The following is a 230,813-nucleotide window of genomic DNA, read 5'->3' as shown; positions in this document are numbered from 1 at the left end:
TAAGGAGACAGTCCTCACCACCTGAAAAGCATGCCAATTTTGCAGCCACTTTTCTCAAACATTTGCTTTGCTACTTTGCTCAATTTTGGCTTCAACTTAATTCTAAGACCCTCTTTTAATGTATTGGCAACAAGGGCTTTCCAAGAATTTGCAGCATCAATCCTCTTTTTGTAAAGTTAAACAGGAATTATCACAAATTTTCGATCTTTAAATGCTCTACTTTAGCTGTAACAAAGGTCCTCTTTGGCTTCGGAACAATTTTTAAAACTAACAATTTGATCATCTTATCACTTTAGCCAACAATTTTATAATAAAGATTTCACATGTTGCCGTTTATCAATCCACTATAAGTTTTCTTAGAGGGAATTGACATTTTTTTACATTTCAAGTTTCAAGAAGCAAATTGCTATATTTTCGACACTAAAAAATAATTGCAAAAAAAACAGGGATATAGATTTTCTCGGTAGGAAAAAAGAAACTAGCAATATATTTCCTGTCAGTGGTTTTTAATACTGCTCATTGTTAAGTAAATACTCTCTTCAAAGAACACTCAACACGTACGCCTATTCATAAATAAAACAAATTGCATTTCAATGCTCGGAAATGCCTATTGAAACGTACAAAAGACTACCCTCTTAATGCGACAGAGATGTATGTTTGCTTATTTGCAAAAGTGCACGTGTGTGTCTCACCGCGCGACCGCACGCATAAATAATTTTAATTTCTCGCGGCCGCGGCGGCAGCTTTGAGTGAAGCAGCCCCTTTATCATCGGCAAGTTTAGTGCTGTCCTTTTTCTGATGGATCCATAATGTGTTTGTCAATACACAAACTAACTCGCCGTGTGAGTGAGTGAGTGAGTATATGCAGAGCGGAGGAGTGAGGCTCTCGTCGTCGCGGCGGATCGTTCTAGTCGCGCGCGCTTGCCAGCTGGGGGTCGATATCTATGAATAAGTGATAACGCATTGCTACTTTGCGGCCTCGCGCCATCAAGAACTCGTCGCCACCGCGCGCACGTCTACTTAGTTAGATTAGCACGGGGCCCTCGGCTCACCTGACCAAGAAAGTAATGCGCGCGTGTGTGTGAGAGTGTGTTGCAACAGCAGCCGACGGCCGGAATAATCATCCCCCGACCGGCTCAGGATGCTCGCTTGCGCCCCCCAATCAGCCAGATAATGTGCCCGTGTGCTGCCAGACTGATGCATTTTAGCATAAATTTCGCATCGGGGCCAAAATCGCATTAACCCCACGACAGCAACTCGGAACTAATCTCCTCGATCAGAGCCTGTTATAACGCTATCAAAATTGATTTGATTCTAGACGTGTGATGAAGCGGTTAAATGGCTATGAATACTTTGGAGGAGAGATTTATATTTAAATTAAACAATTAGATTTTATTAGAAATTTAACAAAAAGCTCTTATTTTGCATGCTTTAGCTATTGAGATGATTCTGGATTTAAAATTTTTGAAATTTTTACCGAAAATGATTGCATTTGTTTTAAATTAAAATTGGGAAGGCGCATAAATTTTCTCGGGTTACCGTTTAAATTAATCAGGAAATCAGCAACAAAGTCTTGACAGGAAAATAAAAATAACCTTCATCCTCATTGGTTTTAGTATTTTAATTAAACTCGAACAGTATTCCAAGATCCCCCTATATCTCATGAATTTTAAAATACAAAATCTTCAATTTAACTCTTACTTTTGGTCCTGATTTAATTAATGCACAATTAAGTGATGGAATTCCCCAAACAATAGATTGATTCGTTAGTGTTAAAAATTCACACACTTTTTAGAGGCTCAATTTAATGTAAAAATACACATTAAGGAAATTTTGTGAGCAAACAGCATTAAAAATAGCTCTTTCTTCGCGGATTTAACTAAGAATGCGCGTCTATAAGTGAAATTTGAAAAAGATACAAGACCAAAGCCATTTTGTTTCTCATTTCTCTCTTTCTTTTTCACTTCAACTTACTTTGCATCTCTCCCTGCCTAATTTTCTAAGTAAAAATAGCCAATCAAACAGAAAATTCATTAAACCCGGTTTTCTGGCCCGATGCAAATCGTCTTGAAAGAGGCAGCGACGCGCGGAATCAAGACAAATTAGCTCAAGAGACGCGTTCAAAACAGAGCGTCTGGCTAGTGGGCGCCGTCGCGCGACAAAGTATCAAAGAGGCTGAAATAATAATAATAATCGGGCCGCCAAGAATCCGCGCGCGCGGACACTATGGTGCACGGCGTTCGTGCGTGTGCGGGGGTGGCGAGGGGTGGCTCATGGCTGCTGGGCGTTGATGAATCGAGGCAGGTGCGGCACACGAGCTGCCAGCTCTCGCGCTTAAAAAAATTAAGCAGCATTGCGCGGTGTCACCATGTGCTTTCGAGTTTATATTTCAGCTCGCGGTACTCGCGCTAATGGCCCTTGGAATGCACGCCGCTCGCTCCCTTATGGGAGAACGCGCGATTGATTAAAACCCTTTTTTGCAGCCGTGTTTTGAAAGAAAAAGCCAGCTTGCTTGTCTGCTTGGATATATCGTGTTTATTTTCATTGTTGGGGGTTAAACACACTCAAAATGCAGCCGAAACAATTTACAGGGACACGATGGTTGTGTTGTGTGACCTTTCAGTTTAACGGCGAAATCATTTAAATCGTGTTCTATCCAAAAAGTAAAAGGGCATCACCTCTGGGGATTTTTATTTGACGAATTTGCGAATTATGGAGCTCCGAACGATATTTTGATGGGATTTAACATGGAAAAATATTTCAAAATCGAATTTTGAGCCAGTTTTCATCCAATCATCTCAAGTAGACTCTAATTCTAGAGACGAATCGATTGATGTGCCAGTTAGATTATTCGGAAAATTCCCATAATTTTTGCGTTTGGCTGGGAAACTTGCCAATAATACGTATCATTAATTATTGTATAATATTACTCCCTGTCCGAGGACCGGGAAGGGCGCGCACTGTGCTAGCCCGAATGCTGAAACTCGGGTCCCAATAACACCGCGAATGGATAACCAGGCCGCACAGGGATCTAGACCACTGAAGGGCCACGTGCCTCCGCACCAAGGACTTTTTATTAAAACGCTATGTTATAGACATTCGTCCCGAGATGCCAAAACACGGATGAAAATCTTCCGAGCTGACTACCAAGTCATGTGTAGCTCCATTCTGGTAGCTAGGGAATAATTATAAAAAACAGTTCAATTTATTTTCCTTTTTTGGTCATTTCAATTTTTAAAAAAATAAAAAACTTTTATTAAAAAATGGTGATGTTTAACAAAATTAAAAAAAAATGAAATTTCATTAGCTTTCTGACTATATACGGTTTTTTTGCTTTACTTGTAACCCATTCAAAACTAACAATAAAGCCCAAGAAAACATTTTCTTACTAAAATATTTTGAAAGAAATAGAGTTCCGCAGAACAAAAAACCTATAAAACGACAGGATTGATCGATTTAAAAATTTTAACCTTCAGGGTCACGTCAGGGGAGGTGGACCCTGGCTTTAAATGAGCCAATCTAGGTCCCCTCGACGAGCCAAATTATTTTGAACGTGAAAAAATGGAATTCATGAAAGACCGAGAAACAATTTCAGGCATAGTTGAGCAGCTTCCTTCCGGAATTTAAACGTCAAACCAAAATTGCAGCGAAACTGCTGCGATTGCACGTACGAAACTTCGTTAATATGTGTAAAATTTCTTGGCCTACATTTTAGTCCACACCTTAAAAATATCAAAGGTGGCTCTTACCCTGAAAAATATAAATTTTGAAAGTAGGTCGCGAAAGGTGACCTTGATCTTTGAGCTAAATTTTTTTATCAAATTTGAACGTATTTCAGAATCAAAATTTAGGATAGGCAGTCAAGGTTTCACGTTGATATCATAACTTGGGTAAGTGTTACAGTTGATTTTTGCATGCAGCATGCTTGTCTTTGGGGATTTTTGACATCCGCACTTAACTAATATCCATCAAATCGCTCCCCCATCTGTGTCAAGCAATGTGGAATTGCTCTAGTTTTTCTCAAGAATGCCTAAAATGACCCACTCTGATCGATTTTTCCTTTTCATAAAATATTGTCTATGCAAATCAAATTTAGTAAAAACTAATTTCAGTCGATTTTGAATTTCTGGTTATTTTCATCAAATCTGTTATAACGGTCGAATTTGAAATTTTTCCCTGGGTTCTACATGATTCGCATCAAGTAATAGCCTTTATACCTTTATTATAATGCTCATTTATTCTGATCCCAGAGTAATTAATTACATTATGGTTCACAGTCAAAAATAATATACACATTAAATTAAATGTTTTCACCAAAAACTTAGACAAGCATCACAAGTTATCTCGCAAAGACAAGAGAGGGCGAAGCAAATTTCGGCTTTAAACATACACTGTCATTAAATGCAGAGGCAAGAAAAACTGCTAGTACCACTGATCAGGGCAAATTTTGGAATCTTCGATGTCAGAGCCAGGCACGATTTCGGCAGCATTTACCAGCATTTGGTCAAACTCTCCTTCATTGGAATTCGACCCTTCAGGCCCATTTAGCGCGAATTCCCTAATGAAATTTCTGACAATGTCCGGCTTCACCTTTTGCATGCCAATTTTTGCGCCCCAAGCCACCAGAGTGATCGATTGATTCGGCGCCAATTTGGTGTACGGGGTGATGATGTGTTTCCAAAGGCAGCCAGTCAAAAGTTTACGCGCCATGTCAACCTCTCTCTTGTCTGCGCAAGGGTGGTACAGCATCACAACCGCTCCATGCTGGAAATAATTAAAATAAATCAGCAATTAATTTAATAGAAAAGCAAGTTTTAGTAAAAAAATAGGCTTCAAATTTTTTCGCCTATAGCACGGATTATCAAGCACATTTCAAATGTTATAATACTGTTTCAAGTTGCATAGTGTGCTTTGCCTTGAAGCCTTGAAAAAATCGTAAAATACTAAAACCCTTTGTAAGCAGTTTATTAAAAGCTAAATCTCAATTTATAATTTAAAATTAATTCCTTAATGCAATCGATTTCATTTTTTAATTCATGACAACTAACCTCTATATTGTGCAGCCATCGCTGCTTAGGCAAATACGTGTACTCGCCATACTTTGGCCACACAGGTCGGTGGTTTCCACTAAAACAAGAAATAATTATTAGTAAACACATCCTTCAAAAAATGAAACTAACTCACTAAGTCGGGACATCTTGGTTGTACTCGATAGTATCGTTCATGCAAACGTGCGCTGGCTGAAAGTCAAGGGTGGGTTTTAGGCTACAATTTTTAAAAGAATATTAATTTGCTTTACCACATAATGTGGAGGGACGTATTCTTGCTGAAGTACGGCTTGAACATTGTCTTCAGGCGCGAAGATGAATCTCGGATATTTGCACGTGTAATCTACTGACGAGCCGTCCCAGTCCAATGTCAGGTTAGTCTAAAAATCGAAAAAATTGGGTGTTCAACAAGGAGACCACTTTAATTTTATTTTTCATACCTTGCCGTCGTCGCACGCTTTGTTGTGGCTGCCCATCGAGACTCGTCGGAGGTAAGTAAGGTCCGTCTCGTGGTAATTGGAGGAAAACTGGGCGTTCGACTTAGGCTCCTCAATTGGAGTCTTGAAAGTTACGCGTTCTGGCATGTAGCGACCTGTCCACGCCTCCTCTGTGGTGGCTGGACGAGCTCTGCAAAAACGCAACAATGATAGTCAATATTAAAACATAATTATCTACAAATAAGCTCGTCACAGAATTTAGATTCAAATTTTTTTGTGCTTTTGAATTTATCTGTACAGAATGCTTAAGAAAGAACTGTACTAAATATTACATCCTTTAGTTTTAGTAAAATTGCTTCACCTCTTAAAAATACAAGCAAGTTTATAAAACAAAAATGCATTTCCCTTTTTTCACAAATGTTTCTGGAAGGAATTTTTGCAGCCATAAAATTGTTAAATATGATGTTAGATATTTTCAAATGACCTCGACTTGTGCAAAAATTTTAATTCAAAAATGTAGAATTTGGTCACCAACTATCAAAAGTTGGGGATTTCATTAAAATAGAATATTTCTTGCGCAAGAAATGATAAAATAGATTAACAATGAGAACCATATAGTATCAATAAAGAGTAAGTCGCAAGAAAATCAAAATAAATAAATTTCCAAATAAAAAATACAAACGTGGTTCTTTCAGGCATCCATCTGCCAGTCCATGGCTCTTCAGTGGGTGGAGGGTTATCATCTCTAACGAAATTAAAATTTAAATAAAAAATAAAAAATCAAATAATAGAAGCAAAAACCAATGACACCTTTTATGGATCCTTCTGAGCCCATCAAAAGCAGGTTCAAATCCGAGCCAGCCAGTGTTAACTTTGCGTTCTTGCCGTCGAAACAGATTCTTCGCCTCCGAGCATGACAGCAGCGCTGTCATCAGCACTAGGCCAAGAAATAGGCAATTCATTTTACCTTCCTGTAAAAAATTAAGAGCAAATAATAATAAATTTAGATAATAGAAAAAAGATTGTAGAAAGAGAACAGATCAAATAATTTAAAAAATTCACCTGACAATGAGATCAATCATTTAACACTACTTTAAATATTTCTTTAGTGTGTGTCTCTCAATTCTCTTTAGTTTCTTGCTGACGTTTTTGCGTACCCCTACTTAAAGGGACTCGGCCAAACCCCAGCTGTTTGGGCCAACCCTTTGATTGCTGCTCTGGCTCTGTTTTTGTTTACACGAGAGAGAGAGAGAGACGTGTTCATGCCAGTTCACTTTACACCAGAGACATCTGCACGCAAAATGCTATAACTACATATAGACACACGAAACTCGCAGAAAATTTAATTATATGTTACATTCATTCTAATTATTTCTGTAAAGCCAAATATTTTTAAATATTAAATTTATTGGAACAGATTAAATAATAATTTACACATTTAACTCTCAAGAATAAGTGCAAATAAAGTTAAATTATTACAATTTAGATTCCAATTTATTTTAATAAAAACATTGAAGAGGAATAATTAGAGTAATCACCAGAGTTCATACATTAAAATTTTACGAAGGTATAATGATTTCAGTTTAAATTAAAATTACAAAAATCAAAACTTGAGGCTCCCTTTAAGTTTAAATAAAATAAATCGTGCTCTCTGCTCTTCACATTTAAGTGCACAACGTTCATTCAATTAATGATGGTGCTTGGCCCTTTTTAATTTATTTCCCTCAACCAACAATCCCATACAAGTTAAATGATGAATGAATAGAGATTTGAAAAGAAATAACATTTTTAAGGCGCCAAGATATGCAACCTGCTTGACATCAGGGTCCTGCGGGTTGCAGAACAAGCACGCAATTTTAAACAAAATGAGATTTTAGACCAAAATTCACGCGATCCATCGTACTTAAATAAAAATAATGTTTTATAATTTCATCCCAGTTCCATACAAACCTTGTTACCCACCTTTCCAGAACTCTGCTCCAAAGGACGAACACCTTTTCTCCAGGACTGCGTGCTTGTTGGTGCTTCAAACAAGACTTAAACATTTGCAATGCAGCAAACGCTCTTTTAAATTGTGCACCTATAATCTATTCAGGAACTGATTAACAAACATTTTTGTTTTGCATCGTTGGAAAATATAATATTTTTCTGTTGATAATCCGAATGATTTTTTCTAAAAGGTTGGAATTTTGGTGCGGGCATGCAGATTGGCACGTTTCTGAATGCTCTCGAAGCTTTATTATGGTTTTGAAATGCGACGAGAGCAGCGTCAATTTTATGGCATGTGACGCGATATCGCGAAAATATGTCACCTACTGAACGGGCCCTGAGCTAATCAGCATAATCACGCAAACTGCAAAAACACCTACACAATGCTAAAAATTTTGTTATTGCGATTATTTGCTGCGTTTTTTGCTCGACTTGAGGACAAAACAAACAGCAATCACAAATTAAAAATAAAATTAATTAAAAATAGCTAATCTAATATGAGTAATGAATCAGGGTTAGCTAAATCCCACTTTTTCCGGGAAATGCAACTGCATTGCAAAAATTATTATTATTATTTATAATATTTCTATAAATACAATAATATTACGCATTTTTATAGAAGCGCCGCTAATGATGGTTTGATGCTAAAGACCAAAATAAATGAATTTATTTCTGTTATCCACAGTTTATTTTTAATAGGTCCACTGATGTGAACTTTAATGTGATTAAACGAGCTATGTAATGTACCTATGCTATTTTAGGAAGTATAAAATAAATTTCGCTATAAATACTGCAATCAAATTAAATCGAAGGGAAACCACGAAGAACCGAATGTTCATTGTTGAGTGGAAACAACTTGCTACTATTGAATTGAGACAATTGGTATAAATTTTTTCATAAATAACAAATACATATAAAACAACGGGGTAAAATAATTATTTAAATCGCCTTGTAATTCAATTACTATCTTCATGTCATTTAATTTAATCAATTAAATTAAAAAAATTTAAAAAAACATTGCAATACAGAAACGTGAGATGTATGGATTTTAATAAAATAGATTTATTGGGAAAATTTTTTAAACTCCAACCAATTCAGAATATAACCTTCATTATAGCCACCCATACTCAATTAAGCGCAGAAAATAAGAGACAATTTGAAACTTATTTATTTCATACAACTTCTGCCATGCACATGCGAGATTTTTCACTTTTAAAAATTAATCATGTAAGTTAACCATTCCAATCTTGATTTTTCAGTAATATCAAAGTTAAAGCAGGAAGCACAGTCTCGGAGGCAAAAATCAAACCCTATTTTATTATTTTAACAAAAGTAATTTTCTGCTTTACCGCAAGATTAGGGCTGCGGCGTGCGATAAAAGCCACCGTCCGCGAGATAAAATAGAAAAACGAAATGAGCCGTGGAGTGGAGTGAGTCACAATAATTCAGCACACAATTCAGGAAGGCTGTATAGCAGCGCGAGAGTACGGCACCGCAACAGGTGGGGAGGCAGCGAGAAAAAGAGGTGGAAAAAGCCCTGCGCTGAAAAGTCACCTCAGTCGGTGCGTTTGTCGAGTGATAACAGAGCGCGAGTGAGCACGTCGCCGGCGGCCTGATTTTCCTTCGCGACGCGCGCGTGTCTTTGCTTTACTTCTATTCGCGCCGTGTGTGCAAAAGCAAACCTAACCTAACGTGCTTCGATTAATTATGTTTTGTGTCACGCGGCCTCCTTGTTGATACACTTGCAGGAACTACTCAAGACGAGAGAAAACAATCGGCACAAGCATGGTACGCGACAGACTCAAGGCTTTACAAGCGGTATGTATTTTTTATTATTTAAAATTTGTTAATAGAAAATAATTTGAATTTGAGAATTTCGACTCTTTAGTGTGATGCATGGCGATGAGTCAAAACTTAACGATTTGTTGGTTGTTTATCTATCTTATCTCGCATGATCTCCGGACTTATATGCTTGCCTTTTGGCAGGCGGTATTTACAGAGAAAAAAAAATATTAATTTGCTGAGGGAGAACCCAATTAAGATAGTTAGTTGAGTTAGTTGTAATTTTCAAGATGTTATATGATGAAACTAAAATTCTAGCATAGTATCCGTTTAGGTGTTTATCAAATAGAGATTTTACTATTTTGTATTTAAATTTTAAGATGTTAAAAACGTGGTTTTTATAATACATTTTAACACCATTAATTAATTAATCATGGATTTATCGATTTTTTTTATGATTCACAATATGATTACCAATACCACCATGTACTTATCATTCTCAAAAGGATATTTAAAGACCAGGATGAACTTCATTTTGCATATTATTGACATATTGAATGATTCATTTGTGGAATATATACGGAAGGGATTTTCCTTACCAATATGTATAAATCTAAATTCAGAAAACAGATACATTTTTACGCTTCTGTTATTCCAGTATTTCTCGTAGCGATCTGTTAGGTTTCATATAATATTTTATTATTTAATAAACTCAAATTATTTGATTCGTGCAATTGATCTTCCGTCTGCTGTTATGGGTTTCTGAATGTTTTTGTGCATATGACTGACTTTGATACTATTTCGATTTATCAAGACCTGGAGTTGCAAATCATAGCCAATTCAGTTGGTTTAAGATGTTGCTTTAATATTAAAAACTTGATAAATCAACCCATTGTTTGTTGTTTGTGATTGTAATTTATGATATTATTGTAATACGAACAAACCAGTGGAAGTTATGGCCAATGTTAGTAAAGATTTTATTCTTGATGGCGTAAACAAGAGCGACGACACCAGAGAACGTCTTGTTTCTAACAAGTTTAATTAAAATGCCCGAAAACCTACCCTTAGGGGAAGGCTAAGTTCCAATACGGGTTCTTATTATTTAAAATGCGTCATGATTTATCGTTTGAACATAAAATATGTTCAAAATCTTGTCAAAACTAGGTTGATTTCAAGGAAATTACTCTAGTTTTCTTATATCCAAAAAATGGAAAACTCCTTTGCCATTTTATTTATTTTATTTTCCATTAGATGCGAGACACTTATTCTTATTTTATTTCCTAAGTTAATAAATTTTCCATTGATTTACATATTTGATGTGAAATTTTTAAATTTCATTGTAGTTCCTAGACATTTACGTACGATCTTCAAGTTGTTGAGCACGTCATGGATGAAGGCACCAATTTTACATTTAATTCATCCAAACCAGAACCAAAGTTACAACCGTTTTAAAGTGAGTCTTTACCTCAGGGCAGCTATGAACAACATTTTGCATTTTTATAGCTCAGACAAAAATGGTCCGTGATTAATTGCTTGCAGAAGTTAGCAAAAATTCATCTCTAAAATGTCCAATAATCCAATCAGGACCAATTATTAAATGATAAAATTCCAGATTTTTCCTAATATTCTGAAAAATTTAACACCTTGTCCGTGTTTTTCGATTTATTTCAATTTCTCTCGTCGCGATGAATTCAACGGTGTGCGGATTGTGGGCTAAATTTCCCTTCTAACGTAATAAATAGAATGATTATCAATAAAAAGACAGTGAAACATGCACACTTCGTAGCCAAATAAAATAAATTAATAAATATGGAGTTTCTACCTGATATTTAGGGGTTTAATTGTGTTAACAACAAATTTTATTTCGTCTTTTAAAACCTGGAGGCATCCTATATTGGAAATCCGGTTCAATTTGTACCATTTTTTGTAAAAAATTGAACGGCATGTGTGCAAAAATCCGTTAAACTCGAGCTGGACCCTTTCTGTATGCGAGCAAGAGAGTCCAAACGAGCTGTATCAGCCTGACCAATTATTTCCAGCAAACCCTGTCTCGGCGTGTGTGAACAATCCATCTTTTCCACGCTGTTTTTTTCGGAGCTGCATGCACGGAGGGAGACGTTCTCATCTCACGCACGAGTTGCAGCTTCTTTTCCAACACACCGCGTCCATTTTCGCGTTGGCCAATCTGCGTGCTCACCTTGCTCCGACTGTTTCTGTCACAAGCCAATGCATTTCTCATTGCATAAAATGTGTACGCACGCTTGTTATTGCCGCGAGCGAGTTTCACCTGGAAATATTCACGGCTGGCAAGCGGCAAGCGCCGTTGCGTCACACTCGCGCCTCAACACAGAAGCAGAGGCTCTAATTTTCTCTTCCATTAGTGCGACAAAAGGCGCCAAAATTACGGCCACTTACGACTGTGTTTAAAAGTGGCCCACATTTCTGTCAAATGATTCTCAATGTCATATTTTTACGCGATTGTTTGGACGGAAATCACGGCTTGAAAATATTTGTGCTCTGATAGTAATGCTGGATAAAATTTTGATTGCATTCTCCTTCCTGTGATATGCTAAATGTTTTTTAATTTTAATTTTATATGAATTGATCTAGATAGGGTTATTAGAAGCTGTTTCAATAAAATCTAGAGGCAATTCAAGCAGGGGTTTGACCAAAAACACTCCAGTTTTTTTATTTTCATTTTCGGAATAGTTAAAAAAAGGAATCTCACTTCTTCCACAGTTGGAAATTTTTTTGTAAACAACTATATCAATTATAGTTTGGTATTTTTTGCATAATCTATAAAGACGCTTAAAAACGCTTCAAATAGTTATATCGCCGATTTTAGAGAATTTCAACTGGTACGCGATCACTTTTAAAACTCATGGTTTTCCCCAATTTGCACCAGCCACAAAGACAGAGGCATTTTTTGGTTGACGTACAATTCAGAGTCAGTTTAATTTTCCAATATCTCCTTTTTAATATTTCAATATTTCTTGGCTTTTAATTTATAGTAATTTTTCCTGCGAGTTTTCCACAAATTCTTTATTTACAGCTTTTACTTTTAAGTTTTTAACTTTGATTATGTGTTTTTATCTTTTTTTCTGGAAAATTGTGTTGAAAAATACATAAATTAAAACAATAATACTATATTTTGCCGTTTTTTTTCACTGCACGAGCAACACCGCAAATTCTGGATAAAAAATTATTTATTTTATCCTGAAAAGGCAGGAAATTTAGAGACAAACATGTTTCTTTTGAAGAGTTTAAGGTTCTTAAAATAGAAATGTAAATATTTTGATCTTGACAAACTAAAAAAATTGTTGCACAGTAAATAATTCAGCAACTAAACAATTCCTACCAGCAACAGGAAAATAATTATTAAAACTAAATTTCCTTAAAGTGAGCATATTCAGGCTCCCGTTTAAATTTATGAGAAAGAGTTTGCTTGTTAATCAGGTGACGAGCATTGTCTCCCTATTGAAAATCAGGATTTTTTCGCCAGAAGGGAAATTTATTTCATAATTAACACACTGTTGGATAGATCATGACTGAAAATAATTACGAACCATTTAATTTTTCGATAACTTTGGGAAAATCTGAAATTGAACTCTTAAACTCAGTCGCAAATTGTAGAGATTCAATCTAAAAATTGTATCCCCTTTTTTTGTAGTAAACAACTCATAATTACAGTTGTTGTCTTTTATCTTCCGACAAAGTGGATACTAATAAGTCGTATGTATTAGAGTGCACTTTTTATTGGTTTTGCTAGATGTAAAAGAAACACGCTCGAAAATTGGATGCTTTTATCGAAGGTCCCAACTCGTCTCGCAAAGCAATAACCCGGACAATGGCATAAAAAATTCAAGGCGGCGTTTTGCTGGAAGCACTTTATTCACTTCCTCCACATCTTTGGCAAAAGTCCATTGGACGTGACCAGCCGTTTTTCACCCAGACGAAAAAAAATCGAATTTTCACTCATCACTATCGAAGCACTTGTGGAAATTGGACACAAACTAATTATTATACGGATTGCACAAAAAGCGTCTGATCTATTTTTACACCTGAACACGCGTTGGGTTATTTCCACGTTAGGCGGCCTTGCCTCTCGCGGTGGCCATGCGGGAAGGATAAATTCACCTGCACACAAACACGCTCACTCACTTCCATTTATTTTCCTGGTGCGTGCACCTTGACGCCTAACTATTAATGAAACGCTATTGAACTTGATTCCGATCCTGCAGAGAGAAATTCGGCCTGATTGGACGGAATTCATTATTTTCGGCCTTGCACTTGCGATGATTTCACCTGACAATGTAATTTATAGAATTGTTTTGCAATCGTGTGCTTTCCAAAAGCTTTTATTCGCTTTTTCCTGAGTGTATTTAGTCCATTCGCATAGCCCGATGCTAGAAAATAAATTTTTTCCCGCTCCTTTTCTAAATATTATTACTTTCAACAACATCAAAATATTAACATTTATTAGAAGTGTTGGGTTTAGTAACTACTTAATGAAGCAGTCTCTACAATTTGCAATAATTAAATGAGGGCCTTGCTAAAGTTCAAATAAAAGTTTTGCTGAGTTTCTTTAAAATTGACAGCGTTTGGTTTATCTGCGAATCCTTAGTGATTAAGATTAATCATTAGCAAAAAGGATTTCCCGGGATTTTGCGGTATCAATCCTCTTTAAGGCTAAAATTTGCGGACGAGCATAATTATTTTACGCCACACACCTCCACATCTAAAACAATTATTATTGAATCTTTTGTAAGCTTCTACGCAGGTAAATTTTTATAATTATTAAGAAAATACTTGGAATTGTCTTAATAAAACTGAAATTTCAAAATATGAACGTGATTCACGCTTAATTGTTTCTTTTTATCATCACTTAAGTAGTGATTAGATTCGGCCTTCGTGCCATCTATATATTAGTGCGTCAATCCAATGAGAATATGATGAGTAACGCTCTCTCACTGAGCGTTGCAAATCGGGTAATAGTAGAACAAAGAGCGTCTTTATTGTTCACATGTCGTGCGCTGACAAAAGATTTAGGTTAATATTCCAAGCATGTCGCGTCGCGACAGATAAACGGATTCAGGGAAAGTATCACGCGCGTTTCGTGTGTATTTTGCATTATTTGATCTGACTAACACAGCGTCTAATTAAATAGACTGGCAGGTTTTGTGCTTTGTCGCTCACTACACACTGCACTGCAGCCCTAATCTTATCTTATCTCGCGCCGATCCAGTCTCTCTCACAGAGGCAGTCGCTTTATTAACACGTATAAAGCACGGAGTCGTCGTATAGTGCCACTTTCCAATTGAAGTGAGCGGCCTTTGGCTGTGCAAATCGCGCCACACAATGCAGTTTTGCGGAGAGAACATTCATTGCACAAATAATAAATTTTGCAACTGGTTGGTTGAGGTCGAATGCCCCAAGAAAATCACAAATCAAGTCGGTCTACGCCTTGTGTAGTACGATTAAAGTACTTTTCTGAGGATTGATATTGCAAAACCCCAGAAAATCCTTGTTGTAAATGCATGAACTCATCCCTTAGGATTCAGTTGAAGGAGTTGAAGCCAAAATTGCAAAGTATTTTTTTTTTAGAAATGTGTTTACGAAGTTAGCATGCTTTTCAAATAGTGAGAACTGTCTCCTTACTTGAAATCCTAGTTTATTTCACAACAAAGAGTTTCTATAAAAGGTTGCATAATACGCTGTTTGACAGATCTCGATGAGAGGAATCGAAATCTGCCAAGAAAATGTGGTCAAGCGCTGTAAATTTTAGAGAAAATTTGAAAATGTTGAAATATTACTGTAGAAATAAGGTCCTTTTCTGTTTATTTGATTATTGCAAATTGCAGAACAAATTATATATCGATCAACTACTTATTGCATCGGTAGTACCCCGTAATTGTATCCAACAATTAAAATCATTTCCAATTGTTGCCCAGCATCGATCCAAGGGGTTGGGGGTGGCGATGTTGCCTATTTTACGCAGAATTTCACCACGAGTCCAACCAACATTGGTCTTTGATCGTACGACCCATACGAGCCGAGCTATGACTTTTTGAAGTTGAAAAAACGTGGTTTGCGACATTACAAAATTACGGTTTTCGGGGCCCGGCGGGAGCACTGTGAATCCAACTGAAGTGTTATTCTTGCTCAAAATCGTAACACTAGAGCCTGTTCTTTTCTATATCAGTATCAAGAATCAAGACTTTCAGGAGAGAAAAGAGCACGATTTTGCTCTAGTGGTAGTAAAGACACACAAATAATAATTCAAGCGGCGATATAATCGGCTGGAAAGAGAGAAAGTAACTCAAAACCCGTAACTAAATATAGCGCCGCGCATTTGCTGTGAGAGGTGTGTGTAATACCAGACACGGGCGATTAAGTGCATTTCCTTGCACGCCGAGCAGCTAATTGCACACATTCTCGTCATAATAATATACTGTCGCCCTTTTTGACCGACAGACCCGCGATGAACTGGAGGCTGCGGGGGAGCTGCCAGAGGTCATCGACCGCTACGTCTACGAGCAGCACATCGACATCGATGAGGACGAGGAGAACGAAGACAGTCTGCAAAATTTCTTCCTCAAGGTGAGACCTTGGCCGCAATTAGTAGAACACAAAAGCGATAAAATAAATCGCGCTCGGCCAGTCGCAATCTCTCGGTGTTCCTCAAAACCTTGGAGGCGCCCTCGACTGTAAGACGCGCGCGCGCTTGTAATTTTGACTAGCTGTCACATACCTGCGTTAAACTAACGCTAAATTTTGACGCGTTTGTGTAGTTTTGAAACTGAGCCAATGTGTTATTTATTTTTTAACAGAGAAAAAATAAAATCTTTCATTTGAGCTTCAAAAGTGATGATAGAATGAATATATTTTTTTTAATTTATTTTGTTTAATAGTCTATAATGTTTTGCTGACTTAAAATAGATATCCAGCAATGTTCAGAGTGGAAATTTTCAGAGCTTATTATTTTATAAAAATATTTTATTTAATAAATTTTTTGTTTTAAATTATTAAATTATTTCATTACTTCGTTTAATTGATTAATTCATTCTAACATATTTATAAATCCCAAATAATTCATTTTTTAATATTTGGCTCTACTTCCCTTGAGAGTAAGAATGAAAAGCATAATTAAATTCAAATTCGACTTGATGAAGAAAGTTAGTTGTAGTTATGGATAATCACCGACTAAATAAATTGATTGTAATTTTAACTTCAATTTGTCGAAAAATGCGATTTTTTTTTTAATTTCAACAATTGATTTCATGATCACTATACTTATAGGGCTGAGAAATTTAAACCAATTGGATATTTTTTAGCTTTTATAACCGTCACAGCACTATCAAATATAAGCACGAATTATTTGGTTCTCAACCACTCTTGAACCATACTTTAAATAAGCGGAAATTCCCATCTTTTTTAAACATTCCCTGAAAATCCAGACGGTCAAAACTGCAAACCTTTGTTTATTCTGAAGTCCATCTTAAATTGGCAAAGACCTCATTTAAAAAAACTCCGAAATTATAAAATTAGGCAAATTAAACATTTTTAATTTGAATTTGACAAAAAAATGGCATATAAATTTTTTTATTTAATCTCTCAATCAATGCAATTTGTCCAAAACTTTACGGCAACTAAGCAGCTGTTAAAGATGTATGAAATTTATGGCTGAATTTTAAAACAAGTACAGTAATAGCTCCATTGTTTCTTGCATTCGTTAATCTTCAAACTGAAATTCAAGGTACAAATGATACGGTCATGGATCGAGACAACGGGAAACCACACGAGGGAGATGCGCCGGCTTCAGAGCAGCATCATCTCGTCACCGAGGCCTGACGAATGTATGTATATAAATAAACACACGCCAAAATACAATCAGCAGAGGGTTGTGACACAATTTTTGTTAATTTCCGCAGTGGCGAAGACCGAGTTGGAGGACAGAATGGCGGCGATCAAGATGACTTCGAACCAAATCAGACTGGCGTTGAAAGGTCGGTTTTGAAATTATTAGGTGCGTTTGGGCTGAGCTAACCGAGTGTGTTGGTTGCGTGTAGAGTTGGCGGAGTGCGTCGCAAGGGCAGAGGAGAAAGCGAACGGCCGACCCTCGGCCACGCTTCGCATCAGGAAGACGCAGTACCAGTCGCTGTCTAGGATTTTTTCTGACACGCTCATCGCCTACAACACAACCCAGCTCAAGTACAGGGAGGACTGCAAGGAAAGAATTCGGAGGCAGTTGAAAATCGGTAAAATAAAAAATATTAAAATAGAAAATAGGCTGTCTTTTACACATGTCGCAAATCATTAAAAAATCATTAAACTTGTAGTTTTAAGATCAGAAATTTAAAAATAATTGAGCATTTGGAAAAGTAAATAATGTTAAATATAAACCACCAGAAACTTGAACATTTTTTATTGATTAAAAATATTTATTTTCTAAAATTTTGAATCGCTTCAAACCTTTTATTTGTTGGAAATAAATAAAAAAATGAATCAAGGCACTATATTAGTTTGAAATTTAGATCAATTTATAAATTAGTTTATGAGAGGAAAGGTCATCAGCGTTTTTAATAACCAAAAAATGATTTTCGCTTAGTTCAAAATATTCCAAAATATATTTTGCAACTTTAAAATAATTTCATTCTAGTTAAAATTCTATTTCATTTAACTTCTTGACAAGATTTTGCAACCACTTTTAAAAAATACATTTGTCCTTCAACAGCCAACAGAGAAACAACAGACGATGAATTGGAGAAAATGCTTGAAAACGGAAATGTGGCAGTCTTCACAGGCGACGTAAGTGGACGAATTTCCATTGCTTGTGAAATTGTAGTCTGACGAGTGAAATATATTATTCACAGATCGTGGTGCAAACTCAGGAAGCGCGGCAAGCGCTGGCGGATGTCGAGGCTCGCCACAAGGAGATTATCAAACTCGAGAAAAACATCACCGAGCTGCGCGATCTATTTATCGAAATGGCGATGCTCGTGGCAACCCAGGTCATTATTTAAGTTATCTTTTGTGATAAATAATTGTGTGACCCAGTAAACCACAAGAAGGACTTTCCTACTCACTTCAATGCCACCTTCTGATTATTTTTCAGGGTGATATGATAGACCGAATCGAGACACACGTGATGAACGCGGGGGAGGCGGTCTCCGAGGCAGCCAGGCAGACCAAAAAGGCGGTCGTGTACAGGAGCAAAGCCAGAAAAGTAATTTTTGGAGACAGTTTTTGATTAAATTATACTAGAAATAAATGGTGGAATTTCTTGTTCAGTGGCTTGTGTTCATGCAGTAGTTGGTGAATGGGCCCTCCTTGAAAAATAATTTGGTATTTGAATTGATTCTTCGGCTTTTGGATACTAATTTCTCCACTATTTTTTATTTTATATCGAGATCCTATACACTATTTTTAAGGTGTACAGAGAGAGAGGGCCTAAACTAAATTAGATGGAACCCCTTTTTGGCAGGGGGTCTTCAGATGGAATTTTGTCAAAGAGTTGCCATTGTAAATCTTGAAGGCAGACATGAAAATAGCAGGTCAAAATTACAAGAAATGAACAAGTTCGCAATTTTTTTGGAAATATCGTTTTATTCAGGAAACTTTTGATATTTTCATGATAGTGTTGAAAATGTTCTACCAATTTTGACAAACAACTTTCCCGCCCTTTCAAAACGAAATTTTGAAATATCTCTATAAAAAATCCGCATATTGAAGGAAGTTAAACTGGAACAAAAGTTGACGTTTTTTGTCGATCTCTCCGTTTCCAGTCACCGCATAGGAACTCAATTCTAGAATCCATTTTTACATAAATTAATCAATTCATCCTACAATGGATCAGTGCACACTGCTCTGGATGGTATCTCTAGATAAAAGTATCAAAATTGTTCCAATTTAACTTAAATTTTTGTCTGTCTGTGCGAGATTTCCATTTTTTAATCATTTTTAATCTCTTCAAAGGGTAGTTTTATATAATGAATAACAACTATTTATTTTAATGTTACTTTCGATCAAAATATTTGTCAACATGAGAAGAAATTCAATCAACAAAGTTAATTAACACGTTTTATGGCTTTTCAGAAAAAGATCATCATCATCATCGTGCTGATTGTGATCGCCATCATCGTCGCCCTGATTTTAGTCTTCACCCTGATGCCCGAAAAGGTCCCTGTCGCCCCACCGGTAACGGGCACATCGACTCCCAAAACCGTAATGCGGAGATGATATGAAAGTGAAACTGTTTCGCGTGTGCAACTTTATACTTTATTTAACATAATATGATGGTTCCTACTCTAGTCCTGTAAGATTGCTTCTCCAATGAACTGAATTTATTTTTTAAATAATTATTTCTGTGAATGGTGTCTTTATTTCTGTATTGTATGAAGAAAATGTACAGTAAAAGAGTAAGTGTGCTTAATCAAACAGTTTTAATTTTCCTTCTTGCCACTCTCACTTAACTTGACTTTAAAATGTTTTAGATTCAAATTTTGGTTTATTACGGATCAGCAGGGCATTTTATTATATTTATTGGATCTTAACTTGCTTTATTGCGTAGCTAGAACGATTTTTCAATGTAACCTAACTGTGCAACAGCTTTTCAGGAAAATCAAAAAATAATCCATTTTTAAATTAAGAAGAATTTGTAATATTTTGTTCCACGAACTCTACGCAATGACAAGGAAATTTGAAGTTTAAATCAATGATAGCGTTTGTTCCTGGTATTGTGATTAATAATTAAGTAGCTCAATCTGCTTTGAAAAATTCTGAAAAATCAGCTCAGCCTTTATCTATAATAATCTTTAAAAATTGGGGGAGAGAGCTAAAATTGTATTGGGTTATTGCCGTTTAAATTTGTGAGAAAATCAGAGTTTGCATATATGCTAGATGCTAATCAAGCGAACACTGTGCTTCCGATCCCTATTGAAAATCAGTATTTTATTTACTCATTGTCAGTAGAGAAATGACAACTCATAAATCAAAAAAGATTTCATACTTAAGCGAAAAAACAAAAAGTTTCGATAAATTTGACAAAATCCGATTTTTTACTGTAGTTTGATTAGTTGGTTTTATTTTTTCACAACATAAAAATTAATAATTATTCATCGTTGCTATATAGCTTGCACAAAAAATGTCTTACATACTTTTTGGCTTAAAAAGGTCAAATTTAAGAAAACATAGTTTGCGTAATACGGATTTAAAGATGGTAAATAAAATTGTCTTGTTCATATTTTGTTGCTGTCAAATGGCAAAAATAGGAAAACAACATACTTGACGTGGTCAACAGGTTTACAATGTTGTTGTACACTCTTTGGTCTAATACTGGCCTTAGAGGCAACAAACAAATACATATCACAGAATTATTTTGTTTTCTTCGAGCGTTTGTTGCTGCACATATTTTGTGGTTTTGAATACGTTCGCGCCGGAAGGGCGCGTTCTGCTCGATAATAAAAACAGGGAAGCGGTTTATTTAATCATTTTAATTTTCTTTGGAGTGGGACGAACTAAACATATTTTATTAAGTGAGAAGTATCATAACAGAATTGACCAGGTAAAAGTGAAGGCTATTAGAACATAAGCCATTTTAGTGTAATCCAGGGAGCTGTGCGAGTGCAGTAAAACGCAGCAGAGAACAATCATTTTCTTAAACTAATGGTGTGATTTTGCACATCCGGTAAAATACTTTTAATCTTTCTAGAACATACAAAAGTGTTGCAAGACATTCCCTTTGGTTAAAAGGTTTGATTTGTTATTTATGTAGCCGACTTCCACTTTCAAAATATCTCTTACCTCTCCCTTTATTATCAAAGGTGTGATTGGTGTGTCAATTGATGCAATCATTGCTGAGGAGGAAATTTAATCCTCCTTCGCCTATATGGAATTTAATATCAAAATAAGTAATAACAATTAAATTTCTGTAAACTATTTGAAAATATTTTGAGCCAATCTTCAGTGCATTAGAGTTGTATATACTTCGTGCCTTCCCTATAGGTGTGGTGTGCTTCAAGTGTGTTATCAACGGCGGTTTAATGACTCAGTGACGTCACGCTGCCTGATAAATAGGCTCGCTCACTCACGGCCAGATAAAAATACAAACGTCCTGTGGGCGCTCCGTCTGCTCAGAACCAGCAGTTTACTTCTGCACATCGGAAATGAGGGACAGACTGAAGGAACTGCAGGAAAAAATGGCTCCTGAGGTAAACAATCGACTTCCATCTCTTTTGGGACGAACATGTTAATGTTTTTGAATGAAAAGGGCCAGGACAATAGGAGCAAGGAGGATGACGTTATGATCCAAATCGATCAGTCACCACAGGCAATGAAAGACTTCTTTGAGGAGGTAAAATTGAAAGTAAAAAAATTTTCAGACAAATTGGAGTCGTTAATTTTAGGTCAACTCAATCAGAGAGAATTTAAGCCTATTTGAAAAAGACGTCCAGCACCTCTCGTTAATTCACCAAACAATGAATTCCCTATCGCCACCGTCTGAGAGTAAGAAATAGTACCTACTTTTCTTTGGAATTTTTAATCCATTTTATTTATTTTAAAGATGTCAAAAATATAATTTAATCATAGATGAAATCAGAAATTTTTCATTATTTCATATTTGAATATTTACAAAAATGTCTGATTCCATCAAGAGATTTATTTTTCTGTTTTACACATCTTGTAAATTTTAATGCTATATTTTTTATAGTCTACATTCTTTATTCCATAAATTTCTTTGCAAGTAAAACTATAATTATGTACCTTAATTATTTTGTGTCTTAAATCGTGTTTGCTTATTTTAAATAATGTGTTGAATATTATGTTAAAGTGATATTTCGTTTTACTAAATAATCATTATTAACCGTTTTTAATATTATGTTTTTTTTCATTTTCGCTACATTACTAATTCATTATATTATTTAAAAAACTAAATTGATGTAAACTATATTTTTATTATATTAATTATGGCCATTCACTTAGGAAGTCAATTACATAACCATAGAAATAACTACACGCATATTAGATCTGTGTCTTTTTGTGTTGATTAAGAATAATTATACCCATTTAAAATCTGTTTAGTTCAAGCTTTTTTTACGTCACTATAGACCGTTGCTCTCAGCCCAAAATTGACTCTTTTGAACAAATTTAATTTTTTTAACTTTAGTGTCAAAGAGGGAGGCGTCGATTACTGTACAAAATGCTCGCACCAAGGCGATGGCAATTTCCAGGCAAATCAAAGGTTTCTAATTTTAATTTAATTTCAAAAGCCGCTATGAAACATTATTTTTCCCATTTTTGTAGGGTTGCCGTCGAAAATGCCGGAGCCGCGGACGGCGTCAAGCTCGCGGATTTTGGCCATCCACGAGAGCACCCTGAGCATGCAGCTGAAACGGACCCTGGAATCTCTATACAACGAGCAGAACAGACAACGTGAAAAGGCGAAACAGATTCTGCACAAGCAACTGACGACCGTGCGATCGTCCATGGAATCGCGCGGAGAGTCGATGACTGACGCTCAGCTGGAGCAACTGCTCGACAATGGAGCATCCATTTTCACGGGAAATGTAGGAAGAAATTTATTTTAAGCTTTGGTTATTCCATTTTATAAATTTCATTAAAAATTTAATTTTTTATTAATACGACAGTGTTGAAAGTATTTAAATGGTGTGTGCTAAATTTTGTTTTCAGTACAGTGCGCAGACATTAATGGCAAAACGAGATTTAGACGATATTCAAATGAGGCACGACGAATTACTCGCCTTGGAGAAGAGTATAGAGGAAGTCAGAGATTTGTTTGCAGACATTGCGTTACTCGTCCACAATCAGGCAAGGCATTATTCGTATCTATTTCAATTTCATTGTCAAATGTCGAGACAAAATTTTTTAAAAAAAATAACCTACTTATCTGAACTGTTTGTCCTTCTCACTAGCGACCTAATACAATAGCAAACTCGATTTTTGGTAATAATGTGTTTCAAAACTCTCCTTAAAAGGGTGATTGATGAAATTGGGAATTGAGACGCTATTTTTTTTATTTTTCCAATGATTTTGTTTCAGACGAATTGATAAATTTTATAATTAAATTGATCTTTTTAAAATCTAATCTTCGTCTTTTAAATAAATAAAAAAATACAAAAACCCTAAAAAACATCAGGTTGTTTGGAAAATTCTTGAATCTACCAAAAATCTAATTATATTTACTCGTTTTAAACGTGTTTTAGCTTCGGATTCAGAAGTGTTGTAGACGCCAGTTTTGGGCTTACCAATTTTAATGAGGTCCAAAACTTAGAATTTTGTGATTGAAGCTCATTTAACTGTAAATCAGTCGCACAGATAATTGACCGATCGTCCCTTATTTCCAACTCTAATGTGATTGATTTATATTTCAGGGAGAGATGGTCGATAATATTGAAATGAACGTCGCAAGTGCGCTGGGCGTAGTTGAGCAGGGGAAAACACAACTCTTAGAGGCAAATAAAAAGAAGTCATCGCTTAGAAAGGTTTTCGATTCGTGTTAATGATTTATTACGTAAATTGAACGTTGTTTTCGATTTTTCAGAAAAAGTACATCTGCGTGATAGGGATTGTCTTGGTGATTACCGCACTTATTTTGATCTTGGTGTTCCTCGTGCCTTAATAAACAAATTTTTCAAATGCTCTTGTTTTGCTCGTCGGCGGGCTTCTCGGAAGGCAAATACCTTTCCTCTGCTTCCTTCAGCTCGTGCTCCCGCTGCAAACGGAAGACTTCTTTCACAGGAATCACCTGGCGTTTTATGAATTAGATTTTAAATCTCACACTATAAATGAGAACAAACCTCGATTTCAACATTTGCGAGCGATTGTTCCTTGAAAATCTTGGCGCTCGTTTCCTGCATCGCCTTTGCAGACGCTCGCATGTTGTGGTTGGCCCAAATGACTGTGGAGACTCCGATTTTCCTGAATTTTCCCGTCGGAACGGTGTAGTATTTGGTCGGAACAATTATCACCGGCGCCTAGAAAACAAACTTGAGTGAAAATTGACCCATGGTAGAACGTCGAGGGGTTTATATACTTTGTTGTTCCAATGCCGCATGAACGCTTCAATGTCGGATGAATCGCTCTTCTTGCTATGCACCAAAATTGCGTCGGCGCCCGCAGTCACGGAATACTCGGCCCTCTTCAGGGCTTCCTCCAAGCCCCAACCTGCGATGAACGCCTCCATGCGGGCCACCACGCAAAAATCTGGATCGGTTTGGTGTTCCTTGCAAGCCTGGAACATCAAAACATAGTTTTAAAAAGAAATATAATTTTTTTCTCATTAATTTAATTGACTTCAGTCGCTTTTTTAGTAAGCCCAACTGATTTTTTTTATAGAATTTCGTTGAAATTAAACCATCAAAGTTTAAAAAATAAGCTTTTTTTTAAATTTGACTTGGAGTTTTTCCGCTAGATTATAAATTAAAAAGTATTGCGTATGGCTCTCACTCTCATTTTATGTTTTTTCATGTAATTATTTTTTTAATCACTAGAAAATTAATCGCAAACCAAACTTTATGGATCCTCCCATCTTATAGATGTAGGCTGCGAATTTTTATAGTGGTCGAAGTTTTTCAATTAGACATTTTTAACAATTTATTACAAGTTTTAAAGTATTAAAAAATAAATTATTTAAAAACATAATTACTGTTGAAGATTGAGGAGTTAATTTTGTGCATGTAATCGATTAAAATAACGCATTTTATTTTTTCCCAGAGATAAATAAAGACAATTTTTTAACATATAAATTCCATTTTTAGAGGAAAAAACTCCAAAACCTGATGAGACTTTCTTATCCTTCTCTATATTTTATTTTCAATTATTTTATGTTGTACAAACTATCGGAACAAATTGAAAATTAAATAGAGTGTGAGTTAAGTAAAGTATTTTTGGCAACTGACAAAATATTGATTTTGTCCACCTATAGCTGTTAGAAAATAAAATTTAGTGCGCACTTATATATTTATCTCAAACTGAGAATGAGTAATCCTTGATTTTTCAGACCAATTAATAAAAATAGTAGATCAATCGATTTTCCTCGTCACATAATAGTCTACAATCTGAAAAATAATCTTGATTGAGCGAAAACTGTCTTCTAAAATTGATTTCCCATGTTGATTCCCAATGAGGTTTTCTCCTTCGGAACTCTATAAATCGTGAAATTCACCGAGTTAAAAACAAATTCCCTGGTGAGCTTATTTCATAATTAAAAATATGCTTGAATTGAAAGAATTCATTAAAAGTTTATCCCTCCGAAAGATCAAGCAATATATAATGCCTCAAAAAATAATATAGAAAGTGATAGTTTTTTCTGATGTATAGAAAAAGATTAATGACAATTTCCGAACGTGATTCTAATAAGCTCTGATTCAAGGTTTTCCATTTAATTTTATATTAGACCTGAATTTTGAGGGCAAACTCTTTAATGTCAGCAAGGGGCTGGGTGCGGTCGTCGAGCAGCGAGTTCGTCTTGGGAAAAAGCTTGTCCTCGATGCAGCAGCCAGCGACGCCGCGCTGCTCCAATTTTCGCACAAGGCGGCGCGCGTTGTTGAAGTTGCCGTAGCCGGTGTCGGCGTCCAGCAGAATGGGCAGCGTGGTGGCGTCGGCCATGAACTCGACCACGTCGAGCACCTGCGTCCACGACGCCTCATTGCTGTCCCGCACGCCGAGCTGTGCCGAGATGCTGAGGCCGCTGGCCCACACGCCGCCGAAGCCCGCCTCCTCCACGATGCGTGCGCTCAGCCCATTGTGCGCCTCCATCAGGAAGCACAGATCCTGCGACTGCAGCATCGCCCTGAGCCGCGACGTCCGCCGCTGCCCGCCCCCGCCCCCGCTCGCCAACCCCCGACGACCGGCGTGCTGCCAAACTGTAAAAATGATTTTAAAAAATAATTACGTTAAAAACAAATTACTTGGGTAGTGCCTTCTGCTCTGTCAATAAGAGTATAAAACAAATAAAATTCATTGTCTGGCCAAATATAATAAGAAACATATTTAATATAAATTAAAATCTGCATAATTTCATTAAAGTAATTAATTGCTTTTTTTAAACTAATTATAAATAAAAATAGGATGGCTCACTTTTACAAGATAAATTTTGCAATTTTTAAATTCAGACTTCTTCTATGTTTACATCAAATCAAATTTTCTACAGATAATACGATATTTTAATATTTATTTGCAAGAGTAAAAGTCTGCGCTAGGATTTGTTTTGAAACAAGAAAATAGGAAAATACGTTCGCTGGAAATTTCATGACTTATATAAAATAAGAAAGTGAACGTCAGATTTTTTCAACGACTATGTCGATTCAAAATTCTTTGTAGTTAATCCTGTGGTATGATTTTTCGAAGGTAAAGAAAGAGATGAGAACTGCATTTGCTTAATATTTTCAAACTATACTCATAAATAGCCACCCAATTTTTATTTTAACCATAATTTATATTTGCTTATTTTAATTCATATTAAAGATTGCACTTTGTAAATATTTAATCATGAGAAACAAATTAATAATCTCTCACGTCTCAAGTACTTTAACTCGTGTAGCCAGCGTCTTTGAACTTTGAAATGAATTTTTGGCTCATGTTTAGCGTGTTCTTTAATTGATGACACAATTTTTAGCATTTTCCCTAAAAATAAATCTTATAAATTATAAGCTCTGCTGGTCAAGTATAAAGGACAAACCTTGAACCAAAAATTTAATAACTTACATTGTTTCCGGAGAATACTACTAAGAAACATGTTGCTCCAGGGGCTGAAGTCTGTCGTCTGGCAGTCAACCCTTTATCTTTTTGTGACCCTTGGGTCAGCTGTCGTTTTATCAACGTCACCCACAAGCATTGTGATCAACAGCTCAAATTGATTTCGTCTACAGATTTAATTTTACTCTTAAGAAATCTTTTTCGTGAAATGAATATGAAATATTTCGAGAATGAAACTTTTTATTCTTCAGTTTGTTTTTATTTAATTTTTTAAAAATGCATCCATTAATTTTAAAAAATAGTTTACACATTTTAAAGGCCTAAAATTGTCAAATGGGCACTGGATAAATTAAAAAAAATAGAACAATAAAAAAACGCTATTAATTTTATAAAATTTTATTTTATTTTGAATGGTACAGTGGATTTTAAATTAAATAACAGATATAAATTAAAATTTTGATATAAAAAATATGAAAATGCGCGCAGAGCTTTAGTCATGATTCGATAATTTAAAATTTAAAAGTAAAAATTGCCTGAAATTTTTCCTTGTATTATTTTTGCGTATTGCACACGCATAGCAAAAAAATCCAGGCGATCATGCGGTCTGACAAAGCGCGTCAGAAATTGTAAACGCCATCTGAGCCGACAGTCGAAAACTACACGTAACGTTGATATATATTTTTCATTCACGTCCGTCGCTCACGGTCACTCTTCACTCGCACAGTAGCCGCCGGCTGGAGGAAAAAGCAACATTATTTATTTTATCTCTCGCAGAGCGGTCAGAAAGAAGCAAAAACCAGTTGGCATTGCGACCTTTCTCGTGTGCTCCACACAGAAAAATGAACGCAATCCGCCGAATTCTGCAGCAGCCTGCCAAAAGTGTTTTCGCTCGGCTGCTCAGCGACCAGGCCGCATGCAGGGTCGGAGTCGTAGGGGTGCCCTTTGAGAAGGGACAGGTAAGGCGATTCGCGTTGCAAAATAACTGGTTTTTATAATTATTGTCCGGCACTTTCAGCGCAACACGGGCGTCAGCCGCGGACCTGAAGTTTTGCGAGCAGCGGGAGTGATTCAAGACCTTTCGAGCTTTGGTAAGAGAATGAAATTCAAATTTGTCTATTGACTCTTGGCATTTTAAATAATTAAATTATTTTAATTAGTTTTACTAGGCTTAAATACAGTAAAATTTCATCTAAAAAAATGCGACACAATCTAAAAGAGAAATGACTGTGAGCGTGAGTGGAATTCCTCGGGTGCCTCAAGTTCCTCGAATTTCATTCCTATCATCCACCTTACACAAGATTCCACTAGGTTTTTATTACCTGTGGATTGTATCCTCTCACAAGTATTTTTTATTAAGTCGCAAATTTTTGAAATTTCTAGAATAATAAATTCAAATTTAAAAGCAACAATTTTGTTAACCACGCATATTTTTAAGGATGTGACGTCAAAGATTACGGCGATGTCAAGTACGAAGTTGTGCCAGTGGGCAAGCAATTGAGCAACATGCGCGAATATGATGATTTTGCGGCTTGCATGGAAAAGGTAAAACTCTAAATATTTATTTCGCCACCAGCAGATTGTGCAATTCCCTCCTAATTTGTAATTTTCCGTTTTTAATTTTAATTCTGGACAGGTTTCGAGCAGCGTGAAACAAGTGCTGTCGGACGGGCGGCTATGTCTGTCGCTTGGCGGCGACCACTCGATGGGGGTTGGCACCATCGACGGCCACTACCAGGCCAAGGGTGACCTCGCCGTGCTCTGGATCGACGCACACGCCGACATCAACACGAGCGCGACGTCGCCCACGGGCAACCTGCACGGCATGCCGGTGGCCCTTTTGGTCAAGGAACTGGCCGACTACTGGCCCTACCTGCCCAATATGGACTGGCAAGTGCCCATGTGAGTGAAATTTAAATTGAGGAGTGGTTTAAAATTTCACTAATATAATAAATGTGTAAGAAACTGAATTTTAGAAAGAAGAAAGAACGCCTAATTAAAGCATTAATTTTTCCTTCTGAAGCAGAACATTCTGGCAGTCAGAGTGCCTCAAGGAAATTTTGTTAATCGGCTACTATACGTTGGTAAAAACAAGGCCCCCTGATGGCGAACCTTTTTCGCCATTTCGCAATTTAAATAAATTGATAAGTAAGCTTCAGGGGTCTTTAAAGGCCAGCGTTAATTATGACGTCATCAATCCTCAGGATGGCAAAGAAAATCATTGTTAAAAAGGCTGCTTGTTTGGATTCCCTTCATTTTTATTCCAATTTAAATCCCCACCAACCGGCAAAGAACAAGAATCAGGGCATCAGAAGTGGTGTGTCCTGAACACCTAATGATGACGTCACAATGTACTGGCCGCTCTCTTTGTCCAGCAATTGACAGCTGATTCCAAAAATTCCAACGGCAATTTTATCCAAACAAATCAAATTAAATATTTGAACGTTCTTTAAAATCTTCCAAAATATTTTTATCGTCTTTTAGTTAAATTTTGTATACAAAATCAAATTTAATTTCAGGCTGTCAATCAAAAACATAGCTTACATCGGCTTGCGGTCAGTTGATGAGTACGAGAGGTATATAATAATTTTGTTTGCCCCAAGTTCAATTAATCAAGCTTTGATTTACTATTTCAGGCTGATTCTGGAGAAGTTTGGAGTGACCGCGTTCGCCATGGAGGACGTGGAGCGGCTGGGGGTGCACGAGGTGACACAACGGGCCCTGGAGGCGATTAACCCGAATGGAGAACGCTCCCTACACGTCAGCTTCGACATCGACAGTTTGGACCCACTGGAGGCCCCGAGCACCGGCACCACTGGTGTGTCTCAATTTCAAATAATCACACCCTAAATACATTATTTTATTATTCTTAGAGAGGGGTGGCCTGAGTCTGCGCGAGGGTGTGCACATCATGGAAACCGTGTTTGCGTCAGGAACGCTGGGCGCCATGGATCTAGTCGAGGTCAACCCTCTCATCGGCTCTGAGAAGGATGTCAAAATCACCGTGGACGCTGCAAAGCAGGTCGTCAGAGCAGGATTTGGATACAAGAGGCGCGGAATGCCACCCCTTCTCAATCAGGAAATTCCTGGATACCAGAAGGCCGATCAGAAATAGGATTAAATCCAAAAGAGAGAAATTTCGGAAATTTTCGAAATTTTCAGAAGTTGCTCAACTGAAATTGTATGATAAGCCGCTGCGTTATTGTTAAGTCAAATGTTAAATGAAAATATATTAATGTTCAGAATTTAATTTTGTGGAAAATAAATACGATAAATATACACTAGTTTAAAAAGATCAAATAAACAGGCATTATTTGCCTCCTTATTACATTAAATGGACGACTCATTTGCCCGTGAAACACCATAAAATTTAATTGGTCTGATTTGCCTCTTTGTGGCTATTTTTACAGTTCAGAGCTGTTTAAAATAATAGTTTAAAACGTTTAAGTACATACATAGATGAATCCGTTGCTCTAATAGTAAAGCTGCCTCGTGGATTTGGCGCTCTTTCAAACCTTCAGCGGGCATGCGCACTAGCCATCTAGCTGCAACGCCCCTTTATTTACATGTGTTCGCATTACATGTGGATACGGACGCAAAGATTGTTCGTGTTATGCTGTTTTATAAATAGATTTGAAATTAATTTGTGGCCGAGATGGGTTCTTTCGAAGCGTTGGGCTTGAAGCCGTGGATCGTGAAACAGTGCCAGATGGTCGGCATCGAAAACGCGACGCCAATCCAGAAGGAGTGCATCCCGCAGGTGTTGGCGGGCAAGGACTGCATCGGCTGCGCGAAGACGGGCAGCGGGAAGACCCTGGCCTTCGCCCTGCCGCTGCTGCAGGTCCTCAGCGAGGACCCTTACGGAATCTTCGCCCTCGTTCTGACGCCAACCAGAGAATTAGCCTACCAGGTAAATTAATTTAAAACCACGTTTCACTGGTGTTAATCAATTTTTTCCTTTAGATTGCGGACCAGTTTCAAATCATGGGCAAACCGATCGGGTTGAGACAGTGCGTCATCGTGGGAGGCATGGACATGATGCGGCAGGGAATGGAACTGTCGAAAAGGCCGCACGTCGTTATTTCCACCCCAGGAAGGTGAGCACCGTTTAAATATTTAATAAAACTCCAGAACTCTTAAATTGACTTTTTAATTGTAGACTGTACGACCACCTTGGAAGTTGTGCAACCTTTACTTTAAAAAAGATAAAATTTCTGGTCATCGACGAGGCGGACAGAATCCTGAGCGGCGACTTCGACGAGCAGCTGAAGCGGATTTTTGAAGCTCTGCCTGAGCAAAGGCAAAACCTTTTGTTCAGCGCCACCATGACCGACACACTGGACAAAGTGCGAAAGGTTGCGAAGAAAGAGGTTTGAAATTGATGCAGGACGAAATTTTCAATTTATTTATCGCATGGACTAATTTGCAGATGTTTTTGCACGAAACAAAAAGCGAGGTTAGCACTGTTGAGACGCTCAAGCAGCACTACGTTTTGTGTCCCACGGCCGTTAAGGATGGCTACCTGGTGCAGGTCATTCGCAAATTCAAAGAGGATCACCCGAGGGGCTCAATTATGGTTTTCACCAAAACGTGCAAGTAAGCATCGAAAATTACGGAAGTAATAATAGAAATAAATGGTTTGTTTAATTTTATTTTTTATTAATTGTAACAATTTTTTACAGAAACTGCCAGCTGCTGAGCATGACCCTTAACGAAGTAGGCTTCACAAATGTTTGTCTGCACGGAATGATTTCCCAAAAGCTGCGCCTCGTTGCCCTGAATAAGTTCAAATCAAACAATGTGAAAATCCTCATAGCCACAGACGTCGCAAGCAGAGGTAAAAACAACACCAGACTCTGATAATCTCAAAGAAATTAAAAAAAAAATTGAAAATCAAAGAGCAGAATTAAATTGTTTGTAATATTAGTTTTTTCTTGGTCAGTTAATAGTAATTTTTTAATTCCTGATTGGTACAGAAATTATAAAAAATAGACAACGGATGAAATTTCCGAAGCCTATATAACCATTTTGTTTTCCGCAGGTTTGGACATTCCAGAGGTTGAGCTGGTGATCAACCACACGGTTCCCAACATCCCAAAGGACTATGTGCACCGGGTAGGCAGGACGGCCAGGGCGGGTCGAGGCGGAAGTGCAGTCACCCTTGTCACACCGAACGACATCAATTTGTTGCACGCCATTGAAGAATTGATCAACACCAAGCTCACCGAATACCCAGTTGACGGTCAGCTCAGAAATGTTATATAAAAAATCGAGGAATTTCTAACTTGAATATTTCTGATTACAGAAAAGGAAGTTTCAAAAATCTTCACAGAAGTGACTGTGACGAGGAGGCAGGCGGAGATTGAGCTGGACGAGACTGACTTCATGGAGAAGAAGGAGCTGAACAAGCGCAAGGACATCGTATTCGCAGGCAAGGACCCGGACAGGGTGCTGCAGAAGAAGGACAAGTACAAAAAGAAGCTGCGCAAGGAGAAGATCAAAGCCGCCATCAAAGCTAGGACGGAAAGGAAAAAGCAGAGGGAGCAAGCAGCAAGCTCGTGACACTAAGAATATGCTTGCAAATTTTCGCGAAATGAATCTAAACTCAAAAACGTGCTAAGATATGATCTAATATATTGAAATAAATTTTGCTAAATTTATATGAAACGTTTTATTTAATACAAATATACATTGAAAGTGCACAATTTTTAAGCAGGGTTTGAAAAAATTTTCCAGGTGGTTATTTTATGAAAAAAAAAATTTGGTGAGAACTGTGAAGTTTTCTTGTTATTAATTTGGATTTAAAATAGTAGTCAATAAGTTATATACGAAAAGCACAAGGAACAAATTAATCTTTCAAGTTGGTTTTGATATTTTTTTGTATTCTGTTATTATATCCGTGATATATGAAAAGTTTAGGTCATTGCTAGTGTAATTTATGGTTAATTTTTAAATTAAGACTTAAAAAATCTTTCAAATTTAGCCACTGTAAATGTGCGAAAATAAATAAAAATCATGTGTAAAAACCCTGAAAAACAATATTTTTATGATTTTTATCTGGAACTTGGAAACACCATTATTGACCAATAGGATGAATTGATTAACATAAACAAACATAAGTTTGAACCAGTTTTTTTTAACTATTTGCTAATTAAGTTTTTTGTCTTATGTAGAGCACATAATGCTAAGATAAAATTGGAAAAGGGTTTCCCTACAAGTTTCAATGAGCGTTCATTTCATTGTGCTAATTTTTGTACACCTTCAAAAATGTAGAATAGGGCGTTAATTTCTGGAAAGTATTTTTTCCATTCAGCTCAGGCTATTCAAGCAACTTATTTTTCAAAGCAATCAAAGATCGAAGAGAAAATGGATCTTAATTTTAGTTTAATGGCACATCGCAATAAGCCAGAACTTTCCATTGTACCCATAAGGTTGTTGATTCAATCAGACACGCATCTTGATCTATTGTTTGACAACTGCATTATTTATTAAGTTTGTATATATAAATAAAGTCATCTACACGCTGAACACGCAGCCGCCACTTTCACGTCGCGAACACTCATTTGTCCCGTTTGATTTCAGTCATGCAAAGGCTCACTTTTTATAATTATCATTCATTGTATGTAGTAGCGCATAAATATCAACATTTTTAAGCAGCGAAAGTATGCATATTCAATGGTCCAGTCCTGTCTGTGAGCAATTAAGTGTGTTTCTTTGTTTTTTTGTGTGTGTGTTTACAATCCTGGATTCAGCCTCGAAAGGCGAACTGGCCGTACGTGGCCATCGGGATGGGCGGCGGTCGCGGCAACGTCGACCTTGGAGCGGGCACTGGCGCCGGCCGTGTCTCAAAGTCCAGGTCGTAGTAGATGCCGCTCTGATTCTGCAATAAAAAATATTATAGGATTAAAATTTAGCTGAAGGAAAAATAATAAAAATGTGTAATAGGTTGAAATATAATTATAGATTTATAGATGAAATTAAAAAAGTCCAGTCTTGAAATAATTTAAATATTTTTGGGCAAATTTAAAAGATAAATTATTTTATTATTTGCACAATTTTAAAAACATGAAGCTGGCTTTACTGAAAAAAATTTGTAAATCTATGTCTAGATATTAATTTTTTTCTATTTAACACCTTAAAATTGAAATGCCTGCTAAAGCTTTGTTCTAAAGATTTTTTTATCCCTGCTAAGCGCAAAAATATATTGCTTTTTAATTCGATTTTATTTTCGGTTACATATCTACGTGCCAATTGAAGGCGAATTTAATTTAATTTTCTTACCGCAATAGAGGTTGCCCGACTTCTGGGCCTCGGCACTTGGAAGTTGCGGCCCAAAAGGCCCTGATTGTCCTCCTCGTCGCTGCTGTCCGGTGGCCCAGTGGCTGGAGGAGGCGGCGGCCGCGCCTGCTGGTACAAGACCGGCAGACTCGGATAAAACACGGCGGATGATGGCCGTGTTGGACACATGTTCGGCTCAGGCTGCATAATATAAAAATTGTATTTAGAAAATTTTGCTTGAACGAAAAAGGAAATTGAAAAATTATCGTGTATTCAAGGAGGAACCGCGATTTTTCTGCCTATCGCGTTATTTTTCGATCAATTGCTGGATTTGTGTTTGTGATAAATATTTTTTGGGATCCTTACGAGTTTTCGTTTCTCTTGGGTTCCTACGAAATTTTTCTTCCACGCCGGCAAAATTGGCACATTTTGTCCAACGGTCTAAAAATCGATATTTTACCACATTATTGTTTAATTCAGATTCCAAAATTTTGAATCAAGTTTCATGCAAAATAGTGTGTGGTATGTAGCGAAGCATCACCGTCTTTAATATCTACACTGTCCTATAATTGTGTGTGCATGGAATAAAGTGCAAATCATGCATTTAAAAAATATGTTTTTAAATTTTCTAAATATCATCCATAATTTGTATGTCTGTATAGTGCACCTGTGTTGTCATACTAAATATTTCTAGCTATTTTCATGCATTTTCAGCGCGTACTAAAAATTTACGCTTTCTGCTACCGACTAATAGATTTAAAAAAAATATGTATTTATTTACCGCGTAGTGGTTCTGCGCCATGACGTCGGCGATGTGGGCCCATCTGAGCCTGTCCTCGACGGACACGTAGGCGGCCGGCGTCGTGGGCGGCATGCCGTTCTTGACAGAGGCGGCCGACGATGCCGCCGCGGCCGCCGCCATGTAGCTGAACACGGGCGAGGTGAGGCCGGTGCGCGTCGACATCATTTCCATCTTCTGCTGCTCGCGGTTCCATTTGCGGCTCCACATGCACAGGCCGTACAGCGTCAAACCGATGATGAGCACTGCAGCTACCGCGGCGCCGATCGCAACGCCCAAGACCTGGTTCATATTTATTATTTTAATTTCTAATAAATGGTTCAGTTTATTACAGAGAGTCGCAGTCCATTTTTGAGTAAATTCATGTTTTTTATTATTTTTTCATTTTTTAGCAATCTAGAAGATTTAAGAAGTTTCTTATCCAATTTAGATGATTTTAAACGGAATTTTAGTGATTTTAGCACAGTTCATACGTCTCAAGAATTTAAAAAGCAATTATTTTAAACGGAAATTTGATTTCTTTATTTTTGTAAGGTGTTTAATTTTTTAGTTGTTTATCTAAATTACGAAATTTACTAAGAAAATTCCGTACCAGACAAATATAACGTTGACTGAAAAATGGGAGAAACAAATTTTGGAGCTGCGCACCAAATAAAATTTTAGAATTCGGATCAATTTTCGCAATTTTCACAAACGAGCCAGAAATTTGCTCTTATGCACCAGATTTTAAGCCGAATTAGGTGTTTGTAGTACAGTATGGTTCAAATAATGGCTTAAAATTGCACCATTGAAAGCTAAAAAAAAAATCGGCAGTCTATATAAGTCTACAATTTTACTATGAGCTTTTTAGTAAAAAATTAAATAAAAATGAGGTAATAGAACTATAATAATTTTCAATTAAATAAGTCCCACCTCTCCGTCCATCTCACATTGGCTGCCAAAGAAATTTCCACTGCAAGCACAGATCCGCTCTCCAGTCGAGCTGAAGCTACATTCTCCGCGGTTGCTGCAGAAGTCGGCCGGACACGCCTCGCACTGTCTGCCGCTCCTCTGGATGTTTCCGGCCCACGGGTCTCGCAGACCGGCCTCGCAAGAGCACCTGTACGTGCCGAAGATGTTGGCACACGTGGCCTTGGCGTGGCAGTCGTTCAGCTCCGCGTTGGCACACTCGTCCACATCGGCCACGCCGGACACGGCGCCAGACGCCTTGTCCACCCACAGGGCACTATCGCCGACGTTGTTGTTGCGCCGCGTGATGGCGCCGATCAGGTGGCGCTGCACGTCGTTCCGCACGCCTGGACGCACGGTCTCGGCCGTCTCGGCCAACTGCAACGTCATGTTGGCCACCAGCGGTGGTCCGGCTGTGAACGCGTTCACCTTGGCACCCATGAAGTCGTCGGAGAATGGAGTCATCCCCATTGCTGAATCGATCTAATATTTGAATTAAAACGTTAAAAAATTTTAAGAAGAAGAAAAAATAAAGAATTAATTAAATGAATCGCGATCATAGTGGTCAAAATTTTAGCTTTAGCAATATACAGATGAAGGAAATAAATAGCCAAAATTGATCTAAAATATAAATGATTTTAATATTAGTGAAATTTGGTTTAAATAAATATTTTATGAGATCAATTACACTTCTGAGATTAATTAAATTTTTCCTTCGCGATGAGAGCTTTTGGCTCTGACTCTTTTGTAAAGCAAAAAGTTTCCACTTACGCTAGTTGAAAGAGCCGAGATAGAGTTAGATCTTTTCAAAAAGTCTCACATTTTGTATTTGAGATAATAACTTTTCAATTTAAAATATAAAACCTGGTTATTGATTTAATAATAATTCTGAGAAGAAATACGTACAGCTCGAACTGCCTCCCAGGAGAGCTCCTGGAATTCATCTGAGTCAGAGTCGGAGAGAGCCTTGTTCCAGGCCATGCGTTTTTCGTATACTCGGTCGATCCTCAGGTTCAGGGCCAACGAGACGATTCCTGCAATTTGAAAAATAAATTAGAAAATCAGTCGACGGGTGGGTACTGGGCGACTCACTTCGGCAGGGCTCGCGGTGCTTCCGTCTGCTGTGTCCAGGTTTGCAGTGGCACGAGCTGACCCCAGCCTCCGTTCGGCAGGCCTCGTTCTGCGCGGCGTCGCACGTGTTGGCGTCGCCGACGATGCACGTGTCGATGCGCACCGGCGGCCGCTTGGGCGCCGTCGGTCGAGCCGGCTTTGGAGGCGGGCCGCCGCTGGGCACGGCCACCGCCTGACCGACCGCCGGCAGCGGGGCAGCAATGGGAGGTGGCTGCGGCGACGGCGGCGCCGCCGACGACGCCGGCTCATCCAGGGTTTGCGTGGGCAGCAGGCTGATGTAGGTCTTGCGGCCGTCGATCGACACCTGGTCGTCAGGTGAGTTGGCGCCGGCGGCCTGTGGACGCGTCAGGATGTGCTGCCCGCCCTGAATTTGGCCGCCGGGACCCTGGATGGCGGACACGGTCACGTCGAAGACCTCTCCAACCGCGGGGGGACGCCGCACGGGTGCCGTGATGATGGGCGGTGGCGGCCCTGCGGCCGCAACGCCACCAGGCTTGAACTCAGGGTCGTCGAGCACGAGACCTGGTCGCGGGGCGTACCACCCTGGCGTTACCGGCAGGGGCGTCGACGCCCCCGGGGTGACTGGGGCCGCCACCACCTCGGCAATGGATGACTCCAGGATTGGCGCTTCCGTAATCGGCGCTGGCGTCTCCGGAGACGACTTTGTAACCTCCGGTGTAGGCCTGGGGGCCTCTGTGGTGGGTTTAGGTGCCTCGGTTGTAGATTTAGGGGCTTCGGAGGAGGGTTCGGGAGCCTCGGACGTGGCCTCCGTGGTGGTTGTCGTGGTGGACGTGGTGGTAGCCGCCTCGGTGGTCGTCGTGGGCGGCTCCTTCTCGATAGGCGCTCTCTCAGGCGTCAATTCGATCGGTCCGTCTGGAAAAACGGGCCTCCTTCCCGGCATGAGAGGCCTCCGCGGGGGTGGCGGGGGCTCCATGCCACTGATGGGCCTCACGAAGGGGAATGGCGGCGGAGCCGGCGTACTGGACGCGTTGCTCTGCAGCAGGACGACGTCGGTGATGCGCGGCGGACCGCGGTTGTTGATACGCGAGCCCTGCGGCCGCATAGGCCGGGGCGGGGGCATACCGGCCACGACGGCCGGCATGGGGTTGGGCCCGCCGCCGAACAGCTTGACGATGCCCCCGAGAATGTCACTGATTTGCGGTTCGCTACGGCGCGCACTGTTGCTCGTCGACATGGGCCCCACTGCGGTCACACCAACCCGTGGAGCCCTCCGCCCTTCCCCCGACTGATGAACCAGTTGCCTCGACGTGGCCGCCGCCTCGATCGACCTGGCCGCCCGTGCGGCCGTCGCCATAAACGGCATCTCCCCCGCATCCGTGTGCGGCATGGGCTCATCTTCAGCTTCCAGCACCACCGCCCTCGTCGCCCTCACCAGCGGGCCGGGCTCCTCTGACTCCTCGGACGGCTTGTCGTGGATGACCCGCGTGGCCGCTACGTGGCTCGCCTGCTGGGTCGTGGACAGGCTCAGACCCGCCATCGGGGCGGTAAACGATGAGCTGGGGGATGGCAGCACGAACGGTGGGTCCAGGGACAGCTTCACCGTCGATGACGCCGACCAGCTTCCTGTGAAAAACATAAAAGGGACGAGCTATAATTAGATTTGGGAATTTTGACAGATTTTTCAACAAAAATTATCAAATGAAGTAAATTAGACACTTCTATTATTTATTTTTGCCGAAAATATTACATTTTAGTGACGCTTACAACACTTTTAAGCAATGCAATAGCATCTCAAGAAACATAAGTTAGGCTTAAGAGTTTCCCAGATGAAATTTGATTATATTTTATGAAAATTAATCACTATCGGGAATTTTCTAAGTAAGAAACTGTTTTAGAAGGCAGCAACTGACACCAAAGCTCAACTATAATATAAAAATAATGACAAATAACAATTTTTCCATCTTTAAAGTCAAATATTTGCGGCTAAATCATGTTTCCGAATACAAGAATCAGCAACGATAAGACGACGAGAAAATTTTGATTTAATGCGCAGTTTTCGTGAATTGAAAGGAGAAATGGCATAAAGTAATTATACACAACTCCTAATTGGGTAGAAACACAGCTTGAGAAATATTCATTTCAAAGAACAGTTTTGATTTGCGACGATTCTAATTGTAAGTAGCTCATCTAGTCAAAAAAGCGTTAAAATCGCGTGATTCGTGTTATTTTTTTATGTCCAAAAGTAAACAAAAAGAGCAGAAAAAATTCGACAATCTTGGATTCCCAGCTATAAATAAGACTCGGGAAAGTTTCGCTTTTGTCCGAAGATGACGAGGCGCGACGAGCGGAAACGCCGGCGAAATAATCGAAATAATTTAATAAAATGGCTCGCCGCTGCCGCTCACTCTTTCAACAATGCTCATTCATCGCGCTCAAGTACTGCAAGTGACCCGCTTTTCGCTGCAAATTGATACATTCGTACAGAGCAGGCAGCAGCCGCGTGCAAGCAAGCAGCGCTCGTCGCTCGATCACGCGTTCCACGCTACAAAGTTATAATCCACACAGCAGGAGCGAGAGCATCAGCAGAGAAATGAGGAGCGATCGCCTCTGCGTCTCTTTGTACTCGCGGCGTAGACCAGCCAGCCAGCCACCACCAGCCGTCAGCGCAGTTAAATTGATCACGCCGTGTTAACTGTGTCACTCCGTCGTTGGAACAAGTGCGTGTCGCAGCGCTAAAATCCCTCCGACTCTCTTTAAAATTATATATATATATTTGCCTTGCTGGGTAGTGTGAGATAATCACGCAGGCACGCAGTTATTTGTCAGCGGCACCCGAGCATTCAAATCTCCGTTATATTCTTTTCCTATATATGAGCTATTGCAGCGCTTGATCCGCGCGCGTGACCCATCTCCGCTACCAAATTCACGTAAATTTCGCAACACTATTGTTTCAGCAAATAGCTGTGGTCTTTTTTAAATTTTAAAAACCTGGAAAATATGATAAGACAGCAAAAGTCGTTGCAACCCTTAATATGAGTATTTGGAGGGATATATTTTGAATTAATACTAAGCGTTTCCAGAATTTTAAAAATTATAAATTAGAGAGTTTTAAATTGCTGTAGAAATGAGGTTTAATGATTCGAGTATTTTACACTGCATTTTGCTCCGACGCCATGGGGTGACTCACTCGAATCCTGCACCCAGCCACTTTCTCCCAGAAGGATATGAAAGTGAGCCGTGCATTATTGCGCCTGAGAGTGAATATGCGGGGGTTCCCCTTTCCGTCAAACGACCAACCACATAGCAGACACCAGCATATGAGTGATAGAATATCCTGTATTGCGTCAAACCGTATTCGAAAAAGGATATTGATCGCCTGCTCTTGACATCACTGAATTCCATGATTCAACAAGTAGTTTTAATTTCACTACTTCCCTTTTAGAAAAGTTTCATTTCTCCGTGCAATTTTTTTATTATCAAATTTTAAATTAGGAAGGTTCAACGACACTTCCCAAAAACAATTCACGGCCGCAATAAAAACAAAAAAGCCAATTCGCCTCAACCATATAATTGTGCTGACATTCCAAAGATCGAGCCGGTGCCGCGGGCCATTCGCTTGCTTTGTCCCATATATAATGTTGTAGTGAATTATCGAATAACAATAAAGCCCGAGGCGAATATTTCGTGCTGCATCTCCACTTGCTAACCCAGTTAGCGACTTGCACAAACGCAGACACAGAATTCTGAGCATTGCAAAAGCCAAATTGCATGCGGAGGAAAAGGAAACATTAAAAAAAGGGCTATTTAGTAATTTTTTTCCGTGACAAATTGCCCGTGAGGAGAGCGCTTTCAGAGAAAAGACTTTACGTGACCTGATTGTGAGACACGGTTTCATCCCTTACAATTCACATTTGACGAGGGTTATAATCTGCAAAGGGTGCTAACTCGGGGCTAGGGTGGTGCACGCGGACAAAAATGTCGGCACAACAGTCCGTCACTGCAGGAGGGGGGATCTGGCTGGCAAGTGCCGTTATAACTGTAAGAGAGCCGTATTTAGAGTCTCGCGCACCGATTGACTTCCACAATTAATCTGCGCATTCGGATTCGAAAAATGGAAAAATATAAAAACAGATTTAGCCCTCATCCCCTTGGTAACAAAGAGAACAGCCCGCGGTCTTTTTAAATTCTGAAATAATTGAGGGCAGGATTCGGAATAAAAAATAAGGGTGCAGCCTAGCGAGGAGAGGATGAAATGCAGCCCGCAGGAGGTGCCTGAAACCGGGTTTTCAGGTAGAAAAAGGGATGAAACACGTTTAGAGCGCACGACAGGCATAAAAGAGAAAAGCGGAGCGCGATTGGAAAGAGCAGCAGGCGAGCTTTTCCCTGCTCGCCGCCGACTTTCAACTCATCCTCTCCAGAGAGTGAATTGAGGGCTCAGAAAAATTAAATCTCCATTGAATTTTCACAAAACCGTTGCGCCAGCTGAAATAAATCCTGCTGATCCGGGTCAAAGGGCAGGGAAAAAATCAAAAGGTGCGGTTTACCTGAACTGGAGGCTGGCTGCTGGTGCGACATGGCCACCCCGAGCACAAGCACACTCACTACACACACTAATTTGGTCCGCATTTTCGGATTTGGCGATAGTTTTTCACCAAAAGAAACTACATATTCCGGTCGGCGCACGGTGTCATGGCTGCTGCTCCCTTTTCTCGTTCTTCTTGCACTGACTGAGCGAGCGAACCGCAACGAGAGATGTGCCAGCCAGCCAGCCAGGTAGGTAGGTAGGCTTCCCCTCTCCTCGGCCGTAATGCCACCTGACTGCCGTGCCGAGACGCAGCCCGGCTGCTCCGCTCGGCCCAATCCACCGTACTCTTCCTCTTGCATTTCTCACCGCCGTCTTCAATTTCTAGACGGACAGGTCTCGAAAATCGATCCATACGCTTTTTTTCGTTGACAATAAGTGCGGTAAAATGGGATGACACACAAGCTCTACAAATAAGTAATGAAATTTCAGACAGGAAATTGCTATTTTAATCACTGCGGTTGATTTTTGAAAGTTTAATCGCTCAGTTCACGGACTGATTGATTCTGTCTCAAATTGGGCAGAAACATTGGTTTTAAAATTCGCCGTTGCTGATTGAACTTTCGGAAGATGAACGAAAGCTGATCAAATGAGAAAAATTATAAATGTTATGATAAATTTTCGAAAGATATGTTAAATAATATTTAGCCCAAAAATAAGATTTTGGTTTTAATGAATAGCGTTTGAAAATTGGTGATTGATGACTGTTTTTTTAGACTTTCTAGCCACACATAAAAATCGTCTATGTGACCTACAATACAGCATTTAAGTCTGCTAAATTACCTGCCTGTATTACCTTTTAAATCGCTTGTATTTGTAGTCAGCAAATTTTTCAACAAGAATTCAATATTTAACAGGTTGTTTTTAAACCTGATGTAATGCGACGTTAATTAAGATAAAACGCTATCATAAAATTAGCAAATTGTGAAATTACAACTATTTAGAGAATTAAAAATTGTATAAGCTATTGAAACGTATATAAACTCTATATTATGTTAAATTCCGAACCGAATTTCTTTCCATTCTAGAATTAACAGTTAATTTTTGTATCAAGTTTGAATTTCAGAAACACTTTTAAGTTTGATTTTTTGACCCCCGTAGAGCAATTAAATAAGTTTTCAACCGGTGCAGAGCCTTGGGAAGCGTTTTGAAAAGAATGCAGTGTTGAAAATTTAAAATTTGCAAAAGAACTCATCAGAATTTGACCCAAAATATTTGTTAAACGAAAAATCTTAAAAAAAATTGCAAATATCCAACTGAGACTTTCGATATTTGAAAATGTAAATTTGCGACAGTATTTTATTTTTAGTTAAAATAAAAAATATGATCAAAAAATTTTGCATCAAACCCGTATAAATATAACTTACTTCATTTAGCTGTAAAAAACCCGTATTTTCCTTTGAACCCCCGTCTAAAGTTCACAACACCTTAATTCTCGTAAGTGAGGCGAAAAAACGCCAAAACCTGCCGCTGCATATATTTTTTTGTTGAAAAACAAAAAGGTTTCAATTTTACTATATAGAGAATTTTAACACTTTTTATATAAACATATGCATGCACATTTTGAAAGAGAATTTCAGACGGATCCAAATGAAAGTGATAATTAGTCTCTATACGTTAAGGGAAATACTCTTCTTCGTCACTGGCTAGAAATTTACATAACTGTTATGCGCACCCATAAACAGTGAATGACGCACGCAACTAAAGGTTCGAAGCTGTTTCGAGAGCATCTCGCACCTGGACATTTAACACGATTCTTTAAACCGCGCATTTCGCACTTGATTTCTTTGCGTTCGTCGCCCTGCTCGGCGCTTGATAATTATTTTAGCGGATTAGCCGCGATGTGTTGGCGTAGAAAGCGCGACAAAAGACAACAATGCAATTGTTATTTGTCGTCTCTCGGCTGCGGATAAGTGATGAGAGACGAGAGCGAGATGCTCTGCACACTTTCACAAGAGGGACCGCGATTCGACGCACACGCGACGAGAAGAGAAGAAAAAAAACAGTTGCAATTGGACCGACGTGGCCGAGTATAACTCATTAGGCACGCGACGCGAAACTGGAAGAGCGCCAAAAATCGAAAGGAAATAACTTTCTGCTTGTGCTGGCACAAATTGCTGACACGTATCCCTTCTCGACGCGCCAAAACATTCAGTTTGATTTGTTTTTAAGTATGTACACGCACGCACCGTGCAAAAGGAGTTGGAGAGTGGAACTAAATTTAAATTTATTTGCTTGTTAGCGGAGGACATCCATTTTCAATGCTGCCTATCGTAGAAAGCAGTAATTCATCGGGGAAAATCAATTTGATCCTGTCACAATATGAGAGTGTAAAATTAATATTCTAAAGTAAAAAATAAACGACGCATCTCATCCATTATTTCTGCAAAAAAGATTTTGGTTGCATATATAGAAGATTTGGTCAAAAGACGCAAAATGTCAATTATTGCTTCTTTTTCCACAGATCTCTGGGGAAAACCACTTTCGTGAAATTGCAGCAGAATCAGCAGTTTTTTTTATGGTTAAAAACAGGGCTCCAAATTTTTTTTATAAGATAGCAAAATCTGGAAAACAATTTAGCATTTTGCTGTAATAAATAAACATACAAATGGTATTTCCTGCACTCTTCTAAGATGCTAAAACAACTTAATAAAATAGTTATGAGTAACTGATTTAGAGTTTTTAATCGAGTGATACTTTTTTACTGATATTTTCTCTGTTGCACCAACCACAAAAAGATAAATAATGCTATTTTGTTATCAAATCAGATATTATGATTTTTACATTTGTATTCATATAATTTGCTTTGCAAATTTTTACCAACCCTTCAATTTGTGTTTGTAAATTTTCGATATTTTTAAGCTTGTAGCTTTTTATATCCAAAAATTTTAATTTTGCTAGCCATATTAAAACGAACTTTAATCTTCAATAGCAGCATTCTTTCAATTTGCACTTGTTGAATGCTCCAAAATATTTCGGTGCCAGTTCCAAACATTTCCTATATTTTCGAAATAAACTTTACCTTTTACTGCCGGTATTTCCAGAAAAAACGGACGAACAAAATTGCAAATCCTGGCTGATAAGATGTTAAATAGGATCTGTTGATGGCATATCAGATATTTTATATTTTCCTTGATAAATTGAAAACCTGGACATTTTCCTCGAAGCTTAAGCAAACGTATTTGTTCATCTTCTAGGTTTGGCTTCAGTCCAAAGCCCTATTTCATGATTCCATACAATCAATGAATATTAGTAATGTCGCAATCCAAATGTTCACATTAATAAATAACTTACGATCATTATTGCTATTGCGAGGAAAGTTTTGGCGGGAATTATTCGTGAGCACCCGATTAGATTAGATTGGAGGGAAATGTTTATGAAATGTAAGGCAGTGAGCCACGAAAAAATAATGTGTCGAGCAAAAGCTAATACAATGAGGGGGTCTGTGTTGTGAGCGGCAGCGCCGAGTAAAAAGTCTCGGCGTGGCGCGTTTTACAGGTTCAGTGAAATTATGAATTTTCGAATAATGCCGACATTTGTTTAGTTTTGCCGAGCGATGAATGCTTTGAATTAACTCATAGCGTTGGAATTCTCGGGTCAACGACAGAAATCATGTACCGTGGGGGGAAGATAATTTGTATGGGGACAAAATGATGAAAATGGGGCGTGGAGGACTTAAGGCATAAATAGGGGTGACCACGAGGTCTCGGAATCTGAGTTTTCCGGGCAACTTTGCGGACAGTCAGTCGTGTCATTTTGTGCGGACATCTTACGCGAGTGAGAGTATGGGGGTTGCCTTTCTCTCTCGGTCGGAGGTCCATCTACTTCCCAGGATGTCACGAGTGAAATAAGGGTCAGTATTTCTTCAATTCCCAAATCCCCACTGCGTAAATTAGCTTATTTGAAATGATTCGAGAAAAGACCGAGCAGATTTAAGTTCAGGGGATATGACGGAAGGGATGCTGCATATTTTTGGGGAAACCACCACGAGGGGCGTTGGGCGGAAGGTAAGCGGCTGCAGGAACAGATTTGGCAGTGGATGGCTTAGTGACAGTGGAGCGGAGCCTATCCCCGACGCCTAACTCACAAAAGTGGAAACACCGGAGATGTATCTTTTTCTTTGTAGAATTGGGCTTTGAACTCGCAGGGTTAAAGGGAATTTATTAATTTAAAAAATACGAAAATTAGAAGATAAAAAATTCCCAAATCAAATATTTTATTGTATCCATTATTCAATAAAATTTGAATTTTAACATCATTTTAAAATAATAAATAATTCAGTTTATTTGAATCAAAGCTGTTACAGTATATACAGTGCCATTGGGGGCCATTTAAACTCTTAAAAGGTCCAGGTAGAAAAGGAGAGACTCAAGGTTCAAAGTTAAACCGCGTGGAATTCTTTAGAGACCCGTGTCGATGCATTATTCACTCTTGTTACTTTTCAAAGCACAGCGGACGTCGAGGGGGACAGCGACAACAAAAGATAATTCACGACAAGCACTCACAAAAAGCTTACAAGCTATATTACCACAAAATAACCTCGTAAATCATCCCTGAACCAAGAGGAGCATCGTATAAAAGGTGTAAATCACTCATTCGAAACCCTTTGGCCGTGATTTACTGTGGCGTTCTGACAATTTTTTTTAAAGTGCACAATCACAGGACATAAACATCCATAAACTCGTAACTGCATGCACCAAAAAGAGAAAACTTCCACTTCTTTTAAACTTTTTTTCGGGCTTAGTCTCGAGCTCTATGGAGTGTTAAAAAAACAATTAATTGTAAAAAGATTCAGACGCGCAGAGCAAAGTGATTTGTTTCAAGGAAATTGAATTGAAATTTGCATTTTGCGGTTTTGTAGAAGTAAGAGGAGAGGAAGTTGCCGGCGCAGATGGAGCGCTATTCCCACGAAAAAAGAAACAAAACGAAAATCGTAAGAGTTGCGGCGAAAGCAAATTTAATGCAGGTTCATTGTGCGATAAGCATGGAAGAGAAGTGTGATTTCCTGTGCGCAGCCAAAAGAGCTAATGCACATACACATTAAAAAAGGTGTCTAGCTGCACTTTTCTCGTTTAGTCAGAAGGAATGAAAATAAATGAGCGCCCAAGCATTTAATTAAAGGCCAACGACTCCAGCCGAATTGCTAATTTTATCATTCTACCAAAAGAAAAAGGTTCCGTCTAAAAGAGGAGTTAAAAATAATTAATTGACGGAATAAAAAAGCCAAAACGCCAGCAGAACTACAGGCAATTATTCGATTTTTTGCACTCTATTTTTAGTTTCATCGCTTAATAAATTTTCATTCTCCGTCAAACTAATCTGGTTGAAGATTTTGTTTCATTTTAAAACTGCATGCTTGACTTTCTTGTTAAAAAATTCTCTCAGGGCCAAAATTAATCGCTATTACATAATCATTTTTTAAACTAAATTGTTTTAAAGAGGAATGATACTGGAAAAGCCTGGAAAATGCTTGTTGCCAATGCATAAACTCATCCCTTAGGATTCAGTATTCAGTTAAAGCCTAAATTGACCTAAGAAGCGCAGTAATTTTTTGAGAAAATTGGCTGGAAAGTTACCATGCTTTTCAAATGGTAATGGCTGTCTCCTTACTTGAAATCCGATTTAATTTCAAAACCAAGAGTATCCCTAATAAGTGGCATACACCGTTGGATAGATCTCGACGAGAGGAATCGGAATATGCCAAGAAAATATGTTCAAGCACTGTAAATTTTGGAGAAAATTGGCAAAATTTGAATTTTTATTGTAGGAAGGTCATTTTTTATTATTGAAAATTGTTGAACAAATTGTTTACCGGTCAATTGTTTAAGGCATCCAACAATTTAAATAATTTTCATTTGTTGCCCAGTATCATTCCACTTTAATTTGTTTTTAGAAAACACGGCAAAGCAATTCCACTGTCTAGGGGCCTTTAATTTGAATTCTTGAGAAAATTAGCATTTCATCTCATTGTTATGGTTGGAACAACTATAATCTCTATGATCTCTACAATGTGCAAAAATTAAAGTCAAATTTCAGAATTTGCAAATTTAACGAAAAATTGTACGGTTTGAATGATTTTTTCGCTTTATTTCAATTCTTCTCGTCGCAATCTGTCCAACATTGTAGGAATTATGAGTTTAATTTCCCTTCAGGCGAAATCAATCCTGATTTTCGATGAGGAAACAGTGCTCACTATTTGAATAGCATGCAAATTTTGGAGCCGATTTGCTTGCAAACAGGGAATTTTTTTCTCTTTCCCAATTATCACAGAAGGAAAAAAATATTTTTTTATAATTTTGCAGTACGAATCCACTTTTAAAATCGAAAGAATTTACTCTGTTTAAAAATATAATTGATGTCATAGGATTATATTGAGAGAATCTAATAAAAGCTTAGGGCTTAGGCACTTACAAAACGTGTGCGGTGTGATTGTGCTTGAAGCACGGGGCTTCATTTCTTGTGCCACTACTTGTTATGCAATCCGCTCGACACGCGAGAAAAGCGCGTTGCATACGCTGCTCGTGTCATGGTCTGACACTCCCGACTATTAATTTGTAAAGTCGTTGCCCGTCCGTCTATAACTGTTAGTGCCGATTGAATTTTTCAAGATGAGTTCAACATACTCTCGGATGGCAAAATGGGATTCTAATTATCATGATAATAAATTCCTAAAAACTGTTACTAAAAGATGAGACAAAAATCCCCAAAATAAATTTCAGATAGTTGAAACAAAATTAAGGCAATTTATGGACGATATATTCAATTATCATATAAATACGTATCACATAAACGCTTTAAGTTGATTTGGAATTTCTGGCATTCTTTTTTCTCATTTTTTGTTCTTACCTTAAACCTCCAAAAAATCGTTTAAGTGCTCTTAAAGCATTAAAAAAGTTTAAATCAAATCTTCAAGCGTGACTGGAATCAGTGATAGCAAAACAGTGCCCAAATTGAGGTTAAAAAATATATCGATAAAATGCACATTGAAGTGTCGTCTCGGTTTGTGACGCATTTTCATGCATCAACTTTTCTTTTAGGACTCAGTGTAAGTAAGTAGTCGCGTAGTGTCATTGATTGCACATCATGCTTTCTTTCTGCAAAAGTGAAGGTGTCTGCTCGACTGCAAAAAGCAGCAGCGTTGCACAGCAAAAATATATTCCCAGTTGCACATTTTTCGCAGAGTGCATGCCGCGTTGCATAGCAGCCTGGTGCGATCTCTCCCCGCCGCCTGCGATTTCCACGTAATTCAGTCAGTCACGTGACCCTTATAGAAGGGCCAGGACTGGAAGAGACGCCATGATTGGTCCTGTGAGTGATAGTTAAGCTTCACAGTCCAACAATGGCGGCTGAATTAGTCTTACTCTCTGCGTCGTTACGGGGGAGATGGGCGGTGCCTTTATTAAAGGTGCGATTCTGCCGGTAGCACCGGTTTTAGTTAACGGTAAATCCAGTAAAACCGGTGATGTTATCCGGTTTTCTAATAAACAAAACCGGTTTAATTGAAGTTCTCCCAGTTTAACTGACAGTTTTTCAGAACAATTTGCGGTGAAACCAGTTTATTTGATTCTGCTTAAGAAAACCGTTTCTTGCTTTGCTTGTAGAGGGGCCAGATGCCAGATTTGTGATTTGTTTTGAACGACAGGCCGGGCCAGTAGCAAAGATCTGCAGGCAGGCAGGCGAGCGAGCGACAAGATCAGCTGCTGCAGCCGCTGGGCCGACGGACGACACGAATCGGCGGCTTTTCTGATTCGGCGGCCATGAGCACCGAAGAGAAGTTCCGCGCGGCCGTCAACGTGATCCGCAGCCTGCCCAAGAACGGTGAGTTTGTTGGGACAAGGGGTTCCGAGGCCCCCCGTCGCGGGCCCGACGCCCCTGGACGCGAGATAGGCCGTGCTTATCGGCAAGGGCTTATCACTCGGCGGGTCCGAAGTGCGAGCCACAGGCAAAGGGCCCCGCTGACCCCGGGCACTTTCTCCGTGCCCCCCGCTCCCGGCGCTGCACTTGCCGAGTCACGGCTCATTATTCAACAATTATTGTTGGAGCCCAATGCAATGCAGCGCGACCAGTCATGCCTGTCTCTGGGTTTCTAGGTCGTTATTCTCAGAAAAATCGGTGCAGCCGAGGAAAAGCCAGTCGCTATAAACTTTTATTGGAAAATTGAGAGGAACGCTTCATGCTTAATCTATTTTTTCCCTTTAAATGATATTACCAAAGGATAAATTTGCAACAAAATTAGAAGTCTGGGCAGTAGAGGAAGTAAGAAGTAGACGCTGCGATGAGCCCGCAAAAATATTGTTTGCCAAATAATGCAGACGATGCGCCCACCAAGGTTATCTATCAAGCAACAATGACAGCGCAGAGGACGAATATTATTTTTCAAGATCAATGTAGCAAAGCTATTTTTATTCTGAACATTGATGTGAAGCAATCTACATTAATTTAAATTTACATCTCTAGGGTTGCAAAAAATTATCCGCAAGTTTTTTTTAATTGCAGTGGGTGTTATAATTTTTTTCGTTTTATTGTTGGTTTTCGACAACTTTTACCAATACTTTGCACTTTTATTTTAAATAATTTATTAGTAGCTTGCGTATGACCTCAACTTGTGGTTAGGGTAAGTAGAAAATTATGGCAAGGTAGGGCTCATATAGCTATTTTTAAAATAAAATTCTACAAAACAGAGGATAATTTTCGATTTTGGTTAGAAAAAGATTATATTGTTTCTTATTTCTTGCTTCTTTTGCTCAAGAAATTGGTAAAAATCAGAATTAAACGGTAATAACCAGAGGTTAAAAACCGGTTGCAGGGGATTTAAAAAAGATCGGCGAGTTTTTGGCAAATGCAATACACGAGTCTTTATTTACCAGTTTATTTTCCCATATTATTTGCACTGATTTTTAATAGTTTTTACCCCCACTAAAATAAGGAAAGCTAAGGGTAGACGGAAAATTCATGCGAAATTGAGAGTAGGAAAGGGCATTTTTAAAATATGTGCAGCATTTTTTCCACGTATCACATAGTTAGGATTTTTTGTTAAAAAAACGGAAAATTAATTTCTAGCATATTTTGCGCTTAATATTGGTAAAAAGTCTTTTGTTAATAAACGGTAAAAAATGTTGAAAAAACTGGTGCTTAACTAAATTAACCCCTGCATAGATCTTCTACCCAATTGCTATAAAAATATTATTGGCATTTGTAATTTTTCAAATCTTAGTATAAGAAAATATACCTAAGTGATTTAAATATTTCAGAGTAAATCAGCTCCGCAATTTTCCCTGTCCACCTACTTAAAAACGTTTTATACATCGATTAAAACAAGAATTTTCCTCACAAAATCCGCACGTGCTTGTCGTTACGAGAATAAAAAGTGGAATCAGGCAAATAAAAAACAACGAAAATTTCTGAGAAAATTCCGGCAAAATCTGGATTTTAGTCCATCATAATACGAAATAATAAATTAATTAGCCTTGTTAGCCCGTGTTTTTTAACCGGCACTGCCAATTTTGTTAATTAAATAAATTGTTTAACTTTCGAATTTAATGTAATTAAGTTTTTAAACCAGCTGTTTAATTGATGTAATTGTTCCAGGCTCGTACCAGCCGTCGTACGAGTTGCAGCTGCGGTTCTACGCGTTCTTCAAGCAGGCGACGGAAGGCCCTTGCACGGAGTCGCAGCCGGCCTTCTGGGAGGTGGTGCGTCGCAAGAAATGGGAAGCATGGAAGAAGCTGGCCAACATGCCCAAGCAGCAGGCCATGGAGAGCTACGTAGAGGAACTCAAGAAGGTCGGGCTCCATTGTTTGCTCTCCTCCTCCTCCTCCTCCTCCTTGGGCCAATTGACACTCTGACGGTTTCACTCTGCTGATTCGACACTTTTGCAACAAACACGCTTTGATATTTTCCATTCGGTCCGCCCGCCGTGTGTCGGCAACCACCGTGATTTGGCTGAATTTTTTCGCACACTCTGCTACACTGACCTCGCCGCATTTCCTAATTGTTTGTAATGACTCTTTCATGACACGCTCGCTAATTGAACTTTTCGCGCCTGCAATTTTTTTAAACTAGTTATTTTTATCGGTCTAATTGCTGATGCATTGTGGATTTAGGAAACACAAAGCTTAAATTGGTAAATGGTACAAATCTATTCAAGTTTGATTCTAGCGATATTTAATCTTGAATCTAGAACCGAAAATGCTTATCGGTCTGATAGCATTGTTTCTTCGGTACACGACTGATCGTTTGATTGACTTGGGAATTTTGCTCTTCTCTGGACACATTTAAACCCAAAAATAGAATTATCATATATTTCAAGAACGATATTAGAATTGGTTGGTTTAACAAATATTTTAATTTTTAAGAGAATTGTTTCAGGTGAATTATGACGCAAATGTTTTTGATAAAATTTTAGACCGATATTTAATTTTACTTAAATTACTTGCTAAGAGGTGGGAATATTTCAAGGTAGAGGCCTGTAAAAGTGGGGAGTATCCCGTTTTTTCACAAAATCAAAATATGAGAATTAAAGATGGACTCTAGAATCAAGATATGATATTTAAATTTGTATCTACCAACCTATATTTTGATCCCAAACCACTTTTCAGTTTACAAAAAGGTCAATGTCGCCTTTCGCAACCTTATTTTAGAAAATTAAGTTTTTTCACTTTTCAGGGTGATTTTCCCGTTCGAATTTTTATAAGTTTAGAGCAAAAATGTAACCAGTGAAATTTTGCACAAAAATATATTGATTTTAATAGTAGCAGTCACGGTTGTTAAGTGGCAATCTTTAACTCCCATAGACGAAAAAAATGACTTGTATATATCATTTTTGAATGGTTTTCGACACTTTGCAAAATTTATGCAAATTTAAAGCTTTTATCATCAAAATTTTCAGTTTCATTTCATTAACTAACTGTTGAAATCCTTTTATTGCGTAATTTTTAATTTATTTTAATTGATTTTTAACGAATTTTGATTAGATCGTGGAGACAATGTCGTACAACGAGAATGTGGCCGAGTTCCTGGGCTCGTTGGGCTCATTCTACGAGGCGGTGCCGCAAGAGGACCTGCAGCTGGCCGTCGGAGACATCATTGAGAGAGTCAGCAGCCGCGCCTCCAGCCCGGTGCACTCGCTGCCATCTAAACAGTCGCTGAGCCAAGCCATGGACAAAGAGGATGAGGACGACGAAGACGAATATGAAGATTTCAAAGACTCTCTGGTCGAGGTGATAATAATTATTCAACTGTTCAAATTTCTCATCGATTTAATATCATAAATTATTTTAAATAAATAAATAAATTATATTTTAATTACAGTTGAGGCAGGAAGACGTGGAGAACTTTGTACAAAACAAACCAGTCACTGCCAAAAGTACGCTATTTCATTTTATAAAATTGGATAATAAATTAACAGTCTGTGGAATTTTGTAGAAAATGGTCATGCCATAAAGCCGGCTGGGGATGCCGCGGAGCTCGCGTCCCGGATTACGGCAATGAGCCAAAAAGGGCTGGATGAGCAAGTGGCCGAGCAGTTGCGGGACACGACGAGGCAGCTTCAGCGAGACCTCAACGCAATCAATACCAGGCTTCTCAGGCTCGAAGAAAAGAGCAGCCAGCAAAATAGGGTAAAAATTTTCACACGCTTCTTTTGTTTCAAAACAATGAGTTGAAATTAATGTAGGTGCGATTTTTTAAGTTCTAATTCAAATTGCCACACTGTTTTTGCTTTTTTAATTTTTTCTTTGCGTTCTAGTTTACGCAAGAATTTTTAGGTACACATTTAATTAATTATAATCAAGCAAAAAATTAATATTTCAGTGACTGAATATAGTTATGTTGCTCTACCATCTTTTGAATTTTGCTTCACTACCCTATAAAAATGCTGAATTCAATTGAAAATTGTTAGTCATTTATCATTAACTATAAATTTTAAACACAAAAAAGCAGCATTCTTAAAATTAAATTCTTGCAAGTTTTCTACCACTCTGCTCTTGCATCAAACAAACGAACTAAATATTAGATGCGAATTTTGACATGTTTCACAACAGGCTGCAGCAGCCAATTTTTCCCCCAAAGGGGTCGAGTCGAACACAGGTGATAGTGGGGGAAAAGGTGACTTCTGCTAGGCATAATGACCATTTGATATTCCTACTTTTTTTAAAACAATTATCCGTATTTCTTAAAATTCCCTGGGTAAATTCTCTTTTATCGTTCACTTTTCATCGTTAAAATCTGAATTTTTTCTCTACCAAAAATATTCTAATATAATATTGCCGGTTTTTAATGATTTTATTTTTTAATCCCTGCAGGAAAAGCCGTCTTTGGCTGGAATTTGGCCGCTGAGTGATGTTTCGCCGCGGACAGCGATGGTGATCGTGCTGTGGCCGCTGGTGGTGCACGCAGCTGTGGCCGTTTGGCGCTCAAAACGCCGTCACTGACTGTTTGCGAGGGAGGAAAATGAAATAAAAGATAAATAATACCTAGCCACACCGTGTTGGGCCATATTCACACTTTCCGTAGTTTATTTTTACATTTATTATACATATATTCTACGCCTCTGTTGATTAATGATATATCACGTGAATATGCATCATTATTATCGATTGTATCCTGATCAGACTAGTCCTGTCTCTCTGTGGTTTCACCATTGTTTACCAGAATGCTAATCGTAAGGCGATTTGTTTCCGACTCTAGAGTGATTAACGCTGCGGTGATAATTTGGCGAGTTGCTTGGTTCATTTTAAGAGCTGTTTTTGTTGTTGTTACTGCCACATTCACCATACACATACTTCAATAAACAAATTTTTATATTTCATAAACTGCGTGTTTTTCTTGTTGACCCTGAATTTATCAGTAGTTGAAATCAGTTTTTGACGATTTTTTAATGTGATTGAACAAAATAATATTGCTTTTGGGCTTCCATTGTCAATGGAGCAATAAAAGTGCATGAATTTTGCTATTTTAAGACTTTTTACCATTCAAAGGCGTCTGTAAACTTAGTTAGCAAAAAAACGCATTTTTTCTGGGAAATCCACTGCGTTTCAAACAAACTTGTTGCGGGTTTTTCTGCAATTTTGCGCATATTTTCGAAACACATGCACTTTTATTGAAGATCAAAAATTCTCATGATGGATAACCAAACAAGGAATTATTAGAAAATCAGTATAAAAGCTACTGGTTTCACCAAAAGATTAAAAATTTTAACACACTAATCGAAATTTTCCAAAATTTCACCTTTTCGGGGCTAAATTTGGAAAAATGCGGAAAACCCCAAAACTGGTGGTTTTTTCCAGCTGGTTTTAAGCGCTAAAAACAGTGGTGCATTTTTTATCATTGCAAAATTGGCGAACCCTGTCTGTAAACGCAGTCTAAATCAGCTAAAAATCAAACTTTGTAAATGGAATTTTTTTAGAGTGGAAATTATTTTCGATCTTGGTTTTAAATTTCTGGTCCTAAAGGTATTTCCCCCTTACACGAAAGGTAGGGTTTATTACAAAATTCAAAATTGTGTTAGTTGGAGAGAATGGAGAGAGAAAAGGAAATAATGTTATGATTATACTCTTGTTGATGGATGCCAATGGAGGCAGAAGCACACGAGGTTGACGCACAGTTAAAATTCAAATTTTGTCAAAATAATCATAATCTCCCAAATTTACAGCGCTTGACCATAATTTCTTGGCAGGTTCGATTTCTCTCGTCGAGTTCTATCCAACGGCGTATGACACTTTGTCGTGAGTTAAAGTAAGATTTCAAGTAGGGCGAGACAGTCAAACTTTGTAGACGCTCTACTAAAATATTTTTCAGCGTTACCTAGGTCAATTTTGGCTTCAGCTGAATTCTAAGGATTTATGCGTATAACAACAAGGATTTTCCGGGTTTAGTAATATTGACTTTATTTCCAATTTATTATTTACTTGTTTTTTTTATTATTTTGTAACCAGAATTTTTCTGTTGCACACATTTTCCTGGTGAGTGAGATATATATCAGTTTGCTTTTAACATGTCCATCCAGAAAAGTGATTTTTGAAGCACGTGTGCCCAGCGGCAGGCCAAAATGCGACGGCGTCCTCCACGGGATATTTTCCTTTTACCAAATTTTTATCAAAAAAAAGAAGCTCAGACCTCAGATTTTCGAGTGTGCAACCCCCGCTGACGACTGACAAGACACACGTGTGTAAACCGTTCAGTTGGAACCGAAAAGCAATTTTGCGTGGAGAAAGAGGCATAAACAAAAAGGTGTCCAGGTGTCCAGCTAGGGCTAACTGCTGCAGCGGCCGCTGATAACGCTTTCCGAATAATCGCGACCAGAAATTGTGGTTATCAGCAGTAAAGTCGGCTCTATCGGCGGCATTCCCACGCATACTCACGCCAAAATGCGGGCCATCCTCAATCAAGCAAGGAATAGCTATCCTGAGTTTGGATATTTTTCCATATAGACTTTTTGTTTTTAAATTTTGAGGTGATCATAGAGACTAGTTAATAGTTTCATTGGAATTCGTTTGACAACACACGGTTTGTTTTCTATTTTTAAGTGCATCAATGATCAAAATGGAAATTTTGGATAATATGAGACTCCGAAACACATAAAAATAACTTAGAAATCAAAAGACACCCACAAACTTTTTTGTTATTGAATTCTATCTTCCTCAAATTTATCGTCATTGAAGCCGAAGTCACATGATTAAGCATTGTTTTATTAGCATGAGCTCACAAATATTTTTTATTTGATTACCTACTTTATTTTGATCAGAAAAATTTCAAGATGAATAGTTTGACGTCAACAAGGAGATCAAATATGTGGGGCTGTGAAATATAATCGATCGACTAATTTTTAATCTATTAATCGGCACGGAACCATAAATTGAGCAGGCGAATCATGAACATCATAAAAAACTGTCAAACTCGGCAAAAAACGATTTTTTCTCAAAATTGCACAGCAGCCGCCTACACCTTCAGAAAAATATAAAATTTTAAAAATCTCCTAAAGTTAAAAATTCAAACATTGCATAAAATTGATTTAAGCTCTATTTTCTTGCTCTAATTTTTATATTTTGATCTTAATTGTATGACTTCGGCAAGAATAACACAACAATAATACCATCAAATACAAATTTAGTCCTGCTCGAAAAACAAGTAAAAATCCAGCCGCCTTTTGCGCTTTTGAAGCTTACGATTGGACGCGCATATTTATCTAGATATGGCGAAAAAAGGAAATGTCCCCTTGCAGCCCTGTCAAGTGATGTTCGGGGGGCGTGCAGGCGATTTCGCGTCCAGGCGTGGAGGCGAGTGCGGTCCCGCTGAGACTCCCGGCTGCGAGGAGGCGCCCAGGGGACTGATAAGACAAGCCGAACGTCACGCCCGCAGTATAAAAGGCGCGCCAGGTGAGGCGCAGGGCATTCCTCGAGCTGCAGCACCGGCGACACCGTGCGACAGCACACCCACCACTCTAGGTATGACATCCAATATTTTCCATTTTCAATTCGAGACGCGTGCTTTTGCATAACATAATCGAGTTTCAGTCGGTTTTACGACCTCTCTGCACCCGTGCTCGTGTATAGGCGCGTGTTTGCTATAAATTTTAAATTATGTAAGCGCCACTTTTCAGCTTTCCAAGCAGATAATTGAGTTGTTTGTGTGCTCGTGCACTCTAATATTTATTAGCTGTTTTTCTATTATTTGGCTTTCCAATCGTCTCTGTTCCGAGAATGTGATGGGAGGAGCGCGATTAAGATAAGAAAGCGTCGACACTAATATGACGATTTTGCTAAATTCGCTTTTATCAATAGAGTCGTTTCCTGTTTGTTTTTGCAGGATCGGAATTAGCCTTTCGTTTCTTGCTTTTGATTTTAATTTTTCAGTTCAAATCAAACTAAGCTTTCTTGGTGAATTTTTTTTCTTAATTTCTCCAGAAATTTCCAAAAAAAATATGTGCTTCTCTGCTTACATTTGGACATCTTATATTTAACTCCTTAAATGTAAAAAAATCATTCAATCTAATTTTCCGTCACTAATTTACTTTATTTCAAATATTTGTTCAGTGCCGTGCACGGTGCACCCCCTTTCCAACTCTCCGAAAACTTCGTTTAAGCAACCCCGTGTGTTGAAATCGCCGTTTTCCTGTTATCGCACTTCCTCGGGCGCTTCCACGTGATTGTGACACGTTGTTAACATTTCCAGGTGTCCGCCGCCGCCGAGCCAGGCTTGATTCGCACCCAGGGCCTAACAACCCGCTCTCTCGCTCGCTGGCTGGCTCGTGTGTTTACCAATTGCTGGTGGTGCGCTAATGGGCGGCGGGCGATAATTACGGCGACGCCGTCGGAGGCCTGCATGCCTGGGTGCAATAAACGCGTGCGATAGCAGCAACAGCAGCAGCAGCAAAAGAAGAGTTCAGTCAGTGCCTTCAAGAGAGCTATCCGTCGACAGTAGAGTTCGGAACACACTGTCATGGAGTTGCTCTCTTTATGGCTCGACTCAAACCAAACACCTTTATCGCAGGCGAGACCAACGAACGACACGACGCATCGCCGTGGCATCTCTAAACTCTTGAGCAAACACCCTCTCGCCGGCGACGCCGCCGCCGCCTCGACACTCGCTTTGTTTTCAGGCACGCGGAAATTTTCTCAAAACGTGTCTCCACTTCTTTCCACACAATTGTTTTTGCTGCTGATTAGCCGCATTTTTTCTTTCTCTCTTGTTATTTTGAAAGCGACACTGTACTACTTGTCATTTTTGTACACCTTGTTTATGGCGAAAAAATTCCAGCTTGAAGGGTGTCTGGACGCGGAACGTGGCTCAATTAGCAACGGCTAAATAGACCAGGTTTGTGAGAGCGCTCGCGACCACATCAGGCACAATTAACACCTCCAGGGGAACAAGCATCCTGCCTTTTCTCCGCTCAAACACTGCTTTTCTACAAATTGTGTTAAATTCCAGGCAATGCGGTGCACACACGTCATCGTTAAGACTCTTTCATTTTTTTTCTAAAAGATATATTATTTCAAAAGAGATTGCGTGTTTGTCAACCATTAGTCATTGGTGCAAGGGAAAACATTTTATTCAAATAGTCGTAATTCAAAGTGGAGATTTGCGTTAAGCGTGTCAACAGACTCCCTATCAAATAATCCAAAGCTTAATGTGCAGAGTAAACCAGAACACAAATGAAACGAGAGACTGAGTGCTCGATTTATAATTTTTTCTTTTTATTTAAATTTAAGTCTAAAAAGGATATCTAGAAATTTGTAAAAGAAGAAAAAAAATTATTTGTTTTAATTATTTTTTTTTTCTTAAAAAGGCATTGTCGATTTTTTTAAGAGCACCACGTTTTTTTGTTTTGCCATGTATTTTTAACTCATTTAAATAGTTTTATTTGATTATTTAGCTACCGACCGGCATTGGACATTAAAGAATTAAAATGATTATTATTCTTCTTTAAACTAAAAATATTAAATTATTCAACATTCTCCCGCCACATTCTGATTCCGATCGGGGGTGCAAATTTGTAATGATTGGAGAAGCTCAAAAAATTGTTCATGTTCAGCTGTGAAATTTTGTAGGTGGTTTAGGCAGTTCAAAATTCAATTTCATATTTTTTTTACTCTCGCAATTAGTCACAATGCACCATGTTTTTTTTATAATTTACTCGAAAGTTTTGTCCTGCTCTGCTTAATTTTTGGACAGCAAAACAAATTACCACCGCGTAAATTTAAAAAAGTGGAATAATACGAGGCAAAAGTTGAAAGTTTTAACATTTAATGGCTACAATCCAAAATTAAAGTGGAATGATACTGGGAAACAATTGAAAATTATTTAAATTTTTGGATGCCATAAACAATTGATCGATAAACAATTTGTTCAACAATTTGCAATAGTAAAAAATGACCTTCCTACAATAAAAATTCAAATTTTGCCAATTTTCTCCAAAATTTACAGTGCTCGAACATATTTTCTTGGCATATTCCGATTCCTCTCGTCGAGATCCGTCCAACGGTGTATGCCACTTATTGGGGAAACTCTTGGTTTTGAAATTAAATCGGATTTCGAGTAAGAAGACAGCCATTACCCTTTGAAAAGCACGGTAACTTTCTAGCCAATTTTCTCAAAAAATTAGTGTTCCTCAGGTCAATTTAGGCTTTAACTTAATCCTAAGGGATGAGTTTATGCATTGGCAACAAGCATTTTCCAGGCTTTTCCAGTATCATTCCTCTTTAACAGGATTAACGATATTAATGTTCTCCCCTTGACGAGTTCTCTATTCAATAGAGTATTACACTTTTCGGTGAAACTCTTTGTTGTGAAGAAACATTATTTAAGATTTCTGGTAGGGAGGCAGTCCTCACAATTTGAAAAGCATGTTTACTTTTATCAAAATTTTAAAGTGCTTCCTTAGTCCATTTTGGTTTTAACTAAACCGTTTTAGGAATTATGTATGCATTAGCAACAAGGATTTTCAGGGTTTGTTGAGTGCTTCATTGAAACCAAAACAATTTTGTTATTGTCCCGTCAGTTCAAGCTGGCTGGTGCGGGCCTATTGCTCATGCTGTCACGACCAGAGAAATAATTTTTCCATTTCCATATAGGCGTGAGTCGCGTCGCGCCGAGAACTTTTCTGCTCTGCACCTCGCGCTGTTAATTTCGCCGTGTGCTCTTATCGCGCGGCTGTTTGCCCGCTGCGACCGACGCGAGTGCGATAAAGCGCTGCGTGCAATTTAAATCGTGTGTTTTTCAAAAGCAAACTCGTCAACGAGTCGGCCGGAGAAAGAGGCGCCACAACGAATGACGAAGGAAAAAAATAATATTCTTTCCCGCGCGCTGACATCTGCGCGAAAAAGTAGAAACACACACGGCGGTACCGCGGCGAGCCGACAGGTGTCTTGCCAACCAACACGTCAATTTTGTTGCTAATTTCTTCGTCATAAAATAATAGTTTTCTCTTTAATTTCAAGATAGTTTCATTTGAAATTAGAGCATTATTTTTCACCTGAGATTTTAAACAAATTAAAATGAAACTAAATTTCAAAACAAAAATATTATAGATACATAAATATTGTTATATAATAAATCAAATTTTCAAAGGAAAATTGCAGGACAAAGGATTATAAAATAAAATGTAATTTTTATTGCTGCGCGGTCCTCATTTTTGTTATCTTTATAGTGGTACGTCGCCTTTCTTTTTGCCCACTTTTTCCCCTTTTATCTATCCTTTTTTATGATTAAATTTCTTTTTTAAAGTAAAAACCGACCATCTTGTATTAACCTCATTCAAGTGTTTCCTTTTTAAGATATTTATTTCTTTGATAGAGTTGTTGCAAAAATTTTCCCTGCTTGGTTCGTCTGCATTCTCATTTTTAAAATGTTACTAACTTTAATGAAAGCATAAGGAAAAACTAGAAGTGTCTCGTGGGTTAGCTAGAGAAACTTTGAAAGGATGCAAGCACATCAGGGTACAAGCCTATTTAAAAGTATAATTAATGCCGGTCGCGTCAGCGCGGTCAATTGTTTGTGTGACGCTCTTTTTGACACATGCAAATCACTCGCGGGACGCTAAAGAGACAGCCGAGACGAAAATAAAGCGGAGTACAGGACGGAAAATCGGGCACCCTAAGAAGGCAGTTCAGTGCGAGAACACATTTGTATTCAAATGCAATACGAAGCCTGCTTAACCGCTTTTGTCTACGCAGCACCAAACTGTCACCCAGCTCTGCGTTTATTACTTGGCCTTCAACGCTTTTTAGCCTTACAAAATTAAATCTCTAAATACTGTTCCAGGGAATATTTTAAACATTCAAAATTTTTCTCATAATTTTTCCTAGCAAAATAATTTAAAAGATTTAGAGAATCAATTTTTTTCCAGATTGTAACAAGATTTTTAATAAATTAAAAAAAAATAAATTGAAGGACACGCTCGTGTTATTTTATGGAATGAAAATTACAGTCTATCGCAGTGTTTTATAAGCACATGTTTAGCGTTTTTATTTAGGAGAGAAGTAATTTCCCCCGAAAGTAACAGAGTTAATTATGTAAGTTGCGATTGGGTCGCTGGTCACGCACAAGAACGCACGCGTGTACCGGCACAAAAAAGACGCTTGGTGATTATTCTTCATATTTCTTGTTCCCCGCCACCCCGGCCGGCCGCACCAGCGAAGATACGAACGCACGCTGCACTCTGGCAGTCAGCAAAGGCTCAAAGTGCAGTCAGTTTGCCGGAGGAAACCATGTCCGCCGACCTTGAGGAGGTGCGAGTGGTCGACGACAGCGGGGCCGAAACCGAACCACGCCACGCAGGTGACTATCCCGCCCCCGACGCTCGATTTGAAATGCAAATTGCTCTGCTCATTGTCAAGTGCGAAGCTTCTATTCTCGATTTTTGGAGAGGAAATAATATCTGTCTCCAGCATGGTAATGGCGTTAGTGCGTAAAAATGGAAAAAAAATCTGCAAAGTCAGACTGCGATGAGTTGCGAAAAGTTGTGTTGCTTTAGAAAGCACTGGATTTGGTCGATTAAATTTCGGCCGGAATCTAGAGAGGAGCTCTCTACACTACTTTGCAGACGTTTGTCTCACAATTTGGGGTTAGAATTCGGGAACTATGGCGAGCTTGGAGACTGGAATTGCAAGTAGGTGGAAATTTTATGGTTTTTCCATTTAAAATGATCTGGTGTGTATTTTTTTATTATTTTTAAAGACCTCATTCAGATTTCAAATTTTGGAATTTTTTAAGATCTGAAAGATTGATGCGCAAACAACACGAAGACACGAAGCTGGCTGCTGCAAGAGCGTGGCCAATTAAAAATAATTTCCCAAGTAACTGAACGAGAAGCGCAATTTGCCTTAATTCGTACACTCATCGCTTTAATTTTGTCTCTTTCAAGGTTGAAAGTTTATTCTAACAGCCAAAAACTACCAGGAAGGTCAAACACGTCGTTTTTTGTAATTTTGCTTCATCCTCAAACTATTTCGAAGTATTTTCACTTTCCAGCCCTAAAAATTACATCTAAAAGATTTTTCGTAAATCATTATTTTTGCAAGCTGAAATATATTGTTTATGGTCGGTTTTTGTTCTCATTAAGTGGATCGTTTCAAGGCTACAACGCTGCAAAAAATGCCCTGCCGATCTTGTTTTTATAAATCGTGCAGGGATATCTGTACTTCTGCCCAAAGTCAAGGTTGTATTTATCCGAAAATAAACCAAATTCACCGGGGGGACAAGGAAGATTGTTCTCTTTTATACCTGCTTGCTCTCCTGGCAGTTTGAACGTAAGATCTGACTGAAAAGCATCGCGAAATGTGCATCACTGCTAAGGAAGGTTGGTTTAAAGCATTTTGCTCTGGTTAAGAAAATATAATCTTAATCGGCTCTCACGTCACATTTTTAAGCCTGAAGTTAATTTCGGTCGGGTATTCATTCAAATTACTATTATTAGGCGATTTATTTTATAAAAGAATATATTATTATTTATTCAGTGGACACCATTGGCGTACGATTTAATTTCAATTTTTGTTTCTTTTAACAGGCACCTTGAGACAAAGTTAAAAGTTGTTTGATACAGTCGAGTAAATGATACATATACTAGTAAGCGAAGATTTAAGTTAAGGAATGATTTTCAATTAAGCCTAAAGATTACTGGCGTTCAATTCAAATAAAAAGGGAAGGAAAAACCTCAAAGTTGTATATTTGTTTCTATTTTTCACCTTGGAAGTAAAATAAAAACAATTAACCTTCAATTTCGTCTTTGTAAATCTTTTTATAAGTTCATAAATTCCTTGGAAAATGACAATTTAATCGAAATATCAACAAAAAGTGATAGTGGTCGTCAGTGTCAAAAAACCGTATATATTCGACTATTTTGTTGTCAACTATTTTCTGAAGAAAGAAAGGCTAAATTTGCAACCGTAGATATTACGGTTCCAAGAGTGATAATTTTGGTTACTCATATTGTGTAATATTTTGCCATAAACTATATTGACTGATGAAGCTGCGGTTTCTAAAATTGGAGTTTCCGAAGCGAAACCGCAAAGAAAATGCAACTGCCATCAAGCGTGTGAAATTTAGAAACAAAGCAACATTTTCTAAATTCAAAAATATTTCTTGTTAATTTATTTACGAACAAAAATAATTATTTCAATGATCCACAATTAAGTTGCATTAGTCGATAGGTGATAGACGATTTTGCCGTTACAGTTTTTGTCATAGAAAGACGACAGCATTGACCTATTCTCCGCTTGCCCGCTGGATCTATTGCATAGGGCACGTCAAGCTGCAAATAATAATAATGTTGAGCAACACATATAATAAGCACTGCACTTTCAATGCAATCAGCTCCCCATTTACTCCTCGCGCGGTGCAGCGTAAAAACACTTCTTGCAGCCAGCCACACCTTTCTCGGCGCTCGGCAGACGCAAATCAAAACTATACTATACTATAGGTGATGATTATTGTTTATAGCCAGGCAGTTTATTATTTATTTCTTAAAAATCGGCTTTGGTCGGGGAAGAGCGTAAAAGTCAGTACGGGAAAGTGGGGTCTACTGTTTTCACCTGGCGCGGTTGCGCAAAGCGGCGGCAGCTTTCGTTTCGATTCAGCTGTGCTCCGTTCTGTCAGCTAAACAGCTAGATTGGTCTCCGGGCCGATGACTGGCTGTTTCGCCGCTCTTATCATGTGCCCCCGCTTATCATTGTGACTCTCGATCGCCACTCTCTGAACCTGCATGTACACTGGTGTTTCAGGAGCGCCCGTGGAGCCCGCCGTCGAAATGTCCACCTACTCCAGCGTGAGTGCCCTCGAAATCACTCCCTTTGGTCGGTCCTAAAGGTTAATTTCCAGGTTGTCCAGAGGGCCCACAATGCCTTCCAGTCGGGCCGAACGCGCGACGTCGAGTTTCGGCGCCGCACCCTTAAGCAGCTGCTCCGCATGTACGAAGAAAACACCAACGAGATGCTTGAGGTTCTCAACAAGGACCTTCGCAAGGTAACCTCAGTTGCGTCACTGCCACCGCTCTTTCTAACAATAATTTGGACCGCAGAGCAAACAGGAGGCCACCGTGCTCGAGGTGGAGTACCTGAAGAATGACATCAGGGCCTGCCTCGCGCATCTGGACGAGTGGGTCAAACCTGAGAAGGTGAGAGTTCTGCAAAAAACGAAGGGGGCGTAACCCAGAAATCACTTTAATTGAAATTTTGTACTGGATATCAGCCCGTTGGATCATATTGTAAAGACATTTTTAGGAATTTCAAGACAATGGGAGATAGAATGTCAGAGATGACAAAAATGTAGCCATAAAAATGCTATAAAAGCTCTCAGAATCAATAGCTGATTTTTGCACCTTCCAAGCGGTTTAAAAGACAAATTTCTGGCGTTTCCTCAGTGCGAGGAGGCAAAATGATGGCAAAATTAGGCCCAAGCTCTTCTGCGGTCACTCAAGCCCCATATTATCTGCTCGGCGGTGTTATTGGGACCACCGATGTTCAAGAAAAAAATAAATATAAACAAAAATCCTCTTCCAGCCGCCTAAAGGCTTGGTGAACATGCTGGACGACGTCTTCCTCTACAGGGAGCCGTTCGGCGTGGCCCTGGTGATGGGCGCGTGGAACTACCCCTTGCAACTCACCCTTCTACCCATGCACGGTGCGGTATCAGCTGGAAACTGTGTCATCCTCAAACCTTCAGAATTGTCGCCCAACTCAGCCAAACTGATCGCAGAACTTATTCCAAAATACCTCGACCAGGTTTGTCGAAAAGAAAATTGAACCGAAATGAAACTGACGGGATTTCGGTTGTCTAGGAGTGCTACCAAGTGGTGCTGGGTGGAATTCCTGAAACGACGCTTTTGCTGAAGGAGCGCTTTGATTATATTTTCTACACCGGCTCAACGACAGTGGGAAAAATCGTGCGCGACGCCGCCAACCAGCATTTGACCCCGGTCACCCTGGAATTGGGAGGAAAGAGGTAATGGAATTTTTTGCTTGATTCTCATGACTTTGGAGTGCGCTCTCAAGGTCACTGTGGACTGTAATATCAATACCACGTTGATAACATCAGAGGTTAAAACTGGACTTTGATTTCCCTCATTATCAGTTGTCTGTACAATGATATTATGTAAACAAGAGCGCTACAATAACAAAATGTTTTAAATATTATCTAAGAGGTTAGTAAATTACGTTCTATAAGTGAAGGAGAGCAGAGAAAAATATCATTATTTTAAAATAAGGCTCCAGAATTTTAATTTGAAATGAAAGGGAATTTATGAAATAAAGTCTAGAGTAGATTGACAACAGTAATTTTTAATATGTCAAATTGAAAATAGGAGTTAAAATTTTCCCAAATTTTTATTGCCTGGATATTGAATGAAAATTCGGAAATTTTTTGAAAATTATAGTGATTTATAACAAAATTTAACCCATTTGTGGGGTAATTCATGGAATGATACCTAGTAGCCCAGTCGATTATATTATTCCTCTCTTTGCACAGTTTATTTATTTTTTTTAAAGTTTACCTCTAAGCAATTTTCTCATTTCAGTTTGTTATAATATATTTCCCTTTTAACATCATGAACTCATTTTTAATTTAATATTTCAGCCCGACGTACCTGGACAGTTCATGCGATATAGAGATCGCCACGAAACGCATCCTGTGGGGCAAGCTGATCAACGTGGGCCAGACGTGCATCGCGCCTGACTACCTGCTTTGCACCAAGCAGGTGCAGGAAAAATTCGTGGCCACGGCCAAGCGGGTCCTATCCTCCTGGTTTGGCGATAACCCCATCGAGTCGCCCGACCTGGGCCGCATCATCAACGAGCGCCACTTCAGCAGACTGCAGGGACTACTCAAGAGCACCACCGGTCGCGTCGTCATCGGAGGCGATGGAAACTCCGAGGAACGCTTCATTCCACCAACCATCATCGCCGATGTCGCGCCCACTGACCCGATTATGCAGGTGAGAATGGGAAATGGGGGGGGGGAGAAAGAGAGGTTTAATTTAAATTTTAAATTATCAAATGAAGAAAAATGAGTAAATTTTAAAAAGTTATTTAGCAAAATTTAAAAATCTCAGTTGGTTGATTTCAATTAATTTTTTATTTAAACGTCGCCCATAATTGCTATTGTTGTTTTGCTATGCAACAAGTTATAAAAAAATCAGTATAAAAAATCCTACCTGATTCTTTGAGCAACAACGATGTAGTTGAATCATCGTCTTAATTATTTTTCAAAGAATACAAAAATATACCTAAATATGTAGTTCTAAAAATTGGCAGTAAACACAAAAAACTTCTTTTGGGCTGGTAAATAGATCGAATCATTTTTAGAAGAAAAATACCAACTAAAATTAGGACAGATTATTGGTCGATTTAAACAGTTTGGACTGTTAAATCGATGCTATTTTGCATTTTAATTTGCAATATCACAGTTCCGTGCCGGTTGAAAGCTTAGAAAAAATATTATCCTTGAACTTAATTAATAAATAAATATTTCATGTTCAGGAGGAAATTTTCGGCCCAATCCTGCCGATCATCAACGTGGAGAACGCTTACGAAGCCATCAAGTTCATCAACAGCAGGGAGAAGCCGCTGGCACTGTACATTTTCACGGAGAGCAAGAAGGACCGCGAGCTTATCCTGAACAACACATCGAGCGGCGGCGTTTGCTGCAATGATGTCGTCATGCACCTGGGCGTCGAAAACCTGCCGTTCGGCGGCGTCGGCCAGAGCGGCATCGGCCAGTATCACGGCAAGGTCAGCTTCGACGAGTTTTCACACACCAAAGGATGCCTGGTCAGGAACTTTGGCTTCATCGGCGAGACGCTCGGAGGGTGAGTCCTTCAGAGAACACCACCTGAGCAGCCAGGCTCACTCTGTCGCGTTTCAGGTTCCGCTACCCGCCCTACTCAGAGAACAACATCAAGATGCTCAACATGCTGATGAAGAAGCGCAACTCGTTCGGCTTGTTCAAGTGCCTGCCAAAGATCGCTCTTTTCGCCCTGGGAGCCGCGTCGGTCCTTGCTGTACAGGCCATCGTCAGGGTAGGTTTTCACAACTCTGATTATTTTGATTGTTGTTTCAAAATAATTAAAAAATGACAGGAAAAATTGTCATTTGTCCACCAATTTATGGTTGCAAAAACCCGCAATTATTTTTTTTAAAAAAATGCATAAATTACATATCATTAAATATTTACCAATTTTCAATTTGAATCTGTTATATTAAATAACTTTTTTGTTGGGCATTTCAGGAATCATGAATCTAAAATGATATTTTCCTAATTTTTAGATTTCTATATAGCATTTAACACCCTTAAAAAGGACCATAACATTTAATTTAGTGTGGATATCAATGTTGAAAAATAGTCAATCACTGCAACTCGCAAATAAATTTTTGTAAATGTGAGCAATAATATCATTTGCGTAAGAAAAGTGTACATATATAATACTGGTAAAAACAGCAAAAACAAGCGGGGAAAAGTCAGTTGTTAACAAATCGTCCTGGTCCCGGCAAAATTGCGCAACGTTCGACAAACCCAAATTTTAACTGTCGAATTGATTGTTGACCTTTTGTTGCAAAAAGGAAATTTGCGTTTGGTTGTTAAAAGCTACGCAATTTTGCCGGGACCACGACGAAATGCAACCCTGCATGCAGACAACAATCAAAATCTCATTTCCCTCATAAATGTTCATGTTGATTTGCGTGTTTTGTAGCGCGGCCTAACGTTGAGGACAGTATTCGCTTTCGTAAAAGGGTTAAAAACATAAAATGAGTTCGCGTTTTGAATTTCGCAAAGACGCAGAGGTGTGTGTTTGTGATCTCGAAATTCGGCACGCATGGATTGATTTTGTGTTCTCTCTGATTGCAGGCCACAAATGGTGACAGCGAGTGAGTGAAGTTTGGAGATGATATTACGGCTTGGAAGCGGCCGCCTTGACGGAAATCGCCGCGAAACGTTTTCTGCCTGCTGTGTTAACCAATTCTACCCTAGCCTCTGCCTCTCTATGTTTGTGATTTTATATACGCTCGTATTATTTTTTGTAATAAATACGCCAATGTTGAAAAATTGAAACTTGAGAACTTTCACTTGTTATCTAACATAAAAATATTTTACCCATAAATGAAGCATGTTATTTCTATCGCGAATAAATCTTGTATTACTTATTGAGCACGATGTAAAAGACATTACCAAATTAAGAGATGCTTGATTATCTCAAATAAAATTCCTCTCTGCCGTCGTTAATGCTGCTCGCTTAAAATTATACACCTAGAACGACAACCTCCTAATTTGATGATAAAATAGTGTGATTATACGTAAAAGGCCTGCAGCGCAAAAAAAATAGGGAAATCATTAAAATGTCGGAGCAGCACCTTTGACGTGCTCTAATTCAAGGTCTACCGGTACGAAAATAGCGCGCACGGCTATTTCACTCTCAAACCATAAGCAGCCGTCGACAAAGATGCATCAGGGTCTTTCTCAGGTAGGGCCACTCGAAACGAAAATGCCCACAAATCATTTTGACCTGCTCTACGAATTGCGTGCTGTATTCGAAAGTGGACGCACTCGAAGCGAAGAATTCCGGCGGCGAAACTTGCAGAGGCTGCTGCAACTTTATGAAGAGAATACAAAAGAGATTTTGGCCGCCCTGAAGGCCGATCTGGGTAAAAGCAGCAAGGAATCAAACCTCTTGGAACTGGGCTACATCAAGTCTGAACTACAGTGCGCCCTTTTCAAACTGCACAAGTGGATGAATCCGCCAAAAGTGAGTTAAATATAAAAAAAGTTAAATCATATTTCATTTATGGGTACATATTTAAAAGCTGCGCAGCATTTAAAAATAATTACGCAATTATATTTTATATAATATTACAGGCATGGCTTGAGGCAGTATTTTTACGACTTAATTGTTTTTTAATCATTTTAATTTGGACTCTGCACAAGTCCAGCCAATTTCGAAGAATTTTCGGCTACTTTATTACTAATTGACCAGTTTAAAGTTTAAAAAAATCTTTGGCTTTAGAACATCCCTCAGAAATTTTACGCTTTATTGTAGTGTGGAGAGTTCAAGTCTTTTAACTTTATTCATTTGGTTGGTTCATCTCTTTCGAGATGAGTGACCCCTAATAGCGAACAACTCGCACAAACTCCGAGTCCCAATAACATCACGAACGATAAAATGGGCGCATGGGCCTCATTGGAGGAAGCCCAGTCCTGATAAGGACCAGCTCCCCTGAACCGAGAGGTCTTCATCTTTATTGAAACGCTAGACATTCGTCCCTTGATTTAATTCACACATGCTTATGAATGCACAATCATTTCTTTGATTCATGATGTTGATGTAACCTTGTCTTTCAATTAGTTTTTCCACGACTTCTTTTACAGCCATACAAAAATATCATGTATTTTTTTGACGGCGTTCGACTTATCAACGAGCCGCTGGGGGTGGTGCTCATTATCGGCCCGTACAACTACCCTCTGAAGCTGCTCTCTCTCCCCCTGCATGGCGCCATTGCAGCCGGAAACTGCGTCGTCCTGAAGCCCTCACACCTCACACCACAGACGTCGGCCCTTATTGCACGCCTCGTGCCGAAGTACCTTGACCCGGTATGAAAAAACCAAAGCCAGATAGTAAATATTTAGTAACAGAAAATTTTTGCAGGAATGTTTCAAAGTGGTTTTGGCCGACGCGGCCGGAACGCAAGAACTGCTCGAGCACAAGTTCGACTACATTTTCGCGACGTGCTCCAACGCGACAGGGCGGCTAGTGGCTGAAGCCGCTGCCCGCCAAATGACGCCCTCCTCTATCCAAATGGGTGGCAAGTGTCCAGTATTCCTCGACGAGCAGATCGGAAACTTTGATGCGGCCGTGAAGAGGATCGCTTACGCCAAGACTGTCAACCTAGGCCAAATGTGCATGGCGCCTGACTACATACTCTGCACTCCGCGAACTAGAGACAAGTTTGTGCCGCTTTTTCAAAAGACCATGCAGCAGTTTTTCACTGATAGTATGAGGCAGTCGGAGCATTCGGGCAGGATTGTCAGCAAGGAACACGTCAAGTACGACCAAATTAATTAAATTTAAGAATTTTGAAATTTATATCCCGAGAAATTAACGCTTAATTGTCCACAAAATATATTTTCCATAAAAAATAACAAAATGTCTTTATTCTGGAGCCTATAACGACTGTGGAGCTACTTGGAAAATAAAATGCTACTTGCAGGCGGCTGGAGAAAATGCTGAGCGGCACTAAAGGCACCGTGGTGTTTGGCGGTGAGGTGGACACTGATCAGCGCTGGGTATCGCCGACCCTAGTGGTAGACGTGCCACACAACGATGCCCTGATGCAGGCGGAGATTTTCGGGCCAATCCTTCCCGTGGTGTGCGTGGCGAGTGCTGAGGAGGCAGTTCGCTTCATCAGGGCGAGGGACAAGCCACTGGTCGTCTACCTCTTTAGCGAGAATGCGGCCACGCACAAACTCTTCAGTCAGAGCACATTCAGCGGTGCTCTCAGCATCAACGAATGCATCATCTACTCGGGCATTGAAGACTTGCCCTTTGGAGGAGTGGGCGCCAGCGGTATGGGCCCCAAGTACCACGGCTATAGCTCCTTCCTCACCTTCACCAACCAGAAGGGCGTGCACGTCAAGAGGCTCAACTGGTTCAGTGAGCTAGTGACCAGGTAATTTTCTTGTAGCCACCGAATTAAATATTTGTAATTTTTGTCTAAAAACAGTGCCAAGTACCCTCGGAAGGATTCCTTGCTAGGAAACAAGTTGAACGACTTTGCCCTAACCCCGAGACGACAAGATGAGGGGCGCCTTTTAATATATTTAGTTGTCACCCTCCTCGCATTCGCGGCTCTCCTGTTTTACTCTGCTGTGATTTTGTACCTTACAAAGGTATGCACGATCATTTGTTTGCAACTTAATTCATTTTCATCTTTTCATATTCGAATCCACAGAATTGTTTCTTAAGAGCAGAAGCCACTGAAGATGACTGGGTGTGCACAGGACTCAATTACCTTATGTCGATGGAGGAAATTATCGTACAGAAATTACGTCAGTAGCTTATGCCACTATGAGAGCGGCTTTGACCAAAATGGAGTCTTGGCTATTAATTGGTGCCTATATTTGTCACTTGCCATTCTGCCTTTATCCTTGTAAATGATTTTTTTAAAATAAATTGCATAATATATCAAAATGATTCAAAATAGTTTTATTATCCCCCTCTCAACCTTGAAACGATGTTATTAAAAGTTACACATGCAACAGAGTAGCAATTTGTTAATTGATATGAAAACATCAAATTTATTAAATAATGTTATAATCATTTCCCGAGACAATAAACTTAATAAGAAAAACGTTTTAATCTTTGATGTTAGAAGAGAAATAAATAGATAATGGTCGATTTTAACCTGACCATCAGTATAGAAGAGATATTTTAAATTAAACAGCACTCCGTCAACTCATTTATCTATATTAGAGCACTGTGCGGTTGCGGTTTTGGTACTAAAAAACCGCAAACCGCCCACCACAACCGCAGATGCGGTTATAATTTTGCGGTTGCGGTGCGGTTGCGGTTTCATTTTTGCGGTTGCGGTGGAACCACCAAAAACCGCAAATCTTGAGAATCAAAATTTACCATTTTTATTATGCGACTGTTTAGCACGGGTAGGGCGTCGCGCGGGACGGGTAGGGCGTCCCGCAGTCACGCGGGACGGGTAGGGCGTCCCGCGGGATGGGTAGGGCGTCCCGTAGTCACGCGGGACGGGTATGGCGTCCCGCAAGCACGCGGGACGGGTAGGGCGTCCCGCAGTCCCGCAGGACGGGTAGGGCGTCCCGCAGTCACGCGGGACGGGTAGGGCGTCCTGCAGTCACGCGGGACGGGTAGGGCGTCCCGCGGGATGGGTAGGGCGTCCCGCAGTCACGCGGGACGGGTCGGGCGTCCCGCGGGACGGGTAGGGCGTCCCGCAGTCACGCGGGACGGGTAGGGCGTCCCGCGGGATGGGTATGGCGTCCCGCAGTCACGCGGGACGGGTAGGGCGTCCCGCGGGACGGGTATGGCGTCCCGCAAGCACGCGGGACGGGTAGGGCGTCCCGCAGTCACGCGGGACGGGTAGGGCGTCCCGCGGGATGGGTATGGCGTCCCGCAGTCACGCGGGACGGGTAGGGCGTCCCGCGGGACGGGTATGGCGTCCCGCAAGCACGCGGGACGGGTAGGGCGTCCCGCAGTCACGCGGGACGGGTAGGGCGTCCCGCGGGATGGGTATGGCGTCCCGCAGTCACGCGGGACGGGTATGGCGTCCCGCAAGCACGCGGGACGGGTAGGGCGTCCCGCAGTCACGCGGGACGGGTAGGGCGTCCCGCAGTCACGCGGGACGGGTAGGGCGTCCCGCGGGACGGGTATGGCGTCCCGCAAGCACGCGGGACGGGTAGGGCGTCCCGCAGTCACGCGGGACGGGTAGGGCGTCCCGCGGGACGGGTATGGCGTCCCGCAAGCACGCGGGACGGGTAGGGCGTCCCGCAGTCACGCGGGACGGGTATGGCGTCCCGCAGTCACGCGGGACGGGTAGGGCGTCCTGCAGTCACGCGGGACGGGTAGGGCGTCCTGCAGTCACGCGGGACGGGTAGGGCGTCCCGCAGTCACGCGGGACGGGTAGGGCGTCCCGCGGGATGGGTGTGGCGTCCCGCAGTCACGCGGGACGGGTCGGGCGTCCCGCGGGACGGGTAGGGCGTCCCGCAGTCACGCGGGACGGGAAGGGCGTCCCGCGGGACGGGTAGGGCGTCCCGCAGTCACGCGGGACGGGTATGGCGTCCCGCAGGCACGCGGGACGGGTAGGGCGTCCCGCAGTCACGCGGGCCGGGTAGGGCGTCCCGCGGGATGGGTATGGCGTCCCGCAGTCACGCGGGACGGGTAGGGCGTCCCGCGGGACGGGTATGGCGTCCCGCAAGCACGCGGGACGGGTAGGGCGTCCCGCAGTCACGCGGGACGGGTAGGGCGTCCCGCGGGATGGGTATGGCGTCCCGCAGTCACGCGGGACGGGTATGGCGTCCCGCAAGCACGCGGGACGGGTATGGCGTCCCGCAGTCACGCGGGACGGGTAGGGCGTCCCGCGGGACGGGTATGGCGTCCCGCAAGCACGCGGGACGGGTAGGGCGTCCCGCAGTCACGCGGGACGGGTAGGGCGTCCCGCGGGATGGGTATGGCGTCCCGCAGTCACGCGGGACGGGTAGGGCGTCCCGCGGGACGGGTATGGCGTCCCGCAAGCACGCGGGACGGGTAGGGCGTCCCGCAGTCACGCGGGACGGGTAGGGCGTCCCGCGGGATGGGTATGGCGTCCCGCAGTCACGCGGGACGGGTATGGCGTCCCGCAAGCACGCGGGACGGGTAGGGCGTCCCGCAGTCACGCGGGACGGGTAGGGCGTCCCGCGGGATGGGTATGGCGTCCCGCAGTCACGCGGGACGGGTAGGGCGTCCCGCAAGCACGCGGGACGGGTAGGGCGTCCCGCAGTCACGCGGGACGGGTAGGGCGTCCCGCGGGACGGGTATGGCGTCCCGCAAGCACGCGGGACGGGTAGGGCGTCCCGCAGTCACGCGGGACGGGTATGGCGTCCCGCAGTCACGCGGGACGGGTAGGGCGTCCTGCAGTCACGCGGGACGGGTAGGGCGTCCTGCAGTCACGCGGGACGGGTAGGGCGTCCCGCAGTCACGCGGGACGGGTAGGGCGTCCCGCGGGATGGGTATGGCGTCCCGCAGTCACGCGGGACGGGTCGGGCGTCCCGCGGGACGGGTAGGGCGTCCCGCAGTCACGCGGGACGGGAAGGGCGTCCCGCGGGACGGGTAGGGCGTCCCGCAGTCACGCGGGACGGGTATGGCGTCCCGCAAGCACGCGGGACGGGTAGGGGGTCCCGCAGTCACGCGGGACGGGTAGGGCGTCCCGCGGGATGGGTATGGCGTCCCGCAGTCACGCGGGACGGGTAGGGCGTCCCGCGGGACGGGTATGGCGTCCCGCAAGCACGCGGGACGGGTAGGGCGTCCCGCAGTCACGCGGGACGGGTAGGGCGTCCCGCGGGATGGGTATGGCGTCCCGCAGTCACGCGGGACGGGTATGGCGTCCCGCAAGCACGCGGGACGGGTATGGCGTCCCGCAGTCACGCGGGACGGGTAGGGCGTCCCGCGGGACGGGTATGGCGTCCCGCAAGCACGCGGGACGGGTAGGGCGTCCCGCAGTCACGCGGGACGGGTAGGGCGTCCCGCGGGATGGGTATGGCGTCCCGCAGTCACGCGGGACGGGTAGGGCGTCCCGCAAGCACGCGGGACGGGTAGGGCGTCCCGCAGTCACGCGGGACGGGTAGGGCGTCCCGCGGGATGGGTATGGCGTCCCGCAGTCACGCGGGACGGGTATGGCGTCCCGCAAGCACGCGGGACGGGTAGGGCGTCCCGCAGTCACGCGGGACGGGTAGGGCGTCCCGCAGTCACGCGGGACGGGTAGGGCGTCCCGCGGGACGGGTATGGCGTCCCGCAAGCACGCGGGACGGGTAGGGCGTCCCGCAGTCACGCGGGACGGGTAGGGCGTCCCGCGGGACGGGTATGGCGTCCCGCAAGCACGCGGGACGGGTAGGGCGTCCCGCAGTCACGCGGGACGGGTATGGCGTCCCGCAGTCACGCGGGACGGGTAGGGCGTCCTGCAGTCACGCGGGACGGGTAGGGCGTCCTGCAGTCACGCGGGACGGGTAGGGCGTCCCGCAGTCACGCGGGACGGGTAGGGCGTCCCGCGGGATGGGTATGGCGTCCCGCAGTCACGCGGGACGGGTCGGGCGTCCCGCGGGACGGGTAGGGCGTCCCGCAGTCACGCGGGACGGGAAGGGCGTCCCGCGGGACGGGTAGGGCGTCCCGCAGTCACGCGGGACGGGTATGGCGTCCCGCAAGCACGCGGGACGGGTAGGGCGTCCCGCAGTCACGCGGGACGGGTAGGGCGTCCCGCGGGACGGGTATGGCGTCCCGCAAGCACGCGGGACGGGTAGGGCGTCCCGCAGTCACGCGGGACGGGTAGGGCGTCCCGCGGGATGGGTATGGCGTCCCGCCAGCACGCGGGACGGGTATGGCGTCCCGCAGTAACGCGGGACGGGTATGGCGTCCCGCAGTTCCCAGAACATCCAAAAGCTCAGCATCGGCTACTGTATCAATTGTGAGGAAGAATCGATTTGCAAGGGTGGCCAGAGACAACTCCTCCACCTCTGGGTTCTTTGCAGAGATTCGAATCACCGCCAAAAACATTATTTTTTAAATTTAAAGATGAATTTATTATTTTGTTACAGTTACCTCTTTGAAATACCGACATTTCAGACTCATCGGACAAAACGTAAGAAAGGCGGTTAGATCAATTTTTGCAGGCCTCATGGCGAGGAAGAGGCTAAGGGCTGGGAGCATCAGGACTTCCATTTCTTCCTCCTCCCTCACAAGTTTGGTGCATTTTTTCGCCATCAGTTTGAGCACAATTTTCGCAATCAAGTCTGTTGCTACACGCAGTCACGCGGGACGGGTAGGGCGTCCCGCAGTCACGCGGGACGGGTAGGGCGTCCCGGAGTCACGCGGGACGGGTAGGGCGTCGCGCGAGACGGGTATATGTATAACGTTGTTGTAATTTCTGGGAATTCGCACGGCACTTTTTATGATATACCATAAATTTAAAAAAATCTCCTTTCTTTGAATAAATTAAGTATTAAATCTAATATCAAGCCAATCAACTACTTCAACGTTATTGATGCATCATAAATGGAATATTTGGGCTTCTTTTAGTGGACAAGTTGATCGGATCAAGTGCCACTTAAATGTGTGCCCGCAATTAAAAACCGGGCTAAATTTTTCAGAATGGCGTAATTTTTATGATATCTTGATAGTTATTTCATAACTTAATATAAATTACATTTTTCCACTTTTTGGGTTCTTTGAACCTCCAAATCTCAGGTTCCAACAATCAGAATTGCAAAAATTTCCTACCGTTAGACTCGCCTTGACCTCCACTAACAGCCCAAGTGTTTATGGGGAGCTTACCCTCATCCCCTTTCAACTCCATTGCTTCAATTTTAATAAAAAAATTAATCTGCTTCCATTTGCATCGACTTGGCTTCAAAACATTTAAAATCATCCTAAATTCCTACTGAATTACCACCCCGCCCATTCAACCAAAACTAAAAAAAATGTTTTTAATAAAATTTAAATTAATAAAATTATCCAGATCTATAAAATGTTATTCATTTCCGAAGGGTTTAAAGTATAGGGGTGGAGGGTAAGAACCCCTAAACCCTTCAGCTGCTCAGGGGAGGTCAAGACGAGTCTAACGGTGAATAGTTTTTGCAATTATGATGGTTAAAACCCGCGATATGGAGTTGCACGCAGAAATAATTAAATTTAAGCCTTGCCAAAAGAAAACTATTTTGTTCTAAAACATTAAATAAATTGCAGTTTTGCGGTAATTTTGCGGTTACCGCAACTACGGTTTTGGTCAAGACCGATGCGGTTGTGGTTTTTGATTTAAAAAAATGCGGTTACCATGGTAATGAAAATTGACACCGCACAGTGCTCTAATCTATATACCCCCACTGATTGTGGTTTTTTGGGGATACTGAACCCCAACCTCTTTTACACCCCTTAGTAATTTTAAAAACATCCCACGCTGTTATTAACTTCAAGCGCTTACAAAACCCACGGCCCGCAAATCTTCTAAATTAGCTAAATAATGGAACCCAAAAATTAAAACCATTATATTATAACCTTTTAAGAATTAAATACTTTTTACCTTGCCAGACCCTTTAAGGAGATTTCGCGTGAATGAACAATCCGGAAAAAGACTTGAAATAATTACTCATACATCAGAGGGTAAGCAACTATTGAACTATGTAATAGTTGTTTTAATCACATCGCAGTACTCACCATCAGGAAGATATTAAATGGATAAGGAAACATTTTTTCTTCTTGTACAAAATCAATAATTTATAGTGCATGTTTATACATATTTAATTTATAGTACAATCTTCTCACCTCCAAACTACACACATTACACATCAGTTACCCCATACAAAAGACGCAATGAAAGAAAAGTAGTATAACGAGGAAAAGAAGTTAGTTGCTTGACTGCTTTTCGACACCCATACACAAGGTCTACCGTGATCTGCCTCTGTGCAAAAAGAGCGCGCGCGGCGGCGGTACGCTCACACCACCAGCAGTTGCCGACGAAGATGCATCAGGGCCTCTCTCAGGTAGAGCCGCCCAAAACAGAAATGTGCGCAGCAAATTATTCGGATCTTCTCTGCGAACTGCGTGCTGCATTCGAAAGCGGACGCACTCTAAGCGAAGAATTTCGGCGACGAAACTTACAGAGGCTGCTGCAACTTTATGAAGAGAATACAAAAGAGATTTTGGCCGCCCTGAAGGCTGATCTGGGTAAAAACAGCAAGGAAGCAAACCTCTTGGAACTGGGATACATTAAGTCCGAACTGCAGTGCACCCTTTTCAAACTGCACAAGTGGATGAACCCGCCAAAAGTGAGTTAATTTACTAACAATTTCTGAACAATTTTTGAATTTGTCAAGACATAAAAATTCTAAAAATATTTCCACAGTTATATAACTTTGATTTACGATCGTGTTTAAAGACTTTTTGTTTGATTTTCACTGTGTATGAGACTTGCAGGAAGAAAAAAAATAGGAGCATTTCATTCATTACATAATTTCACCTGAATCAATCTGCACAAGCAAATTAATCCTTTGACAGGAAGTCAAAAGTAAAAAATTTACTTTGGTGAAAGTGCAAAGTTTATTTATTTCGTAAGAGAGTTAAAAAAAATCCTTGAACGCTGAACGGTTTTAATGAAATTTTATCTCAACCGATCTTACCCCACGAAATAACAGGTTTGGTAGGAGTGAGTGTGCTCGCTTTTTGGCAACTTAAGAAAGTTATAAAGGTGCCATTGGCGATCGGTGCATATAAGTGGGTCGAGGGTTACTTGAGGTGATCAAAAAAGGCAAGAAGGGAAAAATTCCGAAATTTTAATTTTCCTTGCAACATTGCCCTTTCGTCGCAATATTAGTCTCTAATATTAAGCATGCTGCCTGCTCGCTTTGGAGCGCAAGAAGCACACGGACGCATGTGCACAAGCGGCCCGTGTGCTATGCTAGGTGCCACACGAATCTACGGATTAAATCAAATGGGAAATTTGGAGCAATCAGCGATCCCAAAATTTTACAGCAAGTAGTGGCAATTTATACTTGTCGCAATGCAAATAATTGATGCGAGATTGACTCAAAATCAGATGCGAATAAACAAAACAAGGCTGTAATTAAAGAACATTAAAACTGCCAAATAAATCCTTTCTTTTACGAATGAAAAATTTTTAACTTTCGAATATATCATCAAAGGAATTACGAAACTTAATTGCTTTGCGATTTGGTCACATGTAGGTTGCATAATATAAGTCACGGGGAGTAGGAAGTTTGGGGTTTTCCCACGGTATTGGTCATTGCTGCATATATAGAGCCAGCAAAATTTTTGTAACGAGGGCAGCCGCCAGCTGCCGGTGAAAAAGGATCAAAAATACAAAAGTGCAGGAGAATAAAATGTTTTCCGGCCCTTCCAGCCGTTAAGCGCTAACAAACATCACGTTTAAAATATTGTTAATTAAACAAAATTTATCGTCAATAAAAATGGCCAGCCACCGCCTTAAATCTCGCGGCTGAGACCTCTAGTCATTGCCACCGATCGCCTATGAAATGAAATGTGCAACCTTGATTTTCGTGTGTTGGTTCATCAAAGCGGTAAACACAATAATATTTATCAAACCTGTTCTCTCTTGGATTGAGATATATTTTAATCGAGACGCTTTCTCAATCAAAAGACATTTTATTTTTTAACTTGTGTAATAACTCATTAAATGGTCCATTAGCATTCGATTCCTACCACATAAATGACTAACATTTACTCGCATGAAATATTTTAATTGGTGTCGTATTTATCAAATATTGAGAAACACAACCAACCCCTGAGTTTTAAACAGTGGACATGATTTTTTTTAAATTCCAGTCTGTTTTATCACGGCTTTTCTTTTACAGCCATACAAAAATATCATGTACTTTTTTGACGACGTTCGACTTATCAACGAGCCGCTGGGGGTGGTGCTCATCATCGGCCCGTACAACTACCCCCTGAAGCTGATCTCCATTCCCCTGCACGGTGCAATTGCGTCTGGAAACTGCGTAGTCCTGAAGCCCTCGCATCTCACACCACAGACGTCGGCCCTCATTGCAAGTCTCGTTCCCAAGTACCTTGACCCGGTATGAAAAAACCAGATAAAGCCGGAGGGTAAAACTTCATGCACAAAAAAATTTTCAGGAATGCTTCAAAGTGGTTTTAGCCGACGCGGCCGGAACGCAAGAGCTGCTCGAGAACAAGTTTGACTACATTTTCGCGACTTGCTCCAACGAGACAGGGCGGGTCGTTGCCGCGGCCGCTGCCCGCCAAATGACGCCCTCCTCCATCCAAATGGGTGGCAAGTGTCCGGTATTCCTCGACGAGCATATTAAAAACTTTGATACGGCCGTGAAGAGGATCGCTTACGCCAAAACGGTCAATGTTGGCCAAATGTGCATGGCGCCTGACTATATCCTCTGCACTCCGCGAACTCGAGACAAATTCGTGACGCACTTTCAAGAAACCATGCAGCAGTTTTTCACGGATGACATGATGCAATCGGAGGATTTGGGAAAGATAGTCAACAAGGAACACGTTAAGTACGAGAGACAAAAAAATTGAACGAACGAAAGAAAATTTATAATTATCAAAAATGGGATTATTTATTATTTTCCTAAAACTCATGGATGAAAGTTTTTACTAAAATATGAAATCTAAATATCAAATTCTTTTAACCAAGTAACCGTTAGGCCATAGACATCATTCAACAGAAATCACAAAAATCATCTTAAATATCCTAATTTTTTTAGCCTAATTGCTATGTCAAATTTGAAATTGCTTTGCAAATAAAATTCAATTTGCAGGCGGCTGGAGAAAATGCTGAGTGGCACCAAAGGTCGCGTGGTATTTGGGGGCGATGTGGATGCCGATCGGCAATGGGTGTCGCCAACCCTGGTGGTAGACGTGCCGCAGGACGACACCCTGATGCAGGCGGAGATTTTCGGGCCAATCCTTCCCGTGGTGTGCGTGGAGAGTGCCGAGGAGGCAGTACGCTTCATCAGGGCGAGGGACAAGCCACTGGTCGTCTACCTCTTCAGCGAAACCGCGGCCACGCACGAGCTATTCCGTCGGAGCACGTACGGCGGTGCACTCAGCATCAACGAATGCATCGTTTACTCGGGCATTGAAGACTTGCCCTTTGGAGGGGTTGGCGCCAGCGGCATGGGACCAAAGTACCACGGCCACAGCTCCTACCTCACCTTCACTAATCAGAAGGGCATGCAGGCCAAGAAGCTCAACTGGTTCAGCGAGTTAATGGCTAGGTACTATTTTTTCGTGACTTATCGATTTTTTATTAATTATTTCGCCTGGAAATAGACCAAAATACCCTCGATGCGATTCTACGCTCGGCAAAATGTTGATTGATTTTGCCCTGACCCCTAGACGACAAGATAGGACCCGCCTATTTATATACTCAGGCTTCACCCTCATGGCATTTACGGCTTTATTGTTTTGCTTTGCTGTGATTTTTTTCCTGACAGAGGTATGTGCACGATCGATTGCAAATAATTTAATTTGATCTTTAAATTATTCAAATCCACAGAATCGCGTCACAAATTCAGAGGCCACTGATGATTACTGGACGTGCACGGGACTGAATCCCCCGGTGTCAATGGAGGATTATAATTATGTGCAGAATAATTGCAGCAGTAATTCAACAAATTTTGCTACAAAGAACATCATTGACCGGTTTTTATCATTCGGTGCCTCGATTTTTCATTCATAAACTCTGCCTTGATCTTCATTAGATAGAACTGATGAATAATTATGGAATTAATTGCTTTCCATTCTCTCTCGCATCTGGTAACTTTAACGATGACATAAAAAGTTGCATCTTTTGAAAAATTCTTAAATTAATGAGAAATCAACATAATTTTTTTAAACTATTTGCCGAATCCAACCCGATGATAGAAATGCTTTAACGTATTAAATTTAGATGATTGCTAATTTAAACAAGGCGATTAGCATAAAAATTAAAAGGTGACAATCGCTGTTGTTTGCTAGAACACCTAGGAAATTAATAATTCCAAACTAGCGATTCCTCTGGTGTTCCTGACTAACCGAGACGATTACTAGAATTAATTCAAGCAGATTTAAGAAGAAATAATTTTAAAAGCTACATCCATTTCTTAAACCTTAAAACTGTTGCTAAAAAGGCAAAAAGAAATAATAATTGATGCACCTGGCCTTGATTTGACGATAATTTAAAAAATACAGCCAAAAATAGCATTAAATCACAGCATGTTGATGTTGGTGAATATTATATAATTAGTAAGTAAGACGAATAAAGATACCCCGCAACCTAGCACCGCCCATCCAACCTTTAAACACAGGTATTTTATGCGCAATGATCAGTGCAGATGACTGGATTTACAAAATCAACGGCCGCAGACGAGCATAGCTTCAGCCAGATTATTATGTTTAAACAATCGGAGGACTGATTAGTATGCTTGTGACTGAATCACCTTGATAGTGTCTATGTCAATGGTGGCAGAAAAGAGTATTATAGCTCATTCACCAAATTGTCGAAATGATTTTAAGCCTTTGCAATAAAACAAATCAATAATTGTAAAAAACTTAAATTTACTGTGTGTTTTGCACATTTTTTATAAATAAATTATCAGCGTGCACATATTAATACAAAAAAACTATATTTTGTAAAATGTCACACCTTGCTAAATCACATTTAAGTAAAAAGCTCACAACAATTATTACCAATGAAACGAGTACTTTCCGTCTCTGATTGTCCCACGCATTAAATTAAATGGCACGTTCAGATGAGCGCAGCAAGCTTGTTCGGACTCGTTGCAGCACCTCTGAGGGCGGTTTCGGGTGCAATTAAGGCTACGAGGGGCGCGGCGGCCACCTCGAGGGCCAAGTAGAGGCCGTAGGGTAGCGGCCTCGTTGACCAGAGGCCGGGCACCAGCCAGAGGCCGCGGCGGGTGGCGTCGCGCACGTGGTGCGTCGAGAAGGCCAGCAGCCACTGCCACGGCAGCAGGTGCATGCCGGGGTAGAAGCGGGCGCAGACGAGCAGCGCGCCGAAAGCCACCGCGCACAGCCCCGTGCAGTGGAGCGGCGGCCGGTGCGGCAGACGCACCACCTCCTGCAACATCATCTCTCTTCAGAGCCACCCACACGGCAAGGATTTATTGAAGAAAAAGCCACCGAAGAAGAAGAAGAAGCAAACAACACAAGCAGATGCAAAAGCCAGAAAAAGCGAGAAAAAGCGACCCTAGTGAAATAAATTAAAAATAGAAGCGATGCCAGATTCATTGATTTTTTTAGCATAAAAATCTTATAAATCCTTTTAATGTACCAATCCCAGTTATTTTTAATTCAAATAATTGAACAGTGTCCGCCAAATAAACCCGCGTTTCTTTTATTTTGGGAAGGGAGATCCAAAATGCATTGCAAGAAACGTTTTTGCGTTTTTTTTCCACAATTTTGCTCGATTTTTTAATTAGTAGATCGTAAACATCTACGTTGCACGGCAAAAAAATGAATTTCAAAAAACTAACTTATTTCAAATAGTGAAAAGTTTAAAATTATTTTTAATATTTTGGCTCAAAATATATATGACCTTTTCGCCCTTTTTAAAGGTCATATGCCATTAAAAAAAGAAACCAGCACACGATAAAATGCGGTAAGCCCCAAAACTGGTTGATTTTCTGGCTTGATTTATGCGCAAAATACCTTTGGTGCATTTTAGTTAATATCAAAACAGCTGAATCCTGAATAAAAAGGTTAAAATGAAGCTGACGAAATGTCACGGGTTGGAGGAAAAAAGTAGCATGGGGTCAAGCAAACTGGGGGTGAGCAACCCTAAACCCTCCAGCTGGTCAAGGGAGGTCAAGTCGAGTCTATAACGGTGGGTAGATTTTGTAATTAAGGTGGTAGCGTTTATTTGAAAATAAAAAAATGTATATCGTAGATTAAATAATTAAAATAATCCAACTTAGTAGCAAGTATTGAACTAATTAAAAAGATCAGTACATGAAGAATGAGAATAATTTAACAATTAATTTGTTTCATATCAATTCTATTATGTCATTTAGCTTTGGAAAATTGCTCATACTATGTGCGAAGAATTTTATTTTCCGGTTGATAAGTTCAAAATAAATACATGCTATGCATAGGATCACAATATGTATATTAATTTTCTCTCCTTATAAGCTAACCTAATTTAATATATGTATTTCAAAAACTTTTAACCAATAAATTGAAGTCTTTCAAGAATAAGTATGTAATTGGTAATTCCCTGATCAAAATCATTTCATCTGGCATTCTGGCAAATAAAAATAAATTTTACTTAACGCACAGCAAAAAATAGCGAGCTATCAAATCCACTTATTAAAATCTTACTCACATGAATGTTAAGCGTGCCGGCGGCGACGAAGTGGTCCAGATCGACGGCCGAGGCAAGGAAGGTGACCCAGACGGTCTGCAGGAGTCGCGACACCGTAGGCGTGTGCGGCCACTGGATGCCGACGAGGATCCACCACGAGAGTCCGCCGACGAGGCCGTGGGTCACCGAGTCAGCCAGGGCCTTCAGGGCCGCCCATTTGCTCGCCTGCAGCACTGACAGTCCGCACACACGATCGCCCAGGACGCACACGGACACCAGCAGCAAGGAGCCCAGCACCAGGTCGGCGTGCAGCATTTTGCTTGGGCGCAATCGGCGGAAAAGTGCAGGCAGTGCACGCCGTTTCCATTAGTTACACATCAGAAAATTGATAAACAAAACATCAGCTGTAGAGGAGAGCCAATGAAAGACCCACTCTGCTGACGCATGCGCGGTGATCGTTGCATGCGCATGTTTACAAAATTAATGGCTGCCGACGAACACAACGTGAGCACCGCAAGAATAGAGAAAAACTCGAAATCTGGCACGATGGAAGGTTCCTCAGACGAAGAATTTCTCCCCGGATGCAATACTATTGACGATTTTATTAAAGTTAGTAATTTTCTAGTCATTGACATCAGAAAATCTCTGCTGTTGGATTAAATTCTAAAAAGTTAAATGTTCTCGTGTTTTCAGATGGGCTACAAATCCGTTTTAGAAATGACAAAAGTTTCTAACACTTTGCCTAGTGAAGAACATTTTCACTATTACTCCAGCTACCCTGCTTTTGAAGAGGCAATGACTAAACAGGGAAATCAGGCCCTCAAATGGTATAAAATATATGTTTCCTAACGCTTTACTTGTGTGAATAATTATGGGGGACTCATTTCTGATCACTCACACTTCTCGCTCTGATGGGAAAAATCAATGTTATAATGCCATAATCCTACTTGCGAGAAGTGTGAGTTGTGTGTGAGTCTTCCATACATAAGTGATCCTCATTCACACACGTTTTCTGATTGTTTTTGAATCCTAAAATATTTTCCCAGCATTTCAAGTGTCATTCAGAATTCAGGAGTGAAGGGAAATATTATTAGAAGAGACCTGGAAGAGAAATTCGAGCTGCTTTTAGACACAACTGATACAATCCTAGAGCAAGTTGTGAGTTACAGATTTTTCTTTACTTGGTGTAAAAATAAAAATATCAATTTGGTCAGGCTTTGAACCTGGACGAAGTTGCAGGCATCAGGAAAAACCCGGCTGTGGAGACGAGTGAAGCAAAGAAAAACATAATTGTGGCCAGACCATTGAGTGGATCTTGGAACCAATCTTACCTTCCACCGCAACACTCCAGTAGTCCTCAGGTATGGTTCCTGCCAAGTTTAAAATTTAGGTGTTAAAGTAAATTATAAAATACAGGCTGCAAGGAGTCCAGCCGGCTCTCCGATGGTCGCTCGTCCCAACCTGCCAAAGGTCACCACAAAACCTCAGTTGAGCTTTCCAGACAAAATTGACAACTCGTCTGGACCTTTTGAACCCATATTAAAGGAGAAACCGAATGCCCTGAAACCCCTGTCCATCCTACTTTACCAAACTGACTTTGGTGAATGGTAACAAAATATTGTCCTTGTTAAATCAATTGAATTGCTAAATTAATTTAATGGCAGTTTCAACCACCCTTACGAGTATGAATTGGACTTGTTTAACCCTCCTGAGGACCAACTAAAAGAGGTCGAACCAAAATTACCTCGGCCAGTAGAAACTCCGGTGGAATTTGTTGAGAATGTTCAGCAACTGCAAAACATGCTGCAGCACCTTAAGAACTACAAGGAATTGGCAATTGATCTGGAGGTAAACCAATTAGTATATTTAAATGTCAGGTTGAAGCCAATTTTTTTAACTTTTCAGTACCACAACTACAGGTCTTTTCAAGGTTTCACGTGCTTGATGCAAATCTCAAGCAGACACACAGACTTCATCGTGGACACCCTCAAACTGAGAGGCGAGCTACACTGTCTCAATGAGATTTTTACTAATCCAAAAGTCGTCAAGGTACATTAACGTGTTTTTTTAAATTTATGCTTAATTTTTTAAATCAAAAAGCGAATTTACCCACCATAATTTTATTTTTTGTCGTCTCTTAAAAATAAATCGACAGATTTTATTTTATTTTATTAAAATCTTGATATTTGATTGATTATATTCCTCTCAATAAGTCAAAACATGTTGAGAATGCTCCTAATAGTTTCAAAGGAAGTTATTTATGTACTGGTATCCCACTTATTCACGATACAAATTTTTCCCCCCCTAAAATATTTTCAATTTGACTGGAATGTTATACAAATGAAATTGTTATTTTGTTATTTTATGATTAAAAATATCCAAATGATTTGGATGTTCATGAAAAAAAGTAAATTAATTTTGCTAGGAACCAATTAAATAAGCCTGAAAATAAATCATACTCATATAAATTAGTAAAATTAATTTTAGCCAGCTAGTAAAATTGTCTAGCACTTATTAATTTCCGACAAAATTGTCACCAACAATTAATTAAATATTAATACTGATCCAATTTTAACACTTAAAGGTTTTACACGGTGCTGACAATGACGTCGAGTGGCTGCAGAAGGACTTTGGCCTATACCTGGTCAACATGTTTGACACGCATCAGGCTAGTAAGCTACTGAACCTTCCCAGGCTGAATTTAGCTTTCCTGGCTAAGCATTACTGTGATTACGACATGGACAAGAAATACCAATTGGCCGATTGGCGCTTGAGGTAATCCCAAGCTAAAAATACGCATGCAGTATAATTTCTCTTCGCGCTGCAGGCCTCTGCCGAAGGAAATGATCGAGTATGCTAGGATGGACACACACCTTTTGCTTTACATTTACGACAGGCTTAAAAACGATTTGTGGCAGACTGGACTCAACTCAGACCGGCTCATCAGGGCCGCCATCCATCAAAGTACTCAACTCTGTAAAAAGGTGAGCTCTATTTTCAAGTAAGCAATAATTTCGTAGCTGAATGAAATAGTGATCTTGAATTTTTATTCCTGCATATTCAGTATTTCTTTTTTAAATAATGCATCCTCAATCAGTTTTCCACTTTTGTATATTTTTAGATTTACGTGAAGCCACAGCTGACAGAGGAAGCGCACTTGGTGTTGTACCAGAAGTCTCGCAAGATGTTCAACAATCGGCAGATGTGTGCGCTTAAAGAGATTTTTGCGTGGCGCTTCCAGACGGCCGCCACTGAGGACGAAAGTGTGCAGTTCGTGCTGCCCAACCACATGCTTCTGCAGATTGCGGAAACGCTGCCCAGGGAAATACAGGGTATCCTCGCCTGCTGCAATCCCATCCCATCGCTTGTCCGCCAGAACCTCAACACGATTCATAGGCTGATCCTCGAGGCCAGGGAGAAGCCCCTCATCCAGGTAAGCCCAAGATAGGAGTTCTAAAATTTATTGCTTTGTCTTTTTGCTGGTGAGAGATAAATTTCTTTATGATTTTTTAGTTAGAATTTAATTTTAGAAGCTGTCAACTTAAATCGTAAACACATTAAGTAAATTCCCATAGTTTTATAAAAGAATAAAATATTTACGGATAAATTAATTAAACTAAAGTGTAAATTAATTATTTATTTGAATGCAGGGTTTTATGGGATAAAGACACCCTGCAGATCGACACTGAACATAATTTTTAATTTAAATTATTTTCCTAGATATATTTGAAATTATTTTGGTTTGGTTGTAATGAATGCAATAAGAAATTTCTTGTGCTAACGTTGGAATCAGTTGATGAAAAGCTTTAAAGTGGACGAATTTTTTTTTCATTGCTTTGTAATGTTTTATTTCATACTAATTACTTTTGTCCTTGTTTCAGACCGCTGCCACAGAGGAGATAAGCGTGCGTCCAATGCAAACAGAATGGACCAAGGTGAACATCGAGTCGACGCTGCACTGTCCGCACCAGCTGCTGAAGGACGAGCAGCGAGACAACCTGCCGACCCTGCTCGGCGACGACAAACCCAAGCCTGCCCCCAAAAATGGTGACATTCTCAAGAACACTGCCAGGATCGGCGTCTTCAGCGCCTTTGATCGACCTGTGAGAGCAAAAAAAAGTTTCTTCTACCTTATTCTGAATGTTTTATCAATCACAGGCGCCTGTTTCGATTAAGAAGGTTTTGAGCCCTTACCAGCGGTACTTGATGGCGAAACCCTACCTGCAGCACTTGGCTCAACTCGCCGCCGAGAAAGAGGCCGAAAAACCAGCCCCGGCGCCATTGGCTCCGCTCCAAGGACTGAAGCTGGTAAGTCTTTGTGAGAAATATTGAACTCAACGGTTCCAGGGTTTGCTCTAGTTTTTTTTCAGTTGATTTATACCAATTTTTGAAAGATAATACAGTTTATTAATTTTGCAACTAGAATAGTTTAAGGTAAAAATCTACTGCCACGAAAAAAGCTTGCTTAGCCCTCAATTATAATTTTCTGTCGCAGATGACTAAAACACATTTTGAAACATAGAATTGCAAGAATTGCCTGTTCAAGAAATTGTCAAAAATCAGATAAAACTTACAAAATAGTTTTCAAACACTTCCGATTTATTGCAACATTGTCCAGATTTTTAAGCATTGTTTTATTTTTATTTTCTCCAGGTGCAGAAACACTTTGAGCAGTTGGACAGCCGTACAGCCGCCCAAAATAAGCCGATCAAGAGGCCTCGGTCAGAGAGCGAGGAGATTGAAGGCGAACAGGAGCCTAACAAAAAAACACGCACAGAAGCGGGTGCTGAGGAAGCTGGGGAGCCGCAACCCGCTGACAATGGAGAAATTAAATTTAGTGATAGCCCAAGAGAAAAAATCAAAGACTTCAGGCCAGGGAGGAAGAATTTCACTGTCAACGATGTAAGATTTTCCTCACTCCAAACTCAATTTTAGTTTCTTAACAATTTTTTTCCGCGCAGATTCAATCCAAGTTCCAGAGGAATAAAAAGAAAAGTATGTTGAAGAAGAGACAAGGCTTGTCCAACCAACAGGGCAACTGGTCCAACGGCGGACAGCCGCAGCAAGGTCAAAACCAACCCAGCACAAGTAGTCAGTCTTTCGACTACAATCAAGTGGACTTCAACAAGTTCCAGGGCGGCAGCAAAGCCGCCAACAAGAAGAACATGCGCGACAAAGGTAGCCGTGGGAAAGGCAAACAGGTACGAACAAATTATTAATTTAATAGTCCGACAACTTTTAATTTTATTTACAATACAAATAATATGATACTGATTCCCTTGTCCGATTCTGTTTGCAGAAAAAGCGATTCAACTTCCCTCAACGCCAGAACCAGAAGAGCCACACATACAAATCGTGAGTCTTGATTTCAATGTTCGCTTAATGACACAAAGAGGATTGAATAAAATTTCGTATCATACAATCAGTGGATTTCGATGTTTTGAACTCGCACAATTCACACGGACAGTCGATTGTCCCTGACGTCATTAGTTCGGTAGGTTATTTGGGTGGCAGCCAAGGCGGAGAGGTTGCTACTGCGTCTCCTCTTGTCACTCTGTCTGCTCGGGTGGTACAGGACTGAAGAAGGCACGCGTCCCGTGTCCAAACTCTGTGCTGGCTGCGGCATATTCAACAGCCGACTGCATAAAACGCATCTACTACGGAAACGTCTTCGGAAGTTATCCTGAAACAATTATGGGTTTTTTTAGTGCGAAACTGGTTATAAATTTTTGTTGATGCTGAAAGCGACAGTTTGAAGTAATTTACCTAAGAGTAGTTTTATTTGTTTTTCGTATTTATTCTTTAATGCTTTTTCTACACGCGGTCTTGATTTTATGTATGCAAACAAGAAAACTCTTATTTGGTGATGTGAATCAAGTGCAGTGGTCGAAATAATTAGATTATTTGGGAATCCCCTTGCCTCTGGTAAAAAATTGGAATAATTTAATTTGAAGAGCCCTAACAAAATTAATTTTTATGGCAATACGGATTTTCCCTATTTTTAAATTTCTGGTCTTATAAATATGATACCAGTAATTAACCCAAAAAGTCGTTTCATCAATATTTCAACAAATTTCCATTGAAATGTATTGGTACAACTTTTTATTTGAGGGAAACCCCGCATGATTTTTGGGAGTATTTGAGAGTATTGTAGTTCAATTAAAAAAAAATAGTCATCGTTGGAAATTGCTCAAACTCAATAAATTCAGCACCGCAACTAAAATAAATCATCCTGTTCAGAGTTTCCTAGCAAGTAAATATTTAAATAGTAAAAGTTAATGGAGCAGTACATTATAAATGCCGTAGACAAACGGGTTGCAGACGCTGTTGCTCATGGCGAGCCAGTCACAGCAGAACCAAATGATGTTGATGTATCGGTACCTGTGGGCCAGACAAATTTAAAAGAGTGAAAAATTGATGCGTGTGTGTGTTTGTGACGCACTCGTTAATTTTGGGGAAGATGTCTTGGAGGACGTTGTAGGTTTGCAGCGGCAGCCAGCACAGGGCGAAAAGCGCCACCACCACGACCAGCATTTTTATTACCTGCGAACACGGAGCGCGTCGAGATCAGAGAATGACTGACTGACATACACGTGAGAAGCAGTAAAAAGATGAAAGAGCGCCGAGCAAACATTTTGGTGCGCGGCAAAATTGTCTCAAAGCAGAGAGTGTTGACTCTGCGTGGAAAAACATCTTTTGCCGCGGCCCACGCGTCGCGATTACTAATTGGAAGAATGTCCGTCCGATTCGGGTTATATAATATTTCCGAAAGTAATTTTATTCGTAAGGAATTTTCTGAATAATTTGGAAACTGACCGAATCGGAATTTGTTCAAAAACAGGAATGAATATACTTTCGAAAATCTTATTTTGCTCAAATAATGATTTAATAAATATTTTTGCATCCATTTCCTAAAATATTTCGGACAATTTCACTTTACTTTTTTAAACAGATTCGAAAATTCCGAGTCTTTCTTTCCAGACAATTTTCTTTTTCTTCCGAAGTAAAAAAAGTACGCACTGCCGTCCGATCAGGCTCACCCGTTTCTTGTTGCGCAACAGCGTGGCGTCCCTCTGGTTCTGCGCGTTGCCCGGCGGCTGGGCGCCCCAGAGGCGGCGCGCCAGCAGCACGTACATGACGATTATGATGACCAGCGGCAGGAAATACTGCGTGCCCACCACCAGCCGCCGGTACCACTTGAGCACCTCAAAGGGCACGCCGACGAAGTCGCAGAACGGCTTGGTCAGATGCGGGTTTGAGTTCGAAATGGGCACCTCGCGGACCTGCACTCGTTGTTTTGCAGATAGTTATTAACATTATATATTTATTTATCTATAACACCTCCCGAAAAAAATATAAATTTTGTTTTTCCCGCATTTTACCTGAAAAAATTAATATTTTTCGCCCAGTAAGACAAAAGTCTATCAATTTTTCAAAAGATATTTTTATGAAACTAATGTTTTGTAAGCAAATGTCGCGGTAAAAAGATTTTGTACAATGCATTAGGGGTTTTCCCGTTTTTTCTAATCTAAAGACACGAGATTTGTTGTGGTTTGCTCCCAATTTGGGACTGATAAACACGCATTTATTTGTTTGCCCAAAATATCCGTTAAAAGTGTACAGCTTAAATAATTTAAATATTCCTGAAACCTAAAATACTACAAAAAAATATATTAAAGTGAGTGATTATATTCTTTTTTTAAATTTCAAGTAAATAATGCTACTGAATGTGATTTAAAAAAAATGTACCAAAAACTATAAATTGCAACAACCACATTTCCCCCCAATAAAACCAATCATCCCCTGCTGCAATTGGTACAATATCGATTCCCCACAAAATCTTTAAACAAGTAGAGGTACTCCTTTAGTTTCTCACCAGTCATTATGGTTTCTTTTTTACTCTTGATGCAAATATCAGGGATCAGTTTTATTACCTGTAAAGTGATGATCATTGGCATGGCCAGGACGATTCCTGCTGCCCAAATGGTGATGATGGTGAACCTGGCCTGCCAGCGGGACACCTTGAGAGGCTTGGCCACGGCCCTGTACCTGCGCACGGCGATCGTGGTCAGGGTGAAGATGGACACGTTGACGCTCAGGGTCTGCACGAACGGGCAGAAGGAGCACATGAAATCGGGCAGGTCCCAGCGTTGCCTGCAATTGCGCAATCAAGTGTGTGAGCAGGGGGATTCGTTTGAAGGCAGGGTCAGGGCTCACAGCAGCGCCGCCTGGAACTGGAAGGGCACGACGAAGAGGCCGATGATGACGTCGGCGAAGGCCAGGTTGGCCAGCAGCCAGTTGGTGGCACTGCGCTGCATGCGGCGGCTGCCCACCACGGCCCACATGACCAGCGAGTTGCCGGCCACGGACAGCACCGAGATGGCGCCGTAGCACACGGACAGAAGCACCACCACCTCCGTCGACGGCCCGTACAGCTCGTCCGCCTCGGACCACGTGTAGTTCCCGCCGTACTGCGAAAAGACCAGACTCTGACAGAGGCTATTTTGCATTTTCATGCGCATCGCTGCAGCAAAAACTGGGAGCCCCCTATATAAAAACTATATATATGCTATAAGATTTGTTTAAAAAAAAGGCAGGAATTATGTAGTGCAGTAAGATCCAGCCTTCAAGGAAATGTAAGACTAAAAATATAATTTAGTTAGCCCAGCGTTTTTTGCGCATTTTAACACTAAAAAATTAAGGGAAAAAATCTGGCTGTATTTTCTCTCCTTGATATACACAATTAAGTACCAAAATGTTTTCTTCGGAATTTACAGTTCGATTTTTATTCCGAAGTGGATCCGACTTCTGTTGTTGATTCTAAAATCACTCCAAAGACATGAACTGAGGCTGAAATACGCATATTACCCTTCTTACCCTCCCTCCCCACATCCATCATGGGTTTGCTCACCCCCGCCCTTCTGATTTCGTTGCTTGAAAGTGGCTGACATTAGAATAAACAATACCTGTTACTGCAAAATTGTCGTTTTCGGAGCAACGACATCGGAATAGTGGGGGTGAGCACTCTCGTGAAGAAGGGTAAGCTGCATTTCAACCTTAATTTGAGTCTTTAGAGTGATGAAGATCGCCAAGAAAATCAAGGGAGGTAGATTTCTTCAAGTTTTAAGGAGTGGGAAGGGGGTTGGGGGTAAGTTTTAACGTTGAAAGATTCACTACGAAAACCATTTATAATATCAACTCTTGATGTGTATCAAAAAACCAATCCTCTACTTGTAACAGAAGGGGCGTAAAGGAATTTAAAGAGCCTAATATAGCAATCAAAGGAAAATCCAATAAGTTTAGCCTAACAATCACTGAAAAATGTACGCTTCCTTATCTATGCCACCCTGAGCATTGATGACGTGTCACAATTTATTAGCCCCTCTCGTTTTTGTCCATTACTCTCGTTTGCTTACACAGAATCCGATTTCAAAATTCCAACGACTCTGTTTTGCTTAAAAAATATTTTCTTCGTGGATTTCTTTTTTTAAGGTTAAAAAATGAAATAAAAATATCTGAGTTGCGTGAAATAATGAGCCTCTGGAACGAGAGCAGGTCTGCAACCCGCACGACAGACGTGTCAATCCGGCTGCATTTCGAGACGTATTTTAAGCTTTCGCATGCGTTTCTTTGAGTTACCTCCTTCATTTGGGCTGTTTCGGAGCGCCTTAAGTGTTTTGTCCGAGTCTCATGGCGCCGGCAGCATCAGCACTTTCGGTCGTTTTATTGCTGCGCAGCGTTCGGCGGCGATGGCGTCTCGGTGATAAGGCACCTTTGGCGTGATCTGCAAACGAACGCTCGGTGCAATAGTGGGTCAGAACCAATTGTACTACTATCTACACTCAGTCCGACTTAAATGTGATTTGCCCACCGTGACTCTGCGCTGTTTGCACGCGATAATTGATAAATTTTAAGCTTCAGTTTTCGCTATTCAACCAAGCAATTAAATATATTATTTGTAAGACTCGAGAAACAACGTTATTTTCCACTAAAAATCCTTCAATTTTATCTCCAATTTACAGGTTTAAAATTTTCTGTTCTGAATTCGGCTTGAATAAATGATAAACTCACCTCAAACGCATCCTCGCCGTTTGCAGTTAGGGTTGAGAATGGCAGCTCACTTTCATGCTGATTTACGGCTGCCACGCTGGTCCAGTAGGGAGCACTCTCCAGGCGGAAATATATTTATATTTACAGGCAGAGTGAGACTGACGAGAGGAAAGGCGAAAATCTTTGCTCTATTCTGGTGCTCACCAGTGTGAAAAGCCAAATGCGAGCGAGCGACTGAAGAGAGCAAGAGCGGCGCGAGCGGGTGGCCAAAATTTATGGCCCCGCTCTTCTCAGCGTTCCATCCAAATATTATAACAGCACACCTATCTCCGCAGAAGCAGCCTCTTTATTTGGCTTTTGCGGCGCTGCTCGCGTGTCAACCCGCCGAGAGCAGCAGACGTACCTTGGCTCCCAGCCTCGCGAGTGTCGGAAAATGTCTCACCAGAAAAAAAATCAAAGATAAAAACTGGAACATCTTATTTAAAGGTTGAAAAATTTTATAGATGAATTATGTGCCCTATTTGCGTTTTAATTTTTGTTAAAATCTATCTTTTGCAATCTACTCATTTGCAGCAGCTATTTTCGCATCTCGTCAGGAAACAGTTTGAGAAAGCGGCAAGCGCGTCATTTCTCCGAGAGGTGCAAAATATTTGCTTTGGCTCAGACATCAAAATAACGTGTCCAGCGTGACTGCAGTTCCGAGTAAAAAAAGAACAATCTTTTACTGATCTGAAAAGGTCAGCTTTTATTTCATAACAAAAACAAATCATGCAACGAGAAATATAAATAACGGGAATGTTTTTCGCTCAGCCAACGGAGGAAAAAATACTGTCATTGATTTTTGGAGAACTTTGCGACTTTCACAGCTGAATCAATTTCTTCCTTGGTCATGAGGCCGGTCTTGATCAGTGCCTCTAATAGCTGATCTCGGGCGTTGCCCACGAAGTTGTTGTCCAAGAACGCTGGGAAGCCGTTGTAGCCGTCCGTCATTGTGTACAGAGGCACTCGCACCCAGCCCAACACCTGTCGAAAAATTATTTAAATCTTTCAATGCCTTTTTAGAATGAAAAAGTCGATTGTTTAATTAAACTTGCGGTACAAAATTCGTTCCAAAAAGAATACATTACAGAAATAAATATTTTAAAAGTTTTTATCTGCTGTAAAACAGTATTGATGCCGTATTTCAATTATCTCGCTACTTTACTGAACTGCAAAGGGAATCATCCAAATCGATAGCGTTCATAATGCCTGGTCTTTAATTATTTATAATTTTTCCAAGCAATTAATGGCATTTTGCAATGTTGACTATATCATTAAAATTGACTCATTGAATGTGATTCATCTCTACAAAAAGTAATTCAGCTCTACAATTTTTTTACGGTTCAATTTTTATCTTGTACTTGAAAAAAAAATCAATGGCTAGAAAGTCCTACTATTTTTCGCTTGTTTTTTATCCCTATCGTCTAGATCTATCCAACGGTGTGCGAATTTAGAGGTAAATTTACCTTTTCGCAAAATAAATCCTGACTTTCACCAAAAAGGAGACAGTGCTCGCCGCTTGATTAGCAAGTACCCTTCGTAGCCAATTTTCTCAGAAATTTAAACTGCAACCTGGGGAATTTCAGCTCTTCCCCAATTTTTAAAGACTATTTTAGGTAACGACAAAACATTTTTAAGAATTTTTCAGTACATAAAGGTTGTTTTTAGGGGTAAATATTAATTTAGAAAAATTTGACTTGATTTAAAGTGGAATGATACTGGGCAACAATTGAAAATTATTTAAATTGTTGGATGCCTTAAACAATTGACCGATAAACAATTTGTTCAACAATTTGCAATAATAAAAAAATGACCTTCCTACAATAAAAATTCAAATTTTGCCAATTTTCTCCAAAATTTACAGTGCTCGAACATATTTTCTTGGCATATTCCGATTCCTCTCGTCGAGATCTGTTCAACGGTGTATGCCACTTATTGGGGAAACTCTTGGTTTTGAAATTAAATCGGATTTCAAGTAAGGAGACAGCCATTGCCATTTGAAAAGCACGGTAACTTTCCAGCCAATTTTCTCGAAAAATTACAGTGCTTCCTAGGTCAATTTAGACTTTAACTGAATCCTAAGGGACGAGTTTATGCATTGGCAACAAGCATTTCCCAGGCTTTTGCAGTATTATTCCTCTTTAAAAATAATTACTTTAAGTTTGGGTTCATTTTTCAATTGTTGTCTCATATAAATTCTTAAATATTGACGATTGTCCTAAAATTTTAGCACTTAAAGGCCATCAATTTAATTCAAAAAGCCATAAAAAAATCAAACCTCTTCGCCGTAATGAATGGCATTCCTAGCGTTGTTCTCGATTTCAGCGATTTGCGCCTCCGTGACTTCCAGCGCGTAGAAGTGAAGCGCTTTGACTTGGGGCAGGGTGTCGCAGTGGAAGGGCTGCGAAGAGACGTGGTCTTCCTTGCTGAGTGGGTACACCGCCGGGTCAATGCCCATCTCCTCGAGCATCTCGCGGCCGATGCCAGCCTCGACGCTCTCGTCCTCCGCCTCGATGATGCCGCCCGCGAAGCCTAGCTTCCCGTCAAACCGCATCTGCATCTGCACAAGAATTTGTCAATTCAATCGTCGATCGAATTTGGAGTATTTAATTTTAATTACCAGGACGATGGCTTTCGAGGGGAATCCAATGGTCTGGGACTCGGATTTGGCGAAAATCATGCAGTGGCCGGCACTTGACATTTTTTATTTCCTTCTCTAATATAAACGTAGCTGACTGAGACGGTGTGAGCAGCAAACCGGCGAATGGCGCAACAATGTGACGCGCGAACTGAAAAGATAAAATAATGATACTCATGAATTCTTGTAAATTAAATATTTATTGCCTTATTACGAATCGATTGTTTGCTTTATAATTTTGTAACTATCTGGCAGTGACAGATAAAAATTTAAAACATTATATAACTAATTTTATTTATATTTTATATTAAACATTCTCTTACTCTAAATATCAGCTGCTGCAATCAGCACGTGAGTAGTGAGGCACAAAGATTTGTAACCTTATAAACATGCCGTTCCTCCGGAAAATTTATAGTTTTTATAAGAGATTTGAAAAGTCTGTCTACTAACAAAGGCCCATGTCTGTGCACCAAGCACCAGACCGGCAAAACACGATGCAAGAGATATCTGTGATCTAAGCGTAAAACTAAAATGTTCGCCACAGCGTGGTGCTCACGACACTTGGAGAAAGGCTAGGCTAAAAGCTAAAACTTTAAGGCTATTTCATCGATAAAAAAATGAAAACAGCAGTAATCCATGATATTCACTCTATATTATCTACTTAAAAAAATTTCTGTAGCTCAAAAAGGCAATAATTTTTATAATTTCTATAAATTTCTAATTTAGGACTTTTCAACAATCCCTGAAATTTTCCTTCGAATTTCCCAAATTTACCTAATTTTAATGTCAATGACTACGCCTTTAGATTGATGTTATGATTTTTAATTGAAAATTTAGGACGCACGCATTTAATTAATATCACGAGAGTGAGAGAAATTTTCGAAAGTTTTCAATTGTCTAAAATACACGTTTTATTAAGAAATGAAAGTTACAAAAGTATACGAGAAAAGAGATTTAAATGCAATATTAGGGAAGAAGATCAAGAAGTGTAAGTCAAACAGTCAATTTCCCGCAAGTTAATACGTTGAAAATGGCGCTTTTTTCAATCTTCTTGGAATTGTTAAAATAATTTTGACATTTATTAACATCATACGATAAAAGGAGAGAAATATGAAAGACATGCCAAAAGATTTTCTCTCTAATTCATTTCAATCTCTTAAGAAATTGCCCAAAAAATACTAAAAATACATATTCGTAACTGATTTTTTATTAATCGATTTGATTTTGAGAGCTAACTGCTGAGGTGTTGTCGTCGAGTACTGAACTAACTGAACTCCTTTCCGCACTCCTATTTTGCAGCTGACAGTGAGAGTTGTTGCAGAGGGGCGTTTTACAGTAAATTGATCAACTCGAAAGACTGTTCCTAAATTCCCTAATTACAAAAAGGGAAACTTCAAATCGCTGCCCTGATGGCCGACTCGGACGCTCCTGGAAAGGCCGAAGGTGACGCCGAACGGACAGCTGACGCGCTAGATCTCGACTTGGATGAGGTTAAATTGAAAAAAGCTTTGAAAACGTCATCTTCACTAAATAAGAGCTAAATTTATTTTTAAATTCGTGCAGCTTGATGACACTGAATTTGACATTCCACCCGTGACAGTGCCTCCGTCCCTGGAGAGCATCCTGAACGATGACGAAGGCCACGACAGCGACCCTGAGGAAGGGTCACAGCCGCCGTTTCTTCTCGCGCCAGAGGTGCGTCGCTCGTCTTTCCTAACACATTTAAAATTGGTCCATTTTCAGGTCGGCCTGGAAACTAGCTCACAATGCTCGTCAGAGGGGCGAAGCAGGAGTTCGAGGGGTCGGCGGGCGAGTCCCATGGGCCGTTCCAGCGCCTCAGGTAACGTGCTGCGCCACGTCGTGCTCAAGGGCCTCACCACGCAGATCAACGCCGCCGCTGTGAGAAAACTGCTTACCACAATCCGAGTTCTGTCTTAAATTTTCGGTTCTCAGGAGCGATCGGGCGCCGGAACTGCGACGGCGGCGTGCGGGGGCGGCGGGTGTGTGTGCGTTGGCACCTCGCACGGCGCCGTGCTCATGTTCGATGCGACGCAGAAGCTGCGTTTCCTTCTGGAGGCTGCTGAAGGTGCCGGCGCCGTCACCTGCCTGGCCGCTTCTGGGGACGGCGGCCGCCTACTCGTCGGCCACGACAAGGGACTCATTCGCATGTTTGACATGAAAGACGGCCGCCTGCTACGCACCCTCACTGACGCCCACGCACCTGCTACAGCTGTGTTGCACGTCAAGGTAAGTTTTTGCTTTTGACTGGGTGTTTTAATTTATTTTTAAACTATGGATTTGAGCCAGTGAGCATTTATGAAATTGTTTTGTGTTTTCTCGTTTTTAAATTAAACGCGAAACCTGATTTTTCTTGTTGTTTTTGTGATCAATAATAATTTTGATTTCTTGTCCTCTGCAGACTTAATATTTTGCATGTATCTTTTAATGGATTTAAATTTTTACTTCTGTACAGGTTCTTCGCAGTATTTTATTCAAACTAATTGGCTTTAGACGATTTCTGATTGCGTCATTCGCACATAAAAGAAACCTTAAATAAAGCAAACTTAGAAGAGGTTTATTGTGATACAGCATTACGCAAACAACAACCATGCTCATTGTAGGTGGGTAACAATCGCTCTGTTTGAATTGTTTTTTATTTTAACCTCGGTTTGATTGTTAGCGCCAGTGCAACAACCACCAACAATGAATTTGGCATTGATTATAAATGATATAACCTAACAATTCCTTACAAAACAATTAAAATTACCATGCAATTGATTGGCTTTGTTAGCATTTTTAAAATTAAAAATTCTTTGATCACAAATTCGATGAATAGAAATTAATTTAATATTTTAACGAAAATGTGTGTATCAATTTAAAATGATATTGCCAAACCGAAATATTTATTTTCTTTTATTATATTTTTTCTTTTTCTAGGGAGAGGGCTGAATTAAATGTTTTTTTGTTTTAATTCAAGAAGAAGTTTTTATTCAGTGTTAAAGTTCAGTGTGGATAATTGTGGCCGGGTTGTGGAGGTGAAGCTTATTCCTCAGGGTTCGAAGGCGTTCGAGGATTGTCGGGGGTGCTTGTTGTTGGGTTTGTGGAGGTTCGGTGGTGGGTTGGGGCGGGAGTTTCGTTTTGGTTTCAGGATTTTTGGTGAGGGGCTGTGGCTGTGGGGGCTTGGTCGTCCCGAGAGGTTGGTGGCGACCCCTGGGCTTCCAGGTCTTTGGGCGCGTGATTCGTTTTTGTGGGGGTTGGGTTCGTTGCCGGCCTTTTTGGGGCTCAGTCTGTTTCCGCTGGCGGCGGCGGAAGTTTGTTGGGGGCAGAGGGCGTTTGCCGATTTTTCGGGGCTCTCTGTTGTCGTTCCGGGTCTTTGGGCGAGTGATTGTCAGCATTGTCTGTCGCCTGCGGGGTCTTTGGGGATTATTTAGGGGCCGTGGGGGTTGGTTTCTTTCCCTGCGAGGGAGGCGGCGTGGGTGTTTGGGCTGTGTCTCGGTTCGTGGCCGTCGCTGCTGGCCTCGTTGGGTCTGAGCCCGTCGCCGAGTGCTTAGTTGGTTTGTCGGGGGCAGAGGGAGTTCGTCATTTTGGTAGAGTTTTCGGGGGTTGTTCCAAGGGTGGGATTTGTAGCTATTTGCTGGTGGGGAGGTGCGCCAGTTGCGGCGTCGGGTGTTTGTTGGGGGCAGGGGGCGTCTGCCGACTTTTCGGGGCTGTCTGTTGTCGTTCTGGGTGTTTGGGCGAGTGATTGTCAGCATTGTCTGTCGCCTGCGGGGGCGTTGGGGATTGTTTAGGGGCCGTGGGGGCTGGTTTCTTTCCCTGCGAGGGAGGTGGCGTGGGTGTTCGGGCCTTGTCTCGGTTCGGGGGCGTCGCTGCTGGCCTCGTTGGGTCTGAGCCCGTCGCCGAGTTCTTAGTTGGTTTGTCGGGGGCAGAGGGAGTTCGTCATTTTGGTAGAGTTTTCGGGGGTTATTCCAGGGGTGGGAGTTGTAGCTAGTTGCTGGTGGGGAGGTGCGCCAAGTGCGTCGTCGGGGGTTTGTCAGGGTTCGGTCGTGTCTAGTGTCTGAGGTCAAATACTCATCGTTTCCTTGGTCTTCTGGGGTCCATTGGGGGTCTATCCTTGTGTCCTGGTCTTCTGGGGGCCATCGGGCGTCGATCTCGTAGAGGGTGCAGAGCAGCATCATCGTCAGGGCGATCGTGGTTCTCATCGTGGCGTTCTGAGCAGGAGAGTAGTGCACTGTTCCAGGAGTTCGCAGTGTTTGAATTGTTTCCCGATTGTAACCTCTATATATAACCTTGGTTTGATTGTTGGCGACAGTGCAACAATACCAACAATGAATGTGGCATTGTTTACGTAATGATAACCAAACAAAACAAACTTTTCAGCTTTATATGTCGAAAAAAGTATATTAAATTAATTATTCCAGAGGTTTGAAAGATGATATATTTTTTAAAAAATTAATTTCGAATCATAAAATACTTTTCCTTTTGTTTCAGTTTACCGACTCGTCAGCCCTGGCGCTGTGCAGCGACTCAGGTGGCTCGGTGTTTGAACTGGCCTTCAAGCGGGTATTGGGGGTGCGAGGCTGCGAGGCACGATGCCTGTTTTCAGGGGCACGCGGCGAGGTGGTGGCCCTGGAGCCGTTGTTGTTGGCGCCACTCGGCGGGCAGCACCCGCTCGAGGCGCACTCCCTGCTCGCTATGGCCACCCTGAGCAAGGTGATCGTGGTACAGACGCGGCCCCGCACTAAGGTCGTCCTGACGCACGCGTTGCCCGCGCGTGCCGACTCGCTGCCGCTGCTCGCTTGGCAGATGGTGCTCATCCAGGTGGCCGACCACTCGCGCGTCGTCGACCCCGTCCTCGCCTTTGGACGCGATCGCGCACTCTTCTTTTACCAGGTAACCAAAATTTCTCAGGGCTCTAATTAGTTTTGTCGTATTTTTTAACTGTTTTTTCGTGCAGAAAGGAATAAACCAGCAAAAAAACATTAATTCTTATTCTTCAGCCCTGTATCCAAGCGACTTATTTTTAATTCAATGATTTTAGTGAATTCCGGAAATCCCGAGCTTAGAATGAATAAAATCCTTATGGTACTTTCCGCAGAAATCATATTTGTATTATCGGAAAATAATGCAAGTATTCGTTCAATCGTTACGATTGATTTTTAAAGGCAGACTCAATTTCGCGATCCATGTGCCATTTTTTTACTTTACTATGCAGTCCCTAAATACCAGATATTGGTGGGTGATATAGTTTAAATTTTCCGTCAAGTTAATACAATGTTATCTATTATTTTGTCATTTATATATTAGGTTGGAGTGGATGGTGGTGGACGGGCGCGAGCCACGCTGCTCCACCGCTCGCAGCTCTCCTTCCAGATGCTGAGTCTGCACTGGCTGAACGCCCGCACGCTCGCCGTGCTGGACACACGGGAGCACGTCCACGTGATAGACGTGCGCTCGCAGACTGAGGTGGAAACGCTCGACGTGTCCTCAGCTAGACTTGTATTCGCGTCCAGCCACTTCAAAGCCATTGCCACTGGCGGCAACGTCAGCAAAGCGCTTGTACGATGAGGATTTACTTATTTAATTTATTTATATGCAAATTACAGTAAAATAAAAAAATAAGAGACAGTTAAAACAATAATACAGCTTAATTAAGTTGTAGTTATTATTAATGGCTAGGTCAGCTTTTAAAATAAAAATTAAAGAGCATTTTAAACACCTCAAAAATATTATTAAAATATCAGTCTCGGAAAGAATTTAAAAATGAAAATCTTTTCAGGTGGCTGCCGGCGAGCGTGCCTGCTACAACACAGTGGTCAGTCTCGGCCAGCAACTTCTTTTGGTGGGCACCCGCTCCGTGCACGCTTTGCACATGCGTACGTGGAATGAACGAATAGATCATGTGGCCAGACAGGGTCGGCCGCTGGCCGCCCTAGAGCTTGGACTTGCTTTCTACGAGGAGCGGGCAAAGGCTGTTGTGGGCCTCCGTGGACCCAAGGCCCATCGTAAACATCTTATCAAAGAAAAGGTTAGTTTCCCTTCCATTTAAACAAGATTTGCTATCAAATATTTATTCTAGGTCAAAAGTTTCATATTTTAAATACGTTTTTGGACTTTTAATGCTTTTTTGCTCTCTGGAAAGCTTCCTTCTTCCAATTTTCTTTCATGTCACATATATAAGCATTAAAAGTCAACGTTTTTGGCTTGTAATAATTGATTTTATTTTAGTAATTTATTTTCTATTGAATTTTTAGATTTTTGCTGTTTTGGACGCTTTCGTGGACAAAATGGTTGGGAGCGGCGAAGCGTCGGTGGACGAGCTGCGCGAGACATTCGCTGCCGCCGCCAACTACTGCGTCCTGCTGGACCGCAGAGAGACGCTATTTGGGAGGTACTGGGAAGCGGCCAGCAGCCAACCTGAAGCTGAGGCCGCCTTTCTTGAGGCTCTCGAGCCGCACATCCTCAACGAGCAGCTGCCCGCGCCACCCACCGCCGTCATGCAGCGATTTGTGCTGCACTTCGAGAAGGTCGCCAAATTCCAGGTTTGTCACTTTTAAATGTTCAAAGCTGAAATTCCAATTTATAGAATAATTACTAGACTGGTGTAAATAATTTTGAGATGCAAAAAATGGGAAATAATTTCCTAGATTAAATAAATGAGATTTTTTCAAATATGTTATCACCAGTAATGAAGTGATAAAAAAGCACACAAAAATGATAATAACAAAATGGATTTAGCACTTACTTACTATTTTTCTGCATTAATTTTCATAATTATTTCAAATGCGGATTTTTTTATTCCACCTAGAGACTTGCTACATAATATATTTTTTTCAATTTTTTTCCATTATATTATGTATTATTTTCAAACATGCCTGATGAATTCTGCTTGAATTATTTTATTTTTTAACCTGATGGGTGTTGTAACGCAGGCGTTGGAGGCTTGTTTGGTGCACGTGGACGTTTCATGCCTGGACATCCACCAGACGATGACGCTGTGCTGGCAGCACAACCTTTTTGACGCCATCCTGAGCGTACACACGCGCGGCATGCAGGACTACGTGACGCCGCTGGTTGAGCTTCTGACTGTGCTGCAGTCGGCGCTGTCCACCGGCAAGCAGCTCTCAGAGCAGCAGGTCACGCTTGGAAACAAACTGCTCGTCTACGTTAGCTGCTGCCTCGCGGGCCGCGCCTACCCCCTCCGTGGAGACGTGCCCCAGCATCTCCAGCCACAGGTGCGTTTCTATAGTTTAGACTGTATATCAAGATCCAGAGAAAAATAATTGAAATTTTCGTTAAAAAAGGAAAAAGGAAAAATTTCGTTAAAAGGAAAGTTTTGTGTAAAAAATAAAAATTCCAGGGAAACTTTTGCATTGAATGATATTATTTAATAATTTATTTAAGATCTAATTTCTAGTCGTTTGGACATTCTTTCAACATTTTTTAATTTAAAAAATTAAATTGCAGGTCAAGCACGAGCTGCTCAAGTGTTTGACAACCATGCATTCGCGTGCGCCAACCGACTCGGAGCCTCCCCATCCTTACCTCAGGTTAAACATTTCTTCACTTCTTTTGAGTGATCACTTGAACATTTCAAAATGTGTTTAAAGGGCGCTGCTGCAGTTTGACACGCGGGAGTTCCTCAACGTGCTGGCTCTTGCATTTGAAGAGGCCGAGTTCAGCTCGGAGCTGGGCGTCCGACAGCGTCAGCGCATTGTAGACATTTTGCTGCAGACCGTCGTGCCTGGCGAGACTTTCTCGGTGAGTTAACTATTTTCCCCCATAAAAACCACGAAAAATAATTTGTTGTCTTATATTTCAACAGGCGAGTCAGGTGGGCGCCCTCTTTACGTTCTTAGCAAGGCAGCTGGCTCGTCCTGGCGCAGCATTGATGGTCGAGCCGCACCTCTTCCACCAAGTAGTCGACTTTCTTACGACGCCGTTGGACGACGCGGCGCTGACAACACCAACAGGCCAGCACGAGGAACGTCAGCAGGCGCTGATGGAATTGCTGACGGCGCCGCAGGGGCTCGACCTCTGCAGTGACCACGAGCAGCTCCTGCAGAAAGCCTACAAGGCCAAGTTGTGAGTACAATTTTATATTGAAACTTTAGACAGTATAAAACTGATTTTCTGGAACTGATTTTCCACACTCATCAATTTCCCCAATTTCCTAGCTTTATGCTCCTCCCCACTCCTGAAAAATTTTCTACAAAAATTCCAAATATAAATATAGGAATAACTAGCCCAGGTTTTTTGCAAACTAAACAATAAAAGAAAAAGATTAATACTTTTACTACTTTAAAATGTACCAAAACACCCGTAATTCAGAGAAAATTGCCTGTAATTACCTTTTTCCTTGACAAATGATCTGAAATTTGGTGTTCATTCGATTGGGATTGATGAGAGAGGAATACAATGCACACCTATATTTTTAAATTTGATTTAAAACAGATGAGATATTGCATTCTTAGATTAAAAATTTTTAAAATTTAAGTTTCTTTAATTTTATGTTATTTTTAATCTCAACATATGAACAAACGAAAATCAAGCTAACGCGTTTTCCAGCTTCCGCGTGTGCGAGTTGCTGCACCAGCGGCGTCAGGAGTACGAGCCGATCGTGCAGTGCTACCTTCAGGACCCATTCCGCAAGGGCCAGGTGTTCGGCTTTCTGCGCAACCTCCTAGTCAACCCTGGCTACCTGGAGGCGGAAAAGACGCGACGGCTGCTGGTGGAGAACGCAGCGCAGCTGGTCGCTGTGGACAGTCGAAAGACGGCGCAACTAGTCAACAGCCACGCGCCGGACCTGGTGCCGGAGCTGCTCGACCTGCTCGAGCCAGAGCCACTGCTTTCGTTCCTGCAGGCGCTGCTGCACCACCGGCACAGCCACTCGGCCGCCCGTGACGAGCCGCTCGGCCCTGAGGTGCACGAGACGCTGCTGACACTGCTCTGCCGCCTCCGGCCCACCGAGGTCGCCGCTCACGTCCGCGCCGATGCCCACTGCCGCCTCGAGAACGCCCTCCAGGTTAGTCCACGCCAAAATCTTTAAATTTTTTAACCAAACCCTTTTTCATGCTAGTCAGTTAAAAATTCAACAATTTTTATCTCTTGTTAGGTGGTTCGCGAATACGGCCAAGTGGAGGCTGAGGCGCACTTGTTGGAGCGCGCTGGGGACGTTGGTGCTGCCTTTGCTCTTCTCAAGACGCAGTTTGAAACGCAACTGCTCAAGGTGAGTTAAACCTGTGCCCTCTTTTATCCAGTTAGCAGCTGCTTTTGCAAAAATTTAACAAACTGAACGAGGGAAAAATAATTTAAAATTAAAATATTATTCTGAGCATTTTAACTTTCTTAAATATTATTTCACTATTTAGCTTTCCATCAGAACCTCTCATTTTTTCCCAAACATAAATTATTGATTTGGTCCAACTGTGAAATATCTTCTTCCACAGGCTCTGGAAGAAGAGGGCGGAGAGGCGGCATGGAGTCTGGCGCAGGCACGGCTGCTGCTCACTGTTCAACTTGGCCAGCGGAGCGTGACGCTGCTGGACGAGGCGGCACGCGAGGCGCTTTGGTTCCCGCTGCTGCAGATGCTGATGCGTCACCGCGCTGCCAACGCTCACCACCAACACAACCATGACGGTACTAATCTTGTCTCAAATGACTGTTCTTGATTGAATTTATTGGAAAACTAAAGCAAAGAAATTTATTGCTAATTTTGTTTCATACTTTTTAAGCAGTTCAAGAAGAGAATTTTCAATCAAATTAAGCAAAATTATTCAAATGACTTCTTCCAAAGGCAAACAACAAGGAACAATTTTTAATAAATGATAAAGAAATGAAGAATGAAGTAATATTGTTCTTTTTACAAGTTTGATGTTTCCTAGGGGAGTAACCATTTTGTGAATTCAATTTTACTAAGTCAATTCATAGAATATTTTTTCATTTTTAAGTATGAGCAAAAATTATTGAACAATTGCCCGAGTTGTGTAATTTTATATATTTTTTATAAAAAGTTTTCGCTGCCTCCAATTAATTTCTATTAATTTTCTACCTGTTTTAAATCAAAATTTTGCTCTCAGCTCTGCGCGACATGTGCCAACACGTGCTATCAAGCATGCTGGGCCACGTGAGTTTGTCTGCAGTGACTCAGCTGATGCTGCAGGAGCCGTCCTTTGGGCAGGGCAAGTTTGGCGAGGTGCGCGACCTGCTGCTAAGTGAGTGTCGCTCCAATCAATTAATCATGTGTATTTTCAGCACCTGCAGAATTAATTCATTAAAACCAATTTTAGGCATGCTGCGTGGGTGCGAGCACGAGGAGCGCGTGTTGCGTACAACGCAGCGCATTTTAAATGCCGACCTTCACGCGCGGCTAGCCAAAACGCTGCGGCGGGCACGACGACCGCTGGCGCCGCATCCTGCCGGCGGTCCCGTCCCCGCGTCAGCGCCGCCGCTCTGCTCACGCTGCGACGCGCCGCTGTTGCGTCCGCCCGCTGCCCCAGTCGTCGTTTTCGCGTAAGTTTTTAAAAAGAAAATATTTCAAATAAATAGTAAACTCACTTGATTTTGTAATAATCCAATGCTATTTTAGCAGGTATAAAATTAAATTTTCTCTATTAATAATGGAATAGAAGGTAACAAGGAGAAATCAAACTTAATACTTGTGTAACCCGATTTCTATAAAGCAGTAAGAAAGTCATTTATTTGGGAAATGTGAAAGACCGTGAGAAAAGGTCTAACGAAAATTTTTCAAGGAGCATCCCCTAAGAAAGATCTATTACATTTAGGACAGCTCTTACCCATTTTGTATTGTTAACACGGAAAAAAAACTTTAAATTTCAAAGAACAAAATCCGACGCGCACATCTGGTTGTTATCTTAAACAACAAATACATCACTGTAGATTTATGACCGTGTGAGGGTGAGTGACCCTTGTGACAGGACGCTGTGCACGGCGGTAGAGAGTGTGGCATCCGTAAATAACTGCGACTTGCTTGAGCAGCGTCAAAAGATTTACATGATTTACTTTTTGAGTACAGAGATATTTTGTCGCGCTTAAAGGGATTTCAATACGAGATCAAAATCAAAGCACATGATCGACCCATTCAAAACAGTAACCCTATTCCATTCAAATACCGCGAGAAGTGCGTGGACAACTCAATTTCTGTATGAAGGGCCTTAAATTTTTAAGAAAATTATAAGATTTCTTTTTTTAAATGGCGGTGGATTTTTTTAAACTTTTAGGGGTGACAGAGATTTAATTTTTTTTCTCAGCAAGAATCCAAAATTAGCGGTTTTAGGTGAAAAAATTTGCTCATTTGTGAAGTTGTAAATAAAAAACGCTCTTCCTGCCTAGTTCAAGTCGGTTATGGCCTAAGAAATTAAAACTGAAGTGCAATTGATGCCTGCCAGATAATGATAAAAATTGAAAAAATACACCGGTGCACTGCATTAGAAAAAAACTAGTGTTTTTTTGCAACCCTGAATTTGAACCTCTTCAGCGCAAGTTTTCTAACGTTGTTTGCTAGAAATGGTACCCTTTCTCACCTTTTTGTTCAACTAGTCAATTTAAACTTAAAAAAAATTATTCCAGTCGGTATATCTAAGCAAAAATCAGTTTGTATTAAATTTTTCTTGGTGCTGCTTCCAGGTGCGGTCACGCACTGCACTGTTCATGCGCCGGCGGCAGCTCAGAGTGTCCCCTGTGTAACCCTGGAAGCAGTTTGTCCGCGCAGTCGCCTTCCAAGGTCAGTCAGGCAGTTGAGGAGGCGTCCTGGAGGCGGCAGCGGAGGCGGGCGCGTCCTCAGGAGACCAGCCTGGAGCTCAACCTGGCGCCCCCGCCCGGCCACGCCTACCTGCAGGGTCTCTTCTAGAGACTGATTTGGTTATTCTCTCTGTGATTCGCGTTTCTCTAGTGAAATGGATGCTGGGACCCAACGACTCATTCCAGTGATCAGCTTTCCAGTGCATTTTGATTAAAAGTCTAGTTTGTACTGCGTTGAACCAGTGATCTTATTGCATAGTACATATTTGTTCAGAATGCAGTGAGCCGACTAATCCGGTTTTTGTTTTTCTGATAAAACACATTCTGATGCGTGTGACACGCGCCTGATCTGTTTTGCTTTTTATGTGATTTGCTAATTTCACCACGGCGTATATGGCATCTTTGAACGGCCTTGCACAATTTACAGGGAGAGCGCACCTAATAATCTTAATATATTTTTTTCTTTCTACCATCCTACAGAGCGAGAAATGAGATGAAAATATTTTAGTTATGATCGTTTAAATCTAAAATTATGGAAACTTTATGTCTATAAGAGGTATTAGATTATAGTAAAAGAAATTTAAAATCCGGCTTGACGGCATTTTTTCTTTTTTTTTTATATAGAACGATACGGATGCTAGTTTGGCTTTTCATAATTCAGCGGCTATGAGTGCCAGAGCAAAAATCTTGGCAAATTTGGAAAGCTGATGAAATTTGTAACTTTTAGTTAAAAGCTTTAGAAAAATATTTGCTGTGCCAAATTTCTCGGAAAAGTCGTCTAATTCATTACTAGCAAGTTATTTTCCCAGAACACTTTCTATTACGAACGTTTCCAAAAGAATGAAAACTGCACATCACTCAATTCGTCTCGCTGAGCAGATTTCAAAAAAATAAAAATTTCCTTGAAATTAGACCACTTAGTTATCGGTGTGAAAATGATTAAAATCTTGATTTTTAAATTACGGAGGCGTTGATCTTGCGAACCTTCAATAACAGCAACTCAATTCCTTTGGCGAAAATTGCCATATTATTTAGACACAAAATCGAATGGTATCGAAAAACTTCTTAATTTTTTAGATTTAATGGTGTTCTCTCCATGGCCAATTAAAACATTTATTCTTAATATTGTGTCCACTGACCAAGCAAGAAGAGAGCGTGTCTGTTGACGACGATAAAGTCGTGTGTGTGTATATAGCATGATAAATATATACGACTTGAAAATAAAAATAAAGCCTTTCTTTATCGTCCTGAAGCAACTATTATTGTTTTTCTTTAAGAAAAACCTGTTTCCTAACCTCTTCATTCAACAATCTTCTCACAAACGAACATATTTATTATTTTTATTAAATTGGGTAGAAAAATTATTTTTCTTTTTGCCGTTACCGATTCGGTATACTTTTACACTAATGCATTCCTCATTGCTGTATGCTGAAAATGGAAAAAAATAAAACAAATATGATTTGTTTACCAAGCCAAATAACAGTTATTTTTCCTGCAACAATATTGCCCGAAAAAACTTAAAATCAAACGCGTAAACAGTGATTTAGTTTTAAAAGTTATTCTTTGGCGGCAGCAAGCTGAAATGAAGGTTCTACCGATACTCTCCTTATTCGCACTCTTGTGCAATGCTGAATATGATGATGTCGATATCATCAAAAACTGGATCTCCTTTAAAGTAAGCAAGCAGTTTTCTTTAGCTTGCCCTTTTTCTGAAAATAACATATTTGGATAATTGGTAAATTCCAGGACAACTACTCCAAGACCTATGGATCGCCTTTAGAGGAGATAAAACAGTTCCGCAAGTTTATAGATAATACAATTAAAATAGAAAGAAATAATGCACGTTTTGAAAAAGGAGAAGTGAGCTACAAGTTTGAAGTCAACCATTTCTCTGATCTGGCATGTATCGTCTTTTTTGTCTTATCGTTTTCATTTTATTTTCCTTTTCATTAACTACAGACAGAACATGAATTCCAAGGATTCTATAGACGCACCACCGACAACGACAACAGAGTTAAAGGGGCAACTTATATTCGACCCCACGAAGTCGAGTTGCCTTCCTCGAAGGATTGGAGAACCTTCGGAGCCGTCACCCCTATAAAGGATCAGGGAAAATGCGTATCATGCTGGGCTTTTAGCGCGGTTTCTAACCTTTGCTACTATTTCAAACAATATTCTGCATGTTCTATTAAATAAATAAAAAAATATGGTTAGAGGTCTCGGCCGCGAGATTTAAGGCGGCGGCTGGCGGGATCAGCTTAGCCAAATTTTTTTGCCTGGTCATTTTCATCGGCGGCTGGCAGCTGACAATATTTTATACGTGACGTTTGGTAGCGCTTAACAGCCTTAAAGGCCGCAACACATTTTTAATTTATGACTCTTTTTCACCGGCGGATGCCAATGCAACCCAAAATTTGCCAGCTGGCGCGGCTGGCTGAGGCCTCTAAAAATGAATTTAAAAATTCACTGAGAAAAAAATTAGTTAATCTAGTAGTCATTAGTAAAACACGCTTTAATTCGTTTTAAAAGGCTACGATTTGTGTTTAAACAATTAATAGAAACAATTAATTTGCAGACGGGGTCTTTGGAAGGGCAGCAATTCCGGAAGACGGGAAATCTGGTGTTGCTGAGCGAACAGAATTTGATCGACTGCTCTGGCTGGCTGGGCAACTTCGGCTGCGGCGGAGGCGAGACGGACCTGGCCTTCCAGTACGCCATCTCCGATGGAATCGACACCGAGGAATCGTACCCTTACCAGGGGATCAACGGCACGTGCCGCTACAACGCGAGCCAAGTCGGCGCCACCGCCGCCGGATTCATGGACATCGGACGCGGCGACGAGGATGACCTGCAGGCGGCTGTCGCCACTATGGGTCCTGTCTCTGTGGTCATCAACGCCAAGGACAGCTTTAGGTTCTACGCAGAAGGTGACTTTTAAATTTCAATGACGCGATTAAATCTAAAATTAAGCCAAAGGAATCGAAGCTCTAATTTTAGTTTAATATGGTTTTGATTTGACGTTTTGGTATCTAGAAAAATCAATTTAATACATTATCATTATTGCTTATTGTTGCCAAAGTCATACAAATACATAAGACAAATATAAAAATTATAGCAAGAAATGGCATACAATGCTAGCATTGTATATCGTGTTAATTCAACAATTGAAAGCTAAGAAATATCGCGAGGGGAAAATTTTCAATTCGACGGAGTTTTCAAGCTTTGGAGCTCCGAAGGTGAAAAATCCGAGTGGTATTATTTAACACGTAAAATTGTTCAAAATCGAATTTTAAAGCTTTTTTTTGGTTAAATTATCATAATGTTGTGTATTCTCCTTGATGCAACTCCGGAAAAGTCCCTAAATTTTTTATTTAGGCCGAAAATTGGAAAATTTAGCTGTGAATGGTGGACGATTATTTTTTCGGAAAATTGTTGACTATATTTTAGACTGTTTTTTTCCGTGGAAATTACGGACAGTTACTGAGTATATTTTAAAGTTACCTCGTGACATCATTTAAGCCCATAATCACTTTTCCGATAAAAGTTATCATTTTCATGAGTTATTTAATGAAATACATTTTTTTCTGAATTTTAATAACTTTGTCACCTTAAAGAAAACTTTGCAAAAACCCGCACAAACATTTTGAAACGTAAGTCTGACGAGTATTTTTTCCTTTCATTCCACTGTGAATTTTTAATCATGAACGATCGAGGCTATTAAAAGTCATTGCTGGACCTTAACTTTACTATTTAAATGTTTTTTTTCCATTTAGAGAAGAAATGTGAGTTACTAAATAATTATACGTTTTTCAGATGGAAAAAATATAAAATTTCATAATATTAACTCGAATAAGAGGTTATTTCTGTATTGCTTTTTCAACAGCAGGTCCAGGAAATATGGAAAAACTACTTTTTCTGTAGTAACAAAAATTATTTTAATGAAAATTGATCAAAAATCATATTTGTACCAAACCAACAATACACTAAAAATGAAAGTGAAAAAATCCCTTACGTAATTAAGTAAAATTATGTACTTAACCATGGAGTTGTAGACGATTTCAAGGTTGAATAAAATTGCTTAAAATTTAATAAAACCTTATTGCTCATTTGTTGGTTCAACAACGGTTGGAGCCTCTGAAAAGTAATAGTCAACCGTCTAAATTTCAGTCCTACAATTATTTCATTACTGCGGTAGATTATGTAGCTCCACTCTCGCCTAAGATAAAAATAAATTAATTCTCAGATTTTTAATGTACTCTATGTTTCGATCGTTAAAGTTAACACAAGAAACATTTTAATCGACGTGTGAAAAAAGGAAATTTTATCAGATTTTAGAATGTTTGCCTTTTTTCTTTTCTATTCAAAATTTAAAAAGCCCATAGGCAAACCACTTTTAAGGGAACAATTTTTTTTCTCAGAATAAATGTCAAAAATGTCCGATCCATCAATTTGTCTTTTGTTTGAATCAATTTTAAAAATTCCATAAACCAAATTTCATCAAAAGTGATAATGCAAGAATGAAGAATATTATTTTTAAATCGAATTTGGAATTTTTTTATCACTATATAATAATTGTCGAATCGAAACATTTTCCATCACAAAACGCACTACACGAATTCAATGGTTTCCTCAATTAACGAGTTGAATTGCTTTTTTACAATTTTTTTAAATTTTTAATAAAAAATTTGTAACAGGAGTTTATTACGAGCCCGAGTGCAGCTCTAAAGACGAAGACTTGAACCACGCATTGCTGGTGATCGGCTACGGCACCGATGATAAGACCGGCATGGACTACTGGCTGGTCAAAAACTCTTGGGGCACCGACTGGGGGGACGAGGGCTACGCCAAAATGGCACGCAACAAAGACAACAACTGCGGAATCGCCACAATGGCCCGTTTTCCACTGGTGTGGTAAATTATGGGAGCTCCGAAAATGAGATTATGTAACGCAGTGCGAGATTCTTCAATTTTGAGTCACACACTGCTCTCATGACAAAACGCTTGTGGTATTTTTCCGTTTATTTTTACGACGATCCCACCAAAAAACCTGTACGATGTATATTTCGCAATAAAACGCCCGCATTTTAGCACTGCTATAAAAAACAATTTTTTTACACCATGTTGTGAAGCGGCAACGACTATATAGAATCGTGCGAGAGCAACGCAAATCCTGTTGGTCATCTCTGCACGTGACTTTTGGGGCTAAATGACCGCGTGACACTTGACCCTTAGAGATGCTCACTGGAGATGGAGATATGCTCAATGGATGAGAGGAGACCTTGAATGAGCCTCTCGCGTGTGTTTAAAGTGGATTCATTCAAGAAAATAATTGAAATTAATATATATGGTTGACTATAATTAGCAGTTGATCAAATTAGTAACAGTTGAAATATAATAAATATTCGCAATTAATAATGAAATGGAGAGGTAATAAAGTTGGATAAGAAGCAACAAGCATAAACCAAACTCAATACTGGTGCAACCAGATTTCTATAAATAACACAACTTGGTCAGCCAGAACAAAATCATTTATGTTGGAAATGTGAAAGACCGTGAGAAAAGCCAAACGACAATTTCTCGGCCAGCTTCCCTTGATAATTAAAGATCCATTACATTTAGGATAGCGAGGCTTTTTCTCATTTGTATTGTTAACGTAGAAAAGAACCAATTCCGACGCGCACATCTGGTTTTTTTTTGTATGAACAACACAATTAAACCATAATGTGGATTTATGACCTGTGAGGGTGAGTGACCCTTGTGACAGGACGCTGTGCACGGCGGTAGAGTGTAGGTCATTTTTTTAACAAGTGCTTGCAGCAGCGATTGCAAGTCGCTTCCGACAAAAGGTTGAATTTTAATTGTAGAAGGGATTTTTGTTTGTCGAATTTGTGTTTCAGTGTGGGCAGCTAACTGAAATCGCCGCTGCCACAGCGTAGAGTAAATATCAAGATGTTGATAAGTCCTAAAAAAATGAAACAGTTCGGCAACAATTTTTTGCTTGATTTCGATTCCTCTCGACTCATCACATCCAAATTTGTGCAAATTATGATTGAATTTCCCTCCTGGCGAAATAAGTCGTTGATTTTCAATAAAATATAGAACAGTGCTCGCTGCTTGAGTAGCATTTACACCACAGCAGCAATTTTCGCAGACAAAATTTGCGCTTTCACAATATTTAAAAAGTTTTGGAACTGACTGATTTTTTTACAATTTCTCAGTTCACATCCACTTTAATAAGCTCAGATAATCTTGTCTTCGTATGGTTGTAATTGTAAATTTAATAAAGTGTTATTTCGGTTCTTTCTAGTTAAAAACACTGCGTTCTGCACGTTTTTTCCAAAAGTTTTATTTTGAGCATTAAATAAACATAAAAATTTTTATTTTTCATGATTTCGAATTAAAACCATAGTAAACGAATAATCAAATCATATCAGTCTCAAGCTTTATTAAATTCTCTGAAACTTAACTGCTCATTAAATTGCTCCTCTCTCCCACCATCGCCGCCGCCGCCACCCAGCAGTATTTTTTCTCCTCCTCGTGTCCTCATGCGCTGCTGTTGTTGGGTGAGTAGACTTGCGATAAAGCTCAGCACGAAACGAAAACAGGAATAGTAGTGAAGAAGCTTTGATAGGGAGAGGATTCCCTGTTATTTCACTCCAGCCACTTTAAGGTTCGTATGTTATTTCATCAGCAATCGGAGAGAAAAAAATGTTACTGCGTAGTATGTATCATCTTCCTTGTAGGGGATACCCAGTAAGAGCGGAGCATTAAAAAATTAACGCGTAGTTTCTGTACTGAAGCTTTATTATTTTAAACTGAAATAATTTTAATTATAAATTTTCAGGACAGTCATGAAGATCCTCATCCTGCTGAGCCTACTTGCCCTGGGCAGCTGCTTCAACCTCGAAGAAGAATGGAAAAAATTCAAAGTAAGCAAAATGTCATTAACAACCTGCAGGGCATTTTTTAATTTATTTTTCGAACACTCCAGGCACGTCACCAAAAAACATACGAGACTGACTTCGCGGATTCTTTCCGCATGAAAGTGTTCTCGCACAATGCCAAGAGGATCAACAGCCACAACGAACGCTTCAAGAACGGCAGCGTCAGCTACAAGCTCGAGTTGAACCAGTTTGCTGACATGGTGAGTGCGGCGGACGCGATGACCCATGCACCCATTTACTTATTGTGACACAAATAATATTTTGCTGCCATAACAATCGCACATTTGCTAAGCACGACCGACCTTTGCTCGCAGCTGGGCTTCGAATTCCGCAGCTCGCGCAACGGCTTCAACCGCACGAGGAACGCGACCGCGAGGAGCAAGCTGCTCGGCGCAACCTTCATCTCACCGCACGGCGTCCAGCTGCCCGATTCCAAGGACTGGAGGACCCTGGGAGCCGTCACGCCCGTCAAGGATCAGGGACACTGCGGCTCCTGCTGGTCATTCAGCTCGGTATGTTTTATTAATGGTGTTAATTTGTTGCGTCAGCGTTCAACAAACAAAATTGGATCCTGGAAGGCCATTTAGTAACCTCTTTGTGTCACTGTGAAGAAATATTTAATTAATTCTCAGAGCGTGCTCTGCGATGAGTCAGAAAATTTTCTTATTATAAATTGATGGCGTGGGGATGTTTCTAAGTATAATAAAACATTCAAAGAATTAAATGGGTTGAAAACAGGAAATTTCTTTAACATGCAATGTCGTGTCGTATTTTGAACAGCTATGATTAATTTTGTCTTAGCAAGAAACTAGATTGAATTTCTGGAAATTTAAATTTGAAGCTAGAGATATTGGTTTGATATATAAGCACGGTTTATCAACAATTTAAAGTTGAACTTTTGTAAAATTAACAATTTTCCGGATTATTTAATTGCTAATTGGGTTGTGAATTTAGACAATAGATTAGTTTTTAGCTCCCTATCATTACGGGACCGTCGAATGAGCACGAATATTTTGTTTGTTTTGGTTTTATTAAATTTTTTATCGGTAAGTCATTCCCCTATGGAAAGCATATTTCAAGTAACTTAATCCAGAACTGCCAAAAACGTCAAAATTGACTTAATATCCTTTGAGTTATGTTCCACATAACGAAATATTTCTTATAGTTGCATATTTTGTGGAATATTTAGGCCCGAAATTATTTTTGATAAGTTTTTAAAGAAATTATTATTTTTTTGCAGAATGTCGGTTTTGTTGCTTTGGATATATTTTATTATTTTAAATTTGTTTGGGGTTTAAATCTAGAAAATTAAATTAAATTTAACAAAAACATTTTGTGCATGAAGCGCAATCCTTTTTTTATTTTATTTTTTTGTAATTTTTTAAGGTATGGCATTTTTTCTATCACAATAATCAAGCTTTTGTTTATATTTATTCTAAAATGTGTAAAAAACTGTCTGAAACAGCCCACTCTATTTGGCGAAAACAAATTTAAAATTCAAAGCCCTATATAATTATATTAATGAGAATAAATTTATCAGTAAATTAATAAAAATCACAAAAAAATCCACATTCCAGACTGGCGCCCTTGAAGGACAGCACTTCCGCAAGACCGGCAAGCTGGTGTCTCTAAGCGAACAGAACCTGATCGACTGCTCAACCAAGTACGGCAACGAGGGCTGCAACGGCGGCCTCATGGACCAGGCCTTCCAGTACGTCAAGGACAACAGGGGCATCGACACCGAGGATTGGTACCCTTACGACGGCCAAGACGAGAAGTGCCGCTACGACGCCTCGCACTCTGGCGCCACCGACGCCGGCTTCGTCGACGTTGAGAGCGGCAACGAGGACCAACTCAAGGAGGCCCTCGCCACCATCGGACCGGTCTCGGTCGCCATCGACGCCAGCCACGAGTCCTTCCAGTTCTACTCGCAAGGTCAGTGCTCTTACTTTTATCTAAAAATGTCAGTCCGGCGCAATTAAGCGGGAATTTTTGGTTGAAAACACTTTAAAACGGTAACAATGACAGCAGGAATATTATGAAACTTTCTTTTTATTCAGGAATTTGTTTGAATAAGGGCAATGAGACGATAGTAACATCAATTTTTGTGGCTACTGAGGATGTTTAAATAAAAAAATCCCTAGTAAATAATTGACAGGATTTCCATTCTTTGAATTAGCTTGAATAGAATTTTCAAATTGCTCCAATTGCTATATAATATGGCGGCATTTACACAATATTCCTATTTGATCGTTTCTAGCGACTGACGCATAAAATCTCAAGATGAAATGACACTTTTTCTTAAAGATGGCCAAGAATAATTGGAATATAATAAGAACATTAATGGGGAATAAGATTAACTACTTACATATATGCCGACACAATTTTGCAATTATTTTCTCTCATAGCCACTAGCCTTTAATTTTTTCAATGCCTGGCCGCACATAAACTTGGAAATATATTTTCTCCCATTTTCAGGATTTAATTTTCTTGTTTATTAAAAATATTGAGTTGGTTTTTATCTCAGGATTTTTTCATTTGATTTTTAATTTACTTTTTAAAATAGTAAAAAAATATAATTTTTTGTTTTGATTTTTCTAGGAGTGTACTATGAGCCCCAGTGCGACAGTCAGCAGCTGGACCATGGCGTGCTTGCCGTCGGCTACGGCACTGACGAGGAGTCTGGACAGGACTACTGGCTCATCAAGAACTCTTGGGGCACGTCCTGGGGCGACGGCGGCTACGTCAAAATCGCCCGCAACAGGGACAACAACTGCGGCGTCGCCACCCAGGCTAGCTACCCCCTGGTCTAATAGTAAGGATCCCTTCCGTGCCTAATATTAAGGAAAAATGTTTGCTTCCCGCAACGAGATCTGATTTTATAATGCTACAGTGTTGTAAGTTTGCATGGTTGAATGACCGAAATAAAATAATGTGACAAACTGATTTTGATCGTTTTTATTTATTCCTCATGCATCGTCTACACAATATTATTACGCCTGTTTGATTTCATACATGTTAATACGTGTGTGCGTACTTGAAGAGGGCTAAATTATACTAACTTTCGAGTTCTCTTGCTTGATTGCACTTTGCCACATGATTTCATATTATATAATCTCTGTTATGTACGCTAGCAAACATAACGACTGGTTCTGTGCAACAATTTTCAACGTTAATACATTACGATTCAACAAGAAACAAGAAAGACTGAAGTCGTCCGTGGTGAGAAGAGCATAGAAACAATTAAGGCAGCAGTATTATTTCTGTTTATGTACATGCAGGATGAGCCAAAACGTAAAATTTAGAAAGCAATTGCATTCGTATACGTGCCGGGTGATTGTCAAATTTGAATTTTTGTCTGCCGGACGATTTTGTTTGTGTACAGAGCGAAGGAATTTAATTACCAACTACTAGGAGAGATGGGGAGGACGCGAACATGGAGAGGGAACGCGTATCACAATATCCCAAGGGGAGCAATCAAGATTCGATGTCACACAGAAGCGTAGCTAACAAAAATAATTTACGACGCCAGATTAATAAATACATCAATTCTCGTGCGAATCCACAGTTTGATCTGAAAGGAAAAGTCTAATCGTTGAGCAAGTTGCGAATAAATATTCGTCATCGTTTGTAAATATTAATTCTTTTCCGGTCGGTCGGTCGGTTTCTCATAAATACATTATTTAATATATTCCAGCGCGATCAACAGTGGTAAAAGTTGTCTCATAAAATATTTTAGAGTGCATTGGTTATCAAGAAAGCCCCTTTTTGCGCGTGAATGGCACGAAAAAGCGCTTCTTCAATCATGGATGGCCACGGAAAAGCTGGTCTATGTCTCAGTACATTCCTTTCTACTTTTAATAATTTCAACGTGCTCTGCGTAGTAACAATAATAATAATTATTTTTACTTTCTCTATACTTTTGTGTCGCTATACATTTTTATATATTGTTCTTGTCAACTCCGAGGTACAGCTTAACTACGTAGTATACAGTATACTTGCTTGGTGGTTAATCGCTCTTGGGCAGGGTTTGCCAATTTCAATTTTCCTGCGTTTCTTAAAAAGTGAAAGTCCAAGGCAAAACTTTGAGCTTAATTCCAGAGTAATCTTATTAATCATTAATTGATTTTTCTGAGATAAGGCTTTCAGGAGCACAAGAAATATATAATTTTCCGTCAAGAAACGCCTGGTTTTTAGCAAACCCAGCCCCATCTGCACTGTTATGTACTTTTAGTCTCTAACTCAAGGGTGTAGTTTGATTATGATTGCTATACTAAACTAATAAAATAATCTAGAAACTGCAAAAACAGGGGCGGCGACGAAACGATAATTGGTGCTGTATCCTTGTGCACATCTAATTTTGGCATTATATTTATACTACTATGCTTTCTGAAACATCCAGCGTGTTTGTGCTAAATTTGAATCCGACGTGCGTTTTGCAGTTCGCATTTGTACTTGTAGAGTTAATCCTCGGCTATTACAGTAGAAAACAAACCCCATTTTTGAGGTGCGTGGAAGAGACATCGTGCCGAATTCCCATCCTCTCACTCACTCCGCTTAAACCTACGGCTGCTAATCTAAACTTATTTTAATATGGCTTCTAATACAAATCTTAAATTAAAAATCAGGGTTTGCACACTCTGTTTTGGAGGAAAACTGTCTAGAAAGCAATTCTTAACAAAATTTGGTTTGTTGCAAAGCACTTTCGTAGCGGGTTTCTTCTATTAAAAAGAATTTATTTTCACAAGGAAAGGAACCCCCATACCGACCAAAATTTTATCTTATTTTGCATCAGACAAGGAGAAGACATTCATGAAATTAGAGGAATTACCAAAGGCAACCTCGGTATGGGTTGCAGTATGCAGATTTACCATGACAAGACGAATCCGATCGATATGTAACATAATTTTGACTATTTATCCATTTTTAACAAAATTTTTATGTTTGCTCAGTAAAAAGCTGGTGCCTTACAAACATATTGAATAGTGTTATGATTTTTTCAGCATTAAGGAATATTTCACCATATGAAAAAAATTTAAAAAAATTAATTTTAATCAAATTATTATTTCATTAAAGTTGTACAGTCCAAAACATATTTCATGTTGAAAAAATTTGAATGTGAAAAATATAGCAACTTTAATCAGCTTAAAGAAGCAATGTTCTTATCGTAATTAATAAATTTTATGTAACGTTCTATTGGCCCAAAGTGACCTCAACGTAAAAAATCATGTTCTTTCAGAAATTAAAAGAATGACCCACTAATGGATTTTTTCGTCAGAAAGAATCTATAATTATACCAAAATTCGTCGTGATTAAACAAAAATTTGATTATTTTTAATCAATTTTTAAATTTTTCAAAAAAAAATCCATTCTGAAACTTGAGATCAATGCTACATAAAATATTTTGTCTGGTGTTTCATGTTTACATCGTTAAAAGTGTAAACGTTTGATGCAAAACAAAAATGTTAGGGGCGGTCAAACCGCGGGGTTTCTTTGTCAGTTGATGTCATGGTAATCAGAAAATTCTCGTAATCAAGGAAAGCGAAATGCAATGCAAACCCTGAGCAAAAGAAAATGTCAAAGAATTATAATTATACGATAAAGAGGACACTACTGGCTAAAAAACATAATCAAAAAAATTATGAGCTGTAAGTGTGAAGCAAAATACAGCGCAGGAACTTTGTGCCGTTCGCCTTAAGGTGTCATTTACGCCGAATTCGGAGATCAACTTAAATCTAGTGGTACATTCTCGCACCCCTTCGGACCAGGGGTGGCGCCGAACAGAGAATCAGGCCTTGGAAGCGAAACGGGTACAACTTGGGGATGAAATTAAATAATTATTTACAAGATGGCAGGACGACGGAGTAAAGCGGCACGATTTTTGATTTTGCACAACACACCTGTAGGAAAAAAACCGGCAAAGGACACGGTCCCGGCCGCTTCTTCGGACGGGGGCGGGTGGTGGCCTGGTTGCCTTTACTCTTGCTTGTAGTTTTGCGGCATGAAGTCAGAGAAATTGAAGCTGTTGAGGTCAATGGGCGCGTTCTCGTCCATGGCGGAGAGGTCTTGGCCCATGTAATCGTACTCGTACTCGGCGCTCAAGTAGCTGAAAGGGGAAAGCAGGCAGAGCCAAAGATTAGTCACGAGTTGAGAAAGTTCTTTTTTTATGATTTAAGTTCTATCTACGGGGGTCAGAGTGACATCGAATTCTAGACTGAGCGTATGCTGAGAAAGGGAAGAGAACAGCGTGACTAATTTTCCGGCTTTGGCGTGCCCTCTCTCCCCCCAGCATACTTTCGGCCTGGGCAGGCGGGGAACAAAACTCGCAAAACGACCACACCTCAAAGAAGTTCGCGCTTTGCAATTCGCACCAAGTTCCAGCCACCGGGAAAAAAATCAAATTTGGCGGCGGCTTGTGACTCAGGGCGAATTCGACGCGCCGACTGTCCTTCGAGGAGGGCGCTGCTTCGGCTTTTTTTTACAGTGAATCTGTCTTTATTCGAAAATAATTACTTCATCGAAACCATAAATATGGAGAATTATACAAGAAACATAGCATAAAATGTAAAGGTGACGAAATGCTCCGGTATAATGTAATGTGCATCGTACAAACATAAATCTGCTTGGATTTTTTTTTTCAAGTGGAATGATGGTAAATAGAAAACACTCGACATCGTAATCTGTTCGTTAGACATTCCAGCAAGATTTCTCAACAGCAAGAACATTCAACAACAAATGAATGAGCAATAAGAATGTTGTATTCCGCCTAATTTGAAAAACATCGAAATTCACAATTTCATTAGAGCGAATAAAGTTGGTTTGCATGATGTGTAAACGCGAGTGTTCTGAAGCGTGATTCCTTTTCAACCTCAAAAATGCAATAAGCTCTTTTCATTATTCTAAACAGCGAAATTTACTTTAAGATCACAATTTCACAGACGACGATCAGATTAAATGCACCAAAGAAGAGACAATTCAGTGAGTTCTGCGCGGTTGGGAATACAAAAATACTCAAAAGCTGAGAGAGAGGTACGATTTTCGATGAATTATGATTGGAAGCAGAGGTATGGGCAATTAAATTGAAAAAATAGGCGCGAGCAAACGTCTGATATTCTACTTTTGCCAGTCGTGTTTTTTAAAACTGCGAATCCGCTCTCAATCGTCTAGCTATGGTTTTGAAAAGTGAGCAACATTTTTAATACAGCGCTTCATGGATATATTTTTTTTGTAATATATATATAACATTCAGTAAATTGACAACAGATAATATTTATGTACCAAGTTTCAACAATGCAGCGTCGGAAAAGACTATACACTCACTCAAAAAACGAGAATCGGCCGCCCACTCGATAAATAATTAAGGGCGTGCGTCTGTGTCTAACTTTGGTATTCGAAAGCACCGCGTCATGGATGAAACCAATTTAATTAACATGTCTCACCAACAACTCGAACTACATTTGTTCCCCGCGAATCGTTAAATGCATCTGCAGGACGGCAATTAAAACCTTTTCATTTAAGACACAAATACGAAAAGCACATTGAACAGTAGTTGCAATAAAATTGCGACAAGTAAGCTCGCGCAAACCCTGTTTCGTTCTGCTATTTAATGATTGAATGAATGAAAGGCGCGAGCGCTCCTGGCCGGAAAAAGAGTGAAAATAGAGTGTGTGGAAAATACTGAATAATATTTGAACTTGGTGGGTCGCTTCGGCTGCCTCAGTCTTACCGTCTGGAAAATTCAGTCTGATAATAGAACAACGCAACGAGTTGTAGAGGAGGTGGTATGAGTGTGTGTGTGCAGAGTAAAACATCTTTTTTTGGTTATTGTTGCTTCTGTCAAAAAATTGGGCCCGCTTTCCACCGACCAGGAGGCACCGATCGCCGCGATTCTGATTTCTTTTCACGAGCGCAGCTACATTTCAATTTCGTCACAAGTCTGCAGACAAGACGGTTCTGCAGAAAAGGAGAAAGAATTTGGGCGCTTTTCGATGGATCGTAATGGTCTTAAGTTATAAATAGAACTTTACACTAAACAACTATGATATCCGTCTTCCAACTGAACGCAAGCAATGCGACGGAATGATTTTCTTTAAGTATACAATAATTAAAGATTTACATATTTGTGAATCCAAACGACATGATATAATTTCAGTTAAAAGCAAAACCAACGTTTAAAATACTTGTGATGATCAAATTTATAGGTGAGATCAATTGTCAGAATATTAATTGAATTTTGCGTCTGAATCCCCGCGATTTCAATTTTGTGATTCACATTGGATCGGAGCAGTGCAAACATTTTGAATGTTTCGCTTTGCAACGTGCGACGAGCAGCCCTATTTTCGAGAGTCAATTCAACAAACGGTTGCACAATCGTGTCTTCATGCCTGTGAGTTTGTTTTCACAGCTCCATTACAGTCGACATACCGCTGTAGGCAGACCAGGATCGGTGTGAGATGCGTTCGCTCGAGCAATAGACAGAAAAAATGGAAGCTATGCAAGCAACTTACCTGGCCGTAGTCTCAACGCCGCTGACCACGGATGGAGTGTCTCTCACACTGCCCTCCGGCGACTGGGGCTGGAACATGTTCTGCGGCGTCGATGGGTAGCTGGGCATGCTGTTCGGCAACCTATCCCATCTGGAAAAACGAGGCATGCTTAATCACAGTTAAGTTCTTCATACTTTTTGGAGAAAAATTCACTCACCCTGGCACGTGGGTCACAAGCACAGGCATCACGTAACCGTTCTTCTGGGGAGGCTGGTTGTCTGCAATGATTTAAGAAAAAATCATATTTAATTCATTTAAAGGGTTGAGTTTAATTTTTCAGCAACTGGGTTATATAAGTATGATAAATGATTAAAATATAGTAAGATCTAGCTGTGAAAACGATTCAAAAGCAATCTCACGTTGCACTGAGCCGCAATTGTTGTAAAAATAATGTAAAATTAATTTTTCATATTTTTTCTAAATGAAAAAATGGATTTTCATAATTTAAAATTGGAGCTTCATGACCTAGTAACCAAGACAAAAATAAACTGAAACAAATCTTACCTCTGAAGGGGTTGTAGTATTTGCTGAATGCAGTGTCCTTTGGTGTGTCGGGGTACAGCGTCGTAAGATACTGCAGGTCAGAAAGCCGGTCGCCCAGGCTTCGGATGGCAAAGTCCTTGCTGGTGAACGGATGCAACATACTGACGGCTGGACCGTTGCCCTGGTTGCCTGTCAAGGGAAAAATTAAAAGGCTGAGTGAGCCTAGACAAAAGGGTTGAGCTACTTACCATACCAGGCGATGACCACGCCGCCCAGCTCGGAGTCAGAGAAGCGCAGCAAAAAGGTTCCCAGCGGGCAGCTTGAGATCATTTCCTCTGCCTGCTTCTTGCGCACGAAGCCGAGGATTGATCTAGAGAAAAGTTTACTTTTAAGAAATAGCAAAGTAAAAATAAGTAAAATGTAAAGAACTAATTATTGATGAAATTAAACAGCCAATATTTAAAAGTTTCAAAACAAATTTAAAAGTGTAATTGATCTAGCAAGCACTAGTTTGCATTTATTGATAAATTTAAACACCTGTAATCAAATTCCATTGAAGTTAAGAATGGAAATTTAGTCTAATTTTACCATCTTCAACATTTTAAAATAAAAAGAGCTTGATAATCCACCTATAGAACCTGAGATTTTAATTGTATTACACTACAAAATTAGAATTGTACGACCTAATCTAACTATTGGTTAAAACCAAGATCGACAAACAGAATAAAACATACCCATCGGTCCAGGGACTACGCAGATGTTCCCGGGTGACTTTCATCACCGAGTAGAACCACTCCCAGAAGGTGAAGTTCCTCTCCTGCAGCGGCTCCTTACAGAACTGGGCCCACGTGAGCAGCATAGAGCTGTAGTCCTGGATATTTGAGTTGCCCGCTCTAAAGGCCTTCTCGCCCAAGAAGCGGAGGTTGTCATCGGTGAGGGCCCTGCCTGTGGAGGACTTGAACTTCATGTTGAGCGCCTCTGCGACCGCATGCCACGGCACCTTCTCAGGCACAGTAAACGGGGGGCGACCAGGCTCAGCGAACGCGTTGTCCCAGGTGACTGTGGCCCAGGCGTGTGGCTCCTGGTTGCCGTGCACGATCACCACCACGGGCAGAGAGAGCGTCCACACCTGGAATTAGGGAAGTTAGAACACCAGCGCTCAATACCTCTCAATACCAGAGATTTCCCATTAGCCCATGTTAAATTTTGTGACCAATAAAATGGAGATCCCTAAATTTTCAAAATATAGACCACTCTAGGTCAATAATGTCAATAAGTCCCAAACCCTGAGAAAACTATTAAAAAACCAAGAGGTTGGAAACCCTACTTGGAACACGAGCTCGCCGCCTCCAACGTTAAACTGCGACTGGAACAGCAGAGCGAATTTCTCATCCATCACCGATTCGGTGCCTTTCTTCTCAGCGCGTTTGATCTTTTTCAACTGCATGTTGCTGGAAAGATAAAACAATATTTGTTAATCAAAGACTAAGTAGTGCAGAATGCGAATTAAATTTAAGATAAATAAAAAATTGCTTATACTAGAGAGGGTAATTTGAGGAAAATAAAAACTATTTCCAGTCTTAAAAAACCTTTAAAGCAAAATTAGTATAATATAATGCGAGATTGTTGCAGTCTGCGTCAGAAATGACGAAAAAATTGAGCAAACAAATCCACATTAATTTTCAAAAGATAGGAAACTTCTTCATACCGGAAGCTGACAGAGAGCTGACGAGTAGCCTGGTGGTACTCCATGGAGCCGGTGCTGTTAAGGATTTCGCCGCTTGAGTCTCCTTTTACATTCTTGTCATTTTTGAGCAGCGAGTTGGCCTGGCTCTCCGAGATAATGGACACCTTCACCTGCAGGGTTCGCTAATTTTGCAATGCGCAAAAATGCACCACTGGTTTTTTGCGCAAAAAACCGGTTGGAAAAAACCACCAGTCTTGGATTTTTCCGCATTTTTCCGAATTTAACCCGAAAATAGTCAATTTTCGCTTGAAAAGAGTTTGAAATTTCAGAAAATTACGCAGAGAGTTAAAATGTTCTGTCTCTTGGTGGAACCAGTGGCTCTAATACTGATTTTGATGTGTATGAAAAATCCATACTTTTGGCCATACATCATGAGAATTTTTTTATTTTCCATAAGAATGCATGTGTTTCGGAAAAATTCGCAAAATTGCAGAAAAACCCGCAAAAAAACAGTTTTTTGCAGTGGGTTTTTCCGGAAAAATGCGGGTTTTTGCGAACCCTGTTCACCTGCGGCGGGTTCATGTGCACGTTCAACTTGCCGCCAACCAACAGTCTAACCGTTGAGGAGAAACGAGTGTTCGTTTTCATCACTTGTGGCGGCTGCTTTTCGATGATAAACGTGCTGGAAGGCAAATTTTATTCAAATGAGGGAATTTCAGGAATAATTCAAATTTTAAGGAAAAAAAAACTATTTTATAAAAATGAAAATCATAAGCAATTGATTAAATTAATTATTACTAATTAAAACAGAATTCAACAACAGCAAATTATTAATACATCTTGGATGTTTCCGAAATCAATCAAGAATTTTATCGATAAAGCTACACAAAGATAATTCCATTATCGCAGTTGTAAAATTCAGTATTGTTTTTCCTCTCGATGCCAAGATGATCAACTTTATTTTCCGCCTTGGTTTTTGCCTTGGTCACCCTTGGTAAGTTGTTTTGCGTCATTTTTTTATATTCCTCGATCAGAACAAGAGTTACTCTAAGCTGGAAAAATCACTCTTTTGAATAGTGGCTAACTCTGAGCCCATGTTAAATAGGCAATTCTTTGAATTGGCAGCACCAAAAATCTGAGGACCCATACCACAGGTGGGTCCTCATAGTTTAGGTCAAGGTAGTTGAAAAAAAATTAGCGTGAAGAGATAATATGTAATTCAACAACAGTCAATACAATAAAACAGCGAGTTTCTGGATTAGATCATGTACCTGGTGACCAGCGAAGAGAGCATTTGTGTGACCTGGCTCAATAGGGGTGTCAGTAGGTCGGACAAGCCAGATGGCTCGAGGTTCAGTTTTGACATGAGCCGCTGGGCCTCCTTTACTTGTTGGCGGTTGGCCCAGACAAGCTCAGCCAGGGCGTCGCACCAGTCCTGGATGCTGTCAAGGTTGGTTTGCACATGCGATGCGCCGTTGCCGGCCAACTGCTGCTCCCGCTTCCACTGTATCAGCTCTTCATCCAGCACACGCGTCTGCAGCGCGTTTAGCAGGCTAGTCGTCTCCTTGAGCTTGTCAATCAGCTGAATGCGCATTTGCAGCACGCTGGCCACAAACTGGCTCAACATGGCTTCCAGCATCTCCTTCTGCTCCGTCCATTTTGCCACCGCGGCCGCAGTAGTCGGCGTGCGCGGCTGGGTTGCAAGGTGCTGCAGTTGTGCTGAAATATTCATAACTTATGGTTTTTGGTCATCAAGTGGGCACAAAAGTCTTGATTTTTTTCTACTACTACATGAAATAATTATTACTCAAAATTGGGCAAAAACAAAAAACTAAGCTCAAATTACGTGAAAATCAGATTCTCCTAATTGAAAATCATGGTTGATTTCAGGAGGGAACTTCCAAAATTTAATTGCCAAAAAAAACTATAGTAATGAAATAAAATTTTCTCACTAAAGAGTCAAAATTTCAAATGTCATTATTAATTTTTAATTAAGGAGCAAGAGCATCAGTGTGAATAAAAACTGTGCAGATATTATAGTAGACAAATTAGTTGTCAAATTGCATACCGTTTACTTTCGTGCATTCGTGGTACTTTATTGCGAACGATTCCTGCTGCTGCTCGATGTGCCGGCAATCTTCAGCGGTCTTCTGCGTCCGCGAGCGCAGGTACTCGATTTGCGTAGTGATCTCAGCATTGGTGGCCTCAAGGGCGCTGCCCAAATTATGCATCATCTGTGGCTGTTGTTGTGGTTGGATGTGTTGCTGTTGGTGCTCCATCATGCGCGAAGCACTCGCCTGTGGCATCGACGAAGGATTAGAGTCACCAGCTGAGGTGCCCGCAGAATTCCATGTCTGACATTCAGAGGAACGAAAACAAAGCATGCAAACAGTTAGCAAGCACATCAAGTGAGTTTAAAGAGTTACAGATATTTTTTTAAACACGTAAAACGAATATTGTTAATGTTGTTTATAGCCTAGTAGTGATGCAACATGTCAGATACTCACGGATTCGTACTGTTGGACTATTTTCAAATCTGATGATAGGCAGTGCTTAATTATGCGCACCAACGCGAGGTTGTTGTTGGCATACCGGGTCTGGAATTGAGATTTTCAAAGTTAGATATATTGACCATTTTAGTGCGTGTTTTATATCACAATCAATCCAGAAATATTTATTGATAGTTATGTTATCTGATTCAATGTTAAAAATTGTCCTTACTATTACTATGCAGTTTTTAATTTATAATTCGCCAACATATATTCTAAAAGCTGATACAAAATTTACAACTTTTTAAATTAAAACAAATTTACTTGCACGATTCTATTTACTTCTGAAATATTTATGTTAATTCATTACTCGTGACAGGCCCAAATAGAAGACGCAAATAATAGAGCGCCAGCGGTTATTTTTTATTTTTGGGTACTTCCTTTTCACGAGTGTAGTGCAATGAAAACTTATAATTTTAAACTATTATTTTCTTCTTCTAAAACCGGCAGGTTTCAAAACGGGAAATCCGTTGAAAATATGACCATCGTAGAAAAAAATGATATTTTTTATGAACCTTGAACATGTTGATGGCATCGTTGAGTTTCATCTTGACGAGGAAGAGCTCATCCGTGTTGGCCATAGCGCTCGCCTTGTTTTCCAGCTCGATGATCATGGTCTGCACGAGCTCAGCGGCGAAGTGCTCATAGCTGGGGTTCTCTGGATCAAAGCCCGGCCACATTTTTTCTTCCAGCCATCCAGCGAGGAAGTGGCGCACTTCGATGGGGAAGTGGTCACCATAGGCAGCGCGCACCTGCTGCAGCGCCTCTTCGCCCAGATGCTGCGCCTTTGCCCACAGAGACATGGCGGCTGGTTCTTCCGACACCGTGCTCCTCTTGCTGCTGCCGCCGGCTGCAAACACACATTGATCGCACGCACGTTAGTTAGCATCGAATGTTTTGTTTTAAGTCCCTGCCAACCGCGCGCGCCCAGCTACCTCTCGCTCCGTCGCTGCGCTGCGCACGGTGCGTTCGCCAAAAGACTTCGCTAATTTATTTTGTACTTTTTTTACCATGGCTAAAATCTACATTTTGAGTAACGGTTGTAGTGATTATTAAGTATTTTTTTATCAGAAGGAAAGGTGTATTAAAATTTGCTCAAAAACACCAACAGCCTGGCCATCAAACATTTTAATTAAATTTGTGTGTAAAATATTTTGAAAGCAGGCTTTGTGTTCAGATAATGTTGAAAGTCCGCTCTGGTTGTTGATAATAAAATGTCTTCAATTAAAATATCTTACAGGTATGGATACCGAACAGAAAGCCGCCAGAAAATAGCAACACCGTGTTCTTACGATTTTAAGGCACCTCCGCTGTGATTTAGGAATAAATCCTGCTGCTGTGCATTAAAATGACATTTTTTTTAAAAAAAATTCAATTTAAAAATCTTTGTTTGTTGTTGAAAATGCAGCAGAATTGGTGCCTGAAAATCAGAAGTAACCAGGAGCGGATATAAATGCACATGGGTTCACGATATTTTTAATTTTGAAAATAATTCATTAGCTTTACTGTCAGGAAACCAAATTGTCTGTTTGAGAGGTGAATTATTATGCAAATCCAGCAGCAGGTGGTGCCAACATTCATTTTCAATTTTCTGATTCTCTCATTTCAGTTTCTGATTCATGAAGACACTCCAAACGAAACATTTTGGTTTCCTGATAGTAAAGCTAATAAATTAATTTCGTAATTAAAAATGGCGTCAATCATTCGATTCAGCGGACATTTGATATAAAAATTATGGCGTTGTCAGACTTAGATATTTCAATAAGCTGCTCGACGGAAAGGTTGTCAATAAATGATTCCTTGAAGAAAACCGACAAGACGACAGACAGAAAAATCAGGAATGAATTTTACGCCATTTTCCAGTTATGAAGGCGGTGAGCGATTTTTACGACTCCTCTGCCATTTTATTCTTGCGTCTTGAGATGATTCATTGGTATTAAACCAAGTGTATATCTTTTGCAGTTTGCACTGAGGCCTCCAAGGCGGATCGTAAAACATTCGTTTTTTTTCTTTACTTTGGCAGATTATTCGCCGGCGTTGAGCGATGTTATACGAGCCTGTCCTTGATAGATAATGATTGTGTTTGCTATCAAAAGAGTACATAGGAATCTACTTGAAGGTGCGTTAAGTGAGTAAATTGAACGTATCCCGATCACGTTTCTAATAAACAAGCCATGGAGCAGGCTATCGGAATAAAACTGATATTTGAAAGGAACCGACAGCCTATCTTCTTGCGTTCAAAGGTAAAAAGTATAATCAATAAAATACAGCTCGTAGTTCTTTCGACAAAAAATGTTAACGACGTACCTCTCAGGCTTGCATCAAGAGGAAAACAAAGGGCGCGAGAGCAGCTAAGGCCATTAGCTGGTTGAACTGGGCGAAAATGCCCTGCGCAAGGGCAGCCCGCGCCGAGATTGCCACACACAGAAAACAAATCATGCAGATTGCCAACAAATGAGAGAAGCGCAAGTCTCGCACTAAAATTCCATGCATCGCCGGTATGGAGAGGACAAGAGAAGGCACCGAATAATTAAATAATCACTTTGATAATACGTTAAGCTTGGGGGGACCACCATCATTTGAATGGAAACAATATTCCTGCAAGACTCATTGTTTATTTCAGCTATGTAACAAAATTTTTATTTGTTGACCAAGGAATTGTTAGTTTGAGCATTAATCTAAATCAATGAAAGAAATTCGTTTAAATTTAACAGTTTAGTTTTTCGTGAAAACTAGGAAAACTAAAATTTGATTTTTTTCCTCATTTTTTTAGGAAACAAATTATCAAATTTTTTTGGTTTGTCAAGTTAAATATTTCAGAGCCTGCCTTTGACTTTCAGGTATAAATTGGATCAATAAAGTAAGAATATCTATCTGAATTTCATTCACTAGCAATCAACGATAAAAATAGAACCAGCTAGAAGTTAAGCCGATTATGTAGAAAAATTAAACCGGCTAGTACTAGTTTCCGCGTGTGGTTTGAGAAGAAAGGCAACTTTTAGCGAAAAAATCATATTTTTCAGAAGGCTGAAACTTAAGAGGCCAATTAATTTTATCGGACGGTTTAAAGGCAATGTAGGTATATTTTAACTTTCAATTTATTTCGGGTAGTAAAAAATATAAATGCATCATCATCAATATTTTCTAGCTAGAACGACCGAAAAAATGGGAATTTCAGCATGCACTAATTGCCACCTGTGAACAATGAAAAACTACAAATAAAGAGAGGCATTGCTGACTATTATAACACGATTTTGTTTCAAGCGGTGACGAACGCTCAAAAATCACGAGCCGAGTTCCCGAGAAACATAAAACTAGCGGTGCGGAAAAATCTTACTAGTTCCGAGAAACTTCCGCGCCCGAGGGGACAAGGAGACTTCGCAGTATATCCGAAAGAGAAGCCAACATCATTCAAATTGGCGCAATTCATCTCTTCTCATGCAGGACTGATTTCAATTATTAATTGTTTGGCCGCGCAGTGCCGCGCATTTACGCTATTTTCGGTGCATTATCCAACGGGAGGCACGACGCGAGGTAAAACATAATGCACTCAAGCCGGAAATAATTAGAGATATTGTTCCATGAAGTAACACAAACACAAAACGCGGTATTCCTAGGAAATAAATCGCCCACCGACTTTTTTAAGGATGTGCAGCGAGCTTACCGAGAAAATAATCAAGTCAAGCGTAGTTTTTGTGTACTTTTTAAAGTTCAAGAGTACATTTTTGCGTGATTAGCGTGATTTTTAATTGCATGGCTCCACTCGCTGTTGGTTTGTACAGGATGCATTGCTAGCTAATATTTCGAGTTATCTTTTTGTAAGAACTTGTGACTGCCCCGCTTCAGGATTTTCCGCGACTGGTCCCGCGTTTTGCAAACCGATTTAAAATAAAATAACCAGTGAACTGACAGTGTTCGCAATTTTGACCAGCCGGTTTTTGCCGGGGCGGTTAAAACCGGATGAAGCCGAGCAATTTTTGCCAGGCTAAAATTGGCATTTTTTAAATTGGTTTAATTTTTAGGCAAAAACCGAGCTCAATTAATAATTACGGGAATAGAAAATTTTTTCATGAAATATTTTTGAATAAAAAGATTCAAAATCATGATTTTTCAGGTGAAACCATTTTCTTCTTACTTTACATACTTCAGCTCAAGGAAACCTAATTTCAGCCAATTTTAGCCAATTCAGCCGGCTAAAAACCGGTTATAACCGGCTTGGTCGAAATTGTTTTAAAAATGCCGGCTTTTTCCGAACTGAACAATAGTGATTCGAAATGCACAAGTAATTGAACAGGCTTGGAGGCGCTACTTGCTGGTTTTCGCTTATCGCACCTTTCCACCGGATTTTGGGACAAATGTCCGGCGTTTCAATAAAAGACCACGGTGCAGGGAGGCGATAATAAGATGGCCGCATTGGGCCGAGCTCCTCTGCGGTCACTCGGGCCCTATATTATTTGCTCGGCGGTGTTATTAGGGTCCCCGTAAGCTCATATAGTCAACAGGAAGTGCCGAGCAGAGGTTCTTAAAAAAACATAAAGCTTTTTTTTGTTAATCGATACGAAGGAAGGCAGAAGCACACGAGGTTGTCATAATATTTTGGATGAAATCGAGACTTGTCTAAGAGCTAGTTGAGACTGATTATTTTATTAACGATTTAAAGAATATAATTATTCTCCGTGTAAAAAATGTTTAGAAAATATGATGTATAAAAATCAAAATATCCATCCCAAATTTTACAGCACACCCCAAATATGACAAATATGAACTGGTAGCCTCCTCATTGTAAAGATCGGTGTTTTTACGAGACACTCCTTTCATGGTTATCATTTAAAAAAAAAATGTAAAGATAAAGATTGTCAGTGTCAGTATAATATGTGGCGTTTGTGGACAGGTAAAAATATTAAATTTTTAATCCGTTTACAGTGCAAGGTGGGTGCACACAAAAAAACCTCGCACGCTAATTTCGAATGCCGTCTCACGATACCATGCAGAGAAGCATAAAAATTGAACTCCTTTCGTATACCAGGCAGCTCGGCAGCTATAGTCAGTCGTAAAATAAAAAGCAGTCTAGATTTGCATGATATGTTTGCGGTTTAAGCACGAACCACGCTCTTGTGCTCGGCTCGAAATCGCAATAAATCAATAAAAGAAGTTGGCATAATTTTTTGGTTTGGCAGAAGGAGAAAGCCAAGCTTGGCAAACGTTTTCTACGAGACACATGTAATTAGGCATCAATGATTCATTGCTCGAAATGATATGGAAGCAGCGCTCATTATTCAAGTGCTAATTGCACACTTGCGCAGATAATTATCGATCCGTGCTTTAACGAGTGACAAATTTATTTTTTTGTTTCGACAAACGGCAATAAATAATAATGTGTTAGGCACAAGCAAAGCCATATTTGTGTTTGATACCTTAATTTAACCAACAAAACTTGAAAGCCGATTTTTTCGTCTCAAAATGAGAATTTTTTTCTTTGCGTGATGCGAGAATGTTTTAAAGTGGATCGATACACTCACAGAAAAATTCCTCACTGTATCAAAATGCGGCTCTCAAATTGATAATGCAACTTTAAATCTCACAGTGATTATCAGATATCAGAGGCGGCCGGACGCTTCTCGTACTCACTGAGAGATCGAAATACTCGTTCTCACAATCAGTTGATATTGAAGCGAGGGCGCATTTTAGTCTTCACAGGGAGTACGAGAAGCGGCCGAACGCTTTTGATACTCACTGTGATGACCAAACGCTCACTTTCAACGACGCAATCGGCCCTGCCAGCGCGCCTTCTCCCTATCACGAGGTCGGAGCCTGTTCTTCTAGCCATGGTCGACTTTAAAGGGTGCAGGGTGGACAAGAGGGGAAAATGCCCGGTTACTATACCATACCAGTTTATTGTTGATAGCGGCGACAGTACAGCGTGGCTACCCAGAGGGACGCGCGGGGGGGAGCGAAAGAGTTACCCTCTTGCTCACGTGCCGTCAGGAGAGCGAAATATGTGTGGGTGCGAGCGGGTCGTGTGTGAGCGAGAGGGAGGCTCTTGCCTTTATTGATACCTGAGTTTCTCCCTCTTTTGTCTCTTTCACAGTCTCGCTTCCTCCCCTTCTCATGCAACCCTGGCCGACACCAGGTGTGCTCTACCACAATGCCTCAATTTTTCACGGTCAGCTCCCTCATAAATAAAAAGGCGATTTCTCCTGAAAAAAAACTGCACCCCCTGGATTTCGTCAACTTTTGACCCAAATACATTCAAGGGATGACTGGATTTTATCATTTTATGCAGCAGTATACCCCGAAATGCAGCTCAGGTTGCATAAGTTGAATACTATTTGTTGCACCCAATTATTTTCAATCACATTGCTATTCAAAGGGTGAAATGTCAGAATTATTCTTATTAAAAACACATTTCACTTATTTAGAATCGAAATCTGCCAAGGAAGTGTGGTAAAGCACTGTTAGTTTTAGACAAAATTTTTACTGTAGCAAGGTCCTTTTTTACTATTGCAAATATTGGAACAAATTGTTTATCGATCGCAACTGCTTAATACATCTATGAAGACCGCCGTGCAGGTTGCATACTCTGCCCCATACATTCAACAATTCGAAAATATTGTCGTCAACCCGCTGTAATTAATTTAGCAACAATTTACCTCTACAATGTGCAATACTAAAATCAAGAGAAAAGAACTGTTAAATTTCAAATATTTCCCAAATTTGCTCGAAAATTAAACGGTTTGTTAATGATGTTTTGCTTGATTTTTCTCGTCGCCATCTATCCAATGGTGAGCGAAATTATGAGGTTAATTACCCACCTGGCGAAATAATCTCAACTTTTGTGCCGATTTCCTCAAAATTGTTTAAGCGGTATTTCAAGTGAAAGTAAAAAATGATTTTCAAAATTTCTGTAAAGCGATACTTTAAAAGAAAAAATATAAATAGTTTTGCTTACCGTTGGTATCCGGGGGAAAATACTGAAATGGATGAAACTGCATAATTAAGAGAGTCCGACTGCGTAAGGGAGCCCAAATACGTAAGGGAGGGCAGTAGCGATCGCCAGCCGCCGAAGTGCTATGCTCGTCCACCGCTGGCCAAAAGATCAGCCAGGGTGGCATTGTTGTGTGTATTATAGTGTATTTTTCCTCCCTCCACAAGATCGCAGGTAAGGCGAGCAAAAGTGACAATAGCCTCCCCCGTGGCCGAAGCTAGCCCATCAGCCAAGATTTTTGTCGGTCAGCATCAAAGATTCTCTTTGGACGTGCACAGCTGCAGCGCATCACTTTTCATGACAAATTTTCTATTCTTAAATTTAATCTTTGTTGCGGTGGCCAACTTATTTTTTTGGAGTCTTCCAATTTAAACCACCCAGGTGGAGAATATAAAGTTTCGGGGGCAGCAAATAGTATTCTATTTCGGCAAATTAATAATCGACCATTTTAAAATCGAAATATGAGGGCAAAGTGAGAGGAAATCACCACGCTCGCAAATATGCAGGAAGTTGCCATCGCTTCATGATTTAATAAATGAATTCGTTCGACTTGTTTCTCTTTACTTTCTCGGTTGGCTCGCCAACGCTTCATCCCAACCCCTAAATTTTAATTAGCTTTTGAACTGAACCAACGAGGGCAACGGTTTTAATTAAACTTAATTGTTTACTGCAGGTAGAATTTAATGCAGTGATATTATTTCATATTTAGAGAACTTTTCCGAATTTTCCATGTCAGATTTCGATTTCTTTCGTCAGTAATGCCCAATGATTGGTGTACATCGCTTGTCTAGTTACGAAATTTAGGAAATTAAGATAAGGAGACATTCGTCACCATTTGAAATGCATACACAAATATTGAAACTACTTTTCAGTGCTACCAAGGTGATTTTTGGCTCTCATTCAATGCTCAGAGGCAAATTCATGCATTGAAAACAACAGGGTTTTGCTTTACGAACACCCATAAAAAGTCAAAATTAAAATCCAGTTGATAATATCGCAATGTAGGTGAACTCAACAAAATTTAAACAACACAAGTTGATTAGAAATAAAAAAAAATTGGAGCCCATAATAATGACTGTAATGTGGTGGAAAATGCATCAAGAGCGACGTTTCGATTTAAAAATAGTGAATGAGGCAGAAATATTGGAGAAAAATATACTACCCTGACAAAGTGGTCAGGTTTGATCTCCGCCGCCAGGATGCAAGGAAACATAAATAATATCCCTTGAAAAATACTTCTCTCCTTTAACAAAGCAACCCTGTTAGACACCAAGTAGGGTCGTTCGTTTGGAGCTTAACCGTGAAATTGAAAGGCTCATAAAAATTCTTATGTCATAATAGTTTTCTTCAGCAGCCAAGAGAAGCGTCATCCTAAGACAACAAATAACGATGGGCCGGAATGCAATTTATGAAATATCACCCCCATTACGCTTTTGTCAGTAGTCGGTGTCGTACCTACACAGGAAAAATTAATGTTCGAAACTAAACCACACGAGGCAAAAGACACTTTGTATAGAATATCTGCGTCGCGTTTCTTTCAGCCATTTTTCTGTTCCATCGTTACTGATATGGACGCGGCCCGAATTAGCGAGAAAGGCCGCTCACCTTGCTGGTAGGCGCACGAAGGCCTGCTTTTGAAGTCCTCGTCCATGGGCTCTGGGTGCGGGGCTGCGTTCGGAGGGACGAAAACTGCGTCCCTCGGGGCGGCTGTTCGGCGGAAATGAAACTCGCGAGCGCAGCGCCGAGGAAAATGCTAGACTGCCATAATCGTGTGAGGAATATAAACCCGTGCTTCTTGGAAATTGAAAGGCGGCAATTCCGACACCTTGCCGAGCGACCAGCCAACCAGCCACTACTCCAAACATTAATTATTATGGTTCCCAGCGCGGTGCGTTCGTGCACCGTTCCCCGGTGAGCACGCGCGCCTCCTTCGGGGCCCCCAGGACGGCCCGGACCGCGGCCCACGACCCCTAACAAATCTGCTGGACACTCACCACTGTCCGACGCGCTGCTCTAGCTCGCAAATCACTCTTAGAGTCGCGTTATATCTCCCGGAAAAAGAGCAGCCTTCTTCGGGAAAAATTGTGCGGCCATATCACGCAGCTGATTCCGAGAATTCTCACTTTACCGGGAAACACCGACCACGTGACCCCTGCACTATTGCTCCGTTCGGCGTATGAGAAACTTCCAGCACAAATTGCGCACTCTTCTGGCGCCGCAGGTGGAACGCGCCACTTATTCAAAATGAAAAATGACAAAGCCACACTTGTCTTACTGACAGCTAGCTACACTTCAGCACCCTGCCTGCCGTGGAACGTGCCACCCCTTTCAACACATACAACAAAACAACATAATACCGCATTTTACCACCCCTCCACATTAAACGAAGCCAAATAGAAGCAATATTTATTTATCTCTTTGATTTTAAATAAATAATTTAAACAACAATAGTTTTGATTAGAAATAAAAATTGGAGCCTATATAATATAACGGCTGTGGTGGAAAATGCATCAAGAGCGAGTGACGTTTTAACTTAAATATTTTATGTAATAATCCGACGTAAAAATTTCATTCAAACTCTATGACAAGCAGATGACAGGTTGGGGACAAATAATATACTATATACCCTAACAAAAGTTGAGATAATCTCCCCCAGCAGGATGGAGAGGAGAACAGAAATATCTATTGAAAAAATATTTATCTCCCATAAAGATAACAAAAACAACCCCGCTGGACACAGCAAGTTAGATTAACAAAAGCAACCCCTTATTTGGAAAATACAAGTATATTAATCCTGTGTATGTTTATACTAACAGCTAAATAAATGACTTCTTTTAATATTATTTGTGTCCAATTATAAATTATAAACTATTGATTTTTAATTGAAATATGAATTATTATAATAGATTTTATTTGATCGATTCTCAGGAACTCAAAATGAAAGAAATCCTCAAAAAAGAAAATGGAAAATGATAAGAATTTAACAGGCGACAAAACCAATTAATCTGCCCCTTCAGTTGTTTATGTTTTTGAAAAATCTGTCACTCTAAATGGAAATTTTTCCAAACGAATTTAAGGTTTTTAGTGAAATTATTGAAATTTTTAGTATAAACGATTTAAGATTTTAATAGATATTATAATATCCAGAGGAAAATTTCTGATTAAAAAAATCAGTTAATTGCAATCGAGTTAAAGGCTCCAAAGGTTATAAATTCTTAACATGATGTAACCCACTATTGGATTTGCGTAATCAAAATGTGTCTTATCTTATAACCAAATTTCAGCCAAATAGATAAAAAAAATCAATTTTGAAGTCTTAAACATGTTCATTTTTTTCTAGAAATTCAAGGAATCGAAAAATTTCCACCATATTTTGCATCACATATTAGAGTAAAGAGCTCAATATGGTTTCACCAATGCCTTCGAGTTTCCTTGGAAATCCCTGATAATTTTCTCATAAAAATCAATTATTATTATTATACAAGTTAGAAAATAATAATTATTGCTAAATGGACAACAAGATTAAAACAAGATCAAACGCTCAAATATGAATGAAATTTCATTAGGAGAGAGAGCAAAATCCATGCTATTTCAAATAATCCATAAAATTTATTGAAAATAAAACAATTTTCCACGAAACAACGATGGTGGTACATGTTCTCACTGTTTCAGAAGATATATTTATCTTAGTTTTGTTCTACTGGTAATCAATTTCTTGCAGCGGCCTTTGTATTTTTTAAACGGGAGAACTTAAGATTTGTAATTAATGTAAGAAAGCATCTCGCTTTTAAATTGGCATAGATGGGCTTATGGCGGTTTATGGGAAGATGGTGGCATTATAATTTTTAAACATAACAATTTTGGTTGTATGTACCAAAACAATTACAAATAAATATACTGGCAAAAACAAAATATGGCACGAAAGGCACAAGCAAACTGCTACACTATGCAAGATTGTATTATTATTGTCGTTCGTCTCCTCGTGCACCACTTTTATAAAAGTCTTTCATCACAGACACAATCAATTGATTTGGTTGACTAAAGATCGGCGTAATTGAGGGCTTTACGCAGATAGTACTGCATAGTGTCGAAGGTCGAGAAGCTGATTCCCACGGCGACAGGGCCCTTGATCCAGTTCATGCTGAGACCCTTGAAGAGCCCGTTCTTCAGACCTTCCTCCCTGAAAGCACACAAAAAATTAACATAAGTTGCGAGGCGAATGCACCAGAACTTACATGTACACTTTGATTAGCGTGCCCCTAATTGTTTGGTATTGACTGTTGGCGATAGGGGAAGTCTGCATTCTGCGTCTCACAATGTCTAGCGGATAAGATGATGTCTGCCCGATCAGTCCTGCCACGGCGCCGAATAACAGTTTCTCAAATGGGTTTGTGCCGCTTGTCCCCCAGTACTCTGGAATCAAGTGGTTAGAAGAGATTTTATATACAAAAAACATGACCATTATTCCTTAGATAGAAGGAAATTCACAAGAAATTTTGCCATCACATGCTAAATTTAAAATGTGCAAAAATACATTGGCTTGAGAACATTACATTAAATTTTAATCTGAAAGGATTCATACTGCAAAACAAAACAAAAATTCGTTGCTGCGAATGCATAAAATTACCAATGAGGATTCAGTTAAAGCCAAAATTGACTCTGGTTGCGCTGTATTTTTTTTTTAGGAAAGTGTCTGCCTTGTAAGCATGATTTCCAAATGACGACAACTGTCTTCCTACATTGGAAATGATTATATTACAAACAACCAAAACTTAAGCAATTTTTTCTTAAAAAAAAGTATTTTGGTTTAAGTCTTGTGTTTTCTTACTTCATCACACTTACAAAATTTGTTTCTTTCATTGATATTTTAATATGAGAAATATTTTTTATTTTTAATTTAATATATCAGTGAAACCCTTAACTAAAACAACTGTAGTACATAAAAGTAAATGTGGCCAGGCCAACAACATAATATTATTTGTGAAATATTTGTCTCCAGAGTTGCATTATTTGCTCAACAACTGGTTTTTTAACGGTTTTTACCACTCAATTTGTACCAATTTCTTGCGCAAGAAATGAGTTTATTCCTTTCCCCCTATCTAAATCTAAAATTAGCGATTGGAGTGGTCAAAATTTCCTTTAATGTGCATATTTTTTTCTTTTAAAATGCTATTTGCTGCCTCAATTTCTCCAAAAGGTTAAATATTTTTCAAGTAGAAATCATAGCAAATAATTATAAAAAAACTGAGGTGCAAACATAGCCTGCAAGAAACTAGTAAAAGTTGGAAAAAACGGGTTTTAACACTTGAAGTGGAATGAGACAGGGCAACAATTGAAAATTAGTTGAATTGTTGGATGCCATAAACAACTGATCGATAAACAATTTGTTCAACAATGTGCAATAGTAAAAAAGGACCTTCCTACAGTAAAAATTCAAATTTTGCCAATTTTCTCCAAAATTTAGAGTGCTTGAACATATTTTCTTGGCATATTCCGATTCCTCTCGTCGAGATCTGTCCAACGGTGTATGCTACTTATTGGGGAAACTCTTGGTTTTGAAATTAAATCGGATTTCAAGTAAGGAGACAGCCATTGCCATTTGAGAAACACAATAATTTTCCAGCCAATTTTCTAAAAAAAATTACAGCGCTCCTTAGGTCAATTAACTGAATCCTAAGGGATGAGTTTATACATTGGCAGCATTTTCCAGGCTTTTGCAGTATCATTCCTCATTAACACAATGCACTGCATTTTTTAAATGCGGGATTTTTGCAACCCTGTTTGGCTCAAAAGTTAGTGTAATGAATGGAGTTTTTTCAGCAACTTGAAGTTGATGTTCAAATCAGCAATTAATTCAGTCCAAAAAATTTCACAAAACCGCAATACTTTATTTCTTAAGGACACTAACAGATGATGATGTTTTTTTCAATGTAGGAATAAAACATGGGCTTCATCTTTGTTTGGCATAAATATTATCACCTAGTTGTGAATTGAGCAAAATACACAAAATAAATCATCAGGTTATACTGAACAGAAATTTGCAATTTACTGTTAGTGAAAACCTTACGAATCATTGCAAGTATTTTTGTTTCCTAAAATAGGGTAGTGGAAAAAAGTGCAGACTAGCATGAAGCTCCAGTTTTATTGCTAGAAAGTTTGCTTTTTGGTTTTAATTTAAACTAAAGTATCAAATTCTGGAGCAACAGAAAGGTGGAAATGGACTGGCAAAAAATCAGGCAATAAGGAAATGCAACTCACCCATGTGTAAGGCTTTGAGGGTTTCATAAGTGTAGAAAGAAGTCCCGGCGTAGGGGATGACGCCCAAAATAGTGGCGCAGTAGCCTCTGTAGAGTGTTCGTGGCCCTTCTTCCCTCCAAATTCTAACAAACATCTGGAAGGAATTCAAAATATCAGTCATAGGCATTTATTTATTTAGTACAAAAATAGCTCACATGACTAATGCTGCTGTATTGTTCCTTCTGGGTGACAGCCATTCGCGCTCTGGCCATGTCCAAAGGGTAAGTAAGGGACTGCGACGTCACGCCGGCTAGCGAACCGGAGAGGAAGCGGCGCCAAGAACTCGTTCTGCAACCACATATGAGTACGAGCCGAACAAAGCGTGAAATTCTCACTTTCTGACTTTGTCTTGGTCGACGCCCAGGACCTGTTTCCACTGCTCGTGTGCTGAGAACTGAATCGCTGCGTAAGGGATGATCCTGGCCATCGTCGCCGAGTTTCCTCTCCACAAGCTGATCAGTCCCTCTCTTTGGTAGCTTTTCGCCAAGAAATTCAATGCTTGGCGCGCTGAGTATGGTGCTTGATTGATCTGTGGAAAATAATGTTTTTATTTTTAAATTATTCTAAGGAGAGAAAGAAAAAAATTAGCAACGAGGATGAACAAAAAATAAACAGAGATAAATAAAGGTCAATGCACATTAGGAGAAGAGTGAGGGGAACCAATTTAAGTGGATCATTACAGGGGCGACGGTTGAAAATTATTAGAATTGTTAGATGCAATAAGCAGTTGATAAAATATAATGTGTTCTACAATCTGTAATACATAATAAAAAAGAGCATTGTTAAAGTAAATATTCAAATTTTTCATTTTAACAGTGTATTTTTAATGAACAATAAATATTTTTAAACAAGAAATATGGTACTGTTTTCAAAATTCCTGTTTTCTAATTTCCTTACAAGGAACAACACTGAAAATTCCTGACTGGAACATTGTCTTTTCTTTCCAATTTAAATTTAAAAAATTACACCCCCTCCGTGCACCAGGTGATCCTTCAAAATAGGAGGTGGTTTACCATTGATAGGTTAGGTATTAAGACCGTTGGTAAAGAAATCCACTCTATTCCATTTCCACCCTTCTATCCTATAATTTTCATTAAAAATTGCTGGCGCAACATTTTAATTTAACATAACAGAAAAATAATCAACTGCGATACACAGTTAAATGGAGTAAAGCTTCGTTCTAAAATTACCATACCGCCTACAGTAAAAATTGTCTTACTTGGAAATTAATTTTTGTTCTGTCAAGCGGTGCAATGGTGGTTTTGGCGAGGGCGCCGGCCATGGCTCCGGCGGCAAGACTAGTGAGAACTTGCGAGGCAGTGCCCAGCGGCTGAAACGCAATAATTAATCTCTAATTAATTGCCTCATCAGAAAAAAAATCGCCGTACCTTGTGCTGTTCTGCCTCGGTTGTAGCAGAGCTGTGGCCATCGTTGGGCCGCTTCATTTTACAGCGTCAACCTGAAATGACTTTGTTCGAATAAAAATTGTTTACAAAAAATGCAAAGTAAGTAAAAAAGGATAGATCTAGAAACGGTGCAGATAAAAATGATGAGGACGCTGCTTAAGCGAATGAAAACAAAATCCTAAGAAGGAATTCACGCTTGCTTGGCATTTTTTTCTGCCACTTCAGCAATCTCGCATGTGTTATGCATAATCGAGTTTCCCTAACAACCCAATCTCTCGCAACAATAATGCTTTTGCAAGTCGCCTATTTGAACAGGTTCCGATACGACTTTGGACTTGGCACACAAAACCTTCCTTATCTCGCATCCCGCACAGCAAATATATATTGTACGAATTATCAATCAAAGTGTGAGTTGATAATTAGCGCAAACATCATAATTATGTATGAATGAATTGCAAGCAACCCAAACGCAACAACAGTCGGTACACTTGCATTGAGCAAGAAAAAATAAATACCTCTCACGATAAAGATTATTGATAGGCATATGAACTAAGCGGCATGTGATATCAAATCTAGGATATTTGCATGTTTCCATGATATATTGTTGCGAGGAGTATCTACATACACCGCGGTTTCTCATAAATTATTGTCACTGTGCGACCTTGCATAATGAGGTATCATAATTAGCGACCTTCGTTGGCTTATTTTCAACTCCATTGAGCTCAACCGGTTTTGAAATCGGATTCCTTGGAAAAGGAAGGTCATATTTGACTACAGCCTTCCATGAAAAATTATACTACCGCAAAAGTGATGGTTCCTTAAAGTTAAAGAATTTAAAAAAGTGCAATGGAGAGCACGTCGTACAAATTAAGGTTATGAAATAAAACTTTTAAAACGATTAAAACCACCATTGTGGCTAGGCAAAACTAGGACACGGACTTAATGAGACATGTGAACACGCGTTTCTTTGGCAACCATCGCGAAATTCCTTAAACCGAAAAGCACACAATTATTTTACATAGGCGTGTAAAAGAAAAATCATAATAATTATGTCATCTCAAACCACCAGGCCTAATTTGTCTAATTTTCATCAAGAACTTACGTGTCACATTATGAGGAAGAGTTTAAGGCAAATAATCGGCTACCGCAGTCAAAGGACGGAACCCAAGTCGTCGCAAAATAAAGAAAAACAAGAGGCAGGCTGTTCCAATGCAAAAATGCCATGACCCACCAGAACCAGCTGGAGATGAAATCACGCATGCGCACCGTCGGTCTATATTTATAACAAATAATTGACGATTCCAGAATTTCCAATTAAATTTCCTTCAATTTCCAAACTTAGAGCTTAATATAAACAAAAACAATAATAGGATGCGTGGAAAGTATTTTTAATATTTAGAACGAGTTTCGTAATGGGATTTTTCATCACTTTCGTTTAAAATATGGTTGGCAGCATCGTTCCTGTACTGTACTATTGTCACGTTGGTAGACGCACGAATGTGAAGTTGGCCGCTCGAGTTAGCCGCTCGCGAGAAGATAGCCGCTTTTTCAGCAATGCTGCCAACCTAAAATTTCTAAAACAAAAAGAGGGTCGTACGCATAAATTTAAGGGATGGGGGAGAATCGGATACTGCCCAAGTGAAGTAAAATGCAACTCTTATTCGTAAAATAAAAATTTGAGCAAAAGAAAAGGGTGCAAATTAAGGGCTTAAAATTCAAGGGGTGGTTCCTGAAGGGAGTTCGATCTCCAAACCCTTTTTAATTTATTTAAACCGATAAAAGCAATATTTCCTGCGAGTTTGAATAATTTTCACCGTTCCTAACTCGAGAAAATTAATTAAAACTCCGGAAAAAAGTCAATTTTGAGGGTTAAAAATTCGAGGGGTGGCTCCTGAAGGGAGTTCGATCTCGAAACCCTTTTTAATTTATTTAAACCGATAAAAGCAATATTTCCTGCGAGTTTGAATAATTTTCACCGTTCCTAACTCGAGAAAATTAATTAAAACTCCGGAAAAGGGTCAATTTTGAGGGTTAAAAATTCGAGGGGTGGCTCCTGAAGGGAGTTCGATCTCCAAACCCTTTTTAATTAATTTAAACCAATAAAAGCAATATTTCCTGCGAGTTTGAATGAATTTCACCGTTCCTAACTTGAGAAAATTAATTAAAACTCCGGAAAAAAGTCAATTTTGAGGGTTAAAAATTCGAGGAGTGTCTCCTGAAGGGAGTTCGATCTCATAACCCTTTTTAATTTATTTAAACCAATAAAAGCAATATTTCCTGCGAGTTTGATCCAATTTCACCGTTCCTAACTTGAGAAAATTAATTAAAACTCCGGAAAAGGGTCAATTTTGAGGGTAAAAATTCGAGGGGTTGCTCCTGAAGGGAGTTCGATCTCCAAACCCTTTTTAATTAATTTAAACCAATAAAAGCAATATTTCCTGCGAGTTTGAATGAATTTCACCGTTCCTAACTCGAGAAAATTAATTAAAACTCCGGAAAAAAGTCAATTTTGAGGGTTAAAAATTCGAGGAGTGTCTCCTGAAGGGAGTTCGATCTCCAAACCCTTGCCACTTCCTTTAGACTAATAAATGCAATATTTCCTGCGAGTTTGAATAATTTTCACCGTTCCTAACTCGAGAAAATTAATTAAAACTCCGGAAAAGGGTCAATTTTGAGGGTAAAAATTCGAGGGGTTGCTCCTGAAGGGAGTTCGATCTCCAAACCCTTTTTAATTAATTTAAACCGATAAAAGCAATATTTCCTGCGAGTTTGATCCAATTTCACCGTTCCTAACTCGAGAAAATTAATTAAAACTCCGGAAAAAAGTCAATTTTGAGGGTTAAAAATTCGAGGAGTGTCTCCTGAAGGGAGTTCGATCTCCAAACCCTTGCCACTTCCTTTAGACTAATAAATGCTATATTTCCTGCGAATTTGAATAATTTTCACCGTTCCTAACTCGAGAAAATTAATTAAAACTCCGGAAAAGGGTCAATTTTGAGGGTAAAAATTCGAGGGGTTGCTCCTGAAGGGAGTTCGATCTCCAAACCCTTTTTAATTTATTTAAACCGATAAAAGCAATATTTCCTGCGAGTTTGATCCAATTTCACCGTTCCTAACTCGAGAAAATTAATTAAAACTCCGGAAAAAAGTCAATTTTGAGGGTTAAAAATTCGAGGAGTGTCTCCTGAAGGGAGTTCGATCTCCAAACCCTTGCCACTTCCTTTAGACTAATAAATGCTATATTTCCTGCGAATTTGAATAATTTTCACCGTTCCTAACTCGAGAAAATTAATTAAAACTCCGGAAAAGGGTCAATTTTGAGGGTAAAAATTCGAGGGGTTGCTCCTGAAGGGAGTTCGATCTCCAAACCCTTTTTAATTTATTTAAACCAATAAAAGCAATATTTCCTGCGAGTTTGATCCAATTTCACCGTTCCTAACTCGAGAAAATTAATTAAAACTCCGGAAAAAAGTCAATTTTGAGGGTTAAAAATTCGAGGAGTGTCTCCTGAAGGGAGTTCGATCTCCAAACCCTTTTTAATTTATTTAAACCGATAAAAGCAATATTTCCTGCGAGTTTGAATAATTTTCACCGTTCCTAACTCGAGAAAATTAATTAAAACTCCGGAAAAGGGTCAATTTTGAGGGTTAAAAATTCGAGGGGTGGCTCCTGAAGGGAGTTCGATCTCCAAACCCTTTTTAATTTATTTAAACCAATAAAAGCAATATTTCCTGCGAGATTGATCCAATTTCACCGTTCCTAACTCGAGAAAATTAATTAAAACTCCGGAAAAAAGTCAATTTTGAGGGTTAAAAATTCGAGGAGTGTCTCCTGAAGGGAGTTCGATCTCCAAACCCTTGCCACTTCCTTTAGACTAATAAATGCAATATTTCTTGCGAGTTTGAATGAATTTCACCGTTCCTAACTCGAGAAAATTAAATAAAACTCCGAAAATGTGTCTATTTTGAGGATTAAAAATTCTTTGGTTTGTCCTGATTGGAGTTTAATTTCAAAAATATCTTCATCTGTTGCCAGTTTTTATTATAATATTGGCTTTGAATTGTAATTAGTCATACCGTCTGAAAATTTAGTAAGAAAATTCCAAACTATGAGCTAATGTGAAATGTTCGAATTTTACAAACCCAGCCGGCCTCTACTGATTTCAATGATACAGATTTTCCCTGTGTTGAGACGTACACTACAGAGTGACCTTTTGATTGAACAGTTCGTTTACGGGGATTTCCATTTCCGAGGGTATATTTTAGAGCGTAAAGTTTTTGCCTGTTCTGTCCTTTATCTGTTCCATTATTTTATTCTGTTTTCCTTTTCAGTACCGTCATTAATATACCTGTTTTCTCTGTTATCTTTTCATGATATAAATTTTAATGCGATACAAAAAAAGTGATTGTTTTAGATATTTAATCTGTTCCAATATTCGTGAAAAGTGCGCCCAATTTTGAAGTAGTTAGAATATGGTGATCGAAATGAGAGAAAGACCATCTATATGAAAGGGTGTGCTTTAGTTAGGCGGGTTTAGACGATTTTTGGTTATAGGCGATTTTAAGTCGGTTTCAATCGTAATAATTTTCCATGATTCTTGAAGATTTCATATTTTTGGAAAGAAATAGAGCACAGATAAAAATAGTCGATCGTCTAAGTTTCTATCAGAGTTCACCAATTTTGCAATTTAAAAAAAATACAACGTACGGATTTTAAAAAAAAAATATCCCAGTCTGGATTTTTTTGTATATTGAAATATTTTTTAAAAAATCGATTTTTAGGGCAGTTTGCACTTCCAAATCTCGAGTTCTAAACATCAGAATTGCAAAAACTAACCACCGTTAGACTCGTCCTCACCTGAACTAATGAGCCAAAGTGTTTAGGGGATGCTTTCCTTCATTCCCTTTCAACCCGATTGCTACAATTTTGATAAAAAAAACCATGTTACCATACATGCTCTGGGCTTAAAAATACCTAAAATTATCGAAATTATCCAAAAATTTCAATTAAATTATCACCATGTTGCACCCTACCCTGTCCCTTCTTTTAATAGGAAAATATTTTTAATTAAAATATTTATTAAAACAATAATCCAGAATTATAAAATGTTTTACTTTTTTACGAGGTGATTGAAGTATAGAAGCTTAGGGTGTATATAGGGTGACCACCCCTAAACCATTCAGCCGGTCAGAGGAGATCGAGACGAGTTCAATGGGGGTAGTATATTTAATTTTTGAGTAAAATTGTTTACGCTGCGGACAATTTTTTAGGCTAAATATTTATACTGTACATACATGAAAGAAAGTATGCGTTTTAAAACAGTATCAAAATGAAAGTTATGCTATCTTGTTTGTTTGCCGTTGCGTAATTGCAAACTCGTACCCTTTTAATATGCTTCCTATTTTTGCATTTACGTGGAATGTTCGTTTGGTTGTTTTGCCCATATCAAGATTTTTCAGCTTGGTCACCGCATCGTCCGCTTAGGACACGAATTTTAGCATTGTGTTCCACCGCATTTCCCCTCAAAATAGAGTTTTGGCGGCATAATATCTCTCATCATCATATCACAGGCTTACCATTGGTTCAATAATTTTAGGAACATTATTTTTTAAAACAGTCATGACTTCACATGTTTGATTGCATCCGTATTTCTAGGGAGAGCCAAAAGTTCAGTATATGTGATATCATTTTCGTAAGCGTGTATACCGGATATACAGCTTTGCCTAATGTTCTTCCAACCTGGCGGAGGGCTGTTTTTGCACGTTCAAAATGTTCATCGCGTTGTGCAAGGTTTTCGCAATTTTTATAGGTAGATGCGACTTGTCAGCTTTTTCCACTTGACTTTAACCAAAAGGATCACCCTTTACCGACATGGCAGTCTGCGTCCGTAGCCTTTTACTTGATTTATTTTAAAATTATCGTACTTTTCTTTAAATCAGCAGTGCGACGTCACAACTTAAATTATTACGTGGCTCGCAAGCAACTCCAAATTCCCGGGGAACCATCGTTTTTGCGGCCGTAGCTTGTCCGAATATAACGCTCTTACAATTAGAGTTGTGCGAAAACCGCCTGCAATTTTGGCTACAGAGATGCGACTTGATGGCGGTGTTTCGGGATGTTACACTTATGATATGTAATGACGTGAATTTTAAATATTATGGGACAATCCAGCGGTTCATTGCGCGGGTCCAAATTAAGCAAAAAATCATTGCGGGAGCTCACCTTCCACAGTGCGGTTCTAAATTCTGAATAAATCGCGGAAACCGAAAAATGTTGCTGTGGCGCTGCGCGGCGCCGCACCGTTGCGGCTCTCTGCCAGAGCCAAATCCACTTAAAGGCGCCAATAATTAGCGATGATACCGACAAAACCACTTAAAAACAGTTCTCAGGTGGTGCGACCGGTTGGTGACAGGCGAGGGTGAATAATCGTCGCAGTGTATCGTCAAATGTGACAGAAATCGCAGGAAAAAGCATTAAGAACGCGCCGCAGATAGGATTTCCGGTCGAGTTACCCTGAAAAAGGTCGTTTTGGTATTCCAGGTAAAAGTCGGAAAAAGACCTATCCGATGAGGGGTCGTGGTCGACGATGGGACTAAGGGCAGAATTTAAACACAAATCAACCAAAAATGGTGTGCTTGCGCGCAGGCCGTAAACACGCGCCCTTGTGCACGGCACACTACAGCTGCACCCTGCACATCATCTCCGCGAGCGCAAAACAAAACAAAAAAAAAACACACAAAATTAATTTTAGCAAAGTTCCAATGATTGAACTGTAACTCGAGAAAATTAATTAAAACTCCGGAAAAAAGTCAATTTTGAGGGTTAAAAATTCGAGGAGTGTCTCCTGAAGGGAGTTCGATCTCCAAACCCTTGCCACTTCCTTTAGACTAATAAATGCTATATTTCCTGCGAATTTGAATAATTTTCACCGTTCCTAACTCGAGAAAATTAAAACTTATTTTTTCCATTTTCAAAATTTTGACCGGCGGCTGGCGTGCCTGGCGAGCTAGAACCAAAGCGCCTGCATGGCCAAGATTTGGCGAGGCTGGCTGATGTAAGTGCTCTAGTATACGTTTCGATTTTTATTTAGAAGTCAAATATTTAAAAAATTATCAAGAAAAAAATTAATGTCGAACTGATTTGTTCAAAAGGGAAAAAAGGTAATATTAATCTGAAAAAAAATATTTATTGTTCTGAACCTCTGACAAGAGTGAATTTTGAGGAACACACAGATTTTAGTAGCGCAACCATATTCAACTGTCAAATTTTCCCAGTTTTCCAAAATAATGAGGCCAGAGTAGGTCGATTACTGATGTATTTGACGTCACTCCAAACATTTCTGATGTCGTATAAATATACTAATCTACTAAAATACGCATAATCCGTATAATGAAAAATCTGTTGAAAATAAATGGCAGCTTCCTCGGTGAATAGCGAGCTTTATATTTTTCCGTATTTCTACACAACAGAAAAAATATCCTACTCAACTAGTTTCGGCTACTGGTTCTAGTCCTAATTCATGAGCTTCCTCTCCCGACTAGGGGCTGAGCAGGACATTATTTCTGTAGAAATGCGGATAAAAGAACAGCTCGCTATCAGGGTTGTATTTGTATTAATAACACCACCCGATTTTTTCAACCACTGGTTTTTAACGGTTTCTACCACCCAATTTTTACCAATTTATTGCGCAAGAAATTCAAGAAATGAATTTATTCCATTTTCCCCTTATGGACATCTAAGATTTTCGGTGGAAAGTGGTCTAATCTTCCTCAACTGTACACATTTTTTTCTTTTAAATTGCCATATTTGCTGCCTCAATTTCTCCAAAAAGTTCCCTAAAAAAATTTTGAGGTCGAGGTCATCAGCAAATAATTAGAAAATTATTGAAAACGGAAATGCAAACATGGCCTGGAAGAAAATGGTAAAAAATTGAAAAAAATAACGTTCTTACCACTGCACTGTTTTTTTTTAAATGCCGGTCTTTTGCAGCCCTGCTCTCTATCCACCGAGGAAACTACCTTTTATTTCATTTGAAAATTATAAAAGTTCGGGGAGGGGGGGGGGGGTTAGTGGGCCGCGGTGGCTCGGTGGGCCGCGAAAATCAACAGTCCCCGGTAAAAAATGGTGCCAGTCCGGGCCTGTCTAGAAACCAATTTTCAGATTTTTAGAGCTCATAGAAAAAAAAGAAAACTATTTTTTTGTATTTTCAGGCTTAGACACCTTCCTATTTCCGGCGGCAATATCTTGGGTCCAGGAAGAAAATTTAAAAAATAGATTTGGAGTCGATGAGGAATAGATCTGGAATCTATTTGAGACTAAATATGAGCTGTCATATCAAATCAAAATCCTAGAACAAGTGAAGTTTTGAAGTTTGAAAAATGTTATCTTTTCGTTTTCCCATAATATGGATAACATGGGAAATTATGGGAATTTTTAGTACTAATTATAATTCGGCTACGATTACTACCAAATCGTCTTCTAATACACGAACAATGATGCGAAACCTAGTTAGTATTTTTCTATCCCACATAAGCGATATATGGCGATTTTTTAAAAGTCGGCATTGCTCTCCACACCAACGAGCAGCACATGGGCGCCGCTGACCTCCTTGGCCAATTTGTTTCCGTTTTGGCCATTGAATCACACTGGGGGAGTAACAAGTGACTTAAATTTACAGTTCAATCATTGGAACTTTGCTAAAATTAATTTTGTGTGTTTTTTTTTTTGTTTTGTTTTGCGCTCGCGGAGATGATGTGCAGGGTGCAGCTGTAGTGTGCCGTGCACAAGGGCGCGTGTTTACGGCCTGCGCGCAAGCACACCATTTTTGGTTGATTTGTGTTTAAATTCTGCCCTTAGTCCCATCGTCGACCACGACCCCTCATCGGATAGGTCTTTTTCCGACTTTTACCTGGAATACCAAAACGACCTTTTTCAGGGTAACTCGACCGGAAATCCTATCTGCGGCGCGTTCTTAATGCTTTTTCCTGCGATTTCTGTCACATTTGACGATACACTGCGACGATTATTCACCCTCGCCTGTCACCAACCGGTCGCACCACCTGAGAACTGTTTTTAAGTGGTTTTGTCGGTATCATCGCTAATTATTGGCGCCTTTAAGTGGATTTGGCTCTGGCAGAGAGCCGCAACGGTGCGGCGCCGCGCAGCGCCACAGCAACATTTTTCGGTTTCCGCGATTTATTCAGAATTTAGAACCGCACTGTGGAAGGTGAGCTCCCGCAATGATTTTTTGCTTAATTTGGACCCGCGCAATGAACCGCTGGATTGTCCCATAATATTTAAAATTCACGTCATTACATATCATAAGTGTAACATCCCGAAACACCGCCATCAAGTCGCATCTCTGTAGCCAAAATTGCAGGCGGTTTTCGCACAACTCTAATTGTAAGAGCGTTATATTCGGACAAGCTACGGCCGCAAAAACGATGGTTCCCCGGGAATTTGGAGTTGCTTGCGAGCCACGTAATAATTTAAGTTGTGACGTCGCACTGCTGATTTAAAGAAAAGTACGATAATTTTAAAATAAATCAAGTAAAAGGCTACGGACGCAGACTGCCATGTCGGTAAAGGGTGATCCTTTTGGTTAAAGTCAAGTGGAAAAAGCTGACAAGTCGCATCTACCTATAAAAATTGCGAAAACCTTGCACAACGCGATGAACATTTTGAACGTGCAAAAACAGCCCTCCGCCAGGTTGGAAGAACATTAGGCAAAGCTGTATATCCGGTATACACGCTTACGAAAATGATATCACATATACTGAACTTTTGGCTCTTACTTTTGGTTAAGGAAGGCTGTGCAAAAGTGTAAACCGATCCTTTATTTTATATGTAGGAGCCAATAATTTATCAAAAAACGTCACAAGATGAATTGATTTTTTTGCTCTTTTTATCCCTGTCCGAGGAGCGGGAAGGGCGCGCACTGCACTAGCACGAATGCTGAAACCCGGGTCCCAATAACAGCGCGAACGGATAACATGGGCGCACCAGGCCGCACAGGGACCCAGCCCACTGAAGGGCCACTTGCCTTCGCACCGAGGACTGCATTGAAACGCTAGACATCGTCCCGTGAAGCCACGCATGCTGGAAAAAGGTGCAAACCAGCAAGTAGCGAGTTGGCGCCGGTTCGCCTCCAAGCCCGTTGAGAAATTTGAGCATTTCGACATTTCGAGTCACTATAAACTAACCACCTTTTTGCCATGTCTGACATTGGGTAGCCAGTATTACATCTCCCAACTGCTCAAATTTACCTCCCATTGCTTTGACACTCCTTTGTTAATCGCACACACTTGAAATTTGCTTCAACCTTTGAATTTGCGGCCGTAACTTGCCAATTCTTTACCGGTACTCTGCGCACCCCTGCGCATCTTCTGAAGGGTGGCTTACAATTAGTAGCCCGTTGAAGGAGTTTTTCCATGTTGGCACTTTCTGCAATATTAACCACCAAGCCCGCACCTGATCCCGTATTAATTTTTTTTTAATATGATTCAATATATATCAGGTGCACGTTGCCCCCTGTTTACAGGGTCGTTCCTTAATACTTTGACATAAAAAACAACCTCGTAGAGCAGGTGCGAAATGAAGTTCATTTCTAGAGTTCAAAAAGGCGCTGAAAACATTTGTTTCCTCTAACAAATTTTTAAATTGATTGAATATCTCGATTTCAGACTATAATATTACTGTAGTAAAACATATACTATTTGTATACCCTCGTAAACAATAAAAATGTACACAATTAAACACTATATTATGTTTCAGAGATATATATTGTTATCTTTTTTCTATAAATTTTTAAAACTTCATTTAATCGCTTTTTTAGCCAATTATTTATTTTCTCGAGTTAGGAACGATTAAATTGGTTAAAACTCGCAAGGAAATATTGTATTAATTAGTCTAAATGAATTGAGTAGAGGTTAGAGATCGAACTCCCTTCAGGAGCCACCCATCGAATTTTTAACCCTCAAAATTGACCCTTTTCCGGAGTTTTAATTAATTTTCTCGAGTTAGGAACGGTGAAAATTATTCAAACTCGCAGGAAATATTGCTTTTATCGGTTTAAATAAATTAAAAAGGGTTTGGAGATCGAACTCCCTTCAGGAGCCACCCCTCGAATTTTTAACCCTCAAAATTGACCCTTTTCCGGAGTTTTAATTAATTTTCTCGAGTTAGGAACGGTGAAAATTATTCAAATTCGCAGGAAATATAGCATTTATTAGTCTAAAGGAAGTGGCAAGGGTTTGGAGATCGAACTCCCTTCAGGAGACACTCCTCGAATTTTTAACCCTCAAAATTGACCCTTTTCCGGAGTTTTAATTAATTTTCTCGAGTTAGGAACGGTGAAATTCATTCAAACACACAAGAAATATTGCATTTATTAGTCTAAAGGAAGTGGCAAGGGTTTGGAGATCGAACTCCCCTCAGGAGCCACCCCTCGAATTTTTAATCCTCAAAATTGACTCTTTTCCGGAGTTTTAATTAATTTTCTCGAGTTAGGAACGGTGAAAATTATTCAAACTCGCAGGAAATATTGCTTTTATCGGTTTAAATAAATTCAAAAGGGTTTGGAGATCGAACTCCCTTCAGGAGCCACCCCTCGAATTTTTAACCCTCAAAATTGACTCTTTTCCGGAGTTTTAATTAATTTTCTCGAGTTAGGAACGGTGAAAATTATTCAAACTCGCAGGAAATATTGCTTTTATCGGTTTAAATAAATTAAAAAGGGTTTGGAGATCGAACTCCCTTCAGGAGCCACCCCTCGAATTTTTAACCCTCAAAATTGACCCTTTTCCGGAGTTTTAATTAATTTTCTCGAGTTAGGAACGGTGAAAATTATTCAAACTCGCAGGAAATATTGCTTTTATCGGTTTAAATAAATTAAAAAGGGTTTGGAGATCGAACTCCCTTCAGGAGCCACCCCTCGAATTTTTAACCCTCAAAATTGACCCTTTTCCGGAGTTTTAATTAATTTTCTCGAGTTAGGAACGGTGAAATTCATTCAAACTCGCAAGAAATATTGCATTTATTAGTCTAAAGGAAGTGGCAAGGGTTTCGAGATCGAACTCCCCTCAGGAGCCACCCCTCGAATTTTTAATCCTCAAAATTGACTCTTTTCCGGAGTTTTAATTAATTTTCTCGAGTTAGGAACGGTGAAAATTATTCAAATTCGCAGGAAATATTGCTTTTATCGGTTTAAATAAATTAAAAAGGGTTTGGAGATCGAACTCCCCTCAGGAGCCACCCCTCGAATTTTTAACCCTCAAAATTGACCCTTTTCCGGAGTTTTAATTAATTTTCTCGAGTTAGGAACGGTTAAAATTATTCAAATTCGCAGGAAATATAGCATTTATTAGCCTAAAGGAAGTGGCAAGGGTTTGGAGATCGAACTCCCTTCAGGAGCCACCCCTCGAATTTTTAATCCTCAAAATTGACTCTTTTCCGGAGTTTTAATTAATTTTCTCGAGTTAGGAACGGTGAAAATTATTCAAACTCGCAGGAAATATTGCTTTTATCGGTTTAAATAAATTCAAAAGGGTTTGGAGATCGAACTCCCTTCAGGAGCCACCCCTCGAATTTTTAACCCTCAAAATTGACCCTTTTCCGGAGTTTTAATTAATTTTCTCGAGTTAGGAACGGTAAAAATTATTCAAACTCGCAGGAAATATTGCTTTTATCGGTTTAAATAAATTAAAAAGGGTTTGGAGATCGAACTCCCTTCAGGAGCCACCCCTCGAATTTTTAACCCTCAAAATTGACTCTTTTCCGGAGTTTTAATTAATTTTCTCGAGTTAGGAACGGTGAAAATTATTCAAACTCGCAGGAAATATTGCTTTTATAGGTTTAAATAAATTCAAAAGGGTTTGGAGATCGAACTCCCTTCAGGAGCCACCCCTCGAATTTTTAACCCTCAAAATTGACCCTTTTCCGGAGTTTTAATTAATTTTCTCGAGTTAGGAACGGTGAAATTCATTCAAACTCGCAAGAAATATAGCATTTATTAGTGTAAAGGAAGTGGCAAGGGTTTGGAGATCGAACTCTCTTCAGGAGACACTCCTCGAATTTTTAACCCTCAAAATTGACTCTTTTCCGGAGTTTTAATTAATTTTCTCGAGTTAGGAACGGTGAAAATTATTCAAACTCGCAGGAAATATTGCTTTTATCGGTTTAAATAAATTAAAAAGGGTTTGGAGATCGAACTCCCTTCAGGAGCCACCCATCGAATTTTTAACCCTCAAAATTGACCCTTTTCCGGAGTTTTAATTAATTTTCTCGAGTTAGGAACGGTGAAAATTATTCAAACTCGCAGGAAATATTGCTTTTATCGGTTTAAATAAATTAAAAAGGGTTTGGAGATCGAACTCCCTTCAGGAGCCACCCCTCGAATTTTTAACCCTCAAAATTGACCCTTTTCCGGAGTTTTAATTAATTTTCTCAAGTTAGGAACGGTGAAATTCATTCAAACTTGCAGGAAATATTGCATTTATTAGTTTGAAGGAAGTGGCAAGGGTTTGGAGATCGAACTCCCTTCAGGAGCCACCCCTTGAATTTTTAACCCTCAAAATTGACCCTTTTTCGGAGTTTTATTTAATTTTCTCAGGTTAGGAACGTTGAAATTAATTCAAAATCTCAGGAAATATTGTTTTCATCGGTTTTAATAAATTGCAAAGGGTTCCAAGATTGAACTCCCTTCAGGAACCACCCCTCGAATTTTAAGCCCTTAATTTGCACCCTTTTCTTTTGCTCAAATTTTTATTTTACGAATAAGAGTTGCATTTTACTTCACTTGGGCAGTATCCGATTCACCCCCATCCCTTAAATTTATGCATACGACCCTCTTTTTGCGTTAGAAATTTTTGGTTGGCAGCATTGCTGAAAAAGCGGCTATCTTCTCGCGAGCGGCTAACTCGAACGGCTATCTTCACGATCGTGGTAGACGCCAGAACATGTGCTTAATCAAAATAACTAGTTTCTAAAATCTTTAATAAACATTCTGGAGAGAAGAGGCTGCTTAGATAAAGAATTTCAATTCTTCTTCTCATTTTAGATAGCCTTGTTGTTTTCATTCCTGTTTTCTGTTAGAAGGGTGTTTCAACAAATCCATAAATTATTTAGCTTCGTTTATGGAACTCAGGCAAATGTACGGCACATTGACACGCTTAAGGTACAAAGAAAAAATAAAATTTTACTTAATTTAATGAACCATCATTAGTGTTATTGCTATTGAACAGTTTCATGAGTACTATATTTAAATTAAATTGAATGTTCATTATTAAAGGTTAAGGCTGCCGGTGGTACACCAAAGCAGCTGCAGAAAATGCGCCGGCTCTCCTGTCGCAGTGGCCAAAGAGCCTGAAATTAAGATTCCAACGAGGATTGAACGAGGCCCAACAGACATATTGAGGGTAAGTTTATACTGTCCAGAAAAAAACATTTTATCTATTAAATCAATGTCTTTTATTTGACTCTTTCAGGCACTCTCAAATACTGTGCAGAGAGATTACACAGCGGCCCATTACAAGTACCATGACGACCCTTTCCTCATTCCATCGTCAAACATTGGCAAGAGGACCTTCGCACTGGCGAAAGAATCTGGCAAAAAGGCTGCCCACTGGATCATGGCGCAAAACGCAGAATTGTTTAACGCCAACAGTGCGGATCCAGTCATCCCTGTAAGCTAAAATGCAGAGGCAGGAAACTCAAATGAAGTCTCTCTTACCTATTTCATCTTTTTCAGGCATTCCTCCCCAAAGCGGTATTCACTGAGGAATCTAAAGTGGCCGAATCTGACCTTCTCTTGGCCATTAGCAATGCCCAAGTGGAAGAAGCCTTGCAAATCTACGAGATTATGAAAAAACAAGGACTTGGTAAAGCATGAATTATGGCAGAAATCCAGTGTTTGTTAAAAAAAATTGTTTCTACGTCTATAGATTTGTCTTTGGAAACCAGGCAATCATTGCTGGAGTTTCTTTGCTTTTTCAACTCGGAGGAGACGTTGCCGGAGGAGTACATCGAGGAGCGCTGGTTCACGCAGTTCCAGAAGAAGGAAAGCAGGCAGAAGAAGTCCTGGAGGTAGGTCGCCTCACTCACCTAACTATAACTATTTCTAGAAAAACATGGAAAATTTTACAGAGATTCTGGCCTGGCTCAAACGTTATTCGACTCGATTAAAGAGGAGGTTCAAGAGGGCCCTCAGCTGAACCGCGCCAAATGCGCTCTTCTGAGAGGAATGGCCAAATACTGCCAGGTATATCATGTTTATTGTTAATGTAATTCATCAATTTGGAATATCTGTTCAAAGCCATCAGGTGCGTTTTAAAACCAGGGTAAATTGGCATGTTGGAAAAAATATTTCATAGCACAATTTAGAATTTCAAATAATTATATAATTATGTTATTGGGTTTGATGAGAGGTTTTTGTTGCCAAAATTTCAGATATTCATTGTTTTCCATTTGTAGCACTTTTCTAGAGAAATATATGATTTCAGCTATTTCATTTATATTTTTGCAATTTGCAGGCCGACAGAGGCTGGGAAATGTACCAAACCATGAGAAACGCAAGCGAGCCTATCGACGTAGACACATACAACCAAATCTTCAAATTGGTTGGCTTTGTAAGAGACACTGCTGAGAAGAGAATAGCACTTGTTGAGGTTGGTCAAATTAAAATCACATTTTAACTAGATTAATTTCTATCTTTAAATCAGGAAATGCTGCGTGAGATGAACGCCAACAGAGTGATGCCCAACATCGGAACCCTGAATTCCATCCTTGATATGATCACCAGCAGTGCCGGCCTCAGCATAACGAAAACCTTTGCAGCTAGATTGGTCGCTGAGTTCAAATTGTTGGGCGTGAAGCCATCTTTGGCTTCCTACTACCACCTTTTAAACATTTACAGCCGAGAACGTAAGTGTCCTCTAGAAATGAGTTTGCTTTTCTAATTATCTACCCTCAGGTGGACCTAAGAGCGGCATTTTGGAGGAAGTGTTAAGCATCCTTGAAAAGGAAGGACCACTCAAAGTTCAGGACCCAAAAGACACATTCTTCTTCCTCTCAGCGATGGACATCTGCAGAAACCACCTGGAAGATCCTGCCCTTGCCAAACGGGTCCACAAACTGCTCCACGCTCATAACAACTACGACTTCATTGGTGAGCCCTACTTTCAGCAGCATGTGACCTGAAAATTACTCTTGGAAATTCTTAGGCGATACTTACAAGGAAAGCATTTACTACCGTCTCTTCTTCTCGCTCTTGGTCAAACTCGAGCCGTTAGAGGACTTCATGAAGATCTACAACAAATATGTGCCCAACATTTACATCCCAGAGCCTTCAAACATGGAGGTAATCTTTGACATTTGCCATTACATTTAAATTCCAAACACTTTGTTTTGTTTACAGGACATCGTCCGCTCAATTGATCTGCACGGCGCCTACGAAATGCTGCCTCAAATCTGGTCTGACTTGGTCACCTTCGATCAGGTAAATTATTTTTTTAATCAGTTGGTCAGGTTTTAAACTTATCCTTGCGCAGTGGAACCGAGAAAATCTGGTCATCACCTGGTTCTCCGCTGCTGTGAAGGCCAACGCCGTCGCCCCCTTTGAGTCAATGAGCACGCAGGAGCAGGATAAAAAGCAGCTCTACATCGCCATCGAACCTGAAGACAGCCAGCACTCTTTGGCCAATGCCTTTTGCCAAGCGGCAGAGCAGTTTTCCCAAAAGATTGAGTCGCAGCCCAAACGCTTCACCAACAAAATTTCGTAAGCAAAAAAACCTGCATGATTTGTGATTATTGGGAGTTTTTTTCCAAATGATGTAAATTGTATAATTTTTAACCATGCAAGAAACAAATTATTTTTTAAACTTTTTCTCCTGAAATTATATTTTTATTGAACTGAAAAGTCCTTCTTTAAAAGTCCTTCTTTTACCGTTGCTTTTTAACTATTAATTTTTGTATTTATATGAAATTACAATTAATTAAAAATTTCACCTGTCTCTCAATTGCAAAAGGTTAGCGAATTTTGAATAAGTTTTTCTGTGAGTATTGCAGGGGACACATTTCTCTATTTTAATATCCAATCTTAGAATTGTGAGACTTGCTATTTTCTTTTCTCCTTTTATCAATTTTCCGCCTTTTAGCCTTTTGCCAAACCCTGAATTATCAAGAAACCAGGACCTTTTGTATTTTTTTTTTTAACAAAATAAGATATTTCATGTTAAAATCTAAAACTCAATTTGATTTTGATAGGTGGTCTGGCATCAACCTGGGCAACTGCATGATTCTGGCAGTGAGGGCGAACAAATACAAGTTTGCCCTGACACTGCTAAGGCAGATGGAAAAAGAATTCACCGGAGGTCCGCCATCGGTCGAGTCGCTGAGGATCTTCATGCACAGGGCAGTGAAGGAAGAAGACATCAACTCGGCTGTGGTAAATACTTTTATTTATTTCTCGTCAACAACGTTTCCAGCGTGGCTAAACACGTGTTTTTTATTTTATTTATTCAGAAATGCATCGTCTTCGCCTGCGAAACCGGATTCGCCGAGGCGGCAATGTTGGCCGACGAACTCAAGCAAGCAGTGGCACTCAACGACATTCAGTTGTCGAAAATCAACTCGGCGCTTGGAATTTTTTAGACAATAGTAACTAGTTTTACTGAAAGCGAGATGCGACCCTTGTATTATTTCGAAAAATCACCTTTTTAACAGTTAGGCACTTTTACATCGTCCTTATTTGAGGTTAAAATGAAGCCCTATAGTCAATTCCAATATTATTTAATTCCTAGTAATCTCTGATGGGGAGCGAGTACTTTGTCCTAATAGAATTTTTCCAATATGGTGATGATTTGCCCTGATTTTCCGGCACATTTATCCGTCAAACTTGATTATTTGGACACTATTAGAGCACCCTAACAATATTTAAAAATAAAATCAAAATGGTGCTCAGTCAGCAAAAAGTTTAGGACAAATTCTTTTTGGACAAAGTGTATCACCCCCTCTGATGAAACAGGAAAGCTTAAAAACAATCAAGTCAGGTGGTGTCGTGTTCTACGCGGCCCACTGGCTGGCGTTGAGGTGCTGCAGCAGGTTGCGCGATTTGTGTCCGTGTTTCTGAACGACGGGCGGCAGCACCTTGACCGAGGCCGACGACTCCAGGGTGGACCTGCGGAGGGGCGCGTAGACGGACACGTAGCCGGCCATCCGCTCGACGCGCAGCCGCTGCGTGAAGTCGAGCAGGCGGCAGGCACGCTCGGGCGTCCCGGCGCTCCGGCACTCGACCAGCACAACGTACATGAAAAGGCGCACGTCCTCCGGCGTCTCCCTATGGAAGAAGCTGATCCGCGACAGGCCCAGTTCGTCTGGCAGGTTCAAATATATCGAACGGGCGCCCGTCCAGTCTTTCCAGGAGTCTACCATCACCTAAAAATAAGCAGATTGAAATTATTTATATCAAGGATATCAAGTTATTTTTTTTAGCAAAAAATGACTTCATTAAGATGGTTTTGGGCTACATTATTCCATTTTTAAATATTTTACTAGAGGTTTCACTAAGCAGCGTAATTTTAGGAGATGGCTGGCTGAATTTGCCTCAGCAAAATTTTGGTCGGGCGGCTGACTACACATGTCCCAAAAATTTCTTGCTGACTGAGATACATTTTACGCATTTTTCCTATCAATTTTCGTGCCTTATATGTTCCATTGCATTCTTTAAAAATGCGTGATTTGTGCTCATTTAAGGTTAGAACAAAGTATAAACGACAGTCAGGCGTCTTCGGTGATATTAATTATTGTTTAAAATTAATAAACAATTTCAATTGATTTTGGTGACAGTAATTTAATATTTGACTCTACTCGCCTGACTGAAGGTCGTGTCTAAGCTTTTGAATCCGATTAGGATGTAGCTGTACTCGTCGTCATCCGTCTCGTGTCCAGGAGACCGGTCCGGAATAATGTTTCTCACTTCGCGGTACACGCCTGAAAATTATTTTAATGTTTTAACTGATTTTTTTCAACCGTGTGCTGCCACCTTACCTTGCTGGAGGTGCCAATCGGATCCCAGGGCTTTATCGTCCAAGAGCGTTCCGTGCTGGTGAAGCCTCATTTTCAAAATTTCCTTGTCTTCCGTGAAGTGCACCATTGGGAATAGAACTGCTCAAAAATAATTAAAAATTAACTAAAATTTGTGAATGAAGGGGAAATGTCTTTTTATTCAACAGAAATTTGAACTAAGTGGTACCTTTTCTAAATTTTGAGTGGTTAAATCTAATTGATTTTACGAAGAGCCAATGAAAAACTCCGCATATAATTGTGCCGATGGTTTTTTGACTAAAAAATCTCCCGATACTCATATGGAATAAATCAAAGTGATTAAAATCGTCTTTTATTTAGCCAGAAGAGATTTAAAAAAATCCTAACAATAAATGTAAAAAAATTGTGAAGTCTATTATGGATAATTAACTCTCCAGAAAAGTAACATTGATTTATTTGTCTCGCCAAAGAGTCAAATAAATTAAAATAATATTTTAAATAATAATATACATTTTAAAAATAAATTATCGTTTAAACTTTAAAAGTTTTATGAACACGTACCTCCTTTTTCCCTGGAGTCGAGGAGCATTCCTCCCCTGAGGAGGGCACTGTTGGCCACCGCCTCCCTCAGTCTGTGCTGCAGCTCGGGGAACGAGAGCCGCAGTTGCAAATTGCTCTCGGCGCTGACAAATGAGAAAATCGCCAGGCCGCCCAGGTTGTTGGGCACCTCGGGCGACATGCTGCCGTGTCTTGCGTGCTGCCGGGATATAATTAATTGCAGGACGTTCAAAATTATGTTAAATTTTGCGAACCTGCAGGTACTGGAGATTCACGGGCGAGGTGTGTCCTGACGAGTACGGGTTTTGCAAATACACCGGGCTGCTTGAGGTGCTTGAAGGCCGAATCAGGGTCCTCGGGCTTGAGCACCCACTCGAGGCATCAGTGCTTCCGACAGAATCTGCGCAAACAAAACATGTGATGTGAAAATCTGAAGATGCCCTCAGCAGTTTTTTACTTGCTAATTTTGAGAGGATCAAAACATACATATAAGAAAATATTCACAACTTTTACTAGGATTTTGAGATTCTTCGTCTGGTTTTTTCCCAGGGGAAAAAACAAGAAAATCCTTGCGATTTTTAGAATTTTTTGATAAGATTTCGAGGAAACCACTGATTAAAGTGCAAAATGAAAGCTTGGAGGTTAAAAATGGGTGTCAATAAAATTTTTAGAAATGTCAAGAAATCAAAAACTAAATTTAAGTTGATACTAAAAAAATTTGTGGATAAAAAATTGTCATTAAAATTGTAAAAGCTGAAAGCATGGTAAAATTAAATTTTAATTTTTATTTCACTGTCCAAAATGGGCTCCAAAGTTTCATAATTATTAAAAAAAACTGCCGGTCTTTTAGTAAATATTTGTCCGCTCTTTTGCCAAAATCCTGCTTATGATTCGGTGAGAAACAAGTTTAAATTTATTCAGAGCATATATTGCAATTACTATCAAGTACCTAAAGCGACGAGTAAGTGGACTTTTCCTTTTTCTTTCTCGCCACCATTTATATATTCAAAATAAAGCAGTGCAATTGCGAAACATGATAACAGAGACCGGAGGCCGACAGCTCCTTCTCTGCTGCAAATTATAGCGCTTTTCGCTCATTTTTATGCGCAATTTCTCCGCACGATGACCATACACGCGCGCTGGTAATTGGTGGCCTGCCTCCTCTCTGACAGCATTTCCTGCTTGATTGATACACGGCCGCCTGACAACCCTAACACTCACCTCTCTTGCAAATTTGCATTCAAACGCAAAAGCGGACGAGAGATCAAATTTTCATTTTGAAAATGCAGGAATTTGCTGGCGATGAGCACATTTCTTCATTATTTTTTTAAATTTGCAAACAAAGGGTCATGATTCTCCTCTTGCAATTCTGTATGTGCACACAATAAGTGTATCACGACCTCAAACTGCCCGCTCGCGGTATGAAACAATGTGCAATTCACGACGCAAAAAAGCGTTATTTCGCAATTAAGTATGCGCGTCTCTCGTGACGGCAAAAGGGGGACGCGTATACTTCGTCCGAATTGGAAATTGTTTTAAAATGACGTGGAAATTAAATTTGAATGAAAATAAAGAGCGAAATAGTGAAGTTACCTCTGCGAGAGAGAAATGTGATGAATAGAAATAAACAAACCAGAGTGAGTCGTTTGCGAAATTAGCATTATTAGATAAATAAACACATTTATTTGATGTTGAATATATGCTTTTAGTTTCTCTGAGATTGGTTATTGTTTTTTGTTAGGAAATTCTTCGGATTTAACGTGCAAGTTTTTGGCGAAATCATATTTACAACAATTTTAGTAATATCACCAGAGAAATTCCAACTTTAGCTGGAAAAATTGCAAATATATAGCTCTCAATGTTAGTTTCAAAATTTTAAAAACTTTCTGAGCTTACTACCTGGTTATCTAGCTCCAATTTTGTCACAGGGGAAAATTCCAAATATAGTTAACTGACGTAATAAGTTGTACCATTTCTTGACAAATTTTTTTCCCTTGGTGCATCAGATAAACGTGAATTTCACATATTGTGGCTCTACTATTACCAGCAATATGTACCACCTTCTGGAATGTGATAAAAAAGCCTGTCTCTCACTGAAGGTGCTTCCTATAAAAATGTACTATATACTTTTTTGTTGCACATTGTTGGTGTTTAATGAATAAATCTATCTATCTTAGTTATTTAGGTTTACATTTTACTTTTTTACTTAACTCAAACCCAGACGTAAATTACATAATCAATTTTGAAAACATACGACATTTTAGCATCCTTTAAGTTAAATTATTTTTTTGGTCTTCAAGGTTACTCATAGTATAATCTTGTAAAGCAAGTCTGGGACAAACATTTCTGTAACATATTCAAAGTTCGTGTTTGAATAAAGATTTGAATAAAAATTACCCACCAGTTCAATTGTCTCGACAAATTCGTTCTAAATTAAGAAAATTAATATACTATATATTTTAAAATTTAAATAGTTATTTTCTTTTAAGTATTAAATCGCTAGATTCGCGTCAAATCAAAACATTTCAACTAAAAAAGGTTGAACAAAATAATTTCCAGAAAACTAAGACACGAAATTCTAAACGTTTCTTTGAATATAATGGAGTATTTATTTTCCCGTTTAAAATTCGAAAAATAAAGTGTTCCACCGGTTAAACAACGAAACCTTTTGTTAAATCGTCAGAAAATAATTAAAAATTGATGATTCGTAATCATTTTAAAGTTCGGGCATCAGGGACATCATAAAGGCTCAAGAAAAAACAATTGATTTGGTGATTTGCACTGCACAACCCTATCAATTTATACACGTTATTGATCTTAACTGCGTGACACTGTGATATAAAAATAAATAATTATTCTATCATAATACGAAACAAAATTTTCGTAATATTAGAATTTTCCCCAAATTTTTTGAATGATTAATTTTCCGATTTTCGGTAAAATTATATTACAGACAAAATCAGGTGATCAAGCAACAGCCTGCATTCTCCAGTTTTAAAAGTTTACATGAAGTTATTAACCGCAGGCCGTTTACCTTTTTGATGAACAATAGGCAAACGTATTTGGTCATCAAAGTGCATTAAATAAGTAACGCCGACCTTTGCCTTGTGCGACAGTAACGATTTTACTATATAGCACGATCGCTGACCGGTCGCCAAGGTTCAATTTGTGAATCTAATATACAATCCCCGAGTAGTTGTGCTACTGATCAACATAACAACTGAGAGTGATGTGTGGTCTTGTAAAGAAAACTCGATATAAACAAAGCGGCCTACGCGTGTGTAATTATTTATTAATCGACTTTGTATATTACGCGTATTATGACACTGCTCCTCCGGTGCTCCGAAGGTGAATAGATACACGGCGATTGTCGACGCCGCGTAGAATATTTTAATCGAAGCAGCAGCCAATGTCGATCAAATTGAGTCGTTGAACCGCTTTGGTCATTCGCATGCTCAGCAGAAAAGGTCAACTCGCTGATTTCAGCAGAGCAGCGCGTTTGTCAAATTAGAAAGCTGCGGCGATTCTATTACAAGCAATCCGTCACATTACAAAACGCGCATACTTGGCTCAACATAACAACTTAAAAGTTCTAGGAAAATCCATCTTTGTCACTCCTGCTGAGTAAAAATATTTGGCTCAACTTTGGACCTCTGGAAAAGCAGTTTAGTTCTCTTTAAGTGGATTCCAACAGAAAAATTGTAGAAATAAAATCATTCTTGTCATTTCTTAATTAGGGGAGTGCCAAAATTTTCCCAGGTTATGTCATTTAAATTTCTCAGAACGTATCGGCTCTAAAGCTTGCATGCTAATCGAGCGTCAAGTTCATTGTCTCTTCGTTGAAAATTATGATTCATTTCACCGTAGATGGTAAATTTGCCTCATATTTCACACACCGTTAGGTAGAGCGCAACGAGAGAAATCGAAGCGAAAAAATAGATGACGATAACTGTTTCATTTTTGGAGAAATTCGGTCAAATCTGAATTGATTAAAACTATAAACGGGTATTTGTGTAGATTTTTTCTTCAATTCGATTCCTCTCTCTCGTCGCGATCTATTCAACGATGTGCAAATTATAAGGTATTAATCCCCTGGAGGAAGTAAATAATTAATATTTTCAACAGGGAGACAGTGAATCACCACAGCATTTTAACTTAGTACCTTTTTTGGAAATTAAGATGATACCATCAGGAAAAATTTTCGCCCATTTTCCTCATTTTCTAGACAGTATTTTTTAATTTGGTTGATTCATCTCTTTCGAGGAACAGAGTAAAATTATTTCTGAATTTTGCAGCACTTAATAACCATTAAAAACTGCAGATTTTCAGATTTTTCTCTAAAATTTTCCAAGGATTGATATTGTTTTCGTGGTTGATTTCAAGTCTTCTTCTCTTGGATTAGAAAATACAACAGTGATAAGATTTGAGCAATTTTGTGTGGCTTTTCTTAGAGAAATAATTCTTAATTTTATTGAATTTTATGACCATTTCCAGGAGGCAGACATTATACACAAAGCTTTGGAGACATTGTGTTGGGAATATACACGGCAGTTCAGCTTATTTTAAAATATTCTATATTTGTGCCAAGTTTTGAAGGAATTTTGAGCGAAAGGCAAATATGATTTACTTACTTTACGCAATTTCACCCACTTAAAGCTGTCCATGAACAAGAAACTCAATGTTTCATTGTTTCATCGCTCGACACGTAAGGACGCTCCCAATAAGAATGCATCATAAATATAAATCGCAGGACACGCGTGAAAACAGCACTCGTCGTGTCGTTGACAATAGCAATTTTTCGCACCGCGCGCGTGACATTAATGCATGCACGCACATTAGAATTTGCTGCGCCCAAAGACCGTTTTTGTTTTAAAGTGGATTGATACAGGACAAGAAATATTAAGCTGTTATCAAAATTATTAGTTCAATCATAAATGAAAAGAAAACCTTGCTCCAATTTTCTCAAAACGGTTCGGGAGAACTCTTTGCTGTGAAATAAAAAAAGATTTTAAGTAGTGAAACAATTCTCACCATTTGAAAAGTACGCTAACTTTGCAGCCACTTTCATCGCAAATTTACAGGTTAATATTGGCTTGAATTGAATTTCTAGGGATAATAGTTGATGCGCATTATTACGGCACCAAGGATTTTCCGGAGGTTTGCAGTTCAATCCTCTTAAAAGACAATGTTCTTAATCCGCGCTCCTTTTTCATGCGTAAATAATCTGCCACTTTTTGCCATCAACACGTTCGCGCGGCTGGAATATATTTATAGGCTGTGCCGAGAGCCTGCGGGCCAAGATTATGTCACCGCCGCACGAGATTTGATTTGCATTTGAATCTCTTTTTCTTGGGAGTGTCACTAAATTGACACTGTGCGTTTGGATGAAAAGCTGCGCTTTTGTGTTTATGTATCTCGCGAATAAAATCCCACGCCCTCGACGCCGCTGCCTTTTGTGAGAGCAAGGACACGCGAGGCAACTGTCGCATCTTATATATTTTCTCAATAGATCACACTTTTGTTAGTTTATTGCTTTCTCTCTCCGCGTTTCTTTGGCTCCGATGCACTGTAGCACATGTTGGCTCGATCGCAAAATTTTCAGAACAATTGGTGTTAAAGAGGCGAATATACTCAGTGTAATGTTCCGCAAGGTTTTTCTTTATGGGGCACGCTATTCAGATGCATTTCCTACCAGTGGCCTCGATCTGACAATGAGCACCCACAGAATTTATCGAAGAACGAGTTTCTATGTTCTCGAGCAAGAAGGGAGGAACACGCGAATGCAATTTTAATATTAGCTTAATTGATTCAAAATAAACCAAGTTTCAGCAAATTTATCGGATGTCAGAATCTCTGTCGGTTTCAGCTCCATTTTCCAAAAATGTTAAATTGTTTATTTATAATTTCATATTTCCGCAAGTATTCCTTGTAGAGAGCATGAAAAAATTGGAAATATTTTAAGTTGAAAAATCATTTATTTTTTTATAAAAACTCAAAACTAAATTGTTATTCTGACTGTCAAAAATGACCCATCTATCGTTGCGTCATATTAAAAAAAAAACTGTTCTACAGATCCGCATATCACCAATGGGACAAAAAAATTAAATATATTAGTTAGATTTTCCAATCACTTCTGTAAATAGCTAAAATCTGTGACCTCTGAACCTAATTCACATCACGCTGGGCTACACGAATCAATAAATTCACCAACCAACTAAAACGTAGCATTTTAAGAGTTTCCTTTTAAGTATCAAAGCCCGACCGTTCTTTCTAATAGCAAAAAAAAGGGAATTCGTATTAGGCAATAATTTCTATTAACCTTTTTCTTTTATTTGCCGGTGGTTATTATTTTTAACGATTTCCATTCCATCAACAAATAATCGTCACGCCGACACATTAATTCAAAGGCGATTTGCATATCTGCAGCGCCGTTCTTTCTTACTGGTCAAGCGCCAATAAAACAGCTTTTTATTCTGACAAGTCACTTATTAGCTACGCGCGGCTCATTCAGCTATGAAATAATTAAAAAGCGCCGAGAGTCGCACAGCCTACCCACTCACATATCTGATGTTTTATACGCACAGTCAGGGCCCTACCCAAAGCAAGAGGCACTCAGGCTCAAGGTGCACGCATCGCTTCTCCATTCAAACGGCTCGCGCTGCGTGGTAATTGCACAACTGCCGCTTGATTACGATAAATCATGCGTTGGAAATGAGCAAATACAGTCGAGTAAATCATCGGCTCGCGGGTTGCGATGGTGATAGAGAGTTATTTTTAATATTAATTCATGCAAAGCGGAGGGAAACGCGCGCGCAGTTAGTTCTTCCTCCGCCTGGTCGGCCGTGGGCGTTTAATTGCCCCCGCGCGAACGGCGAATTAGGCAAAGAAGCATTTTGTAAAAGGAAATCGAATTCGTCTCGGGTGTAAATTTGTTCTCAAGACTGCCTCTCGCCTGATTATTTTGAATATTTATCCAAAGGGTTCGCCGGCCAATCGCTCGGCTCGTAAATATTATAAGCTTTTCACGTTGTTTTTGCGTTCGGAAACGAGTTTATGTCGAGACGCAGGTACGAGTGCGGATGATGGAAGTTGGCTTGTTCCATTACCAGGCAAAGCGCGTCCAAGTGATTTTTCACACTTGCAGGCCGTAAAACACTGATAAAAGAAGCCACCGCTTTTGCTTTTACAACTTCTATGGCATCCGTAATAAATTTCATTGGCACAGGAATGTTGGCAAAAAGCAGCGTTGGTTTTGTCGCCATGTGTAACATCTTTTTTTAATAATGCAACCTGGCAGAATTTTTGGGTGGCTTTTCCAACTCAATTTGAATTTGTCGAATCGAAAATTTTCGGAAACTTTGCGCCAGGCTACACAAATTCATCACGAAATGAGTTCTGCTCGTAAATTTCTGGCGAACACTACCTGAAAATCGTGATTAATTTTTCGCTTCAATTGAAAATTCTCTCCCTCAAGCTTCTCACGATAAGACAGATCTCAACGAGAATGAGGAATGAAATTTGAAACACAAAAACATGGTCAAGCCATAAAATTTAGGAATAAATTTGCAAAATCCGATTTTTATTTACATCGCATGTTTAATAAGATAAACCTTTCAAACATACCTCGCCAAGTACAGTTGATTCACATTTACATAATTAATATTCTCTTTCAGGGCGTGTTTGTGTCACCTTTTTGTCAAGTTGAAATGTAAAATGTTTTGCTTGGGGCTTATTGCACACGCACGTACACATCTCATTAACGGCTTATGGCGTAGTAGCAAAATGACAACTAAGCGACTGTCGTGGTCGTGCCCTCGTCCATTCCTCAAAGTAATAATTCATGACACAATTATATATTGCGGGTCGCAGCAAGAATTTCGAGGCTCGCATTTCCAACTCGGTTAATTAGGGCCCCGTTGCTTCAAAAAATATTCTTTGCTTTTTCGTCCCAGGGCCGCATAGTGTGTGCAATTCACGCCGCCTCCTTGTGGCTTAATTAAATGATAATTAACCGGAGAGTCAAATATTTGCGCAGAGAGACGCTGATTGTGATCAAAATTGACGTCATCTCTCCGTTTCAAATTAATTAAGGAGGCGCACGTGTGTGTGGTCACAGTGGAAAACAAAGCTTTGCGTCGACTGGAAATATAGAAGGCAACTTGGAGGTACCGTGTGTGGTGTCCAACTTAATGAACGATACTTAGAACCTGACATTGTCCATTTATCACTTTGCTAATTAGAAACGAAAAGCTGATCCTCTTATACTCGGTCTTGAACGTGCGTAAAATGACTTTTATCTTTTGATTATCCTTGGTAATTTTCTTTCCGGGATGAAATCATTTTTATTTAAATGATATTAACTAAAGCACTTGTCACTGGACGGTTGTGGCTCATTTTTCTCAAAATTTCAAATTCTTAATAGTTAATCAAACAGTCTTAATGAGTGATGTGTGTGAGCTTGGGAGAAAATTCCATAGAGGAGCAGTATTTCTTTCGTATTTTGAGAAATTCTACTTTGGAACTTGAACAATACGAAATTTTTACATTTTTTTGCAAAATCGCAACCAATTATCATAATAAGAATTTCATCTTCACGGCTTCCACTTTTTGCTATGCAAAGTAACAGAATTTCATAGCGAAACTCTACCTACTTGTGTGTGTAAACTTTGTGATGAGAGTATAGACTTTTACCATTTCCTTAGTTGTGACAAAAACAAGATGAGTCTGACACAAGCTGGAAAGTGCCCAGCTAAATAAAATGACAAATTGTAATATTTACTTCGTTGTACACATGATAGTGTTTAATAAATAAATGATAAAATAAGAATTTCAAAAACCACACACTAGTGACTCGTCTTGAACTTTCCAGATAAGCTGAAAGATTTAATGTATCTTCTGATCCATAATAAAATCAATATTGAATTTAATTTAAAAGCTTAATTCCATAATTCCTCAATATTTTTAAGTAGAATGGGTATTTTTCCAGGAAGTTTTGTCTTGTTCTGGAACTTTTATCAATAGAAAATACTATCGAATTTTTTTTGGAAAATTAGCATTGTTCTAGCCAAAACATTTTGTTGATGATGTTTTTAATTATCAGGATGCCAGAAAAAGAGTATGTTGCATGTATACCAGGTTTCTTATTTTACATGCCAAAAATTGCAAATAATACAATTGTTGGTTGAACAGAGAATTAAATTGTTCGTTTACCAATTTGTTCTGTGCAATGTGCAAAATCAAAAGGGGGGACAGCATAATATTTTCGCCAATTTACTGCACAATTTACAGCACTTAACTGACCACAATTTCTTTGCATATTTCGTTTCCTCTCGATGAGATATGTCCACTGAGATGTACAACACTTTTTAGGGAAACTCTTTGTTTTAAAATAAAATAAGACTTGAAGTAGGGATTTGAGAGACAGCTTGCTATAACTTTGCAACCACTTTTCTAAAAAGCTAATATACCCAAATTAATTTTGGCTACAACTGACTCCTTATATAGGGATCAGATTAATGCATATATGACAAGGATTTTCCGGATTTTCACAGTATTAATCCTCTTTGAAATTTTCTTGTTCTATAAAGACACTCAGTCAGTTAATTTAAAATTTAAATAAAATTTTCACGATGCGTAAAAATGATGCCTGCACGACGCAATTTAAAAGGAAACCCGCCCACCAATGATGTTTTGTGTCGCACCGAAAAAAGCACCATCATTTTACACCACTTAACTCGAGAACATAAATTGAATTGGTTATTGCGCTTGTCCAACCCCATTTAGCAACGCATAAGTTTCGGGCCCAAGTAACTAGTTTCGCCTGCAACTCTGCAGGGGAAAATGCCAGCGATGACCGCACTCACATGATAAATGGGACTCGTCGTCGTGTGTTTCAATTTGTGCTCACGTCGTTTTTCCTCTCCTCGCGAGCGCGCGTAATAACAATAATAAAAGAGCAAGCGTCGTTGCTGCTGCGAGATTGAGATTTATGCGCGGCGGTAATTGGAGCTCCGATTTAATTACGAATTCCTCTCCGGCCTCGACATTTGCATCTGCATTTTCATATTTTATTTATATATTTTTTGCCTACCTAACTACCCAACTCTGGCAGGACGCGTAGGTTTTCGCCTTTTTTGGAATGCGGCCAAATAATCACGAGAGCAGCGATAGATGGACAAATAAACAGCAGCGGCAGAGTGTGCGTATGCAAGTGTGTGTGTGCGCGCTCAAAATTTTTGTCATCCCGCCGACACACACTCCTCTCCGTGTGGTTTATTGCACGACGCCGCAACGGCAACGGAATTGTAAAATTTGGGCGGCAGGTCGAGAGGAAACCAATAATTTACACGCTCCTAATTAGGGCAGATTAGGACCGAGATTTTTCCAAATGCAACGTGCGTGAGTGACTCAGCTCGTGCAGTCTTATAGTCTGTGTATGTTATTGACAAACGCCCACTTTGAAACGGTTTCTTTTTTGGAACTGATTGATTTGGGATTTTCTTTTAATTCTTTATTATTTTTTAATCAAAATTTTGAAACTGAATTTATTGAATTTAAATACTTTCAAAGATGCAAAACAAGACTAGCAAGGCATATTATAAAAGTCGAGAAATATGGAGCTCCGGGAACTCTGAAGGAATTTAACATATTTGGGAAATTATTTAAAATCGAATTTCGTTCGCTAAGAACGGGATTTTTTTATACAAAGTTACGATAGTTGCTCCTAATTCTCCGTGCTGATTATTAAATAATGTTGCCTCATTTTCGTCACAATGGGAAAATTCTAATTTTTAAATTAGCTTAAATTTGAAAATTGTAAAGAAACAAATCTCATGATTGGGAAATATAGACTGGTTGAAATTTTTACCAACATATGAGAAATGAATCAGAAATTTTATGTTTTAAAAAAATATATCGAGTTCTGAATTTGAAATTGCAGAATACATTAATATTATTAAGTGGATTATAGTGCTCGACAAAAATACAACAGTTAAAAAATTTTGATTATTGACTCCTTTGAATAATAATAGGTTCAATAATCAAATCAGAGAGCCTAGCCAAATTTCTTAAAAAAATCAAACGGTTATTAGTAAATTATATTTTGGCTTGATTTCAACTCCTCTCGTTACAATACATATTATTATGTATATCTAACAGCATCATAAATGTGAGGAAAAATTTCCTCCTAGAGTAAAAAATTGTGACTTTTAAGAGGGAGACAGTGCATGCATTGATTGATTAGTGTGCAAACCTTTGAGCTGATTTTTTCAGAAATTGAAATACCTGCAATTTTTTTAGTTCTTTCCTAATTATCAGTTCATATATATAAAGAAAAAAGAGAAAAATAATTTTTCAGTACATATATCCATTTTGCATTTACATTCATCACGAACTAAAATCGTAACAATTTGAATTTAAAAATGTAGCTTAAAAATCCTTGAAAAATATATCCTCAAAATGACATGAGTATTTCGTCCCGTGCAGGTATAAAAAAAACTAAACATATCTTGGCTTCCTTCTAAACACAATCTCTCTTTATCCAAGCTAAGTTCTACAGTTGAAAGTTTCTCATCTGAATAATAGTTTTTTTCATGCCACACAACACACGCATGAGAGTCTGTTTGTACGTTCGCCGCGCGCACACATTTTTTATTATCCACGTTTTTCGGCGTATTCCTCGCAGCGTTTGGTGCGTGCCGGACGAAAATCATATGCAAACAGGCTGCTTTTATGAAAGACTTGTCTGTGTGTTGTTGTTGTGAGTGCGGTGCGGCGTGCGGGAGAAAAAACTTTAGTTATTTTCTTCATTTGGGTGTGTCTCGCTGGCAGCGCGGTGCGAGAATTTGATGCCAATACCAGATACACACAATCATGCAGTGCAAAAGATACAAAACTTTTTGAATGGCCGATTGTAATCACGAAATTTATGCCCGCCGCGCATATAGTTATAAAAAGGATGCGAACTGCCAAATGCTCTATGCAGAGGACAATCGCGGAAAAAATTGATAGCCTGCCAAAGCATGCAGCGCTTTACAGCGGGCGAAACGCGGCCAAACTCTTTTCTGATCCTGCACAGATTGATATGAAAGTCTAATTTTTGCGCAGAGCACGACGTACACGCCTTTCTCATTATTGATTGGAGTTCATGGCACTTTCAATGGAATCTAAATTGAATAAAAGCTAGGGTTTATCTTTTCAAACGAGACACGAAAGTTGTCTTTCTTTATCAATTGAGGCGGACTATGTAGTAAAAAACAATTCAATACCTATTTCGGCTAAAAGTTAGAAGCGTAGACATACAATTAAAAAGTTTTTTAGATTTAAAAAAGTAAATATTAATACGCAGGGTTAATATGTTTTGACCAAAACTTTAAAAACGGCTCTCCGCATGTCAATATTCTGGATTTTTTTTTATCAATCTGTAAAATTTTAATGGCTTATTTTTATAAGCCTCTGCAATCATTGTGGGATCATAAAATGAGCTTGAATCATACAGTCTTAAGCAATTTTAATTTTGCTGTCCTTGCTGATAATCCGAAACCATTTGTATTCTTGTCTTAAAACGATTAAGTATAACTAAAAACTATAAAAATAGACAATTAAGCATTTTAAATTTAAAAGTATCCACTATTATTCTTTTGATGATATGACCAATAATTCATGATTTAAAATATTGATCAATATTTCTCGATTTATATATTTTTGGGAAAGGATTCATTGACTCAAATTTTATATCAATTTATATTACAATTACTTTTTGATGTAACTTTAAGATTCTTTAGCAAAGGAGAAAGAATTTTTTAAATCGTGAAATGTTAATTAAAATTATACATGCAAGTAAATGTTATATTATATTTTTGAAATTACCATTATTCCTTGTCTTTCGTGCAATTTATAAGTAATTCATTCAATTTGATAAAAAAACACAAATTTTTTAAATAAAATTAGATGAAAATTCAACAAATTTGAATCGTGAAAAATAATTTCCAAACTTTATTTATTTGGAATTATAGCCGGTTTAGACTGCTTAACACTTTTTCTAGATGTTATTATTTTGCAGTTTTAGATGGTTTTATAGAAAAGTGCGTTTTAATTGGCTTTAACTTGCGGCAGTTTGGCACAAAAAATCGCAACCTTAAAGATTAACGAGAAATCCTATTCCATCTATAAAAAATATTCTGTAAGATTAAAATTCATGTCTCTGAAAAATTAATTATTATAAATATCAAAAAAATCTTGCTCTCGACGCACACCAGTCGCATCGGCCAGCAATGTTTTGCTCACTGCTCGCTCCCATTAATGTTCCCGTGTGAATATTTACGTCCGTAAAGAGAATAATCAAAGCGCGATTGCTGCTCTGGAAATAGACAGGCGGCAGTTTTGCTGAAATTAATGTCGCTTCGTGCAGCATAATTTTCCCGGGGCCAGAGTATTGCAGGGTGTGCGTATATTTTAAGAGCTGTCTTGCAGCGCGCGTGTCCAATAAATAAGAAAATGTATGTGTGAGTTATATTCTGACAATGGAAGTCTTAGCAAGAGGACGACACACACAGCCGTTTAATTTGAGCGCAGCGAACCGCAGCCACGGCCCATGAGCGCGCACAGCACACGTATAATCAGATTTGCTGCCACGATTTGAGAGCTATATAGGCGCAAATCTTCTCTTTCCTGCGGCGGTCAAGCCCTTGAAATGCACACACACACACACACACACACACACACACACCAGAGCAGTTGTAGCCGAGACCATTCTTGAACATTTTCTTCGGATGATGATAGATACAACGTTAATGTAATTTAGCAGTTTCCTTTTGCGTCAATGGAAATTAGTCTCTGCCTAATGGTTTCATAAATGCATGCATGGAAAGCGAATGCGTGTGCGTAATTAGCTTGTATAACAGATTTTGAACCAAATAGGCGTAAGACAATTATGACAAGGCTTTGATTCCTTGAGAGCATTACGATTTGAAAATTGAAAGTGGCATCTCCTAAAGAAGCTCCAGAAAAGCATAGAATGTAACAAAAGGAAAATTGGGTGTTGCGGGAAAACAAATTTTTAGCTAATTTTAATTTTTTGACCTTGATCTCTGAACTACGGCATTTTGAATGACTAAAACTTTTGTTTTCCTTAATTCAATCCCAACAGAAATTACAGCCCTCTGGAAATTTTATCTTTCTTAAAAATCTCAAGAAAATGGCAAACCTTTAACCTATGTAAAATGTGAGTTTTTTACATTTTGCCCTAATATTTTAGAATGTAGTTTCCCTTAGGTAACAAAACCACTAAATTTAATCGAATCCAAGAGGTGGTCACCATAGTTTTGAAAATTAAGGCGTGATTTAAAGCTCTTTCCTGAACTTCTTTAATTTTTGAATTAGCATTTACCTAAAAAATGTTGATCCATATCATTGAAACCCATGTAACCGTCGGTAAAAATGCAATTTAAAGCTAAAATAAAAGTTATTTCGTAATTTTGGATGATAGTTTTTGCTTGAAATCTACATTTTTGCTCAAATCCGTTAAACTTGTTAAAATCTAAATATTCCTGAGTTAATAAATCTGCTCACTTATAGTATATTTTACAAGCAGTAAAATGTTGCAATTTGATTTATAAACCCATGCATACGAAAGGTATAAGAGGAAATATCGTCATCTCTCAATTAATCCTGCCTTTTCCTCGTGAATGTAGAATGTACAAAAGGATAATTATTCTTAGTTCTTGCACAATTTTCCTCTTATTCCGACATGAAAAGTGCGTCATACACGTTTTTATTTTTTTGCGGTTCGAAGAAATATGGTCACTTTCAGCAAAAGAAAACAGAATGATACAAAAATCATTGCAAATGAAAAAAAATATTGTTTTTTTTTAGGAAAATTATGCTTAAATTCCATAAAACTCCTTGCGCATAAAATTGGATTTATAGATAAAAAAGAAAAATAAAGGTATCCTGAATAAAACTATATATTGACGCTATTTTGTGGTATCAATGGAATAAATTGTTGCAAATCTATAACAATTGTTTTCAAACAAACATTTTGGCTTTCTGACGATGAAGCCAAACAATTATTTCACTAATTAAAAATGGCGACAATCATGCAATTGAAGGGGGCATTTAATTCTTTCAAGAAACCACAAAAGTGCTTAAGACCTCGTGTAAATCGATTTGTTCATGATTATTTACTATTAACTTCTGTATTCTGCAAAAGGGCACGAACTAACAAGGTCTATTTTACACCCAACCATTTTTTTAAACAAATAAAGATCAATTTCAGGTGATTTATAAATACAAATTATGATAATTAAAGTCAGTAAAAATTAGAGTAAAGATTAATTTTTAATTCTTCTAATTTTTGACTCGTTTTTTTAATTTTGAATATATGTGAGTTATATTTTAATTTTATGTGCTCAGTTAAGAGTAAAAAAATGACACTTGTTTATGTAATTTACTGTAAAATTTGTAAATAAATAAATAAAACTATAATATTTCATCATGAACGAATAAATAATGAACTCTTCTACAGATAATGAAATTCAGGAACGTCAGAAAATAGCTTTGTAAATTATTTACGTGCTAGTGTATTTTTTATTCTTAATTAAAACCTGTATCCTCCCTCAAAATGCAAGTGAAAAAAATCATAGCAAAGCAATCAAAATCCAACTCACAGCAATACTCGATTGGATCGCCCTGGCTGTCAAAACTCTGGTGTCGGTGCATTGTGGCGGCGGGCTGACAGTGAAGCGAGGACCAAAACTAACCGCGAGACACACGCATCAAGATTATGCACGGAGTGGAAAAGCGGCCCGTGCGCGACTGGTGCCTATCTAGCTGCGACTGCCGGTGCCTCCGCGGCTCCGCGCCTCAGGAGACGCGCCGCTGAGCCGGGAGAAGCAACCAGCAGAGCAGCAGAGCGCCGTCGTCGTCGCACGGTGACGTAACCCTTTTTGATTGTGAAACACCACTCGCCGCTTAGCTTGGGTGTGAATAATATATAACTAATGCCGGGAGAAAATTGTACCTGATGAATGACCACACCACATTATACTAGTAGCCGGCCCCCACACCATTATCAAGGCTTGTTAGCTCAATTAAATGGACATTTTTCCACTGGCTGACTTCAATTGCCCTCTCTTAATTCGAGCAACTCTGCGTCCTCTTGAGGATAGGTCGAAATTCTTATTTTGATGAAAAATAAAACACCTTAGAAAGTTAAGAATTCTGAAATCAAAGTGCGTTGTAAAATAATTAAAATTTAGATAACAATTACTTTAAAATTAATTTGAGAAAATTACGAAAGGCAAAATAAATCGCCTTAAATTTCTCAACTTATGCAACCTGCGTAGCTTTCATGCACCAATGGTTGCCTGTAATTCTTAACAATTTTAAAAATAAGAATAAATTAGACGAGAGACGAACTCCAGCATTTATCCCGTGAATAATTCTCCTAAGCAATTTAAAAATATTCCCTAAGAATTACGCGATTTGGGTCAAAGAGCATGCAGCACAGCAGAGCGCTGACGATTGGCGCCTAAAACGGCTAAAAGTCATGCAGCAAGTGGGTGTGGCCGCCGTTGCACCAGCGCCATATGAAAACATCGCAAAAGAAACCGTCCGACTGTACGCAGATCAATAAACAAGAAAACTTTGTCAGCGCGAGCGAGATTGAGTTGTGACCGAAACTGGCAGGAGACCTAGAGTAGCCTGAGGATGGACTTCAACGTGAAGAAGCTGGTCGGCGACGCTGGCACGGCCATCAGCCGACTCGTGCAGGTGAGACTCCGCAGAGCCTCGAGACAGAACGGGCCGCTGACTGACTTTGTCTGTTCGTTTTTCCTCCGCAGCTCACCGAGGAAAAGCTGGGCACTTCCGAGAGAACCGAGCTGGACTCGCACTTTGAGAATCTGCTCGAAAGGTCCGATGCCACCAAAATGTGGACAGAGAAGCTGCTGAAAAATACCGAGGCAGTCTTGACTCCAAATCCAGGTTTGTTTTCAAAATGAAAATGTCGATGAAAATCCCAGATTGAGATAAGGAAAAAGGAAAATATTATTTAAATAGTTTATATTTAGGTCTTTGAAGATGTTTCAAGTTTTTACGTAATATTATTTTCCTATTTCTTATTGACTGTTACAATATGTAAGTGACACAATTTGGATATTGTGCAAATGCCTGCACAATATTGATTTTTGTAGCTACATGCATTAAGTCGATTGTTTCATCACGAAAAAAAAAATCAGACCAATGTCTGTCTGCCTTGTAAGTTTTCTTTGCAACACAATTCTGCTGTCTGTCATTTGAAGATTGATTGAAGCACCAGAAGTTAGGAAAATCCCTTTGTGCTTTCAGGGTACCGCGTTGAAGACTTTCTGTTCGAGAAAATCGAAAAGAAGAGGCCTAACCGACTTACTAATCTAGAGTACCTTGGTTTGGACATGATGGAAGCGGGAAACGTGTTCGGCTCCAGCTCCCCTTACGGTGCAGAAAATAGAAATACAATTTTCAATTGGAAATGATAAATTTAATCATGATTTTCAGGAAGTGCATTAATTAAGGTGGGACAAATAGAGCAGAAACTGGGCACGACGGAGCGAGAGTACATCGGGGCTGTTAATCAGAGCTACATCATGCCGCTGAGGAAGTTCCTCGATGGCGAAATGAAAACTATAATGAAGGAAAGAAGCATACTCGAAAATAAGAGGTACGGAACTGGCATAAAATCCGCGAAAACGAATTTAATTATCCTCTTCTCTATCCAGGATTGACCTAGACTCGTGCAAAAACAAGCTGCGCAAGGCGAGGAGCATCCAGGGCCAGCAGGCAGTAAGTTTTGATCGCCGAAACTGGGCGTTAAAAAATGTTAACTGAAATTTTATCTCTGCCTTGCTTCTTCTCTAACTCTAATACGAATCTTTGTGCTTTTTTACTTTCTGTGCACTCACTAAATAGGCCCAAAAGGATGGACTCAATCCTCAAGTTGTGATGGAGCAGGTAAATTTTTGTCCCAGCGTCCGAAGGCGGCACTTACAAGCGCATGGCATGATGAATCACTTTATCCTTAATCCACAGAAAGCTCTAGTTTTTGGCAAGGATTGCTCTGCTCACTCAGCGGAAAAAACTGCTGCAGAAAAATCCTCTCGATTGGCTTGCACCTGCATAATTTATATTTTTTTAAGTTATTGACAGTGTCTTCTCTCAAAAAGATAATGTTATGAAATTAAAATATTTCATTAAGTCGTCTGACAAGGAGAGTGCACCTATTAATAAAAAATTTACTTTTTGAAATTATATGCAAATTTGCAATAGGAAAATGTGTGTTTGGAGTTTTGGACATTCAAATCTGGAAGTTTGGAGACTTTTAACGGTTGCAAAATCTACCAGGCTAAGCTGAAAATTTTGATAATTAATCTAGACTGACAAATGTTTTCTGATTTCATTATTTTCAAATGAAATATTTATTGATGAATGTCATAAGGCTGTGTAATTAAGCGGCTATAAGTGTCATAGATCTTTGAATATTCGGAAATCTGATGAATTTACAAGCTTTAATTTTCAAGCCGTTACATATATTTGCACTCGGTTTGTTTGAAGTTTTGGAAAAATCACCATCTTTTGAAAGGATGAAAATCACATTTCGCTGAGCATATTCCAAAAATTTAATGTATGATTGAATTCGAATAATTTTCAAGAAATAGTGGCAGTTTTATATTACTTAAAATTCTGGTTTTTGAAATTTTTGAGACGTAGATCAAGCAATTTATCTTTTCGGCAAATTGTCTTCTTTAATCAAAAACCATTGAATGGTATCGAAAAACTCCTGAATTTTTGGATTAAAAGGTGAACTCCCCTTGCAAGCTGCAACTTAAAATAAACGTTTTTGATAAATTTGGATTTTTCCTCTCAAACTAAAACAAAATGCAAAAATAAACATGATATTATTTATTTTTAAGTATGAATAAACCGCTAAGTAAGAGTAACCGATTAGGTTAGAAATAGGAGAAATAGTTTGATAGTTTGTTAGCCGTAAAACTAACAGATTTTAAATCGTGAACTGGTTTTCAGGCTGAAAGGGAACTGCGATTGGCGCAGGCGGAATTCGACCGGCAAGCGGAAATCACGAGGCTGCTACTGGAAGGCATCTCAAGCAGCCACGCGTCGCACTTGCGGTGTCTGCACGAGATGGTGCAGGCGCAGGCCAACTACCACGCGCAGTGCCACACCATCATGCAGTCTCTCGCCACCGAGCTTGCAAAGTGAGTTTTTACACCAAAAATTGGGCTTTTGACTAAAACAAATTAACAATAATTGCTATTAACAAAAACACTTCAAGCTATCTCGTAGTTGTTCGCTGAGCCAGTTTAATTTCCAAACTGCTTCAAGCTAATTCTAATCAGACAAATTCCTGAGGGTCGAAAATTGAAACTAGGCGAAAAAATTGTGCGATATGCGTCACGCAGAAACAATTAGTTTGCACTTATGAAAAATCACAGTAGTTTGTTAGTGGCATGATTTCACTAATCAGGGTTTGCAAAACGACGTGTTTTTTACGAAAATATTACCACCGCATTGGAAAAACGTTTTTTGCTTAGTGTTCCTAACTTAGTGTATTTTTTTATCCAAACGATGAAATTAGAACTATTTACATTTAAATATCGATTTCATAGAAAAACAAAAATTAAAAAATAATTAAGGATTGTAAAAAAGGTTAAAAAAATATTTTTGGCTATTAAGTTGAACACTTAGAAATTCCTAAATTATGGCACGTTTTTAGGACGGTAAAATATTTTTACATCTACTAATGATTTACATTTTAAAACTGCAACAAAATTCGGTAAAAGTGGAAAACAAAAACAGTGCTTTATTGTTAAGTTGACACCATTAGTGTATATTTAATAAATCCATCTATAAAGCACTATTATCCCTAATTCATATTTTTTAAATTTTTTAATGCGAAATTTTGAAATCCTAACACAGACAACGTACGCTGCCCAATTTTACAGAACAAACACAAGACTCTAAAACTTAAAAACACACTGCTAGCTGCTATTTAATACCATAGGTTGAGACCTTGCATCGGGTATTCCTCTTGCTATAGCTTCAGCTCTTTCTTAGTTTTTATTATATAACATCCTTATAGCGCCTTAATTAATTTCATGTGCCAATACCCTTATGATTTAATTGCCTATTTTTCTGTGTTGAATCGCACTTAATTTTCTCGACCAGAAGATCTTTTTCGTTCTCCAGGGATAGGCCTGAGCGCTTTTATTAATTAATTAATTAATTTAAAAAATTGTGTCGCCTCTTACTATTTAATTAGTCGTGGGACTAGCATGTGAGTGTGTGTGTTTGGTGGTGCTGTTGCAGTTGTTTAAAGCCCCAGCCCGCACCCATGTTGCGCGTCAACAGTGAAGAACTGGAGGTCATCAGTCCCTCCTCGAGCCCCGTAGTTGACGATAAATTCACCTCTTTTGCCGCCTTCAAATCCACGCCTGTTCCTTAAAATCAGCGAATCCCGCTACAAGTTGAATGGGCTTGCATGATTTTTTTGGACCGAAATTTTCTCCTATTTCTCTTCGGCACAAGGATTTTTCTTTTCAGTTGCGTCTTCTTGCATTTTTTATTGCTAGCACTCTCGATAATCATGCAACGCCTTTTAAAATTGGCTTCAAATTGATGAGACAATATCATTAATGCTTATTCAATCTAATCCTGACGACATGACAACACACAACGAATGCTGTGGTCTCTGAAATGGAGACCAAGCAAACTTTTATCTAGTCTTAAAACGTATACTCTCTTTCTCTCTTCGTTACTTTTCGCATGCTTTTGAGCAACTACTACTTATTAATCAAATATAAAAACAACAATACTCTTAAATACACTATCTCAAACACCAAAACTACTGCAGAATATCAAAGAGTTAGAACGTTGTTAGAAATTCGATATAATATTATATATCATGTACCCCAAGTACAACATAGTTTGCGGTGTTGGCAGTTTTAACTCAAGTGAGACAGACAAATAACAACAACTCGACCTGCTTATAGTTACACACAACACTGCTCGCTGACAAATAAGTAAGGAATAATAAAGTAATGTCTTTCAACTTAATTTACCGTGGAATATTAGAGGTTCGACAAATCAATCAAGCCAAGCTCTTCCAGCCTCTCTGCTCTAATATTCCACTTGTCGCAGTGTGTTAAAGAAAAAAGTATAGCACGTAAAACAATAAGCGAAATAGGCCGTCCACGCGTGATCCTGTAGCGAGAGAAAGTGTTTTATCATATACACACCACCAGTCAATAAGTATTTAAGTGTTGTTGTAATTCCCACGCCTCTGTCTGCACTCACAAACTATATTGCGTTTTGTCCTGGGTGTGGTTTTGGAACGTGTGTGTGATTTGGCCACCGCTTGAAATTTCACCCTCCCTATCCCATAGCGCCTCCCTCGGAAAATCCTCGGCTCCTGCGGCGCCGCAGCCCTCGGTCGCCACCATGGTCCTTGGCAACGAGCCACGCGGCAAGGCCAGAGTTCTGTGTGACTACCAAGCCAACGACTCGACCGAACTGAGCCTGATGGCCGACGAGGTGACACATATTTTTTTCATCTATTCTGCTCAAATAAACTCAAACTTTTTTTAATTGAAAATTTCAGGGTAGAATAATGTTAACCGAAAGAGTTCTACTCGTTTTTCTAGTTCAGATTTAATCCAATCAAATCCATTTTGCTCTTCAGGTTTTTTTTAATAAATTTATGTTTGACATTTAACAAAGTATTTGAAATAGAGCGTATTGAGGAAGTTATTTTTCATTCTTGGAATATCTTATTATGAAATGAAAATTCGAATTTTTTTGTCCTGTCCTATTCCAGCAACAACATTTCAAGATTGTTCCTATTAATTTTATTTTTATCTAAATCTGTAACATTACTGACTGATAAAAATGGCCAGCTACCGCCACTAGGGTGCAGCTGATCAAGTCAAGCGCCTCAATATCTCTTGAAATAACATCATCACGAAATAAAAATTGATATCCCGATTTTGCATGTCGAAAAATCGTTTAAAAACAAAACTCAGATTTTTTTGTGGAGAAGTGAAATTTTCATTTTCGAAACAAAGTGTACATTAAAATATATTTCTAAAAAAACAGCTATCAAAATTAACACGGAAAATTAGGTTAAATAAAAAAATGCAAATATTGCCTAAACTTTATTCAAACGGATGTTTCGCCACTATAAATTCTCCTTTGTTGTCAAATTCACACTAAAAATTAAGGGTTTAAAAATTAAATGTACATTAAAAGGAATGAAAACAAAATATGTAGTAATTGAAAATAGTGATTTCAGAAATTTAGACTAAACATTTCTCCTGTCCTGCCGAGATTTCAGGAACAATTCAGATATATCCTGATTCAATACGCTCTAATTCCAATTTATTCTGGAATCACAGTAAAATAACCTCAAGCACTAACATTAACAGGACCGTTTTGTTATTTTGCAGGTAGTCGTGATGGTAGATGACGACCCGGCGGACGCAGAATATGTGATTGCTCAGCGAGGTAGCCAAAGAGGAAAAGTTCCCAGAGTGTTCCTTGAGATAATTTCCTAATGTAACTCCTGTATTTCCCCTCAACCTAGCTAATCACCCGACAAACATATTTACAGCACGAGATATTATATAAGCAATAATATTCAGATTCGTATGATGTTTTGATCTCTGATCACGAGAAACATTCAATTATTATAAAAGTCAATTTAGATGTGTATTAGTAAAAATTTGCCGCAAATTGATCGATTCCCTTTATTGTAACATGACGCGATCCGGTTGTTATGTTTTCCTGTGCACACCAAGACTTCCGATTCTGTGTGATCTTTTTTGTTGAATTAGATCAGAGGAGTTAGTTGTATTCCCTCCTTTTTCTAACCTGTCGATGACCAAAGATGGACATAATTTATTATGTTCGCCCGTCATGTTTCTCTGGCCAAGTCTGATTATTTTAATTTGGAAATTTTATGCTCGCTGTTTATTCTTGAGGTTATTTAGTAACAAGACTCGACATGTTAAATAACGCATGTAAAGGAGCCATTGGGGGTAGAAGAGGCACGTGTTGCGATATTATCATTTTTTTCCACGTATACTCCTCATTGTTTGATATTTTTGCTGAACTCCTTTGATGATGTGAATTTTCTTAATCACATTATTGCTCACCCATTTTATGCTTCGCAAATTGTTTGATTCAGCATTATTTAACAAGCTCTCTTGTGATTCTTATCTAGAAGGAAAATTGTTTGCCTTGTTCGGAGATTGTACATTATATATAAACGAGTTATATTAAAATAAATTACTAAAAAATGGATAATAATGAATTATTGATAAGTCGTCACTTCGAAAAATAAAGTGAGATTGAGTTTAGAAAATTATTAAGGGAGTTTTATTCAATCAGTGAGATTCACAAATTAAAAAATTTCAAGGTGGAAAATCATTTTAAAAGCTTCGAATTTTTATCGATTTTGCACAATTGCTAAATGAGACTCTGATAGCTGAGATATAGGAGGTTATTTGACAATTACGTTCAACCAAATTATTTACTTAGCTTTTGTATTGGCACTTTCCTGAAAAAATGTAGGTCTGTCAGAATCCGATCATTTTGTTTGAAAGCTATTGCACACCAAATACACAACCTGGAAATTGTTTATTTAAAAAATTCAAGTTTCTTACAAACTGCGAAATGTCTGGAATTTCAATTCAACACGAAGAAAATTACCTTGTTAGCTATATTTAATAAAAAACTGCAAAATTGTAAATAAGAAGTGTATTTTTTACGTGAAATTAAGGCAATTTTTAATCGCAATTAGAAGAGTCGTACAATTTCTCAACGTTTATTTGGCAATTTTTCAATTACTTTTGCAAGCGATCGAAACGGAAAATGGAATTCCATGTTGGAAAGATGTGCAAATTTTCTACAAATTTCATGCGTAGCAACATTTCCTTTGCTTGATTTTACTACAAAGAAATAAAAGCTGTCAGCAAACATTTCTAAAACAAATGAAATTAACGGAATCGACTTTCACATGGTAAAAAAACACAATCAAAAATAATTTCTTAATATGAAATTCCGGCCTGAAATTTAAAATCAATTTTTGGTTAAAAAATGGAATTTAATTTATTGCCACAACACACGGTCTGAAATACCCAAGCATATTAATATGTATATGAAGTTCCCTGATATAATAATGTAACATAAATTTAAGTGATTTTTTCTTAATGAAAAACAGTTGCTACAAGAATTCAATATTTTCCATTTATTTTAATTCCTTAACAGGTTACACAGATTTAGCTAGCTTCTTGGGTTTCTTCATTGACTTCACCAAAGACTCCACAATCTGCTTCTTCTTAGGGTTCATCTTTTCCTTCTTGGATTTCTGGAAATGAAAAAAAAATCCATGAAAATGCTCTTCACAGGAAAGCAAAAGATGTAATACCTTGGCGACTTTTCCTGTCTGCACCTTCTGTCCTTGGAATGACGTGTCTTCAATTTTAACCTTCAACTTTTTCTGCTTCATTGCGGCATCCATCTCTCGATTGGCAGCCTTTTTCCTCTTAAGCGCCTGTGCCACAATTTAAATTGACACATTGCAATCAAATAAGCAACTAAGTCAGTACCTGGTCTTCCTTGTAGCGTGCGGCAAACTTGTTGCGGATTTCTGATTTTGCCTTGCGCCTCGACTTCGGGTTGGATGAGCACCTGGACACACGCAACTCCCTTTTGTCAAGCACGAACCCGTTCTTCATCAAAGCCAGCTCGACGGCGTCTGATTTCTGCACCAGGTGATTGATTAGGTCAAGCAGGTGATGCTTTCAAATTATTTCAAAATGCGTACCTTAAAGTTGACGTATCCCACGCCAATACCGAAACCAGTGTTTTTGTCGCGCACAACTCGAACGCTATCAATTTCGCCGCAAGTACCGAAAACTTGCCACAGTTTTTCGTCTTCAATGCCTATGTAAAAAATCAAGAAATAAATATATAATTGTTTCCATTGAAATTAACAAGGGAATTCTGGCTTTGTTCCATACTAAAAAGCACTTTTTTGCCTCAAATGCAAAGAATTTCATGAAAATAATTTGACCACTTTGCGTTGTTTTCAGATTTAAAAAGAAACTTAATTTATTATCTAATCGAAACGAATTCATTAATTTTCCGTGACATTTTAATGTATTGCTGCTCGTTATTGTAGTATTAATTTGCTAGCAACTCATTTAAGTTTTAATTTTTATTTTCTGTAATGATACGGCAAAATATTCATAATTCTATAACTTGAATATCAAAATAAAACTGGAAAAATATGCTGTAAAATCCATCACTCATTTAAACCAGCTGGTTGAATTTTGAAACACTGAATATTTTCAACTACTGATATTATTAGTCCATCATGAAAGTGAACTAGTTTCAGGCAAAAAAATTGCACGTTGGAGCAGAACGAGCCAAAAGGGTCCCTTATTGTTAGAAGTGAAAACTCACCAAGGGGTAGATTTCCAATGAAAATGGCAGAGTACGGGTCAACTGCTTTGTCTTTAACGGCTTTATCAACCCTAATGTGGTGTCCGTCCACAACAGTGCCATTCATTTTCAAAGCTTTCTGCACCGAATCGATTTTTTCAAACACAATCAGGGCCGAAATGCTGGTTCTCTTAGAATGGAAGTCTTTCCTGAAAGCAAAGCTATTATAGAAGAAGAAGCAGATTTTAATTTGAAACGCGTACTTGATGGTTGCAACTTTCTTTGGCACTCGGATATCAGCGACTGGAGCGTTTCTGTAACGAGTCGACTGAATCTTGCCGAATTTCTTGAACAGCTGCTCGATCTTCTCCTTGGAGATTTCCTTGGGCAGGTTGCCAATGAAAATGGTCCTGGTGTTCTTCTCCTCCTCGATTTCCTTCGCGCGCTGGTACTTGGCCCTCTTTTCCTCTACGGTATCTTCATCGTCAGATGCTGGGACGTCCTCCTCGCCGACCAAGTCTCCTTCTTTTTCCAGCTCTTCGTCAGAGCTTTCGGGCTCATTTTCCTTTGCTTTCAGGGCCTTCTTTTTCTTCTTAGGAGTCTTCTTCACTGGCTCGCTCACCTGGGCCTTCTTTTCCTTAGGAGATTCAGGAGGATCAACGCTCTTGCGCCTGGAGTCAATCGAAAATTAAAAAATGAAATTATGAAATCAATAACACTGAAGGAAACATACTTATTAAGCTTCTTAGGCGAATTTGCCACTTGCTCGGTCTTCACCAGCTGCTCCTCTTTCACGGCAATTTTCTTGGGAGTCTTTACCTTTGCACCCTTCTTCTTTGGCGAGCCATTTTCTGAGCCATTCGACAGTCTGAAATATTAAATTGACTATAGATACATGTGAAATGATGTGAAACAATGCAACATTGAATTTATCCTTACGCTTCCTTTGATTCAACTTCAACAGAGTCTGCGTCTAATTCTTTCTTCACCTTTTTCGGAGTTTCTGCATCCGTGAGTGACTTTTTGCTCTTTCTCCCCATTATTGAAATAGCAACGAAGAATCAAAACTGACTACGAACAAAAATGTAATCACTTTGTTTGAAACTCGCTAAACACGTGGGGTTGCGATACGCCGATGAGGCGAAGCTTGTTTTGTTTTTCAATTCACTCCAGCACCAGCAGGGGCGAATTGAGCGTGCTCGATTGACGTCGTGCGACATCTTACGGGGAAAATTATACCAATATAAAATAGTTCTAATCAAATATTAAAATTGAAGTTTGTTTTCTCCCGTTTGACTTTATTTATTTCTTCAATTATTATATTATATTTCATATCATCTGATATCTGATAAATAAACAAATCGCTGTGGCAGCGGCCAGTTTTAATATCGCAATAATATAATTGTGTTCAAAGTAATGAAATTTTCAATATAATTCAAACAAAGGTTTAAAAAATGTAATTTTATTTCTTTCAGAAATTGAAATAATTATTTTTTATTCAATTACAGAAAGTTTTATTTTAATTATAATTTGCATTACACTGCAATATTTTTACTTCAGCAATCCAAGTGAGTTATTTTCTTCCCACAAATTCTAATCTATTGTGAGCGGAATCAGTGGCATCTCAGACAAGTGTTAAAACTCAGTGTTCCATACTACAGATAGATACCAAAATCGTTTTCAAAATATGAAATGGATCACTGATCCCTAAAAAAATGAGACGGCACCAGAAAATTATGGTAGTTATTAATTTATCACGTAAGTCTTTGCTGTTTATATACATTGAGCTGACATTTAAAATTATTCTTAATTGAAATTTAATGTATTCCAATTTTTCGTCAAATTAGTAATTTTGGTTTCGTTGCGTCACTCATTTTCCAGGGCTTCAATTTCGGCATAGGCTTGCACGACAGCAGCTTTTCGTCGCTCTATATCATTTTCCTGAAAATTTGATTAAATTCAAATTTCTCTGCTTGATTGTTCTAGTTAATAATTATTTTCAATTTTTTTTAAATATATCGCATTTTTCGCACCATGAGAGAGATCTTTGTAGCAAGCTCGATTTCCAGAAACTCTTTGACGGTCAGGTCTCCTTCCTCCTTCCCACATTTCGCAAATAGACAATCAGGACTCTCTTCCAAATGCCGCACTCTGAAATTTAGTTTTCACAATTATAATACGCAAAGTTCAATGGATAATTTTATATTTAAAATTAATTTTAATTTTCAAACATTATTAAAAAGAAGTAATCTCACTTGGGATCATCTTGCCTGGCCCAATTGGCGAATTCCTGGCGACAGTACGCGCAATGGACAGTCTTATTTTTTCTGTTCTCATTGTTTTGACAGAAGAATCCGTGTTTAGCCATCTACAAAAATTATATTAAATATAAAACTATGAGAATCAAGAGCAAAAAATCGTTACATTTTCTCGGGAAGCCGGTCCGATCTCAAACCACAAGCCTTTGTCGCCAAAGGTCTGCAACCGCTGTTGATACATCACGATAACATCTTCATCAGCGTCCTGATTCTCGTGCGTTTCCACCATTTTCGAGCCGAAATCGGTTAAAAGTACAAAATTAGGAAAAATAACGAAACGAGCCACCTGACAATGAGACTGAGACTAGGTAATGATGATGGCGGGAGACAAGAACATGAAAACAATCAGACTTGTTTGGCCGTGCTCGCTCTGCGGCTCGCGGCTCTGCCTCTGCGCGCCAAAATAGTTAAACATCTGGCCTGCATCATCTGGCGCGCATGAAATCATTGATCATCGCTGTGAATGTAAACAAATCATCGAAGTTACCGAAGTTACGCAAACCAGCGAGGGCAGAAGAAGAAGAAGAAAAGAGCTGAAGAAACTGATGGAAACCATTCCAGATTCAAAAATATAAGTAAGTTGAAGAAAATAGCGGAAAATAGAATAAATTTCTGCATGCCAGATTTTCCATGTCAATTAAAACTATTGCAGAAAAATACAAAGCCAACCACGAATTGCTGAAGAACACGAATCACCATCAAGTAGTAAAAATGGTTTACAAATTGTTTATCGCATCTTAAATCGTTTGTTTGACGTTTTTCTTTTATTTTGGTTCAATTTTTTTAGCTTTAATTGTGTCAGCAATCTTTGCCACCTCTAACTAAAATTCTTATCCTTTCAAAAATCCCCCGCAAGTACGCCTCAAAATACGTATCGGCTTTGGACTAATAATTATTGCCAGCTACGTCATTCAATCAATCTGTTTCAAAAATTGGATTAGCTAAATCTAGATCTTTTAAAGACACCCTCCTCTTTATTCTGAATATATATGATGTGTGAACTCCGAATGTCATACACTCAAGCAAGCCTTCAGCATCTTCGTGGATGATCTTCGCTGTAGATTTTCACTCTCTTCTGCTCATAAAATTTTGGAAGAATTCATCCAGAAGCATCTTTTTTGAAAGTCTCAAATATTACATGGGTCCTGATTAATTTGTCACTCCTTCAATTAACAATGAAAGGGTTGAACAGAATTGGAACTTCTTTTTACTTTATTTTAGTATTTTTTTTGTGGCTGGAACCTGTTGATATACACCTTAAATCCGACGTTTTTAAAACACAACGTAGAAAAGTTTGATTTTTCCTTCAACAAATTATCAATTTATTCAAAATGTTTCAGAATGAGTTGTGCGTGTGCTTGTGCGTCTGGACCATCCACAGATTCTCAGGAAGTGCCTGCACGTGGATGTTGTCAAGATGAAATTAAACCTTCAGCCACAAAATCCGGATGCTGCCAAGAAAACTCTGATGGAAAGTTCGATTCAAAAGGGATTTATGGTTAGTCTGAATAATTTTCACTGTAGACTGTAGAGCGAATTCATGAAAGAATGTTTCATTCCGGTTCTATCCTGTTCTGGACGGTAAATTTACTGCCCTGCTCCTGATTGAAAATTGCATATTTGCGCTGTCATGTTCCGGCAACTGAATTTAATTTTATTTCCTCTTTTTAGGATTTTCTTTTCAATTCTTAATTGATTGAACAGCAATTATTACTAGTTAATTTTCTCAATTTACTATGGTTGCAATTATCTTTTAAATTTAACATAATTTTTCTTTTGAATAGATTCACTTTTAAAATTCCAGTAGTAGTTATTGCATTTGATTCTCACTTTCTGATATGCGGTTCCAGAGAGTGGAATTCTCCAGATGTTTCTTATAGTGTCTCTTATAATACCAAAAATTCTGAAAACTCTGGACTTTTTAGGATACTTAATGTCTCTATTTCTCACAACGTTATAAAGAAACAATGTTTTTCTTAGAAAAAAAATTTAATCTAAAAAACACGTCTGAATAAGCTCAGATACCGTCTAGAAGTCACTGCACTAATCTGTCATTAAAAAAACTATCTCTGAAAACTTTGATCTGAAGAAGTTTGAATTGTCTTTCAAGAAATTTGAAGATTCAAAAAATTTTCTGTCCTTTCCAGGCCCTGAAACAAATTTTCTAGTCCTGTCAGAATTCCAGGAAAATAACAAAATTCCTTTTTAGATTCACTTAATTATTTCCCACGTTTGCAGAGCTCATTCGAAATATAATGGACCCAGAGCATCCTCTCACCCTCGAAGCACTGAATGTTGTAAATCAGGCTGATGTCAAGGTATATTTTAAAATTGATAAAATTGCTGGATTAACTGAATTATTAAAATATCAGGTGTACAACGAGAGAGAGGTGATGGTTTTGTTCACACCAACCATTCCACATTGCAGCATGGCCACCATGATTGGTCTAGCCATTCGAGTCAGGTTGCTGAGAACCCTACCTCCAACTTTCAAAGTGAGTCTTCTTTCCAAATTAAACCAACCAGGACATCAGTAACCGTTTGTGTCATAGGTCACAGTGCGAATTTCCCCAGGGACGCACGTGTCCGAGCATCCAATCAACAAACAGCTCGCCGACAAGGAGAGAGTGGCGGCCGCTATGGAAAACAGAAATCTCCTTGCAGTCATTGAACAGTGTTTGACCTTCGAAGAGGACAGCGACATTCACTACGACAAACCAGCCAGCTGCGGAAATCCTGACGGAATCTCCGCGACGACATCAATCTCGGGGAGCTGAGCATCAAACCAGTGTTGTAAAAAAATATTGGATATTAAATCAGGTGTTTTACAATTATTTGATGTAAGTCTTTATATTGATCTACTCAACACGATTTCATGAAAATAATAAGCATGCTTTCACTTCCGATGGCATCACGAGCGAGTAACAGTAATTAAGTGTCCATGCAGCTGGTAAATTTCCCTCTACTTGTCTCGCTTCTTCGCGGCAACTGCATTCCTCTGTCGCGTTGGGTCGAACTTGTAGGTCTTTGGGATCGGACCCTCGCCGTATTTCTGGAACTGCGAATCGTTGAACCTCGCCCTCTCCTCCATCTCCTTTGTCACCTTCATGTTGTCCCAGGCTGCAGCATATTATTTTTCAGAGAATTAAATTAATTGACTGATAGTTATGTGGTCAAAATGTGAAAATCCACGCAGACAAAAGAGATTTAAAGTTACAATTTTGTAAACCTAGGGGAGAAATTGGTATTCATTGAATATGTTTTGACAAGAAACGTTGATATTTGTTTCCATAAAAATTCCCTTTAGAATGTGTTTGTAGGCTCTGCATTTTTTTTATTATATTTAACAACTGGAGTTCTAACAATTCTTGTTCGCATTAGATTTTTTCATAAAAGTTTAAATTAGAATTTATATAAGTTAAAAAATATTTTTCCTCTTTGGCTGGGAAAATTACTATTTTCAAACTTTTTAACTATAACTCCTAGGTCATGTTGCTCTATTTCTATCTTTGGGAACCAGTTGCAAAAACCCCAATTTTCAGTTTTAATTTTTCTATAAAAGTCAAGAAAATATTGTTTGGCATGTAAAAAATAGGAAATTGTACATTTGAGAAAATGGTAATTTTTTTAATTACGAGTGACCCTTTACAGCAGGAATTTAAAAGTTTACTTGAATGTCAAATATGACATTTGACGATTTGTCTCATCGAATTTTTTCTGTGAACTAATTTCATGTGAATTGAGCAAAAACTGTTTTTAAATCAATTTTTAAATTTTTGGTCCTGCAAAATTTCTATAATCATCAAATCGGAAATTTAATGCAATGAAAGCCCACAAAAATTCAATAAAAACAAAAAATTCAACGAGTTTCCCTTTAAGGAACATAAAATAGAACTTACATTCTTTAAATCCCTTGACAAATCCCTTATTCTTCCTTGGCAAACTGTTGGGGTCGTGCGTGATGAGCTTCTCAATATTGCAATACTCCCTAACTGAGGGAATTTTCAAGAACGCCACTTGCACCAAGGAAATGAAATTCGAAGACATCCAGTAACAAAGAATAGCCTAAAAATAGAAATAAAACATTGAGCATCAATATCTTCACTAACTGTGAACACTCACAGCTGGGAAATTCATTGTGAAGGGGAAAATGATGATTGGCATTGCCCTGAGGACGTATTTCATTAAGTGCATGTTCTGGCTTGACAGTCTGGCTGTGTCGGTGCCAACCTCAATGGTGGCCCACAGAGTTAAACTCGTGATGACGGGCAAAATGTAGTAAGGATCGCAAACTGTCAGGTCTGTGAACCAAAAAATGCCGCCAGTGTGGAAACTCTCAACTGGTGCGTTTGCCATTTTTCTGAGACCAACAAAAAAGGAGATGAAAATCGGAGCCTGAAAATGATTAACATGGTAATTTCTAGATTTTTCAATTTATAAATTTTATACCTGCGCCAGAGGTACCAGCATGTTTTTGAAGGGACTGATATCTTTCTCCCTCATGAAAACCATCAGTTCCTGAGCATATCTTGCGGCTGAGAAAATTAATATCTAATTAAGTATTTTTCTTAATTATTTCTAAAAATCTTCAATTCACCATCAAGTTGATTGCCGGTTTGTCTAGCTTCAGACATTTTCATTTGTAAGACCTGCATCTGCGGCAAATTATTGTTCATTTTCGCAGAGTTCTGTTGCGCCTTCACCACCAACGGGAACATCACTAACCTCGCAACCAGAGTTCCTGCAAAATCATATAAATATGATCCAAAATTTAACATTTTAATTAACCAATTCACCTGTCATGATAGCGCCCCACCAGGGAAGCGCGCAGTCTACGTGAAGGAACTCCATGCAGTTTTGCAGAATCCCAGGCGGCGTCCATCCACCCAGGCCCAACGACTGGAGAGTCGGTTCGCCAAGCGCATTTAGCAATTCCGGCTCGACAGTTGGCAATTCAGGAGGAGCTGGAATATCTTCTAGTGTCACCTCAGACACGAAGCTCTCTTTCTCCTGGACCGACTGCGGAGGCGTCGAAGGGCCGCTGTACTTGACGAATGTGTTTGGGTCTGGCGTTGTGCTGGCCGCCCTCCACGCCAAGAGCACGCCCGGCGAACGAGTGGACATTGCTGAACGCAGCACATTGTTCTGCGATCTGCAGGCCGACAGGCTGTGATGCCGAACTGATGTGTGGTTTTTAATTAGAGCCTGGAAGAATTAAATTAAAAATAAATTAAATTCAATTGCATCATTTTCTGATAATCATTTTTTAGAGACTAAAATGAATGACAATTATACATTAATATCGTATTAACTGAAGAATGTTAATAAGTCAGTAAAATGTAGAGTTTAGTCTGGAACGTCAATAAAAATTCCTGTTTGGTGTTTGAAATCACAGAAAGCATGGTGTCTCATTTTTAACAGCCATTGATTGCAAACAATTCGACTCTAAAAACTAATTTTATTGTATTTTCAGTAGCAAAAAGTGATCGTCAACATGACATGTACCTCGCAATTGGGAAAAACACTAACTACAGTTGTGACATGCCGAAATTTGGCAAAATTCGCCGCACGAGGAATTACAAAGGCGGCCATCTTTCTCAAGAACAGCTGATTGGCCCTGCAGGTGTTGTGTATTTTGTACAACGCCCACTTTTATCTTGCGCGGCGCTAGCTGAGTCGAGTTCGAGTAGCAAAGTGAACAATGGACTGCCGGGGTCTCGCCAGTAATCTTTAATCATCGGGTGTTGAAGAACCGCTTTTCTTCCTCTCTTTGATCTACTGGATAACTGAACAATCCAAACATGTGGAAAGTCCGCGAGATCGCTGATAAAGTGTAAGTATCCAGGCAAAATTGATGCACAATCCGGCGGTGGTCGATGGATGACGCCCCCTGGCCTCTTGCATCGTCCGAGCCAATTATTCATTTTGTGTATTTATTGACCTCTTCCGTGTCATTTATATTCAATTGATTTATATAATATTTTTCTTTAAAATAATTGCAAACTGCCTGTAAGAAAATTGTGGAGTTTTAATTGCTTGATTTTCGCAGACACGGTTAATGACAGCTGTGTGAAATGATTTTTTTGTGGTTCCGCTCTGCAACTTTCACCCAATTGTGTATGCTTCGTGCATTAATGACGACGTATCAGGATTTTACTCTGGCCTTCATTTTATATTATTACCTTCTACTTAGATATAATAATTTGTCTTAAGCGAAAATGTATTGGTTAAAGTAGGTCAAAAATATTATTATCATAGTTATACAAATGCAAACAATTGCTTTAATAAAGTCTGGGTTTAAGGTTTTATTCTTTTCATTTTAAATTGCAGCACCAATGTGGTGATGAATTACACTGATGTAGAGGCCAAGGTCCGAGAAGCTACTAATGATGATTCCTGGGGACCAACTGGTACTACTTAAAAATAGTAAAAGGGTCTATTGTTTACTAAATTTAATGAATTATTCAGGCCAACAAATGCAGGATGTTGCTCAGCACACCTTTACCTATGAGCATTTCCCTGAAGTGATGACAATGCTTTGGAGAAGAATGCTCCAAGACAATAGAAGAAATTGGCGAAGAACTTACAAAGTGAGCAATGCCGGTGAAAATAACTGAAAATAGTTCAATAATTTTCCTGATTTTTGTCCAGTCGCTGCTACTTCTCAACTATCTTGTGAAAAATGGTTCTGAGAGAGTTGTCACGTCGGCAAGAGAACACATTTACGACCTCAGAGGTCTGGAGAATTATTCATATTTTGATGAGAATGGCAAAGACCAGGGCATCAACGTTAGGTAAATGAGAATAATTTTATTTGCGTCTGTTTTTTGACAATTTTATGTGCAGGCACAAAGTTAAAGAGCTAATTGACTTCGTCCAAGATGATGACAGACTGAGGGAGGAGAGAAAAAAGGCCAAGAAAAACAAGGACAAGTACATCGGCATGTCCAGCGACTCGATGGGAATGCGTTTTGGAGGCGGAGGAGGCTGGGAAGACAGTTCATCTTCATGGGGTGGAATGGGCACAGGCGGAGGCGGTGGAGGACGCAGGGACCAGTCAGAATACTCAGATTGGGGTGGCGGCGGCGGTGGCAACAACAAGAACTCTGACCGATTCAGGTGAGTTTGAAAGAGAAATGAACCGAATGCACCTGCAATAATCGTGAACAAAATTTTAGCTATTTATTTTCGAAAGGTGCATTTTTTCGTGGTCATTACAAAATGAAGTATTACAATTGTTGATTTACTATTTTTATTATTGGAACTAATGAAATCATAATTTGCAGTGACGAGGGTGAACACAATGATAGCGACAGCGACGTGCCTTCGCCAAGGCAGCGCGAGAAGAGCAGCAAAAACGAGTACAAGGACAGCGAGAGCCTGGATTCCCCTGAAAAGATGTCGCACAGCGGCAATGGCTTCAAGTCTCCGCTGCCGTCGAAAAACGCTCCCACCACCAAGCAGCCAACTTCAACCAGGAATATCAAGAAAGTTGACCTTGGTGCTGCAGCTACATTCGCCAAAGAAGCCAAGGTGGTTGAAATTTGGATCATTTAGATCAGTGAATCATTGATTTCATTCTCAGAAGACGAGCCCAGTCAAAACGTCAAGTGATTTGTTTGCGTCCGTGGATGACGACTTCAATCCGCGCGCCAGTGAGCCAGCTGAAACGTCTGATTTCGGCGAATTCCACACCGCGGTGGAGACAACCACTTCTCCAAAGTCGGAAGATGACTTTGCTGACTTCCACACGGCGTTCAGTGACCAGACAAGTTCCTTGCCTGCTTTCATGCCTTCCGCCAACACTGCTTCCACAGGTATTTTCATTTTTTAAATTGCGTTTTTACTCCTATTGGGAGCACTGTTATCTTATCAGCGTTGTTTGGTGTGTCATTATTATTTTATTTGATTACTTTAATAAGCCTTTGAGTTATTTTTGAAAGACATGTCTCAACTCCAAATTACATGTTGTGGAATAATTACATGAATTTTTAATTTTTAACTCGTTATAATTATTTTAGTTTTTAATTTTCTACTTGATGTGGAAATTATCCATTAGCTCTCCGCTTTTCATTGCGATTATCTCAGTCAAAATATTTCAAGTTTTGCAGTGGTTCTTTTGTACCAGGAATTTATAGGAACCAAATTCAGAAGACACAAAATTTAATTTGGCAATCTAAGTGATTAAGTTAAAAGTTTTAAAATCTATGTAGATGAAAAACTTATTTTTAATTTTTTACATCTATATATGGTCATCTTATTAAAAATGAAAATAATTTAAATGTTTTCTAATCAATTTATGTCAGACATTGTCGACGGATACGAATATTTCAAGTAAAACTCGCTCTAATTGATTATCCAAACACTGTTTTTTTATTATTACTAAGAATTTTAATCTTGGTGTAATGTTATACTTTTTTGAACATTTCAAAATCTAGTTGGAATTAAAAGATAAACTAGATAAACAAAATTAGATCATTTCATCTTCAATTAACACAACTTAATAAATTTGAAGGTGCTGCGTCCAACGCTGACCTTCTGATGGGCTTGGGCAGCCAGCCGCCAGTGAGTGCGCCAGTCAGCCTGATGGGAGGTCCTAACCTGTTTGGTGCAAACGCGTTCAGTGGGCCAACCAGGCCAGCTCCGATGGGCGGCGGCCTGGACGATTTGTTTGGATCAAACAACCCTCTCGACTCTGGAAACATTCCTTCTGGTAAGTGTGTTTAAAAATTGCAACCCTTTAAGCACGGGATGAGTGAAAAACCAGGAAAGAGAAACATCTTTGTCCCCGTTTATAGCCGTGCTGCGAATGCGCAATAGCAAAGACCTGAGCTCGGACCTGCACTTGCTCGAAGCGAACGGTTGCCTCGAGGGGCCGGAGACGCCTCAGAAGTTCAGCGGCCTGGACGCCACTCCACCAAGTCAGTCGCAACTATGGCAAGACGTCTTGCAAACCAGGCTGAGAAGCAGAGACCCGAGTCCGGAACTGCTAGCCTTCTGTCAGCTCGCGCCTGTGGACGAGCTGCTGAGACAGGCTCTGGATCTGCTTGCGGCGAGAAACCAGTTGATCAAAGTGATTGAGCCCTGTCTGCGGTCTCAGTTGGCGGACTTTGTCCTGAAGCAATGCAGGTTCTGGCATGACGATGAGCAAGAGCTCGAGTGGGCTGCCACAGTCCAGATAATCGTCTCCCTTCCTGCCAGGATCGGAAATGTCTTGCGAAAAGAGCTGCCCGCGTTTTGCAAGCCTGAGAGTTTCAGTGCCATTCTATTCTACCAGTTTGGACTGGTGGTAGATTTCTTATCCAATGCGGAAAAGTGTGCAGTGCCTTGGAAAGTTCACAAGCTGGCTCTCTTTCTGTCCAAACTGTTGGTGAATTACGGAGGCACTGAAAGTGCTGAAACTTTCTTCCAAGTGGCAGTTTCCGCCAGCCAAAAAGACCAGAACATTTCTTCTGTGTTCGCCAAACTGCTCAACGCTCTGGAAGGGAAATCTTGCGAGAATTTCGTCACTTTGTGGCTCTTGCACGGACCAATGGACAAAATCATCGGGAAAGAGATTTCCCCTGAGGTGAAAAACCAACTGTTGGTGGTCCAGCCCTTCCTTCGCAGCCACCCAAAGTGCAACCTTCCTCTGAATCTCGTTGACACGGTTGCCGCCGTGTTGAAAGAAGAATTTGCTGATTTTGTTACCAAAGTGGCCTCTGTTTGGGCCAACAAAAGCGCCATCAGCCATACCAGCGTTGAGCAGCAGACCTACCTTTCTGAAATGCTGGTGTGGGCGGCCAAACATATGGGCCAGCTGGAAGAAAAGAAAGTTCCTATCCAAAGAGAAGTCATGAATGGCGTGACAAAGAGACTGCAAGACACCTCGCCAGAGAAGAAATTCATGTGCATGGTGGTGGCCGAACACGTTCTAGCAGTGTGTCTTCCGTCTGCTCAACCCCTCAAATTCGAGTACGACCCTGAAAACGAACTGACGAAGCACCTGAACAACCTGAAAGTCACCGTGGAGACTGCAGAAGGAGAGTGGCTTGAGGTGCTGCGCGATCTCTTGGAGGAGGGCAAAAGCGAATTTATTCCTTTGGTGAATAAGCTCGAGTCCACCAGACTCTCTGATATTTCGAATGAATCGGAGAAGCCCTCCATAATCCTGGACAGCGACGACGAAGACGACGAATTCGAGGCGTTTGACATGTCCGCGGACACGGCTAAGGGCGAGTCGAGGCCAGTATTCCTCCGCGAACTGCTGCACAAGGTCCAAGATGACGCAGAGGTGTCGCTCGACGGCGTGGCCGACATGATCCGCGCTCAACTCCCAGACGACGACCCCTCCCTTGCGTGCGAGCTGCTGGACACGCTGCTCAACCTCGACCTGAATAAATGCGCTGATGGCGTCGTCGCCGTGATCGAGGTTCACCCTGAGGAGGCCGTGCAGCACCTGGCCGGCCAGCTGGGCGTGCGGAATAAATACGCCAGTCAGTACCTGAGCTGCGTGCTGAAGAGCGTGGGCAGTGCCGCCGCCAACCTGTTCCGCGGTCCCACTTCTTCAGCCGTTGCCTGGGAACCGGCGCCACTGCCAAAGAACTCGCGCCGGATCCACTCGAGCCGCCCGCCTGTCCTCGAAACGAAGAGTAAATTCGCTCAGGTGGCCCCGCACTTCCTCTATCCTCTGCTGCCCGTGCTGCATGCCGACCACCTGCTGTCCGAACTGCAAGTGCACCTGCTGGCCACCCTGACTGTGATCACGGCCTGCTCAGTCAACTGCCCCCGTGCGAGGAAAATGAGCCTGGCCCTGCTGGAGGAGCTGGTGCTGGCGCACTGGCCATTCACTCACTCGGATGCAGAAGTGCGGGTCGCTGGACTGAAATGCCTTCTGATGGCGCTCACAAACCTGGACGTGCAGGGCGTTTTCGAGTGCATGCACCGCAAAGAGATCAGTAGACGACTGCAAGCCATCGCCATGGACGACCCTGAGCCCGAGTGTCGCAAATGGGCTTCCAAAGGACTTGAAATTCTCCTGTAGAATTAATCTTTACCAAATAAATTGCCGTCTTGCGTTTCTCATATTACGATCATTAATTTTGTAAACCACTTTTCTGTTTTAACTATCAGTGGATAAATACAGAGGTATGTTTTCCCCTTTTCCCTTGATATTTTTTCAATCGTAACTAATTCAACTAATTCAATACTCTAATTTTGTTGCAGCTCTTGGCTTGGATCTTACCCCAATTCAGACAAATGCACCATCGCTCGCTAACAACAACACTCCAGCTCAACAAATCAATAAAACTTCCCACCAGGTAACAAACTTGATCGGATAAATGACAAAAAGACTGTCGTGTTTCTTTCCTTTTAAAATAACTGGACTTTTTCATAGCAGTTTAATAGTTTTTAATAGTTGCAAACAAGTAATCCCAATTGGTTTAGAAAATCTGGAAAAGATTTCATTTCGCTGAAACTTATTTTGGGATTTCTTGCAGACAATGAAAACCAATTCATTAAATGAGATGATATTTAATTTGTTCTCACTTTTAAGTCGTCATAATGGACAATTTTAAGTATGTTACGTTTTTATGCCATGTTGCTTTTTTAATATGATTTTATGTAAATTTTTAACAATGGGTTTATTTTACTGAAATTATTTTCTGAAAATTTATATTTTGGTTCAAAATTTTGGGCTTTGATTTTGACTTTATTTCATGAAATTTGTTTGAATCTCTCAGTTTTATTGCTTTTTATAAGAAGTAATTAGTTCAAGATATATCAATCTACTTACACTAGCAGTTTTTGGTCTCTTTTGAAAAAAAGCAGTAGGGACAGAGCAACAAACCAAAGACACTTTCAAAAAATGAAGTCTCATCTATTTTTTATCCAGCCAATTGGCAGCACGTGGAGCAACCTGGGCAACGTCAACATCGACCTGGATAATTTGTCGCTGTCCTCACGGTCTAACAAGCAATCTCCCACGTCTGCGAAGCCTATGAACCAGATGACCAGCCCGACAAGTCCTATGTCCTCGATGCCCCCCATGCGAATGTCAGGTAGTAACATGTTTGGCTTCGATTAGAATTTCCCCCGAAAGCACTCACTTTTTTACATATTTGGAGAAAATATCATTGGCTGCCCACCTATTGTGACGTCCTTCCCGGTCGAAGGGCGAGTGAAATGATCGAATAATGTACTTGCGCATTGTTTAGGCATGCAAAATTTCTTCACGGGCCACAAATGATGTCTGTCCTTCATATCACTTCTGGGCCTAAATTGCCACAAAGTGTTTGGAGAACCTGAGAGTCACTTGGATTTTTTTGTCACATCATCTAATCCAGTTTTCATTTTTAAATCGGGAAGGCACCGTGCAAAAGTGTGTTCAGAAAAGTATTTTCTTACCAGCGCGTATTGACGGTGCATATTTTATACAGTGCTTGTACGATTTTTTTTTTTAATTTACTCTGTTAATCTGTGCTAAACTGAAACAAAGTCCCCCAAAATGTTAAATCGTGTTTATTGTCGACTCGAATTCCAATGGATAAGTTGAAGAGTAATGCTTCACACTTTGAATTTGGTGTTGATTTTGTGTTGAGGAAATGTTTTGGTACATACAAAAGTATTGTAGCTGGCAAGATGTTGATTAATTTGTAACGAAGTAAGAGACATACTGTAATCAAGCAGGATAAGTGTTTTTATGTCGGTTATTGTTGTCATGATGGAAGACTCGCACAAAATACTAAACACTAGGCTGTATTGAAATCAAGCGAGTTAGAAGAAATCTTACTGACAAAACGATGTGTTGCTGAACCCTGAATGTGCCTTAAAGCTGCAACAATATTGAAAAGCGACACTTTTTACCGGGAAATTGTGCATATATATTGATAAATTACTAAAAACTCGCCGTGTTTAAAATTTTGCAGGATTTCCAAAGCAATAGATGTCTCCTTATTACATTATTTGAATTTTCCGCAATTTGCTCAAAATGCCTGTCTCCCACTACTTCAGCAAACTCCGAAATTTATTGTTTCTTCACTGTGATAAAAATATGTTATGTGTTGCATCTTGATTAATTTGTATTTCTAAATATTATATACTTAGAGTTGCTTTACACTGATAAAAAGAGCATTTTCTCCGGCATTCCGAATTCAGACATTGCAATAATTTTTTTTAATCTTAAACCTTGACCTAGGCTTCACCGAGTCCAATAATATAAGTTACTTAAATTCTCCCCCTATGTGTTAATTAATTACCACAACATATCCTGGAATATACTTTGTAGAGACACACAGATCAATGTAATAACTGAACTGTAAAGGGTTTTTATATTCTAGTTTGTCTGTTGTCTTTTCCGAAAATAAAATTACATATTGCACAATCAACCAAAACACATTATTTTTTGCTTTTTAATAGATCAATCCCTATTAAGGAATAAATTAGCATTGAAAGGTTGGTGTGAGTGGCATGCCGACGAGGCAGGTGTCAGCGCCGCCAATATTTTGAACGCGCGAAAACAGGTGGTGCTGCAGCACCTGCATTCCTGAGCGCTCGCAACGTCCGAAATGGACCCACGCGTCCAGGTAAGAGGTCGTACTCATTTTATTTATCAGACTAATATCTCGGACGATGCCAGGATGCCTTGCTGACGCTTCCAGGGTCTCCGGGGGCGCTGGTGGCCTGGCAGAAGTCGCTGGTGGCCGTCGCTCACCAGCAGCAGGTTTTTGTTTGGGACCGACGGGGCCGTCAGGTGGATGTGATTGCGCTCTCAGGGTAAATCCCAGGATTTTTTGTTTTTTAAATTATATTGAAAATTCTTGATAGGACGTGCAACGGCCTCTGCTGGGATGAGGAAGGCGACCTGCTGGCCGCCTCCTGCGAGCGCTCGGCCAGGGTGGTCCTGTGGGAGACGCAGACCCGTCGTCCACAGCCCATCGTCAGCGGTCTTAGCGAGGGCGTCTCTTGGCTGGGATGGGGTCCCAACGCCATCCTCGCCCTGGCCACAGCAAAGGGCAATTTGGTGCTCTACGACCACCGCTCGGGCCGCCGCATGCCTGTACTCGGCAAACACAGCAGGTTCTGATAATTATATAAGGTGGTTTGAACCATTTTTCTAATTAATCATTGGACCGTTCCCCCAGACAAATCGTGAGCGGTGCGTGGAGCAAGGCCGGTTTGCTGGCTTTAGCTGCGGAGGACAAGAGTCTGTCCGTCAGCACGGCCGATGGGGACACCCTGAGAGCCGTGGCGCTCCGAGCCGAGCCTTCGCAGATCAAGTTTGGGCGAGTCAAGACTGAGGACAAACCCCACGGAGACGACACGGTAATTTGAACCTAAATTAAAATTTAGAAAATGTATTCTTATCGTTAATTTAGGAAACCTATCATTTTCCCTGTAAATTTTAATGAAAAAATTTAGAATTAGGCTTAATTTTACCGAGTAAAAAATATGGAAAGTAAATAAAACCGAATTTTCTGGATGCGTCTACGCAATGGTTAAGCTGATGAGTAGGGCTGTGAAATTTAGTTAAATGTCTTTATAGCCAATTCTTTGCGGGACCTTGAAATGAGCGTGAATCAAGAAATTTTAATATTTTTAGGCACCACTTTAAATCATTTGCCAAAACTTTTTAAGTTAGTGATCAACTGATCTGTTGGCTTTATTGCTGAAATCATCTACCTAATCCTCAAGAGGCTAGCATTTTAGTCCAGATTTTCCAACCCAAAAAATACATATCTGGTCCTGTGTAGTAAAAGAAACTGGTAAGAAATACTATTTTCAGCAATTAGAATTAGATTAACGTCTATCCAAGTAAATGCAAATAAAATAATGAAAAAAATCTTTTCAAATTTTTCCTCAGGTTAGTGTCGTGGTGGGAAAGAAGACCTTATACATGCTGCGGGTCTCGGAGGGCGACGAGCCGGTCGAACTGGCCTTCCAGCCGCGTTACGGCCAAGTTGCTGCCTACGAGTGGTTCGGGGACGGCTACATCCTTCTCGGATTCACCGCGGGCTTCCTCGTGGCGGTCTCTACGCACCCCAAGGAAATCGGCCACGAGTTGTTCCAGCTGCAGCCTCACCCGTCAGGCCTGAAGCATATGGCCATCGCGGCCGACGCGGATCTTGCGGCGACAGCCGGTGCAGACGGCCAGATCAAGTTGCACTCCTTGACGGCAGGCGAGACTAAGAGAGTTCTGACTGCGCCAGGAGCCACAAATCTCACGTGGAGCAGCGACGGACAGCTCATCTCGGCCAGTTGTACTTCTGGGATTGCTGTTTTTCTCGCTTGCTTGCCGACCGTGGCGGCTGCCGACTCCTCTAGAGCCGCCATTCTCACTTCTCTCTCAGAAGTGTCCGTCACTGAGCCAAATTTTCAGGTTAGAAGATGATTTGATTAGTAACATTTTGAAAGAAGGAAATTTAATGATTGCAATTATAGGGAATCTGAAGCTTTTTACATTTTTGGGTTTCAAATTGTACTCCAAAATAATTATTTTGATTTTACAAATTCTTGTATATAGCTGATAAAATGTCAGGTATTAATAAATCAATTTTTGCTAGAAATAAAATTAGGGAAATTTTTAAGATGGAGCAGAATGGAGAAAAATCAGAAATATGAATTATCAGGAGTAAAGTTTTTAGAATATTTTTCCTTTAATTATGAATAGGATTTGATTTAATATGCTATTCACACCTTTTAAAAGAAATATCAAAGCTAAATAAGAAGCCTAATTTTTCGAATTTTTCTTTTTTAAATTTTGCGAATTTTGCATAGACTATATTCCTTTAATTTTTAATTCTGAAAATATAGCTGTTGAGTCATTTTTTATTTTTAACATGCAATACAATAGTGAAAATAAACTACCAGTAGCAGTGGTATATTTTTTCTATTTACTCATATGGTTAAAAATGTATCATTTTTATTCACATTTTTGTGTCCAGGAACCACTGAGCAGCGTGCGGCTGGCCGTTGAGCCGTCCTGGGTGGCCGTCGGTCCGGCTCACGTGGCTGCCGGCATGAACAACCGCGCTTGGTTCCACCGACTGAGCTTGTCCGCGGAAGAGGTGGCTACCAAAGAGTATTTGAGCCGAGTTTCCTGCCTCAAACTAAACAGTCGCGTAGCTGCTGCCTTGTGCGCTGGACGCGTTCACGTGCACACCATCGAGGAGGTGGCTGCCGAGGCTGTGGTTCCTGAGGACGAATCGGACGGGAAAGTCACTGCCCACGAAATCACAAATGAGGCACTTGTTTACGGAACTGACGTAAGTGGAAATGTGGCTGAATGTTTTTGATGAATGGGAAGAATGAACCTAAATTTACGCGATGGCTCTGATCTCAGAGTTTGACAAAAGGGTGGATAGTGGATATTTAATTGTTTTCCTGGCATTTCCAGAAACAAAACTGAAATAATTGCTGTAATTGATTTTGAGAAACATGAATTTGTGTTCAAAAAATCAAAAAAACTTAATACGCTACAGAAAAAAATATTTTTCACGGAACAACCCGGATGAATAACTGTGTGAATCCTTTCTGATCTGCGGATTTTAAAGTTTTCATAAAAATCCTTGTGTAAATTTTTATTTTTAATTGTAGGTGGGCGTCCTAGCCATATTCCACTTGCAACAGTGGAGACTGGTGCAACGATACCGACACTCCTGCGCCTTGAAAATAGTGTCTACAGAAGCCTCTGGATCTCGTGTGGCATTTCTCGACGATCACCACCAAGTTTTTATCTTTTGCCCAGTAAGAGTTAAGTGAAAATTACTCTAAACAAATTCTAATTAAATTCCTCAGCTCACAGAAAGCGTCATTGCCGTGGATGCGAGCCCCTCGACCGAAGGCATTCTCTGGGACTCATGGCCTGGGGAAGCGGCCTTCTTGGTCACTTTTGATTCGCAGCAAGCGAGTGGGCACGTTTTTCTTCGCGACTCGGTGCGAGGCTCGTATGCAGAGGCCGTGGCGTCTCCTACAAAGTTACCAAATGGGCAGCGGCCGCTCTGGTTGGCTGGCGGGGAAATGGGCCTGCACGGCCCAGACGGCCGCCTCAACAGAATCATGCTCGAAGGCCATGCGGCTGTGCTGCGGCTGCCAGACTCCTTTGACGCCCTGCTTTCTCTGCGCCGGTACAAAGAGGCCTGGTCAGTGGCTGTGGAAAGGCCGCAATTTAAGAAACTCGCTGAGGCAGCGTTATATGACATGGAATTTGAGGTTTGATTAGCTTCACTATCAATATTTAGTTTGCTGAATGGTGAAAATTAAATTATTGATTTTTATTAGAAATGGATGAGCTTTGGGAGATTAAATTTATCATTTACAAGTTTTCTTTTTTTAAACTCAAGATACCATTAGGCAACATATTTATTAATATTTGAGAAGTTAAATTTGTTAAAATGACTAAAATAGTGAAATATACTTGATTTATTTATTTATTTTGCGTGAAAAATTAAGATTAATTTATTTAAATTACAAAAAACAGGTTGCTCTGAGAGCTTTTAGAAGACTGAAGGACGCTGGAATGGTGCGTGCAGTTGAAGCCGCTGCCGAAGCCGAGGACCGGTTTGAGTCAGCTGGCATGGCTGCCCTGTGCCTCGGTCAGTACGACATCGCTGAGCAGGCGTTTCTCCAATCAGACAGGCCTTCGGCAGCGCTGGAGATGCGCAGCAGTTTGCTTGAGTGGCCGCGAGCCCTGGAGTTGGCTGCTTCTTTGGCGCCAGACCAAGTTCCTCTACTAGCGAAGCAGTTTGCACAACAACTGGAGTTCACGTAAGCAAGAGACAATTAATCCCGAGTTGGATTATTATTTATGCTCGTCAATCAAGCTTAGTTTGGTCTCGAACATTTATATTTTTAATCAGCAAAACTGAAATATTAAAAATTATTTTTATTTGTTATCTTCTTGACTACATTCATAAATAATATTTTCAATTATTTAAAAATTAATTAAGCTGACTCAAGTTGGAATAACATGTTTTATCCTTATTCTTCAGCACAGTAGCGCTCCATTAAATATGAGAGTAAATGCCCTGATTATAGAGCTGAAGATTTGATGAACAGAAAATTAAATTAAGGGAAGAACTTAAAATATAATATTAAAAGACTATATTAACAAAAATATTTTAATAATAAAATTAAAGAAAATTTTTAACATATAAATCAAAGCCAAAATAGCTATATTTGCTATAGAATTTAAGCAACAATTATTTTCACGAAAACGAAGTACTTTTGTCAAAAATTATCTGTCAAAATGTTTATAAAAATGAGCCATATTATATACCTTATTTATTTTAAAGCCATTTTTAACTATAATCTAAACACCTGAAAAATTGGTATTTTTAACTGTCTTTTTTGTACCATTATATTTATGCATTTTTTTTAAAAGTATTATTTTTCTATTTTAAGTGGTGAGCACTCACAAGCTTTGGCTCAGTACGAAAGGGCGTCAGGACAGGTCGATTGCCGGGCAGGCTTGGCCCGTTGCGCCCTGCGGTGCGGGGACGTCAGACGCGGACTGTCTCTGCTCGATGAAACAGCCTCGGTCGATCTTCTACGTGAGTGCGCGACCATCCTGGAATCGGGCCGCCACCTGCCTGAGGCGGCCAGTCTCGCGGAAAGGGCCGGTCTATTCGAGCGGGCGGCCGAATTGCACGTGCGGCTGAAGAACTGGCCAAAAGTGGCGCAGCTGCTTCCCCGCGTCACCGCTCCTAGGGTCCACGCGCAGTTCGCTAAAGCTAAAGAGGCCGAAGGCCGGTACGCGGAGGCCGTGGCCGCCTACGTCACCGCTGGCGACCCTGAGGCTGCGGTGCGGCTTCTGCTGGAAAAGCTCAGGAGGCCAGAGGAGGCCGTCAAGATTGTGAAGGAGACTAGAAATCCGGAGGCAGCCAAACAGGTTGGTTAATTTTGGGGTTGCAAAATAAATTGTATACAATTTTTAGTTTGAAGTAATTCCGATATGATTCAAAATTAATTGAAACAACAAGAACCGCAAAACCCACGAAAATTAAAAATAAAATATTTGCAGTTTTTAAGGAATATTAAAAATTAATATATGTCGAGAATCTATTTTAGTTATTCAATTTATAATCTTTTTTGTTCAGATTAAAAGTCAAAATTAAAGTTAATATAATTTTTTAAGTAAATTAAAGTGTTTGCGGTTAATTTTGAAACATTTTGATACCTTTCAATATGTAGAATTAAGTCTAACAAATAATTTAAACAAAAAAACTCATTGTTTTATTTTTATTTCCCGTTTTTTCATGTTAGTGTATAGATATAGAAATGTATTCCGTCGCTTTTGAGTATTAATTTCAAGATTTGAAAGCAAAGAATTAAAGAATGAAAATCTTTTTTCAGGTTGCCCGATTTTTGCGCAGTGCAGGAGATGCAACATCGGCGTTACAACTGCTTGTTTGGTGCGGTTGCGCGTCCGAAGCGTTTGAATTCGCTCGTCAGGCGGGCGAAATGGCTCTCTTGGGCCGGTTGCTCGCAGCCGAGGCCGCGTCGGATGGCGCTGCTCCGACTGCTCAGCTGCTGGAGGTGGCTCGCCACTTCGAGGCGGAGCAAGACGCGTTTATGGCCGGCAAATTCTTGCACCTGGCCGGCGAGAGTCAACGGGCCGTCCAGCTACTGCTCAAAGCAGCCGCCGTCGGGCACAAAGAGGCCTTGGAGGTGGCCGTGGAGGCGGCAGCGGCCGCCCAGCATGAGCCGCACCTCGCAGACCAGGTCATCCAGTTCATTTGTGGAGACTTGGACGGCGTGCCAAAGGTAACAGGCTTGTAAAATATTATAGGGTATGAAGTTTTATCCATCTGGTTTTTCCCACAACCAGCCTGGTTTTGCTTATAAAAATAAATTCTGATTTTTTTTTGCCCTGACGATAGAAATAATTGGAATATTTTCGCATTTTAAAATAAATAAATAAAAATGGGAAATTTAAGCTTTATTGAGGCTCAATTTATTTTTCAATAAATAAATTTTCAGTCAGAAAAAGTCTAGATTAAAGCTTGAAACAATAAAATGTCTTTAGTGAAAGGAGGCAAAAAATTTAATAAATTACAAACATATTTGGAGTGTATTTTTTAATTTCACGGACTGAATGGCTTTTCAGGACTTCAGCCTGGTTTTGAGGCTGTACCTGACAAGAGGGCAGCTGGAAGAAGCGGCCCAGGTGGCCGTCCTGATGGCTGAGGAGGAACAAAAGGCTGGAAACTACAGAGCCGCTCACGACACCCTTCTGACGGCCCACCAACAGTTGCGAGCCAGGGGAGGCAGTCCACCTGAAGCCCTTCGGTCCCGGCTGGCCCTGCTCCACTCTTACATTTTGGCCAGGCTGCACGTGCGTAGAGGCCAGCACCTCATGGCCGCCCGACTGCTCTCCAGGGTGGCAGCCAACATCTCAAAATTTCCAGCCCGTAAGTGGATTTATCAAATTTATTTTAATACCTCATCAAATAAAAATAAATATAATAAAATAGACAAGAAAGCGAAATTTTTTTCTAAATTATTTTAAATATAATTCTTTCCCGTAATTTTCAAAGTAATTTATTGTAATCAATTTAAATTTCTAGATGCTGTCCCGATTCTGACCTCTGCCGTGATTGAGTGCGGACGGGCTGGGCTGGCGTCCACCTCCTTCAAGCTGGCTTCGATGCTGATGCGTCCGATGCACCGTCCGCACCTCGACCCAAAGTACAAGCGCAAAATCGAGAGCGTCGTCCGGAAAGGCCTACGCGACCCTGAGGCCCCGGAGCCGACCTCTCCCTGCCCGCACTGCCTGCAACCTTTACCTGAGTACGAACTGGCCTGCAGCCGGTGCAAAAATAACTTACCATTCTGCATAGCCACGGTGAGGATAACAAACATGCCTCGAGGGTTTTATTTTCATTAATTTTGTGAATCCTGCAGGGAAAGCACGTGGTTCGTGATGACTTCACGTTATGTCCCCATTGCGAGTTTCCTGCTATTGCATCAGGATTTTCTGAGTGAGTCTCTGAATTAACTGTTTCAAAATTTTTTTATTCTTTTTCTGCTTAGGTTGCTAGAAACGGAGAATGTGTGTCCAATGTGTGGTGCTGAAGTAGAAACGGCGGCTCTCTCTACGCTAGAAGATCTTTCTGAATATCTCAAAGTTTGACCAAAGCGCATTCAATGCCCTTGATCTCCTTATTACTGTGAACGTTGCCTATTTATGGGGACGAGGAAAATAATTTCTGAATACATGTAATTTGTGCTGTCTTGTTCTGCGAAGAGTTCAATCACCGTGTTTGATGTAGTCAAGTGATTAGTCTCATTTTGCGGTTTTCTAGAACTTCTACCATGAAAAACTCTTAACTAGAAAATTTCCTTGTCCCTTTTTATTTATTACTTTGATTTATCTCAAATAAATATACACTTTTTTAAAAATTATTTACTGTTTTTTCTTTTATTTCATTCATGGTGGGGACGGGAGATGGGAGCCCATGCCAATTAAGTAAACAATGATAACCTTTGTCACCCGACTGCTGGCATTCAATGATAGTTCTCAAAACAAGCTGTGATGGAGGACAAACTCGGGATAATAATTTGTCTCCTGGTTTGCTCTGCTGAGGGGTTGCTCTACCCTCAAAATTCGCCCACCAGAGAGATGAGGTCATTGGACGGCTCCTGGAATTTCAGATTATCTCCAAAGAGCCAGCCAAATCTAGGCACCATTGAAAAATGGTTTAGCTGCGAGAGAGACGATGACAAGGTTTTCTAATTGAAATAAGCAAACGCAGGATCAACTTTTTCTGAAGGGGTTTTCAGAAAAATCCAAAGTTTTTGTCATGCCCGTTCCGGCCAGTTTCAACGATATCACGACCAGTGCCGAATTGAGAGATTTCGTCGGGGTGGCTTGGTACCAGAGATCTTTTGAGGTGCCCTCTGCCTGGATGGAAAGTGGTGGGAATTTTTCCACCAGGAGGGTGTCTGTGCGCTTCGGTGGGGTGCACTATAACGCTCAAGTGGTATGAGAGCCTTTTTATCGATTAAAACAACCATTCTAATTTAGTAAAAAGTGGGTAAATGGAGACTTAGTTGTGGAGCACGAAGGTGGTCATTTGCCCTTTGAAGTTGAGATATCAAAAAATCTGAAGAGGACGGGAAATTGCATCACAGTAGCGGTGAACAATACCTTATTTAACCACTCAATTCCTCAAGGAGAAATTTACCGGCCAAACGATACGGATCGGCAAGTTTTTGACAGTTTATACAAATTATTTAAAATTATTTTGTCTATTTTAGTTACCCATTGGACTACTTCACAAACACGTACACTTTCGACTTTTTCAATTACGCCGGCATCCACCGTCCGGTGCATTTACTCTTCTTGCCTAGAATTGGCGTTTCTGACATTTCCGTGAACACCGAGCAATTAACCAGAATTGGGTCTGACTTGGGTCACGGTAGGAGTGGATTAAAATCTTAACGAGCTGACATAATCATTTTTTATCAGCTACATTAAGGTTTCAAATTGAGCTGCCTGACGTGCCTCCATCAAGCAGGAAGAATGGGCTGAGATGCAAGGTAACCCTTTTCGACGCGGAGGAAGTTGCAGAAGCTACCCTTGACATTCCACTAGTGGACGATGGAAAATTGTGCTCTGGCAAAATGCACGTCAAAAATGCCAAATTGTGGTGGCCTATCGGCTCAAGGGAAGAAGCTGGCTACAGGCATAATTTCCAGGTAAAATACATAATTGAGAAATTAAACCAAAAAATTGACGTTAATTAAAAAAAGGTTCAACTTTTGGAAGGAGAAAGTCTGGTTGATCACTACGAACTGCCGTTTGGAATCAGGACGGTCGAATGGGACAGCGATGAAATTTATATAAACCATGAGCCGTTTTATCTGAAAGGCTTGGGCCGACACGAGGACTCTGATGTGCGCTTTGAATCGCAATTTTAAATTCGATTTTCATAAGAGTCTTTGTTCAAAAACAGATCCGAGGCAAAGGGTACGACCCTCCGTTGGCAATAAAGGACCACAACCTGATGCGCTGGCTGGGCGTAAACGGGTATCGCACGTCGCACTACCCTTACGCGGAGGAAATCTTGGAACTCTCCGAAAGATATGGCTTTGTCGTGATCTCTGAAAGCCCTGCTGTTAATTTAGTGTAATAACTGAACTAGTAGCTTTAATCAAATTATTTTAAACTAATTTTTAGTAATTTTGACAACGATCTGTTGGCGAAACACATGGTTGTCATGACCGAGTTGATAGCAAGGGACAAAAACAGGGCTTGTGTCATAATGTGGTCCCTTTCCAACGAAGCTCGCAGTGCTCAACAGCTAGCTGGACAATACTACAAGTAATTTCGCTTTTGAAATGCGATTATTTAATTATCTCCTAATTTTACAGGGAGCTTGCTGCATTTGTCAAGGCGTTGGACACTACTCGCCCGGTGACGATGGTGACAAACGTGAAATTAGAAAAGGACTTGGGTGCTCCCTACATGGACGTTTTGGCAGTTAACAGATACTTCTCCTGGTATTCCGACACCGGAAATTTGCAGCTCATAAAGCAACAAATGATGAATGAAGTGAGAAGCTGGAGAAGCCAGTACAAAAAACCCTTCATTTTGTCAGAATACGGAGCAGACGCACTAGCTGGCTATCATTCAGTAAGTTTTTTTTCCAGGGTTTCATTTCCTTACCACTCAGTTTTCAAGTTTATACTAATTTCTTTTGAAAGAAAAAAACTTCCATTTTTTTGCTGAAAAATTCCAAAGTTTGTGGTTGTAAAGGTTTTGCTTGCAACCCTGGTTTTTTCCTGGACTTATTTCTAAATTTAGTTTATAAAAACAGGACCCTCCGACTTTGTGGACTGAAGATTATCAAGTAGCCTTGATGAAAGAAAATTTTGAGGCTTTTGACCAATTGAGACGGGAAGGTAATTTAGTTGGAGAAATGATTTGGAATTTTGCCGACTTTCAGACAGCTCAAGGTCAGTTTAAATTGATCATTTTTTGTTCAGCATTAAATGGAAAATTTCAAGGATATAAACGAGCCAATGGAAACAAGAAGGGCATCTTTACCAGAGACCGTAAGCCTAAATCAGCAGCTCACGCACTTCGCAAGCGTTATAATTCAATTTTGTAATTAAATAAAATAAAATGCTGTTTATCAAGACAAAATTGCTCAGCTTGAGCATTATATTTAGAAATTAAATCATAAGCATTAAAATCAGCGTTGGACGAACCTGCCATTTCCGGCTCCAGGCACGTACTTGAACGGCAGACTTCGGCACCTTCCCCTGATGAATCAAATTTTAGTTGGAAACGTAAAGAGGTTAAAATAAAAAACCTACTTCACTGGTCTGAAGAACATCCTGTGGGTGTCCATGCTGAACTCTGGGGGCGCGGTGCCCGCACAGCCGAGGGCCTCCAGGAACACGTCAAAGCAAACCATTACGCGCATCATCTGGGCCGACAGCAATCCCCACACCCAGCCAGGCTCAGTAATCAGCTCGCGCCAATGCACGTTTACCTCTTTCTCCATGTCCTAAATATATGAATTTTGAACCATTTGTATAATTGAAAGTTATTTAAAATTGAACTACACTAAATTATGGTTATTAATTTTGTTATTGACACTTAAAAGTAAAGCTTTACAGGCCAACGAATAAGAACATTTTGTATTGTTGGCTAATTATTATTATTATTTATTATTTGTGGAATTTAGCAACAGTTTAAGTAATTGGGATAAATTAAGAGTTAAAATAAAACTTTAGCCAAATTTCTCATAAAAATTAACAGGTTGTCAGTGAGTTTTAGCTTGATTTCAATTCGTCTTGCTGTGATCAATCCAACAGTGTGCGAAATGTGAGGTAAATTTCTCTCCTGGCGAAATAAAATAATCATGATATTCAATAAAGAGACAGCGCTTGTCAATTGATTAGCATGCAAATTTTGGAGCTTTATTTCGCTAATTTAAACGGCAACCTGGGAAAATTTTACCTTCCTCCCATTTTTAAAAAGTATTTAAGTAAAAGTAAAGAGGACGTTTGAAAATTTTTCATTAAATTGATAAATATATTCCTCACCAATTCATGGTACCAAAAAATATTACTTACCCTTATAGCACTACTGTTTCGGGCGTCTATGTCTGTGTTCCAGTGCATTCTAAGGGAAAAAACTGGGGCAACTCTGGGGTAGTCGGGCTTGACCACGATGTAGGCGGTGAGTTTTGCTGTAATGGCCATTAAAATAAAAATAAAATCTAATTTGCAATGAGGATAGGGCTTACCAAAATTGCCATCAGAGTTAAGTCGCGAGAAATTTGCCTTGTAAAACTTGTCTGATTCGTGGACAACGCCTTCTTCAATTAAGTTCTGGTTTGAGGGGATGGTTTCATAATCCTCCCAGGTTATGGATTCCCAAGTCGCTAAATTGCACGCGACTTTGCTTGGGAAAAGACGCTTTTGTGAGGTGTGAACAATCACTTTCCCTCTTTCTGAAAATTATTTAAAATTATTAACTTCTTTCTAAGCATTAATTAATTTTAAATACCAAAGTCCTGAATTTGCTTGCCAAGAGCCATCCTAGCCTTAAACCTGCTTCGGACGGTTCTGATCATTTCCGGAACACACCCTCTAATGACCGCAGGGTCAACCTTCATCACCATAACAGGCTCGCTCTAATTATATTTAAATTATTTGGGGTGCAATCATTTATAAAATAACTGTCATACGTTTGGGGTTTCCGCAAGGAAAGAAAAGCCGCACATTTTCTGGGCCCATTGGTACGGGAACCCCACGTCTTGAACATAGTTGTGGAACGAGTCGAGACCCAAGTCCTTGAGTTGGAAAAAATTTGACGAATTGGGACTGGTTAATCCTGTGTCATTTGGGAACAATTCACTCAGCAGATTGGATGGAGAAATCAGGTCACTGCAAATTCAAATCCCTAATTGCTTCAGGCTCAGGTAGAAAATAATTAACTATACCCAGCGAAACTGCCTTCCAGTTCCTTGTCCATGTTTACGAAGCATTTAACCGTGACTACTTGCAGCTTTATCAGGTAGTTGAACGTCAACGTGATGGAATCTTTATCTAAAAAGGAACAAACAATTGAATAAAAGAAACCTAAATTAGAAATAATAATACATTTCTTGAGTTTGACAAGCAGCTGCACCGATAGTGGATGCTTCTGCAGCAGGGCCTTGCGCTCCTCCTCCTGGCGCACACTTTTCTTGACCCGCCGACTGCGCCGACTCGGCTGAATGAGGTCCTCCAAGTCAGAGTCTGTGTCTTCGTTGTCCTCCTCAACGCGTGAAGATTTCTTGAGTTGGCGGGCCTCCTCCTCGTCTCCCATGATGCTTACCACGATCAGCTTGTCTGAGGCCTCCATGTACGCCTCCAACTGGACAAAAAGCGCGTACAGCGGCTCCGGCAGCAAAACCGCGCTCTTGTGCAGCTTTCGAACTTTGCTGTCTGACATTCCAAGCTGCTCTTGCACCGGGATCATCGCCTGGAATTCAATTTTGATTGGTTTTCTTGATATTTAAATCGGTTTCTAAAATCTGATCCTGTTTTTCAAATAACACTGTCAAAATTGACCAGTCTTGTCAAGTCTATACACCAAATATTGTCAAGATTAAATTAAAATATTTTCATTAGAACAAAAGTTATTTTGCTAATGAGCATAAAATGTGAATTAAACCAAAATTAATTTCCCACCTCCATCAGAGTCTCCAGTTGAGGGCAGATGTTGTCGAGATATTCATTCTTTTTGTTAATATCTGAGGCGACCTCCTCCTTCTCCTTCAACAAAATCTCACTCTTGGCAGCAAGCTGTTTTCGCTGCTCCAGCTCCCACTCCAGCCGGGCCAGACGCTGCAAGTGCGGATCCTTCTCTGTTTCCTCCTAATTTAACAGCCAAAATTAGCTTAAAGAGCAAAAAACTGTACAGGCACATTAATACCTTGCGCGATATACTCGGGGGTGCTTCCTTGTAGAACTCGGGCAGAGGCACCAAATCTATGTCTTTGTCCTCAGACCTGACGATGAATTATTACAAAGGCTGATGACAGTTAAATTTTAATTATTACTTGAACTCGAGGCACTTGGTGACTGCCTTGTGCAGATGCATCGACTCATAGAGCAAATTCTGCAGCTGCAGGTTGTAGCTGTCGACCTGCTGACGAACTTTGCTCAGCATTTCCCTCGAGTTCTTCGTCTTGTACTTTTCAAACCGGTTGATTCTTTTGAGCGTCACAAACAACATGCACACATCAATCCTTTTCTTGCCAATTTCCGCCTTTGCCTGCGAGGAATTATTTGAGAATATTATATTATAATGTACATACCATTCCTTCTTAAATAAAAAAGAGAGAAAACTAATCTACACACCTCTGGAGTATCTTGCTTCTTTAGCTCGCTGATAGATAACATCAGATCCTTTATTTTATTGCAGGTCTCTTTGAATTTGTCGTGGTCCTCATCTGGTTTAGAATTTACGCTGATTTCCTCTTCATGCTCAATCAGGCTCTATAAATGATAAGATGCTTAGAAATTAAAATTTTATTATAATAATTTGATTTAATAGCGTGCACGGAATTAGAGGGCAAAAATCATCTGCCGCGATTTAAATATTCACATTATTATTTGTATAAATTCGAAGAAATGAGGACGAAAAATTCCTAACCTTGTAGACATCCCCTTCAAATTCCTTCTTCGCGGAGGACGGGGGTGCGGCTGCGGCAGGTTTAGCAGTGCCACTTGAAGCAGACTTGGTTGTACCACTCGACGCACTTTTCGCGGAAGCCGGCGGCTCCCCACTAGCCTTAGGGGTTGGTTTGGATGCAGTTTTGGCCGATTTTGCCGGTGGATTATCCGGTTCGTCCTGTGGAGAGTCAATTTTGCGTCGCGACGACGTTCTTTTGGGCAAGTTCTTCTCCGCAGGCTTGCTCTTTTCGTTCACCATGATGCGGTTTCTCAATCTGGACGTCGTAGAGGTAAGAATGTTCGATTTTGGTTAACAAAAAATGGTCATTTCTCTTTGTGAAATAAATCGCAAATGTTAACAAGTCAAACAACATACGCCGGCATGTTTTTGTTCCGTTATGTTGGCACTCAGGCACTGTTGGCACCAGGGTGACAACAATGCAGTTTAGTTTCTAATTTTGCCAAAAGATTGCAGCGGCTTCAGTGCACAATATCATATTCAAATTAGCACTCTTCTGCTTTTATTATTTAAATGTCTCGATTAATCCACTTCACAGGCTCTTTTAAAAATCATAATTTATTGACACCTCTTCCTTGCTGGCAATTTAGAACCAAGTACCCGAACAAAACATGCCTAAGATTTTATAGAAAATTACGACCTGGAATGTCTCGTCAGCTGCGGTGTCCGAGTGGTTAAGGAGTTGGACTTGAAATCCAATGGGTTCTACCCGCACAGGTTCGAATCCTGTCCGCAGCGTACTTTTTGTCATTTTTTTAATATTTTCAAACTTCTTGTAGCATTTTACTGTTTTAAGCAGTAAATGAATAGCCTTATTTACGTAATTACTCAATTTTCTTTGATTATTTCCTGTGATTAAAAAAGCTCCCTACCCTAATTTTGGCACATTATTTTATGTTAAAAATTATTTTCTTTGCCATTATAAACTGTCGAGAATCGCCTATAATTTTTATTAATTAGTTTTTACTCTACAATACACATCCCATCCCAACAATTGGTTTTAATAGCAAACTGGCCAAAAATTTCCCCATTAAACTTTAAAATCCAACATCAAAGGGATCCAAGGAAAATAAGAAGAGGAAGGGAAAATTTGCCACTAAAAGAGGACAATCTTATTCAAAATTTCAGTGTTTCCGCTTGTATTGTGCAGCAAAGAATAATATTATTGATCATTTCTGTAATTTGATGATAAAGTAGTTCCTGTAGAAATTAAATTTAATGCAGCTTGCATTTTAATTTCAACTGAATTTGGACATCCTTGAATGTGTTCCTTTATTTGCATCTACCAATAATTCCCGTTCCTCCTGGAGATATTGTTTGTTCCTTTTCCTAATATATCTGATATTAATTTGCTTTGTCTATTCTCAATTTACATTAAAAATAACAACGTGTGTTATAAATAAATAATGCTTTAAACAAATGAAAAACGCCAGATGTGTAACCATCCGCTATAAATGATTAAAATTATACAAAAATATTGAAAAAATTAAAACCGAATATTTTTATCGTTACAAGAAAATAGACTTGTAAAATAAGAATTAAAAAAAAAACAATGTGACGGGAAGCACGAAATCATTAAAATAAAAAAATGCAAAAAGTCGCTGTGGACAGGATTCGAACCTGTGCGGGCAAAGCCCATTGGATTTCGAGTCCAACTCCTTAACCACTCGGACACCACAGCGTTGAAAGAGGGAGATCAAAAAGACTATTTTGTACTCAAGGTGTGGTCGGCGAGAAATGAGGGCGCATAGTTTCATTTTCCTGCATCTTTATTCAGTTTACAACGGGCTCGTGTGACACAATTTCAATAAATAACTTCTTAACAACTAGATATTTAATTATTATTTGTTAGGATGAGATGTGGGATGTTAGTGATTATGTGTGTTTTTTTGGCCCCAGAATGCGTTTTAAAGCTCATTATTTCATTAAAAAAAATCCTGGAATATATTTACGATACAGCCTTAACATTACAATAATTTTTTAAGACAAAAATAATCCGTAAAAAGTAGCTCTTCTCCGCTTGCAGCGAAAGCAGCGTGAAACTGGTTCGTGATCGTCGATTGTTTTTTGTGGCGCGTTAACTGTTCCCTCACTCACTCTCTCTGCACGTCGTTTGGCAAGCAATGAATGTTAAAATTTTCCCCTATCGCGCTCTGAGCAACTCTATACAGTACTTTGTTGTATTTTCCTTATTTTTGTTAGTCTCCTCCCATCGACGTTTGTCTGAATAATTAATTAAATCATTTTTTATTCGCGCCTGCGATTTCAAACGAATATCCAGGCCCTTGCGTATGAGGCTTTTTCACGAGCTGCCTGATCTTCGAGGGCTTTAATCCTGATTGTGAGTTGGCAGGTGAGCTCTGGATGGGACTGGGGGCGGCTGATTGAGAGAAGTGCGCCAGTTGCGATGCCTTTTGCACCTTCTTCACGGCCTTGGCCACGCTGGCTTTGAAATACTGCGCCTCATTCGACGGCGCTTTTGCTGGCTGCACTTCTTCTGCCGACGCATCGGTTGGCTGAAAAAAAACATTGGAAATTGCAGTAATTAAAATTTGACAAGGGCTGGATTTTTTTGTATTAAAATGCTGTTTTCAACAAATTTTTTTTAGCAAAAATATCGAAATTTGAGGCATGAAAATAGCCGAATTTTAGCCCGGCTGCGGCGGCTGAGTATTTTTTTCCGGTGGCTGACAAAAGTGAAGTGCTTAACAGAGTCTGATATAATACCAGATACTAATTTTTCTCTAGCACTTTTCAATTTTTTCCGACTTTTTGATCGGTTGCTGGCCTGGTTGGCTCAGCTTAATGGTGGCTAGCGGCTGACCACCAAAAATTGCTTGCTGGCTGATTGTGAGACATCTACTTTAATTAGCATGAAAGTCCATCACTGTCAACCAAATGCACAACAATATTTGTGCATTTTCTTAGTCTCTTTCCCCCAAGTTGTTTGAAAGCTAGCAACTGACACGAAAATTACTAATAATCTCCCATGCGCAAAATTAATTGGTCAGGCTCGGTCTTACTATTTATTTTCGATTACAATCCGACCAAATTTAACGAAATCACTACCAAAACAAGAAAATTGTGATTTTAAGCCCAATTACTTTTGATAAAAACCCCATCATGAAGGTAATGGCCAAAATGGTTAAATCTCAACTTATTTCTAAAACCAACTACTTTTTAAACAGCAAATTTTTTAATAAATTGAAAATCTGACTGTAAATAAAATTTTAAAAATATCTTAAATGGACTGAAAGTGTTAATTGTTTTAGTACGATTATCCCCCTAGCTTAAGAAGTGATTTCGTCAGTTTAAGATGACTTTTGTCTTCGATTTTAGTGACGCTAGAGTCTAAAAATTGCGTGTTATTCATGCTTATTTGATATTTTGTCTTAAAGAAAATGAGATGGACAGAAAAATACGAGTCAACCGCCTTAAAATCTCGAATAATTAGAATAACGATTATTTTGGAAGAGCGTCAGATAAGATTTGAAATTACCTGGGCAGCATAATAGACCTGATGTTGTCTAGGGACGTCCTGTTCGGTGAACGGAATGGGCTGACCATTATAAACAGCACCTGTTTCTTCAGGACGGCCCTGAAACACAAAATTTCAAAATAAATTAACATATTTTCAACGATCTAAACGTAAAATTAAAAAAATGTAGTGATGCTGTCACCAAAACTTATTGATGGAAAATTTCCAAAATTACGTCCAAAACAGCCGTTTTGGATTTTAACTATTAAAAACCTATTGATAATTTACCTGTTGGGAGTAGTAAGCGCTCAGGTCAGCGTGTTGCTGCTTGAAAGGGGTCGAGGAAAGTTGGGAGAACGTGTAGCTGGACGGCCTGCTGGACGGCTGGCTTTGATGGTGGCTGCTGGTTTGATGCGCGAAAGTCTGTCCTGCGTAGGCTGACTGCTGTTGAAGATAAGCAGCAACCTCGGCAGGGCTCAGGGTGGGTTCCCTTACTGCTGCGGCCGGGATGGCCGAAGAGGGCTTGGCGAGCGCGCCAGGCTGTTGCTGTTGTTGTTGTTGTTGTTGCTGCTGCTGCTGCTGGTTGACTGCTTGGTAGAACGAATTCAGCTGGACCGGGGTCAAGCTGGCCGTCTTGTAGTCCTCAGAGGGGTTGATGTGGAAGTAGACAGGCTGTTGGCCTTCTTTGGGTGGGAAGAACTCGCTCAGGTCGAGCAGCTGGATGCCCTGGGCGCCCTTGATTTGCGGCAACACCTGGCTCTGCAGCACGGCTTGCAGGTTCACCTTTCCATTTGGAGGTCGTCCAGCCACCAATTGTGGCTGATCCTGCTGCTGCTGCTGCTGCTGGTGGTAGGCCTGCTGGAAGGCCTGTTGGAAGTTCATGGCGTTGGGCTGTTGGTACGCGGACTGCTGGAAAACGGCGTGCGGCGCGACCGTCGGCTGGACCTGCAATTGTGGCTGGGCTTGCGCTTGCGGCTGCACGCCGATGCCAGGGTGGCCGTGCGGGTGGTACTGCACCGCCTGCTGCTGTTGAAGTTGTTGGTGCTGGAAGGCCACTCCTGGGGCGTAGCCACGGATCGGCTGCTGGTTGGGGACAGGCTCATGGATGGCCGGGCCGTAAGCTTGCTGGACGCCTGCGTACTGTGGCTGAGCCTGCACGAAGGACGGCGGCTGGGCGTAGTGAGAGCCGTAGTAGACCTCCTCGGACGCCTGCTGTTTGTTCGGGACAGATGCTTCAACCTGCTGCGGCAGCTTGCTCTGCTTGAACCTCTGGAAATCCTGCTGGCGGCTCGGCTGGGCAGCCTGGCTCTGATCCTTTCCAGGGTAGTTGAAGGAGAAGTGCTGGTGGGGGCTGCCATACTGCGCGTACAGAGCGCCGATGTCCACACCGTGGTTCTGCTGTTTTGGAACGAATTGCGGCCCGAAGAATCCGGTCAGGTCGAGGTTTTCGGGCTGGAAGAGGGCACTGTACGGAGCAGGATCGAACGAGTTGTGTACCCTGGTGGCCGACGCGTCGGAAACAGCGGCTGCCCTTGGCGGCTTGCTTGACTCAGGTCGCCTGGCAAACGCCGCGCTCACCTGGAACCAGACAAAATTGTTTTTAAGCTGGGTTGAATAAAATAGCGGAGAATTTGATTCCGAAATTGGGAAGACACACTCGAGCAACACAAATGAAAATGTAAGAAATTATAAAATTTAGGTGTAGTGCGAGGAAATAAGTTCGATATCTTTCAAAATTTAAATGACGGAATAAATAATAATTTTCTTCAATTTTCCATTTCAAATATTTTTAGCTATCTTCCAATTTACACCTATATCCGTGGAATTATAGGAAAATTTTGTGCTACTAACTGTTCAGAAAAAAATTGAGTGGACTGCACACTGTTCTGGTAGCGGTAAAAAAACCTGCTTGTAATGCAGGAGTAAATCGCCTGAACTAGAATTACGTGCGGAATAGTTTCCTTTATTTGGATTTCAGCCAAGGAATCTAACCCGAATTGTCACTGCAAACCGTTGCGCTGAATAGCAAATTAAGAGGTGAAAGAGAAGCTCCCTGTCATTCGTTTTTAAATTCAGGTGAAAGGACTGAAGCTAAACCGGAATTTAATTGGAAGGCACTTATCTTAACAATTTACGCGGTGGATAAAATTAGCCTGCTTTTATCTAAATCGAAAACAAACAGCGCGCGAATTACACTTTCCCCTTTTCAGCCTGCATCGAAAACCAGCAGCAGCAGCAGCTTAATATAGCAGCTTGTCGAAGTAGCTTATCAGTATAGGCTAATACATACTGCATAATGGTCCCCCATTGTAGAGGCTGTGTGTATTTCACTTTTTCACAACTTTCATTTGAGGAAACGAGCCCCTTCGGTTTCGCTTATAGATGAATGCACCTCGCTGAGAGGCAACGCGAAATACTTAATTGTGAGAGAACAAGCAGCAGGACATTATGCTGCGACTAATGCTCGGGAATGCTTTTGTATTTATTTATTTTTTGGTTGAACCGAGAGAGCTTTGTATTAATTTATTCGCCTTTTCCTTGATTAATTTTACATTTAGTTTGAGGATGATATTCATCGCACTTTCCTCATCTACCATTTAATTTTTATTATCTCTCATTTCCTGGAAAGCATTTATTGTGTTTTAAAGACACTTAATAGGTGATAGGCAATAAAATCGGATTTTTTGTTCATTAATACACCCAAAGAGATTGGATTCTTAATTTTAAAATTAAATAATGAAGATTTTAACGTCTTTTGCTAAATTTAAATAGCGAAAAATTTGAAATCATATGCGTGAAATTTGAGCTTAATTAATATAATAAAAGAGCTAAATTCTTGAAAAAATTGTGCTGACGTGAGTAAGTGGTTTTTCTGTGAATTATTAATGTTATTACGCCCTCGTAACACTTTGCTTATCATCAAAATCTCGTGACTCGCAAATTCGTCACTGGACGTCATATGCAATAATGCACAAAAGTGCCGTAACCAAACAATGACGAAACAGGAATACTTCCCACAATTAACCAAATCTCGACCTGCATTTTGAGAGCATAAGTGTAACAAAATGATAAAAAATACAATTTAAAATTTCACGGACGTGCTGCATGCTCGTGAATTGATTTGAAACATCAATCGAAAAGCGAATTAATACTTAGAATCGAAACCGAGAAGCTCAAGCTAAGATCTAAAATTAAATCCAGGTGCTTTTCAGTGAAAATTAATTAAAAAAGCGAGCAAGAAAGCGAAGCAGAAGGTGAATTAAAATTGGTCGAGTGCTACTTGTGCTGGACAATGGTCCTGCCGTTAGCCAAAAACGCGCGCACGGTGCATCTGTCGCCTCTTTTGCTGGCCCACTTACTTCTAAATCCGAGTACACATATAAACACATAGAACACGAACAGGAGGCACAGGAGGCAATACTGACCAGCAGAAGCACCAACAGCCTGGCGGAGAACATGGTGCGCACTGACTGCCTCTGCTCTGCAGCTTGCCCCTTTTATGCCTTCGCTTTGGCGGGACACCTTTTTGAAAGTCATCCGCGCTCGCACACCGTCCGTCGCCTCCGCCTCTAACTATATTTATTGCCCGTAAATGCGAACTTTTTATTATTTGGCACGAATTAATACAGACGCACATCCGTTTTTCCTCACCAATTAATATACATAGAACTTTTGAGGAATGGAGAACACATATTTTACTATTTTTCTTTTTAATCTAACTGTCATAAGTGTGCAAGCCAAAACTAGGACTTGCTCGCAACTCAAGGAAAAATATCATGATTGGATTGTTATGATTTTGATTAGTTTTTTGTTCTAAAGAATGTTTCCATATTTTTTATTCTAGACCACAGTTATAACATGATTTATTATAGATTAGGAGAATATTATAAATTATTTTATTGAAAAACTTCATGTTAAACAGTTTTATTTCCACAGACTAATTAATTTAACCAAAACAATAAATCAATACCGAACTGAATGGATTTTTTTTTATTAAAAAGCAACGAGAAGAATTATATTTAGAGGGCCTAATAAGTTGAAATTAAGATTTTGTTGCATTCGGTGTGGCATAAATGACTAAAAAGATTAACTTTTTATTACGGTTGTTTTATTACATACAAATAAGAAACTTACAACAGAGACAAGGAAATATACAGAGAATTGTTCACGGATATTCCTTTCGCGGATCGATCAAACGAAAAATTTTATTGATTGAATTGATTACAGTTCAAGAGATGGAAGAAATTGATTTGCTTTTGTAACAGTATTTGAAATCACAATCACAGGTAGTCGTCCTGTCGCTGAAGTGGCGCATCACAACTTACCAAAAATACGTGTCTCATGAACTCATGAAAGAGTGTGTGTTTATAAAGCAAAAAGATTCCAAATTTGGTTGAGCATGAGCATAGCAGAGATGCTGAAAAACTGAATTTTATTTTAGAGATTTTAAATAGCTGCAGAGCCGCATGCCATTTTGAAATTATTAAATTTAATTCCTTGATACAATCATCCAGCCAATCCAGCAATGTAAATGCTACAAAACAAAGTTTTATTTACTACTTGCGCTAGTTTCTTTTGATTTCTGAAATCTAAAATAAACGAAAGGCTAAACTCAAATTTTGAAATGAAACATTGAATAACACTCGCTCTTTTGTTTAATATATTTTTCCTCTTTCTCATTTGCTATTTTCCCAAACCTCCTCCCTACAGTAGTTTATTTATCACCAGAACCCACTTTCGACGACGACCTGGAATGTGGTAACCCTTTCTGCAACACCACAGATTTTGGTCACCCGAAGTTCGAAGTGGTTGCGGCCCCCCTTGCTCGCCGCCATGACGGCGACAGCACCAGCACCAGGAGCGCAGCATGGCTCGCAACGCCAGCACCGCAACCATTCAAGCCCATGTCCTCTGGAATTTGGCGAGGATTACGAAACCGTGGTCGATGACTTTAATACCGGCCTTGAGACAACTCGGGAAACCTAAAATTACACTTTCCAAGGGCACAGGGTAAATGGTCAGGGCACCCGCCCAGACCTGAAAGATGTAAAAGCAATCGCAAAATTCCTTACTCCAAAAGACAAGAAATCACTTCGCAGTATGCGTCAGTCAGTGGTTGGCCAAAGAGTGTCACACGACATGGAATGACACCGAAGATGAAGATATTGAACCAATGAACGAGTAAATAAAATATCCGGACAAATAATTAACTTTAGATAGTTAAAAGTAAAAAACTAGAAAGTCTTTAACATTTTTCTTTCAGATGATGAAGTGGTTTTTATTCTTTTTTGACATTGTGATCTAATAAATTTGCAATTATACTGTGACTCAGGCATTTTTACTAATCTACGCTCAAAGCAGATGTTGCCTAAACACAGCCTGGCAGATTTCAGCCGCGTTGCGATACAATTGCGCAGAAACGACAGTTTTTGTGCCGATCCGAGCAACGGAACACCCATGCCGATCGATTGTCCATGAAAAAAAAAACGAAATAGTTTCGTGGTGTTACGATTCTCATGCACTTCTAATTAAATTTCACTGAACAGATGCTTTGAAAGGCGTTTTCTCGTCGCTGCATGCAACATACATGCTGAAAAGTTGAAATTCCGGCGTCAGTGACAACTCCTTTCGCTTTTCGGACTATTTTTGCATAACCACTTGACTCCTCGCACTCGAGCACTGCTGTAATTTCACTTCCGTTTCGGTAATAAAAGCAGAGGACCGCTTTTTGCACCGACAAGAAGATATTACTTTCACATCAACGCACGCAATCGCAGCTTTGTTATCAGTACACATTAAATTTAATATCAGCGCTGCGCACGAGGAGGATTAGCATTAAATTTTTCACAGACCAATGCACTTTCTCTCTCAGGGTTGGATTATAATTCGAGAGAGCAGCATCTTCTCTCGGCGCAAGTGCACATACACACACACACACACGTTCGATGGCGAGCGGCCAGTGAAAAGTCACGCAAATCGGCCAAGCGCGCTTGTTGTTATTCTCCGTGCGCCCGGCCTTTGACATTGCGCCGGAGAAAACGGACAAAAACAACGAAAGGCGAATTACGCGCCTTCACTTGCGAATTACTGCGATAGGCGTGTCATTAGAGTTGAAAACCGCAAAAGCAGCTCTTGTTCACAATAACTCAGGCGTGAGATGAGAACTTCTCGACAGAGTTAATTTAAATTCGCGCACGTGAAATTGAGCCGAGTAACTGTGCCAACGAGGATAGTGCACTTCAGTCAAAACTTTTCTTTTTCTCTTTGTTATTAATTGCAGGTTGACCCCCGTATTGAATCAAATCATGGCTATCCCAATTGCTCACGGACCTCAAACTTAATTAATTGTTTTCCGGTTGTGACTTTAAGCATTCAAATTTTTAGATTAAAGGGCAACATTTAAATTTGTTCTTTCAATTGGAAAATATATGCTTTCAAAAGTAAATGAGTTTAAAGAAAATATCCAAATTGGTCTGTTCAAGAGGACAGCAATTTAACCCGCTTACGCGGGATATTTTAAAATGCTGCCTTGAGATACTCAAAAATTATCTTTTAATAAAAAAATATAATAAACGTTTTGCCATTTTTGTTTAGACAAATGTTTCGAGGTTTTATAATTCAATAAATCTAAAATGGTGTCCAATAACTTTATAAATTTCAAGCAGAACAAAATAGCAACTCAAACTTGTGTTTTGTATGTTTGCATGATTTTGGTAAGTATATGCAAAAGGTTGAAATCAGCAGGGGTAGTTTAAGGGGATGATCAAACTAAATAAAAAATGAATTACAGCGTCCGAAATTAACCCTATTCATTAACTATTGTGCAAAAACATTCGTATTCTTAATGGTTGAAGGGGTGGCAATGAGTATGGGGTTGGTAGGGGGTAAAAAAGTATGCATTACCCTGTTACAAATATATTTGATACCTGTGATATCATGCAAAAAAGTGTTATAATTTTGAAGGGGCGGAAAGGGGTTGTTGATTTCACTTTATTATTAAGCTAACATTGTCAAGATGCTACCCTGAAAATTTCATCCTGATATGAAAACGATTTTGATCTCGGCAGCGAATGATATCTCTAAGGAAGCCAAGCTTCGCGCAGAAAGTCGAAACAACTAAGTGTTTCAGCGTAAGGTAGATGGACTCGAAAAAGGCAATTGTATTTTTTTCAGATTTTTTACATTCATTTTTGTAAAGTTATAAAAAGCATAAAGCTTTTGGGTTCCTCGACCACCCCACTCTAATCCTCAAGGGTTAATTCAATTCACCCCATAAGATTTTTCCTTTTTATTTTAATTAGTTTTTTGTGTACAAATTCTGTTGAATAATTAAAATTTTGCACAAATCAAAACATATTTTTTGCTTACTTTGAAATTATTTCGATAGTTTCAAATAGAGATATCTGTCTCACTTTTTATCCTATTTATGTGGCATTATAGCCACGTAAAAAAGTGATAGTAAACCTCTGGCGGAAAGTGCGCAGCCGAAAATTGTATCCTTGCGATTGATTGCTGCACGTTCAAATACTTTTACATAAACCACCAGAATAAATCGCATTTTTATCTCTTAATATCCCGTGTAAAAAAGGAAAAAAAGCGTTTGAACGCGCACAAAGAATGGTGTTTGGGTGCACAAACCACTGAACAAATAACAGAACGAGAAAGTGTGAATTCCATTTCGTGCACGCAGCTTAATAATTTCTTTCCCATCGATCACTCGTCAGCTCTTCTTCTTGGCACGGGAACGCGAATGAAAAGTGACCCAGAATGCCCACAAAGACGACCCTTTGTTGAATCCCGATGAGTTTGGCGTGACTTTGAAGCCATTGAAAATTACTCGGCTCGCTTTTTTGGCAGAAAGAAGATGCAGCGTGCACGAATGGTGAGTTGATTAACTCGTCCAACACACGCCTCACATACCGCCGGGTAATTGGACGATCCGCCGCGCGGAGAAAACGGGAAAATCGCTTCTTTTATCAATGTATATGCACGATCAATCGAGAGAAATTGAAGGAAAATGGCTGTGTGCTGCCTTTGAACTTGTGTGGTCACGCTTGAGGGACGCAAATCGGAAGCTGCGTCGGTTTTTTTGTTTGTCTCTCTTAATAATATTTACGCTTGTTGGGCTACGTCGTTATTGGCGCCAGAAGAGGGACCCTTCACTCTTGAAGAGAGTGATGTTGATGTGTATTCATCTCACCGTGGCAATCAGAGCAACACAACAGACGGACAATCAATCCGGCAGCACGTCACTCCATCCTTACGGAATATGAAGCGGACACAAAGCAATGAAATTTCTATAATTAACATTTTCTCCGTTCTAAAAAGGATATAACCATTCTAAAACAATAACGTAATTTTTAAGTTCTAATTTATTTTAATAATGAGTTATTAATTTAATTACGCTCTTCGTGCATAAAACAGAAGAGATTATTTTAGTTAAAATTACCATACAGGAATTTAATGCTGCTATGTACTGTGTCCATCAAAAAATTAAACAACGATATGGCCTTATTTTTAAACTACTCTTAAATTTAATCAAATGATATCTTCAGAATCTATTGTCATTTGCGTCTATCAAAACTAAAAATATTTATAAGAATTAAAATTTAAAAAAATACTCAGGATGGATATTTTATG

The 230,813-nt window shown here is 39.8% G+C and overlaps 32 protein-coding genes, 1 long non-coding RNA gene and 2 other non-coding genes across 46 annotated transcripts; 20 read left to right on the top strand and 15 right to left on the bottom strand.

Moving 5' to 3' along the window:
• Positions 1–4,218: 4,218 nt before the first annotated feature.
• On the bottom strand, positions 4,219–6,729 carry LOC135944054 (uncharacterized). The gene is made up of 8 exons (XM_065490745.1): positions 6,548–6,729; positions 6,296–6,456; positions 6,168–6,230; positions 5,489–5,675; positions 5,300–5,428; positions 5,185–5,240; positions 5,049–5,127; positions 4,219–4,764 (listed from the first exon to the last, which is right to left on the bottom strand). The coding sequence occupies exons 2-8, from the start codon at positions 6,445–6,447 to the stop codon at positions 4,423–4,425; spliced, it is 1,008 nt and encodes a 335-aa protein (XP_065346817.1). The 5' UTR covers positions 6,448–6,456; positions 6,548–6,729; the 3' UTR covers positions 4,219–4,422.
• Positions 6,730–9,030: 2,301 nt separating this feature from the next.
• On the top strand, positions 9,031–19,693 carry LOC135942959 (syntaxin-1A-like). Its single transcript, XM_065489321.1, has 9 exons — positions 9,031–9,292; positions 15,731–15,856; positions 17,013–17,112; positions 17,188–17,262; positions 17,326–17,514; positions 17,991–18,064; positions 18,130–18,267; positions 18,372–18,482; positions 19,352–19,693. Exons 1-9 carry the CDS (start codon positions 9,260–9,262, stop codon positions 19,493–19,495), a joined length of 990 nt encoding a protein of 329 aa, XP_065345393.1. The 5' UTR covers positions 9,031–9,259; the 3' UTR covers positions 19,496–19,693.
• Positions 19,694–21,253: 1,560 nt separating this feature from the next.
• On the top strand, positions 21,254–23,911 carry LOC135942961 (syntaxin-3-like). Its single transcript, XM_065489323.1, has 8 exons — positions 21,254–21,465; positions 21,525–21,608; positions 21,661–21,760; positions 22,422–22,496; positions 22,559–22,821; positions 22,946–23,083; positions 23,647–23,757; positions 23,817–23,911. The coding sequence occupies exons 1-8, from the start codon at positions 21,421–21,423 to the stop codon at positions 23,892–23,894; spliced, it is 894 nt and encodes a 297-aa protein (XP_065345395.1). The 5' UTR covers positions 21,254–21,420; the 3' UTR covers positions 23,895–23,911.
• Positions 23,748–27,050, bottom strand: LOC135942960 (phosphoenolpyruvate phosphomutase-like). The gene is made up of 5 exons (XM_065489322.1): positions 26,981–27,050; positions 25,673–26,139; positions 24,309–24,506; positions 24,073–24,249; positions 23,748–24,020 (listed from the first exon to the last, which is right to left on the bottom strand). Exons 1-5 carry the CDS (start codon positions 27,009–27,011, stop codon positions 23,907–23,909), a joined length of 987 nt encoding a protein of 328 aa, XP_065345394.1. The 5' UTR covers positions 27,012–27,050; the 3' UTR covers positions 23,748–23,906.
• A 603-nt stretch (positions 27,051–27,653) lies between these two features.
• Positions 27,654–30,303, top strand: arg (arginase). Its single transcript, XM_065489506.1, has 7 exons — positions 27,654–27,927; positions 27,987–28,059; positions 28,407–28,513; positions 28,605–28,870; positions 29,488–29,544; positions 29,605–29,786; positions 29,842–30,303. Exons 1-7 carry the CDS (start codon positions 27,811–27,813, stop codon positions 30,081–30,083), a joined length of 1,044 nt encoding a protein of 347 aa, XP_065345578.1. The 5' UTR covers positions 27,654–27,810; the 3' UTR covers positions 30,084–30,303.
• Positions 30,304–30,544: 241 nt separating this feature from the next.
• On the top strand, positions 30,545–32,625 carry Dbp45A (putative ATP-dependent RNA helicase Dbp45A). The gene is made up of 7 exons (XM_065489504.1): positions 30,545–30,878; positions 30,932–31,065; positions 31,128–31,338; positions 31,398–31,564; positions 31,651–31,805; positions 32,010–32,210; positions 32,274–32,625. The coding sequence occupies exons 1-7, from the start codon at positions 30,624–30,626 to the stop codon at positions 32,528–32,530; spliced, it is 1,380 nt and encodes a 459-aa protein (XP_065345576.1). The 5' UTR covers positions 30,545–30,623; the 3' UTR covers positions 32,531–32,625.
• Positions 32,626–33,431: 806 nt separating this feature from the next.
• On the bottom strand, positions 33,432–41,892 carry pwn (pawn). 2 transcript variants are annotated; one of them, XM_065488546.1, is made up of 8 exons: positions 41,630–41,892; positions 37,086–38,708; positions 36,900–37,027; positions 35,958–36,476; positions 35,028–35,327; positions 34,613–34,687; positions 34,250–34,447; positions 33,432–33,848 (listed from the first exon to the last, which is right to left on the bottom strand). In XM_065488546.1, the coding sequence occupies exons 1-8, from the start codon at positions 41,709–41,711 to the stop codon at positions 33,717–33,719; spliced, it is 3,057 nt and encodes a 1,018-aa protein (XP_065344618.1). In that variant the 5' UTR covers positions 41,712–41,892; the 3' UTR covers positions 33,432–33,716. The 2 variants fall into 2 exon arrangements, with proteins under 2 accessions (XP_065344618.1, XP_065344619.1); XM_065488547.1 differs by lacking the exon at positions 34,613–34,687 and having other exon boundaries at positions 41,630–41,889.
• Positions 41,893–49,244: 7,352 nt separating this feature from the next.
• Positions 49,245–54,479, top strand: LOC135943184 (acyl-CoA-binding domain-containing protein 4). The gene is made up of 6 exons (XM_065489631.1): positions 49,245–49,485; positions 51,256–51,449; positions 52,641–52,886; positions 52,978–53,032; positions 53,092–53,285; positions 53,970–54,479. Exons 1-6 carry the CDS (start codon positions 49,425–49,427, stop codon positions 54,096–54,098), a joined length of 879 nt encoding a protein of 292 aa, XP_065345703.1. The 5' UTR covers positions 49,245–49,424; the 3' UTR covers positions 54,099–54,479.
• A 2,587-nt stretch (positions 54,480–57,066) lies between these two features.
• On the top strand, positions 57,067–58,043 carry LOC135944170 (uncharacterized). Its single transcript, XR_010575282.1, has 2 exons — positions 57,067–57,110; positions 57,838–58,043. It is a non-coding gene; the product is annotated as an uncharacterized LOC135944170 (long non-coding RNA).
• Positions 58,044–61,764: 3,721 nt separating this feature from the next.
• On the top strand, positions 61,765–68,703 carry LOC135942665 (aldehyde dehydrogenase family 3 member B1-like). Of its 3 annotated transcripts, none has more exons than XM_065488917.1 (11): positions 61,765–61,941; positions 64,383–64,426; positions 64,480–64,623; positions 64,679–64,774; positions 65,160–65,381; positions 65,438–65,601; positions 66,232–66,589; positions 67,134–67,462; positions 67,519–67,672; positions 68,345–68,435; positions 68,500–68,703. In XM_065488917.1, the coding sequence occupies exons 1-10, from the start codon at positions 61,872–61,874 to the stop codon at positions 68,396–68,398; spliced, it is 1,635 nt and encodes a 544-aa protein (XP_065344989.1). In that variant the 5' UTR covers positions 61,765–61,871; the 3' UTR covers positions 68,399–68,435; positions 68,500–68,703. The 3 variants fall into 3 exon arrangements, with proteins under 3 accessions (XP_065344989.1, XP_065344990.1, XP_065344991.1); XM_065488919.1 differs by lacking the exon at positions 61,765–61,941 and adding an exon at positions 62,926–62,962; XM_065488918.1 differs by lacking the exon at positions 68,345–68,435 and having other exon boundaries at positions 61,766–61,941.
• Positions 68,704–69,053: 350 nt separating this feature from the next.
• On the top strand, positions 69,054–71,830 carry LOC135942187 (aldehyde dehydrogenase family 3 member B1-like). The gene is made up of 6 exons (XM_065488179.1): positions 69,054–69,394; positions 70,015–70,236; positions 70,292–70,689; positions 70,854–71,312; positions 71,367–71,532; positions 71,595–71,830. Exons 1-6 carry the CDS (start codon positions 69,092–69,094, stop codon positions 71,697–71,699), a joined length of 1,653 nt encoding a protein of 550 aa, XP_065344251.1. The 5' UTR covers positions 69,054–69,091; the 3' UTR covers positions 71,700–71,830.
• Positions 71,831–77,837: 6,007 nt separating this feature from the next.
• LOC135942186 (aldehyde dehydrogenase, dimeric NADP-preferring-like) lies at positions 77,838–82,602 on the top strand. Its single transcript, XM_065488178.1, has 6 exons — positions 77,838–78,177; positions 79,741–79,962; positions 80,021–80,418; positions 80,683–81,141; positions 81,197–81,362; positions 81,423–82,602. The coding sequence occupies exons 1-6, from the start codon at positions 77,872–77,874 to the stop codon at positions 81,603–81,605; spliced, it is 1,734 nt and encodes a 577-aa protein (XP_065344250.1). The 5' UTR covers positions 77,838–77,871; the 3' UTR covers positions 81,606–82,602.
• LOC135942189 (transmembrane protein 267) lies at positions 82,443–84,644 on the bottom strand. Its single transcript, XM_065488182.1, has 2 exons — positions 84,246–84,644; positions 82,443–82,982 (listed from the first exon to the last, which is right to left on the bottom strand). Exons 1-2 carry the CDS (start codon positions 84,537–84,539, stop codon positions 82,653–82,655), a joined length of 624 nt encoding a protein of 207 aa, XP_065344254.1. The 5' UTR covers positions 84,540–84,644; the 3' UTR covers positions 82,443–82,652.
• A 48-nt stretch (positions 84,645–84,692) lies between these two features.
• Positions 84,693–89,650, top strand: Rrp6 (exosome component Rrp6). Its single transcript, XM_065488177.1, has 15 exons — positions 84,693–84,833; positions 84,918–85,051; positions 85,271–85,382; positions 85,439–85,585; positions 85,641–85,831; positions 85,889–86,072; positions 86,130–86,273; positions 86,809–86,999; positions 87,052–87,208; positions 87,346–87,657; positions 88,106–88,327; positions 88,383–88,532; positions 88,878–89,126; positions 89,186–89,425; positions 89,524–89,650. Exons 1-15 carry the CDS (start codon positions 84,693–84,695, stop codon positions 89,581–89,583), a joined length of 2,634 nt encoding a protein of 877 aa, XP_065344249.1. The 3' UTR covers positions 89,584–89,650.
• LOC135942188 (tachykinin-like peptides receptor 99D) lies at positions 89,437–94,669 on the bottom strand. The gene is made up of 8 exons (XM_065488181.1): positions 94,296–94,669; positions 93,864–94,008; positions 92,442–92,695; positions 92,159–92,378; positions 91,265–91,507; positions 90,667–90,767; positions 90,515–90,605; positions 89,437–89,907 (listed from the first exon to the last, which is right to left on the bottom strand). The coding sequence occupies exons 2-8, from the start codon at positions 93,870–93,872 to the stop codon at positions 89,680–89,682; spliced, it is 1,146 nt and encodes a 381-aa protein (XP_065344253.1). The 5' UTR covers positions 93,873–94,008; positions 94,296–94,669; the 3' UTR covers positions 89,437–89,679.
• Positions 94,670–94,993: 324 nt separating this feature from the next.
• On the bottom strand, positions 94,994–97,431 carry LOC135944110 (U8 snoRNA-decapping enzyme-like). The gene is made up of 4 exons (XM_065490856.1): positions 97,275–97,431; positions 96,934–97,102; positions 96,592–96,873; positions 94,994–95,297 (listed from the first exon to the last, which is right to left on the bottom strand). The coding sequence occupies exons 2-4, from the start codon at positions 97,012–97,014 to the stop codon at positions 95,106–95,108; spliced, it is 555 nt and encodes a 184-aa protein (XP_065346928.1). The 5' UTR covers positions 97,015–97,102; positions 97,275–97,431; the 3' UTR covers positions 94,994–95,105.
• An 816-nt stretch (positions 97,432–98,247) lies between these two features.
• On the top strand, positions 98,248–109,056 carry Vps8 (vacuolar protein sorting 8). The gene is made up of 18 exons (XM_065488986.1): positions 98,248–98,441; positions 98,515–98,646; positions 98,695–98,850; positions 98,905–99,198; positions 101,440–101,841; positions 102,256–102,507; positions 102,728–102,976; positions 103,203–103,490; positions 103,881–104,183; positions 104,416–104,498; positions 104,559–104,709; positions 104,774–105,033; positions 105,517–105,973; positions 106,064–106,177; positions 106,398–106,587; positions 107,028–107,162; positions 107,238–107,460; positions 108,595–109,056. The coding sequence occupies exons 1-18, from the start codon at positions 98,361–98,363 to the stop codon at positions 108,815–108,817; spliced, it is 3,993 nt and encodes a 1,330-aa protein (XP_065345058.1). The 5' UTR covers positions 98,248–98,360; the 3' UTR covers positions 108,818–109,056.
• A 1,234-nt stretch (positions 109,057–110,290) lies between these two features.
• Positions 110,291–113,638, top strand: LOC135942445 (cathepsin L-like). The gene is made up of 4 exons (XM_065488564.1): positions 110,291–110,383; positions 110,455–110,510; positions 111,238–111,635; positions 113,403–113,638. Exons 1-4 carry the CDS (start codon positions 110,291–110,293, stop codon positions 113,621–113,623), a joined length of 768 nt encoding a protein of 255 aa, XP_065344636.1. The 3' UTR covers positions 113,624–113,638.
• Positions 113,639–115,322: 1,684 nt separating this feature from the next.
• On the top strand, positions 115,323–118,598 carry LOC135944783 (procathepsin L-like). Its single transcript, XM_065491981.1, has 6 exons — positions 115,323–115,378; positions 115,553–115,637; positions 115,700–115,852; positions 115,967–116,164; positions 117,230–117,587; positions 118,254–118,598. Exons 2-6 carry the CDS (start codon positions 115,560–115,562, stop codon positions 118,463–118,465), a joined length of 999 nt encoding a protein of 332 aa, XP_065348053.1. The 5' UTR covers positions 115,323–115,378; positions 115,553–115,559; the 3' UTR covers positions 118,466–118,598.
• Stat92E (Signal transducer and transcription activator Stat92E) lies at positions 118,596–138,066 on the bottom strand. 6 transcript variants are annotated; one of them, XM_065491977.1, is made up of 14 exons: positions 137,897–138,066; positions 129,433–129,767; positions 128,876–128,965; positions 128,437–128,722; positions 127,640–128,087; positions 126,936–127,050; positions 126,390–126,538; positions 126,009–126,132; positions 125,416–125,810; positions 124,930–125,051; positions 124,703–124,870; positions 124,356–124,416; positions 124,160–124,306; positions 118,596–121,758 (listed from the first exon to the last, which is right to left on the bottom strand). In XM_065491977.1, the coding sequence occupies exons 2-14, from the start codon at positions 129,718–129,720 to the stop codon at positions 121,629–121,631; spliced, it is 2,523 nt and encodes an 840-aa protein (XP_065348049.1). In that variant the 5' UTR covers positions 129,721–129,767; positions 137,897–138,066; the 3' UTR covers positions 118,596–121,628. The 6 variants fall into 6 exon arrangements, with proteins under 6 accessions (XP_065348049.1, XP_065348048.1, XP_065348046.1 ...); XM_065491976.1 differs by lacking the exon at positions 137,897–138,066 and adding an exon at positions 137,508–137,850 and having other exon boundaries at positions 128,437–128,665; XM_065491974.1 differs by lacking the exon at positions 137,897–138,066 and adding an exon at positions 137,508–137,849.
• A 1,425-nt stretch (positions 138,067–139,491) lies between these two features.
• DPCoAC (dephosphocoenzyme A carrier) lies at positions 139,492–144,862 on the bottom strand. The gene is made up of 8 exons (XM_065489890.1): positions 144,708–144,862; positions 143,588–143,658; positions 143,419–143,529; positions 142,535–142,728; positions 142,355–142,487; positions 142,161–142,293; positions 140,138–140,315; positions 139,492–140,082 (listed from the first exon to the last, which is right to left on the bottom strand). The coding sequence occupies exons 2-8, from the start codon at positions 143,642–143,644 to the stop codon at positions 139,941–139,943; spliced, it is 948 nt and encodes a 315-aa protein (XP_065345962.1). The 5' UTR covers positions 143,645–143,658; positions 144,708–144,862; the 3' UTR covers positions 139,492–139,940.
• A 12,699-nt stretch (positions 144,863–157,561) lies between these two features.
• Positions 157,562–161,282, top strand: LOC135942701 (small ribosomal subunit protein mS39). The gene is made up of 14 exons (XM_065488972.1): positions 157,562–157,778; positions 157,893–158,019; positions 158,089–158,286; positions 158,352–158,481; positions 158,545–158,686; positions 158,747–158,861; positions 159,133–159,267; positions 159,322–159,523; positions 159,573–159,767; positions 159,823–159,959; positions 160,017–160,097; positions 160,150–160,376; positions 160,865–161,045; positions 161,123–161,282. The coding sequence occupies exons 1-14, from the start codon at positions 157,738–157,740 to the stop codon at positions 161,249–161,251; spliced, it is 2,040 nt and encodes a 679-aa protein (XP_065345044.1). The 5' UTR covers positions 157,562–157,737; the 3' UTR covers positions 161,252–161,282.
• On the bottom strand, positions 161,040–179,053 carry LOC135942702 (uncharacterized). Its single transcript, XM_065488974.1, has 6 exons — positions 178,867–179,053; positions 163,456–163,601; positions 163,205–163,400; positions 162,647–162,763; positions 162,471–162,589; positions 161,040–162,034 (listed from the first exon to the last, which is right to left on the bottom strand). Exons 1-6 carry the CDS (start codon positions 178,916–178,918, stop codon positions 161,663–161,665), a joined length of 1,002 nt encoding a protein of 333 aa, XP_065345046.1. The 5' UTR covers positions 178,919–179,053; the 3' UTR covers positions 161,040–161,662.
• A 711-nt stretch (positions 179,054–179,764) lies between these two features.
• On the top strand, positions 179,765–186,617 carry EndoB (endophilin-B). Of its 3 annotated transcripts, XM_065488923.1 has the most exons (9): positions 179,766–179,971; positions 180,043–180,184; positions 180,548–180,676; positions 180,737–180,899; positions 180,958–181,021; positions 181,148–181,189; positions 182,261–182,451; positions 184,639–184,786; positions 185,698–186,617. In XM_065488923.1, exons 1-9 carry the CDS (start codon positions 179,909–179,911, stop codon positions 185,803–185,805), a joined length of 1,050 nt encoding a protein of 349 aa, XP_065344995.1. In that variant the 5' UTR covers positions 179,766–179,908; the 3' UTR covers positions 185,806–186,617. The 3 variants fall into 3 exon arrangements, with proteins under 3 accessions (XP_065344998.1, XP_065344995.1, XP_065344997.1); XM_065488926.1 differs by lacking the exon at positions 185,698–186,617 and having other exon boundaries at positions 179,765–179,971; positions 183,563–184,698; XM_065488925.1 differs by lacking the exon at positions 181,148–181,189 and having other exon boundaries at positions 179,767–179,971.
• Positions 186,618–187,476: 859 nt separating this feature from the next.
• Positions 187,477–189,848, bottom strand: LOC135943517 (RNA-binding protein 34). Its single transcript, XM_065490080.1, has 8 exons — positions 189,638–189,848; positions 189,432–189,566; positions 188,962–189,369; positions 188,720–188,907; positions 188,079–188,197; positions 187,861–188,016; positions 187,680–187,805; positions 187,477–187,619 (listed from the first exon to the last, which is right to left on the bottom strand). The coding sequence occupies exons 1-8, from the start codon at positions 189,736–189,738 to the stop codon at positions 187,521–187,523; spliced, it is 1,332 nt and encodes a 443-aa protein (XP_065346152.1). The 5' UTR covers positions 189,739–189,848; the 3' UTR covers positions 187,477–187,520.
• Positions 189,849–190,144: 296 nt separating this feature from the next.
• LOC135944224 (baculoviral IAP repeat-containing protein 5.2-A-like) lies at positions 190,145–191,325 on the bottom strand. Its single transcript, XM_065491033.1, has 4 exons — positions 191,123–191,325; positions 190,954–191,066; positions 190,732–190,849; positions 190,145–190,639 (listed from the first exon to the last, which is right to left on the bottom strand). The coding sequence occupies exons 1-4, from the start codon at positions 191,243–191,245 to the stop codon at positions 190,565–190,567; spliced, it is 429 nt and encodes a 142-aa protein (XP_065347105.1). The 5' UTR covers positions 191,246–191,325; the 3' UTR covers positions 190,145–190,564.
• Positions 191,326–191,446: 121 nt separating this feature from the next.
• Positions 191,447–193,850, top strand: galla-2 (MIP18 family protein galla-2). The gene is made up of 5 exons (XM_065491032.1): positions 191,447–191,591; positions 192,357–192,514; positions 193,255–193,334; positions 193,389–193,511; positions 193,569–193,850. Exons 2-5 carry the CDS (start codon positions 192,358–192,360, stop codon positions 193,791–193,793), a joined length of 585 nt encoding a protein of 194 aa, XP_065347104.1. The 5' UTR covers positions 191,447–191,591; position 192,357; the 3' UTR covers positions 193,794–193,850.
• On the bottom strand, positions 193,840–196,677 carry OXA1L (OXA1L mitochondrial inner membrane protein). The gene is made up of 7 exons (XM_065491031.1): positions 196,522–196,677; positions 195,813–196,221; positions 195,614–195,757; positions 195,466–195,551; positions 195,139–195,411; positions 194,916–195,081; positions 193,840–194,136 (listed from the first exon to the last, which is right to left on the bottom strand). Exons 1-7 carry the CDS (start codon positions 196,606–196,608, stop codon positions 193,979–193,981), a joined length of 1,323 nt encoding a protein of 440 aa, XP_065347103.1. The 5' UTR covers positions 196,609–196,677; the 3' UTR covers positions 193,840–193,978.
• Positions 196,678–196,684: 7 nt separating this feature from the next.
• Positions 196,685–202,054, top strand: lqfR (clathrin interactor lqfR). 2 transcript variants are annotated; one of them, XM_065491028.1, is made up of 9 exons: positions 196,685–196,849; positions 197,347–197,426; positions 197,485–197,606; positions 197,668–197,810; positions 197,863–198,135; positions 198,303–198,549; positions 198,605–198,833; positions 199,532–199,729; positions 199,815–202,054. In XM_065491028.1, exons 1-9 carry the CDS (start codon positions 196,818–196,820, stop codon positions 202,037–202,039), a joined length of 3,549 nt encoding a protein of 1,182 aa, XP_065347100.1. In that variant the 5' UTR covers positions 196,685–196,817; the 3' UTR covers positions 202,040–202,054. The 2 variants fall into 2 exon arrangements, with proteins under 2 accessions (XP_065347100.1, XP_065347099.1); XM_065491027.1 differs by having other exon boundaries at positions 198,602–198,833.
• Positions 202,055–204,490: 2,436 nt separating this feature from the next.
• Oseg6 (intraflagellar transport protein Oseg6) lies at positions 204,491–212,400 on the top strand. Its single transcript, XM_065491025.1, has 15 exons — positions 204,491–204,581; positions 204,635–204,771; positions 204,823–205,074; positions 205,140–205,320; positions 205,859–206,374; positions 206,940–207,260; positions 207,592–207,741; positions 207,793–208,206; positions 208,475–208,761; positions 209,398–209,884; positions 210,349–210,759; positions 211,103–211,406; positions 211,563–211,840; positions 211,900–211,976; positions 212,029–212,400. Exons 1-15 carry the CDS (start codon positions 204,564–204,566, stop codon positions 212,126–212,128), a joined length of 3,933 nt encoding a protein of 1,310 aa, XP_065347097.1. The 5' UTR covers positions 204,491–204,563; the 3' UTR covers positions 212,129–212,400.
• A 115-nt stretch (positions 212,401–212,515) lies between these two features.
• LOC135944221 (beta-glucuronidase-like) lies at positions 212,516–215,145 on the top strand. Its single transcript, XM_065491030.1, has 11 exons — positions 212,516–212,722; positions 212,769–212,978; positions 213,030–213,202; positions 213,256–213,416; positions 213,467–213,696; positions 213,751–213,894; positions 213,954–214,126; positions 214,178–214,321; positions 214,372–214,633; positions 214,818–214,956; positions 215,008–215,145. Exons 1-11 carry the CDS (start codon positions 212,531–212,533, stop codon positions 215,109–215,111), a joined length of 1,932 nt encoding a protein of 643 aa, XP_065347102.1. The 5' UTR covers positions 212,516–212,530; the 3' UTR covers positions 215,112–215,145.
• Positions 215,132–219,052, bottom strand: thoc5 (THO complex 5). Its single transcript, XM_065491029.1, has 13 exons — positions 218,657–219,052; positions 218,362–218,499; positions 218,061–218,275; positions 217,934–218,009; positions 217,690–217,875; positions 217,117–217,480; positions 216,957–217,062; positions 216,702–216,900; positions 216,521–216,647; positions 216,258–216,464; positions 216,085–216,200; positions 215,320–215,513; positions 215,132–215,265 (listed from the first exon to the last, which is right to left on the bottom strand). Exons 1-13 carry the CDS (start codon positions 218,933–218,935, stop codon positions 215,196–215,198), a joined length of 2,277 nt encoding a protein of 758 aa, XP_065347101.1. The 5' UTR covers positions 218,936–219,052; the 3' UTR covers positions 215,132–215,195.
• Positions 219,053–219,351: 299 nt separating this feature from the next.
• On the top strand, positions 219,352–219,433 carry TRNAS-UGA (transfer RNA serine (anticodon UGA)). Its single transcript has one exon. It is a non-coding gene; the product is annotated as a tRNA-Ser (tRNA).
• An 861-nt stretch (positions 219,434–220,294) lies between these two features.
• On the bottom strand, positions 220,295–220,376 carry TRNAS-CGA (transfer RNA serine (anticodon CGA)). The gene has a single exon. It is a non-coding gene; the product is annotated as a tRNA-Ser (tRNA).
• Positions 220,377–220,446: 70 nt separating this feature from the next.
• Positions 220,447–225,710, bottom strand: LOC135943333 (mediator of RNA polymerase II transcription subunit 15-like). The gene is made up of 4 exons (XM_065489811.1): positions 225,599–225,710; positions 222,462–223,751; positions 222,195–222,293; positions 220,447–221,211 (listed from the first exon to the last, which is right to left on the bottom strand). Exons 1-4 carry the CDS (start codon positions 225,629–225,631, stop codon positions 220,936–220,938), a joined length of 1,698 nt encoding a protein of 565 aa, XP_065345883.1. The 5' UTR covers positions 225,632–225,710; the 3' UTR covers positions 220,447–220,935.
• Positions 225,711–230,813: the final 5,103 nt, after the last annotated feature.

Source organism: Cloeon dipterum, chromosome 4 (genome assembly GCF_949628265.1).
Source record: "Cloeon dipterum chromosome 4, ieCloDipt1.1, whole genome shotgun sequence".
NCBI classification, from domain to species: domain Eukaryota; kingdom Metazoa; phylum Arthropoda; class Insecta; order Ephemeroptera; family Baetidae; genus Cloeon; species Cloeon dipterum.
The sequence above is the reverse complement of the archived record's forward strand: the minus strand, read 5'-3'. Positions and strand labels throughout refer to the sequence as shown.

Coding starts and splice junctions, on each gene's coding strand:
- LOC135944054 (XM_065490745.1), bottom strand. CDS start 6,447: ATGAATTGCCTATTTCTTGGCCTAGTGCTGATGACAGCGCTGCTGTCA. Junction 5,128..5,184: donor AACCAAGATGTCCCGACTTA/GTGAGTTAGTTT, acceptor TTCTTGTTTTAG/TGGAAACCACCGACCTGTGT. Junction 4,765..5,048: donor GATGGCTGCACAATATAGAG/GTTAGTTGTCAT, acceptor AATTATTTCCAG/CATGGAGCGGTTGTGATGCT.
- LOC135942959 (XM_065489321.1), top strand. CDS start 9,260: ATGGTACGCGACAGACTCAAGGCTTTACAAGCG. Junction 17,263..17,325: donor AATCAGACTGGCGTTGAAAG/GTCGGTTTTGAA, acceptor GGTTGCGTGTAG/AGTTGGCGGAGTGCGTCGCA. Junction 17,515..17,990: donor TCGGAGGCAGTTGAAAATCG/GTAAAATAAAAA, acceptor GTCCTTCAACAG/CCAACAGAGAAACAACAGAC.
- LOC135942961 (XM_065489323.1), top strand. CDS start 21,421: ATGAGGGACAGACTGAAGGAACTGCAGGAAAAAATGGCTCCTGAG. Junction 21,466..21,524: donor AGGAAAAAATGGCTCCTGAG/GTAAACAATCGA, acceptor TTGAATGAAAAG/GGCCAGGACAATAGGAGCAA. Junction 21,609..21,660: donor TGAAAGACTTCTTTGAGGAG/GTAAAATTGAAA, acceptor CGTTAATTTTAG/GTCAACTCAATCAGAGAGAA.
- LOC135942960 (XM_065489322.1), bottom strand. CDS start 27,011: ATGTTTCTTAGTAGTATTCTCCGGAAACAAT. Junction 26,140..26,980: donor TAGTATTCTCCGGAAACAAT/GTAAGTTATTAA, acceptor TCATTTTTACAG/TTTGGCAGCACGCCGGTCGT. Junction 24,250..24,308: donor TGCGGCATTGGAACAACAAA/GTATATAAACCC, acceptor TTTGTTTTCTAG/GCGCCGGTGATAATTGTTCC.
- arg (XM_065489506.1), top strand. CDS start 27,811: ATGAACGCAATCCGCCGAATTCTGCAGCAGCCTGCCAAAAGTGTTTTC. Junction 27,928..27,986: donor TGCCCTTTGAGAAGGGACAG/GTAAGGCGATTC, acceptor CGGCACTTTCAG/CGCAACACGGGCGTCAGCCG. Junction 28,514..28,604: donor TTGCGGCTTGCATGGAAAAG/GTAAAACTCTAA, acceptor AATTCTGGACAG/GTTTCGAGCAGCGTGAAACA.
- Dbp45A (XM_065489504.1), top strand. CDS start 30,624: ATGGGTTCTTTCGAAGCGTTGGGCTTGAAGCCGTGGATCGTGAAACAG. Junction 31,565..31,650: donor GTTTTCACCAAAACGTGCAA/GTAAGCATCGAA, acceptor AATTTTTTACAG/AAACTGCCAGCTGCTGAGCA. Junction 32,211..32,273: donor CACCGAATACCCAGTTGACG/GTCAGCTCAGAA, acceptor TTCTGATTACAG/AAAAGGAAGTTTCAAAAATC.
- pwn (XM_065488546.1), bottom strand. CDS start 41,711: ATGCGGACCAAATTAGTGTGTGTAGTGAGTGTGCTTGTGCTCGGGGTG. Junction 35,328..35,957: donor AATGTGAGATGGACGGAGAG/GTGGGACTTATT, acceptor AATATGAACCAG/GTCTTGGGCGTTGCGATCGG. Junction 34,448..34,612: donor CCCAAGAGAAACGAAAACTC/GTAAGGATCCCA, acceptor TATATTATGCAG/CCTGAGCCGAACATGTGTCC.
- LOC135943184 (XM_065489631.1), top strand. CDS start 49,425: ATGAGCACCGAAGAGAAGTTCCGCGCGGCCGTCAACGTGATCCGCAGC. Junction 49,486..51,255: donor CCGCAGCCTGCCCAAGAACG/GTGAGTTTGTTG, acceptor TAATTGTTCCAG/GCTCGTACCAGCCGTCGTAC. Junction 51,450..52,640: donor ACGTAGAGGAACTCAAGAAG/GTCGGGCTCCAT, acceptor AATTTTGATTAG/ATCGTGGAGACAATGTCGTA.
- LOC135942665 (XM_065488917.1), top strand. CDS start 61,872: ATGTCCGCCGACCTTGAGGAGGTGCGAGTGGTCGACGACAGCGGGGCC. Junction 65,382..65,437: donor TTCCAAAATACCTCGACCAG/GTTTGTCGAAAA, acceptor TCGGTTGTCTAG/GAGTGCTACCAAGTGGTGCT. Junction 65,602..66,231: donor CTGGAATTGGGAGGAAAGAG/GTAATGGAATTT, acceptor TTAATATTTCAG/CCCGACGTACCTGGACAGTT.
- LOC135942187 (XM_065488179.1), top strand. CDS start 69,092: ATGCATCAGGGTCTTTCTCAGGTAGGGCCACTCGAAACGAAAATGCCC. Junction 70,690..70,853: donor GTCAGCAAGGAACACGTCAA/GTACGACCAAAT, acceptor TGCTACTTGCAG/GCGGCTGGAGAAAATGCTGA. Junction 71,533..71,594: donor TGATTTTGTACCTTACAAAG/GTATGCACGATC, acceptor TCGAATCCACAG/AATTGTTTCTTAAGAGCAGA.
- LOC135942186 (XM_065488178.1), top strand. CDS start 77,872: ATGCATCAGGGCCTCTCTCAGGTAGAGCCGCCCAAAACAGAAATGTGC. Junction 79,963..80,020: donor TTCCCAAGTACCTTGACCCG/GTATGAAAAAAC, acceptor AAAAATTTTCAG/GAATGCTTCAAAGTGGTTTT. Junction 80,419..80,682: donor GTCAACAAGGAACACGTTAA/GTACGAGAGACA, acceptor TTCAATTTGCAG/GCGGCTGGAGAAAATGCTGA.
- LOC135942189 (XM_065488182.1), bottom strand. CDS start 84,539: ATGCTGCACGCCGACCTGGTGCTGGGCTCCTTGCTGCTGGTGTCCGTG. Junction 82,983..84,245: donor CCGGCACGCTTAACATTCAT/GTGAGTAAGATT, acceptor ATGATGTTGCAG/GAGGTGGTGCGTCTGCCGCA.
- Rrp6 (XM_065488177.1), top strand. CDS start 84,693: ATGTTTACAAAATTAATGGCTGCCGACGAACACAACGTGAGCACCGCA. Junction 88,533..88,877: donor CGCTCCAAGGACTGAAGCTG/GTAAGTCTTTGT, acceptor TATTTTCTCCAG/GTGCAGAAACACTTTGAGCA. Junction 89,127..89,185: donor AGAATTTCACTGTCAACGAT/GTAAGATTTTCC, acceptor TTTTCCGCGCAG/ATTCAATCCAAGTTCCAGAG.
- LOC135942188 (XM_065488181.1), bottom strand. Junction 92,379..92,441: donor CAGTTCCAGGCGGCGCTGCT/GTGAGCCCTGAC, acceptor GCGCAATTGCAG/GCAACGCTGGGACCTGCCCG. Junction 90,768..91,264: donor TGTTGCGCAACAAGAAACGG/GTGAGCCTGATC, acceptor CCGTGTTCGCAG/GTAATAAAAATGCTGGTCGT.
- LOC135944110 (XM_065490856.1), bottom strand. CDS start 97,014: ATGTCAAGTGCCGGCCACTGCATGATTTTCGCCAAATCCGAGTCCCAG. Junction 96,874..96,933: donor CCTCGAAAGCCATCGTCCTG/GTAATTAAAATT, acceptor ATTCTTGTGCAG/ATGCAGATGCGGTTTGACGG. Junction 95,298..96,591: donor CCATTCATTACGGCGAAGAG/GTTTGATTTTTT, acceptor ATTTTTCGACAG/GTGTTGGGCTGGGTGCGAGT.
- Vps8 (XM_065488986.1), top strand. CDS start 98,361: ATGGCCGACTCGGACGCTCCTGGAAAGGCCGAAGGTGACGCCGAACGG. Junction 98,647..98,694: donor CGTTTCTTCTCGCGCCAGAG/GTGCGTCGCTCG, acceptor GTCCATTTTCAG/GTCGGCCTGGAAACTAGCTC. Junction 105,034..105,516: donor AAAGCCTACAAGGCCAAGTT/GTGAGTACAATT, acceptor CGCGTTTTCCAG/CTTCCGCGTGTGCGAGTTGC.
- LOC135942445 (XM_065488564.1), top strand. CDS start 110,291: ATGAAGGTTCTACCGATACTCTCCTTATTCGCACTCTTGTGCAATGCT. Junction 110,384..110,454: donor AAAACTGGATCTCCTTTAAA/GTAAGCAAGCAG, acceptor GGTAAATTCCAG/GACAACTACTCCAAGACCTA. Junction 110,511..111,237: donor GAGATAAAACAGTTCCGCAA/GTTTATAGATAA, acceptor TCGTTTTAAAAG/GCTACGATTTGTGTTTAAAC.
- LOC135944783 (XM_065491981.1), top strand. CDS start 115,560: ATGAAGATCCTCATCCTGCTGAGCCTACTTGCCCTGGGCAGCTGCTTC. Junction 115,853..115,966: donor TGAACCAGTTTGCTGACATG/GTGAGTGCGGCG, acceptor CTTTGCTCGCAG/CTGGGCTTCGAATTCCGCAG. Junction 116,165..117,229: donor CCTGCTGGTCATTCAGCTCG/GTATGTTTTATT, acceptor TCCACATTCCAG/ACTGGCGCCCTTGAAGGACA.
- Stat92E (XM_065491974.1), bottom strand. CDS start 137,553: ATGGACGAGGACTTCAAAAGCAGGCCTTCGTGCGCCTACCAGCAAG. Junction 125,052..125,415: donor CGTAGTCCCTGGACCGATGG/GTATGTTTTATT, acceptor ACTTTTCTCTAG/ATCAATCCTCGGCTTCGTGC. Junction 124,307..124,355: donor CTTGTGACCCACGTGCCAGG/GTGAGTGAATTT, acceptor ACTGTGATTAAG/CATGCCTCGTTTTTCCAGAT.
- DPCoAC (XM_065489890.1), bottom strand. CDS start 143,644: ATGAAGCGGCCCAACGATGGCCACAGCTCTGCTACAACCGAGGCAGAA. Junction 142,729..143,418: donor GAACAAAAATTAATTTCCAA/GTAAGACAATTT, acceptor TATTTTCCACAG/ATCAATCAAGCACCATACTC. Junction 140,083..140,137: donor ACGCTAATCAAAGTGTACAT/GTAAGTTCTGGT, acceptor GTGTGCTTTCAG/GGAGGAAGGTCTGAAGAACG.
- LOC135942701 (XM_065488972.1), top strand. CDS start 157,738: ATGGAACTCAGGCAAATGTACGGCACATTGACACGCTTAAG. Junction 159,524..159,572: donor AAACATTTACAGCCGAGAAC/GTAAGTGTCCTC, acceptor ATCTACCCTCAG/GTGGACCTAAGAGCGGCATT. Junction 160,098..160,149: donor ACTTGGTCACCTTCGATCAG/GTAAATTATTTT, acceptor ATCCTTGCGCAG/TGGAACCGAGAAAATCTGGT.
- LOC135942702 (XM_065488974.1), bottom strand. CDS start 178,918: ATGCACCGACACCAGAGTTTTGACAGCCAGGGCGATCCAATCGAGTAT. Junction 163,401..163,455: donor TGAATCTCCAGTACCTGCAG/GTTCGCAAAATT, acceptor ATATCCCGGCAG/CACGCAAGACACGGCAGCAT. Junction 162,590..162,646: donor CGATTGGCACCTCCAGCAAG/GTAAGGTGGCAG, acceptor AATAATTTTCAG/GCGTGTACCGCGAAGTGAGA.
- EndoB (XM_065488923.1), top strand. CDS start 179,909: ATGGACTTCAACGTGAAGAAGCTGGTCGGCGACGCTGGCACGGCCATC. Junction 180,677..180,736: donor CGGCTCCAGCTCCCCTTACG/GTGCAGAAAATA, acceptor CATGATTTTCAG/GAAGTGCATTAATTAAGGTG. Junction 184,787..185,697: donor TGAGCCTGATGGCCGACGAG/GTGACACATATT, acceptor GTTATTTTGCAG/GTAGTCGTGATGGTAGATGA.
- LOC135943517 (XM_065490080.1), bottom strand. CDS start 189,738: ATGGGGAGAAAGAGCAAAAAGTCACTCACGGATGCAGAAACTCCGAAA. Junction 187,806..187,860: donor CACGCTACAAGGAAGACCAG/GTACTGACTTAG, acceptor ATTGTGGCACAG/GCGCTTAAGAGGAAAAAGGC. Junction 187,620..187,679: donor AGACAGGAAAAGTCGCCAAG/GTATTACATCTT, acceptor TTTCATTTCCAG/AAATCCAAGAAGGAAAAGAT.
- LOC135944224 (XM_065491033.1), bottom strand. CDS start 191,245: ATGGTGGAAACGCACGAGAATCAGGACGCTGATGAAGATGTTATCGTG. Junction 190,850..190,953: donor GCCAGGCAAGATGATCCCAA/GTGAGATTACTT, acceptor ACTAAATTTCAG/AGTGCGGCATTTGGAAGAGA. Junction 190,640..190,731: donor CTACAAAGATCTCTCTCATG/GTGCGAAAAATG, acceptor TCAAATTTTCAG/GAAAATGATATAGAGCGACG.
- galla-2 (XM_065491032.1), top strand. CDS start 192,358: ATGAGTTGTGCGTGTGCTTGTGCGTCTGGACCATCCACAGATTCTCAG. Junction 192,515..193,254: donor CGATTCAAAAGGGATTTATG/GTTAGTCTGAAT, acceptor CCACGTTTGCAG/AGCTCATTCGAAATATAATG. Junction 193,335..193,388: donor TAAATCAGGCTGATGTCAAG/GTATATTTTAAA, acceptor TTAAAATATCAG/GTGTACAACGAGAGAGAGGT.
- OXA1L (XM_065491031.1), bottom strand. CDS start 196,608: ATGGCCGCCTTTGTAATTCCTCGTGCGGCGAATTTTGCCAAATTTCGG. Junction 195,758..195,812: donor GTGGGGCGCTATCATGACAG/GTGAATTGGTTA, acceptor ATGATTTTGCAG/GAACTCTGGTTGCGAGGTTA. Junction 195,082..195,138: donor TCACAATGAATTTCCCAGCT/GTGAGTGTTCAC, acceptor TTCTATTTTTAG/GCTATTCTTTGTTACTGGAT.
- lqfR (XM_065491027.1), top strand. CDS start 196,818: ATGTGGAAAGTCCGCGAGATCGCTGATAAAGT. Junction 197,811..197,862: donor GACCAGGGCATCAACGTTAG/GTAAATGAGAAT, acceptor TTTTATGTGCAG/GCACAAAGTTAAAGAGCTAA. Junction 198,550..198,601: donor CATTCGCCAAAGAAGCCAAG/GTGGTTGAAATT, acceptor TTTCATTCTCAG/AAGACGAGCCCAGTCAAAAC.
- Oseg6 (XM_065491025.1), top strand. Junction 207,261..207,591: donor CACTTGTTTACGGAACTGAC/GTAAGTGGAAAT, acceptor TTTTAATTGTAG/GTGGGCGTCCTAGCCATATT. Junction 208,207..208,474: donor TATATGACATGGAATTTGAG/GTTTGATTAGCT, acceptor TACAAAAAACAG/GTTGCTCTGAGAGCTTTTAG.
- LOC135944221 (XM_065491030.1), top strand. CDS start 212,531: ATGGAGGACAAACTCGGGATAATAATTTGTCTCCTGGTTTGCTCTGCT. Junction 213,417..213,466: donor TGGGTCTGACTTGGGTCACG/GTAGGAGTGGAT, acceptor ATTTTTTATCAG/CTACATTAAGGTTTCAAATT. Junction 214,322..214,371: donor CTAGCTGGACAATACTACAA/GTAATTTCGCTT, acceptor CTAATTTTACAG/GGAGCTTGCTGCATTTGTCA.
- thoc5 (XM_065491029.1), bottom strand. CDS start 218,935: ATGGTGAACGAAAAGAGCAAGCCTGCGGAGAAGAACTTGCCCAAAAGA. Junction 218,500..218,656: donor TTGAAGGGGATGTCTACAAG/GTTAGGAATTTT, acceptor TATCATTTATAG/AGCCTGATTGAGCATGAAGA. Junction 216,648..216,701: donor TCCTTGCGGAAACCCCAAAC/GTATGACAGTTA, acceptor AAATATAATTAG/AGCGAGCCTGTTATGGTGAT.
- LOC135943333 (XM_065489811.1), bottom strand. CDS start 225,631: ATGTTCTCCGCCAGGCTGTTGGTGCTTCTGCTG. Junction 223,752..225,598: donor GGCTGTTGGTGCTTCTGCTG/GTCAGTATTGCC, acceptor GTCTGGTTCCAG/GTGAGCGCGGCGTTTGCCAG. Junction 222,294..222,461: donor GCGCTTACTACTCCCAACAG/GTAAATTATCAA, acceptor TTTGTGTTTCAG/GGCCGTCCTGAAGAAACAGG.